Below are 243,607 nucleotides of genomic sequence, written 5' to 3'. Positions count from 1 at the left end.
GAGCTGTCAAAACACACTGCCTGTGTTCCATGCCTTTGAGGGACCAGGCACACTCCTGTTCATTCTGTTATTAATTTCTTTTATGAGTGTAGCAAATGCTATCTTGTGTATTTAGTCTTTAATTAAAGATAGAAAAGTACCAACAAGGATTTCATTTGGGAACTTTCTAATCAAGAGTTACAGACTTTCAAAGGAATGTGGTTTGACTAGTTTTGTAGGAGGGTTTGAGAAACACGGTGCTCTGAATTTTCTTCTCTTTTTCATTTTGCTCCCTTGTTAGAACGAGCCTGGGTTGACTACCTCAGCAGAACTGAATTAGACAATGAGACCCCCCTTTCCTCCTGCCCGACCGCCTTACCACTGTCCCTGGCTGTAGGGAATCTTCGAGAAAGGGCCACAGGAAGCCAGGCAGCCTCCAGAGGCATGGATCTCTGCAGTAGCTTGGGATTAAATGAGAGAGAGAAGTGTCAGGCAGAGTCTAGGATCTCAGGTGCTTTGCTGTGGGTGAGACCACATGCTGGAGATTTACAGATTGGATGTTCAGGCTGCAAAACTTGATGCTGAACTCTGGCCCAGTGAGCTGGTACTAGGAGACACATCTTTGGGAGATAATTAGGGTCAGATGAGGATACAAGGGTGGGGCCCTTATCATTCGGTTAGTTTTCTTACAAGGAATAAAAAACATCAGAGCCTGTTGTTGGACTTTGATGTTGGATGTTCCAGCCTCCAGAACTCTAAGAAAATAACTATTTGTTGTTTAGACCACTCCAACTGGGGTATTATGCTGTAACAGTCTAAGCTACTAATATAATGATTAATATATATATATATATTAGAATACCAATTATATATTAATGCAGTGAGTAATTCTGTACAAACAAATAATGACAGTATTAACATTAGAGCACAAGACTCCATAGTCCTGGGCATCCATAAATCTTCTCTTGCTTAAAACAAAGCTGGTTTATTAATACATTTGAGGGAGAAGATATTACAGTATTAGAGGCTGTTTGGACACAGCATAACTGCAGGGAGCTTTGCAAACCCCACCCTCCTCCACACACATTCTCCAGCTGAGTTTGTTTAACCTTGCTCCAGCTTGAGCGTGCTCATCTGTAGAAGTAAAATGATGATTATTACTTGGAGAGCTGATGGAAGGGCCAGTGACTATCTGTGTAAAGCAACTAGCACAGAGCTTAACAAAAGGCCACCATGAAAGACATCAGACCTACATTCTCTCTCATGGCCAGTAGCACATAGTTGATCTTACATGACAGTGTCTAGGAGTCTCCAAGATAAAACAACTGCTCAAAATGTGCATATAGTGAACAAACAAGTAAAGGAATAAATGAATAAATAGAGGGGGTCAGGGATGTCTGGGTAACTTACCTGCTAGAATACTGCTAGCAATGTCCTCCAGTCAAAGACCACCAAAAACTGAACAAATTTTACTTACTCTCTCTATAACATTCTCTGTGATACACTATGGGGGAACTGGATGGGAGAGGGTCTCGGTAGGAATGTTAAAGAGAACTTTGTGCATTTGAGTTTGCATTGTGAGACTTTGGAAGAGGGTTTGTGGAATTTAGGTTATCATCGGGATTGGATGCTTGGAGAGTGAGGAGAAATCTCTGATTTCCATCAATTTCTTCATGTTTACTTCACTAAATCAGAACCTTTAGATTTTTTAAAAAATATTTAGACATTTAAATTTTCTTTTCAAATCAATCTTACTAGTGAATTAATTGTGTGTGCATGTTTGTGACATGACAGAGAGCACTTGAGGAGATCAGAGGACAGCTCTCAAGTCAACTGGGTTCTCTCCTGCCACACTGTGGAATCTGGGAATCAAAGTCACATCAACAGGCCTTTGTACAAGGGTCTCTACCCACTGAGTTATCTCACTGGTCTGAACTGAGAGATATTAAAATGATTAAATTGCACATGAACATACTAGATTTCACTGCTTCTTCTCTTTCTTTCACCATTTTCTACATATCTGAAAAGCAAACATAAAATATATTTCTACATAGAGGGCAGAAACTCAATAGTTCATGGTAGATAAACCAACTAAATTATTATTAAAATTGAAAGTGTCATAAAGGACTAATACAAAAAGCATAGTGAAAAGAGAAGGAAGCTTCAGATTTCTGATTATTAACTAGAGATCAAGAAAACCACCGTAATTGTAGGAAATGGAGAAAAAATGGACGCATGGGTTCTGTTCTGACTCATGAGATACCATTACAGATGCTTAAAAACATCCCCATATTATTTCTATCACACATGCACACACACACGTGCATACACACACACACACTTACATACATATACAAAGTAATTTCTATATTAAATTTTTATATTTCTGTTGCATTTAGATGCCAAGGAACTAGATTTTTAACGATCTTGCTCAGTACAACTTCTTTTTAAAAGCCCGTGAGTAGCAGGTTACAGAGGCCTTGTGCAAAGAACTGCAGTACTCCTCTGGGAATCCCTAAATTCCCACACCCTTGGAGTTTTGGAGGTCACCATAGCAACATTTGTGTACATCACCACTCTGATGCAGATAGACCACAGCTGTAAGCTCTGCCGGGGACCCATCACACCCTGTCTGGCTGAAAATTAAGTCACAGTCTCATTCCAAGTTTTCTGAGATTCTCTGAGGCTTTGAGCTCATCCCAGGAGAAATAATTAAAGCCACACTGACTTGGGTAGCATATGGGACAGCGGTATGTCATTAGCTGTTTTATAGTTCTGGAGTGACAGTCATTTCAGAAAGCAGCTGACCGCAATTCTCAGGTGCAGCCCTCCTGTGTGGCCCAGAGGAACATGTACTCAGCATCAGTGTCCAAGACTGAGACCAATGTCGTCTCAGCCAGAGAAGCTGGCAAAGCTCCATAGAGCTAAGGCATTAACCACACCTTTTGCAAGGAGCTGAGGGCCTTAGCTGAGTGCTGCACTTTACATTAAGAGAACAGACTCTGACTTGAGAACATGGATAAATGCTCCTAGATTGCCTAGTTCTGATGCTATCTGGATGCAATTGGGAAAATATACACAATAGAGATATCTAAGTGGATGGAAGAATCCACACAGGCTTTTCATACCCTTCCTGGTCTCATACACACACATGGAAGAACCCATATGTGTTTTCATACCCTTTCTGATCTCCCACATACAGTCGCTCATCACAAAAGGGATAGATAGACAGTTTTCACTTCTGGGATAGGTCTCATAGTGATCCTCTAAATATCATAACTAGTATATCTAGAGACTGGCTTATTATTGGCAACCACTCCTCCCAACATATAAGCAAAGGTTGAGCACTGAAAAAAAAATATCATATCTAAAGGAATGCCATGCACATCATAGGCACTTATTTATATTCGAGAGTGTTTCAACCAACATAGATATTCCGTTGAACAGCCAGGGTAAGCATCATCAGGAAATATGCCATCCTACTCAAATGTAGTGTTGGATTCACCTGGGAGAGCATAGGCATCTGCACTCAGTATCACACACATATGTACATGGCTCTGTCCCGGCATGGCTCAGAAACTTCAGCTCTTGCCTCTTCAATCCCACTACTTGGAATTCTCCTTCTCTTCTCCTGCTTTGCCAGTCTGAGATAGCCCTCCCAGCTGTGGTGCAGAGAAAGTGTGCAAGCATCCGTGTGTGCAGCATAAGGCTGGCAGTGTCCGTAGGTGAGTCATCCGATGGTGAGCATGTGTCTGTGAGGCTGGGACTGCAGCATGACAGAGATCTACAGATGGTAAGATGGTCAAGATATGTAAAGAGGAGGCCAGAGACTAGATAGCCCAAAGAAAAGCAGAAAGGAGCCCCAAAAGAAGAGAGAAGACAAGACAAGAAAAGAAAGGGAAGCAGTATGGGGGTGGGCTGTGTACTGTAAAGATTTGTCACTTGTATTAGTTTAATAAAACACTGATTGGTCAGTAGCCAGGCAGGAAGTATAGGCGGGGTGACCAGACTAAACGAATTGTGGGAAGAGAAAAGACAGAGATGCAGTCGTCAGCGAGACACAGAGGAAGCAAGACGAGAATGTCTTACTGAGAAAAGGTACCAAGCCACCTGGCTAAACATAGACAAGAATTATGGGTTAATTTAAGTTGTAGGAGCTATCAATAAAAAGGCTAAGCTAACAGGCCAGAGAGTTTATAACTAATGTAAGCCTCTGTGTGTTTCTTTAGACCTGAACAGCTGTGGCACGGGAGGGACAGAAACTTCCGTCTACAGGGGTGGGAAGGTTCTATGTATTTAATTATGAAGGGTCCTCCTGAAAGAAGTGAGGGTTTGGCGATAAAGGCAGGTAGCCATAAGAACAGAGAAGCATTCTGGATTTAAAAGCAGAAACGTGTGGATCTGGGTTGCTCCTCTTTGCTTTCTGGTGATGTAATAAAGACCATGACCAAAAGCAACTCAAGAAGGATTTACTTCAGCCTGCGCATTACAGCCCGTTATCAAGCAAAGCCATGGCAGGGATTCAGACCCACCCTTCTTGCCCTAAACAGATGCTCTTGTTTCCACCCTTATCCAGTCTCCCTTGTGATCGGGAAGTGCTGATGATGCCCTGGTCTGCTTTGCTCCTTCCCATACATACAGCATGACTGCCTTAGCATGAGCTCTGTGTTACCCTGGAACTGACAGTTGCCCAGTTTCTCTGTGGGAATTTTAGGGCATCAGCCTCTACCAATATTTTTTTCAGTCCAGGAAATTTCTCCCGGCTCCTTCCGTCACACTTATGGCTGAGGCGGCACATATGGCTGTAACTGTGAGGATTCTGGGCAAGAGAGAGGTGATATGGGACTCACTACCAGGCTTGTGAACACTAATTAATCCCTAATCTTCAGACTGATTTCTGATGTCACCAATGTTCCCAGTTCCTTCTGGGTTAAAGGCAGGAATCCAGACATCATGTTGTCTATCTGGAGTCTCTAATCAAAACCTGTTTTAACCTCATCCTTTGCTGTAACCTCTGACTGAGGTCGCAGACAGATCCCTGCAACTGTTGAGCCCTTTGGAATTCTCTGGAGTGCACAGGATTCCTGGTCCTTTTCTTGCTTTGCAAAATGCTAAGTTGAAAAATGATAAGTACTAAGTTGTAAGTTCTTATCTATATTTGCTTCTCAAAAAAAAAATGAGTTACCAATGGGGCGGGGGTGGTGCATTCTTTTAATCCCAGCACTTAAGAGGCAAAGACAGATGCATCTCTGTGAGTTCTAGGCCAACCTGGTCTACAGAACAAGTTCCAGGACAGCTAAGGTTATACAAGGAACCCTGTCTTGAAACACACACACAATGGTTACCACCTTTCCTCAAAAGTTAATGAAAAATGAAAACACAAGCCATTTGTTTATAGCTATGAACAGCTAGCGCAAATGTTATTTGCATTTTAAAATTATATAAATATATGGTGAACATATCTGCATATGTGCATGCGTGTTTTGTCTGCATGTGTGTCTGTGCACCAAATGCTATATGGTGCTTGCGGAGGTCAGAAGAGGGCGATGGTTGTGGTCTGCCCTGTGGGTGTTGGAAAGTGAATCCAGAGTCCCCTGCAAGAACAATAAGCGCTCTAAACCACTGAGCTATTTCTCCAACCCCTATAATTGCTATCCTGTGTGCTATCATTATAATGGAATTTCAGGAGACAGCCAAGAAGAACAAACATACTTAGTTCACTGGCTTAAAACAAAAGTCTCCTCTCTTCCCCACACCCCCAGCAACCCATTTTCCCTGTGGGAAGCTGAGTCACGTTACAAACTCTTTCTATACCCGAAACCTCCAGGAGCTCTCTAGTTCATTTTGAGTAAAATACACGATCTTTATAAAGCGACATAACTTTGCATCCTGCTCCCCACCGCCTGCATAACCACACCCCTATAGCTCACTCCACATGCGTGTGTTTCTCCCACTACCCAGCCTCCTTGTTCTGGCTGTGTAGCAGGATGTACATTCATGCCGTGGGGCTTCCCCCTTTGTGTTCTGCCTGCCTTCCCTCAGAGCTGCGCTGCTGACTGCCTGAGTTCCTTCAAGCATCTCTTCCAATAGCCTTTTCTCGGTCAGTTTTACATGTGGCTACCTGTAATAACCGTGACCACGAGTGTCTTCCCCGTCCCCCCAATACCTGTTTTATTACTCTGCATAGTATTTATGAATATCTAGCATTCTCTCTATTCAGTTTTAATGTGGTTCTTTGTATCTTCCTTTGAAACACATGTCAGTGAAAACACTGTTTTGTTTCCTGCGAGGAAAAGTGCTCAGGCATGGAAGGTATGTAATAATATGTTTTATATAAATAAATGAAGGGGAGAATGAGCAGTCCCCGCTCACCAAGACATAAGTTAGGAAACTGTTAAACACCACGAGATGCCCTCACCAAGTTCTCCTAGGAAAACCCAGTCTATATGACAAAATTCCCAGAATGCAATGGTGAGTTAGCCAGGGAAGGCACGATCAGCATGTTTTCCAGAGTCTGGAAACATCTCTAAGTCAGCTGCCTTACTTCCACGGTATCCCAGCACGAGGAATAGAAGGCAACCACGTGATTATGGACAGAGCTCTTTTAAGCAAGCATGCGATGAAACCACAAGATGAACACTTATCCGGGTCAGGAAGAGCATAGCCGTGAATGCGATGCTTACCCGCAGGACCACCCAGGAAACATGCATCCTCCACAGAAGAAACTCGAGGAGAGTCGGAACCAAAACGGTGCTGATCCAGGACCTCTCTGGATAGTTCCCTCTTTCCATTTGATCTGTGAGAGATGGAGCAGCCTTTATCGCGCCAGTATGCCCTTAGGATCCTGGAGCAAGCGTAACAGGAAGGGACGACACAAATAAAGCCGTGAGGTGGAAGGTCAGCAGATTAAAAGGGAGTTTCCTTCTGCCTGGCTGCAAGAGATTCATTCGGGAAAGAAATGAGACTTGGCCCCCATTATTTCTGTGAAGCCGGTGAAACAGGCCACTCTGGCTAGTATGTTACGCCCATAGCAGGATAACAGATGCGATCCGGGCTTTGAGACTTATTCTGATAATTACGTCCCAAGCATCTAGCTCTATCCAGTGCACAGAGATTCTCAAAACATGGGTGCATTATTAGACTAGTAGTTAAAAACCTAAATTGTACTTAAATGCCCGCATTGTTTAGAAACTAGGTCAGTGCAGTTTTCTCAGTTATTCCTTGCTGGCAAAGTTCAAAGTTGGACACTATCCATGAGGCACCAGAGTTGCATTCTGTAGGCAGAGGAGAGCGGTTACATCACTTCTAGGCAATTCACATTTGTCATTTAATTGCTTTTCCTAGAAGCTAAAGCAGGCCTTCCTGCGAGTGATTTTGAACTATATTACCCTCTTCCGTAATAACCGCTTTCCAGGCATTTATGCAGTGCATTGAGACGGGGTTTCTCTGCAACACGGAAGTGAAACTTTGTTACATGACTATTATTTGGCTCCAGAGCCGGTATCTTTTGCTTGGATATCTCTGAGAGATAAAGAAAGCCTGACATCTGGACTCCCTCCTATCTCTAAACTGGGAATAACTTATCCAAATGTCCCGTTCCCAAAGTTCTGGAAGAATCAGATCTAAGGGACGCTGTGGTGATACAAGAGATGTTTTCTTTGAGACCTCAATTCCTCTGAGGAATTATTTAATCTGGACTGACTGTGAGGGGCGATGTAGCCAGCACTGTGTCTCCTCCAACACCGTGTCTCCACCAGAACCATGTTCCCAGCACCGTGTACCCACCAGCACTGTGTCCACACTAGCACCGTGTTCCCACCAGCACCGTGTCCCTACCAGAACCGTGTACCCACCAGCAGTGTCCACACTAGCACCGTGTCCCCACCAGAACCATGTTCCCAGCACCGTGTACCCACCAGCAGTGTCCACACCAGCACCGTGTCCCCACCAGCACCGTGTCCCTACCAGAACCGTGTCCCCACCAGCACTGTTCCCACCAGCACCGTGTCCCTACCAGAACCGTGTCCCTACCAGAACCGTGTCCCCACCAGCACTGTTCCCACCAGCACCGTGTCTCCTGTCTCCAGTGCACTTACTCAGATACAGGCTGAAATGTGCTATTTGTGTGGTTCCCTGGGATTAATATTAAGTCATAGGTGTTTCTTTTTTAGTTGGGGCTTGAATATTTTGATCGCTGGTATATTTGCTTTTATTCGTTTTATGGAAACTTAAAAAATAAAAATAACATGTTGGTAAGTAGTCGTGGCTGGACTACAACTTGCTGTATAGTTCAGATTGACTTCAAATTCATATCAGTCCCTGCAATTCACCCTCCACCATGTGAATTCACCAGTACACCCCACCACCTTCTAGAGAATTCTTGAAAATATTCCTACTTTTGTCTTCAAATAAGTATTAAAGCTTAGAAAGTGAAAATATAAAACATTAATTGAATCTGAATTTCTAATAAACAAGTGATTCTAGAATTTTTTAGTGTTTTCAATGAGTCAGTCACTGAATTTCATTTTAATCCCCCCAAATAATACTTCATGTGTATATTTGGGGGAGTCACTAAGTTTAAGGTAACAGGAAACTGGAGAGGTTTTCTTCTCTTTCTTTCTTTGCGTGTATGTATTTATAGGAAGGCAGATGGTTGCAGGGAGAGTCAGCTCTCTCCTTCTACACTGGGTTCCAGGGTTAGCATGCAAGTCATCAACCTTGGTGACAAAGGCTTTCCAGGCTCATCAGCCTGGAAAGATTGTGTTTGTTTGTTTTCTCTTACCCTGCCCTTCAAGTTGGAGGAAATAAACAATTCCATTTTGAGAACCCTGTCTAAAATTCACTTCAGAATAAAAGTTCTGGCACATAGGTTCCCAAATGATATGGATGAGCAAAAGGTGTCAAGGTTTCACTGTTCAGGGAAAGAGAGAGGTCAGGAGCCCTGAGGTAGGCATAGAATAAGAAATAAATAAGCCCTGAGAGATATTTACGAGGAGCTTAGAAGTCTGCATTGCCGAGCGCTAAATGAGGAAAGTAGAAAATTAAGCATCAAATGCAATTGCAGAATTTCAAGCATAAAGGATTTAAGTCTGGCTTAACAGAAAAATAGATGAAATCGGGAGCCAATATCGATTTTGAGGGATGAAGACATTAAACCTTGCAGAATTTTAATTTTTCTATTATTCTATTAACCTAACATCATTTACTTCTCCATGAGAATTTAGAAGGAATTAAAGTAACTTTTCAATAAAGTAGAAACACATATACTTACGTCTGTGCATGTAAAATACAAAGAGGGAGAGAAAGAAATGGAGGCAGTGAGACTACATACTTTAATCTTTAAAACTAAGAAGGGTTGGAGAAAAAAAAATCTTCCTCCCAAGAAAATAAAAGTAGTTAAAACCACTGCTTAATTCACTGATGTTTCTAGTGTGTACAAAGGTCTCATTTTAAGTTTCAAGGTATACCATGTAATGGGAATAAAGATATGGGGAATAGGAGACAAGAGACTGGAATAGGTCTATAAATATCATGCAATGTTTTTAAGGGAGACTCATTATGGAGAGAATGAAGCAGGCCATACTGTAGAGAATGGCTTGGTTTCTGGGGAGTCTATCAAAGGTAGGTCAAGGAATTCCCTCTCACAGGGTAACATCTGAATAAGAGATGGTGTGGCTACAATGAGAAAAGAAGTCTGGTGAGACAAGAGCCAAGGGGAAGAAACTGCAGCCACACATCCCGAGACCAGCGACTTGAAAAACGTTTGTCTCAGCTCTCTGTTCCTTCTCCACAGCTTCATCTAGGCAGAGATTATTCCTCCCGCCAGCTTCAGCCTTGGGTATATATCTTTCATTGGCCTCACTTGCCTGAGATTAGATGTAGTAACATCATGTCTACCCAGAAGTTTTGATTGCTCTCTTTGTTTGGCCGTCTGCCATCAGAAGGCATCCCTGAGAGCGGCTACTCCCAGACCTAAGGTAGAAGGACCACACACCAATCAGCCACGGTCTGCAGCAGGGGTGCCTAACCCAACCACGGAAGAGTGAAGCGTTGGTTTCCGGCCACTACTTCAGCAGAAATGTCATTGTTACGGCAGACATTGGTTTCAGTTTTGCAGAATAAGGAAAGGCCAGCGTACTTAGAGCAGGATGCATAAGAAGAATGCTGAGCTAATGACGGGTGGAATCAAAGGCACCTCAGGCCACTTGACGGTCAAGTTTGAAGCATCCTCTCAGTATGAAAACAAGTATAAGGTATTCCAAAGTCTCCGGGTCAGAGGCAGCAGTGATTGGACCCAGAGTACAAAAGCAGAGAGTGTGAAGTGATTTTGTGTGACAAATATTTGATAGCTGAGTGGTCAGGACTTGCGACCTTTTCGGCAGGGGATAGGATTGCAGGTTATGAAGGATCAAGATGTTAGGGGAGCAATTCCCTAAAGTTTTAGCCCCTGGAGCTCTGGTGATTCCACTGCCCATAAGGGCTCTGGAGGCGTCGAGAGTGGCATGCGTGCTTTTCGTGCGCTGATGTGGTGAGAATATGTGTCACTTCTAAAACAGTCATCATTTTAGGGAGAAAGAAAAACTGAAACTGCACTAAATACTGAAAATCTCAAGGAATATCCTGGATAGAAATAACATCTGGGTGTGGAGGGTAAAAAAGGGAACTGGTGGTTCTGCGCCAGCGTGGTCTGTGTAGTGAGTTCTAGGCCAGCTTGAATATACAGTAGGACCCTGCTAGGGAGGAAGAAAGGAAGAGAGGAAGGAGAGGAGGGACATGTTTGTATGTATAAATATGAATACCTATTTGTTTATCTTTTACACACACACACACACAATTTTAACCTCAAGCCGTAACCACCTTTAAGAAGTACAAGAGTCCCAGGCGTCTTACTAGTGGCTCTGACTTTGAATAGAAGTTCACTAGAAGGACACGCTTAAAAAGAGTGGTCAAGTGGCTAAAGTGTTACGTGGAATTTATTGATTCATTTATAGGAACAAAAACTGACATCGGTCTTTAAGGTTTCAAGTTTGGATATCTAGAAAAAAATAGAACTTCAAGAAGAAGAGAGACTGAATTTGGAAGGGAAATAATATCAGGTTTTAGATGTGTCACACACATGGCAATGGTGGGGGCTGTGTTGGGTGAGCAACTGCACAAAGAGAGAAAGAGCAGCAGTGATGACAGCCATCACCAGCTGGCAGTCTGTGGCCTTCCCAGTTGCTGGGCAGCATCTAAGAACTTTCCCTGTCCTACCTTAGTTGGGTCATATTGAAAAAACAAACCAACGAAACAAAACAAAACAAAAACAACAAACATCCCCGTCCCGTGGGGTCTTTGAGAGACGTGCTTCAGAAGCAGCAGCGTCAGATTGATGAAACCAGTCAGTCTCCTTGCAGAGCAGAGTTGGAGGGCTTGATGGGAGGCTCAGGTGTGCGGAGCATTATAAATCACACCTATTCCTAGCCATTCACAGTGGTTTTCCTTAGGACCCTAGTTTATCTGCTGTAGTCTGTCTTTCCTTTTCACCCAAATGCTAAATTCCTAGTAAAATAGATCTTTATTAGTATGCATCCTCAGTGCTTAGTGTAGTATTAGATATCATCAGTTCCTTCGACCTTTTATATAACAAACATTTATTTGGCTAACCAGGCAAGACGCTGGGAATGGGCAGAACTTAAGGACACCCTGAGCTCTTTGACTGTGAAGAAACAAGCCACTGCAGCAGAGAAACCAGAGTTAGAAGCGTGGCCTCAGAGTGTGGGATGAAATTACTGTGACACACGCCAAATACAGTGATCTTCAGTGGGCGCTCAGAGAGACCAGAACAGCTTGTGTTCTCTTTGACCTAACAGGAGGGGGGATGTATTCATTTCTGATGATATCCACCATCAGCGTAAACCCACCAGGCAGAATTTTATAAGAAAAATAAATTCTTTCTTAGCTCAAGTGAAAAAAATATCCAAAATCAAAGTGTCCATGGGGCTAAATTCCCTCCAAAGGCCTTAAGAGAAGACTGCTTCTTGACCTCTTCCGGTTTGTGGCTCTAATATTCTCTGCTCGTGGCAGCTGATGTCAAGTTCCGCCTCTATTTTCATGTGGTCTTGCTTTCTGTCCATCTGTCTGTCTGTCTCCTTCTAGAGCAGTGCTTCTCGACCTTCCTAACTCTGCAACCCTTTAATGCAACTCCCCATGTGTTGGTGTCTCCAACCATAAAATTATTCCTGTTGTGGCTTCCTAACTGTAGTTTTACTACTGTTATGAATTGTAATGTAAATATTTTTGGAGCTAAAGGAGAGGGGTCGCGATCCACATGTTAAGAACCACTGTCCATCAAGGATTTCATTATTGCATGAGATTTGTCCTAAATTCAAGAATCTTTAACTAATGTATTTGAAAAGACCCTGTTGCCAAGTAAAGTCATAGTCTAGGCTCTGAGATTCACACCAGACAGGGAACAAAACAAAACACTCTTCTTCATCAGGAACAACTAGTGGTAAATAAACTCTACCTAAACTGGGCCAGTGGAAAAGTTGGAGCTCTGAGGATGGGGCACACATAGGAAACAGAAGCTCAGTCCAGCCATCGCCTCTCCCTCTGTTGCTCATGCATTCTGGTCCGTCCAGGTCACCAGCATTCCTTGGGCCACAGACTGGCCTGTCAATAAGACTAATGGCAGGGCCACTCTCAGCCCCTGTATCTTTCCATCTTCACAGTCAGAAAAGAACCAATCGTGTCACCCAAATCTGGCACTTACTTTGGACTTACTATGCTGTCTGTCCCCGCAAAAGAGAGCTACGCTAAAGAAATCCTGCAAAAAGAGATTTTTGAAAATGTTCTCTTCAAAGACTCAATAAGAGAACCAAAAGGGCCAAAGTCATTACCAAGGTAAAGAGTCAGAAAGAAATGTTTTGACTTAGAATATTTCATAACTATTTATAAAAAGGACTGTTGTTCTTTTGATAAAGTAACAATTTAAGACATCTTATAGCATTAAGACCAAAATCAAAGGGAACAATTAATTTGACTGATGGGAAAATACAAGCAAGGCATCCATCCTGATGACAAGGATAGACTAGAACTCAGCTTTCTTAACTGAAGTTTGCCCTGGGATCTCTATTCTGAATTCCCAACATAGGATGTGAATGGTGAGGGGTGGTTGACTTTTCCCTGGAGGTTAGATGGTGGATATTTTATGCTTTGTAGTACAAGGGGCAAATTGGAAACATTATACCACATTCTATTTTAAATACATTTAAAATACAATAATTTAAGAGAGAGTGGGAAAGCCCTCTCTTAACACAAAGAGTGAACCAAACTAGCTGACAGGCTGTATTTGCTTTGGAAACCCCAGCTTTCTAACCTCTGGATCCTTCAAAGTTGCCCCTTTAGTAGACTTGGGCTTTCCTTAAGCTCACAACCCAACAGTCTTCAGTGGTTAAGGCTGCAACAGTTACCCAGTTATGCTGCCCTCTTGCCCGCGAGGAGATGGAGACCCAGGAACAAGAAGCCTCTGACCCGCAGTTCTTCAGCTATGGTCTACATCAAATCTCAACTGGAAACACAGGTTCTAACCCCCAGCCTCAGATCTGCATCTCTGTTCCATGATGACTCTTCTAGAGCCTCTCCTAAGCTGGCCTCCACCATAGAGCAAGCTCCCTTCAAAAATGCATGAAAACAATGTCACAAACTTGGGCAAGAACTATGACAGTGGTGGCAAGAAAGGAGTTGGTCTGTTTGACACATTCACCTCTTCGAGGTATCTGGTGCTACAACCTAGCAACCTCCCAACACCTCCATAAATGGCAATAATGCCACTAATGGTGACATGTACCACATGTCCTCCACACCCGCCCAATACTATTGCTGCATTTTAAAGCATTCATGCATCTAAAAAAATTCCAAAGAAGAATATATGCATATATGTATGTGTGTGAATATATATGAAATATATGAATATATATGAAAATTCGCTTTTACAAAGCATCTGAACACATTACCAAGGCACATCACATGACCTAATTCATTTGTCATTATCAAGGCTAGGGTTTAAAGCTTATAATTTATGGCTGCTGCATGCCTCTATAAATTAAAATAGGGAGGGTTTCCAAAATAGCTCATAGGAATGGCGTTCCACCCATGAAGCCAAACACTCAAGGTGGAGAACAGCCAGCATGGCATGTAAAAGCTTTTGTGCGATAACTTCTTGTGTTTCTTGGCATAAATCAGACACCTCCCTCACCCTCTGCAGAGGGTGATTCACTCTCTTCTGTTATGAATTTTGACAGTGTTTCATCAAGACCCTGCACCTGGTACCAGATGCTCATTGTGAGACCACCATGGAAACAGAAATCCTTGCTGAAGTGCTGCTGACTGCCCTTTTACAAATAGGAAAAAATAAGAATGGAAAAACGTCCAATCCAAACACTCAATACTAAGAAACAAAGTCCATTTTAGTGTGTCTAAGCAAAACAAACAGCATTGTTCTAATGACAGTAAAATAAGCATTGGAGGCTGCTCCAGCCTTACATTTAAATCAGCTCAAAATACTGCCCCATCTTACAACCCCAGTTTTCAAAACTATGCAATAAATAAAATATAATAAATAAAATATAGAGGAGACGCCCATTTCTTAACTTATAAATCAAACCAAAACAGACAATGGACTCCATTTACTCTGAAGAGAATTCTCTAACTTCTACGATAATTTAATTCTTTGATTAGAAGGTATCAGAAGGCCTTCAAAGCTGCCTGTTTAGAATATTGATTTTTTAAAGTTCTTCTTTATTAATCATAGCCTTTTACTGGAGCTCCTTTGTGGTGTAAGTCTTCTCTCCAGATGAGTATTCCACTCTGCAATTCTCAACTTTCAATAGCCTGAGCTTCAACACATTTAGCACTGATAAAAATGGTTCAAGTTCATCCTGGAATGCATGGCTCTAAAATACCAGACGGCATTTGGAAACCATTTCAGGACTGTGGAAGAGGTAAGTAAACTCCATTGGAGAATCATTAGTCTGGGTCATTGCTTCTCGGCTCCAGCTGTGCATCAGGAATCCCCAGAGAGCTAGGCAGAAAAGGGATGTGGTACCAATGCCCAACCCTAGACCAGTAAACCTTCCTCTCAAGGGAGTGCTACAATGCTTCCCTGTTGTAAGAGCTCTATACATGATTCTATAAGCTTTGGGAACCACTGACCTAAGTTCTACCCTATCCCCCATGACCTTCAGCTTCCTCTAGCTCCCAAGTAGAAGATTAATACGTACTGTTGTATAGTAGCTTCTCTGAAACCCTGAGGACAGATGTATCTCGGAATTCAGAAACTGTTTTCATGTATGTGTTAAAATAGGTAACACCCTCAGAAGAGCCTAGGGCAGCAGCACCCCATAATCAAACACATTAACATTCTGCAGCCAAACAAACACCCACACCACGTGGAATAAACAGCATCTATAAATAACCTTATCTTAGCTGAGGTCATATTTTACTTCCAAATGAATTAAGAAACTTTTCTTTTCTAGTTCAGAGCTTGGAGAGGTGCATAAGAAATTCTACATCTGGGTTAGCCAGATACCCCCCTTACCCCAAAACTACACAACTACACATTCAGCACAGATGAAAACACAGATCCCCCAAGAACAAGCTTAGGCTCTAACCAAGGAATAGGAGGAGAGGCATGACGATAGTCAGCCACAGCCAAGTCAGTTCTCAGAGAAGGCTTAGCGGCATACAAATTCTCAAAAAGAAAACTCATAAAAATACTAATGTACTTGGTTACAGTGATATCCCAGAGGATTAAATAGGCAGAGTCAGTATCATAGGCCTATTTAAGTAGGTAATAATTTTAAAGTAATCATGAAAGAAGGAGGAGGCAAATAGATTCCCAAGATAGCACTGATTGGAACTGAAAACTAGTTTGGAAAGTATGCTGATTTTGTTTTGAACGGATTAGAAAAGAGTTGGAAGAAAGAGGAAGGCACCGAGATACACGGCAGTGGCAAAGCATCATTGAGAGAGAGAAGCTAAAGCTGCTTCCCAAAAGCTGCACGTGCTTTCCCTTTTATCAGATCCCTACTTCCGCATCAGGTTAGCCATAAACTCACAGCTTAAAGAACCTTCTCTGTATTTCACCTGTGCCAGCCTCTTGCTCCAGTTCCATCCCAATTCCAGCTGAGCACAGTCCCAGCTACAGCCAAAGCTTCTGCTGATATGGCAACCCATCATAAACCATTTTATAGCATTTGATTGATTGAGCTGTAGTATATCGTGTTTTATGAATTAAGTTTCCCCCACTTTTACACTTCATCTTCCAATCTGATTGTAACCTAGAGGAATTATTTTTATAACCCTCACATTTCCCCTCAGTACCTACTACCATGCATCTTATGATTTTAACTTTCAGTATTTTGATTTCATTTGACACCTAAATCTAAACTGTCAAAACAAGATACATTGTAAATCAAACTGGATACATTGTGAATCAAAGAAAGCAAGAAACGTATGAATCACCATTTTTCCTGGTTTAAGAGTATGGGCGCACAGGGGACATACCTAAACACGCTGATTGACAACATCCAAATTAAATGAAGATAACTTCAAAGCAATTCTACTAAAATCAAGAACAAGACAAGGTTGTGCACTCTCTCCACACCTATTCAATATAGTACTTGAGGTTCTAGCTAGAGCAGTAAGACAACTAAAGGAAATCAAGGGGATGCAAATTGGAAAAAGGAAAGACAGAGTATCATTATTCACCGATAATAGTATACATAAGTGACCCCAAAATCTCTACTAGGGAATTCCTGTAGCTGATAAACACTTTAGTTACATGGCTGGATACAAAAATATCAGTAGCCCCCTTATGTACAAATAAGAAAGAGAAAAGAATCAGAGAATCTACACCCTTTACATTAGCCTCAACTAATATAAAATACCTTGTTGTAACCAAGCAAGTCAAAGACCTGTGTGACAAGAACTTCAAGTCTTTGAAGAAAGAAGTTAAAGAAGATATCAGAGGATGAAAAGATCTCCTATGCTCATGGACTGATAGTATTAACCTAGTAAAAAATGGCCATCTTACCAAAGGCAATTTATAGATTCAATGCAATCCCCATTAAAATCCCAACACAATTCTCTACAAACCTTGAAAAAACAGTACTCAATTCATGTGAAAAAAACAAAAAATCCAGGATAGCCAAAACAATCCTGAAAAAAAAAAAAAAACTTCTGGAGCTATCACAATCCCAGATTTTAAGTTCTACTATGGAGTTATAATAATAAAAACCACATGGTACTGGCATAAAATATAAGGATCACTGGAATTGAATAAAAGACCAGATATAAATCAACAACTCTATGGACACCTGATTTTCCACAAAGAAGCCAAAATTATACAATGGAAAAAAGAAAGCATTGTCAACAAATAGTGCTGGTCTAACTGGATATTGGCATGAAGAAGAATGTATATTTATCCATACCTATCACCCTGCCCAAAACTCAAGTCTGGGTGAATCAAAGACCTCCATACGAATCCATATGCACTAAACCTGAAGGAAGAAAAGTGAGAAATAATCTCAAACACATTGGCACAGGAGACAACTTCCTGAATAGAAGACCAATAGCACATACACCAAGACTGACAATTAATAAATGAGACCTCATAAAACTGAAAAGCTTCTGTAAGGCAAAGGACACTGTCAATAGGGACAAAGAAAAACAGCAGCCTAGAGAATGGGAAAAGATCTTCACCAACCCCACATCTGACAGAGGATTGATTTTTAAAATATATAAAGAACTCAAGAAACTAGATATCAACAAACCAAATAATCCAATTAAAAGATGGGGTACAGATCTAAACAGTGAATTCTCAGCAGAAGAATCTCAAGTGATCAGAAACACTTAAGAAGATATTCAACATCCTTAGCCATCAGTGAAATACAAATCAAAACGACTCTGAGATTCAATCTGATACCTGGCAGAATGCCTAGGATCAAAAACACAAGAAGCAGCTCATATGGAGAGGATGTGGAGTAAGGGGAACACTCCACCATTGCTGGTGGAAATCCAAACTTGTACAGCCACTTTGGAAATCAGTGTGGCAGTTTCTCAGAAAACTGGCAATCAACCTACCTCAAGAGTGATAACCACTCTTGGACATATACCCAAAAGATTCTCAATCATATTGTAAAGACACTTGCTCAATTATGTTCATAGCATTTTTATTTGTAATAGCCAGAACCTGGAAACAGCCTAAATGTCTCTCAGCCAAGGAATGGATAAAGAAATTGTGCTACATTTACACAATGAAGTATTACTTAGCAGTAAAAAACAATGACATCAGGAAATCTGAAGGCAAATAGATTGAACCAGAAAAATCATCCTGAGTGAGGTAACCCAGATCAAGAAAGACAAACATGGTATACACTCAATTTTAAGTGGATATTAGCTATAAAATAAAGGATAACCATGCTACAATCCATGGCACCAGAAAAGCTAGGTAACAAGGCGAGTTTATGGGGGACACCCAGATCTGCCTGGGGAGGGGAAATAGAAGAAATTTTGTGAGTGGATTGAGGATGAGTCAAGATGGGAACATGAGCAATCAGGTTAGGAGGGCAAAGAAGGAGAGGGAGCACTGAAGGAGATTATTGGAAAGAGGGTGAACACTTCAGGGTCAGGCAAAAACCTGACACAAGGGAATCTCCCAGAAATCTACAAGGAAATCCCCAGCTTATACTTGCGCAATAGCAGATATGTGGCCTTCTCTGGTCATCTGTGGTCAGATTGTTGCCTAGCTCAGTAGTCATCAGAGAGGCACCATCTAGCAATTGATGGAAGCAGATGCAGACCCATCTCCAAACATTAGGTAGAGTTTGGGAAATCCTTCAGAGGAGAGGGAGAAAGATTGCAGGAGCCAGAGGGGTCAAGGACACCACAAAAAAATTCACAGAATCAACTAACCTGGGCTCATAAGGGCTCACAAAGACTGGATGGACAACCAGGGAGCCTGCATGACACTGGTGTAGGCCCTCTACATATATGTGGTGATGGTTGTGTAGCTTGGTACTTTTGTTGAACACCTAAAAGTAGGAAGGCTTTTGGGATTCTCTTCCTCATACGGGATTGCTTTGCCCAGCCTTAAGACACAGGGAGATGCTTAATCTTACTGAACTTGATATACCATATTTTGCTGATACTCATTGGAGACCTTCCTAAACAGAACTGGAGAAGGAGTGGGTGGGAGATGGGAAGAGAGTGAGAATGGGAAGGAGGAGAAACTGTAGGCAGGATGTAACATAAATAAATATATTCATTTAAAAAAAAAGATTATGAGTGTGCATATTGATCTGAAAAGAGGATTGGGAAATAAAAAATCCCAAAGGTGAACACCAATTCTATAAGTCACTCACCAAAAATAAAAAGTTTGAAATACAAGTGAACTTCGAATGTCTGTTCTGAATTTGGATGGCCTAGCTGCAAAGGTAACTGAATGAATGGTTGCCAAATAACAAAAAGAAAACTTTAAGTTATTGAAAACAAAAGTCTCAATTAGACTAAGAGTGAATATAAAGGGACATGTCTCTGCCAGCTCAGCAAACAAAACCAGACATGGGAACATGGCTTGAAGTCAACAAATGGCACATCAAGAGAGACGGCATGGATCCCTATGTCCCATTTTCACATAACATGAAAGCGATGACTTCAGCATTCTATGCCCCCATTCTTTGTTCTGCATCTCATGAAAACATCTGGCACAGGGAGATACATGTTGGGTGCTCACTCAGAGAGCCACAGGGAAAACATTCTAGATGTTTGCACAGCTTTAGTGACAGGATTGGTTAGAGAAATTTAATGGGGCTTCAATTAGACACAGAACCTTAGAGAGAAAGTAAAATAAAACTGTGTCATCATCATGAGGATGAGAGAGACAGGGAGAACTGCTGTCAGATCTGACTGGCTGTCAGAGAGGCAAAAGGACAAGAGAAAGAACAGAACTTGAACATCCCACAGTCTGCACTGAGAGCCTTATACAGAAACATGAAAGTGGATTGTGAAATGCATATTTTATTCTAATCCTGCTGCAAACGTGGCTCCTTGGAAATCCACCTCAGGCTTAATTTAAATTTTCTGGAAGAAAAACATGTACTTTGAGCTGTTGAACTAGGTGACGTGGGTGTGTGTGAATGGTTTGTTTTTAATGTTTTGATGACCTTGAACTCAATGATTAGACTTGTATCCAAACATCAGTAAAGCTTCTAAAGAAATAAGAGGATTCCTGGGTTTTTTTTGTTTTTCCATATGAAGTTGAGTACCATTCTTTCAAGGTCTGTAAAAACTTTTGCTGTGATTTTGATTGGCATTGCATTGAATCTGTAGATTGCTTTTGGTAAGATTGCCATTTTTACTGTTAACCATTTTCTGCCTAACCAAGAGCATGGGAGATCTTTCCATTTTCTGGTGTCTTCAATTTCTTTCTTCAAAACTTTAAAGTTCTTGTCATACAAGTCTTCCACTTGTTTGGTTAGAGTTACTCCGAGATATTTTATGCTATTTGTGGCTATTGTGAAGGGTGATGTTTCTCTGATTTCTTCTTGGCTCCTTTACTACCATCTTTGTAAAGGAGGGTTACTGATTTTTTTTTTTAGTTAATCTTGTATCCTGATTACTAAAAGTGTTTATGAGTTGTAGAAGTTCCTTGGTAGAACAGCAATACCACTTTGGGTATATATCAAAGGATACTCAATCGTGCCACAAAGACATGTGTTCAACTATGTTCATAGCAGCATTATTTGTCATAGCCAGAACTTGGAAACAACCTAAATGCCCCTCGACCAAAGAATGGATAAGGAAAATGTGGTACATTTACACAATGGAGTATTACACAGCAGAAAAAAATAATGGCATCTTGAAATTTGGATGCAAATGGATGAATCTAAAAAACATCATATTGAGTGAAGTAACTCAGACACAGAAAGACAATTACCATATGTCCTCACTCATAAGTAGTTTTTAAACATAAAGCAGAAAGAACCAGCCTACAAATCACAATCCCAGAGAACACAGACAACATTGAGGACACTAAGACACACATGGATCTAATCTACATGAGAAGTAGAAAAAGACAAGATCTCCTGAGTAATTGGGAGCATGGGGACCTTGGGAGAGAGTTGAAGGGGAGGAGAGAGGCAGGGAGGAGAGCAGAGAAGAATGTATAGCTCAATAAAATCAATTTTAAAAAAAGAATTAAGGGAAATCCCTCAGCAGAGCGGGCTGTAATAATGGCAACAACTTTGTTTTTTTTTTTTTTGATTTTTTTCTTTCCATTTTGTTTTTTTTTTAATTTTTTTTAAATTTATTTATTTATTAAAGATTTCTGTCTCTTCCCCGCCACCGCCTCCCATTTCCCTCCCCCTCCCCCAATTAAGTCTCCCCCCAGCCCGAAAAGCAATCCGGGTTCCCTGTCCTGTGGGAAGTCCAGGGAACCCCCACCTCCATCCAGGTCTAGTAAGTTGAGCATCCATCCTGCCTAGGCTCCCACAAAGCCAGTGCGTGCAGTAGGATCAGAAACCCATTGCCATTGTTCTTGAGTTCTCAGTAGTCCTCATTGTCCGCTATGTTCAGAGAGTCCGGTTTTATCCCAGGCTTTTCCAGACCCAGGCCAGCTGGCCTTGGTGAGTTCCCAATAGAACATCCCCATTGTTTCAGTGTGTGGGTGCACCCCTCGCGGTCCTGAGTTCCATGCTCGTGCTCTCTCTCCTTCTGCTCCTGATTTGGACCTTGAGATTTCAGTCCTGTGCTCCAATTAGTTCTGATCTCCAAAATATATAAAGAACTCAAGAAACTAGACCGTAAAAGGCAACAACTTTGAAATGAGTCGAGTCCTTACATCAAAGTTGGGGGATCTATGTGTCTTCACAGATGTGAGCACTGTGAAGCACAATGCCTGAGAGAACATGTCTTTACCTATAACTCACAGCAAATACTTGGTTCCCAGCAAGCTGGTCATCGTATTTCCCTTAGGTTTCTTTCCTAGTAGTTTATCCTTGGAAGTCATGAACTTCTTAAAATAAATAGAAGTGTTCAGCGAATCCGGTTTTATCCCAGGCTTTTTCAGATCCAGGCCAGCTGGCCTTGGTGAGTGAACATAGTGGACAATGAGGACTACTGAGAACTCAAGAACAATGGCAATGGGTTTTTGATCCTACTGCACGTACTGGCTTTGTGGGAGCCTAGGCAGTTTAGATGCTCACCTTACTAGACCTGGATGGAGGTGGGTGGTCCTTGGACTTCCCACAGGGCAGGGAACCCTGATTGCTCTTCGGGCTGACGAGGGAGGAAGACTTAATTGGGGGGAGGGGAGGGAAATCGGAGGCGGTGGCAGGGAAGAGACAGAAATCTTTAATAAATAAATAAATTTTAAAAAAAAGAAACTCAAAAAAAAAATAAATAAATAGAAGTGGTAAACAACACAGGTCAAAGACAGGAAATAAGGTCTCCACAGGGCATTTCCTATCAAAACTTGCCTTTTCTGTCAGACTTGAAAAAAACTATTGGCATTTCTAAAAATCCTCCCTAAATCCAGATACCATGGCAGCAATGTTCTGACACAGCCTAGACAGATGCTGATTGTATTTAGGTGTTTAGCAGCAGGAAGAACAGGTCCAAAAGGAGAGGTCATTTCACCCCTAAGAACCACAAGCATCTTGTGCATGTGTAGCGCACAGGCATATACATGAAAAGAACTCTGAAAAGCAGGTTTCCTACACCAGAGATCAGCATACACGTTGGCTCTTTAGGTTACGAAGTGTTAATAAAACCCATCACCTGAAAGCCCACCTGGCCTTTAAAAGTCAAGGCCTTCTAGCCTTAACCTGCAGCAGGAGGCAGAGCACTCAGCCCTTTGTATCCCCCCTTGCCATCCCCACAGAAGATCCATGACGCTATTAATGCCTCTTTTAGTGGTGGAAAGAAAGACTCAACAGTCTTCCCAAGGGTATCTGACTCTACAGCTTCTTGGTAGCTACTGTGTTACTCTAACTTCATCTGGCACTCAGCCTAGAATCTTCCCCAGCTTGCTGGAAGCCAGCAATATTTATGAAGCACCAGCCTGCAACAGACACTGATCTAGACTATTTCTGACTGTAGTCATTCATTCTTCGCAGTTGCTCTGGGAGCTTGGGGTTACTATTAAAGTGGTAAGTGAGCATCCTTGAACCTTCCGTGGTGACAAGATGGAAGGTTGGTTTACTATAGTAAAGAGAAAAAAAATAGATCCAAGGCTACTAAGGCGGGCTCCATCTTCATTGTAATTATTTAAATGCTCTCAAGCTCATGTGCCAACCCCCTGAACTCAAGGTACTTTTTATCCCTTGCCTTATTCTCATTTCAAGGAAATCCTTCAGTGTGGGCTCTCACACATTCCTCCTACAAGAAACAAGCAAAGTAACACCCAAAACACCAAATAGCCACACCCTAGGTCAAGATGACTTTGTTAGTAGCCACACCTTAAATCAAATTTCCTGTCAATAACCTGGAAGGAACAAGACTAGGCCTGAACTCTCTGACCTGATGTCAAGGTGGAAGGGATCCACTTCTGTGGGCTCCCACATATTTTCTGGGGACTCCTACACTTCAGCCTTTTGGGGCTTATTCAGTTTTTGAGAGTACCATTGTATTTGACTATCAAGCTTGGGTTTTCCCCATTCGGCTCATCCTTCTCATAAAAACTTTGGCTGCTTCTCAACCTCCAACAGTAAAGATACTCCTGATAATCATGCAAAGTACTACACATTAGTCTAGCATCTGAGGGCTCCAGCCCTTCATCTGATCCTTGCCCAATCACGAGGGTCTTTGGGACTTGGACCAGGCTTGTCTTTGCATAAATACAATCTACATCTTCACAAGAAAATGTCAAAAGCAAAATAAAACAATAAAAAAATCATTTTCCATTTGTGTTACTTTTTTATAATATCATTTTAAATTTAGTACTAGAAATGTTCTTTCCATGTGAGAGCATCCATCACACCAAGTCACAAGTCTACTTTATATTTTGTTTCCATTACAACATCCTCTGAAAAAGTCTTTCGGAATTCAAGTAAAGAGCGGCGATAAGAGCGTGAAGGGGGCACTTGCCAGTATTTAGGAGGTTTCACGTTAGACCACTGAAAATAATCTCTGTGTTGTCATGAAATGCAAACGTCTTACTATAATTTATTAGATGTATTTATCTTTATCTTACCGACACATGCTTTGCCTACACACGTGTGCATTTACTGTCCGCAGAGGCAGGAAAGAGTGTCGAGTTCATCAAAACTAGAGTTTCGGGTAATTGTGAGCTACCGCATGGGTGTTGAGGACTAAGCCCAGGTCCTCTGTAAGAGCAGTAGTGCTCTTAACCACCGAGCAGTCCTCTCCAGTCCCATCAGACTCCTTAACTTTTAACCAAGAGATGGACACAGTCGTGCACGTTTTATCCAAGACTGATTTTTTAAAAACCAACTGGAAAGGTTGTTATTTTACTCTTCTGTCCCAGGCATAGGTCTATAAGGAATTTATCTCCATATCATGTATATGTGGGAAGATGATTAGAGCATGCTGGGCAGCATAGACGAGCTTCATAAAGAGATTGTCTGCATTAACCTAGAGATACATTTGTGGTCCTTCACACACCTTACCCTAGGGTCCCTCCACGTAACTTTCTAGAACACTTGACACACTTTTTTTCTTTCTAAACACGCTTTATCAAAGCAAGGAAACTGATTTATCTCTTAGTTCCATATTATAAATGCTTTTTAGGGAAAGCATGTTTTTAGGACCCTGTGTCCGCCCACCTCAGCAATGTGTAGCATCTCAAAAGGCATGAGAATTCTGAGGTGCTTTGTACAATTTGGGAAAGGCTAGATTAAAGTGTTAACTTGAAGCATTAATATCTGTTCATCTGAATGTCTGGGAGAATACAGTAACCCAACAGAAAATAAAATTAAAAACTGTCTGAAATCTAACAACAAAGCTTTATCAAAGTTCTCCACTCAGCTGTTAGTGTTGATCCAACCAGAAGATTTCATCCTTGGGGAATGGTTACCAAGGGCTGAAGTCTGGCCACAAATGAGGGCTCTCAGGGGTCTTATAATTGTGTGAGGAGAAGAAAAGCTAACAAGGAAACAAACATAGAAGTCCCTGGAGGTAGGAAAGCCTGTCACTTTCCTGGGTTATACTGTCGCACAGTCATCCCTGGCCACAAGTGGTGATTTTAGTTGAAATGAAAGAAAATTAAATAAAGCTAAAAATTTGATCCATCAACTTCAGCAGCCCCATTTCACATCCTCAGTGTCTACCCTTGGCTGGTCGCTCTGCCGTGTTGGGTTACCCGCGTACAGAGCTTTGTCGTCACTATTAAGTGTTCTATTAGACGGCACTACTAAATAGAGTAGGGAGGGATGGGCTCACATGGCATTCGGTTTATTTATCTTTATCTTACTGACACATGCTTTGCCTACACACATGTGTGCAGCATACACGTAAGCAGCTAATAACACAGGAAACATGGCTGCAGTAGGGACTCAGCACACTGAACTGTCATAAGCCATCATGTGAATATATATACATATGTACACATTGGGATGTATATATACCACTGTATAAAGCCTGGGAACCAACTCCTTTAAAGGTAGTGTTTTACTTTCTAGTGATATTTGATATTTTAGTCTCAATATATTTCATGGAAGGAATTTTTTTCTTTCATAATGCCATATACTCTCAATTTTAATATAAGATAAACTGCAGAAAGAAATGCATAGAGTAACCAAGACAGAAAGAGTTGTGAAAACAATTTCTAAAGGACAAACATTGTATTTCAAGTCTAAATAAGTAAGGCTTATGAAGAGTCAATTTGAAAGGTGTTTTCTTCTTCATTTGCTGTAACTTGGACACAGGTTTTCACAGTCTCTCATATCTTAAGTATCTTGTTACAACTTCAGAACCTGAATTATTATAGCCTCTAAAATCTATGCAAATTAATATTTATATGGTATATCTTTTAATGGATGTTATTTAGAGAGTGTGTTTTACATAAACAATACTTTGATAAATAGATATGTATTGAATTTTTAAAACATTCCCTATACAAAAGGAAGGAACAATTTTACTACCTACCTAAGAGTCTACTGTTAAAATTCCCTTTCTACATCTTATCAGATAGTAGATGATTTGGCCCATGTGTGCTTGGAACTGGCTTCAGAAACACACACAGCCAATGTTCACTGCTAATTTATCTTTACTTCTCTGGACATAGAAAGAAAGTAGCCACACTGAATCTGCCAGAGCTAAGAATTCCGCAAAATGCATTCAGTGCCAGGCTTGGAAGATGTATTTCCAACCAGAGCTAAAACTCCTTGTTTGTCAGTCTTGGGTGTTAATGCGTGTGCATGGGGAGTCATAAACGTCTCTGTAATAGGCACCACAGTTATGTTATCATCTGACTAAATGAAAAAAAGGCAACAGGTTAATCATTTCACTGGAAGAAGCCCAAAGTAGTGATTAGGCTAACAGGGAGCCCTGAAACGATCTTCCTCTTGGAGCAGCCACCTGGTGCTTACAGGGTTGACAACTGTGGCAGAGTAATTATCCCACAGAAATCGTGTCCAAAAGTATTAAGCAACCCAATATGAGAGCTAAAAGGCTTTATGAGGGCCTCTTCCAGGTAGGTCTTGTCAGCCACAAGGCTGCTCCTGGTACCCATAGGCAGCTGCTTCTTGGTCTTCTAAGAAAAAGTGTGAGCTCCCTTCACCTCTCTTTTTCAGGGCCAGAGAGCCAGTGAAGCAAGCAAAGCAATATATTCTCTAAAATGCTTAAATCTTCGTCTCAAAAACACCTGAAGGAGTGGGCAGTCTTCAGCTCTGAAATGTAGCTCAGCTTACTGGAATTTATGCACAATGATTTGGCTCACATCCCTTTCCACATTCTGACCAACACAAGGAAGCAAAGCCTATGCAAAATTAATTAAAGAAATTAATGAGACTTTGGGGTCGTTTAAGAAAGAGCATGCTTTGGTGCAGCCCCGAGACCCAGTTGCCGCCAAGAGCAGCAGCTGAGTGTGTAAGCCTCCTGGATTACTCCCGCCTCAGACAGCGAAGCCATTGTTCATGACCTTTTGCATCAATATTCTCTATATTGGCACAGCTGTGCACCTAATTTCAGGGGAAAGATGGCAATAGCTTCATTCCTCTGGGAAAGAGATGATACTGAACTCTCTTGTGCAGTTAGCTATGTACATAAAGTATTTATTGTTTTGGGTTCCTTGGTTTCTGCTTTCAAAACTGTTAGGTGTATTCCTTTGAGAGGGGGAAGTATCCAGAAACCCCACAGTGAGACTTTGAAGCCACTTGCTCTTTCATTAGCTGTGTGTACTGCATAATGGATTATAAACATTGGCCTGCACCATTGTGTGTTTCTTCTAAAGCAGAGCGTTACAGCACACTGGCTTTAAGAATCCCTATTTTTGCACATTTGGAGTGTTCCAGATTTGCCGGTATAAATAACACTGAGAAACGTGCTTATACATAAATCTGTCTGCGTGTTTCCTTGAGACACATTTAGAAGAGCTAAAGTGCTCGGTCAAAAAATCCTAAATATTTTGAAAACCTTCGAGAAGTATGGTAAAATGCCAAGAGCCACTCTGATTTATATACAACTGAAAATGAAAAATAGATAACCAGGCTTTGGAGTATTTACTGGCAAAAGCCAGGCAGAACCTAACCAAATCACTGCTTGGATAGAATTCTTCACTGTCTGGGCAGCAACTGATCATATTTGACCACCAGGTGTCAGTCTAAAACAGAGCAAGCTGAACTGCACCTAAGAGGCAAGGCTTCTCTGAGGCCTGCAGACCTGCACACCCTGTTTGTCTCTCCTTCCCATCCCCATGCCTGGACTGATAGGAAACATGGACCTTGTTAAAAAAAAAAATTCAAACAAACAAGAAATAAAAATATAAATGAATGCCATCCAGAGGAGCCCTGTGCAGTTCTCTAGATCAGAAGTGATTATGAGCATAATCAAGACAATGAAATAAGAGCCAAGGCTGCCTGAAATGGGTATTTGAGCTCTCTATCTCTTTGATAGCTTGAAGCTTCATCTTGGAAAGAATATTATAAAGGAGGCTCTCAATCTAGAAGCCAACCAATGAAAGTCCTTCCAACTCCAAGGTTCTGTGTGTCCTTCAAAACCAACTAGGTCCTCCCCACTCCATCTGACTGTTCTTTGGACTGGAAAGGAAAGGGGAGGTGGAGGGGGGGAGGAGGAGGGAAATGGGGGGAGGAGAGGAGGTGAAAATTTGTAGTAATAATAATAATAATAGACCATGTTAAAAAAAAAACTGGGGAAGCGACTGGTAGGATGGGGGAAATGCAATTAGAATGGGAGTGAGCTAAAGGATGCTGGGGAGAGAAAATAATCAGAATGCATTATACACACATATGAAATTACCTAAGAAAAAATAATAAATAAAAAATAACAATATGAAAAAAACCAACCAGGGATTAAAAACCTAAACCAAGACATCCAGGGAAATATTTTTTTGATGGCAGTTTTAGAGAAACAGCCATAGAGAGACTAGCTGAGGTACATCAGCGGGCATCTTCATCCCTGAATTCCTGATCCAGTGATGATGTTTAAGTCAGCAGAGTGGAGGATGAGGACGGGGAATCTCATGCAGCTCTGACGAAGAGAGTATATTGATTGACTCGGAAATCAAGTGGAATCAGAATGCAAGAGCCAAGCATGTAGGAAAATATCAAACCATCTCCACACTGGTTCTAGAAACACTTGAGAAAAGTTGCTGATGAGAGCACTTATTTCAATAGCTTCTGGATGCCCAGGTTTTAATAATTGAAGCCTTTACAAAGAGGACCACTGCGTCTACTTCAAAACCCTTCCCCACCTTCTCACTTCTTTTTCCTGACTATTCACTCTGTTGTTCTCTGATCTCTGCTCCCTACCTGTTTCCTAGTGTGGTGGCTGAAAGAAAATGACCCCCAAAAGGAGTGGGACTATTAGGAGGTGTGGATCTGTTGGAGTAGGTGTGGCCTCGTAGGAAGAAGTGTGTCACTGGGGAGATGGGCTTTAAGGGTCTCCTTTGCTCAAGCTATACAGTTTACTTCCTGTTACATGCAGATCGAGAAGTAGAACTCTCACCCCCTTCTCCAGCATCACGTCTTCCTGCACACAGTCATGTCCTGCCGTGATGATAGTGGGCTAAACCTCTGCAACTGTCAGCAATCCCAAATAAATGTTATGAGAGTTATCGTGGTCACGGAGTGTCTTCACAGCAATAGAAACCCTAAAACACCTAGATTCCAAGCACACAAGATATCAGATAGTTCATGATAAAATTTGTTTGCCAGGATGCTATGGGAAAACATCACAACCTGAATGGCCTAAATCATACAATGGTATTTTCTTATAGCCCCAAAGAATGAAAGTCTAAGATCTGGTGTTGACAGATTTGGGTTCTCCTGAGAGTTGTCTTCCTGCCCTGGAAGTGGCCATCTTCTTTGCCATGTCCTCCCAGGGTCTCTCCCATATAGATACATCAGTAGTGTACAATACACCCTCTTCTGAGGATATCAGATTGAATTAGGGTTCATCCTAACAGTCTCGTTCTTATTCAGTCATTTCTCTAAATGCTTCATCTCCAAAGTCAGTCTTATTCTGAGGTACTGGGATGTAAAGCTTCAATGTGTGAATTGTTAGGAAACAATTTGGTCCATAGTAATAATATCCACATTTACTCTTTTCCCTGCTGGGAGAAAGCTTTGCGAAAGGGAGCAGAGAAGATGCAGAGCTCTTTGTGCAGAAATTGTGAGAGGGGCAGATTGAGGCATGAAACAGCGGCAGCAACAGGAGGAGTGGGAATGAGCAGAGAGCAGGTAGATACTACCCAGCTCACTAGGTTGCTAAAAGTCATTTACTTCAGAAGGAATGGTTTCTGCTTTAATTGTAGAAGAGTGAAATGTGAGAATATCACCTTCATGTGTAAATGTAGATAAAATATGCAAGGAGAAGCTTCTCTTGCTAGGACAAGTTTGGACTCAGGAGCAGAATATCAGCTGTGAGGCCCTACATCTGAAAATTGAAAAACACTGAAAAGTATAAAAGGAAATGCATTTAAATTTTCTTATAATATACTTCGGCCATATTTCCCCTCTCCCAATTCCTCTCAGCTTCTACCTACCACCCTACTCACCCAAATTCATGTTATTCATGCTCTCTCTCTCTCTCCACCACCTGTCTCTCTCTCTCTCTCTCTCTCTCTCTCTCTCTCTCTCTCTCTCTCTCTCACACACACACACACACACACACACACACACACTGACACACACACAAACACAATAACAAAAATGAAAATCAAAACAAACAAAAAAGTAAGACAAAAATACCAAAACAAAATGAAGCAATAAGCTTACAGAACAAACAAATGACAGTGAACCCATGCAGTTCACTTTGTGTTGGCCAACTACTGCTGGGCAGAGACCAACCTGGAGTGATGTTGAGACAACCAGTGAAACTCCACTGGAGGAAACTGGTTTTCCTTTTGCTAGCAGGTATCAACTGTAAATAGCTTTCTGGTTGGGGCTGCAGGCCTGTGTCCACTTCTACCTCTCAGTCCTTGGAACCCATGTGGATTGAACTGTACAGTTCTCATCCATGCTGCCACAGTCCCTGTGAGGTCCTACCAGAAGCTTCACCCCTACTGATGAGCAGTAATGGTATTGGAAGGTACTCTGCATGCTACTGAAGGAGAAAGATAATTGTTGTGGGATATTTATACACTGTGTGAAGATGTGTTATGATTGGCTTAATAAAAAGCTGAATGGCCAATAGATAGGCAGGAGAGGTTAGGCAAGACTTCCAGGCAAAAGAGGAAACTGGGGGTGGGGGAGTGGGGGTGAATCTTGGTGTGTAAATTTCACCAGTGAGATGTAGATGAAGTTGGACTCATAGTACTGAGGAGAGGTAAAGAACCACATGGCAGAACATAGATTAATATATTAATAGAAATTGGTTAATTTAAGTTATAAGAGCTAGTTAGAAACAAGCCTAAGATAAGAACAAGCTTTCATAATTAATAATAAATCCCCATGTCATTATTTAGGAGTTGGAGGTCCAAAGAAAGTCCGACAATAAAGTCCAACTATATGTAGTATCCAATGTAGGAAATGTATATTGATATAGAGCCTGAGAAAGCTGGGGGGGGGAGTTCTAAACACCAAACTAGGCACAGCTTCATAGTAAGCATAGTCTCTTAGGCAGGCCATTACTCCCAGGATACAAAGGCATGGCTCCTTTAAGAGGCTCTGCTGTGCAGCCAAGCCCTTGAATAGCTGACTCAGCTCCCTAGTCAGCACTAGATACAAACACCTACTGCCACACTGCCTCAGCAACTTCACAGCTAGGATAGTTAGGTGCAGCTGGGATGGATAGACATGGCTCCCACTGCCGTCTGTGGGCCCACAGTGGGAGGAGCCAGATCAACACGCTAAGCAGAACCATGGCAGATGGCGTAGCTATTTAAGGCTTAGCTTACATAGAGAGGCTGCCAGTGCACAGTAAACCCAAGTCCAGACTGGAAAAAAGAACTCTGAACAGGTACAGTATGCTTAGAAAGGTGCTTTGGTGCTGAAGAAAGGAAAGAAAATGGATATAGACAGTCATAGAAAAAATAGAATAATTTAAAAATAATAAAGTTATTAAAGAAAAGTATATGTGTGTATATACATACATACATGTATACTTACACACACACATACAGGGCATCTTGGTCTGGTATAGTACTTTATTAACTTTACATTTTTAATCATTAATGAACAAAAAACGAACACTGCTGAGAGACACTGGACTGTAGAAAAGAACTACTGACTGAAACCAGCCTATCCATTTTAAGGATGTCTTAACTTTAAAATAGAATTCAGAAAATGTGTTACCTTGAAGGAGAGGTCATGCCTTTGTTTCCACAGGAAACAAAAAGCTATGAATTTATGGATTACTTCAAAATTAATTAAGACCAGATTTGATCAAGGGTGACCTCCTGAAAATCTTGGCTGTAAACATGAAAGAAGAAACCAAGAGAAACTGTAGGACAGGTGATGTTTAAACTGATCCCTCTCCATGTAAACAGCTATGAGACTAGATGAGACATAATATATCTTGTTAGCTACAGAGTTTTCATAACTTCTTATCCATGCCATCCTTTCATATTGCATGAATGGAGTTTGGTTATGCAGTCCAAATTGACAGATGCCTTTTATCTGCTCAAACATAGAACAGAAAATCATCTTTAGCTGATTTGTGCATACTGCACAGTCCATACTTGTGTTAATGAAGGTATGTATGTTACCTTTTAAAGTGTGTGTGTTTGGGGGGGGGGCAAACCCTGATGAAAACAAGTAACCCCCGTGATCCAGCCTCTCAGAATGTCTTCATTGTTGTTTCCTCAAAAATCTTCATTAGATTTTTTTCTTCAATTTTTAACTTTAAAGCAGTTAGTTGAGATGATTCAGCCTCACAGATTACTCCAGCCAGGACTGCACTTTCCCATGACACAAATAATACAGCTAGCTCTCCCAGGACTTGACCGTTATTCCAATTTTTGCAGGGTCCCCTAAAGATGCCATCACCTCCAGACAACAGGAAGCAATTTTAAAAAAATGAGTCCCACATTCCCAAGAGGTGGGGTAGGAGGTTTTCTTGTCATTCTGTGAGTTATGGATGTTTATCATCATTTAAAGAGGTTAGTTGCAAGTTGTTATTGGTCATGGACAGGGAGGAAACCAAAGGAGATTAGATGCAGTAATCTCTTTCTGAAAAGAAAAATAGAGGGGAAAAGGATAAAAGAGGGATGATAGGATAAAAGGGTAAACTATTGAATCTAGTTTTAAAGAAAAAGCCCTTCGCTTTCCCATTACACAGAGACTGGACAATAAATGATACTGCTGTACTCTGTCCTTAATTGGAAGCCAAGATGGTAGATTATAGGCTCTGAAATGAGGTTTGCATAAATGTAGAATCTCAGAGATAGAATAGCTATGTGTGATGATATGCTCGTGAGGAGAGACTGCGGCATTATATCCTTGATTGGAAGCCAAGATGATAGATTATAGACTCTGTGAAACTACAGAGAAACTAACAGATGTCTATCTTGAAGGACGTCAAGGAATCTGGTACCAGTTTATAGTAAAAATCTCATAAAAGGGAAAGGATATTGCAAGAAAAATGAAAAGTACACAAATTGTTTGGAACAAGTAAAGATGTCTGACAATTGCTAAAATCCCAGCAGCATCTCCAGGCTTCATGAGAAGCTAACATAGAACAGGGCTTTTCAAGAAAGCTACAGCAGCTACCTTGACCTAGAATTATGCATATATAATAAACATTATAATCTGAATTACTCAAGTAATTGAAGCCAAGAAAACAATTGTACATCTCAATGAATAAGTACATCTCAACTGTGGAAGGAGAATTGGAGATATTTAGTTCAATGTTACAATATAAAAGCCAACTCCTAAACTTTTACCTCAAATTGAAGGTGTGGCCCCTATCTTCAAGATAACCACAGTTGTGTAGAGTGGATATAAAAGAATTGAGAGGGATAATGACTGAGGAGACATTGTTTCAAGTATGTGGATTCAGCGATTATTTTTACATACACACAAATTAAACTCCCATTTTGCTTTCTTCAAAGAGACTGCTTTCCAAAGTGAGCTCTTGTTGCTATAAATACACACTGACAAGCTGCATACAGAATGCCTTGGAAAATAGGTCAGAATAACAGAAAACACACATTCCAAAACACACAGAAGACAATCATACAGCCAGATGTGGCAATGCACCCTTACACTCTCAGCATTTGGGGGTGAAAGCAAGAGGCTATGGAGTACAAGACCAGCCTGGGCTACATTAAACTCTTGCGTCAAAATATTACTAATAAGTATGTGCTTATTACATACTATTTTGTTCCTTAACTTTTGAAATAGTGTCATCTCCCTTTAAGATCCAAAGGGGGTGCACTTGAAAAATAATGAGACACAATACCTTGATACTCTGCTTAGTCATTCAGAAATCTCCTAGCCTGGGGCTGTGAAGGGAATAGCATCGCTTTGCACTGGGGAACAGTGACTTAAAACCAAGGGATTGGGCAAAGAATCGCTATTGCTTCCCCTCCCTTCTGGCCTTAGCTAGGAAGCCAGGGAAGGCTAAAAGCATAATGACCTGGAAAGAGCTCACCGCCAGGAGGAGAGGCTGCCCTGGGCTTGGCAATCTGTCACGCAGGTATTTACTGCCTGCTGAGCTCAGCTAGATTGCCTCTGACAGATCTCTTCCGTTCATAGTTGGAGAGCTCATAAACATAGGTATTCACTAGGTTTGGATTATTTTTTAAGAATTAAAAATAAGATGCTAATTAAGAACATGGAAATTGTGTGATTGAGGGGAATACCCGGGGGCTATAAGTGCTTCGTTTTTCTAAAAATTAGGTGAGAAATGTTTACAGTGAAGCAATTAGATTTGAACAGGCCCTGTGACCCGCCCCCTTGAAGCAGAGAGCCAATGAGTCAAGGCAGCTGTCCTGCAGTAATCAGTCTTTGCCAAGGCTACATTGTATTTTTCTGAGGTCAAGAAAAATTAATACATAGGTGATATTTTTCAGAAATACGTAATTCCTAAAGGAAGTAACAAAACTGGGGGACACAAGGCTGTCAACTTCTCTTTCTTTTCTATATCTCAACTTGGTTTCCCTGCTCCAGTTTTCACTGACAGCATAAATACTTCATTGACCATTTCAAGACAATTTGTATAGTTTACTACTCTATCCCTGTTGGTTGATTTCCCTTTAGTTCATAGTTTTCTCCTCCTCTTACTTTTATGTGACATTCAGATTTGGGAGAAGGTTACCCAGAATCCCAGTATCAGCTGGTAAATAGACAGAGTACATTGGGTCCATGAATTTTTGTACTTTAATAAATAAATAAATAAATGCATTCTGATACTTTTTAAGATGGTGAAGAAAACTTTATTCAAGAATAGCATAATATAGATTTGCAGTAAGGAAAGAGAGACTGGGCTCAATTCCATATCCAGAAAGCTAAGTGGGGTAACTGTTTAGAGGGAATGACTAGGAGAGGATACCAGGAGTGGGGATTCTTGCTAAACAACCATAAGCCCATTCTTAGAGAAGACAGGCCAAAGGTTTATAAACGAACAGTGGGAAACTGATCATTTATCAATAGTGATGAATTATGAAAGACAGGAACAACTTGCTTAACAGGAGTCTGTGCTGAGATTAGCCCAGACTGGCCCCAGGTACCATGAACGCCAATGTCAAGATAGCATAGAAAGGAGCACTCAAAGGAGCCTGACTAAGTTTGGTCTGGAGGGGCATCTTTGTTTGTCTTTGACCAATCCCACTGAGGCATGTCCATCCTGACAGGCTGAGCGCCTCAGTCACCACTTGGTGTATGCTCTTTCTTGGGTCTCGTAGCTCACTGTGTCCTTGGCTTCTCAGCTTCAACTATTTCTTGTAGGTCTCTCATCACCTTGCTGATACACCTAATCAGCTATCCTTGTCTTCTTTAGGGGTGCAAGGACTCTAACTTGCATTCAACATTATATTGAGGTACCTGGAGGAAGGCTCCAATACCACCCACCTAGAAAATTCTCACAGCTATGGGTACTCTATCACCTGGAAGTCTGGGCTTCAAGACTGGCATTCTTTCTCTCACATTAAAAAAAAAAACAACAACTAGAAGCTGTCTCCTTGATTCTTCAAGGTCACTCAAGTCCCTCAGAGGTAAAGGCACTTGTTACAAGCTGCATGCCTAATGATCTGAGTTTGAACCCTGGAACCCATTTTCTAGAAAGAAAGAACCAAATCCTGCAAGTTGTCCTCTAACCTTGTGTGGCAAGACTTTTTCTGGAGAGACACAATACACACATTCACACCCCAGATAAGAAGCCCATGACAGACTAATTTACAGATACCACTAAGGTCAAACATAGTGAGCCAGTAAGTTTTATTGGTGCTACTTACAAGAATGTGGGTGAGGGGTTATGTACAGAAGCAGAAATCACCAAAGCTCACCCCACAACTCACAAAAGCTGGGAACCTGGAGCACCTTTCATAGCCTTCAGGCATCTCAGCAAGTTGGAAAGTATCCGTTCCAAGGGACTGGTTGACCTACACTTTTTCCTGGTGGTTCATCCAGTTTCTGCTTCTTCTGGGCGATTGGTTGGATGTCAGAGTCATCCTCACAGTTTGGTTTGCCTGAGAGTCAGCTGTCTTGATTGCTTACTCTAGGAGGGAATGACCTAGTTAATCTGGTCAGTTTCAGGGACTCCCTGAGGCTGTTTTGAGTTGTTTTAAGGAGCTTCCCTGAGAAATGGATTATTTCAATCTCCGAGGAAATTGTTACACAACCAACGTCCACAACTGTGCCATAGTACACACATCTGAATGCATACATACACGCATAAATATAAGAAAAAATCTTCCATACATTTCTAAGGGTTTACACTCATCTGGAGAGATGGTGAAGAAAGCAAGCCTAGAAAACCTGCCAAACTACCTCCTAGCTGAAGAGCACAGACCAGAAAGTTCATGGGAGTGAAGAGAAAAAAGAATGGGTCATGAGGGATAATCTCTCTTTTTCTTTTCCTTCCCACCTTTCCCAAAATTGACAGCATTACCATCTAGACTGGCAGATCTCCCACATGTATAGATTGTTCTGGATAAATTCTGCTGTCTTTATTTTTTATAGATGGGTGTATAATGTTGCTTCATTCTGAAAGCAGGAATTGGTTTCCTGGGCATGAGTTTCTATAACTCATGTTAGTCTTTGGCTGACTAATAAGCTCTACTGTCATGAAGTACAAACAGCATGTGCCAAGCCTTCAGGGTATTTTGAGCTCTGTTTTAGTTCTATCTGTAGCTAGTGGATGATCCTGCACAGGTTATTTTCTCTCTACCAACCTTAATGGCTCCACCTGCCAGCTGATAGAGATCTGACTATAGAAGCTGCTTCTTGTTGGGACTCTTGAGGACTTCGTTGCTGGAAGCTGGGCTCCCAGGATGAGCATGTGGACACATCTGGGCATGTTCAGTCCACTTCTGTGGCAGGCAGCCTGTTGGCCACTGCAAGAGAACACAGGTGCTTTTTGGGAAAACGCAACCCTGGAGAAGAGAAAGCCTGACTCCCAGGGCAACCAAGTCTCAGCTGACACACAGATCAGACATTTGAATGTGTAACATTGTTTATTGTCCTTATTTGCCTCCTGATCTCAAATCTGAGTCTAATTGAGAGAAGAGTAATTATTTAAATTAGCTTAGTTAAATTTAAATTTAATTATTAAAACACAAAAGAGTGGGTTCATTAAAGAAACCTTTTAAAAATATGAAGTCAAGCTATTTTATGGCCCTCCTGACAAATGCTGACAAAAAGGAAAGTGAGCATTTCTTCATTTTCCCACATTTGAAACAGTCCTCCACAGTCTTTGCACTTGCTAATAAAGGCACAGTTGCACAGAGATCGACATGACCTCAGAGGAGTAGTTGCACCAAGTAAGATCAGATAATGTCCTGAAATGGCCCTCAAGAGTAGGATATAATTGGCCTTGACATATTGGTTCTCAAGAGTTCTGATGAGGCTCCCTTAACACTTGAAAGGCTGGCAGGGACTGGTCTATGGGTGCACACATGAACAGTGCACACATTTTACTTTTGATGACATGACATGCCCTCCTCCTTCTTCTAAATCCTAATTCTACTTTGGAAAAATCACCCCCTTTCTATTTACAGTCTTTGTAGTTTGGATGCTGTCAACCCATTTCCAAGGAAGACAAAAGCCCTAGAAAAACCCATTTGACACATTCTGTTTCTTTTGTCCACAACAATTGTGTTATGAGTGCCACAAGACAAAAGTCAGGACATCGTATAAAACAAGAGGATTTTTCCAGAGTCTTAAGTGAAAGTTGCAGTCTCTGCACTGGGATGGCCAACAAGAAGAAAAAGAAAAGCCTTCAGCTGATAAAGTCACACATGGCAAAGATGAAGAAGAGGAGAAGGAGAAAAGAGGGGAATGAGGATAAGGAGAAGATGGGAGACAGGAGAGAAGGAGGGAAGAACGGAGGTTTGGGTGACAAAGAAAAAGTATATATGAGGACAACTAGTATGAAAAGAAGTAAAGCCATTTTGAAAACTATGTAAAACTTAGAGCTAATAAGGCAAAATTCTGCCGTGCACACATCCTCCCAGTAAGGTACTCGGATGAAGGCTCTCCAGGTTCTGTCTATGGAAGTGAACCTGATTAGTCTTTTACTCTTGGCTTCTGCTACTGAAGATCCGATAAAGAAGCTTCATCATAAGAAAGATACTGTTTATCCAGTAGAAAGTATCCAGAGGTTACAATGTGGAGCCCTGTGGTATAAATACTATTTTAACTAGGTAAAGATGTGTTATGCTTGTGTGTGTTGTGGAATATTATTTTAACTATGTAAAGGTTCATTACATTCGTTTATGCTGCATCTCTTTAACTATGTACAGATGTGTTACCTGCCTAAGGCACCTGATTGGTCTAATAAAAAGCTGAATTGCCAATAGTTAGGCAGTAGTGGGACAGGAGGAAATAGTGGGCCAAGAGAATAAGTAGGAGGAGGAATTAAGGCTTAGGAGGAGAAGAGAGAATAAGGGAGATGCCCAGGGCCAGGCAGCCAGGACAGACAGACATGGAGGAAGCAGTGAAAGTAGAACATACAGAAAGAAAGGTCAAAGCTCCCAGGCAAAACATAGATGAAGAAAAACAGGTTAAATTAAGTTATAGGAACTCGTAGGACAAGTATAAGAGAAGGCTGAGCATTCATAATTCATGTTAAGTCTCTATGTCTTGATTTAGGAGCTGATTGTAGGTCCAAGGAAGCCTGCTACCGAGTCCTGTCAGATATTAACTAGTTTTTTTCTCCAACTAGCAATTTTACCCTAGTGTGCCTTTGTTAGGTTGCCTATAAATTTTTAGCTTCTCAAGGGATTTTTGAAAGTTCTCCTGTCTTTTGAGTATTCTCATTACTTGATGAAGGAAATTAAATCTTTGAAGTGGTTTCAGTTTGCATTTATCTAATAGTAATTGTTTCTTTTAAATTATGCTTTAAAGTAAGAGATGAAGATTAAAAAGGATACATGGCAGAACTTTTGTTTCTTCGTTTCATACTTGGATCACAGTAGCACTACTGTGGCATCTTTTGAGCTCATTTCAAATACTTCACAAGTCCTTGTGAGTTAGATTCCTCAGTTTTGCACCCATAACAGTGATGGTGTCATGGTGAGAATAGAGCCGAAGAAAGAGGCTTTGAGGAAGACCTTGATTATAACCCTGTAGAGCTGAGGAAATGAGGAACTGCCAGGTCAAATGGAAAGGTTTCTCCTCTTCACCCCCAAACCACAGATACTGTGCACCCTCACTCCTCACGCACAAAACACAGCACCATCAGAATTACAAAAGTATCATCTCTAAAAGGAAGTTTTTGTGGATGATTAGCTCTAGCTGGTGAAAAGGGGTTGGAGTGGCTAAGAAAACTTATATATCAAAGGATGGAATGCTGTCAGACATTGTCACTCTACTGTGAGCCCTCATCTCACGGGTAACATGATAATAATAGTTGCCCTTTTCTCCCTGGAGTTAAGAGGCACAGTCCTAGATGGTTGCTGCTTTGATAGAAAGTTGAAGGTTCAGTTTCTGCACTGGGTTAGCCTGTGTTCCTGGGGGTTGTTGAGGTGAGAAAAGCGTGACTATCTCCCTGTTTGTTTAGCATGAAACACTCACAAGAAAGTGACTGTAAAAAATTTAAAGACTTTTACCAAAGGTACTTTTACCAAACTACTGGAAGGTTCACAAGGACTTCAGAGAAAGTACTCAGAGGATTCTACTGGGTACTCACAGAAAAGCAGAAGGGATGCAGCAGGCCCAAGACAGAGACATCTGCAGGACCCAGCCCAAGCCAAGAAACTTTTCAGGAGCAGGCCCAACCCAGGGACATCTGTGAGAATAGGCCTGAGCCAGCTACCTCTGCTGGAGCAGACCCAAGGAAGTAACCTCAGTGGAAGCAGCCCCAAGCAAGCAACCTCCCTAGGAGCAGGCACAAATGACCTCTGGGATTGCAGAGCAACACCTGGGAGCACTGAACGACTTTCAGGAACACTGAGTGACCTTTAGGTGACGGGAACCGTGGTCGAGGAGCAACCATCTGAGCCTTGGATCCACTGACACCTGGAAGATTAATCACCAGAGACAAAGCCCCAACTACAACAATAAGTGGGAAAGATGGGTAGACAAGGTAAGAACACACTCAACACCACAAAGAGCAAAACAATGCCAAAAAAACTAGTCACTCTACAACAGCAAGACTTGAGCAACCAAATATAAATAAAGCAGAAGAATATGAGCTAAAAATGACTTTAGGAAAATGTTTGAGGCCCTTAAAAAGAAATGAAAAATTTCCTTAAAGAAATGGAGGAAAAGACAAACAAAAAAAATTGCAAAATTTTGTTTTCAAAACAAAGCCCTTCAAGAAAACCATGAAAAAGCAATCAAACAGATGAAAAAAAATCAAGACTTGAAATCCAAAATAGAGACAATAAAGAAAACACAAATCAAGGGAATTCTGGAAATGGAAAATATGAGAGAATGATCAGGAACCACAAATGTATAAGCAAAAACAGAATACAAAAGATGGAAGAGAAAAATCTCAAGTGCTAAAGATACAATAGAGGAAATAGACTCATTGGCCAAGAAACATTAAATCTAACAAAAGCTTAACACAAAATATTCAGGAAATATGGAATACCATGAAAAAACACAACTTAAGAATAATAGTGACAGAAGAAGAAGTCCAACTCAAAAGCACGGAAAATATATTCAACAAAATCATAGAAGAAAACTTTCCCAAACTAAAGAAAGATATAAATATGAAGATACAAGAAGCTTACAGGAAACAAAACAGACTGGATCAAAAAAAGTCCCCTCGCCACATAATAATCAAAACACTAAACTTACAGAATAAAGAAAGAATATTAAGAGCTGCAAAAGAAAAAGGCCAAGTAACATATAAAGGCAGAACTATCAGAATTACACATGACTTCTCAGTGGAAACAATGAAAGCCAGAAGGACCTGGACAAACATTATGCAGGCATTGAGAGACCATGGATGCCATCCCAGACTACTATACCCAGCAAAACTTTCAATCACTATAGAAGGACAAAAAAAAAAAGATATCTAATGACAAGACCAGATTTAACCAATACCTAGCCAAAAACCCAGCCCTACACAAAGTACTAGAAGGAAAACTCTAACCAAAGGGAGTTGGCTACATCCTCAAAACCACAGATAACTGATGATCTCACAGCAGCAAATCCAAAAGAAGGGGGAAAATACACAATAACATCACCAAAACCAGACTAAAATAACAGGAGCTAGCAATCATTGGTCATTAATATCCCTTAATATAAATGCACTCAACTCACCTACAAAAAGACACAGGCTATGAGATTGGATAAGAAAACAGAATTCATCCTTCTGCTGCATACAAGAAACACACTTCAACCTCACCTCAGACATCATCACCTCACCTCAGAGTAAAGAGTTGGAAAAATTTGTTCTAATCAAATGGACCTAAGAAATAAACTGGTGTAGCTATCCTAATATGTAACAAAATAGACTTCAAACTAAAATTAATGAAAAGAGACAAAGAAGGGCATTTCATTTTAGTCACAGGAAAAAAATCCATCAAGAGAAAAATCTCAATATTGAATGTTTATGCCCCCAATACAAGGACATAAACATATCCTTTACTATGACCAGGCCAAAGAGGAAGCTAAGGAATTCAGTAACACCATTGCCCTGATCCCTTGATTGTTAAATGAAGATTTTCCATTCAGCTAAATGTTTCTGAAGTTAGGACACACTTTCCAATCAATTTAGACATTTAACATTATAGAGGCAATGACATTTTTTTTTCTCTCTATCAGTGTGTTAGCTAACACATAAAGCAACACCTTTATATTAAAAGCAGTGTGGTAATATGGACAGACACTATGCCCATTAGTACTTCATTTCCAGCAGCAGCCAGGAACGGCATCAACCGTCTTTTGACAGCCTTAGTGAAGAGCAGTAGACTTTTCACCCGTACTTGGCTAACAGCCTCATTTCTAAAATCTCAGCAGCTGCATCAGCAGGCACCAGATACCAGCTGACGAGCCAACCTTGTGACAGGCCAGGCGTTTCTTACAGAAGGGCCTCAGAAGCCTGGCTCATTTCCTAAGCTCCATTACCGATTCTGGCAGCTTTGCTGTCAGGTAACCCAAATGTCGCTAACAGCTTGGTGTCATCAGGCTCAGGTGACAGGAGGAACCACAGAGGTTTCTTCAAACCAGAAGAATAGATCAACAGTGACAGATGACCAGAAAACTACCTGAATGGAGCAAATTAGCTTTATTAGATTTTGAAGGTATTAACTGATTAAAATTTATTTCGTAGATATTTAAACTCCCAAAGACACTCTTCCTGGGTGAATTAAGGGGACAGGAAAGCAAGCTGTTTCAGGAATCTGTGTTCTGGTTCTGTCCCATGTATCAGCTGAGCAGTTGAGAACCGTATCTCTTTCCTCAGTGGTGGGGCCTCACGCAAACTAACAAAGGAAGGTCCAAGATTCTTCCTTTCTAGCCCATCACATCTTGGCTTTACTGTCTTCCTCTGCCTCTAAGCCACAGAAGCATCCCTTCTACTCTGACAAACTTGAAATCCAGGCTAGAGGGACACACAAATCTGCCTATTCCTGCCCAGAAAACCCTCATATGTAAGTAGGTTTTATTTTCTTCTTGGTACCAAGAAAACACTTGAGAGATGAGAACTGCAACTGAGAAAACGCCTCTACAAGATAGGCATAAGGGCAAGTCTATGGGTCATTTTCCTAATTAGTGATTGGTGAGAAAGAGACCAGTCCATTGTAGGTGGTGCCTCTCCTGGGATGGTGGTCCTGAGTTCTATACGAAAACAGGTGGAGAAAACCATGATGAACAAGCCAGTAAGAAACCCTCCTTCATGGCATCAGTTCCTGCCTCGAAGTTCTGCCCTGACTTTCTTCAAAAATTAACAGTGATGTGGAAGTATAAGCCAAATAAAACCTTTCCTTCCAAAGTTGCTTTGGTCATGAATATATTAAACCATCTTTTTCCAGTTGCTGCAGTAAATATTCTAACAAAAGCAACTTAAGGGAGAATAGATTTGTTCTGGCTCATAACTCCAGGAGACTGTCAAGTCCAGGAAATGAAGGCCACAGGAGCTAGAAGATGTGGTCACATCGTATCATTAGTCCACTTCTTTCATCGGTAGGACCCCAGTTTGTGCAGAACCATGCAGGCTCTAAGCATGCTGCCCCAGGCTCTCTGAGTTCATATGTATGTCAAACCTGTTGTGTCTAGGCCTTGTTTCTTGGTGTCCTCCTTCCCCTCTGTTTCTTAGACTCCTTTTTCCTCTTCTTCTGCAGGATTCCCTGAGCCTAGATTTGATGGCAACAACTCATTTAGGGCTGAGTGTTCCAAGGTCTCTTACTCTCTGCATACTATCTTGCTATGGGTCTCTGTGTTTATCCCCATACATGTCAGGAGAAGCTTTTCTGATGATGGCTGAGCAAGGCACTGGTATATGAGTATAGCATAAAGTCACTAGGAGTCATTTTCTTGCTACACTCTTTAAGTAGAACAACAGTATTTTGGGTTTTTTTTCTAGGTCCCTAGGTTCTTTTGTCACCCAAGCAGTGTTTGCTATGGGTTCCATCTCGTGAAATGGGCCTTAAATCAAATCAGATATTGGTTGATTACTCCCACAAATTTGTGACACCATTGTACTCATTTATTTTGCAGACAGGACAGCATTGTAGATTGAAGGCTTTGGAGTTGGGCTAGTGTCTACATTTCTCATTTGGTAGCATGCAGTGTACTTTCCTGCATCAAAGATGCTAGCCTGTAGGGTTGAAGGCTCTGTGTAGACACCAACTTGACTTCTCCCTGTTCAATGAGTTGTGTAGATGTTATCTTCAGTAATACGTTCTTGCTGTCAGTTTGTGGATAGCAACCTATGGTCCACAAGGAGGCTACCTAGGAGTCATAGAAATCAACAAAGAAGATCTCCGAGATGTGAAATTGTATGAGCAGCTTATGTCCTTTTGAAAGGAAGAGAAGACATGGTTAGGTTGTTTAATGAAGTTGAGGGATCCAGGGTTGTATTGAAATTGAGGGAAGAAGGTTTACAGATAGCATCAGTTGAAAGAAAGGACTGTGAGGCAGCAAGGAGGATGAAGTTGAAATTATAGTTGAAGCTACAGGAGGTTTCATGACTGACTTCTGTGGGATTCCTAAAAGGCTGCTAGGAAGACATGATTATGGAGAATTAAATTTTCGTTTGACTCCTTTGGAATTGGTAAAGAGAACCTTGGTGGTGTCTAAGTAGCATCTTGGAAGAGAAGTTGGGGGAGCATATGATAGGACTTGTCTATGACAGAATCGTACTTAGTTCTTAGCCATCTCTGGCAAGGCAGAACACGGGTTGAGATGACCCAACTGTCATTTGCCATCTCAGTCTAAACCTAGAGGTTTCTCTCCCTCCCACTAGTTTCCAAATAACCACTCTGAGGCTTAATATTAGTTACAAATTGTTTGGCCGACGGCTCAAGCTTCTTACTGGCTAGCTCTACATATTTAAATTAACCAATTTCTATTAATTTGTGTATCATCAAGTGGCCTGTGGCTTACCAGTAATGCTCTGGAATCTTAATCCTCTGGTGACTGCTGGCATCTCTCTCAACTCCATCTTCTTTCTCCCTGTGTTCAGTTTGGCTCTATTCTGCCCTGTCATAGGTCAAAGCAGCTTTATTCATCAGGCAATAAAAGCAACAGATATTCACAACATACAGAAGAATATCCCACGTCATCACTCTGAACAACATCCTAAGCTGTTATGGTAGGTAATTTATTAATTTAGGTGGCTCAGTTTTAGTTTACCTCTGTGTGCGTGCACGTGTGTGCATGCGTGTGTGTGTGTGTGCACCACAGCAAGAATATGAAGCACAGCTCATAGGAGTCGATGCTCTCCTTCTAACATGGATTCTGGGTATTGAACTAGTTTTCCTCCTGAGCCATTTCACCAGACCTGATTTGGTTTTATTCCTGAGGAGTAAATAATATAAATTATTCTGTGTTCAGTGTTACTTGTAGGAGCAGGAAAGTATGGCCAACACAGAGTAAGAGCTTGTTTCCTTTCAGTTCTTCATCATTGTCTCTGGGGGAACAGAACTAGGGAAGACCTGTGGCACACCTCGTGTTGACATATTGTGTAAGGTAACAGTGAAAGGGGACAGAGTCAAGCTCAGGAAAGGGCATGGCTGACATAGTAGAACAAAGGCAGAACAACACAGAAGTGACCAAAGATGAGGAGAAAGACACAGCAAAGATCTAGAGAGGAAAAGATAGACAGGGAAGATTCAAAGAAGAGAAACACAGCAAAGGTGGAGAACATGGACTAGATGCAAAGATAAGAACACTGTGAGAAAAATTAAATTATAAAAGAACAAGAATACCTAGATTAATATAATGAATCATGAAAAAAATATTCTACTTTTACTATTTACATCTATTAGATTTCCTTCATTCTACGGATGCAGTAAGCTAGAATAAAAGCTTCACATGGCACACGCACACACACACACACACACACACCGGCAACTTTCTGTCAAGTAAATGCATCCCCCTACTCTAAAACCAATTCAAATCATGTGGCAAAGCTTTCCGGACTTCTCAGACGTCTTCTCTGAGCTGTCAAAGCACACAGCATGCTCTGAGGATGTCTCCATAGCGACCGCTGGAGCAGGGTATCATTTACACACGTAACAGAGGGGGAAACTGCAGAGTTATTTAAAATTGACATTGACTGGAGCCACTTCCCCGTTTTTGGCCCAAAGAGAGAGGTAAAATTGCCTCTGGTGAGTAGAAAGTCTTCTACTGAACAAAGCCTTTTATAACAGGAAAGAGACCTCCAGAGAATGAGCTCAAACAGCTCAGTGAAGCAAAGAGGGAATAGAATTACTTTTGCCTTCAAAATGAGCAGGGATTTGGGAGACTGGCTACAGATCAAGGCAGAAATCGAAGAGGAGAGTAGGCACAGCTGGGGATGCGAGGGATAAAACTGACCACCTCCTAGAAACGGAGGTAGTCTAAAACATCAGAAAGAGATTAAGTAACATTAACATTTTATCATTTCCTCTGTGGTCCTTTATCACCTTTAATCATGTGGCTGCTATATGCACGCTTGTCTGATAGGAAAGCCAGGACAGGACACTGAATTCCACACAGAGGCAATGGACTAGTCCTGGAAGGTTAAGACTCAAAATCAAGAGGTCAGCCTCACCAGGAAGTGAGAGTGAGACATGGCTTTGATTCTGCCAGCCCCTGAGGCCTAACATAGAGCCATAAGAAGACCCTGATGAAGGCAGTGGCCTCCCGTGGCCTGGCTCATCGAATCATTACTTGAGTAAATTGACTTAAATGTTTAAAGAAAGAGAATTCTAACTACTATTTGATTTATATATGTCGATCTCCACTAGTTCATCGTGAATTTCTCGTGTCTAGAAACCTCAAACATCTTTGCACCCTTAGTATGTTATATACACATGGTAAGTGCTCAATAAGAATTTTTTAAATGCATGGCTAAAATTTTGTGAATGAAAAGGTTCTGCCTTCTCAGAAAAACATCAGGCATTTCATTGGTTGAATGACAAAAATATCAAGAAGAAAAAGTTACTGGGGAACCAAGTGAGGTAACCTTGCATTTTATACTCAAAGACCTATGACAGGGGTCATATTTACATCTCATTTGGCTTTGGAAAGTGAGTGACTAAGCTAGGTGAGTAAGTAAGGAGAGGAAGAAAAGCACAGTGAAGAAAACAAGACCCTGAAGAAAAGGCTCTGCCAAGCTTCCCGGAATACAAAGTCCTCTTGCTATTTTCTTTCAGTATCCGTGTCTTACAACTTTAAAACATTCAAACACAAAACCCTTGGCACATGTTTGCTATCATTTTCAAGACTAGTCTTTTAAAAAGTCAGATAATCTGCAACAACTTGGATTGTATATACTGTCTTAGTCAGTGTTCTGTTGCTGTGAAGAGACACCGTGACCATGGCAACTCTTATAAAGGAACACACTGAATTGGGTCTTGCTTACAGGTTCAGAGGTTTAGTCCATTATTATTATAGCAGGGAGCATGGCAGCATGCGGCCAGATGTGGTGGTGGAGAAAGAGCTGAGAGTTCTACATCTGAATCCTCAGGCAGCAGCAAGAGACAGACACTGGGAATGCCTTGGGCTTTTGAAACCCAGAAGCCCCACCCCCATGGCACACTTCCTGCAATAAAGTTCACACCTACTCCAACAAGGCCACACCTCCAAATCCCTCTCAAGAAGTGTCACTTTCTGATGATCAAACTTCCAAATGTATCACCATTCTTATTCAAACCACTACCTACATATATCTAAGTCATTTTTCACCAAAGGAGGAAAAACTTTTCTGATGAAATCTAAAGTAAGAAACTTTATTCCAAAGAATTAAAGGGCAGCTTTAATATTAAAGCAATTCAACTACATAACAAGAGGTAAATGAAGATTATGATAATATTCTTAGGTTGCTGTCCCTTTGTAGAAATGAGATCAGGAGAATACACTCAAGACAATAGAATGCATTGTCCATGGGTCAAGAGAGGAATTACCCCCCAGCCACAAAATCACATGACATAAACATGTAAGTTAGCACAGCATTCTTTATGTACTGGGAAGAGCATGCTCAATTTAAAAGTCAGTGACTTTTCAGTGAGTTTTCTATTGTTAGGAATTGACATAGCATGAATAATATATAGAAGCCTGCCATACAGACTAGCTTCATTGTGCCAGAATAATTACTTCAATAGCTAATGGAGAAGCACATAAATTTTTATTTTATTCTCCTGGAAAAATCAACTGTGCTCTCATTTTTTTTTTGTTTTTGAAAAGGATTTTTTAATCCTTGACACTGGGTGATTTTTTTTTTTTACAAAGTACTTTGAAAGCTCATGGAAGAAGATTGCTCTCAAACATAAAGCACTGAGCATTTTTTTCTTTCTTATTGTAAAAAATAAGAACTCTTCCCAGCCCATCAAGTCATTTTATAAAGCCAAACAAATCACTTATTTTCCTCCCTTTCATAGTTTTCAGAATACTTCTAGGCAATTTTTCAGAACTTTTTTCTTTCGTTTTAACAAAGGGGACTTCTCCATGTTTGAGGGTGCTTTTATGATTTTGCTGCCTTTATGTCCATTATTATGGATACCGTACAACAAGGCTAAGCCACTTCTGGAAGCTGTAGCAATAACTGGAGACTGCTGAGATGGGACTAATTGAGGCAACTCACTCACCTTGTAACAGGGAAGAGGTAGCAACACCTTCAGCACAATTAGGAGAGGCTCAAAGTCAGATGGGGAAGTGGAGGGATCTTGACAATGAACACAAGGAAGGTGCCAAGCAGGATCCAGTTAAAATGATCCGCGCTAGGAAGCTGGAGGATGAGTGGCTAAGTGAGGGAAACCAGAATGCGGTTCGTCTGTGTCTGTCATTGCTTGGTCTTGTCAAGAGCCAAAGGGAAAGGGAAAGCTCTTGAGTGACTATTCCCCACTCCTCATGGGATGAAGACTGCAGAGGTCAGGGTTTGGTTTCCTCAGCTGCTGCTACGGAGGCTGTGGGAGAGAGTTCCATTGCCTGGCTACTGACACCTGTGCACGCAGTTCCTTGGTCATTCATTGTTTTCATCATTTTTCTACATGTAAACTTTGACATAATCACAAAAGTCTAGAGTTAGAACTCCCATTCCTCCTTTAATCGGGGCCATGAGGAATCATCTGGAATGTTGTTTCATCATCACTGTGGGAATCGGAGGAAAGAGAAGCTCCTCTGAGCAAAATGCACAGACTGAGACAATAACCACAAGGAGAAAACCACAGGAGAAAAATTCTGCTTCTTATAAGATACGTGGACCCGGGAAAGTCTAGTTTACAAACCCAAGCCAAGAACAATTCATTTCGGTTTTATAACTTGGATCTTGAATGTTGCCCCAGAGCCCATGTGTAATGAAGGCTTCATTCTCAGCCTTTGCCCTTTTAGAAGGTAGTAAAATCTTTAGGAGGTGGAGCCTGATGGAAGCGTGTGAGGTCGTATGATTATGAAGGACATATGAGGCCTCCTTTTCCCCGACTTCCTTCTCTTCTTCCTCTTCCTTTTAGCACCGAGAATTAAGCAAGCTTCCTCTACCATGCACATCAGCCACGATGTACTGTGCTATCACCAACCTAAAGCAGGACCAATCACTTGAACTTAAACTTATGAAACCATAAACCAAAATAGACCATCCGTCATTTTCAGTTAATTAGGAGGTGATAAAAATCTAACTGATGTAATAGAACGTGAGGATCAATCTTAGAGAAATAAGCTGCCTTGTTCTTGTGGCACTATACAGCATGTTCTATCTGAACTGTTTCGTGATTGTCAGTTAAACAAAATTTACAATGGCATAGACATCACCACAATTAGCAGAAAGAAATCTAGAGTGATCATCCACCAGGGCTCATTCCAAGGAGCTGAAACAGATCTGTGTTCATTGAAACGGAGGTGATGCCATTAAAAATTGCTGCCAATGTTAGCAGAAGTTTATGGCAATCTCTTCTAGTTGCATGGTTCCCACAGGTAAGAACACCTCTTTCAGGGTTTGCATAAGCAATGAGTCAGAAACGTCTGCAGGTAAAAATACAAAATAATCAAAGAGGATGTTGTTTAGGAGCGTGTGACTGAATCAGAATTTCCAGCCTTGGTGATTTATAGATTTGGAGCCTTTTTGTCCAGACAAGTCTCAGAACACTATTTCCAAGATGTAGGAAGTGTTTGTCTGAGAAGAACAGACACAAACAGACTGCACACAAAGGAAGTGGTATCTGGAAGAGGGACCGTGAAGAACTAGGAAGAAAGGAGTCATTCATGGCTTAAGGTCGGAGTCAAGACCGTACAGCAGATGTGTTACATAATTTGAGTCTTTATTACTTTTATAGGGTACGAGTACTTGGCCCACTGCCCTATTAAGGCTGTTAAAACTGAGATTAACTTAAGTTCATATCATTCACTAGATAGTCTTGTTTCAAGTCATGGGTCACACAGTACAGATGGAAACATCATAAACTACAATTCCCATGTTCCTCCTTCATTAAACCAGAATTTATGCCAGAAGTTTTATGTGGAGACCCGTAGTGGACTATCTGGCAGTCAATAAAACGGGGGCAATGGCTACTCTTAAGAACAATGTCATAGAAGAGAATGTCTATATTCTAATCTAAAAGGTGTCCTTAGGAGGAAGGAAAAAAGAAAGGGAATGTTATAGAAAAATTGCAACAAAGGAGTAATAAACCATGGGAAGAAGAGTGACTATAAACAAACTGTGAAAAACAAAACACAAATCACTCAGGAATTCCGGCACAGCTATTACACATCTCCTACATATGTTGGCTTAGGTAGAGGAATCAACTTGCCAGTGTCCAGATGATGAGAATCACGGAGAGATTTGATAAATTCCCCTCTGAAGTCATTTTAACTTCTATGCTACAAAACTGCTAACAGGGGAGTTTCAAAGATGATATGAAGGAAAGGTCAAAGGAATAATTTCTCTTCTTTTCCAAAGGCAGCAGCTAAGCGTTACGACTTCATAATGCTCTATTTGAATTCCTTGAGAGTCTTCCTGTGGGGGGAGTATTGAGGCCATAACCGCAGTTGGGCATAATAGCCTACTAGAATAGTTCCTTCAGTGTCTCTTACTGTCACCTGCTCCTCAGCCTTTGGGACAGCCATGTCTCTAGGAAGTAGAAGCGCATTTGAAGTTCCTTACTTTGGTGTTCATTTTCCTATGGGGGCGTCAGTGGTGGTGAGAAACCCTGTTTCTAGAGTAAACCCAAGCCACTGCTCCAACCCTATACCCAATCTGTACAGTCTATACATGTACCTCAAATACCCACGCTAACAGCTTGTCAGACAAAGTAGAACTTCAGGGAGGTCATAGAAGCCTTAAGAGCCATGGTCCACTGTGAGATATTCAGGTTGTTGGGGTGTGTCCTTAAAATTAGTCTGTAATGAGACCCAATCCTTCTCTCCTCTCTTCCCCTGCTGACCCTCCCCATCTCTCTTTGGCTATGATCTGAGTATGTTCAGCACTTGCTTTGAAGCACTGCCTCACCACAGAGGCAGCCAACCATGAACTGAAACGTCCCAGACTGTGAGCCCAAATAGCGCCTTTTTCTTTGTACATTGTCTTGTGTATTTGTTAAAGGTTTGGAAAGTTAATGAACATGGTATGTTTACATTTATTTTATGCTTGTTTGCTGATCTTTGGCTGATTGACAAGTTCTAGAAAGTTCAATGAGTTCTGCCAATTGGTCTGATTTTGTCTCTGAAGAATATATTCCAAGAGATCTTAAACTAGTAACAGCACAGCTGCCTAATATTCATGAGGGTTAGTTTTAGCTTTGAGATAGGATCTACCAAAAAAATATGAGATCATAGTTCTCAATGGAGGATCTAGTGTATCTGAGTGGGGATGGAAAGTTTTGGAATTGAGGATAGTGGCAGCAGGACCCTTTCAGCTCAGTGTAGAACTGATTTTTTCCCAGTTGATGAGCACCAGGTTTGGTGAGAGACTGTGTCCTAAAAAACTAAGGTGAAGAACAGCACAGTCCCTGTTACTGCAAAAGGAAACGATTTCATGATGTTCAATATTCTTTCCATGCCACTGATCCTTGGAAGGAAGCATCCTATATAGACAATGAGCAGTTTAAAGAAAACTCTTATGAACATATATACAAGTTTTATTACATTTAGGATAAAGTAGTTTAAGCACCGATAGTTTAAGAAATCTGAAGAAAAATAATAGAAAACTGGGTTTTCAAAGTACACTCTGGAATTGCTTTTCAGACTCTAATAAGTGTTTAAGCTTTAGGTCTAAAAACCCCCCTCTTATCTTATGATTTAAAAGGTACATACTTGAAATTTAAAATTTTAAAACAAGGTAGAAAGTGAGGAAGCCAGCTGAAATTGTCAATATCTGTTCTTTGCACAAGATGTGTGAACATATATATATATATATAAACATACACACGTGAGTATAACATATATATATATACAAAATAACAAATTTGAAGTTCAAAAATGAAAATGGATGGCTAATTCTGCCAAAACTACAAAATAATTCAGAGTATATATGTATACATGCACACACACACATACACACACACACACATACACACACACACACACAATTTTGAATAAATATCTAAGGGCAGAATGCAAAGAGCTCCAATGCCAGTGCCCACTTACAAAACTGGTATGAACTTGCCAAACCGTGTACGTACCCAAGTATATGGGCTCTGCACCTGACTGAATGCTTGGTCTCCAGCACTGAGAAGTACAGGCTGTGTCTTGGTGAAATGACGAAGGAAACGCTAATAACCAAAGGCCATCCAGGTGAGAATGGAGAGAGAGGGAGACAGACAGAGAGACAGAGACAGAGAGAAAGTATGTTTCTTGTGTAATCTTTCTGGAAGATGTCTTGATAGGGAACCTTGAGAAATCTAACTAGATATAAGGTAACTTGTGCAATTAATTAGGATGTATATTGGCTTTACTTAGTAGATGTTGACTTATTTTTTGAGGCAAAAATAAGGTAGCTAGTTCTGATTGACCAAGTCCTGACTACTTTGGACTGGTTGCCACATCGGTTAGAGGTCAGAGCAAGTGCTCTTAATCATTGAGGCATCTCTAGTCCCTCAGCACAGGCATTTTCTAACCATAACTACTACATTAAAAAATGTATAAGTAGAGACATAATGGAATATGTCCATTTTTTCCCTCATTTACAACAGTGCAGACTGAATTAGAGAAAAGGGTGCTAAGTGAAGTAAACCAAGAATAGACAGACAAATCCTCTATAGTCTCGCTTACATGCAAGTGCTAAAGGCCTTGATCTTATGGAACTAGAGGGGAAGCCAAACACCCAGGACCTGGAGATAGTATGGAGGAGGCACAGGTAGTGACAATGGTTAATGGGTTTTGGAGAAGCAATTAAATAGGAGTGCTCTCAAGTTCTCACATGCTCTCGTAGTTTGTCAAACTGGAGATCGTTATTTTTGTTTTCTACGCTAGCTGCAGAATTCTGGAAAAATTAAGGCCCTTTGCTGCACATGCACTCTCTGCTTTTGCCAGCCTGCTCATTCCCCTTCTGGCAAGTGCAGGGCGGCAGGAAGGGAGAAGACAGGCTGAAGGAGAGCAGCAGGCCGGGTCAGGCAGTGACCTGAGCTGGAATCAGCCCAAAGCTGCAAGTAGAGAATCCAAAACTAAATCCAGCCCAGTCACACTCTAGATTCCAGAGCCAAGAAACTCAGATGCAAGCTAGACTGCCAAGTTGTAGCGAGAGAACCCTGGAGTGGCCAGAGTGAAGGAATTAGACCACAAGAGTGGAGCAGAACCCAGGAGAAGGACAGTGACTCCAGGATGTGGGCGTAACCAGCTGCAACAGCTCCTGTACTTTTTTAAAGTTTACTTTTGAATCGTGTGTGTGCATGCATGTGTGTGTACATGTGTGTGGGCGTGCACGTGTGTGTACATGTGTATGTGTTGTGTACATGCATGTGTGTATACGTGTGTGTGTGTGTGTGTGTGTGTGATGTGTTATGGAAGTCAGAACAAAACGTGGGGTGCTGCAGTGGAGCTGGAGTTCCAGGTGATTGTGAGTCACCCAGGTTTGAGGAGCTGGATTTGCTTTCCCTGAAAGGGCTGCAAGTGCTTTTGACCTCAGAGCCATATCTCCAGCCGCAGTTCATGTCCATTCTTGCATTTCCAGATGAGAAGAAATTGGATCAAGTTGGGTCTAAGCACATAATGGGGACAGAGGGGGACAGAGGGCCCTTGATAAATGGCAGCTTTGGGAAGTACCACTATTGAAGGAAATGTCTGGGGTTTGGGTATGGCCTGGATCCTGTCACTCATGAGATGTCTGATGTAGGTCAAGGCTATTGAACCTTGCAGAGCTGTCCACTCTTCACCTGGAGTAGAAACATTTAAACAGAAAGGTCCAGTCCCTGGCTTCCAGCCTATTCCCAACCAAGACTGAATCATCATAGCCCTGGGAGCAGTCACCGTGATGGAGAAAATGCATGCATCAGGAGCTGGACCACGAAGAATGCAAGCCTGGCAGCTAGTGCTACTGTTATTTTTGTTGGTGTATGCAAAGAACCAGACTAAATGGGGATCTTTTTGCTGCCAAGTATTCTCATCGGCGCTGAGAGGCATCCAATTTGTTTCTCTTGATGCTAACTCAACCCAATCCAGGTGTATGAAGGTTCGTTCATCTTGAAGCTCTAGTAGGGGAGAAATCTTCCAGCTGCCATTTGCTTCTGTGGGTTTTAAAGCTGTTGTGTAATTCAGCACAGATATTTAGCGGGTAGATCTGCTTCCCTTTGGTGCTGTACCTGTCTCACACCCAACAAAGTATGTCCATCTGATGGAGACAGGGAGCAGAAGAGGAAAAAGACATCTAAAGGGGAATTTGCTGTCTTTAGCATATTTCATTGTACAGAAGAAGAATGGGTTTCATTAGGACATCTTTATATGTGTGTATATCATAGACTTTAGACTATGCACATCCTGTCTTGCTCCCCTCCACTTTATGCCCCTCTTCCCCACAACAAATCCCTCTTCCACCTTCAGATTTTATTTTTGCTTTTAAATCTAAATTCCACAAATGAGAGAAAGCATGAGATTTGTCTTTCCAAGCCTGGTTTAATTCATTTAACATGATGACCTCTAGTCCCATCTGTCTTCCTGCAAATGACAGAATTCCATGCTTTATAGCCAAATAATGCAGACATATGCCACATTCTCTTTCCATTTATCCACTGATTTACATTACTTGACTACTGTCAACAGCGGCAACAAGAATGTACACATAAGCATCTCTGTTGTATGATGATTTAGATTTAAGGAGAATTTTTTTATAATGCTGCATAATCTACAACACAGACATTCACAGTTCTCAAATGAAATAGAGCCTTCCCCAATTCATTGCTCACGATTTTTGTTGTTTTTTCTAATAATTTCCAGTAGATGTATGATACAGTAATTCACTATATTCTTTTCCTGTACTCATTTACTCTCACAGGAAATAGAGTAACTGTCTTTCAGAAGATAAAGAATAAAGGAGGAAAGAAATGGAGGGGTGGAACATGAGAAGGATGCTGTGGGACAATGGTCTTGTACCCTGTCTTTTGTCAGTTGTACTGGTTTAACAAAATGCTGATTGGCCAGTATACTTCCAGGCAGGAAGTATAGGCGGGGTGACCAGAACAGGAGAATTCTGGGAAGAGAAAAGACTCAGTCTGTAGTCATCACCCAGAGGCAGAGGAAGCAAGATGAGAATGCCTCACTGATGAAAGGTACCAAGTCACATGGCTAAAACAGACAAGAATTATGGGTTGGTAAACAATGTAAGAGTTAGTTAATAAGAAAGACTGAGCTAATCGAGCTAATAGGCTAATCAATTTATAATTAATGTAGGCCTTTGTGTGTTTCTTTGGAACTGAATAGTTGTGGGACTGGTGGGACAGAAACCTCTGACAACAGAAGGGGTTGATGAATATGGTGCCAAAAAGTGATCAATTTCGGTCTCTAGTTTGAATATACAAGTGTGTGTGTGTGTGTGTGTGTGTGTGTGTGTGTGTGTGTGTGTGTGTAAACCCAAGAGGATGGAGCATTTGAAACAGGTCCTTTCATCAGTGAGGCATTCTCATTAATCTGTACATCACCAAGACGTCATGGCCCCCTAGCAAAGTTTCAGCATGTCTGTCTCTGGTGGAGACTCCATGGCTTCTCTTTGACTCCTTCTTCTTTCTCCCAGCATTCAGTTAGTTTTCCCTGCCTACCTCTATTCCCTGCACAGGCCCAAGACAGTTTCTTTATTAATCAATGGTATTCACAGCATACAGAGGGTAATCCCACATCATTTGTTGAGTAAACAGATAATGAAAAGGTGATGGATGAAGATAGAGTTAGATTAAAGAAGAGGGTCGCATAAATGTTCTTCTATGATGTCTTAGAGTCTCCACTGCTATAACAAAACAGCACGACCAAAAGCAACCTGGGGAGAAAAGGGTTTGTTTCATCTTATAGCTTTCAGGTCATATTCCACCATTGTACCCTGAGGGAAGTTGAGGTAAAAATGCAAGACAAGAACCTAGGATAGGAACTGAAGCAGAAGCTGTGGAGGAGTGCTGATTGCTGGCTTGCTCTCCCCTTTCAAACAAGAGCACCGCTTAGGGGTGACACTGCCTGCTGTGAGCTGGGCCCTCTCATCTCAAGCATTAATCAAGAAAACACCCCCACAGACTGCCTACATGGCCAATCTGATGGAAGTATTTTCTCAGTTAAGATCCACTCTTCCCAAATACATTGAAGTTTGTGTCAGGCTGACAAAAAAATCAACCAGGGCTCAATGATATCATGTTAATCAGAGTACCATTAGCTTCAATAACAAAAGTTGAAATTTTAATGGCATTGGTTGCTTGGTCGTATGATAATTTAGTGCAGGTGTTCTTGGTGGGAAAGGACTCTCCTCCACAGTCAGCTAACTCCAGGCTTTGCTATCTTGTGGAGAAAAGGGACGACAGAGGAGATGCCTTGCTAACATTCCCAGTACCAGCCTGGAAGAGAAGCCAGCAATTTCTTACACTTCATTTAAATGGAAATGTTCAGCATACTAGAAGCAAGAGCAAGGTGATAAGAAATGGCATACTTATCTGGACATGCCCCCATGTGACAATATTACAGGTGATATGAAGGGCCAAGAGTTTTAGTAGACAGCTAACATAACTAGGCACACCATATAATAAGCCAATGTAGACAAAATAAAACCTCCACTGAAATGCACGAGTCTCACAAGACTTGTTAAGTAGAGAGATTTCTGTTTCATTTTGACTATGAACTCATGGAGCTAATAAGGATGTTTGAATTATTAAGACCAATGTTCATAAAGCTCTTTTGGCTTCCTGAAAGCTTCCGTAGATTTCCCATGTGTCATATGCTGTTATTAAATCATGTAAACTATTTGCGCTGACTGCTTGCATTCTCCTCTAATCCCCAAACCTATCCTTACTTATTATCAGCGGCATAATAGAAGGTAACATGAATGCTTACCTCTAAGAAGTCTTAAAATATTTTAACACAGAAGTAAAATAGAATGACATGGCATCTCTGTGGATCATTTTATTAGCATCAAACAGAAGAAATAATTTGAAGATCTTTAAATGTAGTGAATTAAAACCTCTATAAGGATTATTAACCAGTGTTTTTGGATGCTTCATAAACACAAAATATTATCTAATACTCAAATAACAAGTAATAAAACAAGAATGTGTGTGTGTGTGTGTGTGTACCTTAAGAAGAACTTATTAAAAATCATGGGCTCTTCTTTGATGAATGACATCAGAGGAAACATGCCTGTTTAATGTGAGTTACACTCTTGGGAAGGCATACTGGTCTGGTGAGTGGGGGTGCTGTGGTGATTTTGATCTCTGCTTACTGCTTCTGTTCTCCTGAACAATCAATGTGGTCCCATCTAACAGCTGCTGGTAGCCCAGGGCAGATGGGCTGACCCAGTAATTATGTCCTTTAGACTTTTTACAGACAAATGGCACATTACTACGTTAATGACGTAGGAATCATTTTTTTTTTTTTTGGCAGAAAGACTATAGAGACGTAAGTTTATTTGTTCATTTTTGAATGATCGTAGCTTCAAAAGTGGGGCTGGATGCTGAGGCTGTGTGAACCACACTGATGGTGTCAAGTCTTTACTCCAAAAGGTGCTTATTTGTTGGACTGAGGAAAAGAGAGCTTGAGCAGAAGAAAAGTCGCAGTGAGAAAAAGCACTTCCCACTGAGCCTATGGTCTGAGTTCAAACCTAGGACATATGTAGTGGAAAGACATAACTGACTTGCCCATATATGCACTGTGGAATACACACACACACACACACACACGCATGCATGTACATGCTTTCATGTGCACACACATACAATGCAAATTTTAAAATTATAAAGAAAATACACTGGACAGTGGTGGCACTCACTTTTAATCCCAGCACTCTGGAGGCAGAGGCAGAGGCAGACGGATCTCTGTGAGTTTGAGGTCAGCCTATGAGTTACAGGACTGCTAGGGCTACACAGAGAATTTTTATTTCAAAAAAAATTATACATTCATGTATATGTATATGGAAAGATGGAGAGGATTCTTTTTTGACATCCTGTAGGGATTGCTAAAGAAACCGTTCTTTGGTCCCTGCTCCAGTGTCTCTGGATACCTGATATTTAGCTTCTCCTTGAGTATGAGTCACTTACATCTTTCAAAAGAATTCATTTCCCTGCTTGAATTAATTAGAATCCGTTTCTGTGGCTTGAGACATGAGAACCTAACAAAAGAAAAGACTTTAAAATTGGTGATCAAAGAGTCATCCAGATATGAGAATTCTAAAATACAATAATGTGATTTCTTTTACAATTTTAACAGTTGAACAATTCAGCCAAACAAGACAATTCTGAAATCAGATCAGTCAAGTTTAAAGCCACATTAAACACTAAAGAAATGCTCAATTCAGTCCAACTGCTTTGCATAGGACCAGAGAGAATGTAAGGTGCTAGTAACGGTTAATGGTCTCCAATCTGTGTGTATTCTATTCCCTGGGAGATAAGAGTCCATGAATTCAAGTACGAAAGTAAATGTGAAGGTTTCCCAAACTCATTATTTCTACAGTTGCCACTCAAAACACTGGACCAACAGAAACCCGGAAGTTGCATTCCCTGTCCTTCGACGACACGTCATGCCATCAGCTAGCAATGCTGGTGCTTTTGCTCTGAGTATCTCACATCCCTTTTCCTCTCTGTGGACAGTCATTCCTCTGTGGAAACACTATCAGCCTCTTCAGAACCATCACCTTTCAAACACGCAGGAAGATGTAGTATGGAATTTGCCATTTTAAAAATGTTATTACGCTTCTCCCTGATCACATTTATTTCTCATTACCAGCTTGAAGGAGAAAGAACAAGAGAACAATACATCAGAAAAAGCTCTGAAAACGTCTGGCAACCTTCCATGTCTTAGTAAAGAGCTAATCCCTAAAGCCCGAAGACTAGGGTGCAGACAAGGTGTCTATGCCAGAATCGTGAGAAGAGTATCATTTCACAGAAACAGGGAAATTCCTGAGGTTAGCAGAGTAGGTTAGATAGTAAACAGAGATAGTCCGGGTGTCTAAATACAGAGGGGACCTGGGAGCTACTTCCTTGGCATAGTCCCTAGAGTAGCTGAAGCCCTTCAGTAAGGAAACGACTATTTTTGCAAGAATTTTAACACCTCAACCATTGCAGACAGAGCCTGGATCTGAGGACTCATACGGAAAACAATGTCTAATTTCCTGTGCTAACCTGGGATTGAGACGGAGCAGATGGCTCAAGTTAGGTGGGTTCATTTACACTCAAAAGTTTAGCATCATACAAGATCCGGGGACCATCGATTTTTTAAAAAAAAATAATCAGAAAGGTAAGAGTGAATAAGGTCAAAATTTTCTACAAACCTGAGAAGATGGGAAGCATGAATTAGATCTGAGCTTGAGAAAGAAAACAGTAGAAAAGGGAAGGAAAAACTCTAAAGCATAAAGGACATCCACCTCCTTAAATGTAAACTTTCTAAAGCCCCACCTGCTGTTCTAAACTGCCCTTCAAACACTGGGAAATGGCTGCAATCTTTTCATAAATACACAGTCTGGTCTAAAGAAAGCCAGGCAAGCCCCGGGGGTCCAGGAGGAGGAGGAAATGGAACGGTAATGAGTGTGAGCAGCTGTTACAGCCCTAGGTTTAATGACCACTTGGGAGACAAGAGGTAAGAACTTGACCTGTGGGTACCGCAGCGGAGGAACTGGATTCGTATCTAACACTAAGGTCTGTGTATTAAGAGAACTTAAAAAACAAAAAGGTAGGCTGTAAAAATATACCTGAGGCAAAAGATGACACACAACGTAATTGTAAGCATCTCAACTCAGCTTCATGTGAAGAATAAAATATATCAGCTGTAGCAAAGTTCCGGAGACCGGGCAGTGGGCAATGCATGAAAGGAGGTTTTAAGAGTTCATGGTCTGGAAGGCATGTCCATTCTGGCATGGGCAGCCCTATCTGTTCAGTGCTCTAGATGGGGTCACATCATGGAGCTGGCATCACCATGGGTCCTCCTGCATGAGAAAGAGATCACAGGGGAAGGCTCGAAGTCAGAAGGACTCAGGCGCACTCTGTTATAACAACTCAGTTTCAAGGGATTCTGTTTTTATCTGAGGGTAACCCCATTGCCAGCAGAGGCTTAGCCATCCCCCACCAGACCCCACTATGTATAAAGTTTTTAGCACCTGAACACCACCGCACTAAGAGGAAAGCCTTAACACCTGAACAAGGAAGGAAAACTCTATCCAAACTCCGGAAGAGCACAAGCAGAAAACAGACTTCCTCCAAAATCAGAACCCATACCCTAATGCCACACGATCTGGAATTTGCTATTCCAGCTCCAGTGTTCCAATGTTGGAATTTGTTATTACCTGCTTTAGAAGACCCAGGCTGATCACTGTTTGAACAAAAGGTAGGCGGAATCTAACCTAAGTTCCCTTAGAACAGGGGTTGGTAATCTATGGTAATTTATGAAAATTTGTTGCATAAATTCTGTGATCGCAGAACCAAAGCACTTCTCATGACACATGAAAATGATGTGAAATTCAGATTTCTGTCTTGAATTAACGTTTTATTGAAATATCCACTCATTTGTGAGTCTCTGGCTGATTTTACCCCTCTAACAATGCGGAACAGCTGTGACAGAAGAGACACGGCGTCTCACCACTTCCGGGTGCGCTACACACCACAGGGATAAAGTCACAGCCTGAAAACATTTTAAGTGACACTGTCCCCGTCCATTTTATGCCACTGCCTCCCAAGTGCTGGATTCTAGGCATGTGCCCTTGCTTGACTTTCTAAAATGACCCTCCTCCCATGATCACAAAAGTAACCGTTCACTCTGCTCTTGTGGCATGATGATGCCTCATCCAGCCCTACCTCTGAACACTGATGCACTGGGGACTGCTTTCTCAACAGGCCCCTTGAGGGGACACATTAAAACCATAGCACAGGCCAGTGCCTTTTAGTTTGCTTGTTACCGCACACTCTTCATGTAAAAACAGGACGAACAACAAAGAAACGAATAGAAAACGAGACTTTAATTATCAACCTTCTAAGGGAGAATGGAAAGTGGATTATTTGTTAACTCAACTGAAAAACATTGTTTCATATCCTTTAATATATTACTAACATGTTAAAAGAATAGAATATATATTCACAGAATGAGACTAAATGTCACATTCTGCATAATATACAGTGTTCTCAAAGAATTATAAAATGTAGAATTTAATCCTGTTAGGGAATAATTTATTTTCCAAGTGGTTCGATTGTTAAGCAAGTGTTTGGCTATGAACTGTCCCCCCCAGAGGTTTATTGTTTGAACACTTGGTCATCAGCTGATGGCATTGTTTCAGGGGACTTAGGAATTCTTTGGGCATGGGGCCTAACTGGTAGATATAGGGTCATGGGGGTGGCGGCTTGTGGTTCTAGCCAAGGTTCTGCTGGTTGACCTGCTGGCATCGAACAGGCCTTGCAGCAAACTCCTGCCATCGCTGACAGAACTCTAGCAGCCAAGCCTCCTGACCACGAAAGTGTGGTCTCCTCTCCCTCGCGCTGCTTCTTCTCAAGTATTTGACTGATGCAACAAGAAAAATAACTAATAAGCCAAATAAGAAAATCTATTTACCATGTGTGACTTAATTACAGCAGCCAAAAAAGGACACTCAGAGAAAGTGAATGCCATTTAGATAATTAGCATTCACACGAGAATTAGATGCTGTAACTTGAGAATATAAAATGGGGTGCGGGAGGTGGAGGGAGAGGGAACTGGAATTGATATGTAAAATTTCAATTAAATAATAATGAAAAAGAAAAAAGATGAGTGTTAATGCTGCATACAAATTCAGAAAAGGGGGAAAAAAGAAATATAGTGAAATTAAGACACAAGCAATTAATTGTCAGTATTTTCCCTGGGCTCTTGATGAATCGATGGCATTACCCATGCTGTGGTTATTTCTTGATAATATTTCTTATTTTATTAGCTGGGATTCCTTTTGCTATGATGAAACACCATGACCAAAAACAAGCCAGGGAGGAAAAGACTAATTGGACTTACCCTTCCATATTGCTATTCATTATCGAAAGAAGTCAAGACAGGGACTCAAACAGGGCAGGAACCTGGAGGCAGGAATTGATGCAGAGGTCATGGAGGGAAGCTATGGCTTACTCATCAATGACCTGCTCGGCCTGCTTTGCTATAGAACACATGACCAGCAGCCTAGGGGTGGTACCTACCACTATGGGCTGGTTCCTCCTCCATTAATCACCAATTAAGAAAATGCTCTACAGGCTTGGGCAGAGCCCTTATGGAGTCAGATCTTAGGGAGCCTTTTTCTTAATTGAGTTTCTCTCCTCTCAGGTGACGGTAGCTTCTATCAAGTTGACATAAAGCTACCCAGCACATTGCTATTTGAGAATGAAATACTGAATGTTGTTTTAAGAGATTGAAAAATCAGCCTCTATGAATTTTCTGCGCCTGCGTGGTCACCAAACCATTCGACCAGCTGTCTGAGGACGAACCGGACCCTTTCGAGGTACTGAAGGCAGCAGAGAACAAGAAAAAAAGAAGCCGACAGGGGCAGCTTTGGAGGCCCCAGGGCCAAGAGTGCGGCGCAGGCTGCGTGTCCCAGACCAACTCAAAGGCTGCAGGCAAAGAGTTGCATAAAGAGTCCCAGAAAGACCGCAAGAATCTGCTGCCCCGCATCGTTGGAGTGGCTGACAAAAAGGAAGAGGCGCAGCCACTGCTGGAGCTTAAGAAAGAAGGAATAAGGCGAGTTGGAAGAAGACATGATTAACAACTTCAGGGTGAAGGGAAAATAATTGATAGAAAACCAGAAAGGCGACACCTCAGGAAAGAAGATTTGAAAAGCCTTGCAGAAAGGGGGAGGGGGTGAATTTTCAGTTGATAGACTGATTATTGAAAGGTCTATTCGAGGCCGAGGTGGTCTTGGAAGGGGTCAAGAAGACCTTGCACGTGGAATGAGCCAAGGCGATGGATTTGATTCTCCTGGCAAACGTGAATTTGATAGGCATAGGGGAAGGGATAGATCTAGCTTGAAGCGTGAGGACAAACGTGGAGGTAGCAGATCTCACAACTGGGGAACTTTCAAAGATCAATGAACTGATTTGGAGCAATCCAATGTGACTGAGGAAATACCCGAAGGGAAGAGACAGACTGAAAATAAGGAGAATGTAGTTGAAGAGGTTAAGGAAGGGGGTCCAAAAGAGATGACTTTGGATGGATGGAAAGCTATTCAAGAAAGAAAGCATCTTCAACAAATGGTGCTGGCACAACTGGATGTCAACCTGTAGAAGAATGAAAATAGACCCATATCTATCACCGTGCACAAAACTCAAGTCCAAATGGATTAAAGACCTCAATATCAGCCCGAAAACACTGAATCTGATAGAAGAGAAAGTGGGCAATACCCTACAACAGATGGGCACAGGCGATCGCTTCTTAGGTATAACCCCAGAAGCACAGACATTAAGGGCAACATTGAATAAATGGGACCTACTAAAACTGAGAAGCTTCTGTAAAGCAAAGGACACTGTCACTAAGACACAAAGGCAACCTACTGACTGGGAAAAGATCTTCACCAACCCCGCAACAGACAAAGGTCTGATCTCCAAAATATATAGAGAACTCAAGAAACTAGACTTTAAGATGCTAATTAACCCAATTAAAAACTGGGGCGCTGAACTGAACAGAGAATTCTCAACAGAAGAAGTGCAAATGGCCAAAAGACACTTAAGGTCATGCTCAACCTCCTTAGCGATCAGGGAAATGCAAATCAAAACAACTTTGAGATATCATCTTACACCTGTAAGATTGGCTAAAGTCAAAAACACCAAGGATAGCCTTTGCTGGAGAGGCTGTGGAGGAAGGGGTACCCTCATCCATTGCTGGTGGGAACGCAATCTTGTGCAACCACTGTGGAAGTCAGTGTTTCGGTTTCTCCGGAAATTCGGGATCAACCTACCCCTGGACCCAGCAATACCACTCTTGGGAATTTACCCAAGAGATGCTCTATCACATGTCAAAAGCATTTGTTCAACTATGTTCATAGCAGTATTATTTGTAATAGCCAGAACCTGGAAACAACCTAGATGCCCTTCAATGGAAGAATGGATGAAGAAAGTATGGAATATATACACACTAGAGTACTACGCTGCGGTAAAAAACAATGACTTCTCGAATTTTGCATGCAAATGGATGGAAATAGAAAACACTATCCTGAGTGAGGTATCCCAGACCCAAAAAGATGAACATGGGATGTACTCACTCATAATTGGTTTCTAGCCATAAATAGGGTTCACGGAGTCTACAATAGGCGAATCTAAAGAAGCTAAGTAAGAAGGTGAACCCAAGGAAAAACATATAGTTATCCTCTTGGATAAGGGAAGTAGACAAAATTGCCGGGGAGAAAAGTGGGATCTTGGGGGTGGGGTGGGATGGGGGTTAGGGGAGATGGGGAGAGAAAAGGTAGAAGGGAAGGAGGGGGGACTTGGGGAAACAGGAGGATCGGGATAAAAGAAGGTTGGATAGGGGAGCACGGAACCACAATTCTTAGTTAAGGGACCCACTTTAGGGTGGGCAGGAGACTTGACCCTAGAGGGGCTCCCAGGTGCCCAAGCTGAGGTCCCCAGTTAGTTCCCTGGGCAGCTGAGGATAGGGAACCTGAAATGACCCTACCCTAGAGCAATACTGACGAATATATTGCATATCATCCTAGAACTTGCATCTGGCGATGGATGGAGATAGAGACAGAGACCCACACTGGAGCACTGGACTGAGTTCCCAAGGTCCCAATGAGGAGCAGAAGGAGTGAGAACATGAGCAAAGATGTCGGGACCACGACACCCACCCACTGAGACAGTGGAGATGATCTACTGGGAGCTCACCAAGGCCAGCTGGACTGTTACCAGAAAAAGCATGGGTTAAAACTGGACTCTCGGAACATGGCGAACAATGAGGGCTGATGAGACGCCAAGGACAATGGCACGCGGTTTTGATCCTACGCAATGTGCTGGCTTGGTGGGAGCCTAGCCAGTCTGGATGTTCACCTTCCTAGATATGGATGGAGGGGGGAGGACCTAGGACTTACCACAGGGCAGGGAACCCTGACTGCTCTTTGGACTGGAGAGGGAGGGGGAGAGGAGTGGGGGGAAGGGGAGAGGGGTGGGAGGAGGGGGAGAAGAGTGGGAGGAGAGGGAGAAGAGTGGGAGGAGGGGGAGAAGAGTGGGAGGAGGGGGAGGGAAATGGGAGGCTGGTGGGAGGAGGTGGAAATTTGTTTTTTTTTTCTTTTCTTTATCCTCCTTTTATCAATAAAAAAATTTTTAAAAAATAAAATAAAAAATAAAGACCGAGCAAAAGTAGAATTTAATATCAGAAAACCAAATGAAAGTGCGTCAATGGAAAAAGGGATTTGTTCTGCATAAATCAAAAAGGGAAGAGGCTCACGCTAAAGATCCGGTTATGGACCATCATTTCCGGAAGCCACCAAATGACATAACGTCTCAACTGGAGATCATCAATTTTGAAGACCTAGGCCACCCAGGACGTGGTGTCAGGGAAGGACATTGTGGATGCAGGCGTGATGGACGTCCAAACTGTGATAGCAGGACTGATAGGTCAAGTGCTTCAGCTCCTGATGCAGATGACCCGGAGGCACTCCCAGCTCTGGCCTAACTGGATACCATAATACTACACTGGCTCTTTTGCCAACCTCCTGTTCAAAGCGTTTGCATGCTTAAATATCCCAAACAAATAAGAATTTAAAAAAAAAAGGCTGTCATTCATACCATTCACACCTAAAGACTGAATTTTATCTGTTTTGAAAACGAACTTCTCTAGCTACTCAGAAGTAACAAATATGTTAGTCAGTTTTGTATTTAGAAATGTATTGGTAGCAGTGATGTTTCAATAATTTTTAGAGATTATTCATTCTTTATGAATACTTTCATTTTGCTACTTGCAAGCATGCATTTCCAAACTTGAAATATAGTTGTGAACAGTGTGTACCAGTTAAAAAAAAAAAAGAACACTTTGAAAGTTGAAAAAATATTTAGTTTGTCCAACTTAAAGTAGAATTTACTAAGATACATACAACTTGTAGTTAAAATATACAAAACAAAATAAGATAAAACAAGATGAAAAGAAGCATGTCTAAGAGAGATGGCTCAGCAGATAGAGGGGGTTGCACAGGGCCTGATGATCCGAGTGCTGTCGCTGGATCCCATAAGGGGGCAGGAGAGAACCAAATCCTGAGAGTTGTCCTCCCATCCTTCATGTGCACGCCGTGGCTCGTGCACACAGATTATCCCTGATTTGTAAAATCAAAATAATTTTTATACCAAGATGGAATTTAATATTTTTATATTGGCTTTTCTCTTTGTTTCCTTAGAGCAAATGAAAGGAAGCTATCCTAGTAACCACACCGTTGCTAATCACCGAGTGGTCCCAGTTTAAAGGGGAAAGCAGTAAGTTTCATGTGTTAATAACCTTGGTTCGGAAGTACAGGTCAGTGATTTTATTACATATTCTTGGGAAATATGGATGTAAAACATGCTTGCACCAAATGCAATAGTGATGTAGGAAACAACATTGTGTGATGTCTTCCAAGATATAGGAGTTGCATTTTCCATGAAATACATTGGTTTGACTTGGAAATCAAAGTTATGAACTTTGATTATTTAGACCTGGGATCTGTGAGACACTTTCCCATGAACTTAGCTTGTCATGTCAGAGAAAGCAGTTGGCAGTGTTTGCAGCCCTAGGAAAACTCAGTATTCCAGGGGGAAACTAAAACTTGAAGAGACAAGTAATCCTTACCAAGAGCTTGATAGTTCCTTAAAACTTATTTTCTGATAATGAGGGCTAAAATTGTACAAATACTTTATATTTGTCAAGTGTGGTATTTTTGATATCATATAGTAAAATGCTTTAAAATTTTGGATAATCTGTAAAACTCAGTGAACCAATGTTTTTCATCTGTCCAATGTTTAGTATTATTAAAAAAATCCTTTGTAGGTGAAAAACATATTCAAAGTGTAGAACAGTCTAATGGATTTTAATGTTTCCTAATATGAAAATTACATTAGTGTGCTTTCAGGTTTCGCACTGGGCTGACTTTTAAGAATCCATGCTTCGTTGAACACAGTTGCAGTGTGAAAGAAGAAAATCTGAAGATGCCGTTCTCACATAAATACTTCAGAGTTCTTAAAAGTTTCATCAGTGCAAAGGGTCCTGAGAAATTCTACTCTAAACTGTGCATATGTCAACTTAGATGGCCAAGTGGCACTGCCGGCGGCTTTGAGTAGTAATGAACCTAATTTGTCTAAACACTGTGCTGTTTGTCAGGATGTTACTATCAACCCTACTTTTCTGTCATCATCTTCATCTTTAACCTGCGCAAGCAGCGTTTGCTGAAATTCTTTGTCTAGGCTCAGACATGACCCTCTCCGTGTGATTGCAACCATCTGAAGCACAGTCTGCAGGTGGAAAACAGAGGGTTGAAAGGTCAGAGACCTTCCTTTGGCCATGCATGCTTCATTCTCATGCACACCACTCCTCAGCTGTTGCTCTGTGTCTGGGCTGCCCATGATGGCACCCGCTCGTCATATTTACTGAAAAGCAGATAGCCAATTAAAATAACCTGCATGTCCAGAAGTGTCAGATCTACAATGGGATTCAAAGGACGAAAAGAATGTGAACCAGCTCAGAATATTTATGTTTGATACCTATTGTTATGATAACTAGGACATCTTGGTTCGGTAAAATATATTCTCCAATAAATTCTAGTCGCTGCTTTTCCTTTTTTGAAAAGTGATGTGGGGTGGAGCTGGAGCTCAGTGGTGTAGGGGGTGCCAGCGTGTGCAGCCCTGGGCTCTAGGCCGAGCACTAAAATGAGAGAGAGAGAGAGAGAGAGAGAGAGAGAGAGAGAGAGAGAGAGAGAGAGAGAGAGGAAGAGAGGGACAGAGGAAGTAAGGGATGGAGGGAGGGAGGGAGGGAGGGAGGGAGGGAGGGAGGGAGGGAGGGAGGGAAAGAGAATATTAAATGAAGCCACTCGAAAAATTTAAGTTGTGCATGTGGCCAGGCCAGTGTTTTATTTTTATTGGACAGCACACACTAATCTAGGGTTATTAACTCAATTAAGTTTTAACTAGTTTTAATAAGTAGTTCCATTGTGCGCGTAGCCTCCAAGAAGTCAGCGTCTTCCTTCTTGAGATATTTAAAGAGTTTTAATCATTAATTAAAAATTACTGACACATGGCTTGTTGTTCTCATGCAGCTTCAAACCCTGCTGTTTAAATCAGGTAAACAAGCGTGCCTTGTCCTGCCCTTTCATAATTGGCCAGCTCAAGCACTTATTTCTCAGCTAAGTTCCAGGCTTACACTTCTACAATTTGTGTAATCGCTTCTGATATATTTTGTTAATATTAAATGTCAAAGAATTAGAGTTCAAAAGAGAAAAGCAAAGCTATAGGGACGTGTGATGTAGCCCCAAAGGAAATGTGTTTGCGATTCAGCTTGTGGAGTGTAAAGGAAGCAAGATAAACTATAGCAAGGTCTTGAGGCTGCTGTGGTTCTGCCTTGCAATAGCAGGAAGGGGTGGGGGAAGGGCTGTAAGAGACAGGAGAGCCTTCCATACTGTTCATTTGCAGCAGTAATGATTACTGCTCTCCGAGCTCCCGTCACACAACTGTGTGTCAAGAACCTTGGCAGCAGGTAGCAATGTGTTCTCACTGCCCAGAAACTCCCCAAATGTTTTCGTATGCATGCCAAAGTTTCTTCTGTAGACATGTACTGGTCCTTAGATTGCAGCAAGCCTTTCATGTGTATTATCCGTTCTGTCCTTGGGATGAGTTTAGAGGAAGTCTCAAGGTTTCCCTATCCTGTGCTTTGAGAACACATAACTGTTGGTTTCTCAATAAGAAAGGACTTGGACTCAGAATGATTCATATCTTGGGTCCTCAGAATGACCCATTTTAGATGAGAGTCGAGAATTTAGATGTGGAGCTGGTGCTGCAATAGCTTAAGATTCTTGGACCTTTTCAGGGTGGGATAAATGTATGTTGTATGTTGCAACACGATTAATAAAAACACAGAGATAGAAATTGGTATTCAACCTGAAAGTCAGAAAAGCATAACAGCCAGCCACTGGCTCTTACCTCTACCATAGTACAAACTGGCGATCCCGCCTCCAGGAATCTAGGATGAGACTGTGTCTGTAAGCTGTCTCCTCCCATCTTATATCCTCTGTAGGCCTGGGATTAAAGGTGTGCACCACTACTTCCTGGTTTCTATGGCAAACAGGTGTGGTTACTGGGATTAAACATGTGTGTCATTGCTACCTGGTCTGTAAGGCTGAGCAGTGTGGCTGTTTTACTCTCTGAACTTTAGGGAAGCTTTATTTATGAAAATACCAATGAAATATCACCTTATTATGTGTGAGAAGATAAATTTTGGGAGCCAGAAAATGGGATTTATGGACCAAGTGAGTGCTCCACTGTAGGTGGCCACGTCAGAGGAGCAGCAGATGGCAAGTGTCTTTGCATGTTTGCCTCTGCCATTTTTATCTGGTACCTGGTACAGTGTGGATGGGCATGGGGAGAGCAGTATGATCATCTCTCGGAAAGATCCCGCTCTACTGGGCATTTTTATCTGTGGATGATTATGAAGATCATTTCCTCCTAAGTTGTATTACACTAACACACTGGTAGTGTTAGTTTAAATAGGATTTTGATGATTGAGGGTTTTTAATAAATATAGTCAAGAATTATGATAGAGGTTAGTGAAAAAGGTCAGATAAGATGTTGCCCCTTCCTCTGATAAAGCAGAGACTGCAGAGGATTAAAAAATAGAAGCAAAGACGTGGTCACACAGCTAGATACATGAGTTTCTACTGAGGAGCCATATAGACTGGGGCTTAGGTTAATGACTAAGAAAAAAAATCGAGTCTCAGTAACCCAGCTAGCTTAAATTCTAATCTTAGTGTTGGGAGATGTGTTCACAGGTTTTGGAGTGCATCGTAGCTGAAACAAAGCTTTGAAAATAACTTAAGTTTAGACTAAGATATAAACTTACTTTTGTCATATGGCTTTGAGGTGAAAACCCTTAGAAAACACCCTAAAGTTCACAAGGACACATGGATGAGCAGTAGATTCATTAAAGGCAGGGAACAATATCAAAGCAGCCCAATTATTGTCAGCTGCTGTACCTTTTTTGCAAGGATTGTTTGGTGATCAAGGATGATGATTAATTATTCCTCATACCCATTTCTGCCTTCAGTCTCCTGATACCTACTTATTGATGAGCAGGTATACGCCCTAAAGATTTAAAGTAGAGCTGATTGATTGTTTTTCATGTGTAAAAGTTTAGGTTTGTGATTACTTTAAGATACCTTATAAAATTACCTTTCAAGCTAAGTAATGAAGTGATTGATTCTTCCTTTGTAATCACAATATGCAGCCTACCAGCAAAAGAACTGACTGAGAAAAATACCCTGCTTGCCCACACTCTGTTATATATCTATAACACGTTACTCAGATATAAATGTATGTGGGTTCTTGGGATGACTTTGTCTTAATCATGTAAGGGAAATGAAAAACATGGTTTTTTTTTTAACCTGTATTCATTATAGTCACTCAAGAAAACAGAATGTAACCACATTGTAATTTTTACATTGTCTGAAAGATTTTGTTGGGGAAAAATAAAGTCAGAAAAAGACAGAATGCAGAAGAAAGAAATCAAGAAAGAGAGTGTGTGTGTTTTCCTTTAGTCCCTCATTTAAAAAGTTTTAGTGCACCAACTCCATGGTTCCCCTTCATGCACTCCTAGAGGCTGGTCTCCATGGCAGTGGAACTCCATACCCATTTCAGACACAGATGTTGAAGCTCTGACTGCCACTGTGACTCCGTGTTGTAAGGAGGCTGCTTGTTTGTTTCAGGCTGCTCAGCCCCAAAATAATCACACAGAAACTGTATTATTTAAAACACTGCTTGGCCCATTAGCTCTAGCTTCTTATTGGCTAACACTTATATCTTAATTTAACCCATCTCCATTAATCTGTGTATCGCCATGTGGCTGTGGCTTGCGGGCTAATGTTCTGGCATCTGTCTCTGGTGAGGCTACATGGCTTCTTTCCACTCCGCCTTTCTTTCTCCCAGCATTCAGTTTAGTTTCCCCTGCCTAACTAAGTTCTACCCTATCACAGACTCAAGACAGTTTCTTTATTAACCAATTGTATTCACAATATACAGAGGGGAAACCCCATCAACTCCAGATATTTGAAGACAGAATTTTTAAGGAGGTAGCTACAGATAAATTAGATCATAATAGCGGCTTTGCAATCCAATAGGACTGGTACCCTTATAAAGTAATAAAGTACACGAATATGCACCACAGATAAAAGGTCATTTGAGACTATATCCAGAGGACAGGCATTGTCAAACTAAGGGGAGAAAAAACAAATGATCATAAATAAACTCTCCAGCACTTTGGTCTAGCAGTCAACATCTATAACTTTAAAAAATAAAATTCCTCTGGACCTGGTGGTGGAGGTTTGAAATCCCAGATATTTGGAAGGCTGAAGCAGGAGGATAACAAGTTCAAGGCCTCCATGGGCAACAGAGCAAGTTTAATAAACTCAGCCTGAACAATTCAGCAAAGCCCTGTCTTAAAATAGAGAGGAAAAAGACAGCTGTGGGCGTAGTTCAGTGAAAGAGCAGTTGCCTAGAATACCTGAGGGCCCACAGTCAGTCTTTAGTACTTTGGAACAGGCTCCAATACCATAGTACAGCTGATACCATGTTAGGGCTCCATTCTGACCTTAGAACCCAGTACATAAGCCCCAGCACCAAAATGAGAACAAAGACCTAGTCGATCAAAGACCTAGTCCACGTTTCCGGGACCTGGGGAAGTCCCTAACTGGACTAACCTTGCTTTTTTGGCCTCTGTAGTTTTGTCTCTCCCTAACTGTTGTTGCTAACTAATGGTGGTTTTGTGTGTGTCAACCTGATGTGGTTTTGTGTCTATAAGGCAAAGAATGGTGAGGCTTGGGGCTGCATGATTTAGGCAAGTTCCCCATGCAGTTGCTAGGCAGCAATATGGACTTTCTATTTAGCTTTAAGAGTGTCCATGTGTTCTCTGGTGGAATTACCTTACAACGTTGGAAAGAATGGAAAGGAGGGATGGAGGAAGAGAGGGAGGGAGGGAAGGACAGAGGAAAAAATGGGGAAGACATTCTGCTTTTTAGGAGATTCAATGTATAGTGTATTATAGCAGCCTTAGAACACTAACACAGATGCCAAGAGAGTAAAGTCCTTGTTTGGCAGCAGTAGAGAGGAGGCATGGACCACACCTCTACCCACCGTTACACAATCTCACACAGTTCTATTGTCCAAATTATTCGCTCTTTCCTCAACCATGAGGCCAAAGGTCTAGAGATAATATTTCTGTGAGTCTGGCATATCTCACCTAATATCATCCATGAAGTACAATACATCCAAGGATGCAAAAAGTTAAACCAGTCAAGGGTAATGTTTTTGTAAAATGTTGAAAGTCAATAACACTAGAAATCTATTTTAGCAATGATCAAAACGGAACGAAGTCGGTAAAAGGCATATTTTTTTCCTCAGGTTTTATCCCACTGGAACACTATAAAAGAACCAAAAGGAATCTCTGAAGACAGAAAAGCATAAACAGGCACATGCAAGTTTCAACTCTGACCCACTGATGAGAGCGTGTTCCCTGTTGTTAGATAACTTCGCATCCTTCAGTTTCCTTCAACTCCAAGTATCTTAATTACTTTACTTTCAAATCTAGAATAGTAGTATCACAGGAGGGAAAATTTAGTTTTGACTTTCTTATATAGAATGCCTTAGCTTGGACCCTCTGTAATGAAAGGCAGATTAATATGAGGAAAAAAAACAAGTTTAAGAGTGTGTATAAGTGTTACAGCTCTGGAGGGAAAGGTATCCTGGCCATTAGAAGCCAGCCTATACCTATAACTCTGAAGAGAAAGGTGTCCTGGCTGTCAGGAGCCAGGCTATTCCTATAGGTTGGAAGGGAAACTTATCCTGGCTGTCAGGCTATATCTGTAAGTATTACAGCTCAGAAAGGAAAGGTGTCCTGGCTGTCAGGAGCCAGGCTGAACTATAGCTCTATTCTGATGCGGGGTGGTTTCCCTGTAGGCATACAGCTATCCTGCTGCTCTCCCAGGGAGCCATTACAGCTCTCAGCTCAGCTCTGCTCCACTCTGTTAAGGAAGTTGCCCCAAAGAGATGTAGTAATTCTACACCTGAAAAAGTTGTTACTTCTGGGTTCCTCTCTGCTAAGGCGTGCTGCCCACCCCCTTCCCCCTACATATTTGCTCTTGCTCTGGTGAAAGGGTGAAAGTTGTTACTTTCTGCCCCATTCCACTCCTGAGAAAGAAAGTCTTCCCCCAGAACTCATTCAAGAGATTTATTGGGAAGGAGGAATCCGAGAGCGGCTGCCGCTGCCGGGGTGGAGAAGGCAGCTCCGAGCTGAACAGACTTAGCCCGCTGCTCTGCCCACGGATCAATGTGTCTAGTAATTTAGTCATCCTTATTTCTCTTAGTCCTGACATAGAGACATCCTTACAAACAGCTGTTTTCTTTCTAAGTTCCCCTCTGTAAGAGAGTTACTTCCAACCTATTCTCCCTATTTCTCAAAGTAATTATTGTGCCCAAAGGGTATATTTTGGTGCGGTATATTCTGGTACTTACCTCATAAAGTGCAAACAAATGCATGTACACACACACACACTACTTAGAAATTTTCTTAATAACAATAAATGATATTAGATATTTATTTGTAACACTTAATATAAAAAACTTTTATGATTATGTTTTTTTTTGATTAATCATTCTATGTAGAAACCTGCTGGTGGAAGAATCAATAAACATTTCATAACTCTTCCCCAGTAGACTTTCTCCTCTCTCTCTGGTCACATGAGAATATTAAGCTTCCTAGCTTTCTTGAATTTGGACATGACCATTGACTTGCTTTAGCTCACAGCCAGGAGTAACCACATGTAGTTATGTAACTGAATATAGAGTTATAAAATTGTTCAGAGAGATAATTAATTCAAACCCAAGTGTTGAAGGAGCTCGGGCTGCGTTCCTGCCACCCAGCTCCCAGCCGCCTGGCTAGCTTATGCCCCAAAATAACGACACACAAACTGTATTCATATAAACACTGCTTGGCCCATTTCTATTAATGTGTGTAGCACCACGAGGTGCGCTTACCAGGAAGATTCTAGCCTATGTCCATCCTGGGTCGGAGCTTCATCGCGTCTGCCCTGGAGAGGAGCAGGCCTGCCTTCTGAGCTCACTTTCCTTCTTCCTAGCATTCTGTTCTGTTTACTCCACCCACCTAAAGACTGGCCTATCAAATGGGCCAAGGCAGTTTCTTTATTAGCCAATGACCTTCCTCCATCACCTAAGTGTTTCTAATAGATGTTGATTGTGTTGCATCTAGAGGCTTCGCTGCAAATTTGGGTCAAAACACATAGCATGTAATTTAACACTGGAATACCATCATACCATTTAATGCCCTTTCACACTGCCTGAAACACCTCAGCTTATACTCAAGATTATTTTATGTCAAGAATTTTAATTTTCTTACTTTACACACATTATGCCTCTTACAGAAGCATAATGGCTTAATTACAGAAAACAAAGACTTTTAATATTTTCCTACTGTTAGTTCCTCAGTATGCAAGCAGCAAATTGTGTATCTTTTGCTTGTATTGTATTCAAATGTTTGTTTTCTTTTTGGAATTGCTGCTTAAGTTTCTGTGCAGTTTCACTAAAGGTATCATTAATGAATTTTGGCTTGGTATTAGAACAGAATCTCCTATGGTTCTGTCATTGTGTACTGTATGTGTATGTGATGGGTGTTTTCACTGCAAGAAGGGCTACAGGAGGAGAAGGAGAGGGGTTGAGACAGGGAAAGAGACCAAGAGAAGGACTAAAATCCACTACTTGGATGTATGAAACTGTCAGAGAATAAACAATCAATGAACTAAAAAGGCACTGGTCCACTCTGAAATGCTGGAGATGCTCTGTAACCTGCAGAAACCAATGTTCAGGGACGGTTTGAGTCTTTTCAGAAAGATAAACAGACATCTATGCTATGCAACCTTACTTAAGTCAGCCCCTATAAAGGGAAAGGCACCAGTCTGTGGGGGTCTGCAGAATCTGCTCCACCCTGACTGAAGGTCGGAGAACTGTGGCCACACTTTCTCTTTCAAGGTTATAGACGTGAAGTCTGACTTGGGGAGTGGCTACAAACAAGATATTCTGACCTAGCGTACAGCTGTTTGGTGTTTTGGATATTTAAATGGCCCACAGAAGTGCACACGTTCTATCCTGACTACGCGTCAGGAGTTTAAGCCTATTCTTGCTCCTTCAAGGTTATCGACAGGAGATTTAACTTAAGGTGTGACTACTAACAAAGATATCTTGACCTACGGTGTGGCTACTTGGTGCTTTGGGAATTAAGATGGTGATCACTTCATTTGTTCCTTGCTTTCTTCCCCTTCTTTGGCTTGGGGTATTTAAAGGTCATAAGAAATAAACGAGGGCAGATTCAGTATTCCCTAAGCTGCCCTCCCGGTACTATCCTGTGTCACCGTATATCTATATATATCTGTTTATTCCACCTAACATTTTTAATCCACACGCCCTACTCTGGAACGTCTGAACCCGTCGAGGCTGGACCCTGACAGATGGCTCTCCAATGTGGGACACAACACCAGACAGTGCCTTAAAGAACGCCCCTGTCAGGCTTCATCTGTGTCTGGCTGCAGACTCCGTGACAATCAAAGCCCAGATGTCAAAACGCTTTGCAATCATACGAGTCAGGTAGACGCTGAAAAGCTTCAGAGAAATGTTTAAGACGTTTAATTTGTGAGTTTGGGGGAGCCAAGGAGGCAGGAAAGAGGATTCGGTCCTTGCTTGCCGTATTTTTGCTTCATATCCCAACAGGAATCTGTGCATTTGTGAAGACAGGACAATTATGGGCCCCGTGTAATTTTTGTGGAAGTCCAAGATCTTCAAGCGGTGGTAGTGAGGCGAGGCCACAGTTAAAGTCATGAACCCTGACGGAGAAAGAGAGGAGCCCCTGACATGAGGAAAATGACACAGCCAATGAGAGGAGGTCAGTTCCACAGAGGGCACCAAGCTCTTCAAGTCCTCAGGACGGTTCCTTTACTCTTACAACTCTCGGTTCTAGCTGGTCACTAGGGGGCACCAGGCTCAGATTGCACCAAACTGAAGAGGATGTGGCATGTAACAGGTATTAGAACTAGGTGGGGGGGGGGGGCAGGGGGAGATGTTGTAAATGGCACCACTGGGACCTTGAGGTGTCCCGTGGCAGCTGAGGACCGCAGTGGGTGACAAATACACCCTGCAGACAGAGCTTGAGTGTGGTGTTTATTTGAAATTAAGGGAATGGGACGGGAAGAGAGAACGAGAGAGAGAGAGAGAGAGAGAGAGAGAGAGAGAGAGAGAGAGAGAGAGAGAGAGAGAGAGAGAGAGAGAAGAGGCAGAAAAGAGGAGGAACAGTTGGAAAGAGCAGTCAGGAGTGGGCAGAACTTGTCTCTTAAAGGGACCTTCACACCTGTGTTCAAACTAGGACCCTGGGCTGGCTAGAGTAATGCTTGGGTACATCCTGCAGGAGACAGGGCAGGTCAGCATAATGCCTGAATCCTAACAGGAGAATTAGGTGAAAGGTCAGTTTTCACCCCTCTTTGGAGAAGCCCTGATCTTTGGAGAGGCATTCAAGTACAGAGAGTGAGCCCAGGGAGGCATCTGGTTACCTTTTACTAACTGTGAGGCCTGAGGAAACAGACTTATTTCCTACCCCAAACAATCAAGGATACAATGTACCCACCTGGGATGATTGCCATAGTAAGTGAGTGACTGAACTTGGGTTGTATGAATGTACATTGTCCATTGCCTAGCCCTTTTCCATTTCTCAGGAAATGTCAACCATTATTATTATTATTATTACTCAACAGTATATTATTATATTGTGATTATGGGCCTGCTGTACAAACCATCCTTACAAGCTATATAAACATAGCATGTTCCTTAATTTCTCATGCCTACAATTTCTTACCTGTGAAATAATAACTTTTATGCTTCTGGGTTAGTAGAAGAAATTTCAGGGCAGTAACTAGTCAGACACGTGGTTCAGTTATCTGGCGATCGTGTCACCAGATAGTGGTATTTCTTCTGGTTTGAAGCTGAATAAGGTAGCCCAGACACCAGGAAGTGCAGCAGGAGTTTAGGACTGGTGAGGGTTTAATGTACACAGAGAAATGAAGGAGAAGGTCTTCGTCCCATACTTGGGAAGAAGTGTATCGATTCTCTGAAATAACTTTTTGATCACCTCTCTAAAGGTAATGTGTTTTCATAAGGGGAAACTGAGTTGGATTCCTGAGGGCAAGGACCCATTCATTAGCACTGTGCTTTGCCTGGGCTTCTAGAACAGTGCAAGGCTCTCCGAGCTGCTGCTGAATCCACTGAAAGCTCGGGTTTGCGCCCACTGTCCAGCAGAGGCCGCCCTGGGCCGGGACTCCTGGGACCCGTGTGCGCAGGGAGTGGGGAAGGCCAGTGGGTGGCCCCTGTCCTCGCAGGAGGGCTGGGTGGGAGGGGTTTGGCGGTGTTGCAGGCGGGCTCTGTGCTCAGGCAGCTGGGATGGAGCAGAAGTGCGCCTGGCGCCGCAGGGTACACAGCTGACTCCATGCGCCACCTCCTTTTCGCCTAGCACCGCCAGACACCAAAGCTGCCACAGTAGCTGCCTGGACTGATCGCTCCGGGAAGTCAGCACCACCCTCTCCTCCCGCAGCCCACCAGGCGGTAGAGGAGCTGCCTGTGCCCGGACGCACTTGGCCAACCCCAGGAAACTCTTCCCTAGCAGCGTCGAGCTCGGTACCGAGCACCGGAGTAACATGGTCTGCAAGGCGCTCTTCGCTCTCTGCATCTTCACCGCAGGTACTTGGTTCGCTCAGCTGAAGAGCTAGGCGCGGGGAGGCCGGCACCAGAGCCGGGAGGGGGGGGGGGTGTGGAGGGAAAGCGACACCGGGAAGTAAGTCGCCACTGGAGGGTGGTGGGTCTGCAGGTATGCGCACACAGGTTTGAGATGTACGGTTTTGGCGGGCCTGGAGGGGGAGAAAAGACTGGGTCCTCGCTGCGGCAGCCTGTGTCCTCCCCCTCCCCCCCAAATTCAAGCTTTGTGAAACAGGTGGCCGGCTAACTGATGCGTTAGAATCCCGAACCCCGCAAGGAGACGACTGTTCTCTGCGGCGGCTTCTCCTCTTTGCTGGAGCCTCAGAGAGCACCTGCCACAGTCCCAGACATCACTTCTTCCCGTGTTTTGTCCTGCCTGGAATACAGAGCCAGAGCATGGGTCGGATAAAGCCGCTGCGAAGAGGGCTTCAGCATCCTGTGCGCTCAACCGACCTGGCGCTCTAGGACTTAGAGGTCCCTGGAACTCCCGCGTCGCTTTTTACTTAGGGTTAGGGATGATGCGGCACTGTCTCAGGGGCAGAGGCCCAGGCTGGGGTCAAGCTTGCTATCGCTGCTGGAGAATTGCAGGTCTACTGCGGCCAAGGAGCCTTCCAAAAATGTGCTCCCTGAATGAAATTAGTAACTTGGCTAAAAGTAAGGTACACACCTCCTTCTGCCTGTGCGCCCACCCCTAAATGTCACTCTCTGGCTCTACGCTGCCTCTATGCGTGCTCCCTCCCCCCCTGCCGCCAGACGGTCTAGGGACTACTAGCCAGCCGCGACCTTGGGTAGACAACCCACGCCAGAAAAATCAGGCACCTTCGTCTGGGGTTGATACCTAGGTTTTTATCCAGAAAAAAAAAGTATAGCCCAATAAAGAACTATGGATAAGGGGCAAGGTGAGGGGGTTGGGGGTGGGGTGGACGGAGGGAGAGTAACCCAAGAGGACAGTCTGGTCTGTTTAAGAACTGACCCAAAACCACATACAAGCCAATTCAAGATTCAAGCTTTAGTTCAAGCGTTTTCCTTCTTGAACTGCTTGGGTTCCTGTAAATGTGCCTCCCCGCCCCCGCCCAAAAGAAGTCACAACTCCTTGAGAAGAATCTGGAAGCTTCCCCCGCGGCTCTCAGCGGATAACGTAGTTTTAAGGGAAAGTTCCCCTAGCTCGAGCCAATAGCACGCTGTTTTCTCTCCATACTAACGTCTGGGAGAGCCTTTCATCTGCAAGGGCTAGAGACCTGCCTGCAGATCTTTCCAGAACGGTCGGGCGGCTTCCGTGGCAGTCCTCTCGGGAGAGGAGCGCTTAAACCTGAAATGGAATAGTCTCCCTGGCTGGATTGCGTCCAAAAGTAGTTCCCTAGTCCTCCAAGGAGAATTTGAGGACCCGAAAGGGAACCCATTTAAGAAGCTTAAGAAACCTGCTGCGGGCTGATTTTGTTTGCTAAATTGACTTTTCACCTTTATCCATTTATTTATTATTTATTTGCGTGCTTAATATTGTTGAACATGGCGGTTGGAAAAAAACAAAACAAACAAACAAAAAACAAAAATGAATTAATCTTAATAAGGAGCTCAAATAAGATGGTTTACTGATTGATTGGTGATTGATGATTAGTTGGTTGATTGATTTCTCTAGTCTTCCTGTTCAACTGTGCAGTGCTGAGACAAAAATATTGCTCATTGCTCCTCCCCTCCCCCAGAGCCAGGTGGCTGGTGTTTCAGAGACTGGCTGAGCAGCCCCAGTTCTATGCCCTCGGGCTTCTTCCACTGGGATCTGGGCCATCAGGTCATGGGCTCTGGAGGCCTAGGAAGACATATTGCCTCTTTCCCTTACTTGGTCTTCATGTTGCTACCCCATACAGGGAACTAGGACGCGGAGGGCAGCTTTCTCTGGAGTTTGTGAATCTGAATGAATCTTTCCATGGACAGTTTGTTAATAAAACTGCCTACCATAAATAGACTGGAAAATAATGCCAAAATTATCATAAATACCTCATGAGAGTCTCCACATTCCAAAGTAAAGCAGTTTCAGATTGATATATTTTTCTAGAAGGTTCTGGATAATAGCAGGCACCGGTGCTGGGCAGCTTGTACTGAGCTTCCCTGGCAAGCTACTTACCAAAGGGTAGTTTTTCGTTTTCCTGTTCTATTTTCTCTCCAGCGTTAGAGGCTTCAGAAAAACTTGAACAAACCTTAAAGTCATACCTATTGAACTAGAGACACTGCCCAACTGGGCTTAAATTTTTAGCTCAACAAATCCTCTTGATAAATGTGTTTCATCCAGTATATATTATGGGCACTTGAAATACATGTACTTTGACAGGAGACAGCTCAATATTTGTCCCCTGAAGTACCCCTCAGTGAGATATATATATATATATATATATATATATATATATGCACACAAATGGCCTTTTTAAACACTTAAGAAGACAAAAGAAATTCATTATGTAGGAGTAGTCCACATATATGAGAAGCCAGTGACCCAGCTTCTCTTGCGCTAGGTCTTCCCTGTCTACCCCAACCCAGATCTGGAAGACGGTGCACAGTGCACCCTGTTCCCAGGCACCCTGGGGCACTCATTGGTCCTCTGCTAAGCAAGGTGAAGAGAGCTAGAATTTCAGTCTGCTCACCAGCAAGGGATCTGTGTGTGTGCACACATGCATGTGTATGTGTGCATGTGCACATGCGCGTGCATGCACACATGCGTGTTCCCCATCCATCAGCTCTCTCTTCTCTGCATGATTAACATCGGCCACTGTTTTTTGCCTATACAAGTTCTCATGTGTGTTAGTTCAGTAGCCGTGTCACAAATATACTGCAAAATCACCCCCTTTCTCCGGGAAGGTGTACTGGAGGAAATCAGGGAGAGTTGCCTGCATTCCTTTCTCCTGAAATCTGTGGTCACAGTAAAAGACATGCCTTATTCCTTTGAATGAAGAGACCTGAAAATTGCAAGCTCTTTGTAATGTCCTCTGATGCATTCATCGAGGCAAAGCATCTATGTGGAACAAGTAGATTCTGCAGCCTGGTTATTTACAGTACCCACCCTAGTTCAGGACAAGCACCTTAACCACCCTGCATTTTCTTATATTTAAAATTAAGGGAGGGGAGCCCCTCATATGGTTGGAGAAAATGTTAATTGACTGAGCATACCTACAAGAATACAGTGCTGGGGACATAGAAACTGCTCGATAATGTTAGCCCTGGTGCGCTTAACCTTAATAAAGCTGATTCTACCTAGCACTGAACACACAGGTCCCCAAATGCAGAGGTGATATCAGTGTCCTCACTTGTCCTCCAGACTCCAGACTGCCACTAACATGGCAAGGCTGATTGTCCCAGCAAACTCACACTGCAAAGTAGGAAGACAGTCAGCTGAGCCACTAGATGCCTGTGTTAGTTGAGACGTAGCACAGCGGTCAGGAAAAAAAAAAAGGTTTAGTTATAATTAAAGAAAAATAAAGTCCTCACTAAGGACTTTTGCAAATGAGTGTATTAGGAAAACCCAAGTCAGCTAGATCTGAAAGGTCAAATCCTCAGAGCAACACATTCGGGGATGATTTGGAGTAAATGGGTCATTTTATCTGATGATTCTGAGTGACTTTCTCCAGAACGCAGAGTCCTTGATAATGGCCAGATCGCTAATTGAACCTTAGCCCCTGGGCCTGTGCTAATTGTGCTAGTGTTTTTATGAAGGAAATACTGGTCAAGTATTCATGCTAAGACAACTTTCTAAAGCAATAATTTTCACTTGGGGATGGGGAAAGCCCAGGACCCACAAAAAACACAGGGAGTGGCATTTAAAAACATGTTTATCACCTGAGTGGGACCCATGGCAAATGTAGGTTCCTTATGAGAGCAGTTAGAACTATCCACCTCCTTTTAAGAATACCTTTTCTCAATCAGTGTTTAAGAGACAAGGATTTGCCTTTCTTGTGAGATAGCAAGTGGAAAGTTAATGTTTCCTGTAGAAGACAATGCCAGCTCTAAGAAGTGGGTGGGTTGTGTCTGCTTCACCCTATGGTTGCTTTCTCGTGGGATATGTGCGGTCAATAGGTTATCGCCGGGTTAATGTGCAAGCCGGACCAGAAAGCCAGACTCCTGATGTAGGCAGTTTATGACATCTTCAGTTGCTTAAATGACAGGAACTGATGTAACATCTCTAGCACTTGCATCTTTAAATATTTGTCATAATCCTTCACACGAGCACAGCCCATCAGTTATGTGTTCCTAACACTGCTTACCAACCTTGAAAATGCTGCCATTTTTGTAAGTAATGAGAACCATCAAATGAGGTCGAGAAGCGTAGGGTTCCATTCATGGATGCTTTCACTAGGTGTAGGGAGACTGTTAACGGAAAGTGTACTATCTTAATTTTTCTGTGCCCCACATTGCCACATTGAGCAGAGAAAAACTCGGGCTATCTAGTCACATTTGAATTTCAAGTCAATAGTGATTCTAAATATATCCCGTGTAACATTAAAATTCAGTTTTTCACCGGGGAGCACTGTATTTTATCTGGCAACTCTACTTTGGCCATTCATCTTCAGAGCACCTATGCAATGCGCCTGCTGTAGGACGACCTTCAGTTTGAACCTTGTTTCCTAGGGCCTTAGCTGTTCAACACCACTGCAGTAAGAGTGTGTTTGTGGGGAAAACATAGAGATTTAATGGCAGCTATCTTGGTTAGGACCTGCATAGATTAGGGCTCAGGGCCAGTTTGCTCTCCAGTGAGATATTTTGATTCTGTTTCCATACCTATCAACTGTGCATGGTTTTGGGTTTCTGACCAACAGGTGGCTTTTCTATGGCTTCTTTAACCCATTTTAACGAGCCCTTCTGACCCTCCCTTTTAAAAAGAAATAGTATATTTCTAAGAGTAGCAATGTTTTTGCCGAGAGCTGGATTTAGAAGCTGTCTGGAATATAGCTGGCAGTGATTTAAAGGGAATGTTATAGAAAAGCTTTGCATTTCAGCACCCATTTTCCTTGCCAAGATCTTAAGACATCTTACAAATATTAATTATATAACTTTTATATAATTCCTGCTGGATGGATTTATTAGTATCACTTAAAAAGCTGTATACAGACCCTGAAGCAGAATTATAAGGCAGATATTAGAAAGTCTTATAAGCTATTTAACTTTGGAAGAAATTTTCACTTTTCATTCTCAGGGAAAAGAGTCTGTGACTAGCTAACTGTTAAGTAAGGGGAAATTGTGGAAAATCACTAGGTGTGATATTTAGAAAACACGTCTATTTGATATGAATGGTAAGTAATGGAATAAAACCTCTACTTACATGCCAAATTCTGGGTTTTTTTTCTTTTCCGTAAGCAAGAAAATAAAGACGCAATGTTCAATATGGGTGTTGAACATGAAAGGAATTAGGTGGGAGAGAATGTTTTTTTCTGCCTGGGGTTGTAAATTTGGGGCTACCATTGGTTAGATCGTGTTGTATTTCCTAATATATAATTAATAAAATGTGTTATCCTTCATCTTGGTGGTAGCCTTTCCCACTTTGTATCGTCCCAAAGCATAACCTCATCAGTTCATTTAATTACCCATCCGTGTGTCCTTGATGGAAAACTACTGACGGTGCCTGAGATCTTAATCCACTCGTTTGGGTATAATTGAGGAACTTATGAACAACAAGTATCTATTTCTCAGAAATTCTAGAGGTTGTTAAGTCCACGATTAAAGTGCCACTGGGTTCTGCATCGTGAATGTGTACTTTCTCTTTGATAAATAGAGCCTTCTTCTTTTTGTGGAGCTGCATGGCAAATGACTCAAGGCAGCTCCCTGGGAACTCTTTTATGGCCACTATTCCACTCATGATGACTTCACCATCATGATCTAATCACCTCCCAGATCCTCTGCCTCCTAATATCATCCCTTTGGGAGTTACGATTTTTAACACACAAATTTTGGTGACTGGGGGACCAGGGAGATGAATCTTGGCTGTGCAAGTGTGAGGACTTAGTTTCAGATTCTTGGTACCCATGTGCAGAGACATGGGTCAGTAACAGAGAGAAGGGGCTGAGATGAAGAATGTGAAGGGACCTCTATTCCTCTTGCTTGTCAGAGAAACATTACAAAGTCTGGGAACCTGAGAACCTCTTTCTTGGCCTGGTAAGGAGGCAAGGTTTTGGTGAGGGGATGCATGTCTGTCATGGCTGTTCTTGTGTTGATGTAACCATGAGAGGCAGCAACAAGACATGCCAAATAAGAAGGAATTCAGGTTGTTTTGACTTTAAAATGGCAGCAGTGATGGACATGATGTTTAGAGGAAAGTCCCCAAATTCTCCTTCTTTGAAGCGCTGATCAAATATATCTGAGTAGGGACAAAAGATGAACTTAGAAGAAAAGATGACCATCTTCTATATTCTAGGAAATGCTTGGAGGGAAATGTGATGTGGAATTACCTATGGAAGCAGGGTTAGAAGGTGGAAAGGGCTCTCCAGAAGTTCCCTAGATGACTTGGGCACAGCAAAAAGTACACAGTTGAAGGAATGCAACATTATCAGATGTTTGAAGGAAAGGAGCTGGTAATGTAGACGTAGAACCACTAAGGCCTTCTTCCTCTCAATGTCCTTCACTCAGCCCGTCAAGACAATGTGTTTTACCTTCCTTTCAATTTCATGCCGAGTCCAAGCACAGTCTAGCACTTCCATTGCTCTGGCCCTGAACAGAGCCACTTTCATCATTTCCCTGGAGGACAGTAATGGCCTCCCGGATGTCAGTCCCCGAACTTTTCCTCCTGAGATCCGCTTTGTACAGGCAACTGTCATTGGATCTACTGGAAATGTATCAGGGCATCACTGCTCTGTGCTAAGTCCTAACCCCATTGCATCCACTTGAAGGTCAAATCCTTAAAGAGACAGTCGAGATTTGCCCATGGGGTCCGTTTGCTCTTGACTTGGGTGTCACCACTTGCTCACTTTGCCCCAGCCACCCTTCATTTCTTACAGCATGCTGTGGTTGGCTCCTCTCTTGGGAGCCAACTTTCTTCAAGGGCTCACAGTGGGCATTGTCCAGCCATCTCTAAACTGCCATTGTTGGCCACCTTTCCAAAACTGTCCCAAATACTTAGGATGATCAGAAGAGAGAGAGACCTTGATTCCTTTTGACTCCATTTGGCAGGTTTTAATTCCCAAACAATTGGCTGACTACTTTGGGCCTGTATTGGGACGGTACTTCATGGTCGAACACAGGGTGGCAGAATCCTGTCTACCCTCTGACTGAGCATAGGAGAATGAGAGGAAGAAATCAATCCCACAATCCCTTGGAGGACATTCCTCCAGTGGTCCAAAAGCTCTCACTAGGCCACCTCTGACAGGTTCCACCAACACTCACTGGCAAGGAATTGGGGACTAAACCTTGAACAGGTGAACCAATGAGGGACATTACAGAGCCAAGATGTGGCACATGTGTCCAACTGTCACGTTCTCATTAAACGCTACCCTGACCAATGTGTTAAAGTTACAGTACAGTCTCCTTGCCAAGTCTGTGTCCCTCCACCCCTCACCCCTACCTCTCACAAAACCACAATTTCCCACAGGGGCCTTTGTCTCTCCTGTCTGTTTGGGCAGTCCTCAGTGAAAGGATACTTTGGGGCACACAGTAGGTGCTCAAAATGTATTTGCAGGGTTAACACAATACTTAGTTGAAAATTTTCCATAGGTCATCTAAAAATGAGACATTGCAAACGTGCTGACCATCAGGTGCTTGTGTCTAGTGTAGTGCTTATACATCGTGTTTTATAAAAGCAGTAGTCAGGCCTTTGGTCCTCACTTTACAGGAAACAAACAAATGAATAAAAACCCCATCTAAGCTTTAAGAGCAGCTATTTTATAGCTATATGCCTATGGAATTCTGAAGTCCTTCTAAACTATAGAGTTTCCCTCTGCTATGGTTATCATTTTAGAATAGCTGGAGCTTCTTAACTCTGTGGCCAATTAAGAAAATGTCACCTTTGAGCTCAGCTAGGACGGGTACAGATATGATAGAGAGCCACAATTTGAACCATTTTGGGAGTTTTCTCAATAACTAAAAATAGCGTGGTGATGAAATGTGGTTTGAGTCTAGAGGAAATACAACTGGCAATTTCCCAGTAAAGCCTGAAAAAGTTAAGTAAATTCAGACCCTGAGTGTTAAAAGTATAAGTCAGTCGCCAATAGGCTCAAGGAGATAATGGGGGGTTTTCTTGATCTTAGATTATATGTTACAGCTTTCTTAATGAGTCTGAAATATGTGCTATGTTTTAATCCAAGCAATAGCTAGAGATGATGCTGAAGTTCCAGCTAAAATCAAGCTTGTATCCTAGAATGGAGGAAGGATAGGCGGGTACCTGTAATTTATCCTGCAGGTAGATATATCCTCTGACATGGTTGGTGTTAAATTTACCCAGCATGGCACATGCCTCTTCTTTATCATAAACTTCCCTCCCCTAAATCTGGTACTATCCTTCTTATTCAAAGTAGGAATGGTTGTTTATGAGGTAGCTGCCAAGAAGAACATGATCTTTAAAATAAGAACATGCTGATCTTGATGATATAAACTTAGAAAAGCAAATTATAAGTGAGGGAAAGATGATGCTTTATTTAAAACATTAGACATTTATTTCATGAGTTCTGTTTGTCCATTCCGGAGAAAGGCAAACTTGCTGCCATCCACGTTCGGCAGCCTTGACTGTGAACAAAGAGGACAATCTCAGGTGACCCTGAGCTTGCGCTGCAGGGCCTGCAAGGGACGTGTGGTGTTGAGACATTGCAATAGAGGTGACTCCCTGCCCCCATCAGAGCAATGTTGCGAGAAGCAGGTGAAAGTAGTAAGATGAGAAGCAGGGCCTAATATCTTACTGGAAGGAAAAAGAGCACACAGCAAGAAGAGAAGGTTGGGGACCCCAAATCTCATACTCAAGCATGACTGTAGATGCAGTAAAATTCTGTTGTTCTGAGACCAGAGCTGGTCAGTGACGCCACACTGTACTCAGGATTGGTCCTAAGCAGTATCAGTATCAGTGAGTACTTTCAGGAGTGGCTACGCTACAGGGCAAACATGGCTACAGTCTGTAGCTGTCACTATATGAGGAAAGAAAGCTATAGGATAAGGATACGTGTACACCTGTTTTAAACGGGGTTGGAAGGGCACAGTGAGTCTGTCCCCCCACTTCTCTGAAGTTTCCAATCCCATGTTGTGCATATTTCAAGCCCACCTCTTGCAGTAGTTCATGGGGCTACACTCACTGCTAGATAGCTGTTGCAATTCTCAGCATATTGACTTGAAAGTCGTTTTGACCAAACTCAAAAATGAAATCCTAGAGAAGCAAGTTACCTCAGAAAGGTTTACCCAGCAGCGCTGATGTAATGGGCAAAGGTTCTAGGGAAAAAAAATAACTTGAAATAATAATGCATTTCCTAAAATTCAACTGTTATCTAAGGCATTGTTAGGACCACCATCTTGGATCATTTTTAAGGGGCTCTGAGCTATGAGATCAATACTTATGGCATAATGTTATAATTCTCTTCTAAAACCTAAAATCTCTTCAGCATTTGTTACTATGGGATCTACATTTTTTTTTAAAAAAAACACACACATCCTAAATTTCTCAAAATGAAAGTTGTCAACTTAGATATCAAATAAGAGAAATAGCCTTTAGAAGACTATATTATTTCTTTCCTTTGGCAACATTCAATATATGATATCATCTTTCCAATAAAGTAATCAATAGTGTGTGGTTTAGGAAGATGCTGGAGGAGCCATTATTAGTCCTCTGCAGCATTCTCAGAGAACAAGGCTGCTGTGCTGGGGACGCTGCTGGACAGGCAAACAGGGCAGGGAGAAGCTGAGCTCTGGTCCCAGCCAACCCCTTGCATTTTGAGAAAACTGTGCACACTGGTGGAGACCCACTTTACTGGGTACCACACACCACTCTGTGTTTGTTTCCTCTGCATCACCTTCTGATCCTCCTGTTGCTTTGTAAGGGATGCATTACTGTTCCCACTTTGCAATTGAGGTTACAGGGCTTCAAAAGTTAATTAATAAGCCATTCACATGCAATTGATAAGCAACAAAGCTAAGGTTTGAGCCTATAACCTTCATCTTTACCCATTTCTACCCTCACTACCTTGAACTGCCAAGATAGCTGCCAAATCACTGTGCATTCCCAATGTTGATTCTCATCTGTATCCCACATGTTACAGCCTTGGTTGAGAGCCTGCCTTGCATCAGTCTTTCCTTAAGCTGTGACACATAAGTGGCCACTTTCCTCATACAGGATCCTCAGTCTTTGGGAACCCATTTAGGTCAGGACGGATTGCCTATTCCCATAGTAAGAAAGGTAAATGGACCCAAATCTGCTCAAGACTCTTCCAGGTGTTCAGATGGTGGGGTCTAGGTTCCATCTACACTCGCAGAATGGCAGCTCCGTGTGGAGGTAGCTAATTCCGGGCAGGTCTGATTAGCTGACTCGAGTATTTTGTTAGACCAGAAAGAAAAGACCTTCTCATGACATCAGAGGACTCAGAGAAGCTTTGTGAAGCTCTAACTGGCCAAAGGTGATGCAATGATCAATGATGCAGTAACCAATGAGAATAATAATTGGAATGGGCTAAAACCTACTAAATGTGTCTGCTAATGAGTACAAAAGGATTTCAAAACCAGAACAATGAAATAATGCAGATGTTACTGATTTTCACTGGAAGATGCTAATAAGACCATAAATTATTTTGAAAACATAGTACATGACAACAGAGAATCAAGCATTTCTTATTCATTAATTTCTAGATATCACTGCCTTTCTATTGCGAGTGTAATACCGTATGATGGAACATTTGATGAAGAGGTGATTGGTTGTCTCTGCAGAAGTTTTGCAGCTAGTCAGTACAGAAGGTGCAACAGAAGCAATTACCTTCCTGCATAGGCTCGTGAGTTAGTGGCTTTTGGTCATCAGTGGCTACCTATATCTTGAAGTATGGCATTACCAGATACTTGTCACACACACACACACACACACACACACACACACACACCATCCCTTTTGATATGGTCCTGCCACATTCAGAGGGAACACACATCCCGTCAAGCTTCCTCAGCCAGCTGAGGAAGGTGATGGTGAATCCCATGGGAGTGAAGTCAGAAAGCTCCAGAAAACAGGAGGGTTAATAGAAACAAAAGCCTGGTTTCCTCAATAAACAGATCATAAGGAATAAAAGAAAATGGCTGAGAAAAAGATGTGCAGAGAAAGGAAAAATCTGTAGAGCAAAAGGAAGACTTGAGAACAGAGCAACCAATCCCAACTGTGCCCCTTATTCAGGTTCTGAACCAGGCCAAAACTCTAACATTATGCGATGACACTTATGACCTATTTGTGAACGAGGGCATTGACTTGCTCTTTAAATAAGGCTAAGGTTTTGTTTATTTTAACCATGATGATGATATACACATTATTTTCCAACAACCTTATCCCTTAGAGACCCTTATCATTATAGTTACAAAAATTTCTATTGTTCCTAAGATATGTTTTATATAACATGGGTGCAGGAAAGTGGGATGGGATCTTATATGAAGAAATAGTTTTCAGTTAGTAACAGCTGAAACTGAGTAAAAGGAGCAGAGGGATTCATTGCTTGTTTCCACTTAGCAGAGGATTAAATTTTTGTTACAAAAAGTTTTTAGAAAAGCTGCTCCTCCTAACCCAGAGCCTGTCTCCAAATGACAGTCACTCCCAAAGGAAAAACTAGTTGTCTCCAACAGTGTCCCGCTGGATATACAAACCCACTGGTGGACAGGCCCAACACCCAGCGGTAGATGGCCAACACAGAATCAGCTCAATGGTATTTTTGGAGATTTATTTTGTCCCATAGTGCTGGTCTTCTGTTTTACCATATAGGTCTTTTGCTTATATATTAATGGTTTCCAGTTTTGTATCTTTATGGGATTTCTGTGTGTGTCAGAGTCTGTGACTCTGTGCATGTTCATTGTGCTTTCTCTTCGTTTCTTTTTTTCCTGTTGGTTTGTTTTGTCTTACTCTGGTTGGTTAGTTTGTTTTAGTTGCCTGTTTGTTTTCTAATAGGAGGGAAAGAGAGAAAGGGTGTGGATTTGGATGGGTAGATGGTTTGGGAGGATGTTGAAGGAACTGTTGATGAGGCAAGGAATGATCAGCATATATTGTCTGAAAAAAATCTATTTTCAATGAAAATTAAAATTATTTTTTAAAAGGCTTTTAGAAAAGACGTTTACTAGACCTCATTATTGGGTATGAAGGTAAGCCCAACCCTTTTAAACAAGTACCTTGGAGTCCTGCTAGAGGACAAGGTTTTAGAGGTAATCATGCCATAAGAGGCTATGGAAGCACATACAGCATCCCTGGTGCATCAGCCTCGGGAAGGGGAGGCCTGCTGTGCCCCTCAGGATGCTTTGCCTTTGCTAGTGCCTCTTCCTCACCCCTAAACACTATTCTTCACTGCTCCCTACTGGCCCAAGTTCTCCAGCTTGCAAGCTCAGATTTGAGTTGTTTGGGGCTGAAGCCTCTAGTGATAAGGGGGCATGTCTTAACTTCACATCCCTCCATTGCATGCATGAACCCATGGGGCAAGTACTCAATGCTTGTGAAATCCAACTAAAGAAACTGAAGCTTAGAGATGTGGAGTCCAAGGTCTCACAGGTAGATGATGGCCAAATGTAAACTCAGGTTTCCATGAAAACATTAAGTTCCCTGGCTTCAGGGAATCCAAAGCCCATTCAACTTTGCCCTTTTCTCCTTAAGAGGTAAGACTTGAAGGCTGAGCCGGGTAGAGAAGTGACACATTAACATAGCACACCGAGAGATACTATCTACTGCACTCACAGGAATGTAGATGAGCACAGAGCCAGGCAGGGCTAACTTTTAGGAAAAATAATATCTTCATAGGGGAAAGCAGCCTGGGATATACAATACCCTGTGATTTGGGAGTTTCACAGAGATGAGTACCATAAGGACCTAGATAAAGCACCAAAGGCAGATGGGAGGCTGGGAGGAGCCCAGTGGCCTGCTTCATCTGATGACACAGGAGCAAATAATTTAGAAAGGAATTATAATTGCTTTCCAGAGAAGCTTATTATGTTTGGGCAATCACACCACCGGCACGTTCTTATGGAAGAAAATTCCACTCTGTCTAGTTTTGTGCGTGCAGCAAGGATTGCCTTGTAAAGACTCTAGGAGTTGAGCTAGGACTAACTATTATGAGGATTCTTAGAGAAAGGAGGCAACCAAAGAGCATCCTCTGAAGAATACATTTGGGGGGGCGGGGGGAAGGAAAAAGGGCATAAGTTGTGTTTCTGGCTAGGTGTGTGTTCTTGTTTAAATGCCAGACTATTCTTGCAATCCACAGCCTAACCTTTGAAATGTGTGGTCAAAACAGTATAAACACAGCTTGGAATTCCAGCACTCAGTCAGGAGGGGCAGCTATTTAAGGCTGCAGAGTGAGTTCAAGATCAGCCTAGGGTGCATGAGACTGTAACAAAATAAATTAATCAAACAGACAAAAACCAGTTGACGATAGTGTTTTAAAATACACAGTCATGTATATTCCTCCAAGATAAGTATAAATAAACTCTACCTCAAATGCTAAAAATAAAACAAAGCTCCCAGAACCTATAGACGCCAGCAAATAATGGCTTCTGATAGCAAGTATCCCTGTGGAAATGAAGGAGGGTGTCAAAGCCAGGCCTGTCTGTGGCTGGTCCCCTCTTCCTCTCAACTTCACCCGCATCTACAGTATAAAGGATTTATCAAAGAAAGGAGCTTTCCTTTCTGGGTTTTATGCCACTAGAAAGACACTTCTTTCCTTTGAACGTGGGACACCAGGGATGTGTCCTGGTGTCATCAACAAAGACTGGAGAGATTAAGAAGGATGTATACCTCCCGGTGGACACATTCTCCTGTTTTCTTCAATACCCAGCAGCTGAGGTTGCCAAGATTCACCCTTGTCCCTAAACATTACTCCCTGCGAACTGTTGGGAGCTTCTTGTCCCCGTCAACTGTGCCAGCTGCCAAGCTTGGTATAAATATAGATTATCTATTGTCTCAGTTTCCTAAGGCTCCATAATAAATTACCACAAAATTGTACAGCTTAAAACAGCCACCATTTATCCTCTCTCAGGTCTGAAGACTAAAGTCTGGAATCAAGGCTTCTGCTCCCTCTCAGAAGCTCCTTTCTTGCCTCTCCCAGCTTCTGGTAGCCCCAGGTTTTCCTTGGCTTTAATCCCTGCCTCTGACATCACGGGACCTTTCCCTGTCTGAGATGGCCTGCTGCCCTTGTGAGTTCTCTCCGATAAGGACATTGAGCCAGGAAGCACCCACCTTCCTTCAGTGTGACTTCCCTTTACTGTGACGTCATCTGCAGAGACGGTATTTCCAAGCATGGTCACATTTGCCATTCTAGGAGTTTGGGTGGCAAAATATGCTTTCTTGGTTTGTTTGCTATAATAGCAAGGTGGGAGGGGTTGTTTTTGTTGTTGTTTTGTTTATTATTCTTATTTCTCTTGATGGAAAAAAATCAAGCCTGTTTGGATCAAATGTTTCTCAGTTTCTGTTCAGTGTGGATTAGAAGAAGCTTTACTACACAGAGACACCCTACCTAGCCCGTGACCATTAAATAACAGTAGCACACTGTGTTGTGTCAAACAATAGAAAAAGTAAGAAAAAGAACAAGGAAGGAAATGCCTTTATACATTTCTAAAATATGAGACTCACTGGGAACCAGTGGTCTAAATTAATGAGACTTTCAATGCCTCTCATTACAGCTCCACACAGATGAATGGATCGTGCTAAACAATAGTGGCTCGGATGAGCCAGCCATCCTGCGAAGTATGAGGGGTTGGAAGGTGATTCTGGAACTTTCTGATTTGGGCAGTGCTCTAGCAGTAGCATGTATACTACTTTGGTTCCGATGGAAAATTTTGAGCGCCACTTCACTTCGTCTCTGTGACTTTTAAATACAATGCTGCCGTTGTATTTACAGCTGAGAAAGGGACTGAAGGAGGTGACAGTTATTCTTCTGTTGGTTCTCAGTGTAGCTTGTTGCTGTGTAGAAACGGTACCTGCACCCTGTGTGGGATAGGATCTGTTTCTAAAAGCGTCCTCTTCTTGGGTCTACGTGGAGTATTATGGGATGTGAGGATGTAAGTAGTCATAAGAATTTTTTTCTGGAAAAAATGCATAAATTGAGACATTCTAGGAGGATGGATGCCTGTTTGCCACTGTTAACTGTTTGTGTGTGTGTGTGTAAGTGTATGTGTATGGGTGTGGTTGTGTGTGTTTGTGTGTGTGAGTGTATGTGTGTGGGCATGGGAGGGTGGTATGTGTGTGCCTATGAGTATGTATGTGTGTGTGTCTGTGTGAGACAGGGGTGTGTGTGATATGTATGATGTGCTGTGTTTTCTTTCATCTTCCTCCTTACTAAAATAATTGGAATTTTCTAAAGGCTATCAAGTAGCATAAGACTGTCTCACTAGAGAAAAATTAATATTCAAATGTTTCATATAGTTCTGGAGAATCTAAAATTTACTTTCCCTCCCATAGACAGGTAAAATGTTTTATACTACAAGACCCATAAGCATATCTATCTCTCCCAAGTAATAGCTAAGATGCTATTCTACAAACATGAACATTATTTGGCTCTGAATCTATATACTTGAGGACCTTTTCTAATCACAGCAATTTGGGATGAGAACAACCACTTGAAACTGGCACAAAGAACATGATTTCATTCATAGGAGATCCAGTGACTTACAGTGTTAACCTGTGTGGGTAAGAGAAGAGAAGGGTCTAGCTCTGGATCTATGAGCAAACCTCTTTGAGGAGAAGCAGCTTCGTGCCCAGATGAGAGTTGCAAAGCAAGAAAACTGAGTCGATCTATTTTTAAGATCTCAGAGGGAGTCGATGAGCTGCCAAGATGACGTGCAGAGAGCCTGGTAGCCAGCATCGGTGCCTGAGAGACTGGGAGTAAAGAGCTCAGAAGCTTTTGGTGTTTTGTCTCGTTCTCTGAAACAACTAAGATGAAAAGAGTTAATCAAGAGATCTGTGGTTACAGAAGGGTGAGCAGGTCAGATGGTTTATATATCTGGTTTGGGGCAAATGTCTGAGAAGCCCGAACGTTTTTCTAGAAGATTGTACTGGACGATAACTCTCATAGAATAAAAGAAATGACAAGAAACATTAAAGTTTGAAAGTAAGCTTTTCCACTATGGACATCTGAGAACGTCCTGGCCTCTCCAGAGATACGTGACCAAGGGAGGGAAGCAGACAAGCTGGCTGGGGCCCCTTCAGCCCTGGAGGGCATGGTGAGGTTGGAGGTGGCAAATCAAGCCGACTTAGAGTTTTCCAGCTCCACTTTACCCTCCCAACACCCCTACCCGCACCCATCCCCATTCCTACCCCAGCTTGAGACCTGACTTGAAACTTCTGGGAAAAATAGGAGTAGGTCCTGAACACACCTCCAAAGTTGCAGGCCCAACAGCCACACAAAATTCCTTTGGAAATTACTGAGATGGAAACAGCCACTGTTCAAATAAGAACTCCCCAAGAAACACCAAGAGCCTCTGATATGGTTGGAGTTCTCTGGGAAATAATTAATGTCTCTGTGACAATCAGCCTTGGGTGTTGGCTTTCTGGGAAGGCACAGAAAGCTTGAACTAGAGAGTCAAATTGGTGTTTAATGGTTTGATGTGGGATTTCCCTCTGTATGCTGTAATTACCATTGATTAATAAAGAAACTGCTTTGCACCGATAGCAAGGCAGAACTTAGACAGGGAAAACTAAACTGAATGCTGGGAGAAAGAAGGTGTAGTTAGGAGAAGCCATGTAGTCCAGAGATAGACGCTGGAACTTTACCCAATAAGCAACAGCCATGTGGCGATATACAAATTAATGGAGATGGTTTTTTTAGGATATAAGAGTTAGCCAGAAATACGCTTAAACTATTGGCCAAACAGTGTTGCCAGTAATATGGTTTCAGTGTGGTTATTTCAGGGCTGAGCAGCTGGGAACAAACAAGCAGCCTCCTACTACAGTGGTTTTTTGGTTTGTTTGCTTTTGTTGTTCGTTTATTTTTTGTTTTTTGTTTGTTTATTTTTGTTATTATTTTGGTATTTTATCTGTTTTAGTCCAACTTTACCAACAGCAGAAGCTTGAATTTGGAAATGTGCCTATATTCTTTGCTGCATAATCACTGCAAGTTGTCCTACTGTTTGTTTGACTTTTAGCATTTATCGCAGACTGGCTTCAAACTTGCTACATAGCCAAGGATAACCTTGAATTTCTGATCCTTCTGCCTCCACTTTCTGAATGTTGGGGTGACAGGCGTGTGTTCACAATGCCCAGTTTATATGGTGCTGGGGATTCAACCCAGGGTTTTGTGTATCTGAATCATGCTCTCCACCAACTGAGCTACATCCCAAATCCAATTCATGATTTGTAATAATCCTAATTTGACCTGTGTTTGACCCAGCCTTGAAATTACAAGAGCAATGCAAACCTCTGCCCTTGGGATCCACTGAATAGTTCTGTTGATGCAGACGACCTGCCTTAGCACATTCAGAAAACACTCAGCAACCCTGTACCTCAGAACAGCAATTTGCTCCTGCTGTGATCGCACAGGAGAGGTAGCACATCCTGGCTCCCTTCTACAATAGTGATGTTGGCCCTCGTTGTGTTCCTGAATGCACATATGTCTGTATGTTTTCTTGGTTTTATTTTTATAAAAATATTTTTTAAACATTACACATAAGTAATGCCTGATTGTTTTTCTCTGTGATAAGGAATTTGACAGAACACAGGTCATTGGCTGGGAGCTGTGTAAATTGGGGTTACCTAATTGACAGATCAAAATTGAGCTGAAAAATTTAGGCTGAAGCCAACTAAAGTCAACTTCTGATGGTGTTAGGTGAGGTGACTTTCAAAGAACGCTGGATTAACTCAGTCAGTGCTTTCTCCTTATATGGCACCATTTCGAAGTAAAAATTCAGCTTATGCAATGGAAAATGATTAAGATCTGATTAGGGTTAATTTACATAGGTTATAAGTGACACACTCTGGAGATGAAATAAAATCCAACAAAGGCACTTACTTCTATATGTTTGCATGTTTTCAAAATGAAGAGAAAAACTTTATTTTAAAATGTTTTACATAGTTGTAATAAGGTCCCTAAGAAGAACCATGCCTGCATTGTCATGCATTACATAAAAGGACCATGTGGTTGTTTTTGGTATCTCTTGTTTGTGACCTAAAATGGCATCTTAGCCTGAGGCTTTCCTAAACTCAGTTGACCCATGGATGAACACCTGGAAGTTTATGAATTGTATGAATCATATCAGACATGGTGTATGTTCTGATGGGCACTGTCTTTCATGGGAGAAGACCTGTAGATGTTACCCAATTGCCTAGGTTCTGTACTTCCAATGAAGTTAAGAACAGGTAATATCTGTGGTTAATTTTACCGTTAAATGATTTAGACTTTAAAAACAAACAAACCAACAAACTCATAAACCTCCCCAGAATGTTTCAGGAATTATTCCAGTTTACCTGGGCTGTAGTATCTACCATATCCATTCATTTTGCCTCAGATCACCCTCAAAGACAGAGTGACCTTTCAATTTGTGGGTCAGGAAATGGAGGTGGCAAATGCTTCAGAGACTTGCCGCTCAGCCTAGGAGTCAGCCATGATAGTTTTGGACTCTTGATCTTGTGAGCTTTTCACCAGAGTTCAATATAAAGAACATCACAAAAGACCCAGTTTAAGGATAGAGAACATGGCAGAGCATTTGCCTACCATAGTGAATGAAGCCTTGAGTTTAATCCTCAACTCAAAAACAAACAACAAAACTCCCTCCTCTTCGATACTCAAAGCTCAATAATCTAGAAACCACTTGGACTAATAAAGTTCCTCAATCAATGGCAGGGGACAGAAGCCACAGACACACATCCCACACTGCCTCTGAAAACCTCTCTTCAGAGTTCATATCTACGCAGGTGAAGCCAAGATTCTTGATTTCACTCCGGAAAAGCATTTCAGAACAAGTCATTATGAAGCGAAGTTGGAGTTTATTGGAAAGATTCTTTAACAAAGACGCAGGCAGAGTTAAGAGATTGGCTGCTCTAGTAGGCTTTCTGTTGCTATGGTAAAATACCGACTAAAACCAGCTTGGGGAGAAAGGGATTTATTTGGCTTATATCTTAGAGCCCATCATCAGAGAAACGGGGCAAGAACTTAGGCAGAGGCCGTGGAGGAATACTGCTTACTGGCTTGACCCTCCTGGCTTGCTCAGTTTGCTTTCTTTTACCCTGTGATCAACTGTCCAAGGGTGGCACTGCCTACAGTGGGCTTGGCCCTTCCTCCTCAATCATCAGTCAAGAAAGTGCTCCACAGCCTTCCCACAGGTCAGTTTGGTACGGGGCACTTTCTCAACTGAGATTCCATTTTCTCCAATGACTAGAGAGTTTGCGTCAGTTTGACCAAAAACAAACAAACAAACAAACAAAAAACAAAAAAACTAATCATCAAAACTGACAGAAAAAAATTAACCAACAAACAGGTGCATAGGAAAAGGAAAGTACACACCTAAGAGCATGGTTGTTGATGTCTCAAGACTGAGGTGTACGTAATTGTCTTTACATCAGCCATATGTACCATTTGGGTGGCTTCTGGAATTTTGTCTCAGAGTTGCTTAGGAATCCGGATGAGGTCACAGGTGATTATTAAGCTGGGATAACAGCTGATAAGGAAAAACTGTGGAAGACAAGGTTCACAAATGGAGGAGATAACGCCCTGTTGCCACAAACAAAGTTTATAGTCTCATTTATGGCATTCCTCAGAAATGTCAGGTTCAAATATGAGAAAGGAATGAGATTGCACTCACTGGTTGGTCATCTGAGCTTAGGCCTTGAGTCTGTCCTGTTGCTATTTTAATACTTGAAAGTCCTTATTTTAGAAGGAAGACTGTCTCTGTGTAGCAGTCTTCACAGTGGATTCTGTTAACTCTGCTGAAATTCTTGACTCTACTAGCAGAAGACTTCATCCAGACTCTGGTCCTTTCCCTTCCCATCTTCTTGCTGTTCCCTGCCTTTTCATCCCGCCTCGAACCAAAAGAAACCAGACTAATGGAAAGCAGGAGGTTATAATTAGCAACTGTATCCCAGCGGACAGAGTTCTTTAGGCTCTTTCTCTAAATTCAAATTTAAAAAAAAACAAACAAACAAACTATAAGACACCTATGGCTTCCGCAGATCATCCGGGTACAATATGCCAGTCCTCACAAGATTCTAATTGTCAACCAGGCCCCACTACAGACATAAGAGGGACCAGGACACAGAATTGAGGTGACATGTACCAAGGATAGAGAGCTGGGACTCTACATGATCTTATAACTTAAGCTTGTGCTTGTTCATTGCACAACCGTCTCTGTGGCGCCCTGAGGGTGTCAGACAGAGGTGAGGTAGAGCACACAGGTGGCCTTTAGCCTAGGAGACCATCTTTATAGAAATGTGTTGGAGAGAGCGCTGCTTACAAAAGAGATTCCAAGTGAAGGTAAACAGGCCGCTCCCGGGAGTTTAGATTGGAAAGATTTTCCTAAGGGTACAGAATGTTCCTCCACACCAAGCTAACAGAGACTGACTAGACCTGAGTGTGGCATCTGCTCAACCTGTAAGTGCAGCCTATGGATTTTAGGAGACACATTGGGGGGGCTTGTGTGTCTTTTCCTTCTAGAAGCAAACTCAATCTAAGTAATAATAATAATAATAGAGCAGTAAGACAGATAATAGCATCCCCATGTCCTCCTTGGCAGAGTACTATAGACATTGAATCACAGTAATTATTATTGTTATTTCTAATGTTAAACCTTTTTATTAGATGGGATTTGATATTAAGAAAATGGAGGGAGATTTTTCATTTATTTATTATTATTATTTTTTTTGAGACAGAGATCCCTCTGGCAGTGGTTCTCAACCTGTGGGTCGCGACTTCCACAAGGTTTATTTATCAGATAGTTACATTATAATTCACAATATTAGCAAAGTTACAGTTATGAAGTAGCAATGAAATAATTTTGTGGTTGGGGGTCACCATACCCTGAACCACTGTATTAAAGGGCCGCAGGATTAGGAAGGTTGAGAACCACTGCTCTATGGAGTCCTGGCTGTCCTGGAACCCTCTATTTCTATACATAAGGCTGGCCCCTAACTCAGTGATCCATGATCTGCCTGCCTCTGTCTCCTGAGTGCAGGGGTTAAGGACATGTGCTATCATGCCCGGCAAAACTTTTTATAGTCTAGCTATCCATTTATTTAATCTTATTTTTATTTTAAAAACAACTGTCCAGTTTCCTCACCTTGTTGTTAGCAAATATTAATAACATATCAATAATAATTGGTTTCATTATGACATACTCATATGCATAATGTAGTATTTGATTTCTTTCTATAATTTTCTCTTTTATTTTTGAGGTTATAATGTAATTACATTCTTTACCCCTTCCCTTTCTTCACTCAAACCCTCCAATACTTCAAATGAATAGCCCCTTTTTTCATTAATTTTTGTTACATGCATCTTTATATATGCATGTATATTCCTAAATATTACTTTCAGTCTGTATGTTACCTGTATGTTTTCATGGATGACCATTGGTAATGGATAACCAATTGGTGTGCTCTTCCCTGGGGAAGACTATCTCTTCTGCCGTTGGCAATCTCACTTCTGTGAGAGGCAAGGGCTGGTGTCGTTGTGTGTCTGCATTCCCAGCTCTGGAAAGAATAAGAGGTGGGAGGACCATCCACTTTTCCCTGGTATGAACTGAAGTTTCCAGGGGTGTGGGGGATACCTATGTTAAAGATTCTACAAGGCTACCCAACCGATTCTAATTTCTGTGACTACAGTGAGTTGGGATGTTGCAGATATATAGGCAAATTACCATGCTGTCTTTAGCCCCGTGATAGTGGCTATTCACTGCCTGTCCCTGTGTCTGACTTGACATCAATGTGACAATTATATGAAATCTTTGTGGTGTTAACAGACCACCAGAGTCCACGAACCCCAGAGGTAAAATTGTTGTCAGATAGCATTTGAAACCTGCTCTACTTTGCTGTAAACATAATGCTTCTACCAGTGCTTTTGAAAAAATGTGCTGTGACTTTCGTTTGTTCTGTAACTATAGAAATTTCATAAAAATGCTACCATGCTTGAAAAATGGTATTTTAGGTGGCCTGGATGTATGTTCCAAGGCTGTTGTGACTCATATTCAGCTCTAGAATAAGCTACTTAATTCTGTTTGAGGACAAGGCCTGTGTTTTTGCATCAACACTAATTGGTTCCAGGCTAGAAAGTGAGACTGTCACAAAAACAAGAACAAAGAAATAAGGAAACTGAGGAGAGAGAGAGAGAGAGAGAGAGAGAGAGAGAGAGAGAGAGAGAGAGGAGACAGAGGGTGTGTGAGAGAAACAAAAATAACAACAAGGCAAAAGAGAGAGCAAGAGAAAGAGAGAGAGAGAGAGAGAGAGAGAGAGAGAGAGAGAGAGAGAGAGAGAGAGTACACAAAGGGTCTTCATTGAGGTAACTCATGCTGATCATATGGAGAAGGCTCATCATGACCAGTAAGGGAAAGAACATTCCTGAGCATGCTCAGTGTAAGACTATTCCTCTTAAAAAACAATGGGTAAGCACTGGGCAGAGTATTAGCATCAGTATAAAGCTATAATGACCATGTTACTCTAGATCACCCACAAGCAGGCATCAGTGGTTTGGGATACTTTCTCTTGCTGTGCTCTGGAGGTTCTTATATGAAACATAATGAACACTGAAAGGCATGCTTCCCCAACTCCCACATACAAACACAGGAACCTCCCCACATGGGGCTAGTGGCTACCAGGCTTAAACTCCTATCTCTCTATCATGTAACCTGTGTGTTTTCTATTTTCTGTGTTCTGTCTATGTCTTTTAAGAGACAAACATCAAAATCCCCATGTGGACTGTTGGATGGTGGGAGATTGATTTACCCAAATAGTCCTGATATGCAGTGGTGCTTCCATAAAGAAGTCCCTCTTACTACATTTCACGTTGGGAGCCGGGTGATTTTTGCCACTTAGTCTGCTTGCTAGGCTGATGGATTCTAGAAAGCTTTTTCTCTTTTGAATATTTGAGTCCACTCAGCATTTTTCTCAAGTGCAGACGCAAGCAGAAGACTCCAAGTAGAGGCTCCTGTGTGAATGTGGGGACAGGATAACACGTTGTTCTTCAGTTGTTGACCAGGATAACACGTTGTTCTTCAGTTGTTGACCAGGATAACACGTTGTTCTTCAGTTGTTGACCAGGATAACACGTTGCTCTTCAGTTGTGTCTCTGTGCGGATCTACGGAGAGTTATAGTACAGAGAGTCGAGTGGTGGATGTTCGCCCAGAGAGAATGTATATGGCTGCCAGGCGGCTTTTGAACAGTGTTCCGAAGTGTGGTGAACTTTTATGCCCCTTCTCTAAGCAGGTATAGTCCATTGTTTTGGGAGAAGTGGAACTAAGACGACAGCCAAGCTATACCCAAATCGGCCTGTAAAGCTTTCAGTGGGGTCTGCCATTGCAGGCAGGAGGCCCAGAGTGGCATCCAAGCCTGGGGCATGGCAGATAATCTGGAGAGAGTAACATCAGAATTGGTAGGAGCTGACAGTATTTCATTGCTTTAAGTGACAGACTCCTTCCAAAAAAATTGTAGAAGAGACTCTTCACAGAAATGCTTGTTTTTATTTGTTTTTGTTTGTTTTACATCACTCTGTAGTTTGTAAATAATGAACGGCATCTAAGCTGCATGGTATGAGAACAGGAGCGAGCATTCTGATAAGCTGGAGTGGTGGGGAAAATGTTCCACAAAAATGAGAAACAGCTCCTACCTCAAAGGGATGTGAAGATGAAGTCAAAATGGCCTTTAGTACTTCCTAACATGCAGTCACACTCAATAAATGTCATCTTCCGGGAGTATTCACGACAGCAAGAGTTACCTCCGCAATAAGATCAATAGCAGTGAATACATAAGTAGGGTCCACATGCACCTTCTCAAGATTTTCCTTTAAAGAAAAGATCTACAACAGGGCTGGTCGATAAAACCATCCGTGATGTTGGAAATCTTTTCTCCTCTATGTCATCCTACTTGGTAAGCCATGGGCTGCGTCTGACTACTGCGTGTTTGGAAGGCAGCTGGTGCAAATGAGGAAACTAAATTCTCACTTTTTCTAATTTGCAGAGCTACATACGACAGGTCATTTCTGTGTCTGACAGTGGAGGCCTAGCATCATGAACGCAAGATGTTTCACTTCTAAGAGACTAACTAGCACCAGTCTTCCCTGGGTCTTTGGTGTATTTATTATGGCTTCCAGTTTAGTGGGGTTTTTTAATGGGATTCCTGTGTGTACAAATAAAAAGAAAAGGAAGAAAGAAAGAAGAGAGAGAGAGATCAGCTAAAGCCTTCATTTTACTTGGCCTTAACCACTATGTAGATGTGACTGAGACACTTGGTGGGAAATAGAATTGACCAGGGTCACATAGTCATTAAATATTCAATCAGAGAGGCTGGATATCTCAGCTGGTCTTCAGTATACAGTATATGTGGGAATCCCAAAGAAGTAGACTCTAATGTCAGTGAAGGAGTGAACTTGTCAGTGAGAGGAAGCAGGCAGAGAGAGCAAGCTTCCCTTTTCCATGTCCTTTATATAGTCTGCAACCAGAAGGTATAGCCCAGATTAAAGGTGGATCTTCCTACCTCGAAAGATCCAGATTGGGGGTAGGTTTTCCAACTTCAAATGATTTAATTAAAAAAAAAATCCCTCCCAGATGTGCTCAGGAGCTTGGGTTTTAGTTAATTCCAGATGTAGTCATATTGTCAACCAAGAATAGCCATCACAATGAGCAATTTTGAAAGTATCATTTTAGCTTTGATTTGTAACTTTATTTTTGTATTCTCCCAGATTTAAGAGAATAATACCTTAAAAATAACTATGTACCAGTCAACTTTCCATTGACACATGACATATCAGAGACACTTAACTTATTAAAAGAAAAGACTTATTTTGGATGCTGGTCCAAATTATGGTTATAAATCCAGGATCCAGTACTTCTGTGTTTAAAACTCCTAGAAGAGAAGGGGTCCCACAACCCCTTGAGGGCTGTATTCGTCAGCCTCTCTAAGGAAAGAGAATAACTACATAAAAGGATTTATCAGAATGCTTACAGAATGCAATCTCTGTAGTCTAACAATGGTGGTCTCACACTGGAGATATCCAGAATCCAGGAACGGCTTGATCCACAAGGCTGCGTGTCTCACCAGTCCTAATCTGGTGCTGAAGGCCTGGAGTTTTCTGGGGAGCTATTGGTCTTTGGTTTACATTAGAAATCTAAAGAAGCCAGCTCTATTAACAGTTAAAGAATACTCCAGAAACTGGACACATGGGCTTGCCAGCAAGTGTGGAGGCAAGCAGCCAAAGGGCAAAGTTTCCTCCTTCCACGTTCTTTCACCTGGACTGCAACTAAACATGGAGACGCCCATATTTAGAGTGAGTGTCTCAGCTAACTCTCTCTGGATGCACCTTCATAAACACACCCAAAGGTATGCCTCATTACTGCTATGGGTGTTTCTTAATCTAATTGTGCTCATAATCAAAGTCAGCCATCAAAGAAGAAGCTCGGGTATAGCAACATGAAGACTGAGGATCTATAGCCAGCGTGCAGAGGTGGGGAGTCAGTGGAAAGAAAATCACTGTGAGGAGACATCAAACATGGAGGGAGTTCTGCCAAATCCCTTTTAGCAGGATTTTCCTTCAAAGCCGGCCAAGGACTGACACAGCAAAGGAAAGGTAGGGTTGAGGAACACGATCAGCTATCCATGGCAGGATTCTCACTAACCTGATATGAAAGGATTCTCACTGTGATGGCCAAGCAGGCCAAAGACAGGACAAGGTCCGAAGAGCAAGTCTGTTTGCGAATATGGCCCGGAGGAGCCTCCCGGAAGTTGGAAGAATCTGTACCATCACCAGTCACTGTAATATCACTGGATTGCAATCTGAGTGGTTCCTGCCGTGCTAGCTTCTGCCTAGCGGCTTGACTCCCCTCTGAGTGATTTAGTTGTATCTGGTGAGCTGGCAGGGAGGAGCCTGGGTCTAGATTCACCTGTGCTTTCACGTCCGGCATCTGTATCTTGGCCTTGGCATCACCAGCATTGGTCAGTTTTCTCCCAAATAGACTGGCGTGTGGGTCTGAAGCTTTGCCATATGGTATGTGATTTGGCAATAACCTGATACCTACAATCCACCAGGCAGTTCTTTCTCATAGCCGAGGGCCTTCAAATCCTCTTTCTAGCCAAAAAAATGGTTACACAGATGGAAGAACTTTATAAACATGAATTCTGTGAGCCTGCCAACGTAGGTCGGGAAGATTAACAATAATAAGACTTTATATTCCTGTACATTCTAGTACAGTGTCGATACACCCCAGTGTAGAGTGTTTCACAAAGCCATTTAAGTTCAGTCTCTACATTTGTTTCTCATTTGGGTTATTTCTGGAGTGATGTCTTTCACGCAAAGCCATCTCATGTAATGAAACAACTTCTCATAGAACAAGTTCTGGGTTTGGCCCCAATTCTTACCTTAAATGATTTGCACAATAGCCCCGTTTCTCCAGGTTTTGGCCATGGACACACCTAAGAATTCTGTCTGCAGGGAGTCAGATTATATCATGGAGTGTTAATGCAGAGGGATTGTCGGGGGGGGGGGGGGGCGGCAGCAGAAGTTGATATTGGCGTGAAGGCTGAGCTGTTGAAAACTCAAGTTCAAAGTTTTCTGGCTATTTTATTTCCCCAATGGCTTAAGTTCCAAATAAATTTCATAGGCTAACATATTGTGACTCTCCTAATTCCATAAATATTCTGAAGAGACGTGAAAAAGGTCTTCAAATCTAACTAAACACACGTCTGCCTATAAGGTCTTCTTGTTCTGTACCACTGGACCTGTGACTTCCCTGAGGAGTATTTTGCTGGATGGAGGAGGCAGAACGGTGGCCAGAGTCTGGGGCAGAATGCAGCCATTATTCACAAAGCACAGACAGGCTGTGAGCCAACACCCCGATGCGTACACGGGTTACCCGATGAGACTGCAAACAGAATTCTGTAGTCTGCCCAGAAAACATGATACAGGTTTCATTATTTCTGAAATATTTAAGGTCTTCTCCCTCCTTTCGTTCTTGGTCCTCACAAAGCCCTTTAATTTTAACACCACCTCCTAGCCAACATTCACAATAAAATTAATGTATTCCATGACTTCATTTCTTTTCAGCGGTTTATGATATTTAAGAGCAGGCCAACCATGATTTATTTATAGAGTTTGATCCTGTTTCTGCTCCTCTATTTCCTCTCCTGGAAAGCAGAAAGAAAAAAAAACTGTAAATATATCAAAGAAATTAGACATTGAACTTTACTTTCCCCCAACTGCTGCACATAAAATTAAAGCATTTGTCTCAAGACAAAATTAAGAGCAAAGAACATTGTATCATCTGAAAATCAGATTACAAAAACATCAGGTCTAGATAATAGTATTTGTACAGGTCAGGAAATACAGAAGCAGATTTATTCTTGTTTTGAGCCCCACTAACTTTCTGTGGCTACAATAGTTGGTAATAAGCCCTTTCCCTCTTCCTGGATCCTGTACCATGCCGTCTTCAAATAAGATGTGAAAACTTTTACATTTCTCATCCTGATTATCTGCTGCTGTGCACAGAAGGAGGAAGAGGGGAGGAAAAATAACACTGGAACTCTCGTTAATTGAAACAGAAACTAAGTGCACAGTCTGCCCTGATCCCGACAATGCCCTGTTAACTGCAGAGGAGAGACAGTTTGAGCTCCACTGTATACTGTGTATTCCTTTGCCATCCATCATCTCTCTGTCCATACAGGCATACATTCACAAGAAGGAACGTTTCCTTTTGGTCATTCACTTCTGTTTCTCCTTTGCCCCAAAGTGTCAAAAATACATGATGTCTTTAAAAATTATCAATAAAATCTAAGGCTCTTTGGTTTCTAGTCATTCTGAAAGTATGGTTCTCTCCCATTATGAAGAAATGCTTCAAGAGATGAAAGCAAATTGTGGGCTGCTATTCATGATCAAAATAAGGAATAGTTTTTACTGACATAACCCCCCAAACTACACTGAACAGAAGAATGCAGGAAGCCAGGTTTGGACTGCTGGTCAGGCCTTGCTAGTGGCTATTGGGGAGGTGGTCAAGGCACACACCTAGATCGTCTCCTGAAGTTGAGGGAACGGAAGAACTACTGAGGTCCTCTGCTGTTCCCTCTCAGTTCCAGAAATTTCCTGCATCACAGGGCCTTGGCAGTGTCTTTGCTACTCTTCTATTACTGTGACAAGACATGATGACCAAAGCGACTTAGTAAGAAACATGTAATTGGGACTCACTTACAGTCAATGACCATGATGGCAGGAAATACGGCAGTGGGCCGGGAGGCATAGTGCTAGATCAGTATCCAAGAGCCTGATCCACAAGCCTGAGGCAGTGAGAAAGAGAATGGCTTGGGATTTTGAAATCTCAAAGTCCACCCCCAGTGACACCCTTCCTCCAGCAAGGCCACACCTCCTAATCCTTCCCAAACAGTCCCACCAGCTGGGGACCAGTGATTCACATATACAAGATTCTCATTCAAAGATCCAAAGCCAATTCCTGGCCTCATTACATCTCTTACGTTTATTACTGCTATGATCAAATATTTGACAAATCATTTAAAGAGGAAGTTTTTATCTTGGTTTATGGATGTCTGGTCACATGAGCATGACAGCAGGAACAGATGGCCGAGGCTAGCTACTCAGCTCAGAGCAGGATAGGAAGGAGAAAGTAGAGAGAGTGACTACAGAAAGAAGCCAGGGTGGGATACATCCCTCACCCAAGGGCACACCTTCAGTGACCCACTCCCTCCAAGGAGGCCTCCTCCTGCCTCCTGAATCTCCCTGAATTACCACAGTGTTATAAACTAATGGAGGGGTGTCCGCTCATTAGATCAAAGCCAGGAACCAAACCCTTGGAGACTGTCACGGACACACAGAGGTGTGTTTCTTTAACCTTACAGGCACATCGCAACACAATCAACTTGACAGCTCATCCTAACCATCACAGACCACACAAACTTTAGATTCTAAAGAGTTTACAGACATTCCGGGAGGAAGCACACACTTTAGCAGCTGTACCAGGGCTCCAGTGCCAGGGAGTGCGAACCCACACCCAGAATGCCATTTACCTCAAACTAAGCTCAGTTACCACCGTTTTATACCATTTGGCGTAGGCATCTTTCCTCCGGGATTCACACAATGGCCTGGCTTTAGCAGTCCAAAGGACTTCAGTGAGGGTGCACAGGCCCCCGCATTTCATCACAACAGTTAAAGTCTCCATCCAATACAGCTGGATTCCCCCAATAAAACTGTGTGGTGCTTTGAATAAGGAGCTCATCTGTGTGAATCACTGGTCGCCAGCTGGTGTTAAAACAGCCATGTCTCCGGAGGAATCCGGTGTTTTGAAAGCGCCCGGTCAGAAGGCACGGCTTTGGGACCACTCCTTTCCCCCCAGCAGTAAAAGCTAAGAAAGGAAGGTCACCAGGTAGAGCGTAGTGTGATGGAACCGAATCCCTCCTGGGAAGGCAGCGCCTGACACCTTCTCTTTCAGCTGCTCCTCTATCTCGCCATCATGCCTCCCCCACCCCAAACCATGGTGTGCGTTGTGTAGCCAGCAGCCAGAGCTTTGTTCCCCACTGTCTTCTGAGAGCTCGTAGAAACAGATAGGATAGTTACTGTGCTTTCATCTTGAGGTCTGTCAGCTGAGCTCCTGGGCCTGCCAGGACCTGGAGGAGCCTGGCTGCACCTTTGGTTATTGTCAAAGTCTCTGATTTACACAGAAAATCAAGGCAGTTCACAGCCAGAAGCCCAGCCTAGGTGCAGAGACAATGATCGCAGTATCTTCGCTCACGTGTATTCCAGCCACTATTCGGGGCTGTAAAGCTCGAACCAAAAGAAACCTCTCTCAGTAGGAAGAGGCCACACTCTCCATAACTAAACTTAAAAGTGACACTCTGTGCACAGGGGATAAGCATACACAGAGGTTTCTGACACTGCAACCACACTAGACATTCCAGATCATTCTTTTCCAACTCTTACCTTTGCCTGGAGCCATTTGAGTGTGGTCCTTTCTCTTTTCTCAGGTTTGAGGAGTCTCTAGGTGCTAGGGACAGAAGACTTCACATGTCAGTCTCCAGTAGCTCAATTCAGGCATAGCAGACCAGCCTTCTAAGCAGGGCACAACTGATACACAGGAGTCTTGGTGCTCCCAATGAGCAGGGGGAGGAAAAACTAGACCAGGAAAAAGAAAGTCACTCTCATGTCTGCCCTGATTTCATTAAGTTTAGATCCCGTAGGCATCCAGTTCAGCTGCAATGGAGCTCTTCAGTCACCTGGCAGGTATGCTGGGAGATTTACAGAGCATGTTTGTTCGAGAACACTCTCTTCCCCGGTGGCAGATGTCTTGCCATGCTAATTCCAACCTGTCTGCATGTATTAGGACAGCAATTGAATTTCTGTGTTATGGCAAGAAAAAAATGATCAGGAGCCAAATGCTCAGCCTCAGCATTTGCCTCTGTTTTCCAGAGCCAGAGTTGAGAGACCATGCCTTAGGAGGCAGCATTCAAGAGTTGGGGGCCTGTTCTGAGCTCTCCCTCTGCTTTCAGTGACTCGAGCAGGGCAGGTAGACATGGTCCTTCAACCTCTAGATTTAAGGTTTTGCATCTGCAGCAAACAATGGAATACAGAGATCTCAGAATTGAGTACTGGACATTTGGGGGCAAGTTTCTTACTACAGCTTGTCAATTCTAAAATCATCTTTCCAAAATTTCTTTCATCTTTCTTTTTACATTTGCCACCTATGAAGGATGTGTCTCAACTAATATATCATAATTTGTCATCAGCATTTTGCCTCTCCTCTTCATTCTAATTGTTTTTTTTAGAACTATAATATATTGTTTCCCTCCCTCCTTCTCCTCCCTCTAAATCCTTGGGTGTACCCCCTTTCAAATTCATGGCCTCTTTTCTCTGTTGTTACATATTATGTATGTATACATGTATATGTGTAAGTATATATACATATATATCTTAAACATATAAATACAACTTGACCAGTCTTAATAATGCTACTTGTACGTATATTTTCAGGGCTGACCATTTGGTACTGGATAACGAATTCTGTGCTCTTCCGTGGGGAGAGCTATTTCTCCTGCTCCCAGCACTCTTTAGTGGCCTGTTCTTTGTATAAAGTTGACACTTCCTGAGCTTTCTTCCTTTCATGTTAGCACATCTGTTGGTATTGTCCTTATTCGTGAGACTTCTTGGATGTAGCTTCTCTGACATTTCTAGAAGACACAATCTCACAGAAAACTTTTGGCTCTTGCAAACTTTGCATCCCCTCTTCTGGAATGACCCCTGAGCTTTGAGTGTAGGGAGCCGTGTTGTAGATGAATGGTCAGTTGGAAGCGGGCTCCACAATTCCAAATTGTGCTCAGTTGTGGGTTTCTGCAGTGGTCTGTATAGACACTTCCTTAATGTTGCCTCTTCTCAAGAGCACATGGGATGGAGGAACATCTGAGATCTGTTCTTCCTAGACTTGGTACCTAGACTGAGAGTCCTTAACAGGAAACATCTCAGGCCAGCCAAGCCAGTTCTCGGGCATCCTTCTCAGACGTTCTGAGTTCTGCTTTGTGGGATCATCTTTTCCACGCCTTCCTCGATGGTGGCTTGACCTTCAAACACCCTTGCTTGTGACCCTAATCTTCCTCCAGCCTAGTCTAGACACTTCTTTCCAAGGGAACATCCTGAAGGTTTCTGAAGAGTCTGATCTATTACAGCCCATTTGCTGGGTGGTGGCTGCCCCTCCCAGAGTCATAGGACACCTTGTACAGTCACAACACAATGATTTTATGTCACAGGGATTTTTCTATCCCTATAGAGTTCTTTGAGGCCACTGGTTGTGACGGTGTCTCTGGGGGTTGTGCAAGGGTGAGCAAGAATATGGAATGAGTGTCCTGTCTCTGAGCAGGACAGAGATGAAAACATAAGAATCCCTGAGTCATGCCTGGTGGAGCAATGCTGTTTGCTCCTGGAGGCCTGCCAGAGGCAGAGAGAGCAACTACTCAAGTGTCTGTAAGACCCTGCTCGCTCCACTGTGGGAGGAATCCCTGCTTTTTGCATTAAGCATCGGATGCATTTAATTTTGCTTTTAACAATATAAAAAAATCTGTGGCAACACTTTCCCTTTCAGCCATATTCATGCACTCAAATTAGAGACTTCTGTGGTTGCCTCCATAACTTCTCCATTTAGCACTGAGGTGCATATTTGTGCCATAGCAAGAAGGTAACTTCAGAAAGGAACATAAATCTAAGTTTAAAAGTTTCTGAACACTCTACTCTGCCTTTCACAGACTGAGAGATGAACCTGGATGTTCTCAGAAAGTCCATTCTGTCTCACTCTCCCTGAGATTCTGTAGAGAGCGTCTCAGGATGCAGACCCGCCTTTGAGAGACTTGCCATTTAATTGACGTCTTTGTAGAAAGTTCCTCAGTTAATACCCAGTCTTGTACTCCACTACCTCTTCCCTTAGTCTGCCCAGAGGCTCCACGAAAGCAGCAAAGGCTCCTTCTAAGAAGAACTACATTCTCTGGGCTCTTTTATTTGAAATGTTAAGTCCTTGATAGTGTAATCTAGATGATTCCCTCCTGGATCAAGACAGGAATTATCATGAAAACTGATAATTCGGGGACAAGGACTCCAGCACAGCTGGAAGGTGTCTCAGTGGTCACAGGCTTGAGCTTCAGCAGAATTGCAGCTGAAATCATGATCTTCTGATTCTGCTGCACATCGTCTGCTTTATGAGCTTTAGTTCTTGGGAGATCATTTCCCTCCTTTGCAAACAGTATGGCCATCATACCTTTTGTGTGACTTTTCCTGTCTCATCCCAAATAGAGCCCTGACAATAGACCAAAGAAACTAAGTCCAACTCTCTGAACCAATGGGTTTATTGGGTTTGCTTTCAGAAGTATGGACTTACATGCAGAAGTATTTACAGGAGCAGTGATGACTCAAAGGCAGCTGGATCATTTAAAAGCACACCCCAGTCACCTCCCTAGACCCCCTGCATGATGTGTGGTCAGCTGGAAAGGTCAGAGGTTCTCTTGCCTGAAGTTGTTACCACTTACAGAACCTTGAAGAGGAGCCTTGGGGGTGTTATGTTTCAATGGTTTTCTAAGATTTAGGATTGTTCCTGAGTTTTGTCAGTTTCCTGTGTTTCCTGAGTTGGGAAGAACCTCTCTCCACCCCGCAGGAGGGAGTATTGATATTTGGAGGCAATTTCTCTACAACAGTTCTGCACAGTGGTTACTCTGAAGATTAAGCAAAACAATGTAAGAATGTTATAATTATAATGCATATTTATCTATAATCTCTATAATTCCATCATAGTTAGGTACTTATAATTATCTCTTTCTACTTCCATGCTGCTTTTAGGAGCCTTGTTTAATATTTTGTTTGTTTGTATTTCAATGTTTTTAATCAGTGATTGGTTTCATAAATTCATATTGTATGGGTCATAAACTTGACATTTAAATAAATTAATGAAACTAGCCATATAGGCAATGCTGGAGAACATGTTGAAGAGAGTCATATTTCCCCCATTAAATACAAGTAGGCCTTCAAAGTATTCTTGTTTCTTCCATAAAAGGTCCAGAATATTGAAAATAACCAAGAACAACAGAGAAAAAGGAGAGAGAGACAGACAGACAGACAGACAGAGACACAGAGAGACAGGGAGAGGGAGAGAAATATAGAGAGGGAGACAGAGACAGCGAGAGGGAAGGGGGGCTGATAAAATATAGCCCAGGGGTACAGTGTGGACATCATCTCCTAGATTCTGATAGTCAGGTTCCTCCTCTGTATATTTGCCTTCCAAAAGAGTCAAAGATCAGCAGAAAGTCCTGTCCCCAAAGACCAGGACAACCTACATTCCCCTTATAGTCCGAGGCAATAAAGACTTAAAGATAGTCATGAAATTACAATGATAAGAAATGTAGGCTATCTAGAAGATGCAGTTTCTGAGCATCTATTTTAACAATTGCCTATTTGCCTTTTTTATGTAGCTGTTTGTTCAGGCAGGCCAGTGAACTGAAGGCTTTGGAATGTTCCCAAGGTATACACTCCTGAGACTCCTTATTCCCTGAGAATCAGACGAAAGGGTCCAGCTTCTGAATGTATAAATTTGGGGTGGTGTCTTGATCTCGCTGGGACCTCCAAATGTTAATCCTAAAGATGAGAGGAGAAATACCACCAACCCAAATCATCATGGTCAAATTAATTAAAGCAAGCTTTTTGATTTGTGTATGATATCTGGCTCCTCCTAAGGCAGTGGGGTTCAAGAGGTCAGCCTTGGATGTGAGGAAAACAAGGCTTTTATAGAGCTCAGGATAGGGGGCTTCCAAATGGGGGATTTGGCAGGCAAAATAGGTGGGGTTCCAGGAGCAGAACATAAGCAGAACAAATTAGTCCCCCCCGAAACAATTACACGGCTACAAGGTGGACATAACAAGATAGTCAGTGGTGACCGTATAACCTTTCAAAACAAAGGTGGTGTTGCAAGATGGTTATTAACAACTTTTTAAAACAAAGGCATAATTGCGATTCCTGGAACATGCAGTGCAGAACCATTTGTAGTTAAAGGTTATAAGGTGGGTCATACTCTGATCCTGGAGAAACATAGGTTTGATCATAGAGAGGAATGAGCCTAGTTTGTTTTTACTTTAGGATGACATTTGAACCTAAGACGGAGGCAGGCTGTTTCTTCAGTAGCAAGTCATGAACAATCCAGCCTCCTTTCCCTGCAGAGTTATAGTGGTACTAGGGTCATCTCCTGTGTCACTGTGACATGCTTCAGTGGCCATGTGACCAGTTACGTAAGAGGCTCAGCTTCAGCAGGCACTAAGGCACACTCAGCAAAGATGCACCCAGATTCGTGGCCCGTTGCCAACAATGAGTTGTCTTTTTCATTGTCAGCTCAATCCTGGGAAGGGGACACTATTGCTATCCCATCTTACAGCTGAGGTGACTGAGGCTGTGGAGGAGGAAAGCAAAGTGACTTACCCGAGGTCAAGAGTAATGTGCCTGAGGTTCAGAACCATAATGTGAACCGTGATTTCACCTCCCTCTGAATGCAGCACAAACACAGTCATCTCATATAATTCAGCAGGAGCCAAAACCCACAAAAAATAGACCCGAGAAAACCATCTTTTGTTTTTCGCCTCTTCTTTAGTAACACTAATGCTTGAGAGATGGCATTTTTACAATGCAGAGGACCTGCGATGCATAATAACCCATTTTAAGATTTATGTGTGCCTGGATGCCAGCAAAGCCTGCCAAAAATACTTTCCTGGTTTGAAAAAAAAAATAGATGGATTTGGCTAGCTTTCACCTTTCCCAGTGGTTTTGAAAAGTTTCTTTTGCAGTTTGAAAGACAAAATACAGATTTAATTATCTTTTTCTAGATAATGTTCTAACCGCCTAATTACACTAAAAGCATTAATTGTAGATATTATGAACAGCGGTGCACAATAAAACATTTCCTCACGATTTTACCAGACTCACCAATTAAATAAAGTCCTGAACATCTTCCCTCAAATCCTTATTATCTCTACGGTCTCACAAACAAGTAGCTCATTTGCATGGAACCTGTAGCAGCAGATGCAAGGTACATGTGCTTCTGTGTGTGTGGGGGGGGGATGGACATACACAGCAGAGGGAGATGCTAAACGGGAGAAATGTAAGCATGTATCTACCCAAGAAGGTCAATGGCCATGGCCATTTGCTTGTGTTTGTGCGTGTGTGTGAGTGTGTGCATGTGCACAGACAGACAGACGCACAGCCTGGAGTGAAAGGGCAGAGCGATTGTAGGTGACTTCAGATTGTGGGTAACTCTAACCTCTGAAAGTGTTAAGCAGGGAGAGACAGACTTGGTGAAAGAACCAGACTGCTGCCATTCTACCTATGAACAGAACAGTGGGGCTGTGGTGTCGGGCGTGTGGCTGCTACGCCGCCTCCATTCAGATCTCATCCCTTCCATTGGTGGAGTTAAGATGAGAAAGCCCGGTGCACAATACAATCCCAGCTCTGCTTTCCTCTCCATTTGTTTCATTCTTTTCCCCCTGCAGATTAATTTCCCTGTGGGCTTTCCTCACAATTTAAATATTAATTCTGGCAGATTCTCCAGAGTTCTAATCCCCAGGACAATTACTTGAAAGAAGTAATCTAATTGGTCCAACTTGGCTAAGGTCTGCCCTATTCACCAGCTGTGATTGGAGAATAGGAACGCAGCATGGGGGTGTGGCCACAGGGCCCATTCCTTTGCAGATTGGAGAAGGTTTTTAGAAAGGGATGCAGTACTCATAACACTTTTGAAATAATTATAAACATTAATAGTTGTAAATAAATGCTTAGTACAAGTATACATATACACACACATGTAGTTTTAAGTATAAATGTTTAATACTCCTCATTATAAATGACAGATAGCAGTTACTAGCACTTTTATCTGTCAAATACAAAATGCTACAAAAATACAAGAAAAGGTCAATTCATCACTAACTAAATACTTCCTGTGTGCCTAATATTTACCAGGGTCTGCTTTAAACAAAACCATATGGCTTTTGCCTCTGGTTTTAAAAAAAAGGAACACGGAAGGCTTGGCTTATGTGCTGCTTCTCAAAGCTGAGACTTCTGGCTGTAGGCAGGCCCACATGAGTTTGAAGGGACTGCAAGAGAAGCTTAAAGTTCAGTTTGGTATGCAAAGAATGACAGATAAAGTTATAAATGTAGACTAATCTAAAGTCTCCGTGGGAAAGGTCTTCAATGCTGGAGGACCGGTTTGAGCTTGTGATCTAGTCCCCGCTCTATTGCTGTGATGAGAGACCGTGACCAAGGCAACTTACAAAGGCAGGCATTTAATTGTGGGCTTGGTTACAGTTTCGGAAGATTAGTGCATCGCGACCACGACAGGATGCATGGCAGCAGGCAGGCAAGCATGGCTCTGGAACTAAGAACTGACATCCTGATTTGCAGGAGTGGGCATGGGGGACTGATGTGGGCTTCTGAAACCTCAAGGCCCATCTCCAGTGACACACCTCCTCCAACAAACCCATAACTCCGAACCCTGCGCAAGCATTTCCACCAAATGAGAACTAAACATTCAAATATATGAGCCTCTGGGGGCCATTCTCGCCCAAACCATCACACTTGGCTTCAGAGACAGCGGTTAAGTGTTGAGACATTGACGTCCTATTAACAGGTTGCCTTTTGGAAGGTCTGAGTAGAGAGGGGCGGACAAGGGTTCTCCTCTTCTCCCTACTGCTCGGTATAGTGATGACTAGAATGTGCGAGCATTTCTCCACCCACCCCGTCAGCAACCAAAGAGTCTTCCTCTGTACTGGTCGCTACCAGCTGAGCATCCTCATTCGATTCAATCCAATTCAATCCTGACACCGTCCATCTACTCGGAAGAAATGTCAGCTTCCACAAGTCTCAAGAGCTTAGTCACACAAGACGACCTTATACTTCAAATACCAGCTGTAAACACAGGTTGTCACACTTCTGACCAACTTCTGTAAATTGGAGTTTCTAGAGCCACCTCCTTGGGTTTGGTTAACTTGTTGGCAGGTCTCACTGTAACGGCGTAAACGAATGCAGACCGATTGTAAAAATATATATAGTTTTAATGTAGAAATAGACTTACAGAACCACCGTTCCCGCGGAGACCAGGAAAGCAGAAGCGACAGCTCGGAGCACACTCGCCAAATTTATAGGCAGACATTAGCCCGAGGCGAACACGCCCCCTAAGGGGCGGGACTTATCCCTACATCTCACCGATCTAGGAACCACATCTACTAGTTTGCTGAAATGGTTATTGCAAAGGCTACAGATAATAGACAATGGAACGGGTGCATGGACCAAGGCATGGAGGGAGTGTCACAGAGCTCCCCAGCCCTCTTTGGGTATACCTATCACCTTCAAGAATTCCCACTTGTATCAAGATAGAGGGAGCCATTATGGGGTTAACGAGAAGCCTGGCACTAGGGAAAATCCCAGGAATCCACAAGGATGACCCCAGCTAAGGCTCTAAGCAATAGTGGAAAGCGGCACAAACTAGCCTTTCCCATTATCAGATTGATGACTATCTTAATTGTCATTGTAGAACCTTCATCTAGTAACTGATGGAAGCAGATGCAGAGATCCATAGCTAAGCACTGGGCCGAGCTCCCAGAGTCCAGTTGAAAAGAGGGAGGAGCGATGATATGACAAAGGGGTCAAGACCATGGTGGGGAAACCCCCAGAAACAGCTGATTTGAGCTAGTGGGAGCTCACTGATTCCAGACTGACAGCTGGGGAACCTACATAGGACCAAACTAGGCCTTCTGAATGATGGTAACATGTGTGACTTAGGTAGTTTGTGGGGCCACTGGCAGTGGGATCAGGATTTATCCCGAGTGCATGAACTGGCTTTTAGGAGCCCATTCGCTATGGAGGGATACTTTGCTCAGCCTAGATATGAGGGGGAAGGCTTGGTCCTGCCTCAGTGTGATATGACAAACTTTTTTTGACTCCCCGTGGGAAGCCTTACCCTCTCTGAGGAGTGGATGGGGTGGGGAGAAGGAGGGGGAGTGGAAAGGAGGAAAAAGGAACTGGGATTGGTATGTAAAATTAAAAAAGATTGTTTTTAAATTTTTTTTTTAAATCCCCACTTGTTCCTTTATCAGTACATTCCCCAAAACCTGCCCCTTTGGTGAGGGCTTCATTATGTGAGCATGGTCAACGCTCACTAAGACACCACTGAACACTGGTAATCAGCTGTGTCAGCTCAGGTTAACGGTCAGATAATGCAGCAGGAAGTCCCGCCTCTCTCATAACTTTCTGCTGGCCTGTGGTCACTCTCCTGCTATCTGGAGTTTCCAGCTATCAGTCATCTTTCTAGCATTAGGAAGATGGTCACATTCCTTTGGGGAGTCTCAAAGTTTTAGAAACTGTACATCAGAAAAGACCAATTCTGTCTTCCTAATGTCACAGGAGGGTCACCTGATTAATGGATGAATTATTGAAGCTAGAAGCAATGACATCCAAGACGAGGCCTTAGTAGCAAGGGAGTGATAATAGGGCCATTAAGAAAAGAGATGAATAGGAATAACCTCGGAGGATGAGAATTTATAGTAAACAAGAGACCTCGTGCATATGAAGCTGTAGTAGGAAAGTGGTGGAGGTGTCTGTTAGACACATAATATATGGAAATAATAGAAGATCAAGATGTCAAAGATGACTTCTGAGTTCCAATTTGACCAGTTAGGAAGTTGAAAGTACTAACTAACTAAAACTGTCACTAATGAAAATCAATCACAGGGGAAAGGTCAAAAAAAAAAAACCCACATTTTTTGTTGCTGACCTTGAAGTGCAAGCAGAGAATACTACATACACACCTGATAGGGTTTCCCACTCAAGCAGTCAGGGCCCGGGAGCCACTGCAATGTGTCCTGATAGCAGAGTCTTTCACCTGTGTAGACATTTCTTCAATATCTTCCCTGACAGGACCAGTTTTTCTAGTTGGAAGGAGGAAGAGCTTTGCAGCTGAGGTATAAATAGGGATTAGTGAGTTTCTTCAGAATGCTTTTGGCCTCAGCACAGCACAGCTCTGGCCAGACACGAAGCTCAGAAGTGCCGAAGCAGTATCAGAGACAGTGGAAAATCCTCCAGCCTCTGTCTGTGATCCAAGAGACATGAACTTACAATCATCTAAACACAATCTTAAAAAGCTGCACATGGCCAAGTTAGAGACAAGGATGATCCTCACACAGAGGGGTAGGCTAAGATCAGAAAGGGGGAGGGGTGCAGAGGGCACAACAATCGTTATCAGTCAAGCTTAATACTGTAATGAAGTAGTCAGACTAATTCAGACAGATGGAAGAAATGTTCACCTGGATTCACGTTTTTGAAATATTTGTTACAGAAATGAGAGTTCAAGGCCCACTAGTATTGTGAGGTTGCCACTAGTACTTGACAAGAAACTGAAGCCATCAGGTCAGGTGACAATGCAAAGAGAATCCCTGTGTTGTGGATTCATTCCAGGAGCTACAGAGATAACAGGAGCCAATGGGATGGCTGCACTATTTTAGAAGCCACGGGAACAGGCTTCATAGCCAACCTTTCTAAAATACCACGTAAACAGTAAGTTTACAGGGGCACCTGTAAACTAAATTCTCACTTTTTCTAATTTGCAGAGCTACATACGACAGGTCATTTCTGTGTCTGACAGTGGAGGCCTAGCATCATGAACGCAAGATGTTTCACTTCTAAGAGACTAACTAGCACCAGTCTTCCCTGGGTCTTTGGTGTATTTATTATGGCTTCCAGTTTAGTGGGGTTTTTTAATGGGATTCCTGTGTGTACAAATAAAAAGAAAAGGAAGAAAGAAAGAAGAGAGAGAGAGATCAGCTAAAGCCTTCATTTTACTTGGCCTTAACCACTATGTAGATGTGACTGAGACACTTGGTGGGAAATAGAATTGACCAGGGTCACATAGTCATTAAATATTCAATCAGAGAGGCTGGATATCTCAGCTGGTCTTCAGTATACAGTATATGTGGGAATCCCAAAGAAGTAGACTCTAATGTCAGTGAAGGAGTGAACTTGTCAGTGAGAGGAAGCAGGCAGAGAGAGCAAGCTTCCCTTTTCCATGTCCTTTATATAGTCTGCAACCAGAAGGTATAGCCCAGATTAAAGGTGGATCTTCCTACCTCGAAAGATCCAGATTGGGGGTAGGTTTTCCAACTTCAAATGATTTAATTAAAAAAAAAATCCCTCCCAGATGTGCTCAGGAGCTTGGGTTTTAGTTAATTCCAGATGTAGTCATATTGTCAACCAAGAATAGCCATCACAATGAGCAATTTTGAAAGTATCATTTTAGCTTTGATTTGTAACTTTATTTTTGTATTCTCCCAGATTTAAGAGAATAATACCTTAAAAATAACTATGTACCAGTCAACTTTCCATTGACACATGACATATCAGAGACACTTAACTTATTAAAAGAAAAGACTTATTTTGGATGCTGGTCCAAATTATGGTTATAAATCCAGGATCCAGTACTTCTGTGTTTAAAACTCCTAGAAGAGAAGGGGTCCCACAACCCCTTGAGGGCTGTATTCGTCAGCCTCTCTAAGGAAAGAGAATAACTACATAAAAGGATTTATCAGAATGCTTACAGAATGCAATCTCTGTAGTCTAACAATGGTGGTCTCACACTGGAGATATCCAGAATCCAGGAACGGCTTGATCCACAAGGCTGCGTGTCTCACCAGTCCTAATCTGGTGCTGAAGGCCTGGAGTTTTCTGGGGAGCTATTGGTCTTTGGTTTACATTAGAAATCTAAAGAAGCCAGCTCTATTAACAGTTAAAGAATACTCCAGAAACTGGACACATGGGCTTGCCAGCAAGTGTGGAGGCAAGCAGCCAAAGGGCAAAGTTTCCTCCTTCCACGTTCTTTCACCTGGACTGCAACTAAACATGGAGACGCCCATATTTAGAGTGAGTGTCTCAGCTAACTCTCTCTGGATGCACCTTCATAAACACACCCAAAGGTATGCCTCATTACTGCTATGGGTGTTTCTTAATCTAATTGTGCTCATAATCAAAGTCAGCCATCAAAGAAGAAGCTCGGGTATAGCAACATGAAGACTGAGGATCTATAGCCAGCGTGCAGAGGTGGGGAGTCAGTGGAAAGAAAATCACTGTGAGGAGACATCAAACATGGAGGGAGTTCTGCCAAATCCCTTTTAGCAGGATTTTCCTTCAAAGCCGGCCAAGGACTGACACAGCAAAGGAAAGGTAGGGTTGAGGAACACGATCAGCTATCCATGGCAGGATTCTCACTAACCTGATATGAAAGGATTCTCACTGTGATGGCCAAGCAGGCCAAAGACAGGACAAGGTCCGAAGAGCAAGTCTGTTTGCGAATATGGCCCGGAGGAGCCTCCCGGAAGTTGGAAGAATCTGTACCATCACCAGTCACTGTAATATCACTGGATTGCAATCTGAGTGGTTCCTGCCGTGCTAGCTTCTGCCTAGCGGCTTGACTCCCCTCTGAGTGATTTAGTTGTATCTGGTGAGCTGGCAGGGAGGAGCCTGGGTCTAGATTCACCTGTGCTTTCACGTCCGGCATCTGTATCTTGGCCTTGGCATCACCAGCATTGGTCAGTTTTCTCCCAAATAGACTGGCGTGTGGGTCTGAAGCTTTGCCATATGGTATGTGATTTGGCAATAACCTGATACCTACAATCCACCAGGCAGTTCTTTCTCATAGCCGAGGGCCTTCAAATCCTCTTTCTAGCCAAAAAAATGGTTACACAGATGGAAGAACTTTATAAACATGAATTCTGTGAGCCTGCCAACGTAGGTCGGGAAGATTAACAATAATAAGACTTTATATTCCTGTACATTCTAGTACAGTGTCGATACACCCCAGTGTAGAGTGTTTCACAAAGCCATTTAAGTTCAGTCTCTACATTTGTTTCTCATTTGGGTTATTTCTGGAGTGATGTCTTTCACGCAAAGCCATCTCATGTAATGAAACAACTTCTCATAGAACAAGTTCTGGGTTTGGCCCCAATTCTTACCTTAAATGATTTGCACAATAGCCCCGTTTCTCCAGGTTTTGGCCATGGACACACCTAAGAATTCTGTCTGCAGGGAGTCAGATTATATCATGGAGTGTTAATGCAGAGGGATTGTCGGGGGGGGGGGGGGGCGGCAGCAGAAGTTGATATTGGCGTGAAGGCTGAGCTGTTGAAAACTCAAGTTCAAAGTTTTCTGGCTATTTTATTTCCCCAATGGCTTAAGTTCCAAATAAATTTCATAGGCTAACATATTGTGACTCTCCTAATTCCATAAATATTCTGAAGAGACGTGAAAAAGGTCTTCAAATCTAACTAAACACACGTCTGCCTATAAGGTCTTCTTGTTCTGTACCACTGGACCTGTGACTTCCCTGAGGAGTATTTTGCTGGATGGAGGAGGCAGAACGGTGGCCAGAGTCTGGGGCAGAATGCAGCCATTATTCACAAAGCACAGACAGGCTGTGAGCCAACACCCCGATGCGTACACGGGTTACCCGATGAGACTGCAAACAGAATTCTGTAGTCTGCCCAGAAAACATGATACAGGTTTCATTATTTCTGAAATATTTAAGGTCTTCTCCCTCCTTTCGTTCTTGGTCCTCACAAAGCCCTTTAATTTTAACACCACCTCCTAGCCAACATTCACAATAAAATTAATGTATTCCATGACTTCATTTCTTTTCAGCGGTTTATGATATTTAAGAGCAGGCCAACCATGATTTATTTATAGAGTTTGATCCTGTTTCTGCTCCTCTATTTCCTCTCCTGGAAAGCAGAAAGAAAAAAAAACTGTAAATATATCAAAGAAATTAGACATTGAACTTTACTTTCCCCCAACTGCTGCACATAAAATTAAAGCATTTGTCTCAAGACAAAATTAAGAGCAAAGAACATTGTATCATCTGAAAATCAGATTACAAAAACATCAGGTCTAGATAATAGTATTTGTACAGGTCAGGAAATACAGAAGCAGATTTATTCTTGTTTTGAGCCCCACTAACTTTCTGTGGCTACAATAGTTGGTAATAAGCCCTTTCCCTCTTCCTGGATCCTGTACCATGCCGTCTTCAAATAAGATGTGAAAACTTTTACATTTCTCATCCTGATTATCTGCTGCTGTGCACAGAAGGAGGAAGAGGGGAGGAAAAATAACACTGGAACTCTCGTTAATTGAAACAGAAACTAAGTGCACAGTCTGCCCTGATCCCGACAATGCCCTGTTAACTGCAGAGGAGAGACAGTTTGAGCTCCACTGTATACTGTGTATTCCTTTGCCATCCATCATCTCTCTGTCCATACAGGCATACATTCACAAGAAGGAACGTTTCCTTTTGGTCATTCACTTCTGTTTCTCCTTTGCCCCAAAGTGTCAAAAATACATGATGTCTTTAAAAATTATCAATAAAATCTAAGGCTCTTTGGTTTCTAGTCATTCTGAAAGTATGGTTCTCTCCCATTATGAAGAAATGCTTCAAGAGATGAAAGCAAATTGTGGGCTGCTATTCATGATCAAAATAAGGAATAGTTTTTACTGACATAACCCCCCAAACTACACTGAACAGAAGAATGCAGGAAGCCAGGTTTGGACTGCTGGTCAGGCCTTGCTAGTGGCTATTGGGGAGGTGGTCAAGGCACACACCTAGATCGTCTCCTGAAGTTGAGGGAACGGAAGAACTACTGAGGTCCTCTGCTGTTCCCTCTCAGTTCCAGAAATTTCCTGCATCACAGGGCCTTGGCAGTGTCTTTGCTACTCTTCTATTACTGTGACAAGACATGATGACCAAAGCGACTTAGTAAGAAACATGTAATTGGGACTCACTTACAGTCAATGACCATGATGGCAGGAAATACGGCAGTGGGCCGGGAGGCATAGTGCTAGATCAGTATCCAAGAGCCTGATCCACAAGCCTGAGGCAGTGAGAAAGAGAATGGCTTGGGATTTTGAAATCTCAAAGTCCACCCCCAGTGACACCCTTCCTCCAGCAAGGCCACACCTCCTAATCCTTCCCAAACAGTCCCACCAGCTGGGGACCAGTGATTCACATATACAAGATTCTCATTCAAAGATCCAAAGCCAATTCCTGGCCTCATTACATCTCTTACGTTTATTACTGCTATGATCAAATATTTGACAAATCATTTAAAGAGGAAGTTTTTATCTTGGTTTATGGATGTCTGGTCACATGAGCATGACAGCAGGAACAGATGGCCGAGGCTAGCTACTCAGCTCAGAGCAGGATAGGAAGGAGAAAGTAGAGAGAGTGACTACAGAAAGAAGCCAGGGTGGGATACATCCCTCACCCAAGGGCACACCTTCAGTGACCCACTCCCTCCAAGGAGGCCTCCTCCTGCCTCCTGAATCTCCCTGAATTACCACAGTGTTATAAACTAATGGAGGGGTGTCCGCTCATTAGATCAAAGCCAGGAACCAAACCCTTGGAGACTGTCACGGACACACAGAGGTGTGTTTCTTTAACCTTACAGGCACATCGCAACACAATCAACTTGACAGCTCATCCTAACCATCACAGACCACACAAACTTTAGATTCTAAAGAGTTTACAGACATTCCGGGAGGAAGCACACACTTTAGCAGCTGTACCAGGGCTCCAGTGCCAGGGAGTGCGAACCCACACCCAGAATGCCATTTACCTCAAACTAAGCTCAGTTACCACCGTTTTATACCATTTGGCGTAGGCATCTTTCCTCCGGGATTCACACAATGGCCTGGCTTTAGCAGTCCAAAGGACTTCAGTGAGGGTGCACAGGCCCCCGCATTTCATCACAACAGTTAAAGTCTCCATCCAATACAGCTGGATTCCCCCAATAAAACTGTGTGGTGCTTTGAATAAGGAGCTCATCTGTGTGAATCACTGGTCGCCAGCTGGTGTTAAAACAGCCATGTCTCCGGAGGAATCCGGTGTTTTGAAAGCGCCCGGTCAGAAGGCACGGCTTTGGGACCACTCCTTTCCCCCCAGCAGTAAAAGCTAAGAAAGGAAGGTCACCAGGTAGAGCGTAGTGTGATGGAACCGAATCCCTCCTGGGAAGGCAGCGCCTGACACCTTCTCTTTCAGCTGCTCCTCTATCTCGCCATCATGCCTCCCCCACCCCAAACCATGGTGTGCGTTGTGTAGCCAGCAGCCAGAGCTTTGTTCCCCACTGTCTTCTGAGAGCTCGTAGAAACAGATAGGATAGTTACTGTGCTTTCATCTTGAGGTCTGTCAGCTGAGCTCCTGGGCCTGCCAGGACCTGGAGGAGCCTGGCTGCACCTTTGGTTATTGTCAAAGTCTCTGATTTACACAGAAAATCAAGGCAGTTCACAGCCAGAAGCCCAGCCTAGGTGCAGAGACAATGATCGCAGTATCTTCGCTCACGTGTATTCCAGCCACTATTCGGGGCTGTAAAGCTCGAACCAAAAGAAACCTCTCTCAGTAGGAAGAGGCCACACTCTCCATAACTAAACTTAAAAGTGACACTCTGTGCACAGGGGATAAGCATACACAGAGGTTTCTGACACTGCAACCACACTAGACATTCCAGATCATTCTTTTCCAACTCTTACCTTTGCCTGGAGCCATTTGAGTGTGGTCCTTTCTCTTTTCTCAGGTTTGAGGAGTCTCTAGGTGCTAGGGACAGAAGACTTCACATGTCAGTCTCCAGTAGCTCAATTCAGGCATAGCAGACCAGCCTTCTAAGCAGGGCACAACTGATACACAGGAGTCTTGGTGCTCCCAATGAGCAGGGGGAGGAAAAACTAGACCAGGAAAAAGAAAGTCACTCTCATGTCTGCCCTGATTTCATTAAGTTTAGATCCCGTAGGCATCCAGTTCAGCTGCAATGGAGCTCTTCAGTCACCTGGCAGGTATGCTGGGAGATTTACAGAGCATGTTTGTTCGAGAACACTCTCTTCCCCGGTGGCAGATGTCTTGCCATGCTAATTCCAACCTGTCTGCATGTATTAGGACAGCAATTGAATTTCTGTGTTATGGCAAGAAAAAAATGATCAGGAGCCAAATGCTCAGCCTCAGCATTTGCCTCTGTTTTCCAGAGCCAGAGTTGAGAGACCATGCCTTAGGAGGCAGCATTCAAGAGTTGGGGGCCTGTTCTGAGCTCTCCCTCTGCTTTCAGTGACTCGAGCAGGGCAGGTAGACATGGTCCTTCAACCTCTAGATTTAAGGTTTTGCATCTGCAGCAAACAATGGAATACAGAGATCTCAGAATTGAGTACTGGACATTTGGGGGCAAGTTTCTTACTACAGCTTGTCAATTCTAAAATCATCTTTCCAAAATTTCTTTCATCTTTCTTTTTACATTTGCCACCTATGAAGGATGTGTCTCAACTAATATATCATAATTTGTCATCAGCATTTTGCCTCTCCTCTTCATTCTAATTGTTTTTTTTAGAACTATAATATATTGTTTCCCTCCCTCCTTCTCCTCCCTCTAAATCCTTGGGTGTACCCCCTTTCAAATTCATGGCCTCTTTTCTCTGTTGTTACATATTATGTATGTATACATGTATATGTGTAAGTATATATACATATATATCTTAAACATATAAATACAACTTGACCAGTCTTAATAATGCTACTTGTACGTATATTTTCAGGGCTGACCATTTGGTACTGGATAACGAATTCTGTGCTCTTCCGTGGGGAGAGCTATTTCTCCTGCTCCCAGCACTCTTTAGTGGCCTGTTCTTTGTATAAAGTTGACACTTCCTGAGCTTTCTTCCTTTCATGTTAGCACATCTGTTGGTATTGTCCTTATTCGTGAGACTTCTTGGATGTAGCTTCTCTGACATTTCTAGAAGACACAATCTCACAGAAAACTTTTGGCTCTTGCAAACTTTGCATCCCCTCTTCTGGAATGACCCCTGAGCTTTGAGTGTAGGGAGCCGTGTTGTAGATGAATGGTCAGTTGGAAGCGGGCTCCACAATTCCAAATTGTGCTCAGTTGTGGGTTTCTGCAGTGGTCTGTATAGACACTTCCTTAATGTTGCCTCTTCTCAAGAGCACATGGGATGGAGGAACATCTGAGATCTGTTCTTCCTAGACTTGGTACCTAGACTGAGAGTCCTTAACAGGAAACATCTCAGGCCAGCCAAGCCAGTTCTCGGGCATCCTTCTCAGACGTTCTGAGTTCTGCTTTGTGGGATCATCTTTTCCACGCCTTCCTCGATGGTGGCTTGACCTTCAAACACCCTTGCTTGTGACCCTAATCTTCCTCCAGCCTAGTCTAGACACTTCTTTCCAAGGGAACATCCTGAAGGTTTCTGAAGAGTCTGATCTATTACAGCCCATTTGCTGGGTGGTGGCTGCCCCTCCCAGAGTCATAGGACACCTTGTACAGTCACAACACAATGATTTTATGTCACAGGGATTTTTCTATCCCTATAGAGTTCTTTGAGGCCACTGGTTGTGACGGTGTCTCTGGGGGTTGTGCAAGGGTGAGCAAGAATATGGAATGAGTGTCCTGTCTCTGAGCAGGACAGAGATGAAAACATAAGAATCCCTGAGTCATGCCTGGTGGAGCAATGCTGTTTGCTCCTGGAGGCCTGCCAGAGGCAGAGAGAGCAACTACTCAAGTGTCTGTAAGACCCTGCTCGCTCCACTGTGGGAGGAATCCCTGCTTTTTGCATTAAGCATCGGATGCATTTAATTTTGCTTTTAACAATATAAAAAAATCTGTGGCAACACTTTCCCTTTCAGCCATATTCATGCACTCAAATTAGAGACTTCTGTGGTTGCCTCCATAACTTCTCCATTTAGCACTGAGGTGCATATTTGTGCCATAGCAAGAAGGTAACTTCAGAAAGGAACATAAATCTAAGTTTAAAAGTTTCTGAACACTCTACTCTGCCTTTCACAGACTGAGAGATGAACCTGGATGTTCTCAGAAAGTCCATTCTGTCTCACTCTCCCTGAGATTCTGTAGAGAGCGTCTCAGGATGCAGACCCGCCTTTGAGAGACTTGCCATTTAATTGACGTCTTTGTAGAAAGTTCCTCAGTTAATACCCAGTCTTGTACTCCACTACCTCTTCCCTTAGTCTGCCCAGAGGCTCCACGAAAGCAGCAAAGGCTCCTTCTAAGAAGAACTACATTCTCTGGGCTCTTTTATTTGAAATGTTAAGTCCTTGATAGTGTAATCTAGATGATTCCCTCCTGGATCAAGACAGGAATTATCATGAAAACTGATAATTCGGGGACAAGGACTCCAGCACAGCTGGAAGGTGTCTCAGTGGTCACAGGCTTGAGCTTCAGCAGAATTGCAGCTGAAATCATGATCTTCTGATTCTGCTGCACATCGTCTGCTTTATGAGCTTTAGTTCTTGGGAGATCATTTCCCTCCTTTGCAAACAGTATGGCCATCATACCTTTTGTGTGACTTTTCCTGTCTCATCCCAAATAGAGCCCTGACAATAGACCAAAGAAACTAAGTCCAACTCTCTGAACCAATGGGTTTATTGGGTTTGCTTTCAGAAGTATGGACTTACATGCAGAAGTATTTACAGGAGCAGTGATGACTCAAAGGCAGCTGGATCATTTAAAAGCACACCCCAGTCACCTCCCTAGACCCCCTGCATGATGTGTGGTCAGCTGGAAAGGTCAGAGGTTCTCTTGCCTGAAGTTGTTACCACTTACAGAACCTTGAAGAGGAGCCTTGGGGGTGTTATGTTTCAATGGTTTTCTAAGATTTAGGATTGTTCCTGAGTTTTGTCAGTTTCCTGTGTTTCCTGAGTTGGGAAGAACCTCTCTCCACCCCGCAGGAGGGAGTATTGATATTTGGAGGCAATTTCTCTACAACAGTTCTGCACAGTGGTTACTCTGAAGATTAAGCAAAACAATGTAAGAATGTTATAATTATAATGCATATTTATCTATAATCTCTATAATTCCATCATAGTTAGGTACTTATAATTATCTCTTTCTACTTCCATGCTGCTTTTAGGAGCCTTGTTTAATATTTTGTTTGTTTGTATTTCAATGTTTTTAATCAGTGATTGGTTTCATAAATTCATATTGTATGGGTCATAAACTTGACATTTAAATAAATTAATGAAACTAGCCATATAGGCAATGCTGGAGAACATGTTGAAGAGAGTCATATTTCCCCCATTAAATACAAGTAGGCCTTCAAAGTATTCTTGTTTCTTCCATAAAAGGTCCAGAATATTGAAAATAACCAAGAACAACAGAGAAAAAGGAGAGAGAGACAGACAGACAGACAGACAGAGACACAGAGAGACAGGGAGAGGGAGAGAAATATAGAGAGGGAGACAGAGACAGCGAGAGGGAAGGGGGGCTGATAAAATATAGCCCAGGGGTACAGTGTGGACATCATCTCCTAGATTCTGATAGTCAGGTTCCTCCTCTGTATATTTGCCTTCCAAAAGAGTCAAAGATCAGCAGAAAGTCCTGTCCCCAAAGACCAGGACAACCTACATTCCCCTTATAGTCCGAGGCAATAAAGACTTAAAGATAGTCATGAAATTACAATGATAAGAAATGTAGGCTATCTAGAAGATGCAGTTTCTGAGCATCTATTTTAACAATTGCCTATTTGCCTTTTTTATGTAGCTGTTTGTTCAGGCAGGCCAGTGAACTGAAGGCTTTGGAATGTTCCCAAGGTATACACTCCTGAGACTCCTTATTCCCTGAGAATCAGACGAAAGGGTCCAGCTTCTGAATGTATAAATTTGGGGTGGTGTCTTGATCTCGCTGGGACCTCCAAATGTTAATCCTAAAGATGAGAGGAGAAATACCACCAACCCAAATCATCATGGTCAAATTAATTAAAGCAAGCTTTTTGATTTGTGTATGATATCTGGCTCCTCCTAAGGCAGTGGGGTTCAAGAGGTCAGCCTTGGATGTGAGGAAAACAAGGCTTTTATAGAGCTCAGGATAGGGGGCTTCCAAATGGGGGATTTGGCAGGCAAAATAGGTGGGGTTCCAGGAGCAGAACATAAGCAGAACAAATTAGTCCCCCCCGAAACAATTACACGGCTACAAGGTGGACATAACAAGATAGTCAGTGGTGACCGTATAACCTTTCAAAACAAAGGTGGTGTTGCAAGATGGTTATTAACAACTTTTTAAAACAAAGGCATAATTGCGATTCCTGGAACATGCAGTGCAGAACCATTTGTAGTTAAAGGTTATAAGGTGGGTCATACTCTGATCCTGGAGAAACATAGGTTTGATCATAGAGAGGAATGAGCCTAGTTTGTTTTTACTTTAGGATGACATTTGAACCTAAGACGGAGGCAGGCTGTTTCTTCAGTAGCAAGTCATGAACAATCCAGCCTCCTTTCCCTGCAGAGTTATAGTGGTACTAGGGTCATCTCCTGTGTCACTGTGACATGCTTCAGTGGCCATGTGACCAGTTACGTAAGAGGCTCAGCTTCAGCAGGCACTAAGGCACACTCAGCAAAGATGCACCCAGATTCGTGGCCCGTTGCCAACAATGAGTTGTCTTTTTCATTGTCAGCTCAATCCTGGGAAGGGGACACTATTGCTATCCCATCTTACAGCTGAGGTGACTGAGGCTGTGGAGGAGGAAAGCAAAGTGACTTACCCGAGGTCAAGAGTAATGTGCCTGAGGTTCAGAACCATAATGTGAACCGTGATTTCACCTCCCTCTGAATGCAGCACAAACACAGTCATCTCATATAATTCAGCAGGAGCCAAAACCCACAAAAAATAGACCCGAGAAAACCATCTTTTGTTTTTCGCCTCTTCTTTAGTAACACTAATGCTTGAGAGATGGCATTTTTACAATGCAGAGGACCTGCGATGCATAATAACCCATTTTAAGATTTATGTGTGCCTGGATGCCAGCAAAGCCTGCCAAAAATACTTTCCTGGTTTGAAAAAAAAAATAGATGGATTTGGCTAGCTTTCACCTTTCCCAGTGGTTTTGAAAAGTTTCTTTTGCAGTTTGAAAGACAAAATACAGATTTAATTATCTTTTTCTAGATAATGTTCTAACCGCCTAATTACACTAAAAGCATTAATTGTAGATATTATGAACAGCGGTGCACAATAAAACATTTCCTCACGATTTTACCAGACTCACCAATTAAATAAAGTCCTGAACATCTTCCCTCAAATCCTTATTATCTCTACGGTCTCACAAACAAGTAGCTCATTTGCATGGAACCTGTAGCAGCAGATGCAAGGTACATGTGCTTCTGTGTGTGTGGGGGGGGGATGGACATACACAGCAGAGGGAGATGCTAAACGGGAGAAATGTAAGCATGTATCTACCCAAGAAGGTCAATGGCCATGGCCATTTGCTTGTGTTTGTGCGTGTGTGTGAGTGTGTGCATGTGCACAGACAGACAGACGCACAGCCTGGAGTGAAAGGGCAGAGCGATTGTAGGTGACTTCAGATTGTGGGTAACTCTAACCTCTGAAAGTGTTAAGCAGGGAGAGACAGACTTGGTGAAAGAACCAGACTGCTGCCATTCTACCTATGAACAGAACAGTGGGGCTGTGGTGTCGGGCGTGTGGCTGCTACGCCGCCTCCATTCAGATCTCATCCCTTCCATTGGTGGAGTTAAGATGAGAAAGCCCGGTGCACAATACAATCCCAGCTCTGCTTTCCTCTCCATTTGTTTCATTCTTTTCCCCCTGCAGATTAATTTCCCTGTGGGCTTTCCTCACAATTTAAATATTAATTCTGGCAGATTCTCCAGAGTTCTAATCCCCAGGACAATTACTTGAAAGAAGTAATCTAATTGGTCCAACTTGGCTAAGGTCTGCCCTATTCACCAGCTGTGATTGGAGAATAGGAACGCAGCATGGGGGTGTGGCCACAGGGCCCATTCCTTTGCAGATTGGAGAAGGTTTTTAGAAAGGGATGCAGTACTCATAACACTTTTGAAATAATTATAAACATTAATAGTTGTAAATAAATGCTTAGTACAAGTATACATATACACACACATGTAGTTTTAAGTATAAATGTTTAATACTCCTCATTATAAATGACAGATAGCAGTTACTAGCACTTTTATCTGTCAAATACAAAATGCTACAAAAATACAAGAAAAGGTCAATTCATCACTAACTAAATACTTCCTGTGTGCCTAATATTTACCAGGGTCTGCTTTAAACAAAACCATATGGCTTTTGCCTCTGGTTTTAAAAAAAAGGAACACGGAAGGCTTGGCTTATGTGCTGCTTCTCAAAGCTGAGACTTCTGGCTGTAGGCAGGCCCACATGAGTTTGAAGGGACTGCAAGAGAAGCTTAAAGTTCAGTTTGGTATGCAAAGAATGACAGATAAAGTTATAAATGTAGACTAATCTAAAGTCTCCGTGGGAAAGGTCTTCAATGCTGGAGGACCGGTTTGAGCTTGTGATCTAGTCCCCGCTCTATTGCTGTGATGAGAGACCGTGACCAAGGCAACTTACAAAGGCAGGCATTTAATTGTGGGCTTGGTTACAGTTTCGGAAGATTAGTGCATCGCGACCACGACAGGATGCATGGCAGCAGGCAGGCAAGCATGGCTCTGGAACTAAGAACTGACATCCTGATTTGCAGGAGTGGGCATGGGGGACTGATGTGGGCTTCTGAAACCTCAAGGCCCATCTCCAGTGACACACCTCCTCCAACAAACCCATAACTCCGAACCCTGCGCAAGCATTTCCACCAAATGAGAACTAAACATTCAAATATATGAGCCTCTGGGGGCCATTCTCGCCCAAACCATCACACTTGGCTTCAGAGACAGCGGTTAAGTGTTGAGACATTGACGTCCTATTAACAGGTTGCCTTTTGGAAGGTCTGAGTAGAGAGGGGCGGACAAGGGTTCTCCTCTTCTCCCTACTGCTCGGTATAGTGATGACTAGAATGTGCGAGCATTTCTCCACCCACCCCGTCAGCAACCAAAGAGTCTTCCTCTGTACTGGTCGCTACCAGCTGAGCATCCTCATTCGATTCAATCCAATTCAATCCTGACACCGTCCATCTACTCGGAAGAAATGTCAGCTTCCACAAGTCTCAAGAGCTTAGTCACACAAGACGACCTTATACTTCAAATACCAGCTGTAAACACAGGTTGTCACACTTCTGACCAACTTCTGTAAATTGGAGTTTCTAGAGCCACCTCCTTGGGTTTGGTTAACTTGTTGGCAGGTCTCACTGTAACGGCGTAAACGAATGCAGACCGATTGTAAAAATATATATAGTTTTAATGTAGAAATAGACTTACAGAACCACCGTTCCCGCGGAGACCAGGAAAGCAGAAGCGACAGCTCGGAGCACACTCGCCAAATTTATAGGCAGACATTAGCCCGAGGCGAACACGCCCCCTAAGGGGCGGGACTTATCCCTACATCTCACCGATCTAGGAACCACATCTACTAGTTTGCTGAAATGGTTATTGCAAAGGCTACAGATAATAGACAATGGAACGGGTGCATGGACCAAGGCATGGAGGGAGTGTCACAGAGCTCCCCAGCCCTCTTTGGGTATACCTATCACCTTCAAGAATTCCCACTTGTATCAAGATAGAGGGAGCCATTATGGGGTTAACGAGAAGCCTGGCACTAGGGAAAATCCCAGGAATCCACAAGGATGACCCCAGCTAAGGCTCTAAGCAATAGTGGAAAGCGGCACAAACTAGCCTTTCCCATTATCAGATTGATGACTATCTTAATTGTCATTGTAGAACCTTCATCTAGTAACTGATGGAAGCAGATGCAGAGATCCATAGCTAAGCACTGGGCCGAGCTCCCAGAGTCCAGTTGAAAAGAGGGAGGAGCGATGATATGACAAAGGGGTCAAGACCATGGTGGGGAAACCCCCAGAAACAGCTGATTTGAGCTAGTGGGAGCTCACTGATTCCAGACTGACAGCTGGGGAACCTACATAGGACCAAACTAGGCCTTCTGAATGATGGTAACATGTGTGACTTAGGTAGTTTGTGGGGCCACTGGCAGTGGGATCAGGATTTATCCCGAGTGCATGAACTGGCTTTTAGGAGCCCATTCGCTATGGAGGGATACTTTGCTCAGCCTAGATATGAGGGGGAAGGCTTGGTCCTGCCTCAGTGTGATATGACAAACTTTTTTTGACTCCCCGTGGGAAGCCTTACCCTCTCTGAGGAGTGGATGGGGTGGGGAGAAGGAGGGGGAGTGGAAAGGAGGAAAAAGGAACTGGGATTGGTATGTAAAATTAAAAAAGATTGTTTTTAAATTTTTTTTTTAAATCCCCACTTGTTCCTTTATCAGTACATTCCCCAAAACCTGCCCCTTTGGTGAGGGCTTCATTATGTGAGCATGGTCAACGCTCACTAAGACACCACTGAACACTGGTAATCAGCTGTGTCAGCTCAGGTTAACGGTCAGATAATGCAGCAGGAAGTCCCGCCTCTCTCATAACTTTCTGCTGGCCTGTGGTCACTCTCCTGCTATCTGGAGTTTCCAGCTATCAGTCATCTTTCTAGCATTAGGAAGATGGTCACATTCCTTTGGGGAGTCTCAAAGTTTTAGAAACTGTACATCAGAAAAGACCAATTCTGTCTTCCTAATGTCACAGGAGGGTCACCTGATTAATGGATGAATTATTGAAGCTAGAAGCAATGACATCCAAGACGAGGCCTTAGTAGCAAGGGAGTGATAATAGGGCCATTAAGAAAAGAGATGAATAGGAATAACCTCGGAGGATGAGAATTTATAGTAAACAAGAGACCTCGTGCATATGAAGCTGTAGTAGGAAAGTGGTGGAGGTGTCTGTTAGACACATAATATATGGAAATAATAGAAGATCAAGATGTCAAAGATGACTTCTGAGTTCCAATTTGACCAGTTAGGAAGTTGAAAGTACTAACTAACTAAAACTGTCACTAATGAAAATCAATCACAGGGGAAAGGTCAAAAAAAAAAAACCCACATTTTTTGTTGCTGACCTTGAAGTGCAAGCAGAGAATACTACATACACACCTGATAGGGTTTCCCACTCAAGCAGTCAGGGCCCGGGAGCCACTGCAATGTGTCCTGATAGCAGAGTCTTTCACCTGTGTAGACATTTCTTCAATATCTTCCCTGACAGGACCAGTTTTTCTAGTTGGAAGGAGGAAGAGCTTTGCAGCTGAGGTATAAATAGGGATTAGTGAGTTTCTTCAGAATGCTTTTGGCCTCAGCACAGCACAGCTCTGGCCAGACACGAAGCTCAGAAGTGCCGAAGCAGTATCAGAGACAGTGGAAAATCCTCCAGCCTCTGTCTGTGATCCAAGAGACATGAACTTACAATCATCTAAACACAATCTTAAAAAGCTGCACATGGCCAAGTTAGAGACAAGGATGATCCTCACACAGAGGGGTAGGCTAAGATCAGAAAGGGGGAGGGGTGCAGAGGGCACAACAATCGTTATCAGTCAAGCTTAATACTGTAATGAAGTAGTCAGACTAATTCAGACAGATGGAAGAAATGTTCACCTGGATTCACGTTTTTGAAATATTTGTTACAGAAATGAGAGTTCAAGGCCCACTAGTATTGTGAGGTTGCCACTAGTACTTGACAAGAAACTGAAGCCATCAGGTCAGGTGACAATGCAAAGAGAATCCCTGTGTTGTGGATTCATTCCAGGAGCTACAGAGATAACAGGAGCCAATGGGATGGCTGCACTATTTTAGAAGCCACGGGAACAGGCTTCATAGCCAACCTTTCTAAAATACCACGTAAACAGTAAGTTTACAGGGGCACCTTTCGTGGGTTTAAGGGCTATTTGAAACATCATTGGACTCTTACAGATTATTACAGCTCATATGCTTGGTTTCCACTTTATACACACACCTGAATCACACACATAACATTGTACATGTACACATACCTTCCTACATATGTACACTATTTTTAAAATACTGAAGATTGCTACCTAGACAGGAGTGCAGGCAAGGCCAAACAGTTTCCCTGAGTTGAATATGCAGTGTTGAGGGGTTTGGGGGAGGACAAAGCTGCTTCTTGAGACAGAGCATTAGATCTGAACCTGCAGAGAATTCAGTTCCAATCTTGGCTAATTCTAGAAGGTAGCAACAGAGTCACTAGAAATGAGTTGACAAACCCATTTCTGACTCTCATTCTGACTGAAAATAACCCTTGTGCCTGTGAGGCAGAGGGAATCCATATACAAGGGATATTCGATTAGTAATAGAATGGCTAATTAATAAAAATGGTTGTGGTCTCCACATCACAGAGCTTAAATACAAGTTAAAAGGATAAAAATTTTCAAGTAATTTAATTCATTTCCCAAGACAAAGTTTAAAACAACGAAAGGGATACAAATAAGTAAATAAATAATCCAACAGCATAGATAAATACGATGCCTGCTGCCTAAACAGAAACCATCAGACACTTAAATAAACACCAAGTCAGGAATCACATGGGGAAGAAAAGCCAGTCGGTGGGATTTGATCCAGAAGTGGTACAGATGACAAAGTCGATAGTAAAGAACATTAAGTTAACCATGGCGAATGCATTGCATGTGTTTAGGAATGGAAGCAAGCAAGGATGAGCTGCAGAAAGGGGTGGGAAACTCCTGCAGAGTCAGACAAAGGGCAAGGAAGGCCTTACAGTGTCTGGTATGAAGACAATGCACTAATAGACATTCATTATAATAATTAATGAGTTTAAGAACAATGGTTTCAATGTTTTTAAAATAAAAACTGGGGGACAATAACTAAACTCACAGAAAGGCAGTGGGTTTAGGAACAACTTCTAGTTGTTCCTAAAGGGATATGAGGAAATTTTGGGGGCAGTGCATCTGTGTCTTGATTGAGATGATGGTTCATAGATTATACAAGTATGAAATCATCAATTAGAAGCACTTAAAATACGTGTTATTGTGTATCAATTGTACTTCATGAAGATAAGTAGGGGCTGGGGAGAAACTGTCATCATGTAAACTCTGAAGACCTGGGTTCAGTCCTCAGTAGCCATGTCAGATAAAAGGTGTGGCAGCAAACACTTGTGTGCCCAGTACTAGAGGTGTAGACTGGTGGATTCTCTGGCCAGTCAACCTCCCCAAATTAATAAGCTCCAAGTCCATGAGAGATGCCATTTGAAAAATAAGATAAAGCTCCTGAGGAAAGACATCTAAAGTTGACCTCTGACCTCTGTATGCACATGTACCACCCCACATGTACACCAGCATGCATGCTCACATGCATCCATACACACATAAGAAAGATAAAAGAGAATAGATATAGAATCTTAAATGAGAGAATGTTAGATGTGAGCAGTAACCATTACAGAATACTACCCAGGAGAAGTAGGTTCTAGACATAAGCCTTCATAACTCTCATTTCTATGGCTTTGATGCTCTTTTTGTTGGGAATTCTTTTTTCCTTCTGTCCAGCCCCCCGTTCCTGACCACTTCTACAAGGCCGCTTCTTCAAGAAAACCTGCTGCAATCTCCTGGCCAACATTTGCTCCAAACTTCCTCCAATGTACCTGGGCATCGCAATTCCCCTCCACCTTGTCACTACCAATTACACTGCATTCTAAACTCAAGCTTAGTGAGTGGCCGCTCCGTTGACGCTGAAGCTCGGGAAGATAATGATTACTGTTTATTTTACTCCCAACACTCAACACAATACACTGGAAGGGGCCTGGTTGAATCCTTCCATTTGAAATATAAGTGAATATTGGGTTTGACAGAAAATAGAAAAGAAATCCAACCTTCTTTGAACACCTTAAACCTGATTAGTACTTTTGGCAGAATTGGGGAGCATTTGGGAAAGTTGCTTTTGGAGGTGGTTAGCAGGGAGATATTCAGTTGACATGTTGAATTTGGTGATAAGCTGCCATGGAAGAAGAAATGCCCTGTGTGCTGCTGTGGCATGGCAGGGCATGGGTTCACTTGGGGATGAGGCTGCAGAGTCAGACTTGCTCATTATCATTTTAGAGAATTTTCCTCTCCTTGCCTTGCTCAGTAGTCTTTACCTAGGCTGACTATTGCTTTATTACAGTGAAACAGAAACCAAATTCATACCAGGCATATTCCATACATGAAGGGAGAACCGATTTCCTCTGCATCTTTAAGAAAGTTTGTCCGTGTCTTATGTGCTTTGCTATTTCTCTCTTGGATAGAGAGGCAAAGAGTGGGTTTCAGAGATAGGAGCCAAAACTTGATCAATTGAATCAAGCACTCTTGATTCAATTACACGGCAAATAGAAATGCTGTTTCTGGTCTTGCAAAAAAAAATAATTTTCCTTCTCTACACATCATTATTTGATAAGGGCTTTAAAAAGGTAGATTTCTGGGTGAAGATCTGGGAGTGCAGTTACAGCATCAACTGTACCCAGCTACAGTACTCCTGCTGCAGGGGCCTGACTAAGAATTAGGAAGTACTTTTCTCAAAAGATGGGGATCAGTCTGAAACAGCCTCTAAACATGTTTTGGTAGTCTGGCTATCAGAAAGTTCCTTCCAGAGGACCTGCAAATATCTGTCTATCCCACAATCTAAAAGAACGAACCAGTCATTTCCCTCTGAGAACTGATATGAGGAATTTCTATGTCTGGGCTGAGGCCAAATATTTCTTCCTTTCTGATAAATCATTCAGAGAGAGGAGAAAAGAGAAGGAGGGAGGAAGGACAGAGAGTGAGATATTGATTTATTTCACTCTAGTGCAGAGGATTTCTCTTAATAACTCCCTATCTATAGAAATAGGATGCTCTGCACTAAAGACCTGAAGATATCCATATACTTCTGGAAGCAAACCCTAGCACTATCTCTTGCAAGCAATTTAGCTTTGGATTAAAACTTAAACAAAGGGGAAGGCTTATAGCTGAAACAAGGAGAGTTCAGGGAATCTGGCTTGGGAATCAACAGAATTGTGGAAGGCAGCAGGGAATTCAGGTTGGGTACTTAGACCTGGAATCACTTTTCAAATGAAGCCACTTCAGATTTATGTGAAACTCTGTTGTGGAATATTTATTTACATTGTGAAGATGTGTCTTTCCCAAAGTGCCTTCTGACTGGTTTAATAAAGAGCTGATGGCCCATAGCTAGGCAGGAAGATGTTAGGCATAACTTTTGGAGACAGAGAGTATTCTGAGAAGAAAGGTGGAGTTGCCAGCCAAACTTGAAGATATAATAGAAAGGCCTCTTGTTGGTTCCTGGCTGCTTAGACCTGAAATAATCTCACAAAAACTGTATTAATTAAATCACTGCTTGGCCCATTAGCTCTAGGTTCCTATTGGCTAACTCTTACATATTAATTTTACCCATTTCTATTAATCTGTGTATCGCCACATGGCTGCGGCTTACCGGCTAAAGTTCTGGCATCTGTCTCCAGCAGGGCTACGTGGCTCTCTTTGACTCCGCCTCCTTTCTCCCAGCATTCAGCTTAGTTTTCCCTGCCTTGCTCCGTTCCCCTATAGCTCTGCTGTAGGCCCAAAGCAGTTCCTTTATTAACCAATGGTATTCACAGCATACAGAGGGGAATCCCACATCATGGAGGGAGCAGGATGGACAGTATGGAGATGAGGTAACACCCCATGGCAGAATGTAGATTAATACAGATGGGTTAATTTAAGTGGTAAGAGCTAGTTGAGAATAAGTCTAAGCTAATAGTCACCGTGTCATTATTTGCGAGCTGGTGGTCCCAATGAGAACGTACTGCTACGAAACTCTGCCTGAGCTAACACATGGATTAGAGTGTCACCTCATTGTCCCACCAGTGTCAAAGGGGACATGACAATATAGGAAGTGATGTGGTGCAGAAGACTGAATATAGGCAGGTTTTTTTTCTTTTTAACATTTTTTCTAAGCTGCAGTACTTGGCAATTCTAAGCAAGTATACCCAAAGCAAAATTATTCTTTGGGTTGAGCTATGAACAGAACACAAATTTATACAGCTTTCAAAATTTCCCCAACTTAGCTCATGGTGCCAGACTCCATGCTTCCAGACTGGTGTGTCTTAGAGCATGGTCAGCAACGGATGCAGAGGAGCGTTGTGGTGGGTCCCAGAGATTCTGATCAGATACGCTGTGCTCCGGTAACAGCAGCACCCATGACACCCCCCCCAGCTGGGGGTGCTACAGTCTTCATTAGCAGAAAGAAACAGTTAAGGCTGGGGCAGCTGGGGGCTGTCAACAGGTGGAGCACAGGAGACCTGGGAGAGCTCTGTGGGTAAAGTGCATTCTATGGGAACCACGAAGACCTCAGTTCAATACGTAGAACCTATGTAAAAATGCTGGCTGTAGTGGCATGGCCTGGTAACTCCAGAGCTGGGGAGGCAGAGACCAGTGGATATTTGGGGCTTACTGACCAGCCAGTCTTGGCTAATGGGCAAACTCCAGATTCAGTGAGTGACCCTGCCTCAAAAAATAGTTTATCTCCCGAGGAATGATACCTAAGGTTGACTTATAGCATGTGTCCCACACATGTGTGCTGTACACCCACATTGTCATACAAACAGAGCACATGAGATGCTGGGTGTATGTTATATGTGCTCAAGAAGTGACTATGGTTATTTTGGGCAGACATGCAAATCCTGAGGAAGGAACTGCTGTCTTTCTGGACTCATGAGCATGTTAGGTAATGAAGGCAGAAGAGAAGCTGGGAATTTTAGGTAAATTAAAAATTCTGAACGCTGCTGCCACAGGTAACAAATTGGGAGGTAATTAACCACATTAAATGAGAATTTGTCTCAGAGTTTCTTCAAACAGCCCGTTTCCCTTGTCACTTCAAGTATTTGATGAAAATTCATTACCCACGGCATCGCTTACATAAAGCATGCTCTTGCCTAGTGATCACAGCTGATTTATTTCATTATGGGCAATGTTTCTCAGATGGGACTCACCCCTACAATATTAACAGGCAACCTTAACAACACCTGATCTTAGTCTGCTTTGTGCCGCTACAACAGAATCCCACAGCCCGGGTCATTTGCAAAGAGCCGGTTCTTTGATTCAGTTCAGGAGGCTGGAGAGGCCACAGTGGAGGGGCTCCCCCGTGGTGGAGGAGGCAAGGTGATAGAGCACGTACACAGGCACCCATAGGTTCTCCCCATGGTGGAGGAGGCAGGGTGATAGAGGATGCACACACGTACCCATATGCATGCATGTGCAGGTACATGCTAGAGATGTCATGATAAGCTACAGCCTATCATTTATTCCTCCAAAACCCACTCCCGCCATCACTAGCCCACTCTTAAAATAACAGCATCAAAGGTCCCACCTCCCAACTCCGTCACACCAGGGACTAATTTTCTAGCACATTGTCTTTAGGGGGCACATTGGAAACATAGCACAATTGGAAATAAGATTCGTCTCACTCGCCCCAACTGAGACTCCTAGAAGTCCTGGAGAGGGTGCCTGAACTGGCCATGTGCTATTAGCAGTTTGGTGGCTTCCCTAATTGCCACCAGGGGTGCTCTATCCAGTAACTGATGGAAGCAGAGGCAGGGATCCACAGACAAGCACTGTGCTGAGCTCTGAGAGTCTTGCTGAAGAAAGGGAAGAGGGATTTACAAGCTGGGGGCGGTCATGATGGGGGAACCCATAGAAACATTGGATCTGAGCTCTTGGGAGTTCATGAACGCTGGGCCAACAGTCAGGGAGCCTGTGTGTGACAGTCGTGTAGCTGGGTCTCTTAGTAAGGCTTCTAACAGTGAGAGCAGGGCCTCTCCCCAGCACATAGCTGGCTTTTGGTAACCTGTTCCCCATGTTGGATTGCCTGGAGATAAGGGAAGAAGCTCAGTCCTGCATCAACTTGATGTGCCCTGTGCCATGCTTTGTACAAGCCCATGGGAGGTCTGCCCCTTTCTGAATGGAGATTGAGGAGGGGCAGATGGGGAGGGGAATAGATGGTAAAGGGGAGGGTGATGGGAGGAGAGTAGGGAGGAAAAACTGGCTGGTATGTAAAATAAAATGTTATTTAAATAATATTAAAAAGAAAAAAGTTTGTCTCAAGTTTTCTGCTAATCACAACTGTATGCAAGCTGTGAGCGTGCACATGGTTTTATAGCCTTGCAATGACTGTTTCCATTCTCTATCCGGGGACAGAATGGTAGCCTGGTTTCTGCTTCCCGCAGGTGGCCTGTATGTCTGTGAAAATATGCGGAGACATAGAAAGAGTTCATGGGGGAAAACAATGAAACACAAGGGCTCTCTTGGACCCTGGTGACAGTTGGGTTGTGCTGTGCAGTGTGGTTCAGTCCACCACCTCCCATCTGCCTACCCTCAGTCCTAGTTTGGAAAAAGCTCGCTGTCATTAGAGAAATGTACTATTGAAGCTCCCTGGTCAGAAAGAAGGTCAATAAAGAGGGGAACTGAATCTCACCAAAGACAGTCTGTGGCTTACTCGGGGAGCTCTGGCCTTGCAGTCCTCAGAGGCAGGGCCCTCCGAGCTCCAAATGCTGCTCCTATCCTTCCAGCCTGGAACACACAAACCAGTGACAAGCCTTGTTCTCATGGAGACGTCTTTCAGGCTCTAAGCGCTGCATCCCAGTGTTCTCTCAAAGCCTGAAACTTAGGAGACAGTTTCAGAGGCAGGAAGAAAACTAAAGGGCTACATCACAATGCACTCAGGAGGCAGAGGCAGGAGGATTTCTGTGAGCTCAGGGCTGACCTGGTCTACATGGTTTCAGGGCAAGTCAGGGCTACATAGTGAGACCCTGCCTAAATAAATAATAAAAAAATTAATAATTATTTATACTAATACATAATGTTGTAATATTAATATAATAAATAATTAATTGTTTGTCTCAGCATTTCACTTGTCACTTTTCTAAATGATTTGACCGGCATGCTCAATCTAGTCTATAGCATAATTGACAAACTATACAGTGTGTATGAAGTTAGCTGTACTAACCACAGAGGGTTTCCCACAAGGCCATCTGTGTGTGTGTGTGTGTGTGTGTGTGTGTGTGTGTGTGTGTGTGTGTCCCTCCTCTGTATTGTTTTGCTACCTGGGTGCCTTGCTAATAGCAGGCACTCCAGACCCAGCTGCTGAACTAGACAAGCCAAGGGTAATCTGCTAAATGATGCTTAAAGTTTGCAGTAGATGCAGTGATGGTGAATTTTGATTGTGAACTTGATTAAGCTAAGAAATGACACGGACATTGGTGAGGGCCACCTTTGCAGGGGATGAGAGAGCATTTCTAGAGAGGATTAATTGAGGGCAGAATACCCACCTTGAATATGGACAGCACCATCTCATGGGCTGGGATCCCAGACTGAATAAATGAAGAAAAGGGAAAACTGAGCTAAACAGCAGAATGCCCCTCTCTGCATTCTGATTTGCTGAGATGTGAGCAAGAACTGACACTTGTTCCCGCCACTACAGAGCCAGCTGCCTCTGGGCCCTGCCTGCAATGGCCAGCTACATTCCTTCACCCTATGCCAGATCAAAGAGCTCCCCCCTCACGTTGCTTCTGGTCAGGCATTTGGTCAGTGCAGCAATTCTAGGGAATGTGTTCTAGCTTGCACCTCATTGCATAGATAAAGACAGGCTATCCAGTCTAAAAATAACCAGGTGTGGGTCCCAGGCTCTTGTTGAGTGCTAGTTCCTGGCCTGATATACATATCTTTGGAAAATGCCTTTAAAGTTTCTGGATATTTTAATAAGGCACAGATCATATTTAACTTTTTCTTCTCTTTTTCCTCTACATCCTTCCTTCCTTTCTTTCTTTCCTTTCCTTCTCTCTTTCTGATACATTTTTGGGGATATATGGGGACAGCTTGCACTTCATTGGGATTCTGCCCAGAGAGCACACCCAGGAAACATGGACATACAGCCACACACTACTTTGTTGAAGGATGAGGGAAGCAGATCACTCACAGTTGAAGCCATAGGAAAAAGACAGCTACCTAGGTTAATTCCTAAAAAGCATCTCTTGAAAATCACTACCGGATCACAGGAGTAAGGGCATTTGGACCCAGAATCCAGTCCCAGATGTCAATGTAATTGTTTAATGTTTGTTGAGCTCTTACTTGACAACAGGTATTGTGAAAAGCATTTTTAATGATCTATTGTTTTTAGTACACATCATAGAAATTCTGACCAACAGTGCCTTAATTCTCAAACTATACTTTCTTCCTTAACAGGAAGTCTAAGCTATGTATTTTTAATTAACAGGCCATCTAAAGACAGTCATCTCAGGTGTCTGGCTCAGCAGTTCAACAGTATCGTTAAGGAGAAAAACTCTTTTCTTCTCTTGTGTAACTCTTAGTGGGTTGACTTTATCCTTGACTTCCACAAAATGTCAACCACTGTGCCAGACATCACATCTGCACTAAAGACAAGCATGAAGAAAAAAAATAGTAGCCAAGAGTCTTGACCCTTCTTACATAGTCCTTTTATAAGGAGACAGAGAATTTTCTAGCAAACCCTTAGCCTCTGTTCCATCTATTTTGTCAACCAGCACTGGAATACACTGATTGCCATTAGCAAGTCAGGAGATTAGGAAGGCAATAGGCAGCTTTTATTCTCTTTGGGAGGATAGGCAATAAGAGATTAAGACTAGCTATTGAATTAGCCAGACAGTGTCTACCTTCCATGAAGTACTGATTAATGCTGACTATAAACCCTTTGAATGCAAGAACCGGTGGTACCTCTAGTTTGTAATAAGAGGATTAAATGAATAAGGAAAAGTCGCCCAGCGAAGACATGGTTTGGCTTATTGTTTGAACCATTACAGGCAGCTGTATATAATATCATGGTAGTTGCAAGAGCAAGAGACATGAAGACAGACTGTTTTCTCATGTCTGACCCAAGGTTTGCTGCTCCCTAGCTGAGAGCACACTTAATAACCCAGCTGAATCCCACTGGGAATGAAAGAATTCAAACCTAAGAGTTTGCCTGTGGCATGAATCCATTGGTATGAAGTTCAAATACAAGCAAAGTAAGTCTAAATGGCACAAAATGGGATTCGAACTACTTTGAGGGAGTCATGTGATGAGAGAACACGAGAGAAGTTTCCAGAAGAGAGAAGGGCTCAGATACTTTTTGACTATGAAAACGGTGGCATAAAAATACCCCCTGGCAACCAAAAGAGGCCTTAGAGTGCTTTTTTTCTTTTGAGACTGCCTACTGTGTGGTATGTAATGGCTGCATTCAACCCGAAATGATCCAAGAGATGGTACCGTACCTATGTCCATGTTCCTTCTTCCCACCAACTTCTGAAGAACATCACTAAAATGCCTTTAACATTTGAAGCCCCTGTCAATCATTGGGTGGTATACTTTCTCAGTAGTGCCTCCTGAGACTGAGCACTTCAGGCCTTCTCAACCCAGAGGAGATGAGCTTTGGTGGAGCCTTGGCTGACAAAGTCAGAAGTTAAAAAAAGAATAGGATCTTTTTCCCAAGAGGTACAACATTCTTTGTTAATGTTATTTTCTCATTAGCATATTAGTATGCATAGCAGGGACAGAGAACTGATGTTGTCAGTAGAGCTGACTGTGTAGATGGAGACGCTGAGTCATACAGCCTGTCTGCAGACTCTGATTTAGTCAACTCTCATTCTCTGCCCACTGTTGGTACCAAATGGTGTCTCATTTCCATAAGCAATGCACTCAAGGCAACGGGGCTCTTCTAGTAAAAACAGTGTCTTCTAAAGCAGAGTTCAATGGCTTGGGGGCACACACATTCTGTCTAGACATATGATGGTTTTAAAATACCATATGGTTAGAGCACACTCCAAATGGCAATGAGTTTCCAGATACGACATGAAACTTCTAGAGCACTGGGTGCTCTGAGCAGCCCCAACCAAAGACAGCATGGGTCACATCTGTGAGCTAGTTATACTCACTCTAAAGAATATAACGACCCAGCTGAGATACTGAAGAAAAACCCAATCTCTCCCCATCCTGGCGTTCCCAATGTCTATTTAATATGGCCATAGTGAGACAGGCTTGTCATTAAGCCGTGTCATAAGGTAGTATTTCAGGAGCTGATGGCTCTGACCTGTATCATTATTGTGGAGAAGAAATCCCAGACTCGAGATGTGTGTAGCTCAGTTGATAGATTGTTTGTTTAACACATACAAGGACCTGGGTTCAAGTCCTAGCACTACACAAAACTGTGAACCTGGTCGTGGTGGCTCATGCCTGAAACTCCAGCGCTCGGGAGGGAGAGGCAGGATGCGGGTCATCTTCAGCTTTATAGTGAATGTAAGGCCAGCCTAGGCTACAAGAGGACTCCTCAAAAGAAAAAAAGAAAGCCTTCAGTCTCCAAAACTAAGTCAGCAGAAATAGCAGATGTCTTTGTAAAGCCCATCTGTAATTTCATGTTAACTATTTATTTTTATGCAACTCATAAGCACGTGAAAGACGTAGGGGGAATGTTTCTATCATGACCCAGCTTTTAAACCAGAAAGCACTTCTGTCTTCAAAGGATAGAAACATCCCTGCTTTTCTCATCTTTCCTGAGCATGTTCTCTGAATCAGGCACTAACACATCAAGGATGAGGCTCAGTCCTGTCAACGCAGTGGGAGGAAGCAGAGACGAAATGATTGACAGGAGAGTATTGCTACAGTTCGCGCCCATATGAAGCCTGAACAAAGGCGTTCTGTAGTTAGAGTGTATTTCACAGAGGAGGTCGGGCTCCCTTTCTCAGAACTGGGCTGGCAGACTAGAATCAGGGAGGCTGGAGTCAGACTAGGAAGACCAAGAGCCAAAAAAGGGAGGCAGGACATTTCAGGAACTCATGGTGGTTGTGTGCCAGAGTGTTCAGGATCTATACTGAAGGCACAGTGGGAGCTGTGGGAGCATTGAAGTTCAGAAGAGTTTATATAATTATATACCATTTTAAAGAGCATTCTAATGGCCCACACTAGACACTGGAGAGAGAAGAGGAAAAGTGTTCAAACGTGGGTTCCACAGTTCACAAATGTGCCCGCACTTTCCAGCCATAGAGCAGCTAACAGGCCAGGCTTGGGCAAGATGGTGTAGGTTCGAGTTTCAGCTTAGAACACTTAGTTTCCTTTTCTGGGTTTGGCTCTGGTTATTTGTGAAACTTAAGACAGAAGATGCTAGTCTTGTGAAGGTTAGATGGAAGTCACAGGGTGTGGCTCAGCCTAGGCTCTGCATCCGGCACTCACGCATTCCCTCAATGTGTGTGTGTGTGTGTGTGTGTGTGTGTGTGTGTGTGTGTGTGAGAGAGAGAGAGAGAGAGAGAGAGAGAGAGAGAGAGAGAGAGAGAGAGAGAAATGTGTGTGAGAGAGAATGCGCGTGTGTGTGAGAGAGAATGTGTGTGTATGAGAGAGAATGTGTGTATGAATGTGTGTGTGAGTATGTATGTGTGTGAGAGTGTGTGTATGTGTGTATGTCTATATATGTATGGGAATGTGTGAGCGTGTGTGTGTGTGTGTACATGCCTCTGGCTCCTCAGAGGCTGAGCTAGAGCCGTGTAGAGTGACTGTCAGCATTTAACACACAGCCCTTCTGCCGCCCAGGCCTCTGCCAGGAGACCACAGCCAGCACTTCAACCTAACTTGGCAACCACAGAAGGGAGCTGGCTGCACTTTTATTAAGTTTCAGCAAGTTTGCCAAAGCTTTGTCATGTCTTTTCTCAGGTAGCTGACAAGCTGGGGGCAAGGGAGGACAAGGAGAAAACAGGAAATGGACAGTCTTATACCCAAGCTGCGTGAGACTCCAGCATCAGCAGAGGGTGCTGCTTGTGGACGTTAGGGACAGGGACGGGGGTTAGGGTGGTGACACGTGGATGTGTCAGGAGTCTCAGAGCAAACTCTTTAGTCAACAGTGCCTCATAACACCTCCCACCGGTGGGAGAAAATGCCTGAGTGTCCCATCTGTCAGCCCCAACCCCTCTTCTTCACATGGTAGAAAACCAGAGATCAAGCCAAATGCTCAATCTTTCACATATCAAAGACCTGTAAACCGGGACACCGATGTCCTACTCAGGACAAAACATGTGGGGACAAGTAGTTGAAGAATCTGTTTTGTTTTGTTTTGTGACATCTGTCAGATCATCTTGCAGCACGGTAGCTGGAGTCTGACCAAGCCAGGATCAGCCGGTGCTCGTAAATCCACACAGAATAATTTAAGATTAAGTTGACCGTGTGCCCTTTTACCATACATCTGCTCTGAGCTACTCCCCCTGGGGGTCATCCATCTGACACAGGTGGGCCTGATACTGCCCAGACAGTACGCACCATGGCTGCTAATGTCACTTTGCCTTTAAGCAATGTTGGCGCATCTCTAAGAGAGATAACTGGGTTTTATGTCTTCAACCTAGTAGCTTCCATTTTCTCAAGGAAATACTAAAAGTCCTTTGGTTTTCCAGAGTAACGTAGCTCTGCTGTAAAGGGAAAATGGACAGAGTACGATGCTTTTCCAGCCTTCTCTGATGTCTCCTGGGGGCTCTTGCCTGATAACTCTGTAATGGCAGCTGGTAGAGTTAGGTCTTGCAGCCATGTTGAGGCTGGGGCACAGGTTGCCTGGAAGGGTCAGACATTAAGTGCTCAAGTTCTGACTCCGTCTTCAGAGACAACGCCCAGGTGTTGTTCTTGATATTGAAAGGTGCATCACGTGGCTTTCCCTGTCTGTGTCTGCTCCAGTGTTTGCAGGTGAGGGGTTCCAACCCTGACTCTTTTCTTCAGATGTTCGAAAGTGTGCACTCCTACCTGTTAGACCTCTTTAGTTTGTTGTGCCTATGAGAAAACCAGTTGTCCATATGAGAAAATAGAAACCATATGCCACAGAGGTTCTGAATAATGAAACTTTAACTCCAGAATGTGATGAGCTTAGAGGCAGCTCTTTCGGAGCTAATTAGGGTTGGGAAGGTCTTAAGAGAATGGGGGCTCCTACTGATGGAATTCATGTCCTTAGAAAGGACATCATAGTGCTCAGGAAGATGAGACGGAAGAACAGTCCACAAGTTCAAGATTGCCCTGGGTGACATAACAGGTTCTAAGTTAACTTGGGCTATAAAATGAGACCCAGTCTCAAAACTATACACACACACACACACACACACACACACATACACACACACGAGAAAAAATAAGAGAACATGAGAGAGAGACATGCTGTCTCTCCCCACTCCATGCTCCACCCAAATTCCTAAAGAAAGGGCATGTGAGAACATCTAGTTGATGACCACCTATAGACCAGGAAGAGTGTCCTTCATCCAAAACTAAATTGCCTAGCACAGTGACATCGGGCTTCTCACCTTCCATAACTGAGATGCATTGTGTTAAATCCTCAGCCTACAAGTTAGTTATTGCTACTACCACCACCACCACCACCACCACCCAGAAAACAAATGCATGTGACATTCTCCAAGATGGTCATAGTATGTTCATCTGGGGTGTTTTTATGCTAGTAAAAGATCTGCCCTTAGATAGGCAGGGCAATGGGATATAGACAATATAGCAAAGCTAAGATCTTTAATATCTTATGCGAGTCATGGTGCCCAACATTGTCATACAATTTTGTGCATTGTTGCTTGGTTAGAAATTGCCTGAGCTGGACCATAAAGTACTTGAAGTAAGTACGAAGTTGGTAGCCAAAAGAAGCATACGACCACCTCCAGATCTCTCTGGAAGCAGGCAGGATGGGAACAGAAAAGTAAATTAGTAAGAATTGCACAAGAAAGCGGAAGTCTCCAGCAACAAACCAGCGCTTGGAGCATCCATTTTTCAACCTATAACAATATAACAGAATAGCTTTTGGCCCTGCTGGATATAACAATGCAAGTGTCATCCTGAACAACAGATATCTTAGGTGGCATCATGTACAATTCTTATCCTTTTATGAACAGCTCAAATGTTATCTCTTCTGTGACTTTTCTAAATGTCGATTGAAAATGACATTTAGATATTTTTACATCCTGTAGTGCAGAATTTATTAATCTTTCTCTGAGGCTTCAAGTGAACCTTGGCTTTACTTTTCTAAAGCACTTATAACATCGCGTTAGTAGGAAGTTGGGTATGGTTTCTGTCCTGCTCCACAGTGAACTCTGAAGACAGAACTGTGAACAGAGAAACTGCTCAGCCAGCATTGGGAAAAATGAGTTGAGTGGATGATGAATGAACGAGGTGAATGGTAAATGGAAGAATGAATGGCGGATAAATTAGCGAGTTAATTCACGAGGAGTGAATGAATCTGTGCTCTTTTGGTGAGCCCTCATTTACCTCTGACTTGTAGAGATCCTTTGACCCGACTTCCAGGCTGAGGTTGACGATCTCTATCTACCCATTTATGAATCTCAGAAGTGTGTTTAAGCACTACCATGTCTTGAGTCAGCCGTGGGCCCTGCCATGATATGGAGGCAGTAAGCTCCAGAGTAACATACAAATATTCCACACTTCACTAATACCCATGTCAAAGATTCCTCGGCTATTAGAATACACCATAACAGCCTGGACTTCTGTGTAGCCTAAGTTTGGAGGGCTGTCCTCTTATTTCCTAAGGAAGCAATTGTCTCACCATCCACATTCAGAGCCAACTCCTTAAAACATTATTTCCTTGCCAGTCACAAGTTCCCTAATACTCAGTCTAGCCTCTGACCAATGCTTTTAAAGTAAAATTAAACCAGTCATGTTTAAGGACATCCAAATGTTAAGTTCAGAGTAGGATCTGTAGTGCATATGCCATTAGCCCCTGAATCTGTCACAAGGCATCAGACAAGGTGGCAAATTCTATCAGGATGCCCGGAATGCCTCCCATCTGGTCTTCTCTCCCTTTCTTGGCTAGTATCCAGCCCCTGCCCTGCTCTTTCTGAACACTATTTAGGCTTGCCCTTACCACTGGGAATTTTTAAGAGGAGACTCCTCATGATTGTAGTGTAGATAGTTGAGGACCTAATATATTAAGCCTAATATATTATAGGCTTATATTATGGCAGAAAGACAGAGTGAAGCAAAGATGTTGCCCTCAAATAATAACAGACAGGCAGTTGTCACCTACTAGCCAAATGACATGTGGACTAGATGAGATGACATTGGACTAGTCAGGAAGAAAGGATTTTGTTTTATCTTTATATATGTATATATGACTGTTTTGCCCACGTGTATGTCTGTGCACCATGCATGCAGTTCCTGTGGAGACCAGAAGACAGCATTAGATCCCCTTGAAACTGGGCTTACAGGGAGTTGTGAGCTGCTATTTGGGTGCTGGGAATCGAACCTGGGTCCTCTGGAAGAATAGTCAATGTTCTTTCAAGTTAATCTTAAAATCCCTGAGCCTTATCTCCAGTCCCTTGGGAAGGAAGACTTTAAGCATTTGGTTTTCTCTTCCTTCTTTGCTGCCTGTCTTCTACAAGTACTTATTTAGTGTTTACTGTGACCTGGACATTGTCCTTAGGAAAACCACAACAAATAATCCCATGTCTTTGTGCCCTTACTAAGCTTACATTTTGGTACAAATGAAGAGAAGTAACTTCCAAAAAGAGACACAAGTACACAAAAAAATTAGGTAAAAAAGTAGGTCAGTTCCTCAAAACGTTAAAGAGGATTACCCTATGACCCAGAAATCTCACTCTTGGGTTGATACCCAAAGGAACTGAAAGCAGGAAGATAGCAGATCTCTATACACTCGTACTTGTGTCCATGGCAACAGTCTTCTCAATGGCCAAAAGACGGATGATAAGCTGATAAACACAAGGTGGAATAGATGGATGGATGGATGGATGGATGGATGGATGGATGATAGATAGATAGATATATGAATGGATGGTGGCTAGATGATGGATGATTAGATAGATAGATAGATAGATAGATAGATAGATAGATAGATAGATAGATAGATAGATAGATAGAATAGATAGATAGAATAGATAGACGGACGGATGGACAGACTGATAGGTAACAATACATAGGGCATTCTAGCACATGCTATTGCATGGGTGAGATTTGAAGACTTTAGGATAAGTGAAATAAATGTATATTAAAAAGGACCAAGCCTATATGATTCAACTTTCATGAGACCCCTAAATGATCAGTTTTACACGGAATATAGAAAGACCCTTTGCACAAGCTGCAAAGAGTGAGGGGAGGGGAGCTTGACAAAATGAGAAAGTTGGAGAGATGGATGGTGACCCCCCAAGACAATGTTAATAAACTTAAAGCCGTGAGATGCACACAAAGATTGTTAAGACGGTAAACATTGGCTATGATTTTTACCACGCAGTCTTTCTTTCTCTTTAAAAAGAGAGATGTGAAGCTGGGGTGGAGATGATTTTAATTAGAATCGTCTGAGAAGAGCTTCTGGGGTGATTCTGAGTCAAAGCTAATCACAATGAGAAAAACCTAAGATGACACGGGCTCTTTCTGATTTCGTTCTAAGTACAACAGGATGCATTTGAAGTGTTTTGATTAGCTGAAAAGTGAAACCAGACATGATAGCACACACCTTTGACCTCAGTGCTCAAGAAGCAGAGGTAGGTGGATCTCTGGAGTTCCAGGTCAGCCTGGGCTACATAGTGAAACCTTGCCATGAACAAAAAGAAAAGAAAAGAGCAAGCACCTTAAAAGATTTTAAGATTAACTTGAAAGATTTTCTCGGCTGTGTCTGAAAAGCACACAGAGGTTTCTTCTGGGCGAAACCCAGATGCCAGGAGGCCTTTTAAGAGGCCCCTGCTGTCACCTGAATAGTTAACTCGGGGATATTGAGATGATTATGAAGAAAGCGGGTGTATCAGGTTACAGTTCAAGGGAGTGACTGACTGAGAACTCGATTTGGGTATGAGGGACAAAGGCTGGCGTGTCTATTTTCAGTTGAGAACTTCGCATTTGGGATTCCCTATACTGTGATGGAAATGACAAGCCAAAGCCAGTTGGCGGATGAGGACGGTACAGAGAGGCAATCAAGAGCCATGCTACACGGAGTGGGACGATGAGCCCAGTGCCTGCCAGACTAACTCCAAGAAGTCCTTGCTTAAACTTAATGAATGAAGAATAAAGTGAATGGCTAACTCAATGGAGGGTAGGAGCGAGGTTGAGGGGAAGAATTAGTTCTAAACTTTACAAAATCTGAAGGGGAAGATTTGGCAAAATCATGATTGTAAAGAATACCAATCTAGAACTCATGATACTCCCAAACCATACATGAGGGCTTTATTCTAAAACTCCTCTTCTTCCATGGGAATATGCTTCTAAAGCCACCAAGCCCTGCCTCGGGGTACAGAAAGGCAGAAAGATAGAGGGAGGGGGCAGGCTCTCCATGGCTCTTCAGGATTTGAAATAGGAGCAGGGCCCACAGAGGTTCCTCTGAAACTCTACCCACCTCCTGCCAGTCACCAAGCACTGATTTTACTGCTCTCTCTCTCTCTCCCTCTCTCTCTCCCTTTCTCTCATCACACACACACACACACACACACACACACACGTACACACACACACACACGTACACACACACACACACGTACACACCCTTGGCATCCCCAGTGTGTAGCTGTTATGCAGTCAGGCAGGCAAATGCCGGGGGGGGGGGGTTCTGTAGAGGGCCTCACCCCCTAAGGACGGTGATTTAAACCAGCAGGAGACAGATTATTTCTTTCCACCTGAAGTCTTGAATTGACTGACCCGCTAATCGCTCTTCTGGAGGGAGCTTTGGGCCAGTTTCTACTGGGAGTCACAAGTCAAGGCGACAGATAAGTGAGAAGAGTAGGTTTTAAAAGTCACTTTCACACCTCAATGTCACCTGCACAGTGGGGAAAAAAGAGAAAAATACCTGGAATTACACTGTAAATCAGCTGTGCAATTGTGCATGTATATACGGTTTTCATGCAATTAACTGTGTTTGTCGTGACTCTTTCTTTCATAGGACTCAGGGTACAGGGTTCACTGACATCGACCCCAGTGCCTGTTTCTCTCATGACAAAAACGACCCCCTCTCCAGCCACCTTGACTACCTCTGCACAGAACACTACTATGGCCAGCACCCCCTTGGCCGGCGGCACTCACAACGCTTCTGTTCTCTCCACTGCTGCTGCATCCTTGACATCTCAGCCCTCCAAGAACATTTCTACGGTCCCCAGAGAAGAGGCTGTCACCAGCCCAGCTTCAAAGTGGAACGGCAGCAACACAGAGTCACCTGCCAGCTTCTCCCCAACGAGCAACGATGTCCACTTGACACCCACTCCCAAGGAGCATGGTCTCAACAGTTCTGAAGCAAGTGTGCCAACCACTACACCCCAGCCACCCACACTCATTTCTTCTCAGGCTCCAACCTCAACATCCACATCCCAGGCAACTTCCCCGCCGGAGTCTCTATCTGCCTCCAGCATCTCTAACAACAGCTCCTCTGTGACCAGCATCCAGTCTACAGGAGCTTCAATGGCACCCACGTCCCCAACAGAGGGGCCCAGCTCTAGTCAGACACCCACTTCCCATGTTACGGCCGAGCCGGCACCCAAGGAGAAATCACCCCAAGATGCTGAGCATGACGGAGTGTCCTGTGAGTCTGAGACCACCACCCCCTTCCTGATCATGCAAGAAGTGGAGAATGCCTTAAGTTCAGGTGAGTCCCTCTCGAGATGAGATGAATGTTCTAGGTCATGCTAAGGTCAAGCACCCCTCCCTCCCATGGGAGAGAGGTGGAATGCACAGTACCTAAGGGTGATTATAAAGCTCTATAATTTTAACAAGAATGCAAGTTTTCAGTTACTTAACATTTCATATTCTTTGTAGTCAGTTGTCATCTGTCTGATGTGTCTTCACAGAATGTCACAGGGGTACATAAGTAAGACCACGAAGTAAAATTATCGGGTCAAGCTTTCCTAGGTTTTGCTTCCAACAACTTCCTAGCCCCTCTCAAAATGGGGGAGACCCCCGGCAAAACAAGATCTTCTTCCTTTGGGTATCGCAAAACCAAAGAGAAAAACCGAAGCTGCGCATCAGGGGCCTACATCTGTTTATGTCAGAGAATGGAGAACTGGAGAGTCCAGGCTCAGAAGTGATTGGTTTACCTTGTCTGGTACACACAGGGTTTTCAAACATAAGAATACTGATAAAAGGAATATTCAAGACTTTGCCTTTAACATGGGAAATTCTTTCCCTCCTCCTATGGTGTGGTAGTCACGGCAGCTGGTGGGTATGCCATGAATAATATAGATTCAGGTTATAATCAGATGGCAAGCATGGTGCTTAGGGGAGCTCCTGGCACAGAGTAGCTCCAAAAACTACAATCTGGCTCAGTTCTAATGAAATGTTGGTCTTAGAAGCTGATCACTGTAGGGTAGAGGTGGAGAAGGTTTGTTCATAGACACTGCTGTGCCTGCTGGAAAATAGCATGGATTTTATAGAACACTGCACTCATTTTTATTCTCAAAAAAAAAACCCTGTAAAGTTAGTGTCGTGTTAGCCTCATTTTACCATCTTGAAAATTATGACAGACAGATATTCAGGGTCTTTTCTAAAGCTACACATAGCAGACCCCAATGTGAAACTCTAAACTTCTGGACCCTTGGCAGAAAAGTCTTCCATGAAAACAGCTGTCCTTGTGGCAAAGAACCAGTGGGGCAAGAATGGCCACACGCCAAGTGGAAATGGACCCAAAGCCTTTCCCTGGGTGGCCCTGGGGCAGGCTTGCATTGAGAATAGAAGGTTCCAGTCAGATCATGTATGACAAGCTAGGGCCAATGGAAAACTGTCAGTGGTGAGAAAAAGACATCTTTTAGTGAGAACAAACAAACTCTGGGAATAGACATAGTGCAAGAGAGTGGTAGGAAAAGAAAAGCTGAGATTAACGAAGGAATAACTGCTATGGAAGAGCTCATAGGCTAATCAGACAAGCAGTCCCAGAAAACTGTAAGCAGGAGACACTGTAGAAACATGTGGAACTTTGGTGGTGCTGCACACTTTAATCCCAGCACTCACAAGGCAGAGGCAGGAGGAAATTTCTGAGTTTGAGGCCAGCCTGGTCTATAGAGCGAGTTCCAGGACAGCCAGGGCTACACATAGAAACCCTGTCCTGGGGGGAAAAAAGGAAAGAAAAAAAGAAAAGAAGGAAGGAAGGAAGGAAAAGAAAAGAAATGTGCAAATTCCAAAGGATTAAAAACTATTTTTCAAATCTTATCTCAAAGGCTGGGGGCATACCAGTGAGGGGAACAAGAGTGAAGGAAACATTTCAACTGAGCTGAAGGCGTCCACTGCAGAGGCTTGACTGAGGTGCAGGAGGCGTAAGGGCCAGGCATGAGACAGGAAAGCACTGAAACCGGAATTCAGTAGCAAGCCCTGTGGATCTTTCCATGTCCTTCATGACAGCAGCGACTCTGGCTTGAAGGGAACTACCCTTCCTTCCTATTCTACCTCCACTCTGGCATGCAGCCAGAAGCCACGGCAAGTGAAACCAGTGGTGTAGGGGGGAGCCAGGTGGAGAAAGGTGGAGGGCAAACCTGCAAGGGGGTAGTGGTGACCCATTCCCAGCAAACTGACGCCTGTTCACAGTTCCAGGCCAGTACTCAGCACGCTGTCCTTAGCTGGGCACTCTGTTGCTGTCTCACCCTGACTTCCTGCCCGAGTTATGAGGGAGGTACCTAAAGCAGAGTGGGTTTCGTAAAATCCATCTCTCATAAAAGGAGCATCCAGGTACAAGGCTGTGGGCATGGTCCCACCCACCTTTTCCTTCGTGCTCTGGACTCTTAGAAGAATGCTGCTTCTCTTTGCTTCTCCCCCCAGAATTCCACAGATGGGATGGTTTGATACTCTAGAGTACAAAGTCTAAGCTTGGTGATAGGGGATCTCCAGGATCTGATATGTCTTCCTGAAATCTGGTAGTTCCTTTACTGGAACTTTCAGGAATGTTCTGGCATTTTTTGGCTTGGTCTTCAGATCATATTTCTTCTTTATTTCAACCTAGCAGGCCTAAAGGTTCTAAATTGGTGGCACACAGCTGAGTCATGGTCCTTTGTAGTTCAAGAAAATATGCACACATGGGAACTCTGCATGAAGAGAAGCTTGGATGGATGGGGAAGAGAGAAAGGTGGCAGGGGAGGGTGATTACCAAGTCCAGGCCAGGGTACATTCATAGAACATGGAGAATTTGTCCCTTAAGATCTATTTAATACAAAACTACTTAAAGTTCATCTGCCAGGACCCACTGGCTATCCTTTGGGATTCAAGCAGAGAGGAAGGACACAAGTTACTCCTAATTCCACTCCTAGCTTCTAACCCAAGTATGAACCAAGACATGCAGGACAAGTATGGGGGCCGTGGGATACGGTCTGTCCATCACACAGGGAAGAGACTATTCCCTGGAGGAGTGACGTGCTTCGCTCAAGGTCATGCCTCTGCTCAAGGTCACGCCTCTCAGGACAGAGCTGGGCCCAGAATGATCTGGCTCTGGGCCAACCCAGCCTTGCTGCACGCACCTCATCAGCCCTCGGCTCCTCTGAGCTCCTGTTTCCAGATGGACATGCTCTTCAGAGATCAGTTGCTGCCAGTGCTAAGCACCACACGTTGTGTGACAGTTGGTCTTATTCTGGGTGAGTTTACATAGCTCATTTCTATTAATCCACCTTTTCAACAAACACTTAGTCCTAGTCCACTGACTAATTCAGAAACAAAGCAAATGTTATGTGAGTTCAAATCAACCAGAGAAAGTGTGATCCTCTGTGGTGAAGGGAGCTGGGAGCATCAGGAAATGGAGTCTGAGCAAATGGGTCTGGGAAAAATGTGCCAAGGTGAGGGTCCAGAGTTTCTGCAGGCGATGTCGAGGGGAGCGTACAGCATCTGTAGGACCACCTGCTCTCGTGAGGAACCCTGTATCTTCCCTGCCCCCTGCTCCTTTGGCTAATTCTCAGGCCCAGGTAGATCTGACTACTATATAGCTGTTGACTTTGACGGCCATGGTCCGAGCCCTCATCTCCAAGGCACTGTCTCTGCTTGAGCTCCAAAGCAAGTTCTCTCTCATTCCTCTACTTGTTCTGCCTTTGCCTCCCTCACAGCCCATCAGCAGGTGCTCCAGGTAATATTGAGCACTACAGGGCCGCCCCACCCTCTTTCCTCCCCTGTTGTTCCAATCCCCTTGCCTTCCTCCCTTTGGTCTGATGGTGCTGAGACACACACATCTACCCTGTCCTGTTTTATGGAACTGCACCTGTGTCTATCCCGCTGTTGGCCAACTGAAGACCTCCCCGGGGTCAGCCACGAGCATCTCACACTTCAGGTGTCTGAGGGAGACTATTAAATTCCTCAGCCCATCCTCCTGTGGATCTCCTGGGTTGTGTTGTTCCATTGACTCAGCCCTGATGACCAACACCTGCCTAGTTAACTGAGGGCCTCAAAATCAAGCACCCCTTAGGCCTTGCCCTTTTCTGTGGATGGATATAGGTTGGTGATGCTTTCATCCTCCTTGAGGAGGTCATAAGTGTTAGACTGGCCCGCATACCTCCAATAGAGTAGCCAGGAGCCAAATGTGGCCTCTAAGGCCTAGAACTGCAGCTGCTCCAAACAGAGATGGTCTGCAACTCAAATCGTACTCACAGAGTTTCAAAGACCCAGTGAAGGAAAAAACAGAATGTAAACACTTATATTTTTTGCAGGCTGAGGTGTTAATATTTTAGATATATTGAGTTAGATAAAAATGATTTTTTTAAATGAAGAACCAGCAACTCAAAACAAATCCCAGGGTGTTGCGGCTCTGATGGTCTAATTGATTCCCTTTTAACCAGAATGGAGGGCCAGGGTTTAGGTGATGCTCTAAACCTGTACAGACTCTCTTATCTCATTGTTTTATACTCCCCAAGCTCCCTGGCATTCTTCCTATTAGCTGAACACAGAGAACCCTCCTGCCGCAGGGCCTTGGCACACACTGTTCCCCTGCCTGAAACACCCATGCTCCTTTTTTTAATGGACCAGTCCTGTTCCTTGTCTGGACTCAGTTCAACTCCCATCTCTTCTGCAAACCTCCGCTCCGCTAAGTGGAATGATAGGTGCCGTCAATGTGAATCCATTTACCATGCTTCAGTTGCCTTGTTATTGCTTGCCGTTCTCTGACAGCATCTCCTGCATTGGGAGACTGCCTGCTCGCTGCTAGGAAGAACCCTGCTCACAGGGAATGAGGAGGAGGTTATGTCTCAGCCCTCTGATGTGGCAGATCCTCGGCAGCATTCACTGAATCAGTGAAAGTGTGCATCACTCAGCACCAGGAAAGCTGCTACACTCACCTGATCATCCTTATTCATAAGATGGATGAGGAAGAAGATCTGTAGGGTGTGGCTGTCAGAGGTTAAGGTAGCATGTACACTTAGCTATTACACAGTGTCCCCAAACAATAGCTTTGACTGTTGTTTTATTATTATTTGCTATTTTGTTAACTTTTTGATCATCACCTTTATTATCCTGTTTGTCATAATGAAGGATGCCCACAATCTTCAACAAGCACTTATTAAGCCAGGTATATGACTCTATGCTAAAGATACATGTAGCAATGAATAATGGTCTCTTCTCTGGAAATCTACAGTGTAACACGTATGTCCTAGAAAGCAATGTAGAGTCCCAGGCTGCCTAAGCAGGTACATCACCAATGAAGGAGGAAGGAGCTTCGGGAGGGGTGTCAGAGGCCCTAGCTCATAAGGTTGTTGCTGTACCTGGTAGTCCACTGATAGTCACTGAAGGGAAGAATAGTCTAAGAATTGTGCTTAAACAGTATTCAACAGCAGGAGAAATGAGCAGGGTAAGTTGTAAGCAGTTGAGGACCAAAAATATATACCAGTTCATACCTGGTTTCTGATTACTCGTCATCAGTGATAGGTCATGTTATTAAACTACTCCACCGTTAAGGAGTTTCACTATAAACTGAGGCTATCGTAAAGTCCTTCGTGTGTGCCATATCATGACAGTTGTTTACTGCACTGACCCAGTGCCAAAGAAATGAGATCCTTGTTTGTGAGAGCCTAGGTTGGAGGTTGGGCTATTTCCCAGCAGACGCTCCCCTCACTCAATCCTAGGAATTGACCAGTGAGGCTGGGTCAGCTGGATCTCTTCTAAAGGTGAAAACAATGCGCACAGAGACCAACTTACTCAAGTCTCACGTGAGGGCCAGGGCCAGGGTTCAATCTCCACCCTCCAGACAGGTCTTGAGCCAAGGCTTCCTGCTACTGAACCCATCCTGTGTGACGTAATGGAAACACGGAGTCAGGAGAGCTAACAGTCAGCAGCACACTGCAGCCTCTGCCCAACTAGAAAAGGTGCGGCTTGTGTTAAATTTGGATCATACTGTGTTATCAAGCCAGGGCTCCCCGTGTGTGAGAACTCTGACGTGATTTTCATTCCCCAAGCAAAGTCAGTGCAACACACAGCTCGGGCCACAGTGAGCAGAGGAGGGAGGGGCTGAGATGCAGAGCAGGTCACCCTCATGACGTCACCAGGCGACACACACACACACACACACACACACACGCTTCGTAGCTGTACTCATTCTGCTTGTTACATTGTGGAACCCGCGAGTCCACGGGGATTGTGATGCATTTTCCAGTACAATGAGAAAAACGGAGCTGTGAAAATTGGTGGTATTTTCTGAGCTGTAAATTGCTGGTTTGAAGTCCAGTGTTTCATTCAGCAGGAACTGTACTAATAAACACCCTGAGAGGGCAGTACTACAAAGACATCTGGACATCTCTGTGTCTCCACCCTCCAGGAATTTTCGTGTAGAAGACATCCATGCCTTCAAGATGAATGTAGACTTGGAAAAAAGGAATAAATTGATAGGAAAGATAGAAGAATCATTTTAAAATATATCTTGGAAAATTTTAGGAGTGAAAAATGTATATTGTAATAAGTTCATGACCTAGTTCAAAAACATTAAAAATCGGCTAAAGGACTTAACATTGATTTAATATAAAAACATATGCATGAGAGGAGCGTATGAAAGGAATGCTAGCCTTCCTTAGCATATTTTTAGAATGCTCAGAAGAATATATCAGAAAGCAATACTCCTTAAGAGTAGGTTGTCCGGCACTCAGTTTATAAATCCATCATACGCGCTAGCAGCAGTGAGTGGCACTGTGTATCTTCCTGTCCTCTTCCTCCCACTTTCTACGCCTTCTCCATCACCAAGTATTACTATTTTTATTCATATACTTGATTATCTTTATGTTCATGAGTGTTTTGCCTTTACATAAGTCTGCAAACCATGTGTGTGCAAACCCACAGAGGCTAGAAGAGGGAATTGGGTCTTCTGGACCTGGAGTTACTGACACTTGTGAGCTTCTGTTTGGTTGCTGAGAACAGAACCCTAGTCCTCCGAATGAGCGGCCAGAGCTCTGAACCACTGAGCCGTCTCTCAAGCCCCACCAAGTGTTATAGACACTGAACTGTTAGTAGCTTCTAAACTCATCCACATCTGCTGCTCGTTTGCAAGTCAGGTTTCTCAGAACGCCACAGCAGAAGCCTCCATGCCTGTCTCTCCACCGCTCCATTTTTCTGGCCTTGCTTATTTATGGCAGAGCATCCAGAGAGGGGATTAAACACAAATCAGACAGAACTCCTATCATTACTAACCTCCATCACTATCTCGGCCATCAAAGCAAATCTCCCAAGTTTTCACTTCATGCGGCCTCTTCCTGCCCGTCTCCCCCTGTGAGGCATCCAAACACCTGCCCCTCACTCTCAACATCTCCAAGACTAGCTGAATCTCAGGTTCCTACGTCTACTGGTCTTCCTCATGACTTAGGGTCACCATCGATGCAATGCTTCTTTCTGGAACCTGCTCCAACACCTCCTTCCAGTTCAGTCCTCGAATCTCAGCTCAGACATTGCTTGCTATGGATGTTTCCTCTGTGCCTTTCAATCCAGTTCTTACGGTTCAGTTACAGTGGATCACAGCTCGGGTGTATCCTTCTCCACAGCAGGGTGACATACTGAGCTGTATAACTGTTTATTGCCGTCACTGCTTCTCAAGATACATGGGGATCGGGAGAAACTGTTTTGGCTCAAAAATATATTCCTAGCACCCAACTTTGCCTAGCTCCGAGTAGGTATTCAATAAATACTCAGTAAATGAACATGTTTTGTTTTATATAGAAATGCACACATTTTTCTTAACTCTGTATATTTTGAGTTTTGAATTGAAAATGAAAAAAATATTGAAGACCTTCCCCTGTGCATGCATAGATAACCTCTGGTACTCTCTCAGGACCACAGACCATCTCAAGGGCTCTCCACTGTCATGATGGGTCTCCACTCTCCCCCACCACAACACACCTCCTGGTGCCCACATCTTGATGCCCACTTTGGGCCTTGCAATGAGCGCTGGCTGCAATAACTGTTCTTATGAACCTTAGTCACACTCTCTTCTTACGGGCTGGATTTTTTTTTTTTTTTGCTAACCTTCAAACTTTGCTAATTCCCAGTGGACTCTAATAGATGCTGTTTCAGTTAAAACGCAATCTCCTATTTCTCCTTTGACTTACCTTCACTACGTAAACCTTAATCTGATTTTGAAAGTATTTCTAAGATACCCTTTAAAAAATATATGTCAAGGTAATAAAACCAGCTATTTGCCTTTCAGATTGTAGCAAGACAACCATTGTGCATGTTAATTGCCCCAATGCCATGTTTTATTATATCTGGAGAATTTCTGTCTCCACAGAGCAATTTTTCTTTTCTGCTTCAGACTTGACTTTCATCAGTGATAGGTGAAAGGTGGTTTTGAAAATGCTTCACTGAGAATTAGCATATAAACCCTGATCATGTTGTTAAGGAACCTACAGCCGGGTGGCTCAGTAAGAGAGATGGAGGAGGACTGACCCAATCTCAGCTCCACATGGAACCACCAGAATGTTCTAACTCAGGACTACATGCCTTTTTAGTTAGAGAGTAACTAGTCAGGAAATGGAGTATGGCTCACCATCTATCCATCAGCTTTGTCAGAAGAGAATCCAAAGGTCTCATCTCAGGGGACTGAGCTGGGACTATTGTGTCAAGAAATCGTATAAGTGATGCTGAATTCACAGTGTCCTTAATATGCCTGCTTCCTCCACCCTAGGAAAAGCAACATGTAGCCTTTTTACAGTGTCTTACATTCGTGGCTAGATGAATATCTTCAAGGAGTAGACCACTGGCTTAAAGACAAAGGTGAATTCTATGCTAAGATGAAACATCTCACTGAGCCGGTGGAAGTGAACCGTGGACACTCTGTGGCGCGTTTCCGTTTAGAGACGGTGCAGAGTGACTCTCAAGATGGGCTGCAGGAAGGTGAGGCTCTGGCGATGGCACGAACTCTAACAGGAACCGGTCTGGGGCTCAGATCTCTCCAGTGCCTTTTGCTACATGAGAGACCCTGGGGTAAGTTTGTCTATCCCTGGACATCATCTTCAAGATGAGGACACACAGAACTGTACCTAGTCTGTAAAATTCGTATTAAGACCTAATAAGACAACGTCACAAAGTCCTAATCGAGTTAGCAGTAAATGACGTCAGATGTTATTATTACAGTTGGAGTCTTAATTTGGGGGGAGGTGGCTACTGCTAGCTAGCTCAGACTCTTTTAAACTAGTTTTCTTAGCTTGGAATCTTAGAATGTTTATAAAAAACACTTTAAGACTCCCAAAGGGACACTTACAGAGAGTATTGGGTAATAAAAGCCCATGTAAGTACCTGTCTTTAGTACAATACAGAAAAGGATAATCCAAACAGTGTGAAGGAGAAAAACGCTTCCCTCTGAAACAGTAACGCTTTCACTTGGGGAGCCAAAGGGAGTGGGATAAAGAATGAAACAACTCGAGTTTTCTAGCCGAGAAGAGCAGTCTTCGGGTGCTAGGGGAAAACAGCGAGCTAGAAGAAGAGATATATCCGTAAGGGGCCAGGGTAGTGCCCTCCCCTAACTTGAGCTAGAAGAAGAGGCATCCCCGGAAGGAGCCAGGGCAGTACCCTCCCCTAACTTGCATCACAGTTGGGAAATTAGTTTTTTTCTTTCCAGTATTTTTAACTGGAAAACCTCAGAGGCCTGAGTCTGGGAAAATTTAAACTTGGTAATATAGTGTCTGAAAGCAGGCCCCTATGGGGCCTTGGTGATTAATTACATGGGGACCAGGCTGAATTTAACTAATGGTTCTTAGGAGATCTCTGATTCCTTGGGGCTACTGTAATTATGGTGATGTCACTGCCCTCATCCAAAGTTTTTGGGACAAGTGACCGGGGGGATAAATGACCTGAAACAGTAATAATTAAAGCAATAAACATGCACATTACTTGGCAAAGGGGGAGGGCTGTGTTTCTGGCTCTGACATTGGCCTTACCAGCTTTCTTGTGGCCTGTAAACAGGGAGGCTTCCGGAGTGGAAAGCTGCACCTCCAAACACCGGGCTACCCCAAAGGGAAAGGGGCCTTCTCCTGGCAGAGTGGATGAGTTCAACCAGAGACCTCTGCCAACTCTTCCATCTTATTATGTCCCTCAGGATGGTTTGATGCGAGACCAGGCTTCACGTTTATTATTAAACTACTAGATGGAGTATAGATTGTAACAGTGGTACAGCCGTCATCTCTCAATGTTCCTGGAGACAAGATGGTGTCCTTCCCGTAATATATCGTCCCCCCAGGCAATATTGGCAGAGATGACTTGGGAGTTGAGAACCCCAAGCTGGTCCTTAGTAATCCTCATTCCCTGCAGACTGGGTATAGAACTTGTCCTCCAGCCAACTCAGTGTGAGCTGTGCTCCCGACAGCCCGGGAGCTGCTCTGTGGCAATCAGCTTAGGCAGCGCCGTGCTATGAGAAAAGGGATAAGCAAGATCATTGCTATTCTTGGAAATCCCAGGTGGCTCATATTACAGATGTCAAAGGCGAGCTGGGACTGGGCGATCTAAACAGGTAGTTAAAGTCAATTCCAAGTGAGAGGGAGGTCTCATTTGTGTCGGGAAAGACTGTAATTGTAAGTGAGGTGAAGAAACTTTAAAACCATGGTAACGGAGAACCGCCAGAAATGGCTGCACTAATTGCAAGCCTGTGCCCCGTGCTTCCTGACAGTGGGTACCGTGCTGGGTTCCCATGAGAGAGCAAAGCGGAGAGGAAACGGCACCAGGGTGTGAAGTTCATGCCATTTATTACCCTAACCGATTAGCCTCGCCACTGTTCATTTTAGCTGTATGCTTTATGCAGCAGAGTGTTGATTTGTTACTTATCTATGTGGTGTATGTATGTACACGTTCATGTCGGTACATGCAGACAATGTACATGCATGTGTGTGCACAGTGTGTGTGGAAGCTAGAGGTCAGAGTTGGGTGTCTTTCTGAGTCCTCTCCTCATCAGTTCTTGAGACAGGGTGTCTCACTGAAACTGAAGTTCACCTATTTGACTGCAGTGGTTGGCAGTGGACCGGGGACACACCCATCTTCAGCCTTCCCGGCACTGATATTAGAGGTGTTCCCAGGCTTTAATGTGAGTGCCAAGGAGCCAAACACAAGTCTTCCTACCTCTGTGTCAAGGCCTTAACTGATTGAACCATCACCCCAGCCCACAACAGTACGTTTAGGCCAAAGGACAAGTATTCTCTAAACCAGGTCTTCAAAATACGTGGAGTGTAAAAGTACGGTTGCGCTCCTTGCCCAAGTCTGAAGCCAATCTGTGCTCTCGCCTAGATGCCTATTAACTAGCTCTTTGATACAGTTAGAAAGGAGGGGACACTCCAGATGGACAGCAGTTGCCTAATTTCACTCAGTTGGCTTCTTACCCTGTGTATGACGACATAATAAATCAATGATTTAAAGGCTTAGGAAGAGCTTGGTAAAGAAAAGGAAGACTTTGCGGAGACAAGCTTAGGTTGTCCTCATTCAAACACTTCTATAGATTTGCATACAAAGCATATGACGATGAAGAGCTGTCTTCCTTACACCATGTATAGTAACAAAGTGTGAGTAAACAAGCTCAAAGGCAGAGGAGACAGCTCAGTCGGTAAAGTGCTTGTGTACGAGCATGGGGATCTGAGTTCGAGCCCAAGCACTCACCTAAAACAAAGTAGTGTTACATGTTTGGAATCTCAGCACTAGTGGGGGGAGAGACAGGCAGGTCCCTGGGGCTCACTGGCCAGCTAGCATCATCTAATGAGTGCACCCCAGATCCAAGTGAGAGAAACTGTCTCTGGATATCTCCTGAGGTGCCATATCCAAAGTTGTCCTTTGACCTCTCTCTCTCTCTCTCTCTCTCTCTCTATATATATATATATATATATATATATATATATATAATTAAATTTATTTCATGTGAGTTGGTGCAAAGATGTCAGATACGGACAGTTGTGAGCTATCATGTGGGTGCTGGGAATTGAACCCATGTCCTCTCTGGAAGAGCAGCCAGCGCTCTTAAGTGCTGGGTCATCTCTCCAGCCTGTCCTCTGACTTCTATGTGCACACACACACATATATATATACACATATGTATACATATATATATATGAACAGGTACACATCCCCATATAAGTTCAAAATTATTCATTTTAATTAATAATAAATTAGATATATTTCAGAAGAAATCAGAATTATTTTGTAAATTTCTTATTTTAGGCCTAGGAAAATAAAGAAACATGGTTTGGTATTCCTGGTTTTCAGAGACTTCCAATTGAAGGCCCGCAGGGCCTGCACACTTGGCTTGCCAGTGCATCTCTTGTCTGTATCTCGGGTGTAAATGTGCACTACTAACCACAGCTACAGGTGCCTGTCTTAGGTATGCCAGAGTAAAGAAGAGAACTAGAAAAATGGGGCTTGAGGTAGATCCACCCTTTGAGATTAGATGTGGGAAGGTTCTGGAGAATACAAAAACCGTGTGCCTCTTCCCAGAACGCTTCTGAGGTTCCCTCGCCTTCCCACAATGCCATCCCTGACCTTTAGAACACTCAGTGACTTGGTCCTCAGTACATAGACCTCTTCACAACCCCTTTTAATTTCCACTACACCTTCTTATGTAGACATGGTTCATTCCTGTGAATCATGTGACCGTGGGAAAGTCACACAGTCTCCCAGTTCGTGAAGTGAAAAGACTGGCTACAAAGATCTCAGGGAAACCCGTCTCCCTTCGTGCTAGTTCACAAAACGTTTCCTTCTGTCTGTTCTTCTGCTTTGGAGGCAGAAAGCAAGGGTTGGCTCTTTTTTAGGCATGCGTTGAGGATGCTTGTGTCTGCTGCCCGGTTCTGATGCAGAAATGTTGGGTGTCTGCTCTCTTCCTAGCTAGCTCCTACCTCACGCCTCCCCAGCTGTCTGTCCAAATCCTGCCCACCCAGAGAAATGATTCATTCTCACCTCTTCTCAAGACTTGTTCCAACTCTTCCAGACCCATGTCTCTCAGTTGCAGGTAGCAACACCAAGTTTGGCATTGGCTACCTCCCTACTTATCTTCCTATCTGCCAATCCAAACCTGGGCCCTCCTGTGGGGTTCCCAGACACTGATGCTTGCCTCGGCAAGCCACTGGCACAATTTTTTTCTATTCTACATTCCTAGAGCAAGAGGAAGTCAGAAGTCCATCCAAGACAGTCTTTGAGATTAGGGAGTTCACTCAAAACAGCCTTGTGAGATTATAAAACGACAAAGAAAACAAATTTAGCTCCCACAACCTGGAGTAGAGTAAGGGAAGAAAAGGTCTGAAACAAGCAGGATCCTTTTCCTGAAGTCAACACGACCTTCAGTAGTTCAAAGAGACCATCCATTTAGGTATATGAGGAATAAGGAGATATTTTTCGCTCTCTCTTCTCATCCCACTCAATATACATCCCATCATTTTCCCCTCCACCACCACCAAACAGATGGCATAGACCCCTATCAGAAAGTTGTGAACAACAAAAGAGTCCGTATTGAACATGAACAAATATTTTTCTTGTCATTTTTTCCTAGACAGTGTAGTCTACTGACTATTGACATAACCTCTACCCTTGACTGGTTATACTAAGTAGTCCAAAGGCAATTTACAGTATATGGAAGATATGCTTAGACTATATTCAAATACTCTTCCATTTTCTATAAGGAATTTGAATCCCTTGGATTTTTGTGTCTGTGGGGGATTTTAATGCCAGTAGTTCATGGATTCTGTAAGATGATTGCTGCACTGCACATTTGGCAGAAATATAAGCAGTTATTTGGGGAGTCGCAATATGTGTGTATGTGTATGCATGCACATACATGCACACACACATGCTCCAAACCAGTGCTCATATCTTTACCTGCTGTCCTGTGACTTGTGGCTGCTTCTAATTAGTTCTCTTCCCAACACACATATCACCACCAGAGACGTGTCAGTTGCCGTTATTAATTGTTATTAATTATTAATAACCCTGTCAGCTGCAGGGTTATTTAATATCCAGTTGTTATTGCACTTTGACTCATCTTCACAGTGCCTATAGCAGGACCCAAACTACTACACAGTCCCGAATAGGACCTTGACTCCAGAGAGCCAATAGGAAGCAGACTTGACCTAATGCCTGGCCCAGCTCTAGCACTCCAGTGAAGGCAGCTGGAGCAGTTAGTGAGTAGCAGCATGGATTCTGAGCCAGCCTGTCCTTTGTAACAGGCCTTTCTAGTTACCAGCATCTGGGGCCCTACGCCCCTGTCCTCAGTTTCTCCATCGGTAAAGTGGTGATAACAAAAGCACTTAGTTCACAGAGTTCTTACAAGGATAGATGCATTGAAAAGCTGAAGCTTACAGAGTCAAGGGCAGGGAAGCCTTAGCTGCTACTGTTTACAGTGGCATCCCGTGTTTACTACTATTACCATTGAAAGACAGCACTTCTGCAAAGATGGAAGAGCCTACCATAAAAAATGAAAATCTAAGGCACATGCTGTTCTGGGACTCAACCCCTCCCCCAACACACGCAGAGGCAGACACTTTGAAAGAGAAAGAAAGAACTCAAGGCAAAGTGCCCCTGGTTCCTGATGACCAGTGAAGGATCTGTCACACACTCTGATGTGGCCACCTGTTCCTGTCTTTTTCTCCCTGACTTTTTGAACCAGGAAGAAGGAAGGAAGCATGATAATCCTGAAGAACAGTTGAGAGAGCTGTTAATGAGTCTGCTCAAGTGCAGCAGGAGAGTGGGCACACACCCAGGACCTGGGTCAGGAGCTCACACTCTGCTTTAATACAGTAGGAGTGTGTGCACACACCCAGGACCTGGGTCAGGAGCTCACACTCTGCTTTAATACAGTAGGGGTGTGTGCACACACCCAGGACATGGGTCAGGCGCTCACACTCTGCTTAAATACAGTAGGAGTGTGTGCACACACCCAGGACACGGGTCAGGCACTCACACTCTGCTTAAATACAGCAGGGGTGTGTGCACACACCCAGGACACGGGTCAGGTGCTCACACTCTGCTTTAATACAGTGGGGGTGTGTGCACACACCCAGGACCTGGGACAGGCACTCACACTCTGCTGAAATACAGTAGGAGTGTGTGCACACACCCAGGACCTGAGACAGGCACTCACACAATCCTCTGACTATGTGGCTCACGTGTCAAAACAATGTACAGGAGCTAAGCTCTCTTCTTTTCCTCACCCTTGGACACTCCTCCATTGCCTGTCCCACCCCCTGTGTTCGCAAGCAACACCTGTGAAAGCACTGGTCAAGTGTGTTCATGGGATATTTAGGTCCACCTTACCACGTCCTAGCATTGGCATTCTGGGTGCATTTGACAAATATTCCCAATAAAAACTTCAAATGAAAGGCTTCTTTCATATTGATTGGGGTGGGGAGTTCACTCAAGGAGAAAATTCTAAAAGTGGGGATAAAGGAGGTAGCACTGATATGAGAAGAACCCTTGAGTTTGGGACAACGAGGAAGTCCACCCATCTGTGGGTTAGAGAGAAGCGTGGAGAGAGAAAGAAGCCCCTTAAAATGGTTGTTCCAGGACTGCTTCTGGTCGTTGACCAAGGGAGCAGTGTCTGGCCAAATCTCAGCAGGGGCATGATATCTTTTTAGGAGTTTGCTATGGCTCTGCACAGGTCTAATCCATCTCTAGTCAGTCATTACTCTCTTCCAGCTACCCTTTGAGACTCGTCGTTATATAGATTGTGGGGGTGAAGGATGGAGTCCTAGAGGTGGGTGATTGGATAAGACCTAGACCAGACGGTCCAGGATGAAGAGGTGCAAAGCCTGCCTGTATTTGAGAATGTCCTTAGTGCCGTGACTGGGGTCAAAACTTCCGGTTATCAGGTTCCCTGCCGGTATCACAGTGAGTAATTCAACACTGAAGGAAAGAGTTAAGAGCCTACCGTGGGCTGGAGACAGTGCCTGGTGCTAAAAATATGCCAAGGCTGAAAGAAGATGCAAGATGGCTATGATTAGAATCGGCCTAAAGAAGCTCAAAACCACAACCCAGTGTTTGGAAACAGGAGCCATGTTATTAGCTGGTCCAGAGCGTCCGTCAGGAGGAGCACCTCAAAAGCCTTTATACGTAGTTACGTCATAAAGGAAGAAAACAAAAACAAATCAAACCAAGAAGGCAAGAGCTGAGGCGTCCATGGAATAGGCTACAGGAAGTAACTAGCTTGGTGATGACAGCAATGCAAAAGGTGAAATAAACCCCGGGTTCACATGTTACTCAGCTCCGTGAGTGAGTTGCCAAATGTAAAACTTTAATCAACATCTCTGTCTTGCTAGGCCTCAGCTTCCTCATCTATAAAACTGGAGTGCATCCGCTCAGCTTATAAAAATGCATTAAATGAGATGCATAACCTTCTTGGTCAAGGACTGGCCCAAAGTAATCACCTGCAAAAGACAGGAGCTGTCCTTATCCTTGAGCCCCTTTGTTCTCCTTCTGGGGATTATGCAAGTGACGAGAAGGGGCTCTTTGAGAAATCCCGGCTTTGGGATGGCGCAAACTACACGGAGGCTTTGGTTTCTGGATCTTCATGAGCTCCCTGGTTGGGCAGAGCATGTTGGCACAGTACACGATGTGTAGATACGTTTCCTCTAATTCTCCCACGTCTGCCCATCCCGCAGCTTTACTGCCTGAGTCACACCTGGTCGGTAAATAATGGACCTCAAGGAGGAAGAAAAACGCCAGCAAACTTCCCCACGCCCTTTCTCAGCTTGGAGCCCGTGAGGCCCTGTACATCCCTTACGGGCAAAGCTTTCCCCACAACCCTTTCTCCTCTTTCTTCTCCTTGTCCCATCTTGAAAAAAAAATAAAAAGGAGAATATGACAAGGGGAATTCCAGGTTAGTTTACACAAAAGTTGGGGAGCAGCATTTGTTTGCACAGGGGGGAAAAAACTTACAATTACCATAGAAAGCAGTGCTCTCAGGAACTCAGCAGCTCTCGCTCTCTCTCTCTCTCTCTCTCTCTCTCTCTCTCTCTCTCTCTCTCTCACACACACACACACACACACACACACACACACACACACACACACACCACACCACCACCACCACCACCACCACCACCACCACCACCACCAAGTGGGGCTTCCCAGGACAGACAGCTGCTGAGGGAAAGCTCAGAACACAGACTCTTCTAGGCTCAGGCTAACTCTCCTTCCAGAAGACTCCAACTCCTGGGGTAAGGATAGGGGCGGGGATGGAGGTGTGGAGGGTGGCTCATGAAAAGATCCCAAACTTCATCACAAACCATTTTGCCTTTTACTTTTGCTTCACATTGTTGGAACCAACTCTCTAAAGGGTCCTTTACCCAACGTCCCCCAGGAGCCTATTAAGTAAAATGTCAATGGTAACCTCCATCTCTGGTAATAATGATGATGACACCTGTGGCCACCACGGAAGGGTGGCCTTGAAGATTTGCACCTGCTCGTGGAGCTGGATGACCAGAGTGACGTGGAGAAGTAGGACACTCTGTCACTTGCTCTCTCCACACACACAAAAAGAACAGCGCTTAAGTTGGGGGAACTGCCTGATTTATTTTAAAGGGAAGGGGTATAGAAGTAAGCTGGGTAAGTGGCAAAGGTGGAGGAGACCAACACCCTGAAGAAGGTCAGACCTACAATGTCCCGCATGAAACTCTTCTTAGGGTGGTTGAAGAGTCTAGTGGAGCCAGCTATATTCCTTTCCTTTTGGGAGCCCGGGGGTAAATTAAAAGGGTGAGTTTTTAAAAAAAAAAATACTGCATCTAATCACAACGACTGCATCCTTCTCACTCGTCCATTGCCCCCACCCCACCCCCAGCTTACCTTGTGGTTCTAACCCTCCCTTTGAAAGCTCTCAGCAGACTTCGTAAGAGGCTTCCGTGAACTTTGGATTGTTTTAATTTCAGCACAGTTTGGAGGCCGAGAAGCTAAGAGCTGCCTTTCAAAACAGGAGTGGAGGTTTTTCATAAGAGGACGTGACCTCGGACTTTCTCCACTTGACCAGATCTGTGCATTGCAGCAATCGGCACCACGATCTTCCTAATGCCATCGAAAGGGGGAGATAGCTGCACTGATGATTATACCCATCTGGCTCAAAAGCCTTCTAAAAGCAAAGATGTAGAGACGCAAGCTGTCCTGGAGTATGCACGCTCTGCAGTGGTTGATATGGCCAGTCTCCATGGAAACAGCAAGCTCTCCTCATTGTCTTCAAGTTAGCAAAGGCCCTTGGCTCTCCCCTGTAACCACTAGGAATGTAGATGCCTGATATAGCCTTTCCCCTAAAACTTGAGGGGAATTACTAAAGAGTTAAGTAGTGGCTTTGCTTCTTGGCCCTGCCCTACTTCTTCTGGAAGTGGAAGGGATGATGGAGAAATCAATAAGCACAAACCATTCATGGAAGGAAGGTGGAAATAAAAGAGATGCCAAACAACTTACAATTATAAATCTTTAAGGATGTGGGGGAGATTCATCTTTAAGAATGTGGGGAGAGTAAATGGTCCAGGATCATGCATTGAACAGTTCTTCAGACTGGTGTGTGTAACATCTCATTTCCCTGTAATATAATTGTGTGTGATGAGCAGAACACGCAAGTCAATCCAGCTGACTAAATAGCTCCTGGTCACATAGCCAATCATGGTTATACACGCATGTGTGTATGGCATACGCATATGCACGTGTGTTCACATACACACACACATACACGTCTACATATTTCACTCCAGATCTCTCAGCTTTTTCCCAGCATTTAAGAACAGCTCCATTCACTTGTTGAATCTGTAAGTAGTGTACTAAAAGAGTAAGCAGGTGTATTACACCAAAAGTCTCCTGAAATATTTGGGGACAAGAATCTAACGGATCATTAACACTTCTAACATAGAATAAAAGAAAAGTATATACATTATTAGCCAAAAACTCATACAGAAAGGGTGCTGTACTCCAAAGATATATTTAAGGCCAGGATGGTTATTTTTCTATGGTCATATGCCTAAAGGGTTGGTCTGTCTGCCTCTCTACTTACCTTCCCATGAATATTGCTTTAGGAATCAGATTCAAACTGTAGCAGAAAGCATGTGTGTCCCTTTATAACTGTGTTGCTACAGCAATGACAACAAAAGTATTCCCTGAACAGTTGACCTTATTTTCCATACCAAACTTGACTTCATTCTCTATAATCCAAATTTACTGTTTAAATATGGATGCTGGCCGTACGTCCCAATGAGAAGTGTTGGTGTTTTTTTCAAATGCTTTGATCTGATGGCATCTGCGAAATTTGCATGTCTCCTTCTGAAGTGACCCCTTCAAAGCAGACACTACTGAAACCGCTGTGTGGATCCAGTTTTATTAAAAATTCAGCTGCATTACTTCATAGTGGCACTTGCATAGGACACCTTTCTCCCGATCTTTCACACCGGACCCAACAGCACAGGAAGAGGACACTGGGAGACTTAAAATCTCTTTGCAAGCCAGGCGGTGGTGACGCACGCCTTTAATCCCAGCACTCGGGAGGCAGAGGCAGGCAGATCTCTGTGAGTTCGAGGCCAGCCTGGTCTAGAAGAGCTAGTTCCAGGACAGGAACCAAAAAAAGCTATGGAGAAACCCTGTCTCGAAAAGTTAAAAAAAAAAATCTCCTTGCCCTGCAGACAGCAGTGCTGGCAGCTGACCCCACCACTCTTCAAAGGAGTGTGAGATATCACTGTGCACTGACCTTCGTATTCCAGAGCATCCAGCACGTCATGATAAATGCTAAAATAAGTACACTGAACCTCACTTTGCTGTCTTGTTTTATTTTGTTTCGTTTCATTTTAAGTTGAGTAACAGAATTGAAGTCCCAGCTTTTGTTCTTGTTCTAACTTCCATCAGAATGGTCTGAGGTAAATAGCTTTTTCCTCTCCCAGAGGAGATGTGGCTAGACATTGGGTACTCTAAAGATCACCAAGCTAACTCTTTCATTATCTTTTCTGGGCCTTTTCCTTACAGGCAGTATCGCCGCCATCACTGTGACAGTCATCGCCGTGGTGTTGTTGGTGTTTGGAGCTGCGGCATACCTAAAGATCAGGTGAGACTCCTTCCTTCTTGAAAAGAGCGAGATTCCTGAGGCTCCAGGATGAAGGCTGTTTCGCCATGGGCTTGCTCTGTGATGGGCACCTCATCCCTCAGAAATACTGTCAGGGAAGTGAACGTGGCCAGTGGACTAGCCCCACATTAGACAGGGACGAACAGTTTGTAGAAAACACTTGAGTATAGGCATGATGATGTCACAGGACAAGGTTTACATAGAGTTTGGGAGTCTCTGTGCAGGCGCTCTGCCCTGAAATCACGTGATTGCTCTGGGAAAGCTGCACACCTCTGGGAACTAAGGCTCCCTCAGCTGTGGGCAGAGCCACTGGTTGCTCAGTCCGGATTTTCTGCATGCTCATTGATTAACTGGCAATTCATCTATACAAGGCATGTTTATTAGTCTAGCCAAAATATAAAAACTAAAAGGAAAATGTAGCATTTTCTAGAAAACTGGGCTTTGGCACCAGATTATGGCCCTTTATTGTTAGTTTTTAAAACATTTTCTCCTATGAAGTGAAGGTCAGCATAGAGGGTAGATGCGATTTATGTCCTTAGCCAGACAGAAAGTTATAATACGCTTCAAGCCCTGTCCTTATTTCCCATCACTCTGTAAAAATCCAGACGTCCTCAAAGTCATGTTCCTCATGTTGAGACACACACACACCATACAAACACACACAGAGACCCACATACATTAGACATAGACACACACATACCATATACATACATACATTAGACATAGATACACACATATTCATATACACACATATGCCATAGAGACATACATACGTTAGATATAGACACACACATACCATATACACACATATACCATACAGACATACATACATTAGATATAGACACACACATACCATATACACACATATACCATACAGACATACATACATTAGATATAGACACACACATACCATATACACACATATACCATACAGACATACATACATTAGACATAGACACACGCACATACCATATACACACATATACCATACAGACACACATACATTAGACATAGATACACACATCCATATACACATTGGACACAGACACACAAACATCAGATACACACACACCGTACGAACACACACATACATTAGACACACACACACACCATATATACACATATACCATACAGACACACATACATTAGACATAGATACACACACATCCATATACACATCGGACACAGACACACAAACATTAGATACACACCGTACAAACACACACATACATTAGACACACACACACCATATACACATATACACACATATCAGATACACACATATACCACACAGACACACATACATTGGACATAGATACACACACATATACACATGCCCATCAGATACACACACATACCATATAAACACACATACATTAGACATAGACACATGCACACACGCACACACACACACACACACACACACACACCTGTCTTACTTCTTGTCACCAAAGCTGAGTTTCTTCCTCACAGAGCATCGGCTGCTCCTACCTCGTCCCCCTGTGCTTGTCTTCCATAAGAGCACATCTCCTCATCAGTCCCTCATCTCCTGCTGCCACCACCAGCCCGGCTCGCCAGGGAATGCCTTTTTCTTCCTTCCCATAGATTATCACTTGACATCAAATCAATATAATAAGGGTATCAAGAATGAGAGAGCTTTGTGGTATCGCCTCTATTTAGGGTACAAAAACAGAAAAGGGCAGTTTTCGAGGAAAAATGGAAACAAAAAGGCCTGAGTTATTCATGTCCAAAAGCCTTTATAAAAGCACACAGACATTTCTTTCAGATTTAAAAACAAAAACTCTTTGTCTTCATTAAGCCTGAATATCTTTGAATAGCAAATTTAGTTTAATAAATCACGCAATTGTGAGTGGTACTCTCCGCTCTATTTAACGACTGGTTTGCTGCTATAGATATCTTGTGTTTATGAGTTAAGTGGCTTCGTTGCTACTTTACAACAAGAGTATGCTAAAAATATATCCCTGCCCCAGCCAGAGAAGCTTACAGATAAATTAAAATCATTTTTTCAACTCACTGATGATGATATTCTGCAGAACTATAACACCAGAAGACATGACCTTGGTACAAATGTCCTCCCGCTTGCTATATTCTACACACACATACAAAAAAAAAAAAGATTAGCAAAGATCAGCTAAAGAACTCTTTGTCCTGACTTTAAGCAAATTTACCATTTCAGACAAATATCTGCAGGCTTGAACAGTAACTATTCAGATTCTAGACGCTGGGCAATGCTAGTTCAAGTCCCAGCCCCACCATTTTATAGCATCCTATGCATGGCAAATCATTAGGCCTCACTCCCTCACCTGTGCAGAATGGTGGTATAACCATCTGGTGGGCATACTTGGGGAATGAATGGATACTGTGTGCCAAGAACAAGTCCTGCCATCATCACCAAAATGGTGAGCTAGAGGGAATCTTGGTAACATAGTCACACATACATAGATAAACACACACACACACAAACGTTTACTGATTGCCAGCCATGTGGCAGGCATCTCTCTGAACAATGGGACCATCTCAGTGATACAGTAGGGTCCTTCTATCAGAGAATGAACCACACTTAGAAAATTAGCATGCCTTTACAAATTGTTCTGTGACCTGATGAAAACTCTGTAAAAAATGCTGTTTTTAAACTATATTTATCTCCAGCCCTAACACCAGATAAATTTGGGGGTAAAATTGAACGAATCTTTGCTTTTCTCCCCTATGTCTCTCTTTTCCAAATGTATGAAAACTCTGTAAAAAATGCTGTTTTTAAACTATATTTCTCTCCAGCCCTAACACCAGATAAATTTGGGGGTAAAATTGAACGAATCTTTGCTTTTCTCCCCTATGTCTCTCTTTTCCAAATGTATGAAAACTCTGTAAAAAATGCTGTTTTTAAACTATATTTCTCTCCAGCCCTAACACCAGATAAATTTGGGGGTAAAATTGAACGAATCTTTGCTTTTCTCCCCTATGTCTCTCTTTTCCAAATGTAGAAGGCCCACTGTGACGTGAGCATAGGGTACTGCTTATGTATTGATCTACCCACTGTGATGTGAGCATAGGGTACTGCTTAGGTATTGATCTACCCACCGTGACGTGAGCATAGGGTACTGCTTAGGTATTGATCTACCCACCGTGACATGAGCATAGGGTACTGCTTATGTATTGATCTACCCACCGTGACGTGAGCATAGGGTACTGCTTAGGTATTGATCTATCCACCGTGACGTGAGCATAGGGTACTGCTTAGGTATTGATCTACCCACCGTGACGTGAGCATAGGGTACTGCTTATGTATTGATCTATCCACCGTGACGTGAGCATAGGGTACTGCTTAGGTATTGATCTACCCACCGTGACGTGAGCATAGGGTACTGCTTATGTATTGATCTACTCACATTTGCACTGTAACAGTAAGGATAAGGTAGTCACACCCAAGCATTAGAAAACCCCCTAAGGAAAACCCCTTTCTACTTCTCCATTAGGTTTTTGTAGGGAAAGTGGTGATATAAGTAGGTTAATTGTTTTCATGAGTCTTAGACGATGCTAAAACCCATTCAAGTGTTATCTTGCCGGATTCTTGGAAAATACCTCTGACTGAGCCTTCATCAAAAATATAGTCAGCTCCATTGATGTCTGCCCCTCCCTGTGTGTGTATGTGTTGGATATGTGTGCATGTGTCTGTGTGTGTATGTGGATATGAGTATGTGTGTGCATGCATATGTGTAACATTAGGCGTGACTTTGCCTAGAAATTTGTTTTGTTTCTATCATCCCATATTCCTAAGGACAATAGCATGCAAGTGTTCTCTTATCTGGGGGACTCTTAGCACCTGGCTACCAACTGAAATTCCAGGTCACGCGGGAGCTGTTAGCTTACGACCTGTACCCACAGGCTACAGCCCTGGCACAGCCAATGTCCCTGTGAGTGCAAAGCCACTGGAAAAGGCAGCCTTGCCTCCCAAACCCAGCGCACCTCACCAGCTCTGCTGATGGGGCTTTACCTTTCCCTTTCTCCCCAAGAGCTCGTTTCCGCCAAAGGCACTGGTAAACTCATTAGCTATTTGTTTTCACGCGTCTGTTCTCCAGTGACCTCTGACCTCCAGTCTTATCTGTGTCTACTGCCTGGAATACTGTATCTCTTAATGCCCAGAGCCTTCATAGGATGGGGCTTATAGAATTGACCTTCCCGAACTTTCTTAAAGCTCTTCTGCTATGGACCCATCTTGACCAGCAGGAGTTTCATGTGGAAGGGGAGAACAGGAGCTCTTAATGCTCAGCACCACACTGGCCTTTCTCCTGTCGAGCTTGTCTTGAGATTGGAATGATGGGCGTCAAGTGCCAAAGAGGCCATAGCTTGGCAGTATCTGCCCTGTGCCATAATGAGACACTTAACTCCGGAGTATGGAGGATTAAACTGGGAAACCTGCGCATGTTCAGTGGGGCGGCTGAGGGAGCTGCTGGGGGCGGGGCTGCTGGTTGCTGTGTTACCCGTCTGCTCAGTGAGATGGTAGATTCCAACAAGAGGCTGGCCGAATGACCGTGTCCTTGGCGTCCCCACTTGGTCGTCACAAAGGGTTCACAGTTGTGTGACTGTGCACTGTGTGGCAACTTCCTTGCGATGCTCTTCGTTAACGAGATTGCGTCTGGTAGACGTTCATAAGCAGACATCCCAGGCAGTCTCCACTCCAAGGCTCATTTGCAAATTTAATGGGAAGCAGAGGCCCTCCCTACCTCGTGCAGGAGGGTGCCTTTAATTAGTGAGGATTGAAGAGCGCTGTAAGTCAGTTGTGTTTTGTGGAAATGGCTCAAATCTGCTCCGCTAGGAGATAAGCACCCCACACAAGAGCCCACATCTGCAGAAGTGGCTGGTGCTGTGATTAGGTGCGTTGCTAACCTTTCACAAAAACTCACGTCATCTCGATTTTTAGACACAGCAGGGCCTGGTTCTCCACGTGTCTTTGTTAGAGGTTCGCTGCCTTGCTTTGTGTCTCACGGTGACGGCAGACAGCTTCTGCTTGTTCTTGGCTTTCCTGACAAGCCCCGGACAGCTGCCAAGGCCAGGGTCTTTTAGAATTTGTTGCCCACATGCTATTTTCAGGTTAACTTTTGGAGTTCCGGGGGTCATTTGGCCCTAGCTCCTCTGTGGCTTTCTGGCCTCTGCTGAATAAAATTGCCAGTGGGGGTGGAGGCAAATCACAAACAATTCCCAGTGATCCTGATCCTGATTTGGTGCTCTCGACGGGGTCCTTATATCCACATTTCTAGCTAGACCACCAAGGATGCCCAAGCTGATGGTCTAAGAATCATACTTTGAATAATTCTGCTTTATCCTTATATCCCGACACTTCTAAGAAACACTTGGCTGTGGAGGTCTCCCAGATGCACAACCCTGTCCCTTCACGCCTCAGTGACTCTGAATGAACTAAGGGGTGTTTGGTTTATCCAGCCTTTTAATTCCCACATTGCCTGGCTCTAGTGAGGCCTCCTCTTGTAGTCTCTTCCTTACCCTTTCCACACTGAGTTCCTGGATGCACCTTCCAGCTGCCTTCCACTTCCTTTCCAGGAAATAACCATGGGTTCCAGCCTCTTCCGCTGGAGCCATAAAAAGCCTCTGATCCCCCACCCAAATATGAAACGAGAGCTTTAGAATATAACTCACTGCAAGGGACTACAGTTGGTCAACAGCAAGAGTAATCTTAGAGGCTGGGTTGCCTGTTGGGGTGCAGGTGTGAGGAAGTGGGAGCCACTTGTGTAACCCACACAGGCTTTCACTAACCACTTCTCCAAAACTGGATCTCCAGCCCTCATCTGTGGTGATGGTCTGAACCGTGGGATGGTGTCCCACAGATAACTAACTGTAGTGTGAAAGTGATTGGCTATTGGAAGATATGTTTGGAAATAATAGCTTTGAGAAAAATAAAAACAGGCTATACAAGAAGATTTTGAAAATAATGTTTGGAAATGCGCCCATCGTGGGGATTTTGGTAGAAAGAAACAGAACTGTAAAGTCTGTAAACTCTGCCACTAACTTGCTGCGGTAACACTGCCTGGCCCCTGTGGCCTCAGTTTTCTTAGCTTTAAAACTGTGCCCCAGAACATTAATGTCCTAACTTGGGCAGATCGTTACACAAAGCACAGACCTTAGATGATGCTGACAGACACCACTATCATGGCTGCCTGCAATATTTAATTTTCCATGAACTGAAACAGTCAATGTGAAAAGTCGGTTGTCTTTTTAGCAGGGGCCTGGTAGATGCAGCACAAATGTTCTGGGTGTCCCTGTCCCCAAGAGTTTGCCCTCCTTCCCACCTCTGTCTTTAGGGTGTGTTCCAGACGTCCATGGGACTCATCCCTGGTCGTCTCAGGTGTCTACTCAAATGATGCCTTCATGAGTCCTTCCCGGCCACCATTCAGAACTGCAAAGCCCACCTCCCACTGGGAATGCCTCATGCCTTGCTTTATTTCCCCCATGACATTTACCCCACCTACCACATAATTATTTGTAACCTAGCTATTGTGCCCCATCTCAGAACGTGAGGTCCCTGAAGACAGGTATTTAAGTGTATCTAGTTGGTCAAGGTGTCCCCAGGTTTCCAAAATCAGGTCCCTTAGAGTAAGTTTTTAATGAATAGTTCACTGAAAGGATCCAGGCAGGGATGTGGTCGCTAGACATCGGGAGTCACTGGTCTAAACTGAGAAAGGAGACAATGACCGCCACACCAGACATCTTTGCTAATGGAAGTCAGGGCATTTTCCCTGAAATAAACCCTCTCATAATGTCTGTGTTTCCTTCCTGCTTAGCTCATGGTAAGCACTGATGATTGACAAGTGGGTCTCCCCTGCCAAAAGAGTGGGGTGGAGGCTTTGGGTGTGCCCTTGGAAAACCAGCAGGGGTTTTCTAAAAATATTTGTTTAGACTCCAAGAAAGTGAAGCACCACACTTAGCATCAAGGACGATAAAGAAATGACAAAAAAGAAAAGAAGGTAAAACAAGAGACTGGTCAATTTTCCCTCTCAGGGTCTGCCTTTAGCTAACTGAACCTTGTGCACAGTAGAAGCACAGACGAGAAGGTAGCGCCGTTGACTGTGGGCTCTGAGCTAAGTGCTGCAGAGCCACAGCGTAGCATGGGTTCTGGCTATAATTCTCCTCCTCCTTCCTCTCTTTAAGTCGAGTGGAGCCTTTGACCTCCAGCATTCTTTACTGATTTTTCCTCCCACGTTGCCAGCTTTGTATAACATCGCCACAAGCCCTAAGAACCCTCTCTAGTATTGACCACGTTGACAGGTACACAATTTCTTTGCTAGTAGATATAAACTGTCGCCTCCAAATATTTACCCTATAACCATAACATCAAGCTTAACACATTAAGTGTACAGATAGGTATCGATAGTTCATTTAAGAGGAACCAATTCCTAAATGAAAAACACAGGGCAGGTACTCATCTGTATTGAGAAATCACATAAACGAAATTGCTTTTACCCAAGAATAATGTCACTCATGCCGATGGCTCCTCAGATTGAAATTAGATAAAGGAAGTTGTCCTACAGAGTCAAAAGAAGGTTTTTATTATCAGGTCCCCCATAAATAATAGTGACAAAGCCCTCTAAACTCCTTCTGTCTGCCTTTCCTAACGTTAGCCAAGGAGGACTTTGTTCTTTTATGTCTTAGACTCTGCCTGCACATGCCCCTCTGGAAAGCGCACCACGTCAATCAAAATGGGCCATGACTTAAGCTCTGGCACTAAGCACCAACTATTCTCCCCTCATCAGGTACCCACAACTGAGTTTCACTTCCTCTGCCCACAGCAACCTCAGATTTACCCAAGCCCAGCCTGAACCCCCACAACAATCGCAGTTCTTGTCCTAGCTCCTGAATGTGTTAAGAGCAAACCTTGCAGATTCAGTGCATTTCCCGTTTTTGTCTTTTTATCCCCCCCCCCATTTTTGTATGTCCTTTGGCCTCACTTTGCCATAGTAACATTTTATAAGATTCAAATGATAAGAATGTCAGAAACCGGATTTCTTCCCATGCCTGCAGTATAGCTTCAGTGGTTCTGCGCTCTGTGTCCCTGTGTCAGGCTTAGCATGGGCCTGGGTGAGTTGCATTATAATAAAAGCTACAAAGGCCAATGTTTATTGTGTGCCAAGCCTTTAAAATGCATTACCTCATTGCCTCCTTCTAACAACTTGAATGCATTTTTTAACTGTCCATTTCATAAATGAAGGAACAAAGGGGTCAAAAACCTACTCAGGACATACATCTATTGACCAAACTGACAGTTTATGAGAATAAAATTATATGAAAGAGATTAAAATGCCACAAGACGTTAAATTACCTTCACAAGGCGAAGCAGGGGCTCCCTATCAATGAAGGCACAGGGTTATTAGAAATATGTTTACCGGACTTAGAGCAGGAAAGTCGTGCTGAAACACAGGGTGGACGCCAGCGTTACAATGCCTGGGGTTTTATTTTCTCATGGGGCAGCTCCTGTTTCTCAGTTATCCGACTAGTGGTTGTTTGGAACAGGAGGTTTTTAAGTAAGTGGACGGTTGGCCATGACTAGCACATGATCTTCACTTACCAAAATGGCCTCTGCTCTTCCTGTGTATCGAAAGGGCTATAGCGCGTCTAACCTGCTCCTTGTGTGCCCTCTCTTTGCCACATCCACATACATGTAATTGTGAGCTGATAGTGTAAACAGGCTGTTTTGTGGGGCATTTTCAAGTTTCCATGGATAAAGATAGGGTCCACCAAGTCAGCTTACAGGAAGTTTACTGGAACTCTGAAACAAATATAGTGAGGGTCTTTTTTGACAAACTGCCGTCTCTGCCAATCCCTGGCTGAAGTCAGTAAGCTGCAGGGGAAGGGCAAGTGTTTTAGTAGCCTATGGAAGTGGAGCAAAGGTCTTTTGTGTCCCTCCGGTTGTGTTTCTACTTTGCTTACTGTTGGCTTCTGACTGAGAGAAGACTTTGGGGACTGGGTATGTTTTTCTGTACTGTAGTTAGCATCCATGATTTCCAATTCAATCTCAGCCCCCCTGGGTATAAATTCAGCTCTTATCCCTCAGGCTCTCAGAGTCTGATTGTCACCTCAGCCTGGCAAAGAGGGCAGCCTACCCAGGCTCTGGTGGGGCATTGACATTGTGGGCGGCTATGACATGTGTAAGAATTCACACACCAGCATGAACCTCAGAGGCACCATGTGCGTGTTTATGTTGTTGTTTCGATTCTGTCGTTCATTTTAGTCTTTAAATGTCCATGCCATTCCCAGGGAAGCGCCCGTCTTTGTGAAGAGATTCGCTTTTGTGAGAACTCAGGATATATCTTAGTCAGTTCCCGTGTCTTCCGCAGACCGTTATGGATGACTTACCGTGTGCCAGATCTTGTAGATGCTAGAAATAGAACCATGAATAAACATAACAAGCAAATTATAGCTACCCTCATGAAACACGTAGTCTAGCTGAAGAAGAAGAGCAATTACGGAGCAGATCAATTACACTCCCCGAAGGCCATTTTCCTCATCAGAGAAACACTTCTTTCCCCCAGTCTTGATTTTGAGGATCTACTAAAAACTGAGTCTAGACTCACTTTACAAATGACAAGGAGACACCAAGAGCAAGTGGTAACAGCAGTAGCATCTGTGACTGTGTGGATATCACTCTAGGGAAAATTAGCCCCGGGACCTACATCAAGATCCTGGGCCCCTAGCTTCCCTTCCCTTCCTTTCTTACTGGACAGCTGTGGAGATGGAGCCTCCCCTCCCTTCTCTTGCACTGGAGATGAAGGAGAAAAAGACTCAGCCAATCTCAAAAGAAAGGGCCAGGCCGGCTCCTAGGTGGATGTTGATAACTAGGGTCAGCATAGTCCAGGCTTATCCTGCTGGCCAATCTCATGCCTTTCCCTCCCACGGACCTGTGAGCATGCTGGGTTCAGGCTAGGGGTGTTAACTTGTCCTTGGATGGCACATCTACAAGTGACATCATCTTCTTCTCACACAGGCATTCCTCCTACGGAAGGCTGCTGGACGACCACGACTACGGGTCCTGGGGAAACTACAACAACCCGCTCTATGACGACTCCTAACAAAGGAAGGTGGCTGGGCACAAGAAATAGCGGTCCTTTATTTATAAGTGCTTATCCAGTAGAATTAATAACAAGTACTTGATGCTCATTGAACGACAATCGCAAGCCCTGTTTTGTTGGTATGGTTGTTTTTTTGTTTTGTTTTGTTTTGTTTTCTCCTCCCTCTCCTCTGGCTGCTACTACAACATCCCCCTTCTGGTACAAAAGAACCATTTTGTACAGGCCAATGGAGGCCGATTTGCAGCTGGCACGGGCCATCTTTGCACTGAGCAGGCTGGACACCATGAGGTGGTGGCTTCAGCCCCCACCGCAAGACTCATCGGAAGGACTGAGGAAAAGGGCTCGGGCTGCCCTGTTGGGGATTTAGTTTTGAGGGGAACTTTTGGTTTGGGTTATTTCTTAATCTTCTCTATAGGAAATTACACGGAAGATCAGTGGGAAGAAGAGAAAGGAATCCCTGAAGGCTATCACCCTGTGTGGAGGAAGCAAGGGCTTCTTGATTTCTTTGTAATCCTTCTATGCCTGGCTGTATCTGACAGGATGCCTACTTGGTCCTACAAGCAGATAGACAACTCTTAGCTGCCTAATTAGGAAAGATGAAAGACGGCTGTACCCAGGAGGAGCCCAGCAGGCCCTCAACCTGTTCTCCCCACCCAGGCCACTGAAAAGAAATAGGGATCCTAGCACATTCCCCATCCAGGCCACTGGAAGGCAATGGGGATCCCAGCCACTGGCTTTTAGAACAGTTACAGCACAGTTTGAAAAGAGAGACTCAGAGGTGAGCTTGAAGAACAGCAAGGGAGAGGAATGTGGAGAATAAGGATGGGGGAAGAAGGGAGGGACCCTCTTGAAGGGAGTAGGAGCCAGCTCCCCATGGTAGTGGGAGATACCTAAATCCTGGAGGAGCCCAGAGAACTCTCACTTCGCACACATAAAGCAACAGGTTGGGGAATGGCTATATGCTATTTTAAAACAATGTTTAAAAAGACAATTAACCTTCCATAGGAAATAGACACCGAGAATTGCCTGCTTATTCCCCCTAATATCTATCTACCTTACTCATTCTTCCTTTTAATAAAAGAACACCGCTGGGTCTCTAGTCTCAAAATCCTGTACAACAAATTTTGAGAAATAGACGTTTTCCTCCACCGGCATTTGTTTATTTCACTTATTAACCGTCAGGAAGTGATTTTGTCTCCCCCGGCCCCCAGCCAGGAACATTTGAAAATGTCCGGTGGCAAGTTTTGACTGCTACCACTTATCTTGAAACACTGCTAAGGAGTGGAGGCTGTGGCTCCTTTGCACAGGACGAGCTGCGACCACAAAGAGCCTCCTAGGCCGACACATCAAAGGCTGACATTGAGACCAAGATGTCTTGTGATATCCTTGTGATGTCAAAAGACACTCACACATCAGTAAAACCCTTTCATTTTTAACAAAGTGAAACATCACTTTTTTTTCCTCCAGAGTGGTAGCTTGTTGACAGATGGGTTGCTGTCCGGCATGTGCAGTTGCCTTATATTGTTGGTGTTTCTAGAGAGCTTCGCTACAGGGCTGCACCGCTGGTCAGCAGCATCTGGTCCTGGGACCCAGCATCTCCGATTTCATGTAGTAGAGAGCATGCGTCTTAAAACATGTTACCATGTCCTATGATGTCACAGAGAACAAGAAACCATCAGTTTTTAGTTCCTCAGACAGATCCTGCCCCACCACTCTGTTGAAAAAAAAAATAAAAGATCACTATAGTGCAATCCTCTACCCCTCTGGTGTGGAGATCACAAATAGGGGTATTGCCCACAGCCTGCCATCCAGGTGCTGGGGGAAAATCTTCCTAAATCTCAGAGGTGCCAAAAGGAAAGAGCGATCATCAGAGGTCATCTGCAAGCAGAGAGGAGTTCGCAGAAATTAAGATAACCCTGAATATGAACACACAAGGGCGCGCACACACACACACACACACACACACACACACACACACACACGAACCTCCTCATAAAAACTACAAGGGTATGCCCTCTGGCCATGCTTGACATTAACAGCTGTCCCTCATTGCTACCCTGATCGCTTCACAGGTCTCCAGTTCGGCAAAGGACAGGGCATTCTACATCTCATTTTCCTCCCCCAGCCCAAAACCTTTTTGACACATGACACAAAGCTCTCCATGAAACACTTTAGGAGACTGTACTTCAGGAATCCCTTCTGGGGTCAGTCCTAGGCCAGAGGAACCAGCTTCCCTCCCAGAATCCTCACCTGTTAGAAACCAAGGACACACCAAGAATTGTTTTTTTATGCCAAAGGATGCCATTGTGCATGAACACGTGACTGCTTTTGCTCTGATTAACTTCTAATTGCTTCCAGCAAAACACAGCACAGTCATATGCAGTGAGGTGATGGCGTCCCCTCAAAACTCGAAGCATGACCCTTGCTTTGCTTGATAGTATAAAATGTGTACATGTGAAAATTTACTTTGCCAAATATATTTTTCTTCTCTTGAATTGGTCTAGAGAGATCCCAGCATCTTTATTCTACAAACAAACACACACACACACACACACCTCTGAAATATATGCCAATAATTGATATCCTTTACCTCAGGGAGAGTTAGTTCAAGTCTATACAAGGGAAATTAGTGGCCCTAGTAAATCTAAATAGTCACACCCCATCATGGATAGGACTGGCTCAATGCTTTAGAGAGAAAGTCGGAGAAGAAAGCGAGCTAGGAGCCTCTTCTCAATGGACTGCAGAATGATACGCAACTCTGCTTTCTTTTCCTGGGACCCCGGCGGGACCCCCAGTCCTCCCTGCACAGCTGTGTCTTCATTTGTAAAATGGGGGTGATGCCTTCTTAGTAGTCTCGCTCCTTCCTACCTCACAGACATATTGTGAGGATTAATGAAATTGTGTCAACAGTGTTTTCATTTTCTGGAGAGAAGCTATTTATGGACATTTCAAGTATTATATAGATATATAAGTGATCTCAGTTTCTTATGTGCTGTTACACTGGCGTGTCATTTTTACTTATTCTATAAAGCTCCAGTTAATGTCATGGCCACATCAGATGGCCATCAGAGCTCTGAACTCCCCCCCCCCACCCCCATGCATCTGCATGATGCAGGGTCACCTGGTCCTAGGACCACAAGGAATGGTCTCCCCTCTGACTGTAAAGATGGCCCAGGACACAGGTCTCACAGGCGTGCATGGGGATCCAGGTTAGGATGACCATGGATGCCTGAGCATTAATGGCAGAAGACCTCTGGCTTGCACACCCCCCCGAGGAGTAGACCGTTGTCTAATATGATCTGTTTGCCCTTCATCTTGCTTGCAAGGGTGCATGGTTCAATCCTGGGCATCTTGAAAACTTGCAAATGGTCCAGATGCTAATTTGCACGTCAATTCTCCTTTGCCTTTGACCTTCTTTTGAAGGCAAATGGATGTTCCATTTCAACTCCAATCCTGGAAAGGTTAGCTGATATTTGCTCTTTGCCACATTTCTCTCTTGGACTAAGTTAGCTGACACCGTTGAAAGCGGAGAAGGTGTGCAACATCTTTGATATCTGATGACATCATATCTACATTTGTTGTAAGATCTATTGCATACCAATTATAATTCTACCAATTAAAGTGGTTAAAAGCTTGTGTCTAGCTGTGGTGATTTACATTTTGAGATATTTTGCTCTCCAGGCCACTGGGTTCCTTTTTATTGGTCATATTAAGTAGCTCCTACTTGTTCTTAATGAAATTGTATCCCCCATCAATAAATAATATTTTCCTTAGCACAGGAAGGTCGCTCTGATCTTGAGACAAGCTGGGAAAGAGTTAGCATTGAACAAACCTTCTGAGCACTGATTTCATTCCCAAATATTCTGTGTGTTTCACCCAGCCGAGGTACAAGTAAACATTTTGATTCAGCGAGAGAGACGGCAAGCAGAATCCAGTCACATTAACGCGCGTTGGCATTAGTGTGCACGTGGTGTTTGCTTCATTCCATTTCAAAAAATTAAATTCAGCATATTCATCCTTGCCTGACAGCTAATTAGCAGGCGATTTCAGCCATCCAGAGTATAATTTCAACCTCAAGAAGCTAAGCAAATGTTATTTTGCTTTTGAAGGAAATAGCCACAGCAAATCTCATGCATTTTGCTCCATATGGGAAGAGAGAAACAGCTGCAAAATAAAAAAAAATGTTTTCTTTCTTCCCCTTGAGACCTAGCCTAATCGAGTCCTGGCAGGCTTCGAACTTACTATGTAGCTCAAGCTGGCCTTGAACTCCTGACCCATACACCACAAGGACCTCCTAGACATGATTGACTCAATGATGAATGTATACTGAAAATCAGGTTTAATCCAGTTAATTGCCTGGCTACACAGCATCAAAGACTTGCTGGACATCACAAGGAATGGAGAGCAAACATGGAACAAGCCCCTCCTATTGGCTGTTTTCAGTGATGTCGTCTGGATATGTGTCCCTCGGAGGCTCCAGTATCGAGGGCTGGTCAGCAGTCTGTGCACTCCTAGGGTTATTGTGAGATCTTCGCAAGGTGGGGCCTAGTAGAAGGAAATTAGGCAATTGAAGGCAAATCTTTGAAGTTTGGGGACCAGGACCCTCCTGCGTCTTTTGCTTTTCAGCTGCACAAGATGAGCGACTTCCTTGGCTTTCCAGTTCTACTATGGGACCATGAGAAGCAAGACCATGGACTGACACCTCTGAAAACATAAGGCAAAACAAATCTCCGCAGCCGCTGTTTCACACTGACTGCCAACTTCCCTGTGATCCAGTTGCTCCCCTGAATCTGGATGGGCACCCACGTAAAAGCCTGGCATTGCAGGGCTGTAACCCTGGAGCTGGAAGTCAAGGACAGGGATGGGGGATCCTGATGACGTGCTGGCTAGCCAGTCTCATAAAAATGGTTCAGAGAGAGATGTGGGGGGGTCCTCCCCACCCTGTCTCAAAATGTAAGATGGAGAGTGATAGAGAAAGACACTTGATAACAACCTCTGGTCTCCTTGTGCATTCACAGGCAAAGAACGTGTGGCGTTAACACACTCTAAATTCTTAGATTCTAATTAGTATCTGTTCTTACGTTACAATTTTTCAGCCAAGAATAATGATGTTTTCAGGTACGGAGTATACAGTTTGGAATATTTTGCTCATCTGTAACTGGAGAGTTAATGCTTTGAGCTTTGAGAGAAAGCACTGGGTCAAAACTAAGTGTTGCAAAGCCCCCATCTTGTTGAGGGAAAGCCGAAAAGAGGTAAAGTTGCTTCCCTTAAAGGATCTCATCCTTGGCCAGCTGTATTCACTTCACCAGAACACTCCACTGCACGAAAACATGGTCCGTTTACATCAACAAATCCACACCATTTCTATGGAGCCAATAAACTGGATATTTACAATAAAAAAAGAAGTGATCATAACTCACTGGGAAACTCAGATGCCAATGGGCCTCGTCTGTATGGGAGGTCATTGTATCCCCCAGATGGGGATATATAATATAGATACACATAGCTGGGAAACTGAGGCTCGAAGATGTGATGCTTAGCCATCAGAACACTAAATCTGTCCATATACTCAGTAATGAATAAGATGAACTCGCTCTCCCAATCATTTAAGTCCAGTTAGCGACAGGGTTGGGACCCAAGCCAACTCTTTCTGTCATCTGAGCCCTCTCCACCAAGAGACCAGTATTCATAAGCCTACGCATGCCACCTTCTGCAAACACGGGACTTTCCGCCCCTTGCTCAGGCCCCCCTCAGCTATTTTGAGCAATCTCAAGGGTGTCTGGCATGGAGCCAACAGCAAGCCCAGTCAGCTCCCAGCCCATGTTCCCTGTTAGGCACTGTCACCTCTGAGCTAACTCCTGCTAGCCAAGCCGTGTGCTCTAGGAGGAGACTGCCTGCCCTCCTGCCCTGAGAGGACATCAGTGTGGGGCCATGGGCTCTTGGAATTTTAGTATGAACCTGTCCCTGCTGATATCCACAGGAATCAGGCTTGAGTCCTCAGCAGAGTGGAGTTGGGGTGCTAGCTTTGCGGTCACCCCTGCTACTACCCAAGGGTACATCACGGCGTCAGCTCATCTCCCCACAGAGCAGTGAGGATGCTGCCTTCTCCTCACTTAGCACTTTCTGTGAGCCGCATAGTGTTTGGAGCATTTGATGGAGCGTAACGTCCCTGTGAGGCAGCTATGATTAAAATGGCCATAGTACAGATAAATACACTAAGGGCCAAAGATGTGTCTAAAATAAATAAAAATGAAAGGAGCCTGTGGTCGCAGGTAGTGCAGCAGAGATAAGTCTTCGGAATCCATGCTCTGGACCACTTTCAAGTAGAATCCTCATTCTATGTCAGAATTTCCTGGCCCCTACACTCTGCCAGCCATCAGCCATTCCTAGCCATGTGGGGCAACCCCCAGCTACAGTTAGGTGCCCAGCTCAGACGCAGGATCCTCCCTATAGTGAGGGTTCTGAAGTGGCCCACTCTGTGTCTGAATGCCTGCATGGTAATGATTGCTCATGTTTTGGCTCTTTTGAAGGCAGCAACAATCCTCCTGACTGGTCACACGGCCGTCTCTGCACTGACTCTGTCTAAATCTTATTCTTCTGCTCGACGTCACTGTATTTTTCTACTTTGTTTTCTTCCAGTAGTACAACGCCTAGACTAGTTGAAATGCTGGGACAAGGTTCATTTTGCCTCATATTTCCACAGGTAACGTGGTCAAGGTAATAATCTGTTCATTCAGGCGCACAGTGCGGTACAAGGAAGAATATGGCAAGAGGCCAGGAATGTGTGCGTGTGCGTGCATATGGGTGTGGGTGGGTGGGATGTTCTGGTCTCTTCTATTGTAGGGGCTGAATTATACAGGCCCATATTCCTACATTGTCTGGTGGTCAGAGAATTATGAGCGACCTATAAGGTGCAATTTGTACCTGCCACACAGAAGGTGGTTGCCTAGCCTTATGATACTAAAAACAACCTGACACCATCCTAAACAAGTGGCCAGGATAGGTAATGTTATTCTGCTCCTTCTATTGTAATTTAGGAGGTCACCTGGGGAAGTCTACATGACAAAATGGGCGTGGGCATGGCCGTGACAACACAAACATAGACATGACCTAAGTCATCCCCCCCCACACACCTAGAAAACAAAATGCTAATAAATTTTCCCCTCAGTTTATGTTTTGATATAAAAGCTGTTTGGATAATAAACGTGGGCGATCACCAGAATTTAGGTGAACCCTGAGACTCCCTCCCAATATTGTCGTGTAAACTATGCCTATTGAATTCCGCACCTCCACTCTGGTACGAAAAATGGTTTATGTCTGGAATGGTCCCCAACGTATTGGCACCCACAATGTGGAGCTGACTGGTAAACCCCAAAAAACATGAAAGAAGTGACCCCAACATTCTATAAAAGCCAGCAATATTTAGTTGTGAAGATTTGTCTTAAGGTTTTATTGCTGTGAAGAGACACCATGACCACAGCAACTCTTATAAAGGAAAACATATAACTGGGGCAGGCTTATGGTTCAGAGGCTTAGTTCATTATCATCATAGTGGGAAGCATGGCAGCATCCGGGCAGACATGGTTCTGGGAGTTACACATCTGGATCTGCAGGCAGGAGGAAGAGACTGCCACACTGGGCCGAATCTGAGACCCAAGAGCTCACCTCCTAGTGACACGGCTCCTCCATCAAAGCCATACCCACTCCCGCTGTACCCGCCCACTTGGGCGTGGTCTCTTATACTATATATGCTGATGTAAAACACACACACGGCCTCTTTTCCCACTGCAGGATTCGGCTGCTGTTCCCTGTTCCAGCAGAGAATTGTGATCTGTGAGTCTACCCCTAAATAAATAACCCTCTATTTACTCAATTCTCAGCTAGTGTGGGATTTCTTTTAAGCATCCTTCTTCATACTCCAACACCTCCTAATAGTGCCACTTCCTATGGGGCTACGAGGGCCACCACAGGGCTCCACACTAATAACTTCCTCTAATCCCAGTCACCTCCCACAGGCCCTACCTCAAAACATCATAGCCAGATTGTTTAACCATCTCTACGTATCATCATGGCTATTAAATCTCATCGGTATGGATATTAATGAGTTCTGGAGGACTAATCAAGTTAGGCTTAAAGTTTGGCTCACAAATGCCTGCAAAGGCTTTCCTGTTAAAGCCTGGTCCCTACAATGGCACTAAAGGGAAACAGTGGGACCTTCAGGAGGTGGAGCCTAGCCAGAGGCTAGTGGGTCATTAGGACGCTTTTGAAAGGGGTCCTGGGACCTTGGCACCCTGCTCACTCTCATTTAATTCCTGACCGTGAGGTAAGCAGTTTTGCTCCACCTGTGATCCTGTCATGGTGTGTTGCTTCACCACAGGCCCAAAGTTAGGAGGACAACCAGCCGTGGCTGAAACCTCCAAACCGTGAGCAAGAAAAAAAAATTCTCCTTATGGGTTAATTTTCTTAGATATTTCATTGAAGTGATGGAAAGCTGACTGCTATGGACATAATATGAAGATTGAAGCATATAATTTAATATAATTTAATCATCACCAACTCAACATCAGGAGTCTCCAGGCTTCAGATCCACAAACCCATTAATGACAAAGTCCAGAACTCCCTCTTGTCTCCCTACTGTTTCCCCTTGGCACATGGGCAGAACTGACCTTGACAAACACTGCTGGGGAGAGGGTTGAAAAGCTCAACCAGTCATAAAGCCAGGCGTTGTCAGGAAGTGTGAGAAACAGAAGTTCAATGCCAGCCCAGGGGCCAGGACTGTCAGCTCTGCTACAGGGGCTATCAGGAAAAGCAAAACCAAGAAACTGCTCTGCGTATTCCAGGAACTTACATAAAAATATTAGTGCAAAGTTAAGTATTTCATAAAAAAAACTTAGAGTCTTGAGTGCACTTAGAAAAATCAGGAGGAAGAGATTGGCTAAGGAAGCCATCAGCAGGTCATTGTTCAAAGCCTAAGATTTCAGACTGCAAGAAGGAACCAGAGGACCCTCAGGAATGCACCGGGAGCTGCAACTGAGAGAAATGCTTTCTGAAGAAGAATGGGTCACATTTTTGTTCTTCCATTCCTTGTTTGAAAACCTGTCATAGACAAATGTGAGCTAGAGCCACGTAGGAAAAGGGGTCCCCAGAGGTGTCCTGTCTGGCTACTTTGCATTAGGAAGGAGGTCTTAGAAAAGATAACTATTCCAAGCCAAAAATAAACCTGGTCTGGCATGCTTTCTCCCTAAGGAGCAAGGCATGACTGTAGATCACTGTATCTCTAGGCAGACATATCCTATTCCTAGTTAACACGCTGTCTTCCTCCGGTGCCAAATTATAGCACTTGAACTCACCTTCTAGTGGGAAGAAGATAGGGAAGGATAGGAAAAGATCTGAGGATTGTGTGTGTGTATCCATGTACATATTAAAGAACAGAAGAAAATATATAGACACTAAAATTTCCTTTTCATCCCGTCATATAACTATGTTATAGTTTATACCTTTCCCCGTCCCCTAGCTGTGGCATGTTCCCAGTTCTCTGCCAACAACTCATGTGCCCATGACTCTTGAGGCAGAGTGACTCAACCTTTCTATCAAAACATCAATAAAACCTGAGGCCTGGAAGGAAGGAAGAGAACTAACTACTAAGCTGGATAATGTTTCTGCCACTTAAATATTTTTAAAAGACAAATGAACTAAGGAAAAAAAAAAAACAACAAGAGACAAGTAAGGGGAGAGTGGGGGAAAGAGGGTTGCATGAGCGTACATAATGTGCCAAACCTTCTCCCTCCCTATTTTCATTGCTCTTCCTTCTTTCTTCTCCCATCCTCCTCATCTTCCTCACCCAAAAGAGAAAGAAAATGGAGAGGAAGAAAATGGAGAATGTGTTCAAAACTATTCTGAGCGCTTCCCCCACTGCACTCAACGTCATGGACCATTCTACATGCCACACCCACCAATCCCTGGCAGGTCCCCACCTCCATCTGTGGGTCCCTGAGAGCTATGCACTCCTCAGAAAGATTAGGAATGGCGTAAGAGTAAAGAAAGAAAAGACACAGCCACATGAACACAGGAAATCTGGGTCAAGTGTGCCATGTGCACACTAGCAGAGCGGCACCAACTACACAACCATATTTAAGAATAGTAAAGGAATAGGCGCTGACAAGTCCCAGAGGAGGTGTCTGTCCATAGGGGAGCGTCTAAAGCCGCAAGCCTCAGGAGAAGGAAGCTGCAGTTGCTAATTCTGACACACACTGCCATCATTTGCACCAAAACCAGAAGAAGGCTTTGCCAATTTGTCATGGGTCTGAGGCACTGGTCCTTGATGTAGCTGTGCCGTGTCCACAATACACTTCCACTTGGAGCTTCTTCAGAAGCCCACAGTTAAGCGGATCTATACCTATCAAAGACTTAAAATAGTATCTGGCACTAAGCAAGAGCTGTCAGAGCGTGTTCTTGCTTCTCATTTTAGAAACGGAGAAACTGAGTCTACCTAGGATGAACATAGAGCAATGTCTGTGTAGACTCTGTCTGTAAACTAGTACTCCACAAGCACATGCTATGGGAACAGACTCAAGTCTAGGTGCTTTGTTAACATAGAGCAATGTCTGTGTAGACTCTGTCTGTAAACTAGTACTCCCCAAGCACATGCCATGGGAACAGACACAGGTCTAGGCGCTTTGTTAACATAGAAACCCTCCCAGCTGCTCTACCAAGGAGACACCACCATCCAGGGGGAACCCAGACTCATGGAGTGGGTGACTCTAACTTCTATTTGGTGGGTAATCTAGATCTGGATCAAGGGTTTGGTCTTAGACCCTGATGTTGTTGTCTCCAAGTTTATACTTCATCAACCTGTCCTTGTTCAACATTGGTCATGTACCCAGCTCTGAGCTAGACAGAACTTAGGGTATAGAGAAATAAGAGTCACACATTTTCTTTCCAAATTACTAATTTGGGGCCAGATTTTTTTCTTCTTATTGGATATATGGGCAAAGTAACATCTGAACATCAATCTCTTATTTTTTTGTTTTTTTGAGACAGGGTTTCTCTGTAGCTTTGGAGCCTGTCCTGGAACTAGCTCTTGTAGACCAGGTTGACCTCGAACTCACAGAGATCCACCTGCCTCTGCCTCCCCAGTGCTGGGATTAAAGGTATGCATCACCACCGCCCGGCTATTGATCTATTCTTAAGTCTCAGTACTGAGAGTCGGTAGCTTTGACAGTGTTGGACCTCAGACTCCTCATTTATAAAACAGATGGCAATGCTTACCTGGCTGGCAGCACCATTAAAAAGGCTAAATAAAGGAGGCAGGTGCACATCTGCCATCGCAGCCTTCACTTGAGACGTTGAGGAGGAAGGAGGATTGTGAGTGATGAGTTCAGGGGTCAACCTGAGCCATGTGATAACAATGTCTCTCAAAACTCAAACAACAGCAAGGCAGGTAAGGTCATTAAGCCCAGTGCTCAATCAACACCTACCCTTGTGTCTTGTCTCTTCTCTGTTCTAAGAAATGAGAGGATGAGGTAGACATGCAGGTATTGTTAGTGGATGAATGACAGGTGGAAAAAGAAAAGGGTTAGAAACCTGGGTTTTGCTCCTGAAAACGCCATTAACAGAATCAAAGTATCAAATGCTTATGAAAAGAAAATCTTCTACATTCAGCATGTCTTTTTACAACATCAAGATTTCATATGTAAAACCAAATCTACATACACTTCAAAATATTTGGGCTAGAGAATGTGAGTTTTGGCTAATTGGTAGGGAAGTGTGTCTGGAGGATTGAAGGTGCTTCCTTTTTGCTGGTGAATCTTAGGAACAGGACGTCATAAAGGCCAGTTTATATTTTGACAAAATGGTACTGATAAGGATATCAGTATGAGCAAGCTAGAACATGGCTGCCACCGGATATCCACAGAACCCCAAAGTAAATGGTGACGCAATCTGTTATAGCACTGGTTTTTTGACATTCTGCCACTTCTGTGTGGTTCTATATAAACATAGTCTTGAGGTCAGGAACCTTCTTTGTCCCATTTCTGCCAGCATGCCTACGTCCACCTGGTTTTCTGTGAACCCGCATGTCTGCCTGTGCCTGCCTGGGTATGGCCCATGTGGCCCAAAGCAGGCCTTGGCAGGCTGCCTGACCGGTGACCTTTGCCCAGAGTAAATAAAGCATGGCTTATCTGCCCTAGATGACAGGAGTGCTTTTCAACACCCCACCACCACCACCACACCCCACACCCGGCTTCCCGTGACTCTCCTTTTTTCCTGGCTTCAGAGCATGGATCTCACGTGGTGTGTTGGCAATGAGAATGGTCAGTTTTCGTTGTGCTGAAGATCTGGACATGCCCAACATCTGTGTCGTGGGAGGCAGTTTTCTCTGCTGAGCTCACATACAGGGCTAACTGTAAGGGTCAGGGATGTCTTCCTTCCCAGTGGTCTCAGCTCCCTTTGTAAGAACAGTGAACACCTCTCTGGAGCCTCCCACCGTTCACATTGAAGGCTTCAGCAACCTGATAGAGCATTTCCTGGTCTGCCTCTCAGCCTCCCCTGAAATCGGTTTGCCATTGTCGAAGTCTGTCCTTCACGCCATGTCCCCCCTTGGCTTGATGGGCATTCCCAGGCTTTGTTTGTAAGAGTTAACAAAACCATCAAGAATCCCTTTTCCACAACGTACCCTTTAGGATCAGGGCTTTTGGCCAAGCTTGGCCCTTATCGTCATATTTTACGCCTCTCCCACACACCACATTGTCTTCTGACGAATTTTCATTGAACCTAAAGAAGTATTAGTTTCAGCTGTGGAATAATAATAACTTCATTTGGGATAAAGTTCTGCTTATAAGAAACCTTCATGAGACTGAGCTTCTCGGTATAAACCATCTTAAGTCGAGTAGTGTCTGTTTCCAAATATACCATGAATCATGGATGAAGTCCGAAATGGGGATTCCTGCCTGTTAACTAATTATACTGACATCAGTTCCCCCTGAGCTACAAAAAGATTCCAAGTCTCAGGTGAGTTATTTTTGGCAGAGGTAATTCCATGTCCCAGAGATGAAGTTCTTTGCATAATCGGGTTTCAGCATGTCATAGCAGTTTGGAGCGATATTAAAGTGTTTCTGGATTTTGAAAGGTTTCCAAATGTCCTTAAGTCTGTTCAGTGTTTTCTAAGAAGAAAAAATAAAAGCTGAACATTTTGTCAATTTAAATAATATCTTCATACGGGGGCATTGAGCCCCATGCTTGGACATTCAGTCCTGAAATGGGCAACACGGGACCCAAAGGAAAGAGAACAGTCTGAAAAAGCTGACATCACAAGCTTGAAAAGCTTAACACTTAAGTAAGCAAAGAGGAGTCATCGAGTGGATTAATGGCCCATCAATTTAAAAAAAAATAAATAAAAACAACTTATATTTAGCTCATTTCCAAGTCAATATCCAATTTCATTAACTGTCCCCTTCTAGGAATTTGAGACATTGGAAGACAGGAATAATGCTTGACAGCAAACTAAAAAGCAGCATTCTTCAAAAGCTTCATGGGAAATAAATAGGGAAGGTGGAAAAGAAATAGCCATTGGCCTAGAAGAGAAAAAGTCATTTGTCTAGACGGAAAGCACAGGCTGAAAAATACCCATGCCCATAGACATTTTATGAAAGAAAAGCATAACCCACAGACATACAAGAATATTTCCAACCTTGCTAGGTATTTTCAATTTTTTAACTAAACTAGAGATATTGGTTTGCATAAAAAATTATACAAAAGATTAATTCCCAACTTTGAAAACCAGGAAGAGTCTTAGGAGTCGCCCTCCGCCACTGACACACACACACACACACACACACACACACACACACACACACACACACTCTACTGAGGGGCTATTGATAGCTGCTGGGAGAGAATCATTCTGCTTTGATAGTGTGGCCCATTGTAGGTTACCCATGCCCCAGTGTATTTAACTGGGAGCTGGGTTGCAGGCCCCAAAGCGTAAAGAGAAAAAAAAACCACAACTACAGGGGAGAGATTTGGGGATTAACACTTGGAGAGAAGAGAGGGGAGTTTAGCAAGGAGGATCTACAGCACTGGGCTCCAGAGGTCTCCACCAAGCTTCCCAGAATCTCTAGAGGCAAAGGGCACTTAGACATTTTCTCAGATTGGTCAGTATTGATTCTCCTGCCTCCCCAACCTGATGGGACTGTAACTTTGGACAAGGCAGCACACCCCATCCACAGTAATTCTTTCAAATGGAACCCAGCTGGTGGTTCCAGCGGGCAGGAAACAATGCACAGACCAGAGTAGGAATCCCCCTGGAACTCCACGATCCTCACATAAGCAGCCCTGCTTGCTTCACATAAGAAAAAGCTGGAAGATATTCCTCAGGTTCTCTAGTGGAACCCTATCAAAGGAAGATTAGAAAAACTACATCCTTCCCATTATAGCTAATCTTGGGACTACAGGAGACATTCGCTTCACCTGGCTTCAGCCACCAATCCAAAAGCCTTTAATCTCTGGGAGATTGGTAACTAGGCCTCTGAGGTGCCACTCACTGGTGACCACGAATTCTTCAGGCCATGGTTGTCACACTGTGCTGCTAACATGGAAAAATGTTCACCAAAACCAACCTGAGGGACTCACTAGGTAAGGGTCCATTACTCCTGCCAATGGAGAGACAGCTTTCTTTGCCTCCAGGTTCCTGGGTACAGTGTTGGAAGCAACTGAGTAGCAATCCTGCATTAGCAAGCTCTTGCTGTGTAACTTAGTGGAACCCAGAGTCCCAGGAAAGAGAAGTATCTGTTTCCTATCAAGGCCACTGGGTAGGTGGCAAACAAGTTCCCTACTGCTTTCATCTCTTGCTTCTAGGATCAGATTATTACACATTTTAAAAACTTATCACCATACAAAGTTCATTGATTGGGGATGAATAGTAATACTCGATAGAGCGGAGTGTCCCATCCCCCCTGGAACACCCTCTTATAGATGGCACCTCAGCCAAAACGTCAACAGAATATAGTAAGCTGTGCCAGTCCAGGGGCTGCTGGATACCGAAGCCTATGAAATAACAATGGCCACCGTGATGATGTATCTACCATGGCACCTGATTTGCTACAACTGGTCTTTGGTTCCATTGCAATTTCGTGTGGAGTTTCATGCTACAGACCAAACTCTCTCTGAACTCTTGGCTGATGGCATTGGCATTACTCTGAATGTAGAAAGCATCCTACATTTGAGGTAGATGACAAATCTAGTGTAGAAGAGATCCCACAGCATGACTTCCTACAGACCATTTTCTGTTCAGGCCCACGGAAGTTCACAGTCTTAGCATCACTCAGCATGTGGGTTAAAGCAGTATTTCCAAGCATGCAATCTACTCTCTCTGTATATCAGAGATCCCTGTCAAGTGCTGAACTCCTTTTTGGTGATAGGAAGTGCAAAGCATTGTCATCTCCGTACTTTGGAGACAGTGCTCCAGTGTGCCACAGACCATTAGGCTAAAAGCTGCATTGTGCCGATGGCACTAGAATTTTCTGAGGGTTTGACACCAACCCTCTACAGCACGTGGTCTTGATTTTCTATTATTACATTAAAAGTTACCCCAAATTCAGCCTGAAACAATATGCATATATTACCTCACAGCTCTGTCCGTCAGAAGCTCAAGGTTAATCTGGCCTCTCTGTCTAAAGTGAAGTCACGAGGCCACCAAGCGTCAGCTGCACATCGTCCAGTTCACTCCAGAAAAAAATGCTTCAGAGTTCCAACCAGTAGGTACCGCAGTTTCACTGCATCCTATGTATCCCTGGGAGATTTTATCGCTTCCAAGTTTTTAAAATAACGCTTGAACATGAAGCGCTAAGTCACACTGGCTGTGCTTACAACCTTCACTATTTCTTCTCAAATCAAAACCTGTGGAATGTGCGCCCACCAACCGTTCTGTATAAATGAAACAGTGAGTGGTTTTCATATTTCAGTGAGATCTCTTCTACTGCCTGAAACTCACGCCTGCAGCACAAGTTTAATTGAGATCTTTAATACCTATTTCTCTCTACATCACAATATACAAAGCCATTCATTATGCGAATGAAGATTTCCCGTGACAAGAGGTTGAATTCAGGAAGAGTGTTTAGCAGGCATCAAGCAATTTTAAGCAAATGTCACCTGATCCATATCCAAATCCAGTCGAAACTGAGCCACGGCGGTCCTGCAGCTCCTCTAAGCACCGTCTACTATTATCCTGAGCTTTTGGTCATATCCAACTGCTCCATCATATCCTACTTCCTTGATGTTGGGAAACACATAAGAGAGCCAGTTCGGGAGAAATTTAACCAATTCTCTCTAAACATAATATCCACCGTTAACTCTATGAGATTATTTTGATTTCTGTGATAAATATCCTTTTGTCATAGGTAGTGATACTTCAAAGGATTATTTTCCCCTTTGGTAACTTCCCCAGCAGTACAGAACTTCCTACCATACTGAAAGCATAGTCATTCACTTTTTTTTGGAAGACGGATTTGTTCTCTATGGAGGTTATGTTGGAACAAATTACTACTTGCCTTTATCCAATTTTTCCTTCCTCCTCTATTTCCGAAATTCCTGTTTTAGCAGGACACTATGATGCTCAGATAAAGACTGCCTGTGTGTGACCTGTCACAGGAGAGCCATCACGTGACTTAGTTCTTGTCAATGAGATATAAAATGTTCTGTCTATGGGGAATCCCTGGGAAGCCAACACTGGCAGCCATCTTTGCTGTGACGTAACTATAAAGACAAAGTAAAGATGGTTTCACAATGAGAAGGAATCTGTAGCCCCAATAGCACCTTGAAGCCCTGTGCCAACACTGTCTAGACTGCCTGCTCCCAGACTTGAGAGAAATAAATGAATGGATTGCTTATTCCAGTTAAGGTTATGTGAGGGTTAGTCTCTCTTCTGTGTAACTGAAGTTGCTGTTAGTGAGAACTTTGTAAAAAGATTGCATTTAGGAACAGGTGCAAAAGCTACAATGGCCTCATGCCTCTAGCTGATAACATTTTACAGCAGGTGACAAGCAAGTAAAGAAATTTTAAGTTATTGGTCCATTAACACTCAACGTTCCATTATTTATTGTTATGTTTTCTAATGCTATCTTTGTGTGTGTATGCACATGTGTGTGCATGTGTGTGTAGTTATATTGAGCTCAAAGATTTATTTATCCCAATTCATATCATTCATAGTATATATCCATTGTACTGACGGTCTATGCTGTGGAATTTCGTTCCTGTATTCTGAGTTACAATATTAATCTGATCATTGTTATTTTGTTTTTCAACAATTCTGTTAAGTCTTGAAACCATTTTGATGAAACTGGAATCTCACGTGATGACTAAAATAAATATACAAGCATATAGGTATGTAACAATAATTAATGATAAAAAATGAGGCCATGAATTTGGAAGAGAGCAATAGGGAGCTTATGTGAGAGTTCGGAGGGAGAAGGAGAAAATGGTACATCTATACTGTATTTCCAAAAGATAAATCATTAAAAAATACCAACCATAAGTTATGATACCAAGAAAATACAATGGTAGCAAGGAGTTATAGAAAAGTGTTCAAAGTATGAGGCTTTGTATATACACTAGTCTGTAGTGGCCTTACCTCCAGTTTAGGTATTTGGAGGTGTGAGGTAAGTGGAGAGCCTGTAGGTCTCAGAACTGTGAAGAAAGGAAGCATCCAAAGGGATATATGAAGGGAGGCTAAGCTTGCCTATAAATTACCTAGAATTATGACAAAGAATGAGTGTAAAATAGACACCATAAACTGGGTCCAAAATAACATATACATACATTCATACATGTTCACACATACTTACATTCATATATACATACATACATGTGTAAAATAAGCAGAAAGTACTTTCATAAACTTCATATGAATCAAATGCAAGAATACATTTGGGAGGAAATTATCATGTATAGATGGAGGAAGAGAATAAGGTCATTTTGAAGAGGAATTAGCAGCTGAAACTGGAAGGCGGGCCTCCATAAGGACCTCTCTGACGTACTGAGCACTGTGGGAAGGAAGGAATAACTGTGTATTTAAAGGTATCTTGCAATTCCAGCTCATTCCTTAGGTAGCATGGGTGAAATCTGGCTCCATTGTCAGCAGTGACTGAGCTCTCTGAGGTTCAAAGCTGATCTGAGCACAGTAGTGGAGATGGGCCAAACACCTGACCCACAGAGTCCTTTAACACACAAACACCTTGAGGACATTTTGGTTTGTTAGGATCAAAACCAGGATTTCTCTTCTAAAGATCTGTGAAATCAATTTGACAGAATGGTTGTTTCTTTTTCTTATATTGTGCATATGCATGAAATTGTCAAGAGAATAAAAAATATATATTTTTTTTTACAAAGAAATAAGATGTTGGAGAAGTGATCAGGTCATGGGGATGGAGCTTCGGGAACTAGATTAGTGTTTGTACGCCAACATCCCAGCGGGGATCTGGCAGGAACAGGACCACTATCTCTGAGGAAGGTTCTCACTAGAAACTACATTTCTTTTACATTGAACTTAGACTTCACAACTTTCCAGAACTGTGAAAAATAAGTTTCAATTATTTATGAGCCATCAGTCTATTGACCCTTGCTCTACTAGCCTGAGTGGATGGAGACTCCAGCTCCGGTTCAATAGGGAAAAGAGAGTGGCAAGCTGCCACAATGCACTGAAGCAGGTTAGTGACTGCAGATGCCTTTGAGTCACGGACCTCCTCCTAAGCCGGAAGGTTTTCAGGGCTACACGGAGATACAGAATCTTCGTCTCCTGAATAGCTCGCCCTTATGTAATCACAAAGGCCCCTACATTTTGTCTGCTCTCCACATCCTCCAACATCTAGTCTGGTGGGAGATTTCAGCTTGCTAAAGCGAGAACTAGGCATCTCTGTTTCTGTGACCCAGGACTGTCAGAAGACTGAGTAAATGTTCCGATTCCCTTGAGTCTCCTCTGCTGAAAACGAACAGCTGCCCACTTCCCAGACCTAATGAAATCTTAGCAGTCTGACAAGAGGAGACAGCTCCATGGGTTTTTGTCTTTTCTCCAGAATCCAAAATTATTGGTCAACATTGTCACCCACGCCCCAGACTCACCAGGGTTTAAATTCCTGAAGACTAGAACCAGAACATAGCTGCTTCCCTTCCCCATCGTCTGATGAGAAAGATAATCAATCAATGCTGTGAACCCTGACATCCTGGAGGAAACCCTGCCAGGGCTGTGCTGTAAGCCCTGAGAAAGGGAAGTCGGTATGATAAAGAAAATGCTAAGGACTTAGCCTTAAGAATTCCAAAACCTTCACACATAGCTTCTCCTAAATAATTTAGCAGTTGGGCTTATTAGTTGAATCTTTAACCACAGAACTCCAGGACCACTGAAGAGATCGTGCCTCGGGCTTGAAAGGAACCAGACTTGAAAAGATCCTGACTTCAGTGCCCTAAGATGCTTAGGAGAGAGGGGGCAAGAGACACCATTGTCTATTATAGACAATAGGAATAGGGGACCGGACATCTAACCAACAAATTAATAAAGTATGAACAGCCTGAATGTGACTAGTGCCACTGTGTTTGAATTTAAACACAGAATGAATTTAAATATCACGTAAAGGTGCCCCTTTCTATTTGTTAGGCACTTGACTCTATTACAAGAACTTTCTCTATGGGCGATTGTCTTTCGAATACTTTTTGAATAAGACCCCTTTAGAATACTGCTTTATATAACTTTGAAAATTTAAAATCACAGTTAGATGCTAATCTTTGGCATTTCTTATGGGTAGGAGTAGATGAAACCAAAGCCGAAAGGAGTCAACTGTAAAATGGGAAATATTGGTATGGTTGCCTGTCCTATCCATTTGGTAAAACGGGAAATATTGGTATGGTTGCCTGTCCTATCCATTTGGTAAAATGGGAAATATTGGTATGGTTGCCTGTCCTATCTATTTGGTAAAATGGGAAATATTGGTATGGTTGCCTGTCCTATCCATTTGGTAAAACGGGAAATATTGGCATGGTTGCCTGTCCTATCCATTTGGTAAAACGGGAAATATTGGTATGGTTGCCTGTCCTATCCATTTGGTAAAATGGGAAATATTGGTATGGTTGCCTGTCCTATCAATCTGGTAATCCATAAACATTCCCTAGAATTCTTAGGACAAAATATACCATATGAAAAAAATTTAATAAAACAGAATTTATGACAATGAACCAGGTTTAACAAGTATCTATGGAGTAGGATGTCGAGCCCTTTGGGCATATGCCAAGAAGGGTAGATCTGGGCCATATGGTAGATTTATTTTTAGCTTTTGAGGGTCCTAGAAGCTGATTTTTCAGCCACTTTTCTTACTTCTTTTAAGAACTCTATCAGGTCTGTGTACCCTGTCTTCTGAATGGGTTGGTTTGGGGAGGGTTGTTTGTTTGCTTTGGTGTTTTTGATTTTTTTTTTTTTTTTAGTTCTTTATACTTTGGGGATATCAATCCTCTGCCAGATGTATTAGTCAGAGATTCTCTCCCATCTGTGGGCTTCTTCTTCATGTGATTGTTTTTCTTTTAATTGTATAAGGTTCCGCTGATCCATTGTTAACCTTGATTCTCAATTCTTGAGCAATCAAGCGGTGGGCAGAAAGCCCCTCCCACACCTGGACCACGCGGGGCACAGCTCGTGTCCTTGCAGCGGCCTCCGTGTCTCAGGCCTCACGTTTCAGTCTCTGATCCACGGGAGGAACTGAAGAAAAGGAAGGAGGAAAGGATAGAATTATATGTTAATTTCAAAAATTAAAATATTTCAAAAATGGAATGTGCCTGGAAGATTGAGATAAAGCAGCAGCCATCTTCCGCTGACAGTCACTGCTTGGATAGCAGGCAGGTGCAGGGCCGGCAGAATCCACATCGCCACTCAGGGCTACCCAAGGTCATGCTCGCCTTCCTGAGTGTTCCTGGTACCGCTCAGCAGAGATCCCAGGTCTGCAATGGATGCGCAACTGGGAATCCAAGCAGAGTTCCTGGTCTGTGGATGGATGTGCGGCTGGGAATCCAAGCACTGGTACTACTCAGCAGAGATCCCAGGTCTGCGATGGATGAGCGGCTGGGAATCCAAGCACTGGTACTGCTCAGCAGAGATCCCAGGTCTGCGATGGATGAGCGGCTGGGAATCCAAGCACTGGTACTGCTCAGCAGAGATCCCAGGTCTGCGATGGATGAGCGGCTGGGATTCCATGCAGGCCACAGTTTCTATTGACCCCCCTCCCAGCTCTCCTTTCGTTCTCACTTGGGTGGCTGGATGTGCCCAGCTTTCAGATCAATAGGGCTCAACTGACCCTTTGCTTCGCCAGCATCTCATGATACACCGGGCTTAATTCTTGCAACAAACCCACACCCACTGCTCAGAGAGGCCAGCTTCCTGGTTGGCCTGTGATGTTATAATGTATTGAAAGGGTCATTCTGGGGCTGGAGAGATGGCTCAGACATTAAGAACACAGACTGTTCTTCCAGAGGATCCAAGTTTGGTTCGCAGCACCCATGTCACAACCACTTTTAATTGCAGCCCCATCGAGGGAATTTAACAACTCTTCTGGAATCCTTGAGCACCCGTACACAAATATACATGAGCACACATAACTAAAAACAAATGTAAGTCTTTAAAAAGTGAAAAAAATCTTAAAGGGTCATCTCATTCCAGCATTAGACTTTCCCCATATATATCCTAACTTTATTAATTATGCTATCATTTCTTTTATCTTCATGATGTCAATGTAAGGTTAGTATCACAATCCCTGCTTTCAGTTAGGAAGACAAATCTGAAAGAGACGACCCAACATACCTAAGAGAATCCGGGTCAACGAGAAAGTCTGAGTGCTGCAAAGCATTTCTCTTTAGCAGCTGTCCCTACCCACCCACTTGGTGCACATACGCCCACCCAGCAGAGAGGCTGCCACACGGGTGCAATTGCAAGACCAGTAGGAAAGGAAATAGATGGTACAATGGCTAAGGAAATTAATCAAACAATGAGGTCAGTCTAGGCCACATTAGAAGCAGGAAGGAGCAGAAGTTAGTGACGCTCCACAAATTCTCATGACCGCACAAGGTAAGCACAGCTGCTAGCCTTCTTTCAGAGACAAGGAAGCAAAGAAAGTATGAAACTCCCAAGTGAGTAAATCTAAATGAAGCCAGTTTATAGGCATCCTCGCTCTTCAACATCGTAATGTATGAGCTTATGACTCAAAGTCAGTTTCTATTGCTGCAATAAAGCAGACCTGAGATAATCAAATAAAAAACAGGGTTACTTTAGTTCATAGTTTTGGAGATTAACTGTGATGGATGGGCATATTATTTGGGGGCCTGTTGGGCAACAGGGTATCATGATACATGGAAGAACAAAACTGATCACCTCATGGACAGGAAACAAAAGGAACAGTAAGAGTTAGGAGCTAGTGTCCAAAACCCAAAGGAGCTCCGACAAGGTCCCACTTCTCAAAAGTTCCACCCTCTTCCAATGGAGGCAGTAACCTTTGAAAGGCCTTCAATATCCAAATCATAGGACTGAATCAATAAGAAGAGGGAGGGGAAATGATAGCAAAACGGATAAGTCAAAGCTGGATTAGGAAGAAGGGGAAAGGCGACAGACAACATTCACGCAACCAAAACTATTTCCGGGTCGCATGCTGTAGTTTGGACTCTATGCAGATTGCGGAGATATTACAAAACTGTTTGCCAGTCACATGCTGTAGCTTTGATTCTATACAAAGGTATTAAGCGGAGATATTGTGATTGTCTCTTTCTCATCCTCGTGCAGCTTACATTCCAAGAAGCCAGGCAGACATTAATCTGCAATTTTAATTTTAATGACTACTATATTATCAGCAATTTATTTCAAATGACTATATATAATGTGAGATGTTTGGGTGGGCATCTTAATTTATACCCTGGAGGTGAGGTTAATAGGTGAATTACCATAATCAGAGAAAGGTAATATGTTCTGTGAGGTCGTTAGTTAACGTTTTAAAGCTAATCAAAGCGCTCCACAGGCAGCTACTCTACACCCATCATGGCCTTCATATCAGACCAACAACAACGTTGGTAATTAGTGTAGCGGATGCTATAGATGATTTTTCCTTGGCCAAATAAATGATCTCATATTTGAATGGAATATCCAAAAGTATAGACATATAGACATATCTGTCCTTCCCTAAATAAACATGGGAGTCAGAAAGTCTAATAGCTTCATACCCTTTGGATGCATGCTTTAGTCTTAACATTTCTTCTGAATGGATATCCTAGCTTGATCCTGCTTAGAAGTTTAGCTGAATCCCACTGCCAATATATGTATGCATCTGCCGCCACTGAGTCCTATAACTAATGGCTTTACTTGGTTCATACAAAGACAGAAAGTCACGGAAGTAACAATACAGGCCTTAGGACAGTTTGTGATTACTTGATGGTATCTGTTACACAGACGTGAAGTTTACCTTCAGTATAATGCCCCTGTTGATGGTGAGTTCTGGGCTAAATATAATTACAAAAGACCGAAGTGGTTCAGTTCATTTTACAATAGCAATTTAATTTCATATATAAATGCCTCAGGAGCATAAGCAAGCAGGGTACTGTGGAAATGCATGGCTTCTAGTCCTGCCCTAGTCTTATAATTTACGATTAGAGTTGACCTAACAAAAGGATGTAAGATAGAATGTGGGCCAAAGACCAACAAATCTTAGACTCTTTGAAGACGAAAGCCACCTGTATGTGCCCTGATTGAGCAGAGGTGACATTGGCTAAGGCAAGAAGGTGCCAGTTCACATGTAGGCTAGTAGGTAAAGATTTCATTAGCTGGAATTAGAAGAGGACACGCAAACAAACGAACGGATGGATGATACATTCCAAAGAAAACTCCCTAGGAAAGAAGGCCAAGTTTAAACACACAACTTTTCCATTTGGAAACAAACCAAGACAAACCAAAAGGGTGATGTGTGTGGAAAAGAAGCTTGGTCTTCTTCAACTCAGATAAGCCTTCAACCTAAGCGAGGAAGAGCTCTGCCCGCCGCTGATTTGCTCAGGCGTGTTATCTACGTAGCCGTGTTTTAAGTATAGCTTGCCGGCAATGATGTGCTTGACCTAAGTGGCAGTTGGTGAGCTTCTTCGGGCATCGCTGTGCTTGGCAGTGCCAGTTTTTGTACCGATGCCCAATTAGCCCACAACTCCTCCGTAGAAAACAAACCTCACCATTTGCATAATTGTTTCCTTTGCTGCTTCCTTTATAAAAAATAATGAGTCATTATGCACGTAATTAAAGCAAGTGAGAGCCCAGCTGACGAGAATCACATGAGAAGGTCGAGAGAAATTAGCATCAAGGCTGGTCTGCTGTGCAGAAGGCCAATCCAATAGGCATTGTCTCCTGGGAGCCGACTCTCTCTGGCCTCCTCCTTTGGATTTTCACTGAGTTCAGGCTTCCTGGAGGAAATATTTCATCCTGCCCTTCTCCCCAGCTCCTTTCTCCCTGGCTTCTAAGTGATAAGTGTCTGGCCTGATGTCTGAGCACTTTGCTGCAAATCCTTTCACCTCCTTACCCTGAGTCATTCTCGCAAAGAACCTGACCACAAGCAGCAGTAAAACACTAATATAAACGCCTGAGGCCCTTCAGTCCCAAGAAGGTTCGTGGTAAGAGTTACGGAGATGACTTCCTCTGTGCAGCTGGAGTGGGGTGGAAGTCTTTCCCCCCAGTTATGTCTTATCTCTAAGCATTTGTTCTAAATTTTACTTATTTAGTGTGTGTGTGTGTGTGTGTGTGTGTGTGAGAGAGAGAGAGAGAGAGAGAGAGAGAGAGAGAGAGAGAGAGAAAGAGAGACAGAGAGAGAGAGAGAGCGAGAGAGAGAGAGAAAGAGAGAGAGAGAGAGAGAGAGAGAGAGAGAGAGAGCGAGAGAGAGAGAGAGAATGTGTGTCTGACACGCATCTGACGTGTGTGAGTACTGGTGACACGTACCACAACACAACTCTCAGGAGCCAATTCACTCCTTTCACCGAGGTTTTAGGATTCAAATTCAGGTCTTCAAGGCAAGCACTTTTACTTACTGAGCCCTCTCTGTGCATTTTCTTCTAAAATCTTCTTTTTCTGTGGTGCTAATGGATCCTTCTACCTGGTCATCTTACATACCTGGTCCATTTCTTCTCCCTCAGACTCAATGACCCAGATCCTAGAGGGGGAGTCTGAGGAGCAGACGCTGTTTACAAAATGCAGTCTTAGGCCTCCACTCCAGACTTATGAATCTGAATAAATGTTTGAACAAGATCCCAGGCTATTGCTTTCCACTTCAGTGTGAGAGGCAGACACCTAGGGAACTCCTTCCGTTTGGCCTCCTCCCCTGTGGTCTCTGACCACCTCCTACTGCACAGCACTGGTTAAGGGATTCCTGCCCTAGAATTATGGGGTGGCCTGGTACAACACCTGGCCCAGGAGGGGTAGGATCACAGATCACGGCAGCTTACCTGCCACAGATCCTCCCAGGGAAGGAGCACCCTGCACACCTCACAGACCCCCTTGGGGCTGTACTCAGAACAGACGGAATGACTGAGGACTTAGGGAAGCAGGGTTAGTGGAGAGTGGGCTGTTTCCTGCAGGTGGGTATGACCCAATCTTTTGAATAAATCTGCAAGCCATCATGGTCTGGGACAAAAGCAAACACTGCTCCTGACTTGGTTACAGGAGGGGTATTTGATTGGTGGGGTCTTAGCAACAAGAACCACATGGGGAAGAAAACTCACAGTTAGTTAGAAACAGCCTCCAGTTTCGCCAGAGGTCAAGGCCACATTCAGTACTGAACCTTAGCTGTAGGCCTTATGTCACGCGGCAAAGCCATGTTATAAAAGTGCATACTAAAGCCATGACACAAAATCACAGGCTTGTCTCTGGACTGAATTGGAATGTCTCATTCTTTACCTTTGATCTGTCCCTCACTCATCCTTCTGTCCCCAGCATCTAACAAGTGACAGGTACAAAATAAATATGTATTGAGTTCATGAAAAAAAAACAGGCATGTGACTAGCAAGCATGGTGTCTAGACTATGACAGATACTGAGTATTTACAGTCCCATCTCTGCTTTACCTTAGGCTTAGTCATATAATAGCCAGATCCAAATAAACAGACCAGCATAACCCAGGAACTGCCTTTAGTGTATAAAAGAATTTCATATGTGGTAAATGAACTATTTTATTCAGTAGAAAACAACGTAGAATTTGATTGTTCAATAAAGGTTGGAAGACTTGGATTCTGCCAACATTATTTGAATGCCTGGTACATGCCAAGCACTGCTAATTGCTCTCCTATACATGATCTAATTTCCTCTCAACCCTAGGTAGCATTCGCTCTTATCCCCATCTGCAGGCCAGGAAACGGAAGGGGTTTTACCCAGTCAAAACTAGCCCTGCTTATTAGCTCTAATCACGGCATTCACCAAGGTAACCCATGATCCGCTGTGATAATACAGTGATAACCAGGCAGTGAGGTAGAGCGCTCGTAGCAACAGAGGTATCAGTCACAATCTGGGAGATGGCCGACAGTCAGAGAATGTTGAATTTGCTGGGCTAGCTAATAATGAGAACAGTGAGGAAGAGGGGCAGGTATAAAAAAATCCTTTGGACTTGATTTCCTAGGCTGATGCAGATAAAATCTGACAGTAACTAGAAGATCATTGGGGAAGCTGAGAACAGAAAGAGACAGTACGGGGTATATAGTAACCATCCATTTTTCTAGCCTATGTTCTATGTGATTCATTTAGACCATTCAGGGCCGTGCACCGGAACTGTATTTTTCAGTCCCCAGAAGAACAATGCTCTTGCTGCCTCACGTTAGCAAAAGCATAGCAGAGTGGTTCAGGGTAAAGATTCTGACTCCAGCCTCTCAAAGGTCAGATCTCAGAAAGCCTGCTTGCTTTCTGGCTAGGTATCTGGGCTGATTATTTAATTTATCTCTGCTTCAGTTTCCATCTGCAAAATACAGATAATAAGAGCATCTTCTATTCATAGCATTACGGGGATGGGATAAGTTAATATCCATGAATTACTTAGAACAGTGCCTGGGATAGAGTACACCACGGAATGAGAGGCAGTTATTGTTATGAGTCAGGGTTATGTTTCTGACTTACTCAAAAGGTCAATAAAATAGAGTGATCATGTGAGACTTATCCAAATGGACAGAGCAGTGTGTCTCAGAAACCATCCTTAGTATATAAAAGAACTTCATCTATGGTGAAGAACATAAAAGTAGGAGATTGAGATAACTTGTTCTCACCACATCTTACCCTCGCCCTGGTGGTACTTTGAGGAATCACTCCAAAATCCCAGCCCATAATTAATAACAGCCCCTTACCCCTAACAAGAGAAAAAAAAAAGATTAGCCATGTGTTCATCATGTCAGCGAGAGATTCAGTCTCAGAATCTCACGTCTGTGGCTGTGTGTTTCCATTTGATTTGTTTATTTGGGTTGTTCTTTGGTTTACTTTGAGACAGCATCTCCTTATATAGCCCTGGATGGCCTAAAACTCAAGATCATTCTGCCTCAGCCTCTTGAGTGTCGGAATTCAAATGTGTGTCACAGTGACTCATTCACAATCCCTTTGAAAGCCCCTTTCCTAGATTGTACTGCTGATACAATCCATTAGACCAAGCAGGATACAGGTAGCTCATTCTGATAAAGTAATAAGCAGTTTAGTGAAGGGGTTATTGATAAAATGTATGAAAAACTAATAAGGATGAGAGCTGTCAATGAGAGGTCTTCTATCCTAGGAAGGCCTGAAGGAATTGATTCCTTGTCGGAAGGTAGGGAGATGGTCTCCTGGCAGATGAAGGTAGAGACTCTCAGATGGTCACCTAGCAGGATTGTGGCTTCCTGGCTGGGCACAACAATATCAATCTGAGGCTAGAGTCAGGGGAAACAGAGAGGAGACTTCACCTCTCTCAGGGTATTCTCACCCTCTGAACTTCTGGAAACCAGAAAGGAAAAGACCCCAACTAATCTCACTGCTGTGAGTCAGCTTCCTTAAGGATGCGGGAGGAGGGAGAGGGAGGAGCCTGTGCCTCAGTAAGTAAACAGAAACTAAGAGGACCCTAGCCACACCCAATAAGAAAGGAAGGAGTTAGCTGATGTAGATAAAAGCTAGAGGAGACACTATCTTGCTGAAGTTTCCTAAGGACCAGGGGCGTCTGTCTCAGATAAGACCAGACCCTGTGACATTGTTGAAGAGTTTTATTCATAGTCGTTGTGTTAATGATTCCCAACGTTAAAAGAAAAGACCACATGACTTACTTCTCATTTACATTATTAACCCCCCAAGTTACTTTAGAATCTATCTTAAGACATGTGACTGTGTTTCCATGCAACCGGAGAACACGTTAAGTCAGTAGATTACTTATGCTTTGATTGTATATCCTGATTAGATGGTCCAGACGAGTGACATCTGGTAGAATTCCTGCTGTGTGGCTTTGGGTTTTCCAGAAGTCACTCCATCCTGCGAGGTTATTCTCTTCCACCAACTGTCCATAACTTGGTTATGGTTACTGACTCCACCCTGCTTCTTCGCTCCTCATCCCATTGGCCAACTGTGACTCTGAGCTTCCATGTTATAGTAATTCTCTCTGAAATGTGCACACACATACACATATACACACACACGCACACACACACACACATTTCTCTGGAGAACCCTGACTAATCCATTCTGTGTCAAGATTATCACTGAAAATTAAAGACCGGAGGACATGTATTCAAGAATGCTCAGAAAGGCTGGGGGTTGTAGGAGAGTATAGACAGTCTTATTAAATACCCACCCAACCCCAGGCAAGGAGGACACAAATATCTAACAGGTGGTAAGATAAGAATGAATGTGGAAGCCTAACCTGAAGAAGGGTGAGAATAGAAATATTACCTCATCCTTTCCCACCTTCAGAAAACTACCAGTGAGAAGGGCAGGGCATTACACCCTGATTGTTACCTGAGACAGGGTTTTAACTTTTGAATTGAGACTAAGATTTCAAAAATTGGTATTTTGGCATCATTATATAAAAATAAACAGGGGAAGGAAGTAATGAGTAAATTTTGCATTTATTTATGCATTTATCTATTGATTACTTATATGTGTGTGTGTGCCTGCTTGATTGCATGTGAATCCCATGCAGGTAGCTCCCAGTGAGGCCAGAAAGGGCATCAGGTCCCCTGGAGCTGGAGTTACAGAAGCTTGTGAGTTGCCAGTGTGGGTGGTGGGCACTGAACCCAGGTCCTTTGCTAGAGTAACAAGAGCTCTTGACCACTGAGCCATCTCTCTAGTCCCTCCATTGAGTATATTTTAAACTCATAATAGGAGACTTAAAAATTAATATAAACACACCCTAAGAGTCCTACTTGTTCAGAGTACCAATTAGGCAAGCATTACTTTTTATAATTAAAAGCATCAATATTAAATTTTTTTTCAAATATTTATTTATTTATTTATTATGTATACAATATTCTGTCTGTGTGTATGTCTGCAGGCCAGAAGAGGGCACCAGACCTCATTAGAGATGGTTGTGAGCCACCATGTGGTTGCCGGGAATTGAACTCAGGACCTTTGGAAGAGCAGGCAATGCTCTTAACCACTGAGCCATCTCTCCAGCCGCCAATATTAAATTTTTAATATCAAATTAATGAGTGTTTTCATATCTGTTGTAAATCCTAGCTGACTATATTGTCTGTAATACTGCCTAACAATGTCTTTTATTTAAGAATTTATGTGATAAATATTTCCAATAATAAATTTGGCACCCTTACAAGCTTCATTTTTCAGAGGAAAAATATATATTAAAATTTACAACTAAAATAATATTACTTTTACTCTGACAAATATTGATTGCCAGCCAACTCTATGCTCTCCATGCGTGGATAAGAACAAAGTGGATTTTGTTCTTGCCCTGGGTACTCACTGGCTGGTGAGCAGTTATTACACAAATTAACGTACAAACACAAATTTTAAGAAGCACTCACTAGAAAGAACAACAATTCAGAGCAATAATTTTGGCAGGTATTGCTCTCAGGGCGTGATACTGAAGACTGCATGAAGGACTGGTAGAAATTAACTGATGGAGGAGAAGCAAAGATGGCAAGAGAAAATGGGCCAAGAGAAAATTATGCTCCAAAGACAGGAAGTAGAAAGCTCTTGGAATGTTCAAGAAAAAGTGCTGGGGTGTAAAGAAACAGTAAGGTTCAGGAAGCTAGAGCAGCTCATGAAAGCCTTGGCAGTTCACTCTCAGATCCTGTGCATAGGTATCGTACCACCAAAGGGTTTCAAGAAAAGACCAGGCACGGCGTGATGTCTCCGCACATTGCCCGAGGCGTAAAAAAAAATGGGCTAAAAGAGAGGAACAGGAGAGGAGCCCCCTAGACGGCTGCTACAGTGGTAAGGGGAGAGAATGACAGTTTAGTGGGGTGGGAAGGACTAGATTTATTTGATTTTGCGACAGATGGGCGGTGGTGAAAAGCTGAGGGTGGAGAGCAGTGAGGACAACCCCTAAAACGCAAAGGATTCTGGTTCCCTTCCACTGGGACGCACCTCTCCATTCATGCACTCCAGCCTGCCGTTCATTTAACACCATGCTCTGCAAAGATGGCATAAGATAAAAGGCTTGCAGGGCTTAGCCAGAGAGGCACTGGCAGAGTGAAAAGCCGAAGACACAGAGTGTGGATATGGCATAAAAAGCACCAACCAGGAACTCATCTGCTTGGCCTATGACAGATTGGCAAATCACAATTATAAGACCTAATGACAGCTCTTATCAAGCCAGTGTTGTTGTTTTTACTTCATAATACCCTTACTATAAGAATTCATCATCTAAATATTAGCATAATATTAAATTTTAAGTAATATTGAGATGCTGATGACTCTAATTTATCATCCACCCCTGAAATACTAACGGAAGCATTTGTCTTAGAATCCCTGTGGACTCTGCTGTTTCTGCTTTTCTTACCGCAACACGGCCCCAATCCTCAAGGCCCCCACTGCCGGAAATGGCACTGAACTAGAAATCAGACAGAATTTCTTGGCAATGGGTTCCGAAGCATGCCAAGGAAACAACACTATAGCAGAAATAAACCTTAAATTATTGTTCTAAAAGAGGAAATAAAGAAGAAGAATGGCCGCTGAGGGTGGAGCAGGGCCGCCAGGTTTAGCATTTATTAAGACGGCAGAGACCAGAGGGGCTATTTAAAGGGTGAACCAAGCTCCAAACATGCTGAGCTGCAGATGCCTGCGGTGTTGACTGGGGCTGTCAAGTCAGCTGCTGTATACATGGATTTGAGCCTTAGAAGAGAGTCCGAAGGCATAGACAGAAAAGGGGCCAGAGGACCTAACCTGTGAGAATACAAATGATCATTCAAATTTCATGGAAGATATGCTACTAATGTAAGGGTGAATTGCACAGGAAGACCAGGGCACAGTCCTAAGGAAGCAGGATAAAAAGACAGAAAATTTGAGGGTCTGAGAAAAGAAGGTTTTTATTTTTTTAGCAGCTGAAATTATATCGATGACTTTAAGATTTTGTTCTGTGCCTCAAATCAAGGATGTAGCTCACAGTCATGGCACTGTTGCTCTTCTCCTAAAAACTGTTAAATAATACAGACTTTGGAATTAAATCTATAATTTAGACTTGGTGCTACAACTTCTTCATATGACCTTGAACTAAATGCCTCCGTCCTAAGCCTTCAAGTATGTGTCTATCAAATGGGCACATGAGAGTCGATACCTCACAGAGCATTTAAAATACTAAACAAGACTGGGAATATGATACACCTGTGTACTCAGTGTATGTTTCCTTACGCCTTTCCAGAACTCCTTTCTAAAACTGTCCTCCAGCCTTAATGATCCTGGAAACTTTAAAATGAGCTAAGCAAAGATACTATAGTATGATGTGGGAGTCCCCTCTGTATGCTGTAGATACCATTGGTGAATAAATAAGCTGCCTTGGCCTGTTGATAAGGCAGAAGAACTTAGGTAGGTAGGGAAAACTAAACTGAATGCTGGAAGAAAGAAGGCATGCAGCCCTGTAGCCCTGCCAGAGACAGACGCTGGAACTTTACCCGGTAAGCCACAGCCATGTGGTGATACACAGATTAATGGAAATGGGTTAAATTAATATGTAAGAGTCAGCCAATAAGAAGTTAGAGCTAATGGGCCAAGCAGTGATTTAATTAATATAGTTTCTGTGTGATTATTTCAGGGCTGAGCTGCCAGGCAACCGGGAAACAAACAAGCCTCATTACAACAGATAGTTGACACTGGAGAGTATTCTGATGGTAACAAGTGGAGGGTACACTAGGGGAGAAGCAAGAAGCTACATGGACTCCTTCACATGTGCCAACATGAGCCAAAAGAGCATGGTGTTGATAGTGACGAATGACCCCTGTACTCATGTTTGCATTTTCAGATGCTGCAGAATGGAGGGAAAGTCCACCTCATTATCTTTTCCTTTATTTGTTTTTATTTGGTCATGAGCTATCTTCATGAGGTGATAGAAGCAGTCTTGAGCAGCACAGAGGGGATTTGATGATTGCAGACATATTACTTAGAGGAAGACAAAGAAAAAAGATAGACACACTAACTTAAATCCAGGAAGTTTTTATTATTCTAGTTTCAGGAATGTGTAGATGGAAATTTGGAAGATTCTCATTAATCAAGCTCTCTAAAATATTTATTCAGAGAAGTTATGCCATGCTTTTCTCCTGTCAGCCCAGTGACTGTGTCAACACCCCCCCCACCCAATGCCCCACCCTTCCCTGACTCCACCTCTTCTGCATATAACTATACGTGCTCTCATTACATAACCAAAGTACATGTCCCCATCCCTTGTTATAGTGTGGGAAGTAATTATCTTCCAAAGAACCACATATTAAAGGCTCAGTCCCCAACCTGTGGTGTCATAAGGAAGTGCAGGTATATTTAAGAGATGGAGTCAAGTGATAGGAATTTTTATCAAGAGATTTGTAGTCACTTTCCTGTAGAGAAATGGGACCAATGGGAAATGAGTATGTTTCATAGTGGGGAATTGAATGGACTGGCTTATAGGATAGGGGCTCGGTCACTCAACAATGACAGTCTACATGCTGCAAAGAAAGAGAGCCAGGAAGAGAATGGGAAATCCCGCGATGGAGAAAAGGGGATGCCCCAGCAGTCTGGATCCAGCACTGAAAGCCTAGGTGTTTCCCTGGAGAATCACTACTGTTAAATCCCTGTTGAAAGGCTATAAGGAGCTGGAGCCCAATGGCAGCAGAGGCCAAAGCAGCAATACATGCACTCGGAGAGAAGGGACTCACAGCCAGAAGCACATGACCTTCTTCTGATTTCCCATCTGGTCCACCAGGACAGGGGCAAGTGACAAGCACATCCAAGCTCCACTCCCAAAGCACTGTCCTACACATCAACCCTCTCTGGAAACACCCTCACAGATGGGAGACGAGTTCCACCAGACTTCAGCATCTCTTAATCCAGTCCCACTGATGCCAGAACCAACCATCACATAGGAAGGCTGCCCTTGAGAAGGATGTTGAGATTTCAGCAACTGTCTTTCTCACTTCTGCTTCTTGGCTGTTGTAAGGAGATTTGCTTCCTTTACCATACGCTCCTACCATGATGAACTGCTTTGCCACAGGCCCAAAGGTGATGAGGCCAAGTGACGACAGGGTGAAACTTCTAACATCACGAGGCACCAACTTTCATCTGGTTCACTTTGTCCCAGTGATAGAAATCTAACAACTGACATTTTATATCCAGATATCTAAAGTGGCCAGATAGAATAAGAGATGTTAACTTGAAAGAAATAATTTTCTTCTTGCCAAATTAATTTTATTGGTCTGTTTAACTCAATTGATTCGATTGCAGGTAAATGTGTTAGCAGGTTTTAACATAGGGTCATTGTGTCTCACCAGAAAGCAAATTTCACATTTTTCTGAATGAAAACAAAAGGCAAAGTCTCCCATCTATTCCTGATTTTCCCAGACTGAGTTTGTCTTTGTTTTTCCAGCCCACAGTCCTAGCCTTCTGCTGTATTACATGCTACTGATACTTCCTAAGACCAGCCAGCCCACCCACTCTGGGTCTCCGGAATTTTTAGCAATTTATAATCATGTTGCAATTATCCTGATATAGAACAGGTCTTCATTATTTATTGAAACCAGTTATTTATGGAGCAATTTCTTGAACATCGATGTCACCTTCAAAATATTAAATGATGATTGTGGCGTCTTTCCACCAGTGGCAATCTGTGCTAGATGCAACGCCGTTCGTTCAAAGTCAAGGCCCTACCATTCATCAAGTCCCCAAGTGGCTGCCTCCTTCTGTGTTCACTCTCCTACATCATCTCTTGACTGATCTGTTTTTTCAACTCTTCAATAAATGGCAATGAAAAATGAGGACGATGATCTTGGGGAAAGAGAGAAACACTGACTCCTCAGAAATGTTATCACAAGATGGTCTATAACTCATCATTAGTTGTGTGATTGATATTGCCTCTTCAAACTTGTTGTGTAATGCTTAAATGTATGTATGTAGATGAATATATATATATATAATCTTTTTATTTCTTCTAATTGATTATGACTTTCGTAAGATAAAACTGTAAACAGAGATTGTGTTTTCGTTTTCTGACCACCCAGACCCGAATTATCACACAGAAACCATATTAATTACAACACTGTTTGGCCAATGGTTCAGATATATTTCTAGCTAGCTCTTACATCTTAAATTAACCCATCTCTATTATTTTATATTTTACCACATGGCTAATGGTTTGTTACCTCTTGTTTCTTGGTTGGCTACATGGTATCTTCCTGACTCCACCTTCTTTCCTTCTCTATCTCTGTTTGGATTTCCTGCCTTTCTATATTATGCCCTACCATAGTCCAAAGCAGCTTATTTATTAACCAATGGTAATAAAACACATTCACAGCATACAGAAAGGATGACTTTTCCTTCTGCATAATTTTAGTGTTCATCACCTATCATCATAATAGATACTCAGTAAACATTTGGTAAGCAAATAATTTCCCTTATTATTTCAATAAGAGAAATCCTATGGGCAGATGTCTCTTAATTTAATTCTTTTAGGTTGTGTTATAATTATCATGGGAAACAACCTATAGAAGTGCCCAGCACAGCGCCTGACTCATTGGTCTGGTTTGTTTTAGTGTCCCTCACTTTGGGGGCACTAACATACTCCCACAGAGGTTAGAAACAAGAGTTACTTTAAAGTTGTTGGTTGTCAAGCAAAAGTAACAGAGAACATCCCTTCCAAAATACTTTATGAATTCCAAAATCAATACCCCAAAAGCCCATTCTTTTATTGACCATTTTCCATTCCTCTTTTTGCCTCCCATGTATGAAATATATACCACACATACAAAGAAAAAAGAAAGGAAGAAAGAAAAGGAGAGAGGGAGGAGGAAAAGAGGAAGGAAGAAAGGGAGGGAAGGAGAGAGGGAGGGAAATTGCCTCACTCCTTTGGAAGCTTGTATTGTGCCTTCTGGTACCATAAAAGCTAGTCCTCGAAGAAGGAGGATTCTGGTAAGGTACAGCTCAGGAACCATTGGGTCCTGCTTCTGAAGTGCGTGAAGTCTTCAGCAATAGGAACTTACCTTCTATCTCTGGGGGATAACCAAGGGCAATATCAAAGGGCTGTATGATTTGGAGAATCTCTTGGTCAACTCTAACAAAGAACCCAAAAGAGGGCTTCTCATATCTGGTATGGGGCTTCTGTTAGGTGGGTCTCTGGCTCTTGGATGGAGCATTATCAGCCCAGATGAGAAAAGTTCATTAAAACTATATAGATAGATTATACATGGAATTTCATGTATTTATAGGGTGGACTTTTCTTGTAAATTGCTAATAGTGTGATAATTTGTGGCTTTTTTTCAGGTCTTCTTACTGGTATTTTGCCCACCTTCCTCCTTCTGTATTCACCTCCCTCTCCCTTCCCTAAAGAAGCTCCTCTTTTCTACTGTCCCCTATCAGATCACTGGCATCCTGCGCTTCCCCTTTACCCAGCTATGACACCTGTGAACCACACCAATGACTACCACAGCATGATAACTCTAAGGGTGCAATAGTGGCGTGCATACATTGGCAACAACTAAACTCTCTTAATTTGACTTTAGACCCACTTAACAAGAAGGGAATTATGGGTGGTACTGGAAACCCGGCTAACTACTCAGTGCTAGTGAAGTCATGGTGACTGGAGGAAAATCTACAACTTCTAATTTACTAACCTAGCATAAATCCTAATAGCAATCTATGAACACTTACCCTTATCCCCACAAATAAGTGTAGTCTTCAACCTTCATCAAGGAAACTTCTCTTTGCAACCAATAGAGACCACTACAGGAAAACACAGCCAATCAAAATGTGGAGTTGCAGAGCCCAGTCCCAATGGACACATCTATAAAACATTCCCACCCCTGTGGTTTAGGGAATGTTGTAGGAAGACAGGAGATACAAAGATAGTAAGAGCGAGGGGAATCAGGGAGTTTGCTATGAGGTTGTGTCTTCTAGTAACATCAGAAACTACACCTACAAAGTCTTACCAACATGACTTCCCAAATGTGAGCTGAACAAGGATGCCAAACTGGATAGGGAAAATGAGGTCTTAATCCTTAACAAAGAACCATAACTATAAGACACAAGGAAAGCCAGGAAAGTAAAAAGTGTTATTACTCAGGGAAGAACACACTAATTTGTTGTCTAGTACCAAATGGTCAGGCCTAAAAATATACATAAAGATAACATTATACAGACTTAACTATAGGCAGAGGCTGCTTGCTTGTTTCCTGGCCACCCACACCCAAAATAATCACACAGAAACTATATTAATTGCAACACTGCTCAGCTTATTAGCATAGGCTTCTTATTAACTAACTTTTACTTCTTAAATTAACCAATTTCTATTATTTTATGTATTACCATGAGGCTCGTGGTTAACGGGTAGGGTTTCAGCATCTGTCTCCTTCAGCAGCTACATGGTGTCTCTCTAACTCTGCCTCCTTTCTTACTCTGTATCTGTGAGTTTGTCCTTTTCATTACACCCCTTAATAAATCAGCTTTTATGTCTGTGAGTTCACACTTTACAGGTCTGTCAGGTATTTACTTGATTAACAATGGTGTGGGGTGGGCTCTCTGGAAGAATTACTACCCCTGGGCAGGTGGTCCGAGATGATACGAGAAAGCAAACTGAGCAAGCCATGGGGAGCAAGCCAGTAAGCAGGGTTCCTCCACGACCTCTGCTTCAGTTCCTGCTTTCATGTTCCTGCCTTGAGCTCTGCTCTGAAATCCTGTCAGGCTAGCCTACAGCTAGAAACTGAAAGAAACCATTTCCCCTGTACTTGCTTTTGGTCATGGTGTTTTATCTCTCTGACCAAAAGCTTAACTAAGACAAAATGGATGCAGAAAGAGCAGGACTTGTAAAAAAAAAACAAATGCAGAATGCACCTGCGCTTCCAAAAGCAAAGTCAGCAAGCCGGAGGAAAGAACAGCCAGTTGTCTTTCTTAACAAGCTCTGAGGCTTTTGTTCAGAGATCAGTTAAGCAAATGGCCCGGATAACACTACTTCACAAGATAAAAGGTGAACAGGCTAGTCTAGTCTCCTTTCTGTTGCTGTGACAGAAAAACCCTTTGACCAAAAGCAATTTAGGAGAAGAAAGGGTTTTATTCCGCTTTATACTTATCATTGAGGGAGGTCAGGCCAGGAACTCAGTGCAGGAACTGGGAGGCAGAATTGCTTTCTATTCCAGGTAGCATTACCTCCAATCGGAGAAGTCAGTGATGCCAAGGAAGCAGAGTGGGAGTCAAGGGGATGCTGCTTGCTCACTGGTTTGTTTACAGGTTTATTCTGAGCTTGCTTTCTTCTGTGGTCCAGGACCACTTTGGCAAGGGATGGTGTCACTGGCAATAGGCCTAGCTCACTCTCTTATCAAACCAATTAAGATCAAGAAAATCCTTCACAGGTGTGCCCTCAGGCCAACTTCTTCACAGATATGCCCACAGGCCAATCTCATTCAGAAACTATCTCCATAGAGGCTGTCCTCTCAGATGACCTTAGGCTATGTCCCCTTGACAATTGAAGCTAACTAGATCCTCCAACCCTTGCCAACTTGACATACAAGGATTTCACTTTAAACCACAGCCCTCCAGTTCTCCCCGTGCTGATATCACAGGAAACAAAGCATAACTTGAAAAGTATCCCAGTCTGAGATATTCCACCACTTCAAACTTTGACTCTGGACTGCCATAAAAAGCAAAACAAATTATATAATTTCTTATTCTAAAAGGGAAGAACCAGGGTATATAGGAACAAGATCAAAACAAAACCAAATCCTATAGCTCCATCCAACATCTGGAACTCATCTGTGACGTTCTGTGCTCCAAGAGCTTGGGAAACCTCCCTGCTCCAGCTGGCCTATATAGAGTACACTCAGTTTGTCTCACAGTCTCGGGCCAGCTCTACACTTACCACTACCCTTGCAGGTCATCCCATGGCCCTGGCATCTCCACTATGTGGGGGTCTTCACTGCAATTTCACCAATTGGCCTCTCCTGTCCTTTGTTTGGGGACTCGGAATGGCGCCAGGTCTCAATTACTGTCTGGGTCCCTTCGGTCTTGCATCTTTCACTCCTTTAAAGCCAGTATTCTGCAGGGACTACTGCACATGGCCTAGTCTGACTGCCAGCTTGGGAGGCAGCCTTGGGCCCGCTAAATTGACCATGCACTGACCATGAGGAAATTATTTTGTTTGAAACATGTCATCACCACGAAACTCACAAGATTTTGTTTCATTGGAGCTGATTCTTCAGTCCAAGCTTCAGCAGCAGCTACAGGTTATTTTTTTTTTTACAATATTTTAAATTAAAATAGTTGTATCATTTCCCGCTCCCTCTTCTCTCTTTAGCTGCTCCCATACCCTTTTGTCAAACGATAGCATGGAGCCCCAATGGTTGTGAGACCAACTCATTTGGTTCGCTCTAACAGGGCTGGACACATACCTGTGCCTTCAGGTAGAACCAGAATGCACATCTGCAGGGAACACACATGATTTCTACAGTCAATACTGCTAACGTGACAATAGTATAGACTCATATACTGCTGTTTATAAATCGTCTTTAGGAACAGGTACACAACTTACACATGTTAAAACGTTTTAGATTATTTCAGTTCTTGAGAACTGTCGATCCCGTGTGCTACTCTGCTCTGGGATGCTCCCTGGAGTTAGCCAGCCCCAGCCAGGGGCGGGGACAAGTCCTGCTCAGGTAGATCACTTACACCCAACTGTTTAGTCTCAGTGTTGCTTTTGAGTGAATCTCAATGAAAATAAGCACGCTATAAAACTTAGTATGCCATTGATCACAGCTGTGGTTTGGGGTTTTTCAATGGGTTTTACTCATTGTCAGTGTGTGAGGAGGGTGAGGAGGTGATGTGTGTGATTGTGTATGAGGAGGTCAGAGGACAACTTTCAGGAGTTGGTTCTTTCTTTCCACTGTGGATTCTGGAGATCAAACTCAGAATTAAATTAGTCTTGTGTAGCAAGCACTTTCTCCTGCTAAGCTGGCTCTCCAGCCTTGATTTGGGATCTAAAAAGAAAATTAGTGTTTAAAACACAACTCAATGATAAAGTGCTTGCCTACATGTGCAGGGCCCTGAACTTGATACCCAAGGTTGAGAACGAAGAGAAGGGAAGAATGAGGGAAGGGAGAGAATGAGTCTCCTGTGAAGGAGACAGTAGCATGTTATTAATCTTCAGGTGGCAATGCTGTCTCGTGCAATATACATTATTGTTTTCTCCTAACCCTTAATTGGTCTGAGAGTATTAATTAGAACCATTCCCTTACCCACAATCCCCTCTTAGCTCTAATTTCTTTTTTACACTGCCTACAGGATAGTAGTTCTTCACAGAATGTCTTTCAGTGCTACCAACAGATGGAAGCAGACAATGAGAGCCTGCAGGTGTGTCTGCAGGTCTGGGCTTTCATTTACACTTTCTCCCTACGTATTCATGCCAAATCCATACATCCTGTCCTCGGACCCAAGTACTATGATCACGTAGGCACCATAATGCTTAACTCTGAACTTTCTCTAACCTGTGTGTCAGAAGAGTTATCCACGAGCTAGGGAAAGCCCAGACAAAGTCACACAATACTGAATGACACCTGCAGAGGCAGTGCAAACCTCTTAGGATTCATTTCACAAGTGAGGACCACTCTGAAGTTATCAATGAGTACAGCTATCTTATTTCAGAGTTACATAGATTCTTCATAAGAAATAGGAAAAAGACTGGTTCCCCTTTTTATTATTACTACTAAGATGGAAGACTATATTAGGAAAGGAAAGGAGAATTCTGCAGGATCTATCAGACACATCTGGAGAACGCTGCTTGCAGTTGTCTGGGGCACAGGCCTTGCTGCTGCTGCTGCTGCTGCTGCTGCTGCTGCTGCTGCTGCTGCTGCTGCTGCTACTGCTGCTGCTATTGCTGCTGCTATTTGGTCTGGGAAGAAGCAGGTGGTGGCTTTCAAGAAGCCTTTCCCTACATTTCATTTGCTCGCAACAAAAGCCCCAAAGCTCTGGTTTTAGGCTGCTGTTCCCACCACTAAGCTACTTAATCCACTTGCCTTTGAGGTTGAAGTTCAAATGAGGGCCACTCCAGAGTCAACCTAGCCCCGTCCCAGGCCTCAGGGCTTTTCAGTCTCGGAGGGACCCTGTCCAGTGCCAAGGACCAGTTACTCGCTTTTATCTGATGTTTGTAAGCCTGGGTGAACCTGAGGGCAGGGCTTTAGTCAGCTCCTTCTGGAGGTCAGTTATGCAGGGCAACTATGCGGGCTTATGGCTGAGCAGAACTGGGCTGAAGTCAAATGATCGAATGGCCCAGATACACTCCCCAGTGTGGCTACCTTCCTTCCTCAGACTCAGGGGTTCTCCCGCTCACAGCCATAGGGACAAGTATGTTATGACATGATTAGAAGGGAAGGAATATGCCAGAACTTCTCCAAACATCCCCCCTTTGGAGCTGACAGGTTTGGGGTCCAGTAACTGACAGCTAAGCTCTCAGCATATGCCATATACTTCAGAGTGCTTGCATCCTGCGGCACATTGACTAGGGAAACGTGACTCATCCCGTGGGCTCTTCTTCAGAGGGATGGTGACACTTTCCTTATTGGGAGGTAGGGTTTGCAATCTGTTTTCCCTTCCGTGATAATAGGTCTTTGTGCCTGCTTTAACCAATACCATGACAGAAGCGAGGCCCATGCGACTTCTCAGGCTGGTTCCTAAAAGTGCTATGTCTTCCACATCATCGTATTAGAATGGTTCTCGGGACACAGTTCTCATGTTGTGAGGAAGCCCAGGTCACACACAGAGAGAGGCCAGGCTGAGGTGTTCCAAACAAAGGCCCACCTAAGATCAAGATGATCACAGCCATGGGGTGTGGGGTGGGGTGTGGAGCTACCATTCTTTCAAGAATATGGTACCTATCAACTCAAAATCAGCATTAGCCTCTCGCCCAGTCCCTTCCTTCTGTGAGAGACTGGAAAATTACAATCTTCTGGGGAAATAACCGCCTGTTCCTTCCCACACCTGCAATGCTAGAAGCTGTTGCTGCTGCAGACAGCCCGAGTGTCATTCATCTCGTGTCCGTTGTGTCTTCCCTGATCTCATTACTCATCCCATCCGAGCACTGACCACATCTCCAGAAAACCAACGTCTCTCGAGTGCTTGAACAACCTGCTATAAAATCTGGAGCCGAAAGAAAGATTGTATGGTTGCATAGCACTTCTGCCAACAGTGGCCGGCTGGGGTACCTGAAGTGAGCCTCCACACTGAAGGTGGGAAAAGGAAAGCGTACTGGGGTCATCAATCACAGGGTGACACCATCTGGGAAGTACAGGATTTTACCAAATCTAACCGAAAACATTGCACCTGACTACCTTAGTCAGGGAGCTGCCCAGGTGAGCGGAGAGGCTGATGTTACAGCCCTGTAGTGCAGAACCGCTGCCATTTTTATGACAAGCCGCATGGATCGAGGAACACCAGAAACAGGAACAAGGTCCATAAAAACCAAGTTTAAGAATTAGTGAGGAAAATCTGCAGCCTGCCTTGCAGGGAGAGCCAGCTGAGAGCAGCGGGGCATTGGGGGAGACACATATAGCCTGGCTTGCCAAAGAATAATAAATTACTCCTGACCTCAGAAGTTAAAGTAATGATTCTCCCAAGTGTGTTTAGTGCCTGTCTGATCCCTCTCGACATTGCAATGAATTCCACAGCGCTGGAAAGAAAATCCATGAGGACTGAAATAAATAAAAATGGAATTACTGAGTCTCAGACAGACACTCATGCGACTGCTGTGGAAATGGAAATCCAGACGCCACTCTGCTCCTTTTGCTTCTATCTAGGGTCTTCGAATGGCTGGGATTCTTTTCTTCCTACTTAGCCTTAGAAGCCTGCCCTGTCCCTAAGAAAGCCCCATCTTCTGGCACCCAAGCATCCGGGGATGATGCTATATGAACATCACTTCACATAAAGGCCTCTCAAAAGTTGTCTATGAGACTCTGTATGCTACATTCTATATCTCCTTTAGTTAGATTTATATTTTTGTCTTCTTATCTAATAGCCTTTCATGTACACATGCCTCTTCCCTCCCAATATTCTGATTCTGCAGTCTTCTGAGCTATTTCTCCCTTTCTCCTCTACACGCTCCTCACATAGTCTTCTCAGTTAGAACATACAAGTACTCTAGGGAGGCGGGAGGTGTGCCTTTGAGTATTCCATCTCCTAACTGACAGTTGTGAATGTCTTTCAGTTTTCCAAGACTCAGTACATCCACAAATGGCCATGGGGCAGATGCCATGTGCCAAACTGTGATGGAAACCAAGCTAAACTCATAAATGCAAGCACTTGCTTCATCCAGCAGCCGTCTGCCTTCTCAGTAAGTCAGTCTTTGGGGTTTAACATAGGGACCAAATCTCTGCTATTCCAGGCCGCTCACATTGGACAGGTGATCACTCGTGTCTCCAGCCACGTTGTTCAGTAATGGAAATCAGCAGCCGTGAATCCCCTTTGTGGCACATGGATGATGTCTACAATTGTTCTGTCTGCTCAACAGCTGGAATACTAGTTCCCTGGAGGGGTTCCCTCCCAGACTCATGGTTCAGATGCTCCTCCACTTACAGTAAAGCCATTGGACGTTGAAATATCATGGAGTCAAAAATGCACCAAATACGCCTAGCCCACAGAACATTATCGTTTGGCAATCTAAGATAAGAACAAGCTCAGTGTGAGAGAATATAGTATACTACATGTCATTCACGTGAGGAGATGCAACTGAAGCCCAGTATCTCCTGACGATGCATTGCTTTTACACTGGTATAAAAAGGGCATGAATGGAGCCATTGCAAACCCAGAACTGTCTGTGTCCAGCAGAACGCTCTTCTGATCATATCCTACAGGCAGCACCCACCTGTGGAGGAAATCCCTGACGTCCATCTCTCTCTCTCGCCACAAACAGAACAGAAGGGGCTCTACCGAGATAGTTGTTCTTCTTGGATCTCCAAGCCTCTTCAAATATAAAAAGGGGATTGCCAAAATCAAACCTTATCTTCATAACTGTGTTCCTGAACTCTAAATGTGGGAATGAGCAACATTTGCCAAGAGTGAAGCAGACATGCTCCGTGGAGGAACGCTTTGCTGTGATGACTTCTACTGCTCAGAGACAGACAGAAAGGAATTGTATGTTGGCGTGCACGACAAGCCAGATAAACCTATCAAGCATAGTGCTGAGGGAGAAAGCCATCTCTAAAGTTTTATACAGCACAATCCCATTTATTTCACATGAAATAACAAAACTGTAGAGAGAGATACTAAATGAACCTGGTTACCGGTGGTTAGAGTGGAGTGTGTGTGGGAGGCACTTGCTGTAAATGCGCAGCAGGAGATAGGTGATGAAGATGCTGTGTGCCTTCAGGACACCCAATCAATGCCTTAGTTAAGATGTTGCCTCTTGGGGAAAGAGAAAAGGCTACCAGGGAGCTCTTTATGAGTTCTTTCAACTCTTTAGAAAACAATCTCAAAATCAGAAGTTCAATTAAAACAGTACAAGCAAAAGCAGAAGCATTGTCTTAAGAGTAACAAGGGCGGCCCCTATTCAGGCTCCACCAACAGGAAGAAATGCTAGCTAAGTCACTCAGCCTCCTTATCCTCGGTTCCCTCCACTGGGAATGGAGTTGAGGAAGACCATCTGCTAAGTCCCAACAAGGGGCACAGCCGAGTGATGGAACAGCTCTCCGTCCACAGCGGCCTTTGAAACAGAAGGGACCTGAGAGAAGTGAGTGATTTATGGAAGTGTCTCTATAAAGGCCACTCACCCCTGGCTTCCAGTAAGCACAGCATGCAATGGCAAGAACAAAACAACACTGGGAGAAAAGACAACTCAGACATGATCACATCAGCAGAGTCGTGACCGATAAAACCAGAAACTGCAAGTGACGAAGCTAACTAGCCCTTCTGCCACCTCTGGGCCCAGTACACCTGCCCCACGCTCTTCTTTCGCTATTAAACTTGCCTTGTTCTTCATGCTCTTGCTTCATAGGAACCGCAACACAAACAGGAAGTCCTTGAATAGCACTTTCCATTTTAGAAGGGGAAAATCCCAAGCAACTAATTAAGACATGAAAAGCTCAGTCAAATTATTGTGTACTTTTCATGCCGTGGGAGGACCAGCATACTTCCTATTCATCAGATTAACTGAATTTCATATTTGACATCAGATATAAAAGCAGAGTCAAAATAACAACAAACTGAGCCGCCCATCACATCAAATTAGCAACCTTCCATTACTTTCTGAAAAGGATTTACGTCTCAACATATATGTGTTCTAAAAGCAATGAAGACTTATTTTTTAATGAATGAACAATAACAAAATAACATAGAGTCACTTGAAGTACTCGAGAAATGGGAGAAGGTGTCACTTATGACAAAGCTACATCCCATGTCTATAATGTTGTAATGAAATTATCCGTATATATCACTACCACTAAAATGGTACACAATATTGTTTATCCTTTTTAATTACTTAATAGGATGGGCATGACCTTGTCGAGTACTGCACAGAACTGAAATGCAATGGCTTTGATGACTCCAAGGAGCCTGCTTTTACCTTAGGAAAAACAAGGAGCCAACTTAAAAAAAAAAATCCTTCTACTCCTTCAATCTGAATACCCGGGGGGGGGGGGGGGCGGGAAAAACCTTCTCGGCCATTCTCCATCTTTGGTTACATGAGTGTTTTCTGTACTAAAATCTTCCCTTTGCTACCATTGTTAACATTTCAAACTCCCTGAGCTCCTCTCTACTTTTCAGAGGCTTCATCCACCAGCTTCATAAATGTTACTGTGTGCCTGTTCAACATTTTTATCATATTCAAAGCTTTCAGCATTTGTGATGTTTAAGTAGACAAAAAGCATGTCAACAAAGCATTTGGATTGTCCCCACTGTGGATAGGGCACATTATCTGCCTTTGTTATATAAATACGATAGCATAGACAAGTATTTCAAGACTTGATGTTTATCTACTACTGTAAGAGTTATTCTAAAAAAAGCATTCCAATGCTTTTTTACCATGAGAAATTTTACAAAAAAAATGTGCTTGATAAATTATTTTTTTCAAAGCTGTCTTTGAAGTGCCATTCTTGACACCATTTCAAGTGCAAACAATAATAGAACTCTGGGCACGGCGTTTTAATGGCAGCCATCCTTTCCACCAGATAATCTAGTTCCTTGTTATCTTTTTATTTTCAGATAGCAGAGTCATTTTTCTTTTAAAGCATGTGATTCATTTAGTGATGTTTCTGACAAAATAACATAACTTCCCAAAGATTGTTGGACCAAAGATGAAGGTTTTTAGTAGTGGTCTGGTGGAAAATGTTCACCAAAAGATCTGTGTAACTGTAGGCCTTTGGGCATATAATGAGGGTCACAGAAATGCATTCTTTTTTGTAACTATGGAGAAAGAGTGTATAAAAAATTAAAGTCTCATCTTAAAATGATGAACTCAAGATTATAAATGACTTATTTCTCTTTTTCTTCTAAGGATATGTAGGTCTCCAATCAGAATCATCTAAGGCACTTTCTGAAATTCCAAGTCCTAACAAAGGAACTTGGTTATGTTCAGTTTCCACGGGGGCTCAGTAAGAGTTGGGCATCTCTGCCAGCTGCTTGTAGGTCAAGGCTGTCATTCCATGGCTTCGCTGACAAGGAATTTCAGACTGAATCTCGATATGTGCTCGCTCGCTCTCTCTCTCTCTCTCTCTCTCTCTCTCTCTCTCTCTCTCTCATATATATACACACACACACATACACACACACACTCATTCTCTGTTTCTCTCTCACACACACACACATACACACACACTCATTCTGTCTGTCTCTCTCTCACATACACACACACTCATTCTCTCTTTCTCTCTCTCTCTCACATATAGACATACAAACACACTCATTCTGTCTCTCTGTCTCTCTCTCTCTCTCTTTCTCCTTCCTGTTCACAACGAGATGAAGACACTTATTCCACGTGCTCCCACAGCCATGATGCTGCCCAAGTGCATGGAGCTAAGCAACCACCAATGGACTCTCTGACAGCTGTGAAGAAAACCAGAGCCTCCCTTCCCTACGTCACTGCTGTCAAGCATGAGGTCACAGTAGTAATAAACTGGCATACACAACTACTAATGTCACAAAGAAATACCCTGATCTGATGTCCATTACCCAAATTATAGAAATGTCTGGTGTTGTTATAAGTCTAATTGAATGTCTCTTGGTTTCATCATATTGATTAAATGCTAACTAACCATCTTGGATTGTATTTCTGGTTGAGAATAAAACTAACATAGACATTCACACCCATATAATAATTATTTGTGGGATGATCTTAAGAAAATTTCCAAGCCGGGCGATGGTGGCGCACGCCTTTAATCCCAGCACTCGGGAGGCAGAGGTAGGCGGATCTCTGTGAGTTCGAGACCAGCCTGGTCTACAGAGCTAGTTCCAGGACAGGCTCCAAAGCCACAGAGAAACCCTGTTTCAAAAAACAAAAAAAAAAAAAGAAAATTTCCAGAGACCTCTGTCTCAGAACACCAGGACCTGAAAAATCTACTCATTTTAATATGTTGTTCGTATGATAACCAGAAGCATTAGTAACTTATGAATCACTGTCATGGGTGTTAATAAGAGCTTCATGGTGATCCATAGGCTTGGTAGTTTGATGGGATTCTCATAGCTGGTATCCCGCTGAGCACTTACATCACACCTCCCAATGCTATGTCCAAAAGCTAACCCTCAGGGAGCAGGCTTTCAAGTCAGTTCCAGCTGTACCCCTCCAGGTTCTGTGTCCAAAGTGTATGTTGTCTTTAGCAGTGAGGTCTTACTGTCAAGTACTGGGAAGCAACCAAGGGCAATGGCAAGCACGTATTGTTTTCAGGGTCTCTTGGACCCTGTGATCAACAACTCAAAGGAAGTGTTCCTTGTCTAGCACTGGGGTTTTTACTAGCTAGCCTATGTCTCCCAGAGAGGAGAATTATCACCCTCTGTGATATTAAATCACATACATTAATCCACAAAATCTTGACCTAATGCAACTTGGTTATACAGAATATTCAGGGTGTTGTGGTAAATGTCAGACACTTCCATCAGCTCTTGTAGGTCACTTCGTAGCTTCTCTAAAAACAAGTCTCAGACTAAATCTTGGTCCATACTTTACTTATATATGCCTATCGAGATATCCCAATAGCTGTCTAATTGGTCATAAGAACCGATCAATAAGAGGGAGTTCATGCCTGATACTGTAAACCTAGCCAACAATACACAGCTGGAGAGGTCATAGACCCTAGAGGAAAACTAGTACTGCCGTTTTCATAAGCAAATGCAGATTCCAACTATATTCTAAATGTTTGTCCTATAGATGAGCGTAGTTCCCACCCCTCATCGAATAACCTTTTCGCAGCAAACAGAGGGTGCTACAGGGATCTGCAAGTGATCCCCACACAGAAAGTGACTGTGGCTATCCAGCCCCGACTGAGACACCAACAGTATAACTTCTCTTTGGAAGGTTCCAGAAAGATATAAACTGGATCATCAAGACAACTGCTGCAAAATGACAGCATCTTCTGGATGGAACAGGATATGGCACCTGTGAACTCTCAATAATGTGGTTGCCTGAGCAAAACTACATCAGTCAACATGGTAACATAGATGGGGGAAATGTCCTAAAGAGCCACCTCTAGCTAAATAGATACAGTCAACCCCTGGCGTCTGAAGAAGGGATAAGTAGTTTTCTCCATCAGAGAGCATCCTAATGTATTTCCCAATTCTAAGTGGTCCCCCCAACCACATACACATAAGGGCAATACTCTTTGGACATAGTAGATTTTATATGCATGCATATACGTGTGTCTGTGTATGTGCATGTGTGTGTATGTAAAACAATAATAATACAGGCAAAGAGATAATGAACTAGAAGGGAGATTGGGTAAAGGGGTGCAGGAGAAGTTGGAGGGAGAAGAGGAAGGAATGGAAATGATATAAACACAAGGTACTCATCTATAAACTTCTCAAAACCTTAAATTAAAATGAGAATAAGAGCTTTAGAGGCTGGAGGAAGACCTCAGTTGGTAAAGTGCCTGCCATGCAAGCACAAGAGCCTGGGTTTGAATGAGTCCCAGAACTCACATAAGAGCTAGGTGTGGTCTCTCATGCTTATAATCCCAACACTGGTGAAGGAGGCAAACACTGAACTCTGGGGCTCGCTGGCCATCCCAACTAGCCTGCTTCACCTGCTTCCAGCCCTTGAAAGACCTTGTCTCCAAAAACAAGGTAGACAGCTCCTAAGGAGCTAGAGCTGAAATTGACCTCTGGCTTCTATGATGCCCACCTGTGTGCACACATGCATACATACACACACACACACACACACACACACACAAAGAGTAAGGGTTTGGGGTCATATGCAATCATGAAGCAGGGGATAAGAAGAGGGAAAGTGCACTTCAGGGCAAATTAAATTATGTTAGAACCCTGGTTCTTCCGTTCTACAGCAATATACCCTTGCAAAAGAAATGCCTCAACACTATTATTCAGTATCCTCACATATAAATGGCCATAAAAATATATAACTTTCAGCACTAGTGTAATATTTAATTTGTTATATAAAGTTTTTTACCCAGTGTTTTGTACAGCTTATGACTAACATTTTTATGAAACACTATTTCCCTTTCCCCGGGGAATACAAATCTTGGATAATGCTAATTTTTAATTTTTTTTTAAACTGTAGTGTACACGACGGCACAAAGCACTGTGGTCTGAGCGGAGGAACACTGGGTCAGAACTCACACTTTCCTCATTCTAGAAAGAACTTCTACAAATGGTAAAGGTACAACTTCCTCTTTCTTTTCTTTTGTAGATCATTTCAAGTGGTCGGTGTGATTTCAATATTAATTAAAATGCAGGCGTCTCATTTGTATCTGCCGTTGCGAAGTCAGGCCCATATGCTCTGCGCCGCTTTTGTGAAAGAAGTACTACAGCATTGAATTTCGTCTTGCTGAATATAATATATAAAGATATTTTTGGAATGCTTGTCATGGCAACCTGTCCGCTCTCTTCCAATTCCATGTCATGTAGAGATGTGATTGGTATCCTTATTATTTCCAGAGTTTGATCATAACGAAGTGTTCAACACACTGGGATGTTCCAACCAAGTTGAAATGATCCTGCATTGTCATGCCGGAGGCTGAGGATCTCTTCCGCTGCTATTCAACAAGTCATCCCATATCGTTCCCTAGCTCAAAATCAGGAATGTGACAAAGTCCTTAATCCCTGCCATATTTTATTCACGTATACTCTGCAGAGTTTCTTGCCCTGTCAACTTTTACAGAGATAATGACAGGCTTGGTGTGACATGGTTTGTTTATGAGTGATACTGTTTTGAAAACAGGAAAGTTTATTTTTGTCATAAAAAAGAAATAGGTTTTATTTATTTCAAAAATAAAAAATAGTTGGTAGTGAATTTTTAAAACCCAGTTTTAACAAGAATTCCAGGTACTGACCATAGCCAGCCATCCAACATGCCAAAACCTAATTATTTAGCACTATCTGCCACAGAAACACAAGATGAGGAAGAGGTAAGACAATTCTAAGATAGTAATATGTCGTTTTTAACCAAACTTTTTAAATGAATGCTTTAATTTATTAAACTTTGGAATATTTTTGTCTTGCCTCTTATAAAGCCAATCTTTTCATACTAATTTTTAAGTTATAATTTCATTAGATCATTTTCCTCTTCCCTCTCCTCCGTTCAGCCCCTCTCATATACCCTCCTTATTCTCTCAAGTTTATGGCCACTTTTTCTCTAATTGTGCATATATTGAATATCTATATATTCCTAAATACATAAATACAATCTGCTCAGCCTGTATGGCGTTACTTATATATACATGATTTCAGGGCTGACCACTTCATATTCGTTAACCAAACTGGTGTGCTCTTTCCTGGGGAAAGTGATTTCTCCCTCTCTTAGTAGTCTAAGGTTCTTTGTCTAAAGTTAAGGCTTCCTGAGCACTCCCTCTTCCATGCTAGCTGGTCTATGGAAATTGTTTTTGTTCAGATCTTGTTTAGGCAGCCATGTTGTTGAAACAGTTTTATCGCAGCTGTTGCTCTGTTTGTAGGAGACACAGCCTCAAAACTAACTACTCCTCTGGCCTTTACAGCCTTTCTGCCTGTTCCTCTACAATGATCCTTCAGCCTTAGGTGCAGAAGTTGTGTTGTTAAGGACTGGACCGCGTAATCTCTTATTCTCTGACTTTTGATCAGTTGCGGTTTTCTGGAATGGTCTCTGTCACAAAGAGACGTTTCTTTGATGAGGGACGAGACTATACTTATCTGTATATCTAAGGGTAAATATTTAGGATGTAGTTAGGGATGACTTTGATTATGGTCATTAAGGTGACAGTTGTAGGCTTTCCTCGAAGAACCTACACCTTCTCTAGCCTTTCTCTTGCCTTCTGTAGCCCGCCCTGGCTAGCTGGCTAGGTGTCTGGTACCAGGTCTGATTTCCCTTGTCATGCAGGTCTACCTTCTGATGTAGGGGAGCAGCCCACATTCTCTCCTAGGTATGATGCCTATAAGCCACAAGAACGACCAGCATGGCCTGGTAAACCTAAGGGCACAATAGTGGCATGCATACCTTTATAATAACTAATTTCCTAATTCATATTTTTTGTCCTTTAGACACAAGGACATGTTTCAATTTCTCAGTTTTCAGTGTCGCCTCTTGCCATATTTTAACACTGGTGACGTGCCTCAGTGGTGCGGCTTGTGAGTTTTCTTAGTGCCATGGGACATAACTCATCTGGGTGTAGAAATGCTAAGCATTTTGTTTATAGCAATAAAAAATATTCTGCTATTCTTTTAACCACTTATGACTTCTAATTAAGCTCTTTTTTAGTTTTAGATAGTTTCCAGTTAAGTAAGTAGTTGGCTTCTGTGGTGGTTTGAATAAAAAATGGCACCCATAGGCTCGTGTATTTTTTGGATAGCTGTTCCCCAGCTGGTGACACCATTAGGAAAAGCTAAGAAACATTTAGGACATGGAGCTAAAGTCACCACTGGGACAGGCTTTGAGAGTTTGCAGCCTCACCCCACTTCCAGTTTGCTTTTTACTTTCTTTGTGAAGTTGGGGTGTGATCTCTCAGCTTCCTGCTCTGGTCACCTGTTGCCATGATAGAACCCCACTCCAAAACATGATTTTCTCAAATGACCTTGAAAAGGAGAGACTTGTCCGGGATCACAGTAACAACACCCCTTCTGTTACGCTGACCCTACACCCGGACCTGCTCCTGGATCAGACATTGCTTGGGGAAGAGGGAGGGGGACTGACCAGCTCTTCTGCTTCCTGAATGAAAGGAAACCCTAGCTCATCCCCCAGCACATACTAAGGGCTAAACCCCTTCCCTGTAGAGAAATCAAGGCCGTCTCAGGGACCTGCTGTGCATGGGTGCCTGCTAAGAGCACAAACAAATCACGAGAATCACGAGGCAGAATGCAGCCAATCCAGTCAACTGATCCATCACTAATTAAAATTTCTCTAATCTCTGAAGCATTCTATAATTTCTGAAGCATAAAATAACCTCTCATTTTTCCTTTTAGGATCTCTTCCTACTGGCTAAGATTGAAAGAAAAAAAAAAACCTAGACCTTAAGATACATCACAATATACGATTTGTTCTGAAGGCAAACCTACCCACTAACAGGATCTGTGAGAAAGATAAAAATGCCAGGCAAAGACTGCCAGAGGCCCGCCCACATGAGTGTAGATTTGAACCTTCCTTACACGTAACTCACTGTTGGATTTTAATATCATTCCTGAAATTTAATCACTAAAAGTCATCTTGCTAGAATAAGGACTCCTGACTTTGGTCCCCAGCATCATGCCCTCAGAAAGCTAAGAGGCTGGGTGAATGTTTGAGGGATGGATTTGTGCTTCAGATGCTTGAAATATAGAGAGCTGGCTTTTAGTTTTTAATAAAGCTTATTTTTATTCAGCTTCAAGCGAGATCTTTTTAGTAAACAATATTAAGGAAACAGGATGCCCGTGTAGATAGCTACTCAGCGAAGCAATGCCGGATACTACAGAGCGAGCTTTGGCTGCCGTGAAGGCACAGGTATGGCCTGCTTCCTGACCTCTTGGGTTGGCCCCATTTATTTATTATCTTGTTTTTATCTCCACCAAGTCCTACAGCCAATATTCTTTCAATAACAAACTGTAAAGACCAGAGTAAATTTCTATTTTCTGCCAAAATATGTATTTGCTCTTTTTAATCCTATAAACTTTGTTGCCCTCCAGTCCATACATGGCGCATATCTATCTGTTCATATAAAGGACAACGTATTTTATGTATTTTGGCATCTGCGTGATAGAGATGCTGTTTTGATTTTCCCCTCTTGGATTCCAAGTATGCAAGTTGGGACGATCAAATAGTAACCATAGCGACATAAAGCAGAGTTCACATCTTAGTAAGGTCATATTCTTTCCCACAGCACAGACCTCGCATTCTAAGACTAATCCAGTATCCAAAAATACACCCAGGACAACTCACGTTGCCATGTATGGCAAAATATGACAGAGTTGGTTAAATGATTTCCCTGTGGCATAAAAAAGAATCCTCGGTTGGTAAACCAAGAAATCTCAGCTTTAGGAGGACAAACATGGGAACGCGGAAGCAAAACGTTTCCTGTTCAGTAGGTTGATTTCTGCATCTGAGAAAATAACAGGAGGGAAGAACTGGGTCCGAAGCAAAGATGTAAAACTCAAGGGAGATGCTGATGGAAAGGCAGCAGCGGATGCTGTCTGTGTGGCAGCCACAGGAACAGTCCAAAGCATCAGCATGCCTCCAACTGGCTAGCCACTGCCGACTCTCCAGCCTGGTAACCACGTGAGAGGCAGGACTGCTAGGGACCTCGAACGTGCCAACAAGCATGGCAGCTTGTGCTCAGGGCTCTGTCCGCACCCGTCACCCTAGTTAAGTGCGAAAGACAAGTGCAGTGTTTCCCTTGGGCCCACTTTAAAGTTTACAACAAGAGGCTTCATTTGATTTGATCTTTAGACAAATTCTGAATACTGAAGATGAGGATTAGAAAAGCAGAAATATATATATATATATATATATATATATATATATATATACACACATATATATGTATATATATATACTAACTTACTTTGGGGGTGTGGTCTCATTATATAAACTAGCTCTGCAGCGTGACATGGGGCCTCACTAGTTTGCTGTTGTATGTGTCAACCTTAACTATGCTACATGTATGACATTTTTTAGCTAAACCCCTCAGACATCCCATCACCAGCTCTTCTAATGCTCCCATTCTGGGAGTGAACGAAAGTTGTCGCTCAGCTTTACTGAACATGAGGAAGAAGTTGACTCAGTTCCTTCCCACGTTCATCTCCAGAGAATGACGTTTACCCAGATTCCCACTACCAAAGACCTTTCTAATATATAACCTGATTCTAACCTCCCTGGCTCCTTAAAATGTTTAATTTTTTCAAGAGGTTCCATGGACACAGGCTGAGACTGACTCAAAAGAAAGCCTGGGAAACACACACACAAAGAGAGAGGTGGAGGGGGCAGGGTTTACCTATGAACACACTTGACAAGTCAGGACACCTTCTCCTGTGTGTAAGCCTGACTGGAAGGACCAGGAGAAAACAAGACAGACTTTTTTGGCTAATTCTAGAAGAGGGTTTGCAGGGGGCGGGGGAGGCTATGGGTGCAGTAACTAGAAAAGATGATTTAATATTCAATAGCCCAAGAGAACAGCCTTGAAATAAAGATAGCAAGCTCATTTAAGCGCATGGCAATGCACATATCATCTATCTTCCTGAAAATAGCATGTACCCTGAGATGCTTCACAGAACAGGAAGTTGTTTTGGGGTCTATCCAGCTTACCAAATGAGAACAATTATGAGGAACAGATAATAAGGAAATGTGTTCTCAAAATCGTCATCTCCCAAACTTCGGGTTGCAGAATCTGGTGCAGAAAAGCTATAGATCAGAAAACACTGTGTGGGAGACAAGGGCACAGTCTGGGGTCGTACTATAAATGTCTTTGGAAGAATTCCAGCATTTAGAGATGCTGAGCTTGAACCCAAAGCTGTGTCTGGAGTCACAGGCGAAGCTGGAAGGTGCAGTTAGTTTTCTTCATATGACCTACAACCAAGGTAAAGAACAGAGAGTAGGGGATGCCTCCAAGAGCAAGGCCAGCGCCCAGGGACCCTGATCCTGAGAGGGCTCCTGTGTGAACACCATTGCTCTCCTTCCCATGACGTCGTCCACAAAGGCTGAACAGCCAACGCCTGGGAATCCCTGCTACCCTTCACTTATTCAATCCTTATCTTTGCCAGACCCTGGTGCAAGGCAGTTGATAAAAGGCTTAAAACTCTAGGAGATAAATTATTTAGAGAGATTTACAACACAGTCTTTATTTTCTACCCAAAACAATATTAAATAATAATCAAATGTTGTTGGTTTGAGTGTTTTGGCACGACAGTGATGAAATTTCTTTCCTTGAATTATTTCTAAAAGCAGATTCATAAAAATCCCTCCATCACAGCAGCACTGTAACATCAAGAAAGGCTCATCCTTCAGCAAGTCCTGTGGCTGTAACCTGCTTTCTCCATCCTCCAGATCAAAGTGTACTGCTAAATATAAATGGCAATAGTGACATTCTTAATCACAGCTCTTGTTTCTTCCTGAAGAGTCCTAAGAAGTAAGAGGCAGACTATTGTGGAATCATCTTTTTGTATACTGAATATGTGACTCTGATTGGTTTATTAAAAAGCTGAACAAACAATAGCTAGACAGGATTTTGGGGCAGAGAGGATGCTGGGAAGAAGAAGGTCGAGTTGCCAGCCAGACATGGAGGAAGCAGGAAAGCAGTATGGGCATAAAACCATGAGACAGGTAATAAAAATCATGAGACAGAGAGTAAATTCATAGAAATGAGTTAATTTAAGTTAGTTATAAGAACTAGTTGGGAACAAGCCTAAGCTATCAGCCGAGTTTTCACAATTAATAAGAAATCTCCATGTGGTTATTTGGGAGCTGGCTGGTGGAACAGAGAAAGACTCACAACAGTAGACATTTTATTCTCTATGATCTAGAGACAATAAGTAGTAGCAAGTAGTGTGACACAAAGCAAGATATTAAGAGTGTGGTGGTGCACGCCTTTAATCCTTGTACTCAGGAGGCAGAGGCAGGCGGATCTCTATGAGTTCAAGGCCAGCCTGGTCTACAGAGTGAGTTCCTGGCCAGCCAGGGATACCTAGAGAGACTCTACCTCACAGCAGGAAAATGGTATGAAGATGCCATGGTTCCTTGTCTCTTTCTGTGTTGTTAGTCATCTGAATTACCACTTAAGCCTAAACCCTAGTGCACCAGGGTGGCCTATGAGATGTTATGAATTCCGTACAGTTTTCAGATAGAAGGATTTATATAAATCAGCAAGAGACTTAGATTCCTCAGATGAAATTGTCCAGGGTGTCTTAGCTTTCAATTACGAATATCATAATGAATGAGTGAGCTAATTAGCTGGAGTGCTCTGTGCTTCCTCCGACTAGATAACAGATTGATAGGGCTGTCCAACACAGTGAGGGCTTCCCTCCTTTCTCCGCCCAGCCACCTTAGGAGTAGTTTGGGAACTTCGATCAGACAATCTGCACCCAACTTCATATGTGCAAGAAGAAAGACTTTGTAATGTTTCTGGGAGGTTCGGGGTAGATTTGTTGCTGATACACAGTCTCTCTGAAACTCAGCACAGTCACAGGGATATAACAGTTTACAGTTATAGTTATTATCCAAGATGATACTTTTGAATATTTGTGTGTGACATATTCACTTAAACTTCAAAATCTAAGTATTTACAGTTCAAAAAATTATGTGTTTGCCCATGTACAGTGACTAAATTTTTTCTTACTAATGTGAGTTAAAACTGAGTTAGAACCCAAAATGACTTTGGGTAGGTTACTTAATCCTATCCATTTAATTTTTGGATAAGTAAAAAGTAGATAACAATATATATTTTATAAAGTTGTTTGAATGATTAAATGAATTCACACACACACATATATATATATACTATATGTGTATGTATATACACATAATAATTTTAAAAATACTACTTTAAATGGATTTGTCATAAAATTCTGGTCATAGCTCTCTGGAAGGACTGCAATACACATCATCTAACGGGGTCTGTAAATCTTTTCAGCCTGGCTGGTGCTCTCTCATTGGCTGATGGAACCCCCTAACCTCTGTTGACCCCTTGAAGCAGATTTCCACTGAGAAGGTAACAAAGGCTCTTGCAAGGTATCAGTGGAAGGACAAATCAATACCATCAGCTAATATTTTAAAATCTTAAAAGAAAATGTTAAAGGCCATGTATGCCGGAAACATACTGTGTGTGGGAGCAAGGAAGGTAAAGATTGCTTATGGAGACAAACCTCATACCTTAGAGAAGATCCCATCTGGAAACTCTCATGAGTGTCTGGGGCAGCCTAGAGAGCTGGAAAAGAGGAAGTGGATTCAGATTAAGTCAAAATGGATTGAGTGAAGGTTTGCCCAGCAACAACAACAAAATCAGAACTTGCTATGTGAGCAACCTGAGACTCTTAGGACTATGCCAGAAATCCCAGGAATGCACAAGACCCGGATGTTCTCTCCCACCTGGGAAAGCTCCCATCCCCAAAGCAACTGTGTGGCCTTTGCCTTTAAAATCCCTCCTCCTGTTAAGCGGGCTCTCAGTGCCAGAAGCCACCTTGGGAACCGAGAACAGCTTAAATAAAAATTCACTAATTACTCTTGGATAGAGTCCAGCGGTCTCTAGGTGTTTCCTAACTCCGCAACACAAATTCATTCCTCTCTTCTTTAAGAAATGATTTGTGGATCTCCATTTCTGCTCTTCTCTACCTTTTCAAGACAATCAGCTTTTCAATATAACCAGCAAACAGTGCGGGAGTAGGAATCACCTTTCCTAAGGCTGGCGATTTGAAAGTCTGCTCTGCAAGCAGAACAAAACAGAATGGCCCCGGATGTTGTGAGGTCATAACGTCCCTTTTTTAGGGAAGACTGACTGGAAATTGTTATGAAGAGGAATTTTTTTTTTCAACACAGGGTTTCCCTGTAGTTTTGGAGCCTGTCCTGGAACTAGCTCTTGTAGACCAAGCTGGCCTCGAACTCACAGAGATCCGCCTGCCTCTGCCTCCCGAGTGCTGGGATTAAAGCTGTGTGCCACTACCATCCAGTTATGAAGAGGAATTTTTAAAACTTGCATATTGTTCTTTAAAATTCATAGAGTTATTGATAATTTGATGAAAGACAGTATAGACCATGGCCTCGTTTTACGAAAGAAGAAGAAATGGTCCCTGGAGCATAAGCAACCACAGGGTTTTAGTGACAGAATCGGAACTAAGCCCAGCTTCCTTCACTGGTATCAACTGCACACCAACAGTAGACAATTTAGATTTGTCACATCTGATCACATACGCATAGGAACTTCATATTTCTAAATTTAAATGTAACCATCTCAGTTTGTGTTGGTAAATGCAGCCGCAACACCACAGCTTCAAAGAAACAGGTGGACGTGAACAGTCCACACACATGAAGAAACAGGTGGACGTGAACAGTCCACACACATGAAGAGACAGGTGGACATGAACAGTCCACACACATGAAGAGACAGGTGGACATGAACAGTCCACACACATGAAGAAACAGGTGGACATGAACAGTCCACACACATGAAGAGACAAGTGGACATGAACAGTCCACACACATGAAGAGACAAGTGGACATGAACAGTCCACACACATGAAGAGACAGGTGGACATGAACAGTCCACACACATGAAGAGACAGGTGGACATGAACAGTCCACACACATGAAGAGATAGGTGGACATGAACAGTCCACACACATGAAGAGACAGGTGGACATGAACAGTCCACACACATGAAGAGACAGGTGGACATGAACAGTCCACACACATGAAGAGACAGGTGGACATGAACAGTCCACACACATGAAGAGACAGGTGGACATGAACAGTCCACACACATGAAGAGACAGGTGGACATGAACAGTCCACACACATGAAGAGACAGGTGGACATGAACAGTCCACACACATGAAGAGACAGGTGGACATGAACAGTCCACACACATGAAGAGACAGGTGGACATGAACAGTCCACACACATGAAGAGACAGGTGGACATGAACAGTATACACACATGAAGAGACAGGCGGACATGAACAGTCCACACACATGAAGAGACAGGTGGACATGAACAGTACACACACATGAAGAGACAGGTGGACATGAACAGTCCACACACATGAAGAGACAGGTGGACATGAACAGTCCACACACATGAAGAGACAGGTGGACATGAACAGTCCACACACATGAAGAGACAGGTGGACATGAACAGTCCACACACATGAAGAGACAGGTGGACATGAACAGTATACACACATGAAGAGACAGGCGGACATGAACAGTCCACACACATGAAGAGACAGGTGGACATGAACAGTCCACACACATGAAGAGACAGGTGGACATGAACAGTCCACACACATGAAGAGACAGGTGGACATGAACAGTCCACACACATGAAGAGACAGGTGGACATGAACAGTCCACACACATGAAGAGACAGGTGGACATGAACAGTCCACACACATGAAGAGACAGGTGGATATGAACAGTCCACACACATGAAGAGACAGGTGGATATGAACAGTACACACACATGAAGAGGGCAGTTACACACATGTCAGTGCCCATTTCAGCATGCCAGTGCAGGCATGTGATTGATTCAGACAGCAGGCATTTGCTGAACTCCTGGTACATTCTAGATGCCACTGTACTGAATGCTGGAAGTGAGCTCATTCAAAAGACATAAAAAAAGATGCTTCATCAGGTGGTGGTAGGTAGCATGTACCTTTAAACCCAGTACAGGAGGCAGAAGCAGGCTGAGCTCTATGAGTTCAAGGCCAGCCTGATCTACAAGAGCTAGTTCCACGACAGACACCAAAGTTACACAGAGAAACCTTGTCTCGAAAAACCAAAAAGAAAAATAAAATGCTTCAAGCTTCCTCCCATACAGTACCTCCGGTCCTGCATGAGAGATGGATCATACATAAGACATGAGAGAGAAAGGGGAACCACAGAGCGGAAGAGAGAGCAACCTGGGACATCACGGGGGGGGGGGGGAGACTTCTGACTCCCATGAGAACTGTTCTGTGCACAATCTTGCATCTGAGACACCCGACCAATAAACACACTGCAAGCGGAAGAATGCCCACACA

The 243,607-nt window shown here is 43.1% G+C and overlaps 1 protein-coding gene and 1 pseudogene across 1 annotated transcript; both read left to right on the top strand.

Moving 5' to 3' along the window:
- The first annotated feature begins 62,898 nt into the window (after positions 1–62,898).
- LOC142832981 (SERPINE1 mRNA-binding protein 1 pseudogene) lies at positions 62,899–66,119 on the top strand (annotated as a pseudogene).
- An 11,968-nt stretch (positions 66,120–78,087) lies between these two features.
- On the top strand, positions 78,088–187,277 carry Parm1 (prostate androgen-regulated mucin-like protein 1). Its single transcript, XM_075942721.1, has 4 exons — positions 78,088–78,457; positions 153,016–153,711; positions 173,451–173,529; positions 183,557–187,277. Exons 1-4 carry the CDS (start codon positions 78,415–78,417, stop codon positions 183,639–183,641), a joined length of 903 nt encoding a protein of 300 aa, XP_075798836.1. The 5' UTR covers positions 78,088–78,414; the 3' UTR covers positions 183,642–187,277.
- Positions 187,278–243,607: the final 56,330 nt, after the last annotated feature.

The sequence above is a fragment of the Microtus pennsylvanicus genome, chromosome 12 (assembly GCF_037038515.1).
Source record: "Microtus pennsylvanicus isolate mMicPen1 chromosome 12, mMicPen1.hap1, whole genome shotgun sequence".
In the NCBI taxonomy this organism is placed as follows: domain Eukaryota; kingdom Metazoa; phylum Chordata; class Mammalia; order Rodentia; family Cricetidae; genus Microtus; species Microtus pennsylvanicus.
Note: the sequence above shows the minus strand (reverse complement) of the source record. Positions and strands in the feature narration are given on the sequence as shown.

Excerpts from the sequence above, each read along its gene's own strand:
- Parm1 (XM_075942721.1), top strand. The coding sequence starts at position 78,415 with ATGGTCTGCAAGGCGCTCTTCGCTCTCTGCATCTTCACCGCAG. Across the intron at positions 153,712-173,450 it reads GGAGAATGCCTTAAGTTCAG|GCAGTATCGCCGCCATCACT; the intron begins GTGAGTCCCTCT and ends TTTTCCTTACAG. Across the intron at positions 173,530-183,556 it reads GCGGCATACCTAAAGATCAG|GCATTCCTCCTACGGAAGGC; the intron begins GTGAGACTCCTT and ends CTTCTCACACAG.